Raw genomic sequence first — 288,358 nt, 5'->3', positions numbered from 1 at the left:
ATTGAGGGTTTCCCCATGACCCAGAAAGACAATTTTGATCTAAATTCCAGAATCCTTTCTAGTATTATAAGTGTACACACAATATCAGCTCTTTCCAAATCTTCTGGTAATTTGCTCATCCTGAGTCATTACAGGTTAATATTAAGAACACAGAATTTTTCATGTGTTAGTTCTTGTAGTGCCCTGGGATGAGATTCATAAGATCCCAGCACTGTCTGGTTTCATTCCTTTCCTTTTTAGATTTTCTTTCTGGTATTAATTATGGAAGAAACATGGTCACAGCTGACCCTTTTCTTGTAGTCTGATATGAGAAAGGCATTCAAAATCCTGTTTTTCCCACACCATTTGTTAAAAACTGTCTGTTCCCATTGAGTAATGGATCCATCTTTTCTTTGCACTTCCTCTGACTACTAAGGCATTTATACAATAAGTAGTCACCCAGGCCTGCTGTTAATTTTAAGGAAAGGGGAAATATTCAGGGCCAGTCATGAGCCAGTTATTCTGCTTAAAAAAAAAAACAAAAACAAGGCAATGTTGCAAATACATGAAAAATCAAAACATCTGGAATGCCTAGCTAGCTGGCTGAACATATTCAGGGTATTAGTATCCAGACATATAAGCACAGGCAAAGTAGTTCTGTTACTGGGAAGTAAATTTTATGATGGCCATCTTCTGCTGGCATAAGTTGAGGTTGTGTCCTGGCCTAGATAAAATTTATCTTGACCCTCCTGCTTTGAGTTTCTGAACATGCTAAGGCCCTTGCTGCAGCTTCAGCATATGAGTAACTTCCTGAGCAGTGAAAACTTTGGATATCTCTCCTCAGCCTTCTATCTTCCAATTTGCAGATTCATCTGCAGCACCTACATATGGCATAGATAGACTTCATTACTGCTTGAAATTAAACTTTCTAAGCATTTCTTGTTAGAAGACATGGGAAAAGAGGTTTAGGCAGAGAGGGTGTAAGAGCAGTCCTGCTGTGTGAGGTGCAGGCACTGCCTGGCTAACATGCAAGCTTCACAGACAGCTGTGCTGCCTGGATGCATCTTGGCTATCACCTGGAAGGTGCATCACATCCTTTTGAAACCACAGATTTATCTTCTGCCAAGGATGTTCTGCCTATCTGAAGATGGTCCCTCTCTCCCCATACTCGTATGGTTGCCAGAGCCAGGAGATTATGACCTCTTTCTCTCTCAAATATCAATTTCATTAGAACAGAGGCTAAATGCTAAACATATCTCTAGTGAGGGTGATCAAATAGCACCTAAAGGGGTTAAGATTAATCCAGAAGTTTGAGACCAAAGTCCAGCTTCCCTTAAACACATTTTATGCTGACCTGTGTTATTATTTTGTGGTACAGATTTCTCAATGAAACCCTGCATTCATGATAAATGACATCATTCACATACTGGACATCCCGGGCAATGTTCAAATTATGCACTCAGTTCATGCACTAGCCATACAAATTCACAGGTTACACTTGGCCATTTTCCAACCTGCACATCTCACTGTGCAGTTTGCTTTTCCTACTGATCTTGTGCACACTGTTTGTCATTACCTGAGGCTCATCCACAACCTTTCTGTGTTTCCCATTGTTATATAATATATGCACTTATGGGATTCAGTGTATCTTTGTGCTGAATTACCTCTTATATTACCATTTGAATGCAGTTCAGGTAATTATGCTTCCTATTCTTCATTCTTGAATAAGTGAAGTATCACTTTGAATGCCATCTTGACCTCTTGGAATTAACTAACCTCTTCCTTTGCAGGGCTCTGTAGCTCACAGGCCTGTGTTCTGCAATGGTTTGAATGTTCCATGACTGGGCAAGAGCCTTGGTGTGGGATAGAGCTGCAGATTTTGGGTAAATCAGACTAACAACATGAAAAGCTATCTCTACATAACATCAGAAGTCCTCCACGATCAAGCAATGATTTAAATTGTACTGCCTTTAGTGATGGTTTAAATAGGTTCTGGCATCAGAGCATCCTTTGTAATGCTTGTGCAAGTCCACCTGTGTGCCTCTGCACAAGTCCTCCCCCTGCAGCTTTTGTTTTTTTTTTTTTTTTTTAATATCATCAAGCTGATATTATTGCATGGAAATAGAGGTGCAAACAATACTCATGCCAAGTAATCTAATTCCATACTTTTAATGGAGTTAAGAGGCTGATCAACCATAGAGTATTTTCCTATGAAAGATACTTTTGTTCAGATGCCACTATGTCCTAATATATTGTTAATGAACATAACAAAGAGAAGCTTAATTTATGCAATACTTTGTTTGTTTTCCACAAACAAACTAGTCTTTGCTAGAAAATTATGATGGAATTCTAGAGACTCATTGTAATATATTATAGGTGTGATAACCCACTGCAATGCTTGTCTTCACAACTGGTGAAATTAGGGAGTAGTGATACACAACATCAGGGCAGCTGCTGTTGTTAGCTGGGTGGTTTGTGACAGACAAAACAATTCCTTCCTGCTTGACTGGCAAGTTATTTTAAAGGAGTGTAAATTAAAGATTTCAGTGGTGATCCAAGTTGCATGAAATCCCCTTGGGTGCCTTACTGACATGACCTCCTCTAATATTAATGCCGATGTTGTTGCTTATTCTGGAGGGGTTAGGAGATGCTGTCTCATCCTGGATGCCACAGATCTACTTCCTGAAATCCTCTAGGAGCTTCATTTAGCAATATCCTCCTGTTTCAAGGACTGAATACCAGTGGTAATAGCCTTGATCTCTCCTTTTACTCGTGCTAAATCTAAACTATGCTTCCAGAGATAAAAATGCTGGTCTGCAGTCATCTTCTGTATTTAGTAATTCCTGTTCAGCCTTGAATGAAAACTGTAATTTTTCAAGTCAAAAATGGACTGCCTTTTAATTTCTTTTTTAGTCAGCTAATCACTGAAAATGCAGAAAATCATGTTTTGTCAAAAGAAGGAAATTTCCACCAGTGCAAAGCCAAAAGCCTTAGGAGAAAAATGTGTGAGGCTCCAGGCTGCTTCCCTAGTGCATGGTACAGAACATTGCTCCATCACAGCTGACCCATAAAGATCCACAGAGGTGAACCACAGTCCCAGTTTAATACTGTTTTCTGTGTTTTCCTCTCAATAGTAACACAGGAGTTAAATTTTATATAACAAGTTACAGCTAAAAGCACTGATTTTTCTTTAGTCTCTGCTCTGTCCATAAGCACAAGCCTTATTTCAGATGACATGATAGAGATTTTTCAAGCCCTCTGTGAAAACACTGGTAGAAAATAGCAAGTGCAGACTTAATTTTCACTCTTCATCACAGCATGTTTACGATCACAGTCCTAAAACCAGTTTTATCTTCCTCAACAAGTTCTGTAATGCTTATCAGTACATTGACATTCCTGACAGTTGGAGCTGTTCTGTGCTGCTCAATGGCATGGAACTACTCATATCTTTATATCCTATAGAACACGTATCTACTTATTTCATATAATAATTCTGATAAAATGTCATCTCTCAAGCAGAAGTCTTGTCATGTTACATGTTTGAAAGCCAAATCCAATACTTACTGACCATTTAAAAATGATGCTGATAGGATGTGTGGCCGATGAGCCCTGGTATTCAGTAGTTTGTCAGACACTGTTCTGGAGAGATATGAGAGGAATTTACCCAAGTGTCCTTATCTCTCCAGGAGGCACATTGTATTCTTAGCAGTGAGGAAATACAGCCAGCTGATGGTACTAGATATTCTTGCATCATTAAAAAAGCTAACATATGAGATGAAAATCCTGTAGATTGTGACAGAACTATTTCTAACGAGAGTTTCTTAACCCTCTAAAAAGATTCTAAGTAAATTTGTTCTTTATTTTCATCTGTATGTTTGCTTAGAGGTCATTAAGAGCAGGTATAGGTCCACTTGGAGTTTGCACCATTTTCTAGGCATGTGTTTGCTGTAGCTTCCAGGGAGGACATGTGATGAAGTGACCAGTGCCTGACCTGTGGGCAGTGTTGGTGTGGAATGGCAATCTGCTCATTGCCAGGACTGAGGATCCCTGATCAAAAGACTTGGTAACTGGGAATATAGACACAACCTGTTTCTATGGATAGAACAGCCAGGACTCCCTTACCTCAGTCATGCCACGGCATCCCCCTTTTGGGGCAAGGGTTACTTGGTGGATTAAAGGTGCTGTAAAGGAAAGGGGGAGGTGTGTGTTAGGAGTTTCTTTAGAAGCTGAATTCTGAACAAGTAGAATTGGTGGCAAAATCTGTGTCTTCTTTTCACCATGATGATATATGGTTAAAATACTTGAAACCTTTGTAAAGGATTCTGAATTTTTTAAATGAAAGGTGATATACATGCAGACATTACTGATATTTTCAATGGAAAAACTGAATAAACATCTGATAACACTTGTGTTGAGGATGATAGAAATACTGTGTAAGATCTCTTTTAAACTGCCACAAAATTACTTGTACAGAAATTGGTATAAGTACCTTTTTAGTCATCAGTGATTTTCAAAAGAATACTTTCAGTAACTTTATAACAAGTTCCAAATACTTCAGCTTTAATTTTGTGATTAGATATTTCCTAGGATTGAAAGAAGTATGTGTGAGCTCTGAGCTTTTCTGTTTTACTTTGTTAGTTCCCTGAAACAGGTCTCATATAGACTTGAGGAAAAGAAAGCAAGCACCCTTACCACTTATGTTATGTGATCTTTGCACAGGCTAGCCTTGTAAAATCAGCAGCATTTTTAGGTCCCTTAATAGCTACACAAGATATTTATATACTTTTTCAGAAGGGAAATGCTGTGAAACTGTCAGAGCTTTTCTGAATTTCCAACAGAGCAAAAAACTCCAAAGAACCAAAGAAGATAGTGATTTGGATGATGCAATCAATATGAATTGCACCCTATCAGCACTGGTAGTAAATGTTGTCATAAATACTTTTAATTATCACATGGTTTTGCTAAACTAAAGTGATGTGTATGCAGCAGTTCTATTGAGCAGATCAGTTTTTTGATGTGTCTTGATATGTGAGACAACCAGCTGTAAGGAGGGGAAGAAGAGTGACTTGCACTAGTAGATTTAACTGGTCACTCATCTATTCACTCAATATACAACCTACAGAGTGCCTGGGCTTTGGTTGATAGCAAGCAAGATTTATGGGTCCTCCTAGCCTTAAGAAAATTCTTGCACAGTAAGAGTAATGCAGTTCCTTATTTACCTGTCTGGTTTTGCTCTCACCTTCATCTATCTGTAAAAGCTGGGGCACCCTTCATCTGTCATTGGCAAGAAGCCTGAGCACCCTGTTGCTGTGTGCAGTTACCCCTGTTGCTGTGTGCAGTTACCCCTGTTGCTGTGTGCAGTTACCCCGTTGCTGTGTGCAGTTACTCCTGTTGCTGTGTGCAGTTACTCCTGTTGCTGTGTGCAGTTACCCTGTTGCTGTGTGCAGTTATTCCTGTTGCTGTGTGCAGTTACCTTGTTGCTGTGTGCAGTTACCCTGTTGCTGTGTGCAGTTACCCCTGTTGCTGTGTGCAGTTATTCCTGTTGCTGTGTGCAGTTACCTTGTTGCTGTGTGCAGTTACCTTGTTGCTGTGTGCAGTTACCCTGTTGCTGTGTGCAGTTACCCTGTTGCTGTGTGCAGTTACCCCTGTTGCTGTGTGCAGTTACTCCTGTTGCTGTGTGCAGTTATTCCTGTTGCTGTGTGCAGTTACCCTGTTGCTGTGTGTAGTTACCCCTGTTGCTGTGTGCAGTTACCCTGTTGCTGTGTGCAGTTACCCTGTTGCTGTGTGCAGTTACCCCTGTTGCTGTGTGCAGTTACTCCTGTTGCTGTGTGCAGTTATTCCTGTTGCTGTGTGCAGTTACCCTGTTGCTGTGTGTAGTTACCCCTGTTGCTGTGTGCAGTTACTCCTGTTGCTGTGTGTAGTTACCCTGTTGCTGTGTGCAGTTACTCCTGTTGCTGTGTGCAGTTACTCCTGTTGCTGTGTGCAGTTATTCCTGTTGCTGTGTGCAGTTACTCCTGTTGCTGTGTGCAGTTATTCCTGTTGCTGTGTGCAGTTACTCCTGTTGCTGTGTGCAGTTACTCCTGTTGCTGTGTGCAGTTATTCCTGTTGCTGTGTGCAGTTATTCCTGTTGCTGTGTGCAGTTACCCCTGTTGCTGTGTGCGGTTATTCCTGTTGCTGTGTGCGGTTACCCCTGTTGCTGTGTGCGGTTATTCCTGTTGCTGTGTGCGGTTACTCCTGTTGCTGTGTGCGGTTATTCCTGTTGCTGTGTGCAGTTATTCCTGTTGCTGTGTGCAGTTACCCCTGTTGCTGTGTGCGGTTATTCCTGTTGCTGTGTGCAGTTACCCCTGTTGCTGTGTGCGGTTATTCCTGTTGCTGTGTGCAGTTACCCCTGTTGCTGTGTGCGGTTATTCCTGTTGCTGTGTGCGGTTACTCCTGTTGCTGTGTGCGGTTATTCCTGTTGCTGTGTGCAGTTACCCCGTTGCTGTGTGCAGTTACCCCTGTTGCTGTGTGCAGTTACTCCTGTTGCTGTGTGCAGTTATTCCTGTTGCTGTGTGCAGTTACCCCTGTTGCTGTGTGTAGTTACCCCGTTGCTGTGTGTAGTTACCCCGTTGCTGTGTGCAGTTACTCCTGTTGCTGTGTGCAGTTACCCCTGTTGCTGTGTGCAGTTACCTTGTTGCTGTGTGCAGTTACTCCTGTTGCTGTGTGCAGTTATTCCTGTTACTGTGTGTAATTAGCCCTGTTGCAGCCCTTTGGACAGGTTAGGGTCTGGAGAGCACATTTCCTCAGCCAGGTACCTTCTGATGGCTGCACATTCCTGTTTCACCAGCCAAGGGATGCAAGGGCATGTCTCTGTCTGTGTCCTGTGGGCAGCAGGGAGTTCCATCTGCTGCCTGTCCAACTTGCCACAGCCTCATCGAGGACCTGATGAGCTGCAAGGCTGAGCTGTGATGAGGACACTAATACTTTATTGGAGGTGGCTGCTGTGCAGGTGTGTATGTAATGGTAGCAAATAACATTGACCAGCAACATACCAGCATGCTCAAAGTGTCACAATAATATAACACACGCTCTGGCTTAGTGGGTATTTGCTGTCTCTAACATCAGGTTTAAAATTTGTAGCTAGGTTAATCTAATAGTATGCTTGTATCTTATGAAAGGTTTCATCTTAACTTAGGAATGTAAGCATCATCTTTAAAAAGTTCTGTTATTTCTTTCACCTTCTTTCCAACATATTTGATTCCAAAGAAAGCCTTTTTAACTGTTTCTGCAGTTTATAAAGAAATGTGCCCACTTAGTTAATCCAGACGTGCCATTTGTTAGAGGAACTGCATCCTGCAAGACATCCTGGAGAATGTTTTTTTCATATTTTAAAAACTTCTTCAGATAAATAAATTGGGTACTCAATCTCCCTGAGTACACTTTAGTGAATGTTGTAATGCTGACTTAAATGGATATCTGGAAGGAGCATGTTCCTCTCTGCTATGGTGAAGTTCTGGTATTTTCAGTACGGTACAAGATATCTTATGAATGTTGTATCTGGGCAATTGAGCATAATGCATCTAAAGACAGCTCTTCTGGTTTCATGAAAGTCTTCTCATTATAAATTATTGGGGAAACAAGAGATAGGAGAAAGCTTTGGGGTCATACTGCTAATTCCATCTGGTAAAGTGTAGAATGCATTGAAGGGGTAGTTTGAGATCTGGGTTACTTTATGACAGTACTGATTACTAACTGTAATTGGACTCAAAGACACTAAAATGAGAAAGAGAAGTAAAGAGGTTAAGAATTTTTGGCTGGGCTGTGAATCTGTCTGATGGTATTATTGATACATTAAAATAGTATGTATTGTATATTAATAGATCATTGCTTTAATATTATTCAGTGTTGTTGTCTCCTGTTGTCAGCATTTTAAGTACATTAAACTACAAGAGGAAATTAAAAAACCCTGTGAGCAACCGCATCTGAGTTCCTGCATGTCAGATGGATATCTAATAAAAATTAAAGCATGTGTTGAGTTTAGATTGTGATCATTATTGATTACCTGCAGAGACAAGATGGGGACACAAAAGGGCATCAGGAGAGTAAAGGGTCTGCTGTTTGTAAGGGCATGAGATACATGAGCCTGAACAGAAATAGGAGAAGAATGGGAAAAGTTCTTACAAATGTTATTTTGGGTGAAGAATGACTGTGATACTCCTGTTGGAGTGGATCAACAAGGACCATAAAAAAAATGGAGAGTGACACAGGTGAGACCTAGATGATCTTCAATAGATCTATTTAGTAGATCATCCCTAGAGAAGATTTGAAAGCAAGAAAGTTTCAGGCAGTTTCATTATTATATGTCAGAAACAAAATAAGGTCTTTGTCAATTGGTGGACAATATGCAGCTTCCTCATTTTGTGGGATTGATGAGAATAGTTTTAAATTGATGAAATGGGACACAGGAGAAAGTGCAAGAGAGACCCATGTGATGTCTGTACAAGCCTTGAAGGCACAGAGAAATTAAAATTGGACAAATGAGCCTACAAAGTGGATAAAAGAACAGTATTATGAGGTGATAGCCAGCAAGGAAAAGCTAGTTCCATTGTTGGTAAAAAATTTGACATGAAGATTCAGTCATGAAAAGAATCCCATCTCATCTGGCAGAGAGATGGGTGAGGCCAGTGTGAATTGTGGAATTGTTGCATCAGGGTCCAGGATCCAGGCAGGTACATGGAAGCTATCTATACCAAAGGGAAATGAGGTGTTAGCCAAAAACTGGCAATGTGTTCAGGAAGGCTTGTATTGGCAAGTAGAATCAGTTGGGTGTCTGCACACATTAAGGACATAAAGTTTCGAGAAAGGGAAGATAGGATGAAAATAGAACCTCCATAAATAAATTAAAAAGGAAGAAAAACTAAGCTAAAAGCATTACTGAGGTAGTGTCATAGTCATCCAAAGGTGGATGGGAATAAGGACAGGGAGAGAATGACTCAGAAACCAACATAGGTCTGTAAGATTTCCAGTGGACAAATATTTGAGAAGTTGCAGGCAGCAGTTAAATAATCTGGAAAAAAAAGTGCAGGGACTACTATATAAGGCAGGCATGAATGTCATCCTTAGCCCAAGGTTCAAAAAAACCTGCTAGAAATAATAAAAATATATAATTGAGATACATTATAAAAAAGATCCCTGTGTTACATTGTATAATCATCCTAAAAATAGTATTAAGCATAAGCAAGGAGTGTGAAAGTAATACAAAGAGGATTGGCTTATACACAGAACTATACCACAAAAATCAGAAAACATGAAAATGAATAGTAAATGTCTAAAAAGCTATTTAACAATGATGTAACTATTTTTCTAAAAATAAAAATTGCACAAAGAAGAATGGAAATGCAGTCAGTGGGAAAAAAAAATTAGAATTTTGACATTAGTGTTGATATAGAGGGATGGGTTTTAGATGTAATAGGTAGCATTCCTCATATTTTAATAATTCTGTTGAACCTGGGACAAATGCAGGGCATCTAATAGGAATGATTATGCAGAAATGGAAATTTTTACCTCCAGGGGGAAGCAAAACTTAAATTATGTAATTGTTTCAATCAGAATAGACCATATCATCCACTTCCAAGAACTTGCATAATATTTTAATTCCAAAAGCAAGTACTTTTAATAAATATATCACATCAGTTGCTCTTACCTGGGGAAATAAAGGAAAAATAGTACTTAAATTGGAGAAAAAATTACTCCATTAAAGAGCATTACTGTACTCCAGTAGAATGTAAAATCTTCTACAAAAAAAATGAGAAAGATTTTAAGGAAAGAATAAACAAATGACACAAAACATGGTAAGTTAAGACACAATGTAGGACCTCCACAAGGAGGTCATGCCTGACTAAGCTGATACCTTTAGTTGAAAAAACAGCTAAGCTAATTCTCCAAACGAAAGAAGTAGTGATATATTGACATAAGCTTCAGTATTTGTCAGCTGCTGTGTAGAGATTTGTTAACACAGGAATTATGAATGAGTTGCAGGAGGTAAAAGAGAATGAAAAAATTAACTAGAAAGAAAATTGGAGCTGGAGGATGGGTTGTAGGTCACCAAAGGATTTCCCAAGGACTGACTATGGGATCAGCCTTAGGAAATGTTTCCTTTACTGTTTGCACCACAAAAGCAACTATATTGGGGAAAAAAAAGTCTTGATGACATGAGTTACCAGAAAGATTATGCTGAAGACTGGAGTTTCATTTAGAAGAAATGGGATGAGCACATGAGATGGAAAATAGTGCAAGGGGGGTGACCGAACGGCTGTCAGAAGTGAAGGGTCATGCACTTGGGAGCTGGTATCAGGGAGGGGCTGGACAGGCATGGGAGTGCTAATCACAAGATAATTGAGGCATCAAAATGAGACTTTTGTGGAAAGTGGGCAGATTTGATTTTAGCATGGATCATCTGGCAGTATGAGGAAGTATGTTTCCCATGAAAGGAAGCCTTAGTACTGCTTGATATAAGGTATGTGTGAAGTATGACACATGAAAATCTGTGCTAGTGTGATCATATATACTAAAGTAAATTCAAGCTGTTTTAGGAGCCTAGGCAGGTTTCTAAAGTGCCTTGGGGAAGAGAGAGGCTATGTTATGAGGGGAGATTTAAAATCCTTCATTTGTCTGACTCTGTAAAAAAGATAATTGAGAGGAAATACAGTTGCTGTCTTGCACATAGCAGGATTTGTACATAAACTATAGTTCTAGCACAAAAAGAAATAATTACACACTGATCTTGAGAATCTGTGGGGTGGAAATTTAGGCAGCTTGCAAATATGAAGCACAGAGGGACAAGGCACTTGACTAATTTTTAGAAGGAACTGTGTTGATTCATGAAAATAAAGTATATAATGCAGTGCCATGTAGTGCCTACAGGGAAGGGATTTGGTAATAAAATTGATTTCTCTTGCTAATGAAAGGAGGCACTGGAAAGATGGGGAGGGAAGACTTTAAAATAATACTGGTAAAGGTATCATGGTGGTATACTTGCAAATTACAAAACTCACATGGTTTTGATTCAGAAGGGAGGAAAGCCGCATATAATACTGATATTTCCAAAAACTACCCACCAAATAGTTTTTTTTAACAGAATTTTGCTTGTCTGGGGAGACTTAGACTAATTTGGCCCCCTTTTACTGTGTGGATAGTTTCATTAAATAAAAACCAACCTATATTTCTAAACATTTTTATTATAAACATTTTTTTCTGCTTTCTTTTAGTAAAAGTGATTTTTACACTGTACATCTGGGGGAAAAAAAAAGGAAAACCACGTTATAGCTGGCATTTTGTTAAGTTTTTCACATAAAACCTTGATATATGCAAAGTGTGACTGTATTTTGCTGTATATTTATAACAGTAATTATTTTTGATGTTACCTTTCTGCAGTAAAACACAATTTCTTGCAACTTATGGGAAGCATACATTTTATTGCTCTCATATTTAGTGTACAGAAGAAAATCTCATGGCATATCGGTAGTTAGTGCCTTGTATTAGTATTTCTATGATTAGTATGAGAAGTTGAGCTGATTATTTTTATAGCCCAATTGAAAAAGTAGAATTGTATAAATGGGCTTAGTGCAGTGCTGTGTAATGTAATCCTCCTCATGGCAGGAAAAAAGAAGGAAAGGTTTCTGCTGGAAATGGTGCTTGGTGAAGCTCAGTAATGCAGTGTTTCCTACAACAGCACAGAAAGATATTGGCAGCCTCAGGCTATATTTCCTATAATGTCACTTCAGTTATTCCGGTTTTTTGGGGCTTCCTTTTTCAGCTTGAAGGAATTAAGTCCCATTGAGATGGAAAAGATCCATATCTGAAACAGCATAAATTGTTTGTTGATTTTGTGAAATGTGTAAGTCATAATGTGAGCAAAAACAAATCTCTAACTTTGAAGGCGTGCTGTGAACTTTCTCCCTCCGCCAAAATGTTTGTCCTTGGAGGTGATACATGGTGGAAGCTTTCTGAGGGGAAAGATAACAATACAGTGATGTGTTCCTGGAACTAGAGCATTGGGTTAAGTGTTTTGCTTGTTTGTTTTGTTTTCCCAATTTGTTTCAAGTAAATTATGATTATTTACACAGACTTGGAGAGCCTGGTGAAGAAATGAATCCCAGGAAAATATTTGGTGATTGCCTGCAGTCTTGTTTAGAAGAGACAGTGTTTTCAGAGAGGCAGGAGGATTCCTGCTGGAGGCTGGCATTTGTGACAGCTGCCATAGGGCAGGAGTCAGCCGTGAACTGTGCTGGGCTGCTGTTATCCTGCCATTTCCTCTGCAAATGGGTAGTCCTGCTTCACACATAGTGCCTTTTGGAATTTTGGCTCCGTCAATGCAATCACATTGCTTCCAGCTCAGTTATGATGGCATAGCTAAGATGGGAATCTGGCGTAGGGTCCTGGTGGGGGAGGATGTCCTGTGCCTGCCAGCTTGGCCCTGCTGCCCATGAGCCGTGGCATCCCTGCTGAGCTGGGCACTGCCAGGCAGGGGAGGAGTGACCTGTGCAAGGCAAGTGCTTGAGCCCTGCAGAGATGCAGAAATGGATCTGGCATTGTCCTGGATGTACACTGTTCTATCTTTCAGCAAGGTCACCAGTGGGCGTGAGCATGCAGAGGGATTTCTCTGCCAGGCAGTGATGAGTCAGCAGTGGGACTCACTGCAGGTGGGACACTGCCTGTTTCAGGAATTACAAACGATACACTGCTTAAGGAATGTAGGTGGAATAGGGATGGGCCCATTATGAAGTGAGCCTAGTTGCCAGTTCGTGATTTCTCAGTGAATCTTCTCCCTCAATACTTTTGTTTTGAATGCTCAGAACAACTCTGCATTTCATAACTAAATATATTGGTATATTTTTGTGTTATTTCCTGCTTAGACGTAACTAGGGCATATGGAGGATCTTGGACGAGATCTAAGATAGCTATCATCTGAGATTTCTATCCTCAATTTGCAGACCATGCTGTGCAACAAAATCTGAATATTCATTTTGAACTTTTGGGGTTTGTTTATCCAAACTATTTGAAATTTGCCAATCATTATCAAAGCTAAAATCTTTTTCTCTTCACTTCAATTACTGAGAGAAATTGCAAATTCTTACTTGGGAGAGTAGTCAGTATGGGGAGATGGACCACAGAGCTCTAAACCAATGGAGAAAGGACATCTAAAAACTTACATTTCCTTTTTTGAAATTTATAAATAGAGGCGATTCTCCCTCAGCAAGCTGTAATAGCCAGCTTTGCTATTTGCTTGTTTATTTGAGCAATGATGAAGTTACATAACTTTTCTTTAGGTAATACACTCATCAACATTAGCGAAGTCAGTTCTTGTCTTTTATATCTGGATATACAGTTTTCCCACTTTGCCTTCTTCTTATATATGAATGACATAGTTTTAGCCCCTGAACAACTGAGCTTCAAGAGCAGAATACAGTCTCAGCAGTGTCCAGCTCACCATCCCCCAGTAAAATAGGTTTTATAATGCAATTTGTGGTTACACATGTGACACTGTCGAAGTTTGTCCTGTATTCAAGTTTAAAATGCTATTTCTATTCATTATGTTTTTCTTTTCCTTAGCTTCATTTCATCTTACTCCAACCTTTCCTTTGCCCTCCCTCAGCTTTCTCACCTCTTATTCTTCCCATTGTAACAAGTTTTTATTTCCTTTAACTGCCTCATTGTCTGGCTTTAGTTTATGCTGTTTCTCCTGTTCTCTCTGCATATTTTAATTTCTACTAATTTTGTGAAATGGACCGCTGTCTATGTTTGGATGAAGTGAGAGTGAATGAACATGGTCCTGAGGATGTAAATTTAAAGCTGCTTTGATGGCCAAGTCCATGGCTATAGAAATAACACAGTCTGGTTGAGTGCTATAAAGACCAGAAGACCCTATCTTTCTTTAAATAAGGGGTGGGAAAGTTAGCCCATTTTTTCCCTGCCATTGCATGATATAAAGTTAGTTGCTCTTCAAAGTTATCCAAGTGGCTGTTCATTTTGTTCATGCCCCTGGACTGCACCATCAAGAAGCAGAGGAATCCATGTGTGACACAGAAGGCTGATGGTAGGGAATAAACCCTTGACAAATTTAGAAGGGAAGGGATTTATCTGACTTGTCAAGGGGAAAATTACTGATTCTTGCACTCATAGGATGCTTCTATGGGATAGTGTGAAATGAGCACCTTCAGGACTCAGAGCCTCTTTGCAAAGGTTTTCACTGCACTGCACCATGAAATCAAAGGCAGGCAAGGAGAGGTTTTTCACCCTAGTTTGTTTAACTGCATTTGAAGGACAAGACTTTGCATGTAATTTCAACTCCATGCAAAATATGCTTTTCAAAATTAGTCAAAATGGGTGGTAGAATCTTCCTTTATTTTCAAATGGTCAGGCTGGTATTGCAAAAATGAGAATATGGAAAAAACCTCCCTAAACATATCATAATGCCTGCAGAAGGCATTATGCATCAATATGCATCAAGATCATGTTACTTTGGCGATTAGAATTATTCCTGCACTGAGCTATGTGCAGTTTTCCTTTTGTATGGAAAAGGAATGCTCTTCCCAGAGCAGGCAGCGCCCCTTCTGTCTGCAAAGCGGAACATGTTGTCTACAGAAGCAGAAACATATTTGTGATGAGAGGGAAAAAAATATTAATCCTTTCAAGAATTAATTTTCCAGACTATGCTTTTTCGAGGTACTGAGTGTGTAAACTGAAGCTGCTTATCTTAGATAAGGACAGAGGGGAAGGACAAATGTCTGTGGACAGGAAAGAAGAGAAACAGCTAAGCACAGACTCTAGATGCAGCACAGGTAATTTTATGTGTTTCTATAAACTGAAATGTGATTGGGAAAATGACAGATTTCTGAATTAGAAGGTAGAGAACGATCCTTTGGCATTGAGGACAAGCATTGCTTGGGACTGGGGATGGCCTGGCAGGGCAGCAAGCACATCCCTCGACTGCTGCATCCCTCCCTCGTGCTCTGGGTACCTGCAAACAGACACCCTGAGCAAGTCAGTTCCTCACCCCTGGAATCTGTGCCTCAGCAGGGAGCCTGGAGCAGGAAACCCTTTAGCACACACAAATTCAGAGCTCCTTTCCTTTTCCTTCAGGTGCCTCACACTGCTGTGACATGTGTGAGTGAAGTGGTGATAAATGTCACCAGGAGTACAAGGGATCTGTTCAAAGGCTTGGGGTGACTCTGCTGCCTTAAATGTTTATCCATTAGAAAGACATGTATTTTTAAGAAAAGCTTTTGGGTTTTTTTTAAGCTAGAATGGGGTATGATGAGAAACATAGAAGAATGGAAAAAGTTCAGATTTCACTAATACCCTAAGGAAAAGTATCTCACAAATGAACTCTCAGGTGTTTTGGATTTGCTTTTTAACTGGAAAATCTGGATTATTTTAACAAGAAAATTGGGAGTAAGTACTTTTTCTTTGGACTTCTGCTACTGTAAATAAAATACGAAATACTTTTCTGTACAGGGAACAATTATTTTACTGATTCATAGTTTTCTTTTGATTTTATATTGAAACTTATTTTCACCTTTCTCATTATGAAAATTGATAAATCACTTCAATCTGTCTATACTTGTATTTTGGGGGGTTTTTAGTAACTTATATTGTATGGGCTGTAAGCAGGTATCTGAACCAAAATATTTTATCCTATAGTTCTGTTTGACTCATTCATGAGTAATTTATTTCTACAATTTTTTAAAATAGGCACATACTGGTAGTTTTTCAATTATTTTCACTTACACTAAAATAAAATTCCTTTGAAAAAGTGAATATGTTTAATGTGTCATTGAAAGAGTATAACTCTCTTAAGATAATGGTCTTTTACTTGCAGCTGTACCCATCAAATACAAAGGTAACATGAAAAATTAGAATAATAAAAGAGTAGATACTTTGCTTTAGTGAGAGATTGTGAGCTGCCCTGGTGAACATTAAGAAAAAGTTACCTTTCTAAAACTATATAAGTTTAGGATGGTATGTTAGCAGACATCAGACTGATCTAGAAATAGAGATGGTTGGGGAAGGATTTTTTAAAAATTACTTTCTTATTATTTATTTAGTATGACTGTGAACCCAAAAAGTTCAAGTAATTTGAAGTAAGCAGCCTTTGACATTGATATTAAAAAAAACGTCTCATGTCTTTTTCCAGTTTTAGATTTTCTTGGTGTTCCAGCTCCTGGAATCCTAAATATAAATTTAAACTTCTGATTCCAGGAAAAGAAAAAAGGCTCTCAGCATTAGAGTTACAAAATTAAAATTGTGGAACTATTACCTGCCTATAACTTAAATGCTCAAAATCCAAAAGGCAAGCGAAGAGTCAAAATTTATTTTGGATTTTCGGGGCTATGTGGATGCAGTGCTCTGCTAAACCAAAGGACATCTTAGCTCTTTAGGTTCAAAATACCATAGAGCTTCTCCTCTGTTTCCTTTTCACATGTTCCAAGCAGGATATAGATTTTTAATAAAAGCTCTGTGAAAATTGAAAGAAGAAATAGGTGTTCTGAGCAGCTTTACTCCTGTTCTTTAAACTCATAAAAAGAAGCCAGCTATTTGCAATTTGTTCTTTAAGGACACCATTAAGCAGCTTCACACCAGATCTAAATGTGAGGAACACCACAGCTTCTCTAAGAGAACGTCTCAGTTGTGGCTGGGAGGGTCTGGGGAAGGAGAGGGATCCATTCTGTTAACTTAGTTTGCCTTAGTAGCTCCTCTTTGAGTCATTGCTGGCTTTGCTCCCACCTTTCCTCTGATACCTGGGGAGGAAGGAGATGCTGTTCCCTTCTCAAGTCACCATGAGATTCTCCTGGGTCCCTGCCAGGTGCAACACAATAAAGGTGAGAGAGCCTGTAGTGCAGTGAGGCTGTGCTCTGCAGTGATGGATGCAATTTCAGCCCAACCCCAAGGAGTGTCCCGACCCCAGACAAGCTCATTCCTTCAGTGAGGCAGCACAGTGCCACCACTCCTGACAGTGGGGAGTAAATTGTGTGTGGTAGGGGGGTTTGCCAAAGTGGGCATTTTCGTCATAGAATATGAACAATTATTTAGTTTAAGTGCTCCCAAATTTAGACATGATTATTTATAGGTAAAAAGAAATTATACTGAGTTAAGATTTCTGTAAGAATGAGCTTTTCAGAGTGAAGTTTGGCTTCTTGCTATGCTTTGTAGGACCAATGACCATAGCCAACAATTTTTGGTGATGCTCAGGTGAAAAAGAACAAGATTATTTCTTGCTTCTTTTCCCCTAGCCACCTCCTTGCATTGTGCTGGTCAGATGGAGCAAGAGCTGTCCCTGTCCCTTGCCAGGACCCCCAGGGCAGAGTGGGAGCTGCAGAGGTGCTGGCAGTCTGGTCACTACCTTGGCTTTTGGCCACATCTGGTGAGTTGCCATCACCAAAGATAAAAGATATAAGGATGTGCTGGTAAGAAGAAGGGCAGGAAAAAAGCAATGTTCCCAGTGTGTTGGAGGAAGAATAAACTCTAATATGATCATCCCTGTCACAGATGGAATATTTTACAAAGTATTCTGTCTATAATATAAGAAATATGCTAAGCATCTCTATTATGCTGCATTTGAAATGTAGAAATAAAAATAGAATTTGAAAGGTAGAGCTATTGCCTCTGCTGGGTTTATAGCATGCTGTCAGTGGAAGATGTTAACCCTAAAACCTCCTGAGAGCAGCTCGTTCACTGTGGGGAAAATGCTGGAATAGCCTTAAGGATTAAAAAAATGTAGCAAATTGGAGTTTTTACCACTATAGCTGACCATTATTTTTAAAATTCTGTTATAAATGATTAAGCATGGAATGGTAACACAAATTGTTGCAAAAATCAATCTGCAGGTTAAATCCCACTTTTGTTTTGATTGAGGAGGAGTCAGTTATTAACTGCATGATCAGAGCACAGACGCTGAGTCCTATTCTTTCCTTAATTGAGAATTGCTGCTACAGATACTTGACAGCGGTTCATAGTGGCAATAATCCCTTTTGAAAATGGTTGTTATTCTAGTCATAAGTAGCTTGCCAGGGCACTAACCCCAGCTTCACCTCTGATGGTTAGGAAAAGTATCTGGTTGGTACTGATGATGTTTAGTTATTTCCTGCTAGATAATTGCCAAACTAGAAAAGTAAAAAAACCATAACTTTTAAAATATTTTACCTTAAGTTAGAAAGAAGGTGTGGACTGTTAAAAATACTGTAAGTCTCGTTCAAAATGAAAATTCATTGCTTACTGAGAGTGCTGACTTAAAAATTTTTGCATGTCTTTTGTTGATCTTGCAGGCTGATGCACACGACCTGCTAATGCGATGCTTGGCTTTCCATACAGAGCCATTCATCCATGTTATGTGTGAATGAAGCTTCCTGGTTTGTACATGTGCTGTGTCACATTCCTCTGGTTTTCTAACAAAGCTTTTAATTGGTATGCTGTGACTAATGAGCATGAAGTCCCAGAGGAAATGGAGCAGAATTTTCCATTATCCACCAAGAAGCTTCAAGCACATAGATTATCAGGGCTTGAACTCCAGGATAAACCAGGGTCAAAGGCTCCAAGTATAATGGAACCTCATAGCTTAATATTTTGCTTCCACAACATTAAATTAATAGGTTCTCAGCAAAACTGTATTGTCTGTCTCATGGCACTGTGCAAACTATAACAGGAATTTCACTTGGACATCACATCAAATCCCTGACCCTTCACTGTTAAAGGTCCCATAACACTTGAATACTGATGGCCTGCCTTTGTTCCGGTTTTGGTAATTATGTGCTGCATACTTTTGTGGGATAAATCTCTCGTCAATTTCAAGCAGAGATCTTGCTCTTCATTCTTCCTCTGAAAAACTATTGTACAGTGTTGCTGACACAGGATTGCTGCCATATGGTGCACCAGAAGTGGTTGCATTTTGGGAGGGGTTTAGAGCTCTCACTCCAACTTGAAGATGTTCAGGACATCGTTGCTTTCAAGGCTAGATGAGATTGGATGTAGTGAGACCAGCATACCTATAGGCTACCTTGCCAAGTAGAGGAAAGTAATTATCTTCTGTGCTTTATGTTCAGCACACCTACCAAGTGTCTCCAACAGGCGTGGCATCAAAGAAAATTTAAATAAACTTAAAAGCAGAAAAAGGTATCCAGATTGTTACTAGAATTGGTGGGGGAAATTGTGGTTAGCTTTCCAATAAAGTATATGAAATAATATTTTTACCAATTCACTATTTTAGCAATTAACCCAATGTACAATTTCCTCCTTTCTAACAGTCTCAGTGTGAGTTATGCTTTGCAGAGAAACCACTAAACCACTACCAGAGAAAGAAAAAAAAAAAGAGATTTTTTTTTTTTTCTTTAAGGTTAATTTCAGCAGGGTCGCTTCCTTGAGCTGTCATGGTTCAGTGAGTGGCTGTGCAGAGGTTTGTGGGGACAGGGACTGGAAGTGAGCAGCTGAGGGAAGAAAGGATGTATTCTTGCAGCAACATTACCAACTCATAACAGGTTAAATAAAGCTCATGAAGCTATGGCTTATTTCTTGGGAGCCTGGAATTAAAATCAAACAGGTTTTATTTCTTTTACATGTTGAAACTCCTCCATTGCAGAAAAACATCATGGTACTGCTGGGAGCTCTGTGGGGTAGGTTGGTTCTCCTTGTCCAGGTGGCTCCTTGTTTTCCCAGCAGCTGTGGCTGCAAGAAAGTTGCCTTTCATTTGCTCCTCTCTTACACATTTGTTTGCTGAATTTCCTGGCTGGTGATTTCCTGGCTGGTGGGCTCTTGTAGACCCTCTCTGTTCTCATTCTGGGAGGGAGTTTCCAGAGGTGCTGTCACCTCTCATGCTTAGTGTATGAGTGCCCAGTGTCTCTGGGCAGTGAGTGTGAGAGAGAGAGAGAGAGAGAGAGAGTGTGTATGTGCGTGTGTGTGTGTGCGTGTGTATGTGCGTGTGTGTGTGTGTATGTGCGTGTGTATGTGCGTGTGTGTGTGTGTGTACCAAGAACATGAGGAGCTCTGTCGTTCTGTGCATCTTTTTGAGAAACAATAAGGAAATTGATGCTCCAGAAGCATCGAAATATCTTCAACAGTTGTTTCACATGACAGAATTGGTTTCTTTTGTTTGCATATTAAATAAATTCTACGTTAGCATTGTATTATATGATATTAAGGTTGTATTATTAGATTCAAAAGTTACCAGGTGCAAATACTAAGAGCAGTAAGTACACTGTGTAATCGGATTACTTGTCTTTTTATCCTGTGAGGAAGGGGCTTATGCTTCCTCTGCAATCAAGAGGTCTGTGTGCACTGTTAACAGCGGATAGCCGTAAATAATTGCCTGTCCTTTTCTTACCATCACAGATACCAAGGGGACAAAGTAACAGTGGTACCAAAACATGGTACCTATTACTGCTTTAAAGCCCACAGAGAAGGGAAAGGGGAGTGGAGTTTAAAGGCTTTGGTTACTTCTAGATGCAGGTAAGAGAGCACAGCTGATGTACTCCAGGGTGGCATGGAGTGTATCCATTTACTCATCCAGGTTGCTGTACTTGAAGTACAAAATAACAAGGGAATTGAGGTGAAGGTCAGTACTGCTTTCATTTTCATTTGACAGATCCTGTAAAGTCCAGAACATGGATGTCTGCTAACCACAATTACACTGCAGGTTTTGTTTGGTGACCCATCAGTATTGCAAAATATGTCAGAGCTTCATGTGTGGAATACCTCCTGGCTTTCTGGAGAGCAGAGTGCCTCACAGCCCCTGGGCTGGGGCACAGGTGCTGCCCTTCTGGGCTAACAGGGATGGAGGGTGCCAGGGGCTGCTGGAGCTCCCCAGCCCACAAGCCTGGACTCAGTGCTGCTCTGACCTTCTGGCATCTTGTTTTTGTTTGGGAGCCCACAAGTGGAAGGAGAATTCCTCTGTCCAGTCCAACTCCCTTGTTGTCCCAAAGGGCAGTGGTTTTAAATCACACTCACAGATTTGCTGGTTTCCAACTCAAAAATTGCCTTAATTTTCATACTTTCTATGAGTATTGGAAAGTTGTTTGGTCCCTCATCCCTTTCCCTAGCCAACAGGTACCCAAAGGTACAAAAACTCTAAAGAATTGTCAGGCAACAGCAAGAACCTCAAAAATTGCTCTTCCCAGATCCCACTGCTGTATTCCCCAAAATAATTACACTTTTTGACAAATGAGATTTTGGCAGCTGTATAGAAATTACCTCTTTTTAGTCAGTAGTTCAACTGTTCAGAGAAGTGTGTATGGACTACTTCTTAATAAAATAAATGCTAATATATGCTAATGTCTAATAATTTCCCATTTTTATTTTAAGTTTTATTCTCTTCATTAAAAGCCTTAAAATGTTCCTCTGAATTTTCTACTTGCATTTAAAGGAACAATAAAGCTATAACCTTTAAGGTCATTACTGCTCTATAAAATGAAGGTAAAGGTGTTTGCTTTTTTACTGCTTTGGGAGATATTCATATTCCAGTAAAATATACCACACTAGTTAATCTGGATCTTCAGTAAGCAAATGTAAAAGTCAAACTTTTTAGAAGAGTGAGAAATACTTGAATTTTTAACATCTCTCTGAAATAAGATGCAGTGTCCTACTCTTTAGTTCTTGGTTTGTTGGAAAGATCAGAAGTACAGCCCTTATTGACTTAGTCCTGTGCTGAGTGTAAATTCACACAAAGAAGAGCAATTTAACATGTGAATGACCTTTTTCAGTGCAAGATGAAGAAATGTGCTGTTAAGGTTACTGGAGTGTGGCAGGATGTTTAATCAGCTTCTTTGCTTTAAAGAACAGTAGGAAGGAGATGATGTATTAAAGATGATAGCTTCTTGTAGATTTAAACTCAGAATGCCAGGATCTGAGTACAATAGCAGATGCAGATTAAATCTTTGTAGGGGAACTTCCTACTGGACTTTCTATTTTTAGATGTTTGTGGCTGCTTCTTCCTTCTCACTAGTTTGCTTTTGCTCCCTTCAAGAGGTGAGTTGCTTTCTCTGAGATTTACTTCCAAACTCTGACAAAGTATTTCTATTAAGAGCAATTTTTTCCCTTGGTTTTGTAGGAAAGGCAAAAGAACAGCAAAAATGGAGCCATGCACTTTCCCGTTGTATTTCAGTGCATGAGGTAAATTCATGGCTTTGAGCATTAAATGTTTGCAACACTCTTAGCATGTGTGTAACAGCACAGCAAACTTTCATGTAATAATAACAAATCAACCCAGATTTGCTTGTGCAGCTGGGTAAGTAGGATAGTCTGGTGTTCTGTGCATTCAATTTGTCCCTCATGTTTGAAAACTCCCCAGAGCTGTATGTGTCTCCTCTGAGTCATGCCCATATCCATCCAAATCAGATGGCTTCACCTGGCAGTTTTTCTCTCTGAACGACACGGATTGATTCCAGAATAGCTCTTTATTTTAGGAACAGCACCTTTTTCCTCTACTGCCCACGTACCCTCTCTTGAGAGATTAATTTACAATAGGAATCCTGATTCTAATCTATCTCAGATGTAGCACAGCTGAGGTTATTAATTTAATTACAGTGAGACCTTCTTCCTCCTCTCCACTGTTCATCCTCAGGATGTTGCAGTTCTGTGCATCAAAATCCACCACTCTCTGCCCCTACTATGATCTTTTCAGAGGTTCACTTATCTTGCATTTCACTGTTTTCCAATGGTCCATTTTTGTGGCCATTCTGCTCTTGGGGTTGGACTAGATGATCTTTAAACGCCCGTTCCAAACAAAACCATTCTATGATTCTATAATTTCTATTCCAATCCAGGCAATGCATATATATATATATATATTTGGAAGTTTCAGTAACCACTTCTTTATTTATAATTTGCATTTTTGGGTCATATGTTTACTACTAATTTTCACTTTTTGCCAGTCAATGATCCTTATTTTTAAAAAGGCATGTTAACACAGTAAAACTATTATAATATTATATAAATATTCTCCTATTAGTCTTATATATTTAGACAAATGCTTTTCTTTTTCACTATAAAGAATTTTCATTTTATTTATTTTTTTTTTTTAATGAAGCAGTGTGGCGGGTCAAACCCTGGCTAAATACCAGGAGCCCACCAAAGCTGCTCTATCATTTACCTCCTCAGCTGGGCAGGGGAGAGAAAATGTAATGAAATGCTTGTGGGTTGAGACAGGGACTAGGGGATATCACTCACCAGGTACCATCCCAGACAAAACAGACAGCGCTTGGGGAAATGAGTCTAATTTATTACCAGTCAAATCAGAGTAGGATAATGATAAGTTCAATCTTCAAGCACAACCCTCCCTTCTTCCCAGGCTTATCTTTGTTCCTGGTTCTCTTACCGCCCACTGCCAGCAGTGCAGGGAGATTTGGAATGAGGGTAACAGTCAGTCCATCACACATTGCTTCTGCTGCTGCTTCCTCCACAGGGGGAGGACTCTTCACACTCTGCTGCAGCATGGGCTCCCTCCCAGGGGAGACAGTTTTTCACCAAGTTGACATGAATCCTTGCCCTAGGCTGCAGTTCTTCACCAGCTGCTCCAGTGTGGGCTCCTCCCTCCATGGGTCCACAGGTCCTGCCAGGAGCCTGCTCCAGTGCAGGTACACCTGCCTTTGGGCACCCACCTGCTCCACTGTGGGGTTCTCCATGAGCTGCAGGTGGATCTCTGCTCCCCCGCTGACCCCTACAGGTTGTAGGGACATGACCTGCCTCACCACATTCTTCACCGTGGGCTGCAGGGGAATCTCTGTTCTGGCTCTTGGAGGACCTCCTTCCTCTTCTTCTTTACTGGTGTTTCAGAGTTGATTGTCTCACATACTCTCACTCCTCTCTTCTCTGGCCACAATTAATTCTGTGCAATAACTTCCTTCCCCTTCATTATCCCAGAGGCACAGCCACCATGGGTGATGTGCTCAGCTTTGGCCAGGAGTGGGTCCATCCTGGAGCCAACTGGAATTGGCTCTATCAGACATGGGGAAAGCTTCCTACAGAAGACATCCCTATAGCCTCCTGTTCCCCCACTACCAAAACCTTCCCTAGCAAAATCAGTACAAGCAGCTTCCCAGCCTTCTGTCTCTGATGTTTTGTTTTTCTTTGGCTGTTTGGCTTTTTCTTGCTTTTGAACCCATGGTGGAATTCTCTTTATTCTATTCTAGTGGGCTCTTAAATTACAAGTTTTTTACTTGGTTCGTTTGACAAAAATACTCCAAGTGCTGTGTAGCTTTTGTGTCATTTAATAATTGGTGTAATTTGTCTTTGTGGGTATGCAGAAAGATCAGAGCAAGAATTTAAGTTAAATGACTCTAAAAAGCTTGAAATCTCAGAAACCTCTTTTTAAGGCCTTTTTAGAGAATGTTTTTTACTAACATGCAGAGCTCTTTGTTCAGCTGAGTCTCAAGTGATACCTATGTCTTCAGCATCAGACCTACTCCCAGCCTCTTGGATGCCAAACACTCCAGCACAGAGTGTTGTGATAGCTGACAGCACTTACTGAGAATGTGTTTTAAATGTCATAAATACAAGAGAACTATCTGAGCACTGCCTGGGTTCTTGTCCTGTGGTCTTAATCTACTCTTGAGCTTGAGATGCTCCAGGTACTGTGCTGTCACCACAGAACTAGCATAAGTTCATGTGTATTTATCACCAGGATCTCCTTGGATTGTGCTGTTTTGTCCCTGGCTTCCTCTTTGTCAGGGTGGTGCCTTGGATGCTGAGTATCAGGCTGATAGACATGGGAAAACCTCAGCTGTGAGAGCAGAGGACAGAGCTCCAAGAAGCAAAGAGGAGTGAGATGTGGTAGGATTGCTGCATGTTGGATATGGAAAAACCTCTTCCCTCCTCCAACTTCTAGGTGTCTCTTGACTCCCCCTTGGATCTGGCTCAGGTTGTCTGGAGGATGGGATTAAATCTGTATGCAATTTTTACTCTCTGTGTCATGGCGATTGTCAAAACTAGAATTACAAGAATTAGTTTATTAGTTTTAAGAATGGTGTAGCTGAGAAAAAAGCATAATCTGTATCATTTAAACAAATCTCCCCAATGTTACTGACACATTACTACTGCAGAGGACACTTAGGAAAAGTGTTACAGTAGTTTATTTAAGGGACTGCTCCTGAGGAGTGCAAAGATAAACCTTCAAAGGATATTTCTGTAGCAGCAAAGCACTCATGCACAGCAACAGTGAGTTGTCACAGGTTACACCCCTACTTCCTGGAAGGGAATTAAGGCAAAACAGGAACACACCAAGATTTTGGAAGAACTGGTATGAAAGTTCTGAGTCTCTATTTAAGCTGTGGTGTATGATCCTGGCAGTGGTTCCCCACCTACGCCTTGGCTGTATCCAGGGTGATTCTGACAGAGGAGGCTACAGTCAGTACGGGTTCTCAATTTTAAAAAAAGAAAAGTATTAAGAGAAAAGTAGTACCTTCTGTAATGTCATAATCAGAGATAACATGATAAGTAAAATGAGGACATGGTAAAAACCATTTACAAAATCTCATTCACTGCTAAATGGCAATTTTATGCAAAATAGCTGCAGCCTCTTGCTGGGTCCTGCTACTATTTTCCTCCCATTTCTCTTCCAAGAAGAGGCAAAGTTCATGGATGTAAGAAGGTAGCTGCAATTTATTCTCTTCATTCCCCAAATATGCTTTTTGGGCACTGTAAAATGAGATTTCAATTTTGCAGAGCCCTGCAACAGGCCATACATAGTTTGGGACCCTGCTTTGGGAACCATTGTCTTGGACTTTAAATGTGAAATCAAGACAGCATCTGTTTGCATTTAGTCTGCTATTTAAATGAACATGGATTTTGGTATGGCAACCTAATTACTCTGAGACAGCACTCCTTTTTCTCATATGAAACAAAAGTCATCAATTGAATAAATCTGTAACAAATTTTATTGACATTTTGGGAGGTGCAAGTATTGCCAGTGTCAGTTAAGAGTATTGTCACATGTTTTACCAGGACAGAATTTCAGTATATCAGTGCATTTTCGTACCTGCTGCCTCTATGGTAGGAGGATTCACTACTAATCAGATGGCAGGTAGCCATGAGCCACCAAACACCTCCCTCTGAGTTTATCCCAGGAGAATTTTTATTTCCATGCTTCCTAATGAAAGATTTCTTTGCCAGAAAACTAGTGGAGATATTTTTCTTGTATTTGTTCAGACTTTTCCCAGTAGAGAGTATCTTTCAATTTCAGTTCTTTTCCTCTGTCACGTTGACCCCAGCTCCGTTCTTTCTGGATTTCCTGTATGCTTTGTTTTTCCAAGTTTCTGTTTTCAGTTTGTGATGATTCTTTTGCACTGATGGAGCATCTGCCCACAATTTGTGATTTTCTATTGTGAAAAGCCATTTTGTTACAGTGAGGCTTTGATTCAGCGATGATTTCTAATTCAGTCTGTTATTCTCAAAGATGACTGACTTCTAGTCATGGAATTTCAAACTCTAAATTAGCAACCTGGGCTCCTGATACAGCAAATAAAACCTCCACAGAGGAGTCCAGAGCACTGTCATCTTCCTGATCATTGATCAGATTGTCTTAAATTGATCAGGGAAGGTATGTCCTTAGGAAGGACTTTCTTTGTCTCTTGCTTTTTATGGAAGGTGATGTTGTGCTGTTAAAGTTCTTCCACCTCACATATTATTAAAAAGGCTAGAACATGGTTTCTCTGTTTTCCAAGCCTGCAGCAAAGTCAGAAAAAGATATGAGCGAGGGATTGGTAAATCTAGGAGTGGCATGATGTATTGAAGAAGCCTGTGATTACCAATCCAGTGCTACATAAAAATCTTGTGGAGAATGTTTTTTGGCAACACATATTCCACAGAAGAATCCTGAGAAGGTTGTGAAGGCTGAAGTGCTCATATCACAGCTGAGTTTTCAAGGTTTTATATCAGGTCCCAGGGTGAAGGCATGGACTAGACAGGGACAACTCTGGCTTTCCACCTTTCTTAAGATGCTGAGGCTGCAGCATCAATCTCTCTTCCAAAATCCCTCAATGATACAGAGGGATCTCTGAGAGGGAGTTTTGCAAGCTGTTGTGCAAAGCCCTTTTCTTTGGCCTGTAAGAGAGGAGGGGAGGTGTTCCAGGCTGAAGAAGTGAAGAACAGACAGAGAACACTATCTTTAAGAAAATTCAGTGAACCCAAACACACCCTGAAACCAAAGGACCCTCTGTTTTCTCAGGTGCTGAATTTAGCTAATGCCCACCTTTCATCATTGCTGTACCAAGGCTGAACTCAGGGTCTAGCATACAGTTTAACTATTGATTCGGCTTCCATATGATTGAGATCTTTGAAATGAGATTGTTCCATGCTGTGCAGTGCACATTTGCACAGCCACTTGCTACATATTTTGCCTTTTCCTTGCCTATTAATGACAATAAAGTTGTCAGGAGGCTGTTGCCACCTGAACTTTTTTGTCATTGTCCATCTTCTGACTGTTGACCCTGCCACATGGAGTGAATTCCCAAATCTTGCAAGGCTGTGTGGGGATGATGTAGAAATTTTCATTTAACATTCATGGCAAAGGCAGTCTGTCCTCTATTGGCATCCATAAGCCATCACTGGTTTGTTTACTAAACTGGCTTACAAAAATACACACAGAAAGTGAGTGAAGGCTTGTTTCCTCACTAAAAGTGATCTTAACAAAGAGCTTTCCGGACTTGAAAGGCAAGACAAGCAAGCATTATGCTATGATTTAGGTTTCTGTTGTAGGAAGTCTTTTAAAACAGCTCATAGAGATCTTCTTTCTGAAATGTCTGTGTTGACATTTAATAAAGTGATTGTCAAAATTTTGCGATGGGGATTGTTTTGTTGGGTTTTTTTTTTAGTTCATGAGGTTGTTCCTGCCTGTAGATTGAGAGTTGCTTCCTTTTGCTGTTGAAGGCTGGGGTTGGAAAGGAAGACTTACTGCAATCTATTTCAAGAATAGTCTGAGGAGGAGGAAATTCCCTTCTTGTTCCTAATAACTGGTGCAGAACGCTCTGCTGGAGGAGGATAATAGTTCAGTAAGTTAAAACATTTAAATGAAGTCTTCATTTTATAAATATTGTTATTATCTAAAATTTAATTTTATTTTAAACATAGTATGTTTTATCTTCTTTGTTAAGGGGGAGGGACTGTGGGTATTGTGTAATAGCTTTGAACTCAGTAGATACTAATTTGCTGATACAGCAAGGGTGAAATACTCAGTAAGAAAAGAAAACAATAGCAGATCTGCTACTGCTTGTATGGTAAAGCACCAGTCTAAGCTGCTGGAGTACCTCTGAGAGACATTAGCAATGTATTTCATTAACCAGGATTAAGAGACAGAGGTAATTTTGCCCAGCCACAAATGTGTAATGTTGTTATCTTTTCAGATAGCTTTAGGGTACTTCCACGAACAATTTGGAATCAAGGGTTCTGTTTGTTCTGTTCAAATCCCAATGGTAGAGCAATGCAAACCTCCTTCAAGGTAGAGGTAGATACCCTAGGTGAGCAGAGTAGAATGAGAGTGTTTGTCTAGATGCATTTCTCTTTTATTTTAATCAAATAGTGCAGTGTTCAAGGCATACCTAATTCTGTACTTCACCCAGAAGTTTGTGCTGCTATGCTGGGAGCAGTGGCCATGTGGACCTGGGTGTAGAGGCACGATGTGTTCCTTGTGCTCCTCCATTTCACAAGGAAGGTGCTCTTGATGTAGTGGTGTGTGTGCTGAAGCACAGTGGGGCACCCCCCTACAAAGTCCCCTTGCCCTCTGCTTTTTCCTCACAGAGCTGACTCAGGGTGCAGTAAAATAAAAGCTTGGGTGAAATACAGCCCAGGATCTGTCTGTGCCTCCCTGCTGCTCCTTGGCTGGCAGGAGGAAATCTGTCTTCCCACTGCTGTTTATGGGCTCTGTGTAGCAGCCATTATACAAACACCAAAGAGGTTCTGCACCCCAAAAGTCTTGAACTGCTGAAAATTCACATTTGTTCTCCTTTTGCCGCCCATGGGAACTGATGTTTGGTAAGCAAATTCTTGAATTTTTATACAGCAAAACTCAAAAAAAAAATTAATTTTTTAAAAATGAGAATAAGCCAGAGATGGTAGAAATATCTTCTGCCAGGTAATTTCTCAAGTGTTCTCTGCAACCCCTTCCAAGCCAAGAATGTTGCTGCAGGTGTGACTTTGCTCATGAAGCTGCATGTATACCCAAGTGAGCCATCCTCACACGCTGTCCCTTCCTTTCAGAAGAGACACGTTCCAGCACTGAGTGTCTCATCCTATCCCTTGATCTGTTTTGGGACTTGGCCAGGTGGGGCTTTTATCTTCTGCAGACAGTATAACCTGCTTTGAATTTCTTAAAGATCTCTGTCAGATATGTGCCAGTATGTGAAACTATTAATGTTCATTTTAGTCGTGCATCTGTTTAAGAAGATTATTGCTACATTTAAGTGAAAGTCAAGTATTTAACTGTGAGGGAATTTCTACAATGCATTTTGAAGTATCCTTTATTATAATTATGAGGAATAGTCTGAAAATCACAGCAGAATTCACTGGACCATTATATCACATGCTGTGCAGGAAATTCTTGTGCGTCTTGATAGAGTTTATAATTTAATTGATAATAAGCAATTTAGAGAAGGAGACATATGCTGTGAAACATAGAGGTGTGACTCTATGTGACTTATTATGTGACTGTGAATACAGGTGTATATATGGGATAATTAAAAGTTTAATAATTAAGAACTTAAGAATGTCTGTCTTCCAGTCTATATAAATGTACAAAATTTTGAATTGTATTGAATAACTAAAGGTTACGGCCTTCTCATATTTAATTTTCCTTAAATAACTTTATTTTCCTGTAACTTTGTGCCTTGTACTTCTTGCAAGGAAAAAGCCCAGATTTAAATTTTTAAACTAAATGTTAGAAAAATTTCAGGGATTCATGTGCTCAAATTTCATTTTTATTCTGCCACTGAAAATACAAAGAAAAATACTAATTTCCTGAAAAACATGTTAGGTGCTTTTAGTGTGTTTCAGGTACTCAGAAATTTTGAACTCACTCTTCCTTTAAATAGAACTGAATTCATTGTCGTGTTCAGTGCTGAGAAGTAGCACTGTAAGGCAACTCTTTCTATACTTGTAAACAAAGTTCCATATGCAAGTACTTTGAAAGTGTTTTTAAACTTGTGCTACATCTGTGTCTGATATTAAAAGCATGAAAAACAGCCAAAAAACCAAGTCTTCCTAATGGCCTCAAAATGCAGAATATGTGTACATATTCAAAACTACCTACTTTTAATTTTAAAAAAAAGCAAACATAAAACATAAATGCCTTCCTAAGCTTTCTCCATGAGCTTTACTGTTTTATAGACCTTCTCTGCCAAACTTTCTGTTCTTGCTCACAGATTTCCTGTCTGGGCAGAGACAGAAGCTCCCTTCCATGCTCTGACCTGAGCTGTTTTGATGCCACCTCATCTGCAGGGTGACATAGCAAAATACAAAATACTCTGCCTCTTGCTGCAGAACCTGGAGCACACAGTGCCCCATGCCTTGGCACCTTTGCCAATGTCCCTGGCCAGGGGTGGCTGCAGGGGAGCCCTGACACAGCAGAGAGAACCAGAGCAGCCAAAGCCTCCTGACTGCGAGGCAAAAAACTTTCTGAATTGTAGAAGCAGCTGAGGTCAGGGAGCTGCTGCTCTGAGAGCAGGGTTGGAGAGCAGGCTGACCCCGTTTCCAACAGGAGGCTGAGCAGCAGAAACCACAGCCTGGCACTCAGATTGAGTGGTGGTGGGTTTGTTCAAGGTATGTGACATTATGAATGGACTGGCACTGAATTTGTCTCAGGGTGACAGAAACTGTTATGGCCCAGCAGCTGAGTATTGGTAAATTAAGCCAGTGACAGGCAGAGAGAAACTAGGTCAGCATAGGCACTATTAAATTTAAGTGAATAAGAGTCATTAAAAAATAAACCTAATAAGCTATTTTTTGAACTTTTTACCTAATAATATTTAGAAGTATTATATCCCATGTAAGGAAATTGTGGTGTCATTTTAGGAGACAGAGAGGCTTCTTATATGTTTAAAATAGAGGTTAAAACACATTAATGAAGTTATGTATATGTAGGAACCACCTTGTGTAGATGTTATGATGCTACACTAAATTTTGCCCTGGAAATTTAGCTTTGCCCTCAAAAAGTTAATGTAGTGGATTTTAAGGGGATTTAAGAATTTTTATGTCATAATTTTGCAGCAAGTTGTGATTTTTATAGATTGGTGAGATTCAGCATGGTAAATGGATATTTATCCATCACTGGAAACTATGTAAAAATTAGTTTTACTTATTGTTTGGATTAAAATTGATTATCTTCTTATTTCTGTACTTATTGACTTATTTAAAGTATAGGAATAAAAAAAATTATTAAGTTATATAACAATGGTTAAATCTTGAGAATAGTTTTGTAGGAAACCAACTATGTAAATGCAAAATCAGAATGGTGTGTTTTCCTAAAGCAGTATCATATGTTAGTTGATTAACAAATTGTAGGGTTATTAGAAGATTTTGGCTGCTGGTAAGAAGGAGCAGACTTTAATCTGCTATGTGTAAAGACTTTGCCAAGTCAAGTTTAAGTATTGGTTTGGGTTTTTTTGGTTGGTTGGGGTTTTTTGTTGTTGTTGGGTTTTTTGTTTTTGTTTGTTTGTTTGTTGTTTTTTGTTTGTTTGTTTTGTTTGTTTTGGGTTTTTTGTTTGTTTGTTTTGTTTTGTTTTGTTTTGTTTTGTTTTGCAGGGGTATATTGGCTATATATTCCTTGGGTATTTTTCTTTCTATAGGCAACCCTGATGCTTTGTTGGGATTTAAATTTAACACCATTCCTCTGAAGAACATTCAGTAACATCAAGAAGTAATGCTTGCTATCCCATGTGCAGGTATTTTATAAGATCAGTTCAAAATTCTGCCAGCACCACAGCTTTCATTTAGTCTAAAACTTTATACTTTGGTTTGTTTTTTTTAATCTTCAACCAGACATCAACTCCAATAACTAATGAGCAATTATAAAAGTTTAGTTTTCCTTCAGAATTCAGCAGTTTACACTGATGGCGTTGCACTGTGTGCAAAGTGCTAAGTGTGCGTGCCTGCATCATCTTGTAGCTACAAAAACAAGTGTCATGAGTTTTACAGAGTAAAAGGTCCCTCTTCTTACGACCTATTCTGAGATCTTACATAGAGTTTTGAGTGGTTAATCAATCTTATGACACTGGCTTGGAGCAGAATCTCTTGTGGTGTAGCCAGTTTTGAGGTCGTAGGTAGAGCCAATAGCTTGAGGCTGCACCCTCAAACAACAGCAAATGAGGTCTTAGAAAAAGACTGAAGATTTTAAGTTCTTTCAGGACTCTCAAAGAGAACTTCCACTCTTCTGTGTTCAAAATCAATGTTCTGTGGTTTCCAAAGCAGCATCTAAGAATAGATTTAACTTTTCTTATCCAGGCCTGATGAAGTTTCTGGACTTTTGTATAGGGATCTTGCCAGCCACAGGGACCCCGCAGTACACGCTTCTGCATGTTCTTTTGGGATTCATTGTGTTTCATTGAGGATGAAAGTTTTAAAAAGAACGTCTTTAAAAAAAAAAGTGTTTTGCATGTTGTTAGTGTCTCTATTGTCGAAATCTGATTTCTCTGTTCATCTATTTCCCCATCCTCTCATTAGAAGGCTGTAATTCGAAGCTGTGAAGGAAGTTTTGAAACAGACAATGGGTGGAGACCAACCTATTTTCTCTAAGCTCTGGGACTTTCCATGGTAGGAAACTCTTTAGTTTTGCAAAAATTGCATGTATTTCATTGGCAGGACATTGAACACAGTCAGGTCATGACCACAGAGTGAAAAGCCAGGACAAGTGTTGAGATGAAATGTCAAGACGGGAAGTGAATTCCCTCTGCTGCTGCTGGGCTGTGCATTTTAGGGGACAGCAGCTTCAACACCTGCAGGAGGTGGGTGCTCGCTTTCCCTCTCAGTGTGGCCGTGCTGGTGCCAAACAACTTTCAGGCCAGCTTTTCGCCTCTCACCAGCCCAACCAGCCACTCTATCCAGCTACCAACAGCTTCAAAAACACAGCCTTTTAACTATGCCTTTGTCTATAAATAGCTTTTCTTCCCGTGTTTCTTGGGGGGTGCCAGATGAGGCAAAGTAAGGTATGTTGTCAGCAACATATGCTGAAGAGGGTGAGCCAAGAGGTGAGAGAAGCAGCAGCTGAGCAGCCAGCAGTTGCAGGGTGCACACGTGTGTGTGAGAGGTGATACCTCTCCTGTGCTCTCTGTGCCATGTGCTGCACAGAGCTGAGATCCCCACACAGCTCAGCAGAGCTCGGGGGGATGCTGCAGTGTCTACATGGATTGGGGTCAAAGGGTAGAAGGAAGCACTGTTTGCAACCCTTCTGGCACAGCCACAGCGACCATTCATGAAGTGTTACTGACAGAAGTTTTAAGAGCAGGCTTTCGTGCTTCGCTTTTCAAAGTCTGGACAGGAATCATGCATCAGCTCCATCTGGTATGAGATTGCAAACAGAATTGTAGTGCAAGGGAAAGACAGACCATCCTCAGCCTTGTAAAACAGCATTTTATGGTAGTGAGAGTCTCCTCAGAATATGATCTGAGTTGGATTGTTTTGTTTCAAGAGAGGAGTGTTTAAGAAACTGATTGTCTAGTCTGCTGGCAGCAAAACAGTATGACAAAAAGAGCTGGGCAAAAATAGAAGTAGCGAAGTCTTCATACAGAGGATCTGGAACATGAGCCTAAAATTTGGAATTAAATGTGTGTTTGGCTCTTGAGGGAAACAGTCTACATGGGAATCACTCACTGTCTAAAACATTGTGGAAATGTTAGAAAGAGTATTAGGAGATATTTGAATGTATAGAGAGTACATGATTTTCCAAATAAAAAAATAATTTTATTTTATTCTCAGAAGTATTTCAGGAAGTGTTATCCAAAAAGCCATATGTGCAGACGTTTTCAAGAGATCACCTCTACCTCCACTGAAGAGCTGCCCACTGAACAATAAGTGCTCTCTGCATTCAAGAGTTAACTCTTGTAACATTGCTCCTTTATGTGCTGGGCATTTACTCTAATGTGTAAGCTGCTGTACAGTCATGGAGAGGTGTCTCAGGAGACTAATTCACCCCATCCTATAATAGGGGTCTAGATTTAGTGCAATGAATTACCTTCAGCAGCTCCTCTTTCACCTCTGTGGTTACTAGGTGGATATTAGGGGGATATTTGCTTGTATTTTGGATGGTTGAGAGTAAGTGAGGTGTGGCAGGTTGGCTTCCCTTCAAAAGAAGGAAAGAATGGGATTCTTTTGTGGTATCTCAGGAGAAGTCCCATCAGCTAGCAAAGAGCACTCTTATTTTCTGTCATTTGCAGTGCCAATATTGCAGATGGATGTGAAAAATCTCTAGAACAACCAGTGCATCTGCCAGCCTGCAGCCACCTGTGCAAGGCCATGTGTAGAGCCGTGGTCTCCAGCAGAGGACAGATTTGGCTTCTCTACACAAACCATAGTATTCAAAGGTTGTTAATGCAAGGTGTTACAAACTGTGTGTGTGCCACACCCATGAGGATTGTGGGGTTTTTTGTGGTTTTTGTTTTGTTTTGTTTTGTTTGTTTGGTTGGTATTTTTTAGTTAATTCAGATTTTCTGGGTCAGGAGTTACTGAGATACATGGCTATGTATCATATGTACATCACTTGAGAAACAGTATTTAATCATGCAAACAAAATGTTTATAAAGAGTCTGCTGCAACAATCCCCAGGACCTCCCTGTTACAACAGTAGCTCCAAGTACATGACACTCCTCACCTCTGATGTGTTTCTGCAGTTAACACACAAGTGCATAATCTCAGGTATGAAACTGCCATTGCTTTCCTGTGTGTCTGGTAATTCTGTAAGAACTGCTTTCTAAACTACTTGAAAAGCTAATGAGATTTTGGATAGGTGTCTTTCAAGTCAGCCAGTCATAACATTCCTTGAGAAATTGCTAGTAAAAAGTTTCTTACTGTGCATCACAGCTTAATAAAAGGTGTATTATTCATCTTTGTCCTTGAAAAATGTCTTCTGATTAAATAAAAAAAAAAAAAGAATCTCATAGGAAATTGTCAAAGCAAATGTAGCAAATGCAGCTCCAAGGATCTACAGGAACAAAAGCATATGATGCCTTCATGGCAAGGTTGTGTACAGCAGTGGGAGAAGACATTCAGATTTTTTGCTTCTAAACAAGCAAATTACCAGTGACCTACCAGATCCTAGTGCTGCCTTGTGGAGTACTGTGTGCTGATCTGCACAGCCTTCCCTGCCATACACTGGTTCTCACACCCCAGAGAAATGGGGAAGGGCATGGCAGGCTTGGTGCCACACTGTACTTCAATCTATGTCATGGCACCTAAAGTCCTCCAGAGTGGCTTCTCAGCAGCAGGGAATTGATATGGGAGAAAAGATGATCTCACCCCCCGGGAGCCATACAGATCCCTTGTTCAAAAGGTTTAACAGAGCTCTGACACTTGGTGGAATCCAGAGCCTTGGATGCTGATGCCATGTAAGATTTACCCTTCATTGTCTGTCACCTCTGTGGAATAGCTAAGGCACTGCAAATTCTCTAGCTTCCACTGCACTAACTTTCCGCTGTAGACAATTTTCTACAACAGATGAGACATGACTTAATGTATTGTATGCCATTCATTTTCTCCCATTTCCTCTCTTCAGGAGATTTCCATGTGATTCTCACCACAGAGCAGATTGTTTTGTTTACATCTAGGGTTGTTATTTTTCTCTTGTAATGTGCTTCTATTTCTTTATATCTAGCACATATTACAAAGTGTTGCTGTCAGCATTGGGGCTTTTTGTACCTTGTCAAGTGTTAAGAGCAGTTGTACCAGGCCCAACAACCTGCGTTGAATGGTGATTGTCACCTAAAGAAGGATGTGGGGTCAAGGAAAGTATGTAGTCATACTTCTGGAATACCCTCCCAGATCCAAGAAATATGCAATTAAAAGATTACTTGAGGGAAAACAAGAATTATATCCTATTTTTTGACAGTGCTCAATGGATATTTTCCCCCATTAACTTGTTTGTTTTTTGAAACTCCTCTTAACTAGGTAACTGCAATGTCCTACAGCAGGAAGTTCCCTAGCTTACCAGAACTTCCATAATGCTCTGTGAAATTAATATTCACATCTAAGTAGTTTTGAATCATTAGCTTAATTCTTTCATTTGATGACCCTACAGTCTGTATTGAGAGAGACAATGACCAGTCTTTTTCCATTCAACTTCTGTCACTCATATTAATAGACCTCAAACAGATGTTTGAGTCATCTTTTTTTGTAATAGAGAGTCCTACATAATTCGGTTGTTCCTTGTACAGAAACTCTTCTCTAACTTTGATCATCCATGCTGCCTTTTTCTTAACATTTCCATTGCATCTATGTTGACCTGGAGTAAATTAAAATTGCATGCAATATTAAGAATGTGTGTAACTATGGATTTGTACAGTAGCATAATGGTACTATCTGCCTTGTTTGCTATTCTTTTCCTAGAATTTTCTAACATCTGTTTGTTTTTTTAATCATTAATGAGCACTGAGCTGAAATTGTCAAAAAATGGTTCTAACCTCAAACCCTCTTTTTGAGCAATAATAGTTTGTTCAGTGTCAATGTTCTTTGCTTTACATTTGTCTACATGGGATTTCAGCTGTCAACTTACTGCCTAGTCAGTGAATCTTATGAAGTCTCTTCCTTTCCACCAGCCCTTCTCTTCCCTGACTATCAGAATGAACTCAGTAAGGTCTGCTACTTCATTTAAACTCTTTTTCAGCTCGCTAATGTGGAGAACTGCCTGAACCAGTCCACTCTGTGATTGGTAATCTACATCTCCAGGGAAATTTGGCTTTTGTTCCTGCAGTGTTTTTTCCTATCTTTATTCAGTGTTTTATCAAGGGGAAGATCTCCTCTCTGTTTCTTTATGGAGGGATGTTGCTACATGTCCTCTGGAAATCCAAGGGACCCACATCTGCTGGCTGTCACAGGTCTGTTTTCTCACTGGAAGTGGTTGGGAAATGGCCGCAGTTCTTGCTTCTGCTTTCCTTGACCATATGATCTTGTTTTTCAGGTTCTCACTGCAATATTAAATTGCTAATTTCACAGTACCACATTTGGGGGTTGCTACTTGCCTAACACATTGTCCACATGGAATCTGTCAAGAGCCCTACTGGAGAGTGACATATGCTGCTTTCTGAAGTTGGGGAAGTGTTAATGGTTCTTATTTTACCTCCATCAGCAAAAGAAAATTACAAGCGATAGTGCCTCTGTGGCTAAATTTGTGGTTTATTGAAACTGTGGCAGAGCCCACAAGATGAGGAGAGAAAATAATGTCTGAATTTAAATTTCAGCTGTTGGCTGCAGCTGCAGCTTTCAGAAAGCTTTTTCTGCCTGGTTCCTGTCCCATTTTCTCCTAGCTTCCTTTGAATGCAAAGGGAAGCTGAATTGCAACACTGAACACTCCATGACTTAGGTTTTTCAGAATGCAAACAACTTCATCTTTAACTGGCATGGTTTTTGCCATAGGTCTTGCCAGAAATACACTGTTTAAGAAGGGGATGGGGAAACAAAAAATTTTAATTCATTTTTTTAAAGTCTGAAGGTATAGCAATCCAAGAGATTTTTTTAAATAAATAGAATTGTTTGATTTTTCTGCAAGGTGCTTAGTTTTTATGTTAATGTTTAGTTGGGATGTCTCTCCCTCAATGAAATTTTAGCATCAGAATTCACACTTACTTACATATTGAATAAAGCTGCTGTATTCTTGCTGCTGTTGACAACTACTGCAAGATGGAGGGGAATTAGTCTTTAACCTGGTAAAAAAATCTCTGTGACATGGCAGGCCCATGCTGATGAAGAACTGGAAATATGCTACCTTTCCACAAGCAAGGCTTTATTCCTTTCTTGGAAACACTCCCGAGATTTATATGGCACTATGAAGAAAAGGTATTTAGTGATGATTTGCAGAACATTGCCACAGTCTTAATGTCTGTGACTAAAATCAAATACGGTGTAGGACCATGTTGAAAAAGGAGCTCATGCTGCCCAAGAGGCCTGGGATAGCCTTGTCCTTGAGAGGAATATTTCTCACACTCTTAAGTCAGAAGACCACCCAGTCTTTTCCTTGCTGGGTGGGGAAAACAAACAAATTACCTTCTTTGATGGTTGGGAAAAGAAAGTGATTGATATTTACGGCCTGCAGCATTTTACCCCTAACTGTGGTATTTGGCCTCTGTTTTCTGGCTCAGTTTAGGCACTTTAGGAGTCAGTGCAAAGAGCAGACTAAAAGCATTACTTCAATACTGCTCATGGTCTGTAAACTCATCCTTCACTTACTTTCTTCACCCTCTTCCAAGGGCAGTCCTTCGTTACTATCTGTTGTGAGAAAGGACTTACAGGAGCTTGTAAGACTGAAAAGCCGGCATGCAAGTAATAATGTATCTTGTCTCAAAGAGATCTTAGTGCTTCTTTCCTTCTAGTACTTTGCCCAGAATATCCTCCAGCTGGTGGAAGAATTTAATTATCACTCCAGCTGCAGTCTTGAAGTATTATCCTTTAATGGCAGTTCTAGAACAAAAAAGCAAAAGAGGGGTGAGAAAAAGAAGGACTGTATTACTGGACCTTATTATATTAATTATGAAAGATTAAAGCAATAGTATGAAAATCATAAGTAAAATTGAACAAATTAGAGTTACATTTTGCAAATCAGTCTTGTAAATCGGAGTATTGTAGTATTTACATATGCAGTAAAAGCTGTCTATGTTGCCAATTAATATTTAACAGCCTTTTCTTCTGGACCGAAGAAAACCTGTCATTGTCACTACTTACTGCCTATTCCTTACAGTGCTGCATGTGCTATGTTATGAGACATATTTGTGTATCTCAGTGCATACTTGCAGTTTGTAAAGGGACATAATAAAATGTCACTTTATATGGTCAGTGGAATGCTCACCTGTGAGTCACCCTATGATTTGAAAAGTTTTTGTAAGAAATACAGAACAGCTGGAATTAAATTGTCTTGGGTTATGTATTTATTCATGAGAGAGACAGAGACTCTACCACTGAAAAAGCTTAAACCTTGTATGACACCTTCCTATGCTGACACTGCTTATTCTTGTCTTCACCCCAGGCAGTTCTGTATGCTTCTTGTGGCCTGATGAGACAGAGCTTTGTTACTTTTTCTCCCTTTTTATCTTGCACAGGAGCAGCAGACTTCCCCTTGTAGGAGGAATAAGATATGGCGTGAGTCACGACACTGCATCTCACTTGGTGTTTGGACATTTTACCCTTGCAAAACCAGAAACATTATTTCCCTTTTTAGGAGGAGGTTGCTGCAGCCACAGGCTCCCGCCCTGGCTGGGCAGAGTGCCCCAGCCCCAGGTCCCCTTTACCTGGGGGCTCTGTGTTTTCATGCAGTACCCAGATGCACCAGTGTTTTCAGAGGTAAATTTAGGTCATGTACTCTTTTCTTACTTTTAGTTCAGAGGAATGGTCTCTGACAATCCCGCTAGCTGTAATGCGAGGAGAAGATGAGAATACTGGAAAGAAAATGAAAAGAGGCAAAGACTTTTTTTCTAAAAAGCAAACTGGGACAAAAAGATAGTGCAAGACTTATGGAGCTCAGCTGATGTGAGTGTGTGAGTGAGTGAGTGAGTGAGTGAGTGAGTGAGTGAGTGAGTGAGTGAGTGAGTGAGTAGGCTGTGAGATAGTTTTCCCACCTAGCACACATCCTACAGCACTTATAGGTCTGGCTGACAAAGGGGAATAAAACTGATCCTTGGAAACTGCAGTTATGGCAACTTTGCCATGAAGAGATAGGATGCAATATCTTAGCAGTGAGGGTAATTAAACATGAGTTAAATAACTGTAACAGTCTTTGAAATGAGAACAGGTATATTTGCAGAGCCATTTGAGCCCAGGCAGTAAGAAAGCCTGTATTTACTGGGTGGTTGCTGCAGGGTGGAGGACTGTGGCAGTCCTGCTGCTGCTGGACGTGGTATGCCCGAGTCAGCAGCTCCATCAGCCATGGCCTGCCTGCAGAACACCCTCAAATAACAGCAGTGGCAGCTCCGTATTAAAGGCAGTGATTATAATCAACTGTTGTGCTTGCACCTTTCAGCAGATAATGTACAGTGCTCAGTAGGATTTGTTCCCTTCCATGTACATCAGAATAGGTATGTTTTCAGGTGTTTCTCCTATCAGGTTTTTTTTTCTCATGCATAAAAGATGGACTGTGCTGGAGACAGTGACTGGGTGTGTGTATCACATCTTTGGTTAGGATGGTTTGGAGATTTTTCAAGGTGGATGTCTCATGTGGGAAATCAAAGGCAGAGGAGAGAACTTTGCTCAGGGTTAAGCAGCTTGACGTCCTTCACTTTCTTACGCTGATCATCTTGGTAGATTTCACTGCATATGTGGTGCATGAGGGGTTTTAAACAAATGGTGTCCTGAGATCAGTAATGTCTTCTTCATCTCCTGTAAGCTTCTGGCTTTTGTGTGAGGATCCCACATCAAATTTAATGGCTTGTGATAGCTGAGAAATCAGATAAGATAATCAAATAGTCCCTGTTGCCCTAAAGCTATGAAACCCTAAATATTGAAGAGTGAATTAGTAAGTGTGCATCCCAGCAGAATAGACTGGGTAGGCCTGAGAAAGAACAGCAGGGCCACTGCTGTCAACTCCAATTGCTTTCTTACTAATCAGTTGTCTTAATAGTAGCATGAGCATGGTCTGGGGAGATCAGAGAGGCATTTTGAAGGAGGGAGACATACATACTGTTGGAGAGGTCATTGATACATTTACAAGTTGAAAGGTCTACATCAGGCATCTGCTCTTGCATCTATCTTCAGAGGCTAGTGCCCTACAAAGGGTAGAAATAAAAGCTTTACATACTGCAACTTGTGACCATCCCTGCTGAGTTAAAAACCAGATCTGCACAGAAACAAAGCTGTAAGAATTTATTCTGCTTGTCTTTAACCCTTTCAAGATATTCAGATTGTCATTTGTTGTATAGTATTGCCTTTGTAGTGGGGACAGGGAAAAACTGTAGTGAAAACTATTTAAAATGTCCAATTCATTAAATCACAATGGTCCTGAGCTCTCTGACTTGTTTTTAGTTAGAGTATTATAAAAAAATCTAGTTCTTTCCAGTGACATTTTTGAGAAAAAATCAAATATATGATTTGGTACAGTCCAGAGATGAATAAAATGAATAGTGTTCCCAAAAGTGTTATTTTTCAAGAAAGACCATCATCATGAATTATGTGAATGCTCTGGGTTGGCAACACTGGTGCCATTTTGTTGTATAATTGTTAATTACTAATTTTTGTATTGATTTTTTTTGCAGTAGAATATTTATCATAAATGCTGGTTGATAAGTAGGTGGTTATGATAATCATAACATAACTTGAACTATTTCTTTATTTCTGAACCCAGTCTCCATTGAAGTATACTTTGTATTTCCTGTTAATTCAGGCAGTCACCTGACAATTTTATAAACTGGATGTGTATTGGTAAAAGCTGAAATAAAGGGTCTCTCATATTATTTCAAAGTATAATTGTACTCTGTGTACAGCAGCTCCAGGTACTTTTAATCACTAAAGCATGTTGTCTCCTAAGTTTACAACCAGATCCTGCAGATGTCCATGAAACCAACGATAATCAGTGTTTCAAGCAGTAAGTCTCTTCTTCTGGCACTGCTAAAAAGTTGGATCAATTTGAATCCAAACTCAACCAGAGCTCTCTCTGAGTCAATTAATCCAAAATGAACTTATCAAAAACTAATTTCTTTACACTGGGGAGAAATAGAGCAGATGGACTTTAAAGCAACCTTCCCCCTTCCCTTTTGTCCACCTCCTTCAGAATCAATCCCCTACACTCTTCTTTCCCACCCACATATTGCTTTTTATTCCATTAAACTGCAGTGATTAAAATTTCTGCAATGTAAGGCATATTTTGCTTTCACAGAGTAATTTGTTTGGTACCTTACAAAAACACGATCATATTTTCTGTTTTGGAATTTGCAGGCTGATTTCTTTCCTTTACCTTCCTCTAGGAAAATGTGGTGTGTGAAGGAAGGGCTGTCAAGGCTGGTGGGTGTGAGGAGGAGCTGAGGCATGTCAGGATCTGCAGCTCAGAGCAGCCTGTGCTGGTGGCAGTGGTCATATTAATGTTAGTTCAGTAGAGTGGGATGACAGCATGAGGGTACAAAGGCTGAAATAAGGTGTTCCATTGCACGAGTCAGAAACACTGATCCTGTAATTATGCTCATTTAGCTCTGTTCCATCTTCCCTTGGGCGATGGAAAGGGAAATCATGTTAAAATATATCTACTGTTAGCTTTGTTGGGATTGTCCCAAATTAGAGAGGGAGACAAAGTTATTGATGAAAGAATAGAATCACCTTTTTCTTTTTTGTTTTTTCTCCTCACTTGAATGTTAGCCCTTCTTTGTGATGACCACAGTTCTTTTTCTCAGCTTGATTTAAGGCATGCAAAAGTGTTTACTGCTTTCATGCCTTTTAATTAATTTAAAATATTGGAGGGAGAGGAAGGAAACAAAAAATAAACTTGGAAAACGGGAAATATAACCTATTAAACATGATCTAAGTCTGGGTGTGAGAGTTATGAACTTGAACAAAATTTCTTTTTGGAGTGTATGACGATTGATGTGTTACTGGGAGATACACATCTGACAGCTTGGCAATGCCAAGTGACAGGTGGTTACAGCCACTTCCCAGAGCTATATTTGAAAGGGAATTGGAAGGATGAATATATCTTCTGCCTGAATATTTCATGTTCAACTTCTTAGTCACTCCTTTGTGTAGTTCTTTTAGTGATTAAGCCTGGCTCTTGGCACCACTGTAAAGTCTCTGAACTTTTCTGAAGAGCTGAAACCTGTAGGTCTGACAAGACACAATGAAATTCTGTTGTGGAGATGAGCAGAAAAACTCACACTCAATTTACATTTTGCTTCAGCTGAGCGTTACTATTTCACTCCTTGGGCTAATTTTTTCTCGCAAGTATTCTTAACTGAATAGAGACTTCTTAATTGAACTGGAATGTACAGGGTATAAATAATGAAACTCTCCACACATTTTTAAACCGGGAAGGTAATTTTGTGATCAGTAAGCCCACAAGTTGTTTTAGATTGTCATTGTAATTTTTAAAATCAATTTCAGGTGTTTTCCTTTAATTTAAGCACTGAATATTTTAACCACAATGCTTGCATTAAAAATAGGACCCACTTCATTGAGATCTCTTACTAAAGTGGATGAGACCAAATTATCATAAGGCCCCCTTCCATGTCTTAATAATCTAGAATTCTTTGTACAATACTTAATCAATAGACAATTACTTTAAAAACTAAGCCTCTTTGCCTCCAGATGTATTTACAAGGATTCATATTGATAGACATCAGATTTTTTTTTTCATTTTGCTTTGACAAGCTAGTAGCTATTATTGTATCTTCTTTGATAATATGCTATCTGAACATATTCCTGTTCTTTCAGAAGTGAATTTATTTTCATTTTAAGCACTGAGAGACCACCACCCAGCCTGGCACTGAAGATGCTGAGGAAGGATGAGAACAGAGATGTGCTCAAACAAGCTGCAGCCCTGCTGTCCAAGGAGGAAATCAAAGCTTGGCCACAGTCAGTGCTCTTTCTCTGGAGTTAGTTCCTTTCTCCATTTCAAATCTGACTGGTTGGTAGAAAATAGCTACACATGATTCCCCAGAGAACAGAGGGGAGGTTTTCTGACATGCTGGAGCATCCTCATGATGTTCCCCTCCTGCAGGGCAATCCCAAGCCATCTCTTGCCATATAAAGGCTTGGGAAGGTGTTGCAGTGTGATCCACTTGAGTTCTTTTGATTCCTCTCAGGCTTCTGCCTCACCACTCCAATGAGGCACCACCACTCTAATATTTTTTTCTGGACTACAACAGGTTAAACAGTGTCAGGCTGATTCCTGCAGAGAACATTCATGATGTTTTTCACAGTGGCTACAGGATTTCACATGGACATTGAAACAATTCTTTAATTATGGGACACTTCTTATGATTCAGCTGCTAATAATTAGCTTCCCAGAATTTTAGTTCTGAATAATTGCTAGAGCCATGGAGTCAATGTTGTGTACTATAAGTTTGACTAATTGAGTGCAGCAGGTATTTGTTAATTGTTCCTCTTACGCACATGCTAAATCCAGAAGTGTTGAAGTTGCTCTGGGACATTAATTCTAAACACAATTAAAACATCATAACCTGTTGGCAATTATTCTCAGTGCATTGTTTTGATATTGATGGATCCACATCTGAGCACAGTAATTAAAAAGGAACCACTGTTATTGTTGATCCCACAGATAAACAAATGTTGATTGCATGCTATGAACTGGTTAATCAAGTTGATTTAACTGTTGTTAGTTATTCAACCCAGTGACTGTACTGGGGTGCTCTTTATTTGTGCCTAACAATATAATGGTTCTGGCTGTCTCCAGCTGCTAAAGGAGTTTCACTAATTCTCTAAATAGACTCTGGTAACATCTTAGGGAATGGCATTGTTAGATACGCAAATTAAATCCAGCTTGAGAACAATGAATTTTCCTTTAACATGAGACATGCCTTGAGACTTTCCTGTCCCAACTGCTCCCTGTCCTGAGCAGCAGCAGAGGTAATTATGTTTCCTAAGTGGTGATTATGTTCTATGGTCAGGCTCTTTGATTTGGTTTGATTCTGATGACACCAAAGTGTGCCATGTTTAGTCTCTTCCTTTGCCAACATTCTTCAATCCTATTTGAGAAACTACTTCTGCAGCTGCAGAAGTTTTCATAAGGTGACACCCAGTTTTCAAGTCACAGGTTCACAACCAAAAAACCAATCTCTCTTAAACCATCTCTACATTTTGAGTGTCCAGTTTGCTAAGGCCCCTTAGCAGCACTATCAATACCATGTACTGTCAGTCTCAGCAGTGGGAGCATGTTGCTGTGGCCATGAAAGCAGCAGTTCTGGACCAGTTTGGCACTGTCCCAAGGGGCACCTGGCTGCTCAATGGGACTGGGAAAGACAAGAGATCAACTCTGTCTTGTGCTCTTGGCTATGGAAACTAAAGGTGCTGGCTAAAAGTAGATAGCTAAGTTATTATTATTATTATTGCTGTTGCTGTTGCTGTTGTCACCATTATTTTAGTCTTAGACTAATTTTCTAGGTATTTTTCCCCACCATGCATGGAGGGAAAGCCTTCCAAGGAGCTAGAGTGCACTGATTCTGTTCTTATTAAGGTTCTTGGTACAAGCACTACTGACCTCCACAGCTAACCCTGGTTTTGTACAAGGCTGAAAAAGTTCCTTCCTTTCAGGCATTTAATGCTAGTCTGTTTTGTACTTTCTTTTGTGCTATTTTAGGATAAGGTCTTTTTAAACGCCCTTAGTTTTTGAACTCTCAGTTTCTGGGCCCTGTGTACAGATAATGTCTTGATATGGCTTTCATGGAGCTGCTCCAGGCAACTGCATTGGTTTCTTTTTCCATCAGAGGTTTCTGAGTTACTTTACATTTCTTGAAGTTGGTGCTGTTCAGTGTTCACTATTCCTGCAAGAGCTCTCTCATGCTTCCAGCTGGCTGTGAATGTAAATTGCAAGAGCCTCATTGCAATTGTCCAGACTTTGGAAAAACTTGGTGTTAAAGGTGCATTCCTTCATATCACAAAAGAAATATCAGATAAGTGGGATGGCTGGCCATCACTTCTCCTAAAATAGTCCATAATCAGAATGAGCAGGAGGAACCCAGGGCCAGTTAAAACACTATTCTAAATAAAATTACACTGTTTTCTTTATAATTGCAGGGCAACTATAGGAGTATTCTGTTGGGAGCATTGTACTGCAGACCTTAAATAGCAGTGCTAATGTTTAAATTGTATTTGCATCTTTTCTATGTTTTTCATGCCAGATTTCTGGGACTTTTGCCAGGTTCCAAGACCATATAGAATTAGTTGTTAAAAGGAAAATAAATATTTCTGAAGTGCTAGAGAATATGTATATCTGATCTAATGAACAATAGTTTTCATAGTGTTCATTTATCAATTGTTCATTATAATTTACTCAACTTTTTTTTTTTTTGACTGGAGGGGAGGATAGGTGCATGAGGAGAGTGATCCTCCTTGAGCTTCTGTACTGTTTTTATATATACACAAAACATTTCTGTGTTCAATAATCTAAGTAGATAGGATGACGTTTCTGCCAGATAGAGATGTAGAAGGAAATGTAGGGGAATTTTCCTAGCCTGTCTGCACTGGGTGGTTGAGAGGTCAGTGCAAACAATTTGGTGTTGCTATATTGAAGTCACAGTTGAAGAAAACTTAGAAGACCATATTATGCTAGGTCTGTTTAAAAAGACATCCAAGATACTGCTACCATGTGTTGGAGTATTAATTTAAGTGAGAAATTGCCTATTTTTATTAATATCTCAGTTATGCTTTGTTCTTAATCTAATTCTTAAGTTGTCTCTGGACAACTTTTTGGTCTTGATGCTGTAACTCAACACTAAGTTCCACCATCTCTGACTCAGTGTTATGATTTGGACAGACTAAATCAGTCTAATATTCTCTGCTAAATCAACACATGTGGCATCTGCTGGAATCTGAGGGATTTGATCTCATCCTTCTCAGCCAAACTATTTTTTGCCTTGCAGCCTGGTAGATCTATCGATTTTCATGCAGGCTGCTGGCTTCTGATCTGCCAAAAGAGAATTAGTGATGTGTTTCTATATGTTTTTCTACTGAAGCTTCTAAATCCCTCTTAACCCAAGTCCCTGCTTACATATTGCTACCATTCATTTTTATTGGCTTCGCTAAAGTTGAATTCCTGTATCTTGATTTTTCCCCAATTCATTCTCTGAGCAGCTTGAAAGAATCCAACTGAAAAAAAAACCCAAAAAACAAAACCTCAAGGAGTTTATATAATGAATTACTTTTGAACTAGACGCTAAAAAAGACAGAGGAGCATTTATCAGGAATGTTTGTGGGCTTGGTGGTTATGAGCTTAAAAAAAAAAAAAAAGAAAAAAAGAAAAAGAAAAACCAAAAAACCGTGTGGAAAGGCTTTTGTCCCATGACAGAGATTTAAGAGGCTGCGGGTTCGGATTCCAGCGGAGGCTCAGGCCTGTAATCGCGTTTGAAATGTTGCCTTTCACACGGCGGCGCGGCTGCCGCGGGGCGCGGGCCGGGTAGGGGCGGCGGCGGAGCCGTCACCTGTTGGGGCCGGGGCCGGGGCCGGGGCCGGGGCCGGGGCCGGGGGTGCGGGGGCTGCACCGCCAGCCCAGCGCTTCCCTCCTCCTCCTCCTCCTCCTCCTCCTTCTCCCGAGCTCGGCGCTGACCGTGCCGGCGCTGCCGCTCCGAGTTGGAGAGGGGAGCTTGTGTGGTAGGCAGGGACAATGGAGGAAAATGAAAGCCAGAAACTTGAGCTGTGCCTGGCTTGCCCAACAGACAGCAGGCAGACGAGGGGTAAGTAAGCGGCGATAGAAGTAAGGCAAAGATGGAGTTACGTTTAAGCATGTCCCTCGTTGCTGCTTTGTATAACTGGAGGCAGAATGCATGGAAAAAAAAAGAAAAGCGGTTGTTTTCTTGTACTAATGGTTCTGCTGTGCACATTTCCCTGATACTGGAAGTTAGTGAGTTTAACTTTCTCTTTGGAGAGATTTCCCCGTGCCCTCCGGAGCCGGGAGCACGCTGCATGGCTGTCACGGATGCGGGCTCCTGCCGGTGCGGAGGCTGGGGTGGGGAAAGCGTGTCCCCTTCCCTCTAAGTGCTCCGCCAGCCTCAGCTCTGGCAGGGAAATAGCTCTTCCTTCGTAGAGTGGGTTTGAGCTCATCTTTACCTCGGGGTGTCTGTTGAAAGAGGGAGATCCACGGCAGATTGTGACAGGGTTGGTTTACTTTGAGTGAAACCACTGGGGTTTGTTCTGGAGCGAAGCCAGGACTGTCTAAGCAGGGTTTCCACGGCGGCTCAGCCGCTGTGCATTCATACATTCGTTGCTCACTATCTATTTCCTATAAAGTGAACGAAAACTATTTCCTGGAGAATTCTACGTGAGCCATTCCACGTGAAACGTAACATTCAGGTAGCCTGACAAACACCTAATCTAATCTATATCTATTACAGTGTTTGTGGGGCACCTGTGAACTTTCCCATTTCCTGCATGTTTTATATACCTCAAAGGCATTTCAGGAAAAGTTGTGTTACTGTGCTTCTCTGAAGCAAACAGTGCATGGGGTTAAAAAAAAAGAATCGCACAATTTAATGCAAATTAGCAATTTGGGAGGGAAAAAAATGCTCTTCCTTTTTTATTTTTAATTGGGTGTTCATTAATTGATAGATGCTCTTTTGAATTACTTTTTAAGTAAAATTACTGAGCATTGTGAGTAACCTGTGTTTGTTTATGTTTAGTGGGATGGAAATCTTCAATAATGTGTCTGACTAGGGGAAAAAAAACCCTTCAGTAACACATGTCTTCTGTAGGGGTTGTGTGAAACTGCCTCAGATCCATGTGGAGCTAGGAAAACAGAGGGCTGACCAGACTGATTCTGTAGTTCCCAAAAATGTTGAGTGCTGAAAGCTCATAACCAAATGTAGTAGTTTTGGCCCCTATCCAAAATTTACGTTGGAAAGAGAGCTAATTGTAAAGACAGTGAAGTAAATTAGAACAATTCCAAATACTATCACATTTACTGCTAACATAAATGTAACAGAGGTTGGTTTGACTCATGCTGTTAAATCCATATTCTTTTCAAAAATTTTAGTATAGAATGGGGTTCGCTTCAAGGCTCAGTTTCACTATAGCAGTATGGATGAGGTCAACACTTGTTCCTTTCCAAAATTATTCTGAAAATGTTGTTTTCTTATGTCACCTGGGTTGCAAAACAGGACTATTAACATCTTCATAACATTTTAAGTAATGAAGCAAAGTGACTTTCCTGACCTTTGTAGACTTCATGGAGGCTGTGACTTGGAAGAATTACATACCAGGACATATCAAAGGACTTCTTCATTTTTCTATTTTGTTTTCTCCTAACTCACAGCCATTTTCTCATAGCTCACAGTCACTACAATCTTGTTGCTAATCCTAGACATACCACTTCTACACTGCAGACCTGGGCCTTTACTGTAGCAATGGGTGATGTTGCTGATGTCAAGAAATCTTGGAATTTGTTTTCAGATCAGAGAAGCAAATCAAGTGTAAGAGTTACTCAAGTCTTTGGGTAACCAAATTCCTCCCTGTCAATCAGCAGGTCTTGCTTTTAGTTGCCCTCTAGACTTGCTGCTTACTGAGCAGAAAAGCCTTCAGCTTTTAGCTTCTGAAAATGAGGGAGAGAGGGAGACAAGCTTATCTCACACCTCTGTGTTTTCTATTCTCTTCTCTTTGCTCCTTTCCCAAGGAGGGTGCTTGCATAATTTATCCTTTTCCTACTCTTAGCACTCATCTGGGAACCATCGCTTGATGTTTCACCCATTTCACAGTTATCTGTGGAGATTGATTTGCTAGGCCTATTATCTTCACTTGGAAGATATGGAAGGTTTATCCCACGATGTTATTGAGCACTCCAAAATCCAGAAAATCTCTCTCAGTTTTTCCTCCCTATAACATTGTGGCATACGCAGCATCTGTAGAACTGATGTGTCTCGAGATCCAGAGGAGAGTTTCTACAGCCCAGTGCTCAGCCCTACCATTGAAGTCACTTATCCCTGTCCAGGAAGTTGTCCAAAACATTTTTTTCAGAAGTTAGTAGAGAAAAGACCCATACTGAAACACAAGGGATTTTGGTTTGCAAAGAAAGTCATGTGCTGCTGTGTGCTGTAATGATGCAGGATCAGGATCTTGCTGGATGCCCAAGTCAGCTTTCTGGCAAGATGAGAAATTAGTTTGCATAGTTTACATTCCTTTCTTTTCACTGGTATTTATGCAGTATTTTATAAATACATGAACAAAAAATAAGAGAATTTGTTGATCTTTCTAATACAGTATAAGAAAGGTATGTTATTTTTGATTCCTTCTCAAGGTTTCACCTAATAACAAAGAGTGGTAAAACACTTTACTTGATATGTGCCAAATAATTAGCTCTTTCTTAAACTATTGAAATTACTGGAGTGCACGGTAGAGAAAGACTTTGCATGAGAGAGATTTAGGACCCAAAATGCACACTCATGAGTTCTGGGTTGTGCTTGTAGCATAGGTTTACCTGCCTTCTTGAGGAAGTGCCTGCCATCACTTCAGTGATTGAAACTGCTGCTGTGACCGTACTTTGAGGGCTTATACCAAATTGCTGCACTCAGTCACCTGCGCTCATGCTGACTCCCTCCAGCGCCAAGAAAATCCCTTATTTATGTCTGTGCCTTTGTTCCAGCAGCCTCAGGGATATAATCTCTAGGTTCTTGGCACAACAAATTAAAGATGGTAAATTCCATCCAGTCCCAGCCTACGTAGTTTCCCTCCCATGTAAAATCCACTGGAATGCCTGTGCAGCTTTCAGAAACTGTTTTCAGTGAGTGTATCTGGAGTAGCCAGGCTGGCTTCTTGCAAGCAAAACTTTACTGTTTGCCATTTTTCTCAAACAAGCTCAGTGTATCTGGTGGCTCATGCTCTGACTTTTCAATAAGGAGAGAGGATGGCTGTTTTCTTAATTAAGTTGTGCTTGAAAAAGCTGAGTGAATGCATGTTTGTACACAAAGGTAATGTTGCTGCTCTGAGGGTTTAACCAGGACTGTGCTGCTAAGAAGGTCTTAGAAGGTGCTGTGAAGATCACAGATGACATTTTGAATTTGTGTGAGAGTAAGACTACCCTGTGAACCAATCCTGCTCAAAAAGTTGATTCCATATCTGTGCTCATCAAACCATGGTGTCACCTGCAGTCTGGGCCCCTGTGCCTGCATCTGCTTTCAGGATAGGTTTCCATGAATACAAACAAGAGGGCATTGTTAAAAATTTTGGAGCCCTTGAACAGTATAGGGAGTTTACAGAAACATGTGAAGGCTTTGAGGACCATCCAAGTTCTGTTATAGAACCCAAGGAAGTTGATTCCCTGTGTGTATTGGTGGGACATCCAGCAGCAGCTCCACCAGTGGAGGATTGAAAATGCACACCAGAAAGCTGAGAAATCCTCAGCATAAAATCCTGAGGCAAGTGGTGTGCCCACCACACCCAGTGTCAGAATGACTGACTGAACCATGAAAAGAAGTGAGTAGGTGCCTGTTTCCAAACAGGGGTGCTGTATAATGGCAGCATGCGGGCAAAACGTCGGGGGGAGAATAAGGGGCTCTGAGGCAAAAAGTGTCTGACAAAGGGAAATAAAGACTTATTCAGAACAGGTAGAAGAAGGAGCTCCCTTGCTCCTGGGGAGGTGCTGGTAAGGGTTAATACTCAGGGGCATGAGCGTCTGAGTCTGGCTGGTAAGGATGAGGAAGGCCACATCAGACTTGGAGAGGCCTTTTCAGTACTTCAAGTTTTTGTTAGGTTTTTTTTTCCCCTTTGCTGACAAAGGAGTGAGGGAATTTTTCAAAGGTATTAGGTAGCAAGGCTCCAGCACCAGAGGGTTCATGTTACAGAGTTACCTGAAGATAAGCCAGCACTTACATACCCACAGTGTCTGCCTATCTCTTTACAAATGTCATTGTGGTCCTTGGTCTTAAAGTAGATTTTAAAATAGTAAAAATTATCTGAGTTGTTTTGGTTTTTTTTTTTTTTTCTTTTTTAGATCACACAGAGCTTGCTTTTATTCTATTTCTTAATAAATGGTTTATGGAAAAATGATGTGGAATTTTCCAGCTGTCCTGAGACATATAAAATCTGAGGGAGATCCATGAAATTTAAAACCAGGCCACAGTCACAAATCAAGAAAAAGAGAATCCCAAACCCTCTTATTATTTCCCCTCTTATTATTATTTTAGGTGTTTTCAAACATGTTGAAAACACACTGAAAAAAAAGATTAAGGATTACAAATCTGCTCTGTTAAAGGAATTTTATCAGTTTGTATCCTTAAGATACTAGTTATGGGGCCATTAAGTGTACTGGACCCTATTGAAGGAATCTGTTTCTTCTTGTAGAAAGCATTCTGTAGATCTTAAAGGTCAGGGAATAAGGGCCCTGTCAGATCTTCTTTTCAAGTCACATAGGTAAAGTTGATATAAAAGGAACATCTACTTTAATGATACTCACTTTTCTGTGAGGCAATACTGCAGTTGTGTGATAAAAGTAGGTAAGTATGTGCATAGCTTATATAAGGGATTATTTCTGGGCCACTTACTATGATGTGTATATGCCTAATGATGCAGAACATGCCACTGCACACTGCCAGACTTTTAAAAGTACCTGGCCTTGATATCAGTCTTTTTTCCCATTTTGCTACTTCTGTGAATGTTGGTATTAAGTTTTTATAATATAAACTGTTTGGTTTTGGTTTTTGTTTCTTTTCAGACCAGGCAAAACCCAGTTTGCATGTAACATCACTAGATGATGCAGAATGTCTCCGATCTAAAGAGCTCCTTTCGACCCCGAGCAGTCACACTTCTTCTAGCTCAAAATCCACCCGCAACATCCCTCGGAGACATACAGTAGGTGGCCCTCGCAGTTCCAAAGAAATACTGGGAATGCAAACCTCAGAAATGGACAGGAAGAGAGAGGCTTTTCTTGAGCATCTGAAACAGAAATATCCCCACCATGCCACAGCAATAATGGGACACCAGGAGAGACTGAGAGATCAGGTAAGGAAGTCAAATTTGTATTGTGTCTTTTGTTTAACAGTCCTTATAACTCCGACCAAATGGAGTGTTACCTCATTACAAAAGGTGAGAATGTAACAAAGTATGAAACAAATTTTTTGGATATGGCCTGAGATTCAGATGTTGCCTTGAAATTCAAAGAAACAAAATTAATCTGTTCAATATTACCTTAGAATTGTTTGTTGAAACTGACATTTCTGAAGAGCTTTTCCTTTTTTTTTAGAGCATACACAGAGAAAGGAGTGAAGGTGAGACTCTTGATCTTAGTGTATGAGTCTCAATCTACTTTTCACAGCTGAAGGGAAAATATGGAACAGCTGCTAACTTCTGTTACACTTTCAGTATTGGCACCGCTGCCTGGGAGAAAAGAAAATACCTGCAGAGTGTGTCTGTATGCTTTAGCTGGCTCTGTTACCCTTTCATTTGCTTTCTTTTCTATTTTTGAGTTTTGTAATGCAAACAGAACAGACTTACTCATAACTATCTGCCTCCTCCAGGGAGCTTTGACACCCACATTTGTCTGTCAGCAGCATACCTGAGGGTGGTGTGCCTCTGCCTGCAGCTGCTTTCCAGCAGCGAGCAGTAGATGTGGGGTCAGAGCAGAGGTGACATGCTGATGTATCTCTCAGAGCAGGTGGAGGCTGCCAACACGCCGACCTTCTGAATTCAGGGAATGCCATGCAAGGATCTCTTCCTAACTCTGGACTCTGGTTTTGGGTGCAATAACAGAGTCTAATCTGTTCAGGCAATCTACCATCTAGTCCTTAATTATTTCTTTTCCATCAAGCATCAGAATTTGGTGTTTGGTCTAAAAAATCTTGTGCCCATTATTCTCCCTTCAACAAATGGTTGACAGCAAGCCTTTCTGTAGAAGATCATTTTCCTCAGTGGTTTATAGGTGTTTAAGCACTAACAGCAAACTAATTGTAAATAAGGAATAAAAAAGAGTTGGAAAAATGTTGTACTCTGTTATGGAAGCTCTTAGTGAATTCCAAGCTTCTTTGAAGCTTTGCATTATTGAGAGGCTTTGAAGATCAGACTGTTACAGGTTTGGAAAGATTGTAATTTGTTAACTCACCCCTAGAACTTCTCTTTTACAGGGTCTCTAGGGATCCCAGGTGCTATCATTGTTAGAATCCATCTGTATCCACCTAAAATTGCTGCAAGACTTCAGCTCTAATGAGGATGATCTATTCCTTATTTTTAAACAGTCTTACTCCTTTTTTTTTTTAAAGTCTTGACTTTTTTTTCTCCCCACTTATCTCTTCCATGAACTTTAGTGACTGTGTGGAATGTGCTGGGTGGTAGATAAAGATAGCATACAAATTAAATAAAGGGGGTGGGAGGGGGGTGAAATCCAGAGATTAGATCTTTTGGAGTCATGTAAATATTTAGTTCCAGTGTTGCAGACACTGCAAACCTAGTTTGAACAGCCTACAGCATTACACCCTACACATTACACCCTACACATTTTGTAATTTGAGCCCTTTCTGAAGGCAGTAAATTACAGAAGGAATGCAGTAACTGCTCATGATATTTGTTTAAAATGTGTCTTCCTTGCTAATTTATTGAGGGTAAAATTCATTCTCCTGCTTCTATTTTTTGGCGATTAGACATATGTACTATATGTGTTGTGTGTAATGAGTCTTTTAACAACTTCAAAACAAAATATCTTTAAAAACTACTATTAGAGCATCAAAATGTATTTCTTGGAAGTGGGAAATACTGAAGACTCCAGCCACTCAGCCTTACTTTAAAAAGTATAAACTGAACCAAAACCACATGAAAGCATGCAGAAATAAGTAATACAAGTTGATTGTGAGGAAGTTGCTTAGTTGGCATGTGATGTATCAACTGTCTGGCTCATCAGATTCAGCAAGACTATGATGATCATAGCATTACAGTTCAGAGGGGGATTTTCTTACCAGTTGTCTCTGTGTGCACGCCCACATATCAGTATTTGGTGTGTGTGTGTTTGTGTGTGTGCTTTGTGTTTGTTTCTATGTAACTGCATATAGATACACACAGGTATGTGGGTATAAATATGTGTGTGTATATATATATATATGTATATATATATATATATATACAGCTCTGTGTGTGTACATATATGTGTATGTATAATGCATGATTTCTTAGCCACTCCATGAATAAGGCTATAGTATAATTTTGCCTTGAAGGGTGTACATGTGTGTTTAGCATCCATTATTCTTTTTTCCACCCTTATATATGTAAGTGTGTAGCAGTGGTATAGAAGACAAGCTACATACACATGTAGTAGGTATGTATATGTAACATATACATGTATCACAACAAAATTTCTAAGATGTATGGGAAGACATAATTTAAAATGTCACATTTTAAATTAAAATGTCACAATTTATTTTCCAGGTTCCTTTTCTCCCTTCTTACTTCTTCAGCTGCTCCAGTATCTGGAAAGTGGCAACACTGTCCATGGTGGGAATTTCCCCACTGTAGGACACCTATCAAGGATGGTAGTTAATGCAACATAATTTTCTAATCTCTCTGTCAAATGGTGCAGCTGAAACATAAAATACCCCAGTATTTACAGTCAGGAGGTAGCCCGTGGTATATCATATAATTTCTCTTCCAGGTTGCTCTAAACCCTATCAGCTCCACAACTAATAGAAAATCAAGATTGGTAATTGCCTAGTTTCTTCTATGTGGACATTCTTGTCTTGTCCATTTTAGCTATCATTATCTGAGTATGGCAAACCAACTCCTTGTTTGCGAGAAACAAACATCAGGGAAAACATACTTGATGCTGCCACATCCTACTGTATCATTTCCACCAGCAAGGGCAGCTGAATGTTGTCTGCATCTTCCACTGTGCACGAATAGTTTCCTCCAGGCTTCATTTATTCAGATAAATCCCTTCCTGGATGTGCCTCCTAAGGACCCATTTCTGCTCCTGATAATCTGCCACAAATCAGAAGTACAATCATGGCCAGATAAAATGCCAGCAGGGATTACTGATGGTTAGCTAATGTGATGACCTGAAACCTCCCAGCTGTGCACACAGATCATTTCTCCTCCGAAGGTTTGTTACCTTGTTTGTGATATCCTGCTCTGGAAAGAAAAGCTCACAGAGGCAGGGACCATCTTTATTTGCTCAAGGGGCTTGGGATATTGCAGCAAGGCAAATAGTCTGCAGCTAAACTGGTCTGTGGTAAACTGGAGCATAACTTTGCAGCAGCCTAGGGGGGTGCAGACACGCCTTGTGCACCCCAGCACAGGAGAATACTCCACCCCATGGCCACAGCTCTGTCACCCACAGCCCAGCAGCTCATCCTCGCATTGCAGCTTTTCCCCCTTCCAACATAAGTCCACAACTGGGCACCAGAGCTCCCTCCACCTGGAAGCCTGTAAAGCCGAGGAACAAAACCTTTTTTTTTTAGGTAATGCAAGTTTCTGCAGGAGCTTTAAATATCTTACCTCTGCCAAGGTTGTCTCATCTGTGGTAATGAAAGGAAGGTACTAATGTAATCCCCAGGAAAGTTAGAGAGCAAAGAAAGCAAGAAGGAAACAGTCTGGGATGTCTTCAGTTTCAGACAGTGTGAATCATCTTCTGTGGAGCTCATGGAAGGACACGGCCACCTGCTTAGGTGAGGTTTACTCTGGTCAGCAGAGAAGGAAAGAAGCAGGAACAAGTGTAAAAGCTGGGTCTGTAGCTGCAAGCATGAAAAGGAGTTAGCAATTAAGAGGTTAAAATGCTAACCTGGCAATGGGAGGGGGTAATCCCTGCTGTGAACCTGTTTTACAAGTCACCTCTAAAAAAGCCTTTCTGAGGGGCAGAGAACAAAAATGAATGTGTAGAAGTTTTTCTGAGCAGGAGCTTGTGAGCCTGGGGTAAGAACGAGAGCTGGAAGAAGTTTGCCACATCTTTCTTCAGTTGTTGTTTGACTAGGAAATAAACTGGGAGGTGTGGAAGGGTCAGGAGCAGCTCTAGTGCTTCAGGCAGTGCTCCGTGAAGAAGAAATTGTTTTGGCAAATGAAATCAGATTTCAATCAATTAAAAACAAAACCCAAATCCTTCCGGTGCCTTTGCAGGGCTGATTGCCTAGAAAATGGTGGTTGAGGGTTTTTTGTTATGTTCATTTAGATCTGAACATGACAGGTAACTCTGGCATCTGGGCAGGTGTGGCTAAGGTTACCATGGAGATCCATGATGTCATGCTTGATAGAGCATGTCAAGACAGCTAATCTAACATGTAGATGTTCCAAAAGTCCCATAGGCCAGGACTAAGCTTTATGCAAATAACAAAGTTACTCCGCAAAAGGGTGAAAGGAAACACGGCTGAGATATGGCGTGCTTTCTACCTGGCAGCTTGAAAGGATTATTACAGATTTCATCATAAATTAAAACTTTTGGAACTAAAAGAAGAGGATTTCAGACCGTCTCTGGCCTCACCTGTGGAATCTCACATTTCGGTAAATAAGCCTCTTTCTGTTTCTGCCCTTGCTGTGAAAAAATGCTTTTGAAATCGTGGAGTTTGCTTCACCACGTTCCTGCTGGCAGCAGGGCTGAGTCAATAAAGCAAGTTTTCTGGCAGGACATGTTCCCTTTTCTCTTTCAAAAATGAGTTCTTTATTGAATGAACTAAGAATTCGGAATTATTTGAAAGGCATTGTAATGTATCATGTTGATTATATGAATCATGCTGCAAAAATTTCCTAGGTAGTGTTTTGGAGGAGAAACTAAGAATGGAGACACTGTATTTATTTGTAGATTATTGCCAGATGTCTCTCCTGTAACTGTTAAAATAGAACCCTAAAATTACAACAGCATTTATTCCAGGATTTGATATCTCTTAAAATACTGAAACTTTTTGTTTTTTACATGAATCGAAGTATCAGTTGGTTAAACTGACTTTTGAGTGTATGTTTTGATATCATAGGTAACATTTGAGCACTTCTTAACAGAATTTTTCCTTGGGTAAAACTACATTAGTGGAGGGTAAACATATTTGGAGGTGAAAGTCGAGCAACAGAAAGGTTATTGGGACTTTGGGATTTGAGGTATAAACAAAAGGGGATAGTTTCAGTCCCTCTGGAGGGGCAGTAAACACCCTGTGTTCTTAGTTGCAAGCACTTTGGTGCTCGCATCAGTCAGGAGAGATGAAGTAAACAGCAGTAAAGGGATGGTCCCCCGCTGGCACGGCGGGATGCGATAACGGGAAGCAGCATTGGAGGTGCAGGGTTCAGATCCTCCGTGTGGAATGGAAATGGGTAGGTCTGGGTGGGAGAGCGTGGGGACGACACCCCAGCTGAAAAATGGGGGAAGAGAAAAACCATAATGTTCTGCCTAAGACTGCTGAGAGATGTAAACTTGAGAGGAACTTCTCTTCCATGTAGATCCTCAGTAGGATTTAGGGAATGAGGGGGTTGCAGAATATGGTAAGCACATTGTCTAATTCCAGGTGAAAAAACAGTGTATAAAGGTTTTCTGATATTCTGCATTGCTTGATTAGGCAAGGTTAAATAAACATTTTTTGGAATGTGTAGTGACTTTTAAAGTGAAAGAATTGAAAGCACTACAAGTTAAGAAATCACTTTAGAAACTGATTTTTTTTTTTCTTTTGGTCACAACTCTCTTGCTTTTACACCCAGTTATATCTTGAAACAGTTATAATGGGATTTTTTAGAATTAATTTCAATTTAACCTTTCTCCCAGAGTCTGAGTGTTATTTAGTAGTTGCTTGTATACAATTAACAATGTGTAAAATGAACTACTGTATTTTGCATTCTTTACACAGTTGCTGGTTGATGCCGTGGGATCGAGAGAAACTGATTTAGTGTTAATACTGCATGAAAACTTCTTTGGTTGGTGCAAGTTAAAAAACAGAGTTTAAAATTACATTCAGATTTAAAATGTGATGAATGTGATTTTAATCTGGATATGCTGATTTTTTTTCTAGTTGGGAAAATCCATTTAATTGAATTACCACTTGGTTCACATACTGCTATACTTAACATGTCACCAAAAAATGCCTCTTTGTATCTGAGAAAGTCAGCGTTGTACGACCAGAACTTGCTGATGTGTCGGCATAGGCTGTAGGTATTTCTGCGGGGGGAAAAGCGAAGTTTCAGAAGTTGTTTGAGGTGATTTCTGTGAGTTCCTGCCTCCTCTCCGCCAATGGGCACTGCTTCCCTGCCCGGTGAGAGAGCAGTTCCCCTGTCCCTGGGCAGACTGTGTGACCCAGCAGAGCACGCTGCATGCTTGGGAAGGGGGACCCTCCCCAGTGTCCACACGTGTCCCCTGTCTCACCTACATCTTGTCCAACGATTTATTGCTTTCCAGGGCTGCTCTAAGTTAAGCGCAACTGCTCCTCTTTTACACTGTTACAAGCGCCTAAAAGAGGCTATGGAAATGAATATATGCAACATGATTACGAGGTTGAATCTCTGCTGGATTCCAAGCCCTTAGCTTTTGTTTATGGAAGGACATGAGATGACATGACCATTTGTTTTGAGCTGAAACATGCTCTTTAGCCCCCAGATAATGCTGTGATTGCAAGATGTTTATAAATAGCTTGATAGATAAATGAACAAAGAGCTGGTTCATTAGCAAACTAAAGTGGATTTACTGTGTTTTCACTCGCAGTGAAAATGCTGAGGAAGAAGAATATTCCTAATAGAGTGTCTCAGTGGAAAGTCTTTCAATTTTACCCTCTAGTTTAGAAAGGCAACCTATTAAGGTATATATTAAATTGCTAGCCCTAGGTATCTCTGAGAGTAAATGTAGTTTAACTAGATTGTTAATACTTGCTTTGATAAATATAAGTTTCTTCATTTATATCTATCAGTTAGAAGTAATTTGAAAAGTTGGGGTTTTCTTGAAAAAGCAAACAAAGCTGCATAAAGGCTAATAAAGCCATTCCTTTTCTTTTTCCTTCCCTCCCCCATCCAAACCACACACTAGTGCAGTTACTTTGCCCCAACAGGATTAGTAACTTTTTTTCTTGTGGCAACGCCTCTGCATTTTAAATAGTGTGTATTGTTTGTAACTCAGAAGTCCCAGGTAGTTGTTCATACTTACCTTTGTTCATGTGAATTTTATACATGTATTTTTCTAATCTAATTTTATGACAAGCAAAAGTATTTTTAGAATGCTTTGTATTCAGTTGACTGAGTAAATGCCTGCAGTAATCTTGTTCAAGTACCTGTTGTTAAATCCAGTAAAGAATCTAGGTTTTTGGTATCCCTTAAAGCATATTTCAGGCAGCTGCCTTCAAAAGTGTTGCCCATGGAAACCTCTCCCAGTTACTGTAGACACCTGAGATTCCTTAGGTTTCAGAAACTTAAGCTTTTCTGGCCCAAAATGTTCTGAGGCATTTATAGGTGTGTTTTTGCACATACTCGGTTTAGCCCTTGTTCTTTCTGGGTTGCCTCTGTCGATAGCTCCCAAAAGCTGCACCAAAACAGCCAGCAGTGCCCTGCCTGGAGGATGGGTTCAGTGCAGCACTGGTTCCTTCAGCTGTGGTGGAGAGGAGTGTCTGCACAAAGGGTGCTTTGCCACTGCCTCCTCTTCCAACTCTGCTTTTAAACCAAAGCACCTCCAGTTGCTTCCTGCCAAGCTCAGGGCGTCCTCAGGACAGCATCCTCAGGACACCATTCTAGATGGGGCTTGTCAGTGATCCCTAAATACCAAAGTTAATTTCAAGCCCCTTATTTACTTATGAGAGCACAGTAAGTTTGTGACAGAAGTGATAATGAAGGCCTGCAAGCCCTGGTCTACAGACAATTTTGGCCATGCTGGTTTTTAGCAGGCCTTCTCGCTTGGCCGTAGCTCTGAAGGTGTGAGGAGCACTTGTCTGCCAGATGATCGCAGCCAGGCAGAGGTGTTGGGTGAGGGCAACAGGTTGTGCTGGTGGTAGTGCTGAGGTGACAGTGTAACTTCCCTGGCCATTGGTCAAGGCTCCCTCTGTAACCTCTGATTAGCCTCAGACCTGATGAATTTGCTGTGTCCAGAAACCATTTCCCTGTAAATGGTTGTGAATATGCTTGGATTGCTCTTGTTGCAGCTGAGTAATCCTGTTAGATTCTCACTGGGAAGCATTTTTGTGCTGTTTGCACACTGTCAGTTGGGATGGGAACACATATTTATGTCAGTCATTAGCAAAGTAAATGCACCTCTGGACTATTGCTGCTGCTTTACAGCATTTTTCAGTTGATTTTCTAACAGGCAGATTGCACTGAAATCACCTGATTAACTGGTTTGGTTTAACCATAATCACTGGGATTTAAATGTCTTTTCTGGGCTCAAATAGGAGAACAAGAGTAAATAAGACAAGCCAGTTGCTTATGTACATATATTCCAATTTCCTTTCTCTTCAAATGAGTTGAGTACACCAGGAAAAACAGTGCTATTGTTAAAATCGTGGCCAACACCTGTGACTCTAACAGCTGCCCCTGAGATGTGTGTTTTTAACATTCACCCAGTCAAGGTAATTGTGCCAGTTCAGTAAATTCAGAATCTGTGGTTTCAAGTTTTGCATCTTGACATAGCAAGTCAATGCAGGGACTTTTGGTTAATCAAGAGTCTTTTGAAGGGTCCTCTTTTGGTCTTGTGGATTTTTTGTCCCAGTTAATACCTTTTATGCTAGTGCATTTTGTGCGGCCTCTTGTGCAGAGGAGTGCAGTGATTCCAGTTACTCACTAGGAGATTGCTGCCTTAGTAAGCAGTGAGCTTTAGTTTAGGAAAAATTTTCATTGGCTGATCAATGCACTGCCATAGATGTTCTTCACTTAAAATAAAAAAAAAAAGTCTAACATTCAAAATTAGTTATTAAGGAAAGGAAGAGAGACACTATTTTCTTAGGTTATCTTTGATTACCCTTGGATTATGAAATCCAAAAGACCAATAATATGTTTTTCACCATGAGTTCTACCTCTTAAGGGCAATTTCTTAACACCTGTCAGGTGGAGGATGTGGGATAATCAGCCATCATGTATGTTCTGATCTTTAGTCGCTACAGATTATTTTGTCCCACATCTTGAGATTTATCTTCCAAAATTATCTTCTTGCTAGTTGTAAGACTGGATCTTCCTGATACCTGCATGAACGTCCAGTTTGGTTTTGTATTGCTGAATTCTTGACTATGTTAATGTCTCGTGACTGAAAATTCCAGGGCTCAATTAAGACAGTTTCATCTTCTCAGGGGTTTCTTGCACATTTCTTACATATACCTTTAATAAACTATCTTCATTGCAATTATTTCATTCAAAAGAGAAAAACTACTTGTACTTCACTTTCAGTTGAAGCTAAGTATTTCTTCAGTCTGGAGGGAGATGTCTGTCCTTCAAGAGAGGAGGAAGGCAGCAAGAGGAAAATGTGGCGTGTAAAAACAGAGTTGAAAGGTTTGGTTTTTTTATTTGAAAGAAATTGACTCTGCTTTAAAATCCTACACTGTATGTTCATTTCAGATACACTTTCTGCCCGAAGAGCAAGCAGAGACTTTTCCAGTTTGCACCTATGTTGTGGGTATGTGGGTGTCTAAAGTTTGGAAACAGATCTGCTGTCAATGTTTATGTATGGGCTTTGGGCTTTCTTCCACTTTGCTTTGAAAGCATAATTTTAGCTGCATTTATTAATTTTCAGCCCTATTTTTAGTAACACAAAATACTATACAACATCAGACTGTTGTAATTAGTAGGAAACTACTCACAGAAGGAGCAAATATTTGACTTTGATTAGAATAAGTAAAAAGAAATGTCACTTATTTCCCATTGGCTGAACAAATAAACCATTGCATGACATTGGTTGGTTGATTTAAATGAGAGCAAATACTGTTTGGAAGGAAGGATTATTTTTTAGAATAATGTAAAAAAATAATTTAAAAGTACACTTGTAACATAAATGCTTCCATTTAAAAAGTGTACCCCAAAATTTCTTGTAGATCTAAACAAGGTGGTTGTTTTTTTTCTTTTTTTACATAGAAGTGATAATTTGAGTAAATTCTTGATCTACTTACATTTTTATCTATTGTATATTTTCATAAAAGTCTGTAAAGAAAAACCTGCTTCAAAACCTCATAGATACTGTATGCCGGTTTCACTCTTTCATTATGCATGTAACATGATCTTTATTTTTTTAAAAAAAACTATTCCATATTAAAATTGTTCAATAGCTTTGCATTAAACAGACAACATTAAGTCAACATCTACTACACAGGGATGTAGGGTAGTACACAGAATATATACAGAGAGCCTCTGTATTCTTCTGTTCTTAGAATGGGATCACCACAGTAATTCAATTACCATGATTTGTCAGTAACTACTGTAGCATTTTCAGGTTTTTTAGAGGCTCTCTATTGTTCCAATCTATTTTCAGCTGCTAATCCAAGCTGCCATGTTTTTGGCTAATACTAGGTCCAGCACTGGGAATACAGGCAGGATGGTGCCTTTTTCCAGCCTCTTGCATGCTCCTGTGTGGGTGAGTGGGGGCAGAGCAGGGTTTCTGACTACACAGACCAGGGATTCTGCTTTACCAGAGGCAATTAGTACTGTGTCTGTCACTGGGGAATTTAAATGAAAACATGTGATAGAAACAGCATCCAACCTTTCTGGAAGTCAGTGGAGAACCTCTCCCTTCAGATCATCACAGAAGGGTGGGATGGGGTGGAGCAAGGAGGCGCAGATCACAGAATGTTTTTCTTGGCCCTCGTGGTGCTGATATTGATGGCAGTGAGATGTTCCTGCTGACCAGGGTACAGTTGGCTCAAACCCCCAGCGGATTGTCTGACCGACGTGCTCTTCCTCTGAGACCAGATGCAAGCATTGAATTTCTGGCTCATGTGTACTTCCCTTCTATTTTATTTTTACCAAGTGTTTTCCACACCGGACGTTGCAGCGGTGGCTTCCAGGCAGGCACCTGCTGCTGCCACAGCTCCCGGCACGCCGGGCTCGCAGCTCCCGCACACCCGGCAGCTGCCGGGCACTGCTGCATGGGCTCATGGCCACAGCGTCCTAATCCTGGCCTGAGCAACTGCCTTAATCCCATTCTGAGCCTGGAACCCTACAGCAAGTGGAGTCAGGTTTCTTCACGAGGCCACTGAATAGCTTCCAGTGATGCAGGACTGCTGCAGAGGTCATGTATAATACTTGGTTGCTGCTGTAGCTTAATTCAAGATATTTCACCGCAGTATTAACTATTTGTATTACTTTGATTGCACTTTCGTGTCTTCTTACTGCAAATGTTTTACCCTCTTCCTTCATTGTTAAGTTGTGACCTCCTTGGTCTTGGGCATTAATCCTGTCACAAAAGGGTAGTTTCCAGCCCATGTGTGAATATATTTGCTCAATCCCCACCCGTGTGTGAGCATGCAACCATGAGAAACCAGTATTTTTTATATGTGACTCACTCATACACCCGGATGTGTAATGAAGTTGTGCATCAGACGAGGCTCTGCCGCATGTGCACACCTATGGAAAAGCTGCACCAGGAGGAAGAGGGACCTGTGCTGCTCCTGCTTCTGCCCTTCCATGCTGGTGACAGTCTGCTGCTGAGGGGATGGCTTCTGGGGAGGAGGTAACCCCTCGTGCTCCTGTGGCACCACCGAGAAGGAAAAGAAACCTCTCAGCTCTTTGCTGCTCCTCTGGTGATTCTCCTGCAAGCCAGGTACAGCTGTGATAAAGAGACATGGCTTTCTTCTGTGAGGCTTGTGTAAGAAAGAGGGAGTGGAAGCGTTTGGATATGCTGTTATATTCAAAACACTGCTCTCTGTAAGAAGGAATGTACTTAAGTGTTCATTATTATTATTTTCCTGTTGTCCATACATGTTTCTAGGTTGATTTTGAGAGGTGCAAAAAATGTTACATTACTGCAGTAGCTATCAGTTGTTTTTAAGAGGGAAACTAAGAGTCTACAGAAGAAAAGCTTCTCTTGAACCATGTTAAAATACGATTTGGTTTTATCTCATGGTTTCAAAATTTGTCATGTGCTGTTCAAAAACCAAGATGCTTTCTTCTCTAATTATAGAGAATGTTTATATGCAGGGTTTAATCTTTTTACTGGAAGTTTTCCAGGACTCTGGACTTTGTGGGCCTCTTCTGAATTGAAGGGTTAGAAAACAGTAGACTTCTACTCTGAAGATAGTTGAGTAGTGAAGATGAGTGAGCTACTTTTTTCTCATGTCTTCTCTAGCTTCTGCTGTAATATTTTGGGCTTGACATATCTTTTCTCCTCCTGCTGTGACAGCAGGTATTGGTTTGTTTTAAAGAAACCGTGAACTCACAAGTTCAGTCTTGTTTCTGCATAACTTAAACCTGTCTCAGAGGCATTATTTTGCCAAGAATAGTTCCACTTACAATATGTTAGACAGATTTCTTTGTTGCTGTGATATATAGGCAAAGTCAGCTTGGAATTTAAGGCAACTTTCCACAATTTGTAAAAGGAGACCTAAGGAAATGAAGGGGAAAAAAATAAAGGCTCACAAGTACTCAAACAGGTCCCTGTGAGATGCTTCTCATGTAGGGTTGGGGGTTTTTTTTAATGTACTTTTGTGGATTTCTACAATACCTGTTAGTGATGTACTGTCAGAGAGGGCAGAGGTTTTTTGTGATGTATCACAGCAAGGTGATTTTAGGTGTAGCATCTGGGGCAAATAATTATGAACTGATACCAGAAATTTTTGTTTAAGGTGATCACTCTCTGTGATAACTGTAAGAAGATGCATAAACTTCTAGATTAGATAGAGTTGCTGTGTAGCCTTTTAAGCACACCAGACTAAAACTAATGTGAGGTAAAACCTACCAATGTCTTGAGTCGCCTGGCAAAACTAGGGCAGTTTAGATAACCATTGAGTAGCTTATTGTAGTAAGATAAACATGGAATTCCAGGTATTTTCCACAATAAAAGAACTTGCTGGTCTTTTGATCTGTGCTTTCTGCTGCCATTTGTCAAACTTCCCCAGATACTGCCAGAATTTCTGTGCTTTTGTCATTGTCCTTCTCTTTGTCTTTTTTTTTTTTTTTTTAATAATTTTAGGAACACAGCATTAGATTTTGAGAGCAGAATAGCTTTTCTAACTCCTGACTTCCTCTGCAAAAGCAGTCAGACAAAAGTTATCAACCCTTTCAAGTGAGGTTTGTCTAGCCACTACTGCTTTGTTTTTCAGCTTATCTTTCCTGTGGTTTGAAAACTTTCTTATATGTCTGGGTTCTGTGATCTTTCAGAAGTCTTTTAAAATGCAGTCATAATTTCAAAATGTTCATTCTGCTTTCAGGTACTTTCAGTGGAGACGAGGGCAATGATCTGGTTTTACTTACCTCAGTATATGGCAGGGAGCTATGTTTGGAAACCCAGTCTTACATACTGTTTGACTGCTCATTTAACCAGAACAGCCAGCCTGATTTTGTATTGCTGTCTCTGCCAACCCACAAAATCACCTACATTTATTCACCCAAATTCAGCAAAGAAGCTGAGTCTGGTGGTGTTCTGTTGCAACAGCCAGATTTAAGTAATTTTATCTGAAATCCAGGAGGGAGGAAAAGTTGAATATGAATTATAAGGGGAAGAAAAGCCTGGATGAGCCAAGGAGAATGTTTTACTTTGGGTCCTTTCTAGGTATGTTGGGTTTTGCACTGAAGAGCAAAACCATTAAAATCCTTTTGAAAATTAATGACTGGCACCAGCTGCAAGGTTAACAGCATTATTGTATCATGCTCAATAAAAGCACATGGTTTATCTTTTCCACGACTAGACTGCCTTGGTTCACAAATTAAGGGAGAATTTCCAGTTCCCTTGTTCATAACAGACAGGTAAGCAGTCATAACCATAGCTCTGCTGTTTGATCACTTGAAAGCTCAGGCAGCAAGAAGCATTGCAAAGAACAAATTTGCCCAGACTCAGGCCATGCAATCTCTCTTATCTCTCCTGTCACTTTGTTCTCATCTAAGAAGAGGATCAACCAGTTGTTTCTCATTTAAGCCCCTGCTTCAGACAACATTAGACATGATGCTCAGATATCCCCTATGGAAGTGAGGCTGGTTGTCAGCAATGTAAAAAGGCACCCTTTTTCCTATTGTCTTTCCTAAAAGCTCCATGTAAATACACAGGCAGTTGTTTTTTAATAACCAAGCTCTTCCTGTTGGAAGGTCTCAGTAAGCAGGAATATACAAACATCAAACTGACTTTGCTGTCCCAGGTGGGTGTTTGAGTTAACTGCTGTTCATTGAAGATGATTTCAAAAGCATCTGATGAAAATGTTAATACAAGTGCTGTTTTTCAACAGTATTTTATTTTGACCGATAATATGATTGCAATTTGCTTCTGTAAGTCCAAAGTGTACTGATCAAAAGAAAAGTGATGCTGAGATCGAGAGACATCGTGGGAGTTGTACTTCTTTTCCTCAGCCTAATCCAAAAAGACACAACCAAAACAAGTTAATAATTCATCATATTGGAAAATTTCTTAAATAAATACTGCACTATGAGCTCTGTTTGACTTGAAGGAGAACAGCTACTATACTTCCACTTAAAAGAGAGGGAGATATTCTTTCTTATCAGCAGAGCTATTTCTTTCCTGACAGTTTGTACTGGTCAGAAAGGATAAGGGATAAGATCACAGGCCACATAACAAGGCCTTTTGCCCCTTTTCTGTGATTCGTAGGCTGAGAGTCAACAGGACAAAATCTTTATTTATTTCTCTGACACACTGCCTTGCTACTTCACATGAAAGCAGTGCAATCTTAATCTAAGGGGGTTTGTACAGTGTGAGTTAATCCAACCATTAAGAAGCATGTTGTTTAAAGATTTGTAAATACTTTTTCACAAGCCAAAAAGCTTCTGAGAGTTTGTTCAGCCACAGTATTAGATAAACAAAATTAGAAACTAGAGTAAACCATGATGCAGTTGTTTTGCTTTTTTTTTTCTTTTGCAGGGTATTTTTTTTGTGTTCCCTCTTGTATTACAGGTTGCCATAAATCATTTCTAAAGTACAGTGACCTTTACAGAAATACTACTAGTAGTAAGTGCTTAGGGATCATTGTCTTGATAGCTGGATAGATAAGGTCATTGTAGTAGGAAATTATCTGAATGATGAAAGATCAAGAAAATACAGATTTGTCCCAGCCTTAACCCCTGGTAGAGTAGCCAGAGGTGTATTAGCCTCCAGTAGGGCTGGACTACCAGAACAGATCATCTGGCATGGTTTTAGGTGATACCAGCACAGTTTCTACATCTCCTCCTTGAAAACTGAAATCAAAAATATGATTTACGTGCAAGCACAGGCAGGGGAAAGTTCACACTCTGTATTTTTCCCCACAGAAATTTCAAGGAAAATGGTCAGGGTGCCTGGAGAATTGCTGGCCCTTGGGACTAGCACAGGGAGAATTATATGACATTTAACATTTGAAGAAATCCATGGAATGTTTCAAAGTTTGGTAATCAAATACTGTCACCAAGTTTGCCAGCTTGAGTTTGGTATTCAGTCTAATTTTATATTTTTTGTAAATTTGTAGTGAAATGGTTTCATTTGGGAGGAGGTAAATATAAGCTAGAAATTAAGATTTTTCATATAGAAGAATGTAAAATGTCATCTCTTGAAACAGTTCTTGGGAATATATTGACGGGGCTTTTATAGAAATTTTTCTTTTTAATGGGATCTGGACTTGGGTGAAGAACTTAATTCTGCTTAAGCTGCCAGCAATTGCAATACAATCTTTGGCCATGACACATTGTCCTAGTAGGTACACAGTATCTTGTTACAAAACCAGAGTGTATCCCAGTCAGAGAGCATATTTTAATATGACATTATCATTTGTTTCCTCAGTACTTCATCAGTAAAATACACAAAGAAGCTTGGCAAACAGTTCTGTAAACATGTGAAGAGTGACAGGTGAGAGAATGGTGATTTTACAAAGAAAATTTAAAATAAAACAGGTGAGGAAAGATTTTAGTCAGATGTGTAAACATATCCTTTGGGTCGAGATATAAAGCCAGAGGTAATGAACTGTCAGACCCAAGTAAACACCTTAGGAAATGTGTAGAGTGTTTGTGCACAGACAAATGTATGCCCTGTTCACAGTTCCTGCTCTGAGTCTGCTGTGGTGGTGCAGAAACCTGCAGCAGCCTGCAGAGCCACTTTTTAGGGCGAAAGAGTAGAGCAAATTAATGGTGTAAATACATGGTGTATATAACCATTCAATATACTGCAATACTATGTGGGTAAAACTTTTCCCAGGTTAAGACCTTAAAAGAAATACTGAGTTGGTGTTGAAAGAACCAGGAGTGGCATTATACACCCACAAGATCAGATGACTTTGTGAAGTTTTGCCTCAGCTTTTGAAAACTGCAATGGAGAATGGAGTAACTGCATTTGAGCAAATGTGTGATTGTGTGTCATAGTAATGCCTAAATTGAAAAGGACTTCTGGGTAACATCTGAACTGCTGTGGAAAGCAGAGGTTTATAATAGATTATCCACGCCCATCAAGCTGAGCTTGAATATTGCCAGTGAAGGAGTTTCCGCCACTTCTCCAGATGGAATTTCCATAACAAGGTAAACTCTACTCTGAAAAATGGCAAGTCTGGAAGGGATGTTAGGAGCTTTTGATTTTTCTGTTTCCACAAGAGGTCTTAGTGTGATGCTATCTTAAAAGGAAAAGGAGTTATTTTCCAGGAAGACAGTGATCAGGACTCAAAGATAGCCTCACCTATGGATGTGCATTGTGACAGGAATGCCTGCTGTAGAACCATGGGGGCATTGCAGAATCCAAAAGATTTGAGATCTCATTATTCCTCTCTGTGATTTTTTACCCATTGACCCAATCAAAATAAATATCCTCCTTGATTAAGACATTTAATTCTCTCGAAGCAGGAGAAAATACACTGAGTTTATATTGGCTTTTTATAACAGCAATAAAAATCATAACAGAAACTAAAGGTTGTAGCTGGAGAGCTGGGTGGATTCAGATCAGGAGTAATGCACAGTATTTTTTATATAGAAATGATTCACTATTCTGACAAATTATCAAGGGAAGAAAGAGGTTCTTCATTTCTCTAAATCTTTGAATTATGACAGGTTGCTTTTCTAGCTGATATGCTTTAGTCAAACAAAAGTTGCTGATGGACAGGGGTGGTTGGCAGAGACTTATTGGCTGCTCCTTGGCCCTGGTTATGAAACTGAGACTCTTGGCTATTCATACAATTTTAATGTTTCAAGCACTGTTCATATGAAACTGAGTTTGACCCAGCTGCTTTTAATATAGGAGTGCAAAAAGAATGAGCTGTTTTGGAAAAAAATTGCTTTGGTATTTAAAAATTTAGGTTACTTGAAAATTTAAGATAAGAGTAGTGAGCAAAATATTACAAGAAAAAGAGTCAGTGAATAAAATTAAGGTAGAGTTAGGGTAAATTGTATTTGCTGTTTACAATTAGAATATTAATATATATATTACTGTTATCCCAGCCAGGATACTAATATACAAGCACTAGAAAGGCTTGTGTGATTGCCACAACAAACATTTCCCAGCCTTAGATGCCCTTAATTCAGAGGAGTTTTCTACTTTGACCAAAACTTTGAATTTCACCTCAGTTATTCCTCTGTAAGAAAATTTTTCTTACAGCAGTAACATTTTTGGCAATGTTGGGGGTCCCAGGACTGGTGAAATTATTACTTTGTAAGGTACCACCAAAGTCCCCCATTGATTTTTCATGTACTGTCACTTGCAAGTAATGGATCTGGCTACAGTAAATTTTTCTGAACATGTACAAGACTACAATACAACTTGAAGGAATCAAGAAATAACCCACAACCAAATTGTTTTGGGGTAAGGAGGAGACAAAAAAATAAACTACAACAACAACAAAAAAAAGCCTTCACTGGAGCAAGGTTCCACAATGGATAAAAGTATACTTGAAAATGGGACTTTGCCCTATATGACAATTTTTTGTGGGCACAGCAGAATGAGGAATGGGAGTCTCTCTGAAGGAAGGTGGTGATAGAAATCAGAATGAGTTTTCCAAGGGAGAATAAGAATAATGTGACATAGTCTGAGAACGAGAAGTTTCTGTTAGGACTTGGGTCAGAAACAAAAAAAGAATTATGTTAAAGTAATATGGGAAACCTCTAAGCAGAAAATAGTTCTTGATCTGCTCTTGTAATCATAGCAGAATGTAAAAAAAATTACGTAAAGAAATATATTGCACATGTAGTGTTATAGGCTGGGGGCATAATGTGTGTCTGTCAGAAAAGCACACACAGTTTTAGAAGGGGTTAAGGGGACCAAAGCTGATTGCAGCAGGAGGGGAGCATTTTGAACCCAGTGACTGAGGTGAGGGAGTGCTGCTCAAAGCTGCTGGTGCTGAGCAGTTTAATTCTAGTCACTGGGAGGAATTCCCTAAATGATGTACAGGAGTCCTGTATGTCTGTGCCGGGGGAATTCAGGATGCAGTTGGGTTGTGTGTAGCCCAGCTGAAGGTAGGTGTGGGATTCTGAGGGGGAGCCTGTAGGCATCTGAAGGGAGGATGCCAAGGAGATGGATCCAGTCTCTTCTCAGTGGTGCCAAACAACAGGACAAGATGCTACAGGCAGAGGGTGAGGGACAGGAAGCTCCACCTGAAGAAATTCTTTACTGTGTGGGAGGCTGAGTACAGGAACAGATTTCCCAGAGAGGCTGTGGAGTCTCCTTGCTGGAGATACTCCAGAACTGCCTGAACACAATCCTGTGCCATGTGCTCTAGGGTGACCTTGCTTGAGCAAGGAGGTTGGACTGGATGAACACTGTGGCCCCTTCCAGCCTGACCCATTCTGTGATCTTCATTCCACTGTATGGATAGTTTGGGGTTTAACCTAATGATTCCAGAAACCCTCTGAACTGTATCTATCATGTACAAAAGAATATATAATTTCTTTAATGAAACCATCAAGAAAAATTAATTTTTTGTAATTTACAATTTCCAATCAAGTGAGGGGTAAATCAGTAGTACTGTCAGTTGTAAAGTAGCTAATCTAGCTCTGCTTTTTTTCTTAAACACTTCTTTCTTTCTTCTTTCTTGCTTCTGTTTTGAGAAAACCAAACTTGTAGTAAAAATTGATAATAGCCTTAGTTTAAAAAAAAAGCTGCCTCTTTCTAGTTTATACTTTGTATAGTCTAGACATTCTGCATTTGTAAATATCTTGCTATTGCATTAAGCTGTAGCAAGCTTGACAGTAATAAAGAGAAGAACTAATTTTTCTCTATGCTGCAGTGGTGGGCCTTCCAGTTTTGTGTGGGCGACCCCCAGAGATTTGCAATATCAGTGTCAGCTGCATTGGCTCAGCAAAACAAGCAAGAAAATTCATCTCCATGGTCTTTTACTGGTGTTTAAATGCAGAGGAAGGGAATTCGTAAAAAAAAAAAAATGCAGTTGCCAAGAATTCAGAACATTTTCCTGGTTTTTTCCCTGAAATTTCAGTCTGAATGAAGCAAATCAATCTCAATTTTGTCTCAGTAGGTACCTTTTAAAACTTGAAATTTTATTTATTTATTTATTTATTTATTTCTGCATTTAAAAGAAAAAAAGGTACTTTGTTTTACTGGTATTTTCCTAGTTTTGGAAGTAGAATTTCTGAAATGCTGTGAAGAAATTCTGTGTCAGCAAAAAGGAGGAATACTGAAATGCTTTGAATGGTCATATTTTCATGAGGAGTACCTACTTTAATATATAGACTGTGAAAATTTGGATTAGTTTCAGATGAAAAGTCTGCCACATTTATGCCAATGTTGAGGAACTAAGTCCGTGAGCATGGAAGTTCATTCATTAACATGGTAAATACTTTGTTAAACTGAGTTTCTTAAGCTCTGCCCCCAAAACATTGTTCCTCAAGTTCCTATAAAAAGAATCACCCTTTGAACTGAAATTTTCAAAAGGATAAAAGTTATATTTATTCTCCTAAAAACATCTAAAATATTTCTTTATATCAAGAGTACTGTAAACTCCCTATAATATTAATTTCAACCTGTAGTTCCTCTCTTTTAAAAGAAATTGATGTTTTGTTATATAAAATGGGAGTCTTGTCTACGTGTCACTTTCAATTCTCCATCTGTCATGGTATAAATAATTTAAAGGAAAACAAAGCATCCAGAGTATGTGCTAATGAGTCAAGTGTACAGTTGCTTTTATTAGAGTTCTTGGTGGGGCTGAGTATTGTTTCGCACAGGCTTTTTGAGCCTTGCTGAAAGCTGTAACACACCTGTAGGGTGTGGGTGATGGAGTCAGCCAATTAATTACTGATGAAAACAACACCAAAAATGCACCCTGACATATGTTATGCAGTACTGGGTTTCTGTCTGTACTTTCCTGAGTTGGTCACATTCTCTACAAAGTCTCCAGGCTGTGTACAGAGGTTTGTGGCTGATGGAAATTGTGCTTCCAATGTTTCTTGATGCTTGACCTAGGTTGTCATAATTTCTGCTTGTAGTTCTCAGGCTTGTATTGCTAGTGCCATATGAGCTCTGGGAATAACACTACACTTATGGAAGACCTTTAAAATTACATGTTAAGGGACTTGGTTTGTAAGGCTCCTTGAAAAGCACGCTGGAGTGTAAAAGTGTTTTTCCTCCATCCCCTTGACTCTACTGCTGTTGCAAAGCCAGCACAATGTTCGCTAATCACCCTCTGTGCAAATACTCACTCTGTGCTTTGTTCCACCCCTTGGTAAAGCCTCAACTTTGTCATCTCTGTAGGCTTCTGACCGTTTCTCCATGGTCAGAAGGGATCAATATTGTCTGTAGTGTACCCTTGCTTTCCAGGACATGTGCTTGGCTCGCATGGCTCCCTCCTGCCAGAGAGCACTGAAGTGAAGCCAGCTACCAAATATTTCTCTGAAATGTGTACATGTTGTATATTTGAATTAACACAATCTCATATTTGTATATAAATTGTACTTAAAGCTATTTCCTTTATAAAATACCAAAATATTCCTTCCTCCCCTCACTGTGGTGAGGCTGGAGAGCCTGTGGAGGGGAGGGATGGCTGTAAAAGCATGAATGGGTCTGGGGAAAGGTCAGGGACAGCCTGTGGACTTGTGCCATCAGCCAGCTGTGTCTGGGCAGGAGTGACCTTCAGTGTCCCTCAGAACTCTTGTGCCAGTGGCCAGGGTCAGTGGAATCACCACATGACCTTTCCCATGGGAAAGATTTCTCCCACAGCATTTTTGTGGAAGTCTCTTGTATTCAGGCTTGGAGAGGAGGGGAGTTTGGCCCTCTGTATGCTAAGGAGCAGACTGGTGATTGCTGCCAGTTAAGCATTTTGCACAGCATAAAGCTGTTTGGATAACAAGACACTAAGACGAGGACAAGACCACTTTAAGTCCATGCAATTCTTTTAAATACTAGAAAATTCGCTTGAAGGAATGTCTCGGTTGTTGTGTCGCAAGAGTGAAACAATAGCGCATTTGACTTGAGACCTTGAAAATATTTTCCTCTTTCTAATAAGATTGATACAACTTTCCCACCACTTATATTGAAAGTTGGCAAGATGCTGTGGAGCAGTTGGAATTTTACTGTTTAAGTTAACTTGTGCAATCATGTTTTACCTGGATGGAGAGACATGATTTACACAACTGTGCATAAGGAAATTTCAACTGTGGGAAACAAGTCTTAGAAGGTGTTTATTTTTAATTCTTTTCTTTGCTGGAAGTTCAGAAAACTCATGCTCCTGATTTAAATGAACATCAAAATTTCACTCAATAGCTTAAAAAAGAATTGCAAAGACATGTTCCACCACACCTACCCCTGGCAGAGAATTTGAAAGAGATTGGTATGATAATATGTGATGCTGGTTTAAAATGGAGGCAGACACTGCTTTAGAAAAACAAACCCAAGTGTCAAATCCACTTTCTGCCTTGGTTTGCGGTTTTGAATATCCAAAATTTAAGGCTTTAAATTGTGTGAATCAGAGAATTTGATATTGGCACGCAAGGATTTTAAAAGTTTTTTTATGTCCCTTAAAAGTGGTGAGAAACTTTATATTTGGTTTTAATATGTAGAGAAAGTAGCATCTATTGCAGAAACTATTTTAAGCTTTGTGAAGTTAACTAGAACTCATTCAGCTGGTGAGCCAGGGCATGAAGGCTTTCTCTGAAAAATAAAAGGAGAGGTAGAACAAAATCTTACTGAGATAGAACTGAGCCAAAGGTGGCTCTTCAGAGCTGTGAGTACAACAGGGATGCATTTAGATAGGAAAAAGGATATCCATCTGCTAGCTTCAAACACTTCATGGCCCCAGGAAGGACAAGCTTTAGCCTTAGCTCTTCATCTAAGATCAGTAGGTAACTGAAAGTGTTTGTGCAGTGAGAGTTAAGGGGCAGTGGCCAAGGAGCCTTCCCAGCATTCCAGAGCATTAAAGGTGGGATTTTAACTCATTCCTCTGACCCTGCAGATGAGCTATAAGCTCTGACAAGGCAGCAGGAATTTCCCCAGTGAAAGAAAATTGCTCTGTGGTTTAAAGCCAGTATGTCCAACATCCACCCAATTTCCTTGTGCCAGTACTGCAGGATGAGGCAGAGGGGTCACGGCCAGTGCTGTCAATGCATGGTGGTCTGTGGCTGCTGGCAGCTTCTGGGGATATCTGGGGCTTGGAAAGTCCATGGGCTATTCACAAATGTACTAGAGAGGTCAAGAGTTTATTACAGGAGAATAGAGGAAATTACATCCTCACCTGGCTCCATAAATTCAGCTAGATTTGTGATACACATAAAATTAGTCATGCTAATTTTAATAACGTTGGAAAAACTCAGATACTGGTTCACTAAGGCAGAGTAGTTAAATTTGATAGGCATCGAAATAACATGGGATGAGAACAGTGTAAAAACCTTAGAATTCCAGGTCTCAAAATATCCTTCAGGATTTCTACTGAAAGCAGAGGAAAAAAAAAACAACACAGGATGATTTTGCTTTTTTATTAAAAAACAGCAAACAAGACAGATGGAAGACATTTTGTATTTGTATCTTCCTAATGTGAAGCACCAAAGGGTATTTTTTCTGTTTTTCATTTTTAACATGGGGGTGGAGATAGATTAATGGGTTTTGGTTTAGCCTCCAGTTCTTAAATGTCTTGCACTTGAAAACAGTGTTTTTCTCCTCCTTTATACCAGATGTTGCACTCTGGAGAGCAATTTTTTACTGTTTTCCAAGTTCAGTAAACTGCCTTGTATTTTAATGGTGTTGGTTAGGAAATGTACCAGTTCATAACTAATGATGTACCTAAGGCTGTTTATAGACTTCAGTATGGGATCCATCACAACTGAAATGGCTTAGGAAGATGAAATTTGATCCTTTTGGACAGCTGTGTACTTACATAGAGAAGAGACACTTGAAGGAGGAAGGATGACACTGATTTTTTTACATGATGAGATGTTTGGGAGTTTGTAGTTATTTAAACAATTCTTCAGGATTTACAGGATCAGAATGATTCCCCCAGGTAGCTGGGAAGCTCACAGTAACTCCAGATCATTGATGACAGGCATAAGCTATGTATGTTAAGGTAATTTAGATAACATTTGTGAGCATATATTTTTGCTTTCATAGGAATGGCTTAGTGAAATATGAACAATTTCCCGGTGGATTTCTTTTGTTTTCTGTTTGTGGATAGGGTGTAGCACTAGGCATTTCTCTGAAGTTCTCAGTCCCATTGCCAAGTATTATTTCCAGCACACTAATTGTGAGAGTTCATTTACTACTGCCCACTCCATTACACTTTTCCCTTTGTTTTGCAGTATGTTTCTCTGCTTGCTTCTTTTGCTTTCTTTCATGCACCCTTTAAGCCCTGAACAAGCTGCTTGAATAAGTTTGCTCCTTAGGATTTTCTGCCTTTAAATCCTTCTTGCCGACTGACACATTCCTCTGTGAGATCTGTGCCTACCATGGCATCTTAGTGGACTAACAGGGTGCAGCTGCATGGCTGCTTAGCACAAGCAATCTGGCTAATTAATAGAGGCTCCCCTTAGGGAGTGGAATCTCAGTTCTGTGCTCACCCTGAGGGAGCTGTCTAAAATGGATCAGATGACATATGTCTTAAAAATGCCCACAGATTTTCAAAGGTGATCAGCTTACACTTAAAACACACCCTGTGGGAATCTTCAGTGTAGGTGTCCAGGGTTAGTGTTAGGAAAGATCAGTGTTTGAATAGTTTTGTCTTCTAAAAAACTGTAATTAGCGCATTGACATCTTTTACTTCTTTTCCTTAAAGTTCATGCTCTGTGAGGAAGGAGCCATCCTAACTTCTTGTTGGCACAGTTCTTAATAAACAGTGGATACTGTAATTATGTTAGCTAATTAGAGAAATTACAATTTTTAGAGCTTAGGGTCAAGGATGAGAAAACCACATGTTATGGAGCAACTCAAAGCATGCAAAACTCAGTTCAAAATTGACAATTCTTAAGATTTCTGAAGTACCTGCCCTGTTTCATTAATAATACTGAGATACCTAAGGATTTTTAGATTTTTTTTTTAAACAGCTTCCTCAATCAGGTTACAAATAGAAGGTATAAAGCACTGCTTGGTGTATTTCCTTTATACAGTGATACCATTGTGGGAGTAGTGCAAAAACCAGTAGAAGGAAGAAACAAAATATGGTTGGTGTAGTTCAAATATGAGGATATATAAAATATTACATAGGGTATAGAATCAAATATTAGCTGGGAAGAATGCCAGAAAGAGTTATGGTTTTGGTTCAGAAGTGCTTTTAGTTATGTGTCTTCTTTTATTCTTTTTAATTAAAGTACTGTTTCTTTCTCCTACAGCCTTTCAGTCAAAGGCTTCTCATGTAGATGTTTGTTAGTTAACAGCTGTTTGCAATGAAAGACCATTACTTTAAAGCCATTGTGGTTTCTAATGTTGATTGGGGGCTGTTTGTGCTTCTATTTGTCCTAATATAAGCCAGATAACAATACGCAAGTATTCTAAAACTGGGCAGATAACTCACAGAAAAGCTACATAAAGACCAGGTAAGAACCATAATTATTCATAGAATTGACCTTTAGAAATCTGAAGTACAATAAATCATTGAAGTATACGTAAAGCACATCCTCATGTGAAAGCTTTTATTATATGTAATAACTATCTATACATTATCTACCTATATATTATATGTGTGCGTGTAAAAATGATGGTTATTACAAACATGTTTAATGAGCTCTTATGAAGTAGGTGCTTGAGAACTCTGTGAAGTAAGATGCTTGATATTTAGGTACAACAGTGTCAGAATTGCTGGTGTTGTCAGTTGGTGTCTTGTGTTTGAAAGATGGGATTTATGGGACGTTTGAATCTCTAAGATTGAATTCCTTAAAAAAATCTATATATAAAAATGCAGTTCAAATCTATAAGATACAAACTCATTAAGTTGCAGTCACACAGTAACCACTCTCTTGTCAAAAATTTGAGGCTAGGTGCTTGTGGTTGAGTACCTGATATAAGTTGGTCTTTAAAATGGGATGATTTTGCCCACTGCAGAGTTAAAAGAAGCTTGACATCCGGTAGCTTAACATTTTCTACAATGCTAAAGTTTGCTAAACAGTAAAAAGATGCTAAGCTACAACAGTACTTCTGTTGGCAATCAGAGTATTCTCACAGTTTTGAATAATCAGGAAAATATTACGTCTAGGATGTGGGAAATATAGCTTAACACAAATATGTCACTATAGCTTCATTTGATTTGCTTTACTGAGACACAAGGGGACAGTGGCTATAATAATCCACAAGACTGATCTTCTGTGAACACCAGAATTATACTGTTAGTCTGTAGGTTATTTATTTTGGAAATGTTTTGGTATTTTGAAGTGAAAAAAAAATGGGTTTTTTTTCTTATTCGCACACAAGTTGAGTAGTCATCCAGGTGTCTCCAACAGCAAAATGGTGTAACAGGACAGGGGGACAAGGTTTGTAGGAGAGCAATAATCTAATTTAGGGAGTGGCTCCAGGGACAAGTCAGTGCAGTGAGAAGTTAGGTTACTGAATGAGAGGTTATGGAGGGAAGGAAGAACAGGAAATTATAGAACTGCAAATTTCTAGGGGTCTGAGAGAGAGTAATGGAGCAGCATCACTGTTTGCATCACTGTTCTTAACCGATTTTGTGGGTACCTACTTCAAGCTGGTGGTGTAAATGGGCTATTGGAGTAGCTGGGTCCTTGGTCTAGTCCTTCTTATTCCTGAAATAATCTCTAGGCCACAGTAACCCCCTGGGTGACAAGGATGAAGTACCACATAACACCAGGAGAAGAACCAGGTTTAAGGAAAAAAGTAACAACTTTGTAATTTGAGCCGCCTGCCATAAGCACTGAGTCCAGAAAGTCTCCAGCTCTCCAAACTTCTCCAGGCTGTCTTTCTGCAGTTGCTCTCCAATATCCTGCTTCAGACTGTTTTCCTTATTCCTTGAATTTTTTTTTTTTCTTGTCAGTAATTTCTCCTTCACCATGCTATTGTTTGAATTGTTTCTTGAGGGTGCTTTGACCTTCTCCTTCCCTGACTTAGATATGTAGTTTTCCAGGCTTTTTCAGTAGCTGGTCTGCAGTGCAAATAAAAGTCTGTTTGTGTGCACCCTCCTTGCTTTGTTCCAGGTATGGAAGTCTGAGGACTGGAAGACAGAGTGTAGCATTGAAAATTTTCCATCCACATCCATCCTTGTGTCGTACTAGGTTAAACTTGTCACCTACTTAGTGACATGCAGCTTATATCATCTTACATATGACTTTTGACCTTCTTCTGCTAAATTCAGCTTGAGCTTGTGAAACTTGAATGTCAGAAGGCTAGAGCAGGTCAGAACAGCACAAGAACATAAGTTACAGTTCACCATACTATTACATTTGAGCTTCACTAAACATAGTATAAATTGCCTTTAAAGGAACATTGACTTAAAATTTGCACTTTGTCTTGGAAAAGTTGTGCATGTGATCAATGAAGTCATTAGACAGAACATGTAGGGAAAACTTTCCTTTATGTTTCATCTTAATTATCCTCTTGCTCACGTGTTGTACCTTTGGTCCATACTTCGGCTTTTTTCTTTGGTTGATTGGTTGATATGGATTGTTTTGGGGTTTTTTCAGAAGGAAACATAACGTAAATCCAAAGCAGTAATAGGTAACCCAGTCATTGTAAGCCACTTTTCCTTAGTTGACATCTTTTGAAAAAGGTGTCTTGATACTGATTTATAAAGGAGTCTGTATTTGTTATAAATTCAATTTAGAATAAGTTAGCATTACTGAAAAGTATATTTTTAATGCTAATAGAATTTGATGATCTGACTTCTATTTCTTCCCAAAGAATGTATACATGTGCAATAGAAAACATTTTGCAATGGATTCAACTAAGTATTCTTGTGTGTTCAGTAAGATTGCTGTCTGAGGTATGTGTACATTTGGATACTTATTTATGGGGGTAAAGATCTTTATTCTAGGATGTGCTTACATGCATGTTGTTTTGATTACAAAACATCATCAGAATCCAAATGAACTGAGTAAAGAGTTTAGTTGTGACCTATGATCTCTTCCTTTTTATAGACTTGCTTAAAACTAGATCTTCCCTTGACAGTTCTTGATAAGCATAGTCTGAGGACTTTAAATCCTTAGAATTTGTTTTAGCTGAAGAGCAAAAATAATAAATTTGTGTTCCATAGACTGCTTACTCATGAATAACTTTGACTGAGATGTATTTGTAAGCCTGGACAACGAGGCAGAGGAGTGTGTCTGAGCTGCTTTTGAGATTTTGTGGCCAAGTGCCTTTCTGCTTCCCTTTCCTGGAGATTTTATGGCCAATGGGGAATAACTAGGGGTATTGGTTTATAGTGTTTAAGAAGGTTGTGTCAAACCTTTAAAACTATGAAAATATGTAGAATTGACAATAGTCTGATATATAGCTTATTTAGTTAGATTTTTTTTTTTTATTGTAATGTAATTACATCCAGAAGGGGACAGTTTTCACCTGTGTTTAGGATACATGCAAAGTTGATTCTCGGTGTGAGTCTCACATGGTTTCTTCTAATTCCAACTTGAAAATAGACTTGCTGCATTTTTTGAGGTTCTTTAATCCATGAGGTTCTTTAATACCTTCTAACTCCAAAGCTTCTGCTTTCCTTTTTCCTTCTGAGATTTTTTCAGAAGAAATGTCAACCAAAGAAGACTTTGGCAAGATTTTTAGATGAGTGCGGTACGATGTCAGTGAGAAAGAAAAGAACTCAGGTTTACAAAAATAAGAAGAATCCACTGTAATTCCAGGACTTGGAACTCTCGTTAAAGCTCTTGTGAATGTCACCATTTGAGTGCACTGTTCATGCCTGTGTACATCATCTTATTTCCAGCACTGTTTGTTCACCTACACTAAAGCTCCAGTCTCACTCGTGGGACAAGCAGCATCCTTCTGGCTAGCTTCTATTAGATTATTCCTTCTATTAGAAGGAAGACTTACTCATGTCCCCGGTGAGGCAGAGGTAATTCCCATTTCTAGAAGAATAGAACGAAGGAAGCACATTCCTCTACTTTTTGCAAGACCTTCTGGGGCCTTGTGGACCTGAAGTTTCCTCCTCAGGCAGCAGTGGCTGCAGCCTTAACCTGTGTGGCCAGGCTGGCTGGCCATCACATGAACACACCTGTCCCATGACATAAACTATAAAGCTTCAGCATAGAAGAAAGGGCTAAGCAAGGTACAGTTTTACAGATCCACTGGTGTGGAGTGAGGAGTGTTTTGGCCAGAAAGGTAGGCCCAGAGAGAAGGAATGAAAAGACATCCAGGTTTAAAACTGTTTTTTTCCCCCTGTTTGAGAAGAAAGGTGCTCTGCTGTGGCTCAGTGTGGCTGAGTTGTCCTGAGAAATTCCTTTGGGAGAAGGAGAGGACAGGGACAGGTGGCCTTGCTTGATTTCTGACTCCTCAGTAAGAGAGTAAGGCTCCAACCAGTCTCTCAGGCACATTGCTGGAGAAGCAGGTCTCTGGGGAACAAGTCTTGGGTGGAAAAAAAGCATGAGAAAGAAATGTAGTAAATGATAGATTACATTGTATAGAGAGGGGATTATAAACATTTTTACCTGCTTTTTAGCGTACTTTATTAATGGAAAAGTCTTTGTAACAGAGAAAATAAGTAGAGGTTGCAGCCTAGACCGGAATACTTCACTGCACAAAGGGAAATTCCTCTTTTGTGTAGTAGGAAGTGCCATACATGCACATTCCCCATGAGATGTAACTGTTGTACATGGCAAATAGAAACCCAGACTTCTTCAGGAAAAACATGAGCCTTCATATAGAAACTGGGGTTAAAACAAATTAAATTTAATCATTTTCCTGGCTGCACTCTGTCGGTCATTGGCTTTGCTCCTCAGGCAGCTCCCAGAGGCATTTTGTCTTTGTTCTTGTGCCTCTGAGCATTTGCAAGGTGAAATTGTACCATGTCCCATGGCTTTGCTAGCATTTCGGTTTGCAGGGGGTAAATGCAGAGTCAGATGACCTGGAGTCAGATGATTTGATCAAAAAAGAGAGACTTCTGCGTATTGCTGTGATTCAGGTGAAGCAAGTAAACCTCTTTTACCTGCTTTCTGGTGGAAACAGAAAGGCAATAACTGCAGGGTGGAAATAAAAAGCAGGTCAGAAACTGAGTTACACATCTGTATTGTCTCGTTTTGGTGCCTTTGGTGAGGTGCTGAGCTGTTGTTATGAAACTGTGCCCTGCATTTCCTCATGTCACATTTGATTTGCAACCCTGTGTGCTCGAATGGCAGGTCAGTGCCTCTTGCTCTGACTGGGAACCCCCTCATTCCCTCTTCTCTGCAGCTGCTGAGAACCTTTCCAGAGCATGCCTATGTCTGAGAAAGGACACAGACACAGAAGTGAGGATATGTGGAGCAGAAGCACAAATGGGGATGATTTAATACAGAGGGCAGGCAAGCTCTGTCACTCAACCCTGTGATAGGGAACTCTGCATTTCCCTTTCTTCAAGAAATTTAATCTGGTGGAGGTGCCTGTACATGACACTTCTGAACTTGCTGGTCCTGTTCTTCTGTTTGTCTGCATATCTCAGTCTGGAATAGAAAGTCTTTGATACTGCTTTTTTAAAGAGAAAATTCATTGTCTCTTCTAAGTGTTGGTGAAGAAGGATAGTATTGCTGAGTGAGAATCAGGCATCTCGTTATTTTTGTAGAAATGCTCCAGTGCTAATGCAGAGCCAAGGGAAGATACTTTCACTTGCCACAAAGGTGCCTGGAAGGATTTGGAGCTTGATCTCACACACACACACACAGATTCAGTATTCAAGATATGTTCTTCTGCCCCTGCTGTTTAGATTTTAAGGTCTACTCTTCTTCTGGAGCCATGTTTGAGACAGTTGATCTGTGTAGCAATTGAGTGCACTATGTCCCTGACAGGAAGTTTGGGAGGATGCTAGGCAGAGAAAACAAAGTCACTTCCTCCTCATTTGGAATTCTTTTCACTAAAAGATTACAGGACTGTCTCAAATTTGTTTTACTCATCAGAGACTATGTGGAAAGGAAGAGAAATATGAGAACACTTAGAGCATTAGAGAGAAGTAGAAGGTTCTTATTCATGATGTTCTTAAGAAATTAAAGTGCAATTTAAATTTTAACACCTTAGCTTAAGTCTAACAAATAAATCTCTATTAAAAGAATAAAAACAGGCCATCATTTGCCAATGATCTTGGAAGCAGATAGAATGAAAGAGGGGATTCTGCCTTTAAGCCAAGCAGGTCCTCAAACATCTGATGGCCACTTGGAAGCTTGCCCACTGTGACTTAGGTTACTCCACAGTGGTTAAAAATATATCTCACCTATGTCTCCTGGGGGTATTTTATTCACATCTCACCAGAGTGTCCTTTTAAACCAAGTTTTAGAAGCTGACTCCCAGGAAGCTGAATCCCAAGTGACCAAGTCTTTCTGTCTTCTTACCCTGTATCTGTCTCATTGCAGGCACCACGCTGTGGAAGGGAAACCCAGATTAAACATGGGTTTTCTGGCTAGGGCCAGTGCTGTGGCGAGGAAGAGGCCATCTGATCAGCCTTGTCATGGCCCTTTCAGATCTTACAAAAAGACTTGTAATTGCATTTGGGTTGGATTTAAATGACACATGAAAAGCCAAATCTGTGATCATGCATTTAAATACAGCAACTACTCTACTTTTCTGGTTTAGGGAGGATTGTGTGAATCAAAAATACCTTACTCATCTGCAAAAAGCCTTAGTCCCAGCAAATCTTGACTTCAATTACAGGAAATAATCATAAACTACTTTATATGCAATTAAAGACACTTTCTTTTGGAGATATTTTTGTAATTTGTATTTTTTCCTAAAACCAATTATCTAAAATATTACACTTTTTCATGCCTGTAGTGCAGCTTTGTCTTGCATATAAATTGATTTTTTTAGATTCAGCTTTCTTTATATGTAATTGAAACTTGAGACTATTTTACCTTTATCTAGGTAATTGATTAATAGGTCAGATAACACCTGCTGGTTGGCAGTAGCAGCTAACAGTTTTGTGCTAGTTTGCTTGTTTAGATAATTGTATTAATTTGGAACAGAAATTGACACAATTACAATGGTATTTTTGAAAATGTCGATTTTTATGGCAGGTTTTTTATGTTAATGTCTAATCAGCCTGTAATCAAATGCTGAAACGGTTTGAAACAGAAAATACTTTTCACACTGAAATTTAATGTAATGCTGGTCCACAGCTCATTAATTTCATGGGAAGCCCAGTGTTGGATTTGGACTATGGACATAATTTTATCCATCTATTGAAACAAAATTACAATGTTCAAATTCAGACCAAACAGTAATGTGGCCCAGATCTTTCACAAACAGCTGCAAACAATCAGTGCAGAATTTCACAGCAGTGGTAGACTTGAAGGCTAAGGAAAATGTGTCCTGAAGGATATGTGTCCCTGTAGTAATTGCAACCCATGACATGGGAAGAACAGAAAGGTATTAGATATTTTGTCTTCTTGTGCTCAAAGTGACGTGCAGGGAAGATCCTTAACCTGTAATGAATATCTATGAGTCAGGAACAGAAATGTTCCAGCAAAAGCAGTTTTGTCTGTGTGCTCCCATGGCCTTTCCAGGTGAGCTGTCCTGGTGCCATCCTCCTTAGAAAATACATGACTTGTTGATTGAGAGGATAGGGTTGGGTGACAGGAGAACCATCAGTGTTCTAGAGGCTGCCTTGTCAGCCTTCTGCCTCAAAACCCACCCTGCCTGTGACGTGACTCACAGGACCATGTTTCCCCACCAGCTGGTGACACTGCCCAAGTGCTGGTGTTGACACATGGATTGGCCACTTTGGCAGGGCAGGAGTTCACACACCTCCAGGAGCATTGCGCATTTTTTTCATCAATCCTGATCTGAAATGTGATCTGGGGAATATGCAGAATCAAGCTGTCAAAACTATGCAAAATTAATTACAGGCTGGATTTGGCATAAGAGCCCAGATGCAGTGTTTTCCCTCAGCATTTGTAGTTGCTGTTGGAAATGCTTCAGCCCACGCATCTGTGCAGACAATGCCAGTAGGGGAAATCACTAATGAAACATAGTTTTACAGGTGGGTTTAGGTGAATTTTCCATCAACTTCATGTGCCTGTAGAATAACATTATATTCTTTTTTCAGCTGTGAGCTTTTTTTAAACTTCTGCTGTGAAGCATGAGACACTGAGTTTCTTTTGCCTTTATCACTTGCTTCTGTCACCCTTGCACACAGGCCTGGGTAACACTCCAGTGTCCATTGGGTGCAGTGCAGTCCCAACTAGGGGAAGATCCCCACGGTGAGGAGTGGAGCTCCTGCAGAGCTCTCCAGATTTTGCTTTCTTAAAAGCTATGAAAATGCATTGTTGAAGGAGAAATGCCCAGGTTTCACTGAACCATGTAAGTTCCAGCTGGAAGATGAAAGTATCCAGGGCCACCGGACTCCTCTTTCTCAACATTAGGCCAGCCACTTATCCAGTAAGTATAAGCAGGTCATTTCCATTAATTTTTACAGCAGCAAGGATAATTTAGTGTAAAGTTACATGTTATGTCTGTATTGATCTAACAATTGACTATCCTTTTTTTTCCGCTTTTCCCAAACACTAGTTAAAAACTTGTAGAAACAGGACAAAATTGTTGTGGTGCTGGGGAATGGGAAGACAAATTGTTTCACCTTATGCATAGAAAGGAAGATGGGAACATAAAGAGGGGATGGGGGCAGAAAAACTGGGGATTTGGCCCCCCCTTCCAGCTATGTTGAGCTGTTTGATCAGCTGAGCCATAAATAGTGTATTTTCAGCCTTAGATTAGTTCAGGATGTAATCCTTCATTTTTGCCCTTCCCAAGGAATCACTGCCGAAGCTCTTTCACTACTAGCAAAAATATTTATTCAGACATGAGATAACTATTTGTTTCACTTGCTCCTCCAGAGACACATGAGTAGATCCCATTTAAGTAAATTAGTGTTCCACAGACCTAATTAGAGACAGAGTAAAGTCCATGGTCCTGTGCCAAAATGCTATATAATGAACTAAAATTCATGGAAACTTAATACAGAGTTACCATGTATTTGCTATATTTAAATCAGACTTTAAACATTAAATGAAAGCCAATACACCCAATAAAAGCTTGTAATTCAGACTCTAATAATAAATCTCATGCTGGTATCCTTGTACAGATGAGGCTGAAATTGTAAGTACATTGACATTGATATCATAGCACATCTTGCCTTCAATAGATCCAGGATTTTTTTTTATATATAATGTTTTTAAGAATCTTAATTTACTAGCAAAGTAAGTAATTTAGGATTTCCTGTTTCTCCCCGAGTCTCTGATGTTGTGATCAGCTCCTGGGACAATACTAACGTACTCAGCTGGATTTCTCTGTGAGCATCAGCTACCTACTTTTTTCCTCTGCCCTCCAAAGCCAGTTTTCTGTTTCCACTGCCCTTCCTGCAGTCCACAAGCTTGGCAGGTGCACTGGTGCGTTTGGCTTTTATACTCATTTCCTAGGAGGAGAAAGCTCACATGACTGAGTATGTATCTTTTTGCCTGCAAAATGATCTTGGATGATTTTATTTAAGTTTGAAAGGAGAATAGCTCTCCTAAAGGTCACTGAGCAGAGGAGGTAATCCCAATTTACTCTGCCCCAAGCCGCTTTGGGAAGGGAGCAGAGTCAACACTGCCAGCATCCTGTGGCACAGACATTGCTGCAGACCAGCTGCAGCTGGGGCTGTCCTTCCTCAGCAGGATGGTGCAGGAGTGAAGGTGGGTCTCACTCTGTCCTGGTGGGTTAGGGGACAAAGGACATGAATGAAATGCAAAACAAGTTGCAGAGCTGTGTTCATTGCAGAACTCCCTTTTTCCCCCTGAACAGTTTGGTTTCATGTGACTTGAACCCCTTCCACTGAGTGGTGGCAACACAATGGTCTTTGCTGAAGTGGCTGATTATATTTATTTAAGAGGTGTCTAGTGGTAGAAAATCAGTAACAAAAATCGATTTGCAGCTTTTTCTGTGCTTTATAAAAGGCATGTGAGTTTCCCTTGCACTAGTTGAAAGCAAGTGAAAATAGTTCATAAGTTAAATATTTCTTAGTGTACCGTGATAAAAAAATACATTTCTTGAAGAAAATTGTATTATTACATATTACATTACCATACATGAATGGGAATTAATTTTATGTCCTTGGAGATAGAAATCAATACAGAAACCTGCATAAATATTTTGTGCTCGATTTTGGTCATTAAATTGATGTGGGATATCTAGTGTTGTATTGATTTAGCTGTAGCTTAAAGCTGGGGCTTATGAGCTAGGAAAAGAAAGGTAAGGTGTTTGTTCTGTTTGTATCTTTTATTCTGTGTGTAGCCATATTTTCATTGTCTTCAAAAGTATTTGTGGATGTGCAGGAGGCTCAAGATTGGCCACTAATGTGCTGGCTACTGCCTTTTATTGTTTGAAAGGTTTAGCAACTCCTTTATACAGACTATTTCATTCATTCTACGTTTTTTTTCCTGGTCTTACCTAAAGATTTAATTTTGCAGGCTCCTGTATATGAGTTTATCTTTAAAGGCACCAGTATTATAGTACTACAAATGTTAGGTGGGTTTCTTGAAGTTAAGCATGTGTAAGTTTCTGCAAAGTTAAGGAGAGACAGGGAGACATTGAAGTGCCATCTGAATAAAAAATACCTTCATTTTCAGTCGATGAGGGAAATGAAATGTTACTTAGAAGGTTGCAGATAGGTTTCATGCACTGGGGACTGATCTGTGAGCACTTACTGTCTCCTAGATTAGAGCATAAATATGTTTATTCTTATATGTCAGAGTACAAGGGCAGGGCAGTGGCAATCAGTCACCTAGTTGACCAGCAGATTAAAGGAATGAGGAGAAAATTCATAGTTGTTCTGTTTTCTTGTAAATTATGCTTATGATTCTAGTGTGTCTGAAATTAGGGTAGGAAAGAAGGATACACTGGGAGTATTCAGAAATTAGATTACAGTGATATGTTACCAATCAAAAGAAGAATTCAGTTATAAAATTTACTCCCTTATTATTTATTTTCTTTTCTATGAGGGAGTCTTACTTCTGTTTGGCGGGCAGGATTCATCTGTAGCTCAGTTTGCCTACACCATCCCACCCCTCCAGTCTCTGTTTGTCAGGAGAAGGGTCCTATGTACATTTTTCTCCCAAGAGAAGGGTTTGTTGCCTGCAAGCAGCAGTTGAGAGAGTTATTTAGTGCTTATATGGTAGGTCCTCCGGAGAATAGCTTCTGCCTCTAAGGTCTTCCTTCCTGTTCGTTATTTAATACCTATTTTATTTTGGGAACCAAAGGAAAAAAAAATACTAAAGAGCAATGGGCACTGTTCACATCAACTGTTTCTGCCCTGCAGATATGAGGGGAATAGTTTCCTTTCCACAGGAAGAGTTGCCAGGAGCCTTTTAGCCAATTACCACAGGAGTTTGTGGACTGCAGCAATAGAAGGATTACTTTGCCTTCCGTAGTGAACATTAACCACTGCTGTGCTAAACAAATGAGCCTTTTCTATTTTATCTACTTTGATATTTTAAGGAAATGAGAAGTCTTGCAATGACAAAACCCTGGTAATAATGAGGTGAGTTATCAACACATGGTTATTATCAAGAGCATTTTCTTTATTTAACTAGTGTGTGTTAAAGAAGAGGCATACTCCTTGTTTGCCTTGGAAGTAAAACCATTCAAGTTTAGTCTTGTCAGGTTTCTGAGAAGAACAAAACATTTTTTCTGTTTGTGAAAGAGAAACGTCCTGGTGTTGTCTTCCTGGAAGCCAGATGTGATTGCAGCTCATGTCTTGTCTGAGGTTTGTCTGATTCCACCTTCATGCATTTTTGGGTTCAGCTGCTGGTGCTGTCCTGATGTCATTCATGCTGTATTGGGACAGACTGACCATAAAGGGGAGCTCATGTAAATACAGCTAACTGAAAATATACCATATACTTAAATTTTATATTTTAACATTAAATTAGTAAATCACTATTCACTGTGACTTCTGCATTAATCTTATTTCCATGTAAAACCCTGTAAATCACATTTTCTGCATCAGTCAGTTTTCACTGGAAACAGCCAGATGCACAAGGACCTTTGCAGTAGTGCTGTGCTTGAAGTCACTAGCACAAGCACAAAACCATATGTTTGAAGACTGTTGCTACTTCTTTCTTGAACTTCAAGCATGAAACTACGTTTTTGTCCAGTGCAACTGTGGAGCAAACCAAGAAGAGCCTGGGTTACACTGTTGTGTACACCTGAAGTGTGATCTTACATTACTACTTTGTGGTGTCAGCATATTGCAGAAGTAATCAGTGTATAAATTAACATATGAGCTTTCCAGAATTGCATGTGGCAACTTTTAGTTTGAACATAGTTAACAACATGGATAAGGTGGCAAAACGTATTTAAATATCTCTGTACGTTTTTCCCTGTCTGCTTTTAATGTAGGTGCCCTCAGATGGTTGTGGATGCCATGTATAAAGCTTTGGTGTAGCACAGAGCTTGTGTAATCATGTCAGTGTGCCCAGCAGTCTTTACAACAAGCAAGAAGAACCTAACTGAACGTAAGGAGCCATCTCTGATAAGGGATTGTTTGAAAATTTTTTCAGAGATTAAAAAAAAAAAATCATAGGAAGCTTATGCCGCTTTAAAGCCTAAAAAAGTAACAAATTTGGATTCTAAAACTAATTGAAAATATGATTTTAGTAATTGTATGAGTGTCAAGAACAAAGGCACTTAAAAATTGACAAAAAAAGAGTGCAAGTAACTTTATAAAGCTACAAAAGCTTTATAAAAGTAGACCAGATACTGCATAGCTGGCTATTCTACAATAATGGATCTGAAAGAACTACAGAAGTAGAAATTCTGAAATTCTTCCAGACGTGTGAAGTAATGCTTTGCATTATTATGTGGGCAAGGCTGTTTTTGTTGGCCATAATTTAGGAAGACTTTTGTGTGTTATCATCAACGAATTAGAACTTGAATAACAAATCTTGGATATAATCATCATAATCTGTTCCTGTTGGGGAGGGACAGAAGAGGAGGGGAAAAAAGCTTATTGTAAAATAGTTTAAACGTGTTTGATGAAAAAAATAAGGATAACTCATTTGCTTAGAATAGATTATCATTTAGGTGCACTTTTTTTTTTGAGGGGTTCATAATCATAGAGCCTTCTTTAAGAGTTCCTAACTCAATCACATTGCAAGAGTGAGCTCTGTGTGTCTGCTTTGAGTTCCATACTGAAATGGAGTAATTGAACATGTCAGACTGTCCCATAAAACAAAAATTAGTAAAGTAAAATTGATAGCAGTGTGTTCTCCATATTGCATACCTGCCTTAGGAAATTACTCTTAAGAGGCTTTTGCAAGACACTGTAACTGTGTGACATGTGCTTGTGTGTATATATGCATATATATATATAGCCTCATGTCCATTCATAAATTATTTTTACCTATGTCAGTAGGAAGCGGAACTTGCCTTCATCTTGACCTGTGTTTGTGAGTGCTCTTTGAAGATGTGCATGTGAGAAGATCAAGTAGTAACACCCTGCTGAAATTGCAGGCTAAATGTACCTAGTCATACTAGGTGGTGTCTTTGCCTTGTCTGGATGAGAAGAAGGTAGATTTCTACTATGTGGGGATAAAAGAAATTAAGATGTGTGTTCAAGAGGAATATGAGATGAGGATATTGGATGCAATATATGCAGTATCAGACATAACAGTCATTACTTCTTTGGTTTTTTTTCTTTTATTTTCTTTTTAATGAAGGAAAAAAAAACATCATTTACATGAAAACCATTACATGAACTACAGGCTTTTCATTTCTCTTATAACCCATATATCCCTCTACCCAAACAAACTCAAGTTCCTCAGTTTTCCAACAGTTTGCTGTTTCTTACTGATATCCCCCATTTGTGTCCCTTTCTTCCTAGTTGCACCTAAACAGAAAATCTGCATTCTGATTTGGAAGTATTTTCAATAACTACAAAAAAAAAAAAAGTTAATACATTTGTTTGGGGGAATTAAGTGGCCTGTTGAAACTTCTTTTAAGTGATTGACAATACAACACAATCATTAGAAAGACATCCAGTGAATTTGTCTTTAGATGAGCTTCTTAATGCATGAAGATTTGTGGGGCCAGAGGTGTGGGGTTGTTCTGTAATTCCCTAGTGGGTTTTGATCCACTGTGTTTCAGGTTCAAAAGCATTTACTTTGTTCTGCTGTGAATGATAGTGCTTCATTATGACATTTGCACTGACAGTTATGGGAGAGGTGCTGAAAGGCCCTAGGCGACATCATCGTTTTCAAACTCCCACATGCTTCTCCCCATTTTTATTAGGATCTCCTCAAAGTCAGTTACACACTCTCTTCCAAAGTGTTGTTTTAACTCAGGTCTGTCAGGTTGCCTGTACAGCACTCACAAGTGACTGGGCAGCTGGTATGCTAATTGCTACCTTACTGAACCAACCATCATGGCATGTCTTTTTCTTTTTTAAGTATTGTAGTGGATTTTTTAATTATTGGAGTGGATTTTACTGCCTGCTTCAAGCTTTTCAATGTCTGTAAAAAGCACTATGCACAATGAGATCGAATCCCCAGCTGGGGACCATCTCTAACAATGCAGTACAAATACATTGTGTTATATTTCAACATTTTTTTGTTTGATTTTGGCCTCAATCAGAAGGGGTTTTCTTGTTATTTCTCAATTCCTGTTTGACATTCTAATTTTACACTGATTTTCTGACTGTTCAAAGCAGGTTTGGGGAAAACACTTTCAGTGTTTTGCGAATCATCCACTGCACAACGTAAGAAACAAATCCTGCATGTATGGATTGGGGGTTAATGTTCAGCATGTCTGTATACACAGTACATACTAATGTATTCAAAAGGTAAGGTGTGTGACTTGCTACAAATCTTCAGCTTTGCACTTCACGGGATTGAAGAGCTGGAGTCTGTTCGCTTTTTCATGTTGAAGTGGTAGCTGTCCTTACTCTCTGTTATGTTTTTAAAAAAGCAGTGAGAACATTTTTGCTACTGTGTACGCCTCACAAAGCAGGAAAAGTAAGACATCATTTAAAGAGGCTATTGTGCAGGAGGTTTCTGGAATGTTTGGCATTGCATGTTAAACTTTGGCATTTTGTCATTAAAAACTGGATCAGAGCACAGCCTCTCAAATATGCAGTCAGACCTCTTGAGCTCCTGTAAAAATAAGCTGGCAAACAAACCCCTCTAATAAAATGCTGATGCTGGAAAAGATATATGGTCATCATTTCATTATGCTACTTTTCTCAGCATGTCTCGTGTTTCTGAAAGTAAAAGAGAGAGGTGATTACCAAAAAAGCAAAAGTCATGGTGGGGTGAAATCCTGGCCTTGCTGAGACAGAGAACAGCTCTATCACTGCGAGCCATGAAATGTCCCCGTGCCCTGGCCGGGTCACTGCTTTCAGTGACCATTAACCTGGCTTTTAGTCAAAGCAGTTGTTTCTTCCCTCCTACTGCTTTTATGATGTTCATTGTATAGCAGTGTAAATGGTGCTTATGATTATTAGTTTGGGCTTTAATGACACTGTAGCCATTTAAAATCCTCCCTGGAGCCTCCGAGGGGTTGAGTGCACTGGGGAGGCAAGAGGAGGCTTCTGGCATTGGGAGCATTTGGGTTTGGGGTTGCTGTTGATGACCTGGACAGTGAAGGTGGTGACCGTGCTGTGGTCCTGCAGTCTAGGCTTCTTCTGCTTAGAGGTACTGCTATTTTCCTAGCAGTTTTTTCCCAGGATGGGAATTTATAATTAATTTAAAAATCTTTAATTCATATGTTTTTTCATTCATTTCTTCATTTGCATTTTTTCATGTATATGTACTTGCAACATTCTCTTCATTATCCTGTGCTCTTTCCTTCAAAAGGAAATACATATGTTTAATATTACTGTGTGGGATGCTTGGGTAGGATAGTTGAAGGAAGAAACAAGAGTAATATTAAAAGTATATAAAAGTACAGTGCAGATTATTTGGTTATTTAATTCATAAATTACAGTTTTAGTAAAAAAAATATTTTCAGACTCTTCAAAGTCTGAAAATCATAATCTTCTAATAATGACAGTAAAACTTTCCTGAATACAAATAAAAGGTGAGGATAAAGAAACTTCTTTTAAAACAAACATTTTGGCAGTGATGAAAATGGTAACTCTAATGATGTAACAGAAATTGCAGTATCTTTCCTGTCATACCACACTAGCACATGGGAGGCTTAAATAAGAAAAATACTGACAGTCAAAATAATTTGGTAGAAAGATTGTCCTTGAAAAGATCATGCATGTCAGAGCAGAGCTACATTCTGAATACTCTTGAGTGTGATAGTGATCAAGTAGGTTCAGAAGAAAGCAGGTTTTTATGAGACAATGTGTTCTGTTTTCTGTTTCTGAATGAAACACTTCTGTACTGCTCTCCCAGTTCTCCAGCCAGCTCTACCGGGCACCTGTTGCTGCCTTGGGAGGAACCCATGGGTCCTGGCAGACTAAGGGTGTTGAATGAAGGCAGGACATGAAAAATAGTCTTCTTTCCTCATTCAGAGAGTAATACTTACTAAACTTCACAGCTTTAAATAAGGAGGAAACAATACTTCTGTTCATCTGTAGTGTCAATCAATCAGTCTTATCTTTTTCTTTGTGCTGCTTTATTGCTGGGGAAATATTTAACTATACCAGCTTACATGTTTGTGAAACAACTCTCTGATCATATATTGCCTCTTCAGTTTTGGAAAATCTAAAAGGAAAAGTGCACTACCAGGAAAACACTATTATTTGGTCTCTAACCTGTAATGTGTTTTAATAGAGTGGAAATGAATAGTGTCGGTTATTTGCAGCTTCTTTTTTTGTTTAATTCAGTAGCTCTTGTGTCCCAGAGGACTAAACAGCACAGTTTGTATGTGGTATCTACTGCTCATATAAGCAACTCCAGGAACTTTTTTTAAATTTGTATCTTTTATAAGGTCCTTGTGCCTGGCTATCTATAGCTCACCAGAGAACAGCATGTCCTGTGTGCTGCACTCTGCTCATCACGTCTTGGAATTGTTCTGGTGTGCATAAGCCACTCATCTGTGTGAGATGAAACACAGGCACAGACCTTTCTAACGCTTTCAGTCCCTTTATCCTCTCTGTAGGAGCTCAGCAGGCAGGATGTGCAGTGATTTGGAAGTTTCTGTGTTGAGTTCCTAGAACAGCTGAGTCAGCTCCAAGGTTTCTTATGGCTGTGTTTTCAGTTGTGTGTTTCATAGATGGTGATAGGACTGTGGACTGCCAGTGATGATAAAAACATATATTTATTTGTGGCAATTAGACACTGATGTATCTGGAGCTAAGCTGTACTGTTGGCAGGATTACAAGAGCTGGGTTGTTTGGAGATTTGATGTTCTCATTGTGGCTATTGTAGGGCAAAACCAAAAGCTCATAAAACTGAAGGCAGGTCATTTCAGCAGACCAATTAAAGACAGTGTGTACCATGGATAAAAATGTCTGTGTGCTATATTTCTTACACAGTAATCATTATTTTTGACCTTTCAGCATGAACACTGTTGATTCCTCATCACTTTTTCATGCAGGATAGTCTTTTAGAGAAAATGCTATGAGACATTACTTCATTCAGTCCCTGAGTTTAGTCAGATTTCTGCAGTCCTGGTTAAAACCAACTTGGTTTTACTGGAGTCATGTAGGGGACAGAACAAGACAATTTTTCCTTTCTGTGGTTTTCACTGTGTAGGTCATCTGAAAAGGTGAAAATTATTTTCCGAAAAAAGAAAACTTTTTCCCACAAGGTTTCATTACTAAATTGGAACTTGAGTGGATGATTATTGTGTGCAGTTGAGTGGCAACTGCTGTAATTGTGCATTTGTAGGTGGCATTATCTTTTCTGCCAGGAGACAGGAGAAGGTCTAAGGAATTAGACTGTTAATGAGACAGTCATGGAACAGCAGCAAGGTAGCTCAGTTTGCAACCACAACACTGTTAAAACACAGATAACTTTAAACAACTACATTTAAAACAAACTTCTGTCTCATCAGTGCCTGACTGATTTCTAATAAAACCAAGCTTTAGCTCTTCTTTTGTTCTGTTTGCATTGAAGCTTGTTTGCATGATGCAGATGCCAAGGAAATACCTGCTTTGCTTCACTTTGACATTTCCATTAAGATTACATTCAATATAATCTTGCATCACAAAAACAGATTCAGAGATATTCAGGGCCTTATCTTATGGCAGAAAGCTGATGAGCCCAGCTGGTGAGGAGGATTCTTAGTTGCTGTGAATTGAAGAGAAAATGCATAGACTTGGAGCATTTGTTTAATGCTTTTTTGATGTATCACAAATTCTCACTGAAACTAAATTCAGGCAGAAAGCTGGTGCTCTGATACCAGCTGAGAAGGTTGAAATGGGCCTACCTGTAAATCATAATCACAGCAAAACCCAAATACTGGCCACCTGACAGCTGACCCAGCATCCTTCTTTATGATGTTTTTTCTCTCTATGTTCAGTGGAATATGCAACTCTTACATTGTTGGATACCTTTAAAGAACATTAAATAATACTCTTGAAAAACACAAATAATGCATGGAATTTGACCCATTTCTTGCTAAACACCTTAGTTAAACTGTTGGAAGCCCCTATATTCTGTACCTTTTCCATTATGATTTTTTTTTATAATATGGTAACTAAAACTAGTAATAAGTAACAAAACAAAATATGAGCAATTATCAGCTCTTAAAGCTCGTTTTAGAGATACAAAAGTTAATCTTGTGCTTCTGATTTTTGTCCTGTTGAAGTTCCAGCTCTTTCCATCAACTAAAATTGGGGTTTCACCTCCAGAAATATACCTTAATATTAGAAGATGCACATCTCTACACTACACTTCTGGACCAAACTGCTTGCTATAATAACTTTTTTTTCATGTCTCACATTCTTTTTCTTCTGAATTGAAGTGTGCTCTTTTATCAGAAATTTCTCGTAGGTACCCATATTATCACTTTTTCATATTCTTTTGAACAAAGCCTGAAGGGAGAACTTCTTTGGAATCATCCATAATTCAGAATTTTAGAGCTCTTTTCTGAATGTGCTGAAATTTTTCAACATTACTTTTGAAATACACACAGCCCAGAACTAAGCTTGCATTATTTTATGGTCCTGTCAGAGTCACATTGAGGGGTAATGCTGCTTCCCTACGGTTGGTTACTTTGAATTCCCTTCATATATTGTATTCACTGGTGGCAGCATAGAATTGGGAGTTCATGGTCTGTTGTTGCTTTGTGTTTTTGAAAACATTTTTAAACCATTACAATTTGTTGGTGGCAGAACCAGAAAAGGTCTCACGAATTTCCTTAATTATGCAGGGTGGAAAAAATTCAGCTTACTCCTAAGCATAACTCTTTAACTGATGGAAAGGCATATCAATAATCATATAATAAGTAATGTAATTTATTAGATCCTTAAGGTTTTTGACAGCTGTCGCATCCAATAAAGAATTGCAGTTTTACAATATCCCTGTAGATTGGGAAGTAAGTTTTATTTTCAAGTGTGGAAACTGAGGCACAAATTTGTCACTGGCTAGAGTGTTGTTATACCTGTACTGAACATGCTTTTACTGAGTCCACAACCTTCATTCATTTGTCCTTCTTGGGCTGCTTAGGAGAACAAATATTTTATATTTAATGTCACCCCATCATGAGGTTATTCTGAAAGTGCTTCCTTACATGTGGACATCATTCTGTTTTTAGTAGTCGTGTGAAGGTTAGTGGTCTCTTACCAGTGCATGAAGTGCACCATGGCAGCATGAATTCAGTCGCTCAGCAAGTCTGCATTCCTTGGCACAGAGAGCAGGATAATACTTCTGGTGTCCAGACCTATTGTTTTCATAGTGCTGCATTTCCTCACTAATGGCTTATGAGGCAAATATTTAAATGCTTATCATTACATATTGTCCTTTCATCTCATTATTTATAGAGCAACTGTTAGGATTGTGAAACTATATTTTTTTCCCCTTTTTAAAAAAAAACAAGATCAAGCAGCAGAAGTTGAAGACTTTCAAGTGTGCACTTAGGAGTTTGTTCACAGGGACTGTTTTGTCTCCTGTGGTTCACTCCTGGCACTCCTTCAACTTAGCAACCCTCAATCAGCAGAGCCTGCTGTGCTCCAGCGCCTGAGGTCCTGAAACACCTCTGCATCCTCACTGGAACGAATTTGAGAGTTGTCAAACCCTGGTAGATAGATGATCTTCCACTCTTAGAAATCCTGTCAAATCTACTAAAGTATCTTTTATGGTGGAGAACAGACACTAAGTGCTTCAAAGGACTTGATCCTGCATCTTTTTTTTTCTCTGCTGTTAGAGATGTGGGGTTCAGGTCAAGTTCAGCATGGAACCTTTTGCAATATGGAAACTTTTGCACTGGAAGGAAAATCTCACCTAGTAGTCAAACTAAAAGAATAACTATTTTAGGAACTTTTGGTACTTTTGTTGGGCCGAATATTGTGCATCCCCTGGGGAACAGGTTGTCCTTTTTGCAGTATCTGTGTTTTACTGCTTTTTGTACCTGCAGAGGGTTTTTGGTTCAGTGTACTTCATGTTTTTACCTTGCCCTGATCACCCAATATTGCTGTAGAATAGGACTCTTTGGGATGCTCCTTTTTCTGCTCAGGAGACCAGTTGTTCTGAGTCTCTGATCTCAGCAGTTTTCTTGGAGTCCATCTCAGAGTGGAAGCCCTCATCTCACCTGGAAGATGATTGCCCTTGTCTCCCCTTCCCTGTACCCTGATGACAGCCAGATGTACCTTGCAGCCTGGATTGGTCTTCTGTGCCTGCACAATCTGGAAGTAAAGGCAAGAGCTGTTCAGGCAGCTGGAGTTGGAAAGATGCAGGTGCCAATGCAGGAGAAGCCTTCTGAAGGGATCCTGGTCTGAGATGTTTTCCTCTGAGCTGCAGTTTCAGCCCCTCTGCTTTCCCTGCTGATGCTTGAACAGCACGAGGCAGAATGAGGGGCTGCCCCTGCTGCCTGCCTCCCACGTCATGGCATAGGTTGCTGCTTCCCAAGGGCAGAGCCATGGCCTTTTTGTGGATCAGGGAAGTGTGGGAGAATCCAACACAGCCTTTCAAGCCTAGCTGTCTGCCTCCTCTTGCTGCCCATGCCAGCCTGCCACTCCAGGGCAAGCCTTGCCAACTCATGAATCCCTAGGCTGAATTGTCCAACATCCCATTTACTAAGAGAATGGAAGAAGTTTTTTTAATTATTACTTTGTGGCTGGGTTTTTTTTTTTTGTGTGTTGTTTTTTGTTTGGTTGGTTGATTGTTGTTGTTGTTGTTGTTTTCTTCAGAGCCTGCATCAGTCTCTGGAGGTCTAGAAAACAGCATCCTGTTCAGAATTACTGCCCTGACTGAGCCCACTTCCCTGCCCAATGATCAGGCCCTTGGCTCAGCAGGTCTGGTGTTAGATGCAGCCCCTGGAGAATCCAGGTCAGGATCCTGTCTTCTGCTACCAGACAGCCAGGGATCCACCACTGCTAGAAAAAAATCTAAGAAGATAGTCCCTAGCACTTTGGTTAGGGAGTTTTTGTTTACTCTGCCCTCCTGCGATATATCCATGATCATAAGGTTCTTAATTTTTTTTGAGTTTTTAAGTGCAATTATCAGAGATATTCCAAGTCACCTTCTGTTCAGCCAGTGCCCAAGCACTTGCAGAGGAGAATGCCACTTGCTGTGTGGCCCTTTCATACTTGCAGTCACTGCCACACTGCAGGGTCATTACCCAGTGTTTGTTTTAAATGTCTGAAGTCCACAGCTATGCTGGTATGTTAACCCGCCACTTCTGTGTAGTCTGGAAACGTTAAAACCATAAATTATTATAAACAAAGTGCCTTTGGGGGAGCTTATATATTGTGGTTATTTAAGTAGTTCTAGAGATTTCTGCCTTAGTTTACTGCACATAGAATGTATACATGATCAGAGAAATATTCCACAGTTCACTGAAGAACAAAGGTACATTTAACAGAAGATGTATTTCTACTGAATATGTTTTTTTAATTAGGATTTTAGCTTAAAAAAATAATTTCAGCTTGCTTCATCTGCTTTCCATATGTAACTTTTTCAGATAAAATACATAGCTAAAAGTTTAATTGAGTCAGTGCCATCGTATAAATACAGAATTTCTGTATATGTACATTTTTCATTCTGATGGCTTCCAAAAGATAGCTAAGTGACCATTAGAATAATTTACAAGAATAGACTTTTGTTTTATGAGATATAAGTTCTCCTACATAAAATACAACATGCTGGAACTAATTTTCATTGCATGGTTATGGTTAATGTTTAAAAATTTTCAGTCTGTGCAGAACCATTTCCATACCACTGACCCATCTGTTTTAAAGAGACCTTGTCTTCAATAATACATGATATTTGGTCATTGAGGAGGAATTCCCACTCCAGTGCGTACCCAGTGCACCCTTGAAATTTACCTTGAAATTTAGCCCTTGGTTTTGAAAGGTTCAATATTTCAATGTCTGGCCATCTTTAACCATCAATGTATATTTTGCCATAGTAAATAAAGTCCCAAGTAAACCACCATAGTTTCCAACCACATCCAGGAGGAGCAAAATGAGTTAAGGCTGGAGCCTAAAATGTCTAGGCAGAACTAATAAAGCTTCTCTTTGTTGAGGCTTTAGATGTTGCTTTGTTCTCATATGCCCTGGTGAAAAAAAATGTTTATTTAAAAAAAAAATATTTTATAGACACTTAATCTTGGTTGTGTCTAATGCCTTTCAATATTTTTAAAAGAAATTCCAAGTGGATGAGTTATTTATGTGTTTAGCTTTTATTTTCCATTATGTCTTTTAATAGATTCCAGATCTCATCTGTATTGTAATGGCTTCTGTGTTACGGAGCAACAAAATTTACTGGGTTAAATATCCATTTTTCTTGCCTCTCTGACATGAAAGTGCCACAGACCTATACAATAAATTGCTAACACATTTGTGAGCTTGAAAGCCCGTGCTGTCACCCTCACTGTCTGCATGCAGGCTTCACCAGACGTGAGGAGGTCCGGGTGCACTTCAGCACACCTGGAAGCACCATGTTATTCCTAGCACTCAGGTAGGTGAACATGCTTGGAAGACATCATGATTAAAGGCTGTAAATGGAGAGGTGTTCAGGCTTGAATTCTTTGTAAATCGCTTCCCTCATCCAACATGTTGAAGCACATGTAGAGCATCATTTTATAAACTCGTCTGAGACCTGGGGTATGCAGATGGAATACGTCATGTGATGTCAAAAAAAATAGATAACCCCAACTGCTGTTTGCTTTCCCCCTCTCCATCCTGACTTCCCCATGGATTTACTTATTTCCTTTTATAGAAAATATTTCCTTATATCCTTCTGGCTAGATTTACTTGAATTTCTGGGAAAAGCAGGTGTTTAGGGACCAGAACAGCACAGGGAGCATGGCTGAGTTTTTAGCATCATGGAATTGCTACCATGAGTACCTGATTTTTTTTTCCTCTGATTTTTGAGACTTTAAGCTCCAGGAATTGAAATGTAGCATTCTGCACTCAAGAATTATTCCTTAGAAAATGTGAAGGAGCCTATAATTAAATACTTGTACACAGATAGCAGTATTGGAAGAATAAATTTGGTGCCAGTCTCTCCAGAACTGGTTGAAAACTATAAATCATGAAGCAAGTAGATAATCACAGATATGACAAACTGTAGCTGCATCTGCTGATTATTTTCTTCTTAGCCTCTTGTGTGCAATTAAGAATTCAGATTTAACAGCTGGGAATGATTTTCAAATGTTGATCTGAAGTAGAAAGTTCTGTTTAGAAACTTTCAGCAGTTCTTTTATCTTCCCCATTCATTATTTTTTCTGGAATAGGTTAAAAAAGATAGTACTTGACCTGTTCTGCATTGAGATAGAAAAGAGATCATTATAAACTCAGTTATAGATTTATGCTTAATGATCCACCTTCTAGTGTGACTGAGTTCAACAGCAAAGAGACTTAGAATCTCTCAACAGGCTAAACTTTCTTTGGTCAAGAAACTTCATCTGTTAATATTTTATTTTCCTAGTTCAGCAGAGAGACATATTTCAAAGGTTTCTTGTTGATAGTTGTGGCAAAGAAACTACGGTAAAAAGCTCACAGTCAGTGCCTGTCAAATTAGAGATGATACACAAGGGAAAACTATTAAAAACTGAGGGTATTTACTAATGTAATCGTACATCATTATATACACTGGTTAGCATAGAATTCTATATGTAAATACACCAATACTCTGAATGGACATATCTGTGAAGTCCATGTCTACATATAAAATTCCTGCAGAAAGATCTCATGCCTGTCACTGTGCTCCCCGTGAATCTGAGTTCAAAGTATTGGCATTCAGGCTGTCAAAAGCAGCTGTTCAGGTTTTAGGACACAGTGTTTATATGTTTATGTTCTGTATTTTTTTTGTTTTTGTATTCTGCCAGTAAAACCTCTGTTTTTAAAGCAGGTACAGCAGTTTTATCTGAAAATGTATACACACATGGATTTACATGCTTCCTTTACGACAACAGATATTCAGAGATCTTTCCCTAGTCTAGTAAAGTGAACCGTGCATCTTTGCTGATGTGGTAGAGGATTATTGTGATCAATCTGGTTAATTAATTAGTCCCTCTAGAAATGGATGAAAGAAGAATTACATTTTTGGTAGGGGTACCTCCTGGCAGGCGGAATTAAGGGGAATTTTATTTATTCTCATTTGACACCATTTTACCTTGAAATATTTTCTCCTCTGTTATCTGTTCTGTTCATTTGGGCATTTCCAGTTACTTTTCAGTAAAACAACATATTTTTATTTTTCATCACATTTTTTCAAGTCTTAACCTTATTGTTTGTAGATCAACTCCAGGAAACCTGTCTCAAGTTTGATCACCCTACAGAGATGTGTCACATTTTGCCTTTTTGACAGATAACCTGAATTATCAGCCAAAAAAACCATTATTCTTCAGAGACAATGTTATACCGCTTAGCTTTATATTTTTTCTTTGCTTACTTGTGTTGGGTTTTTTTTAGTTTGATTTTTTTCATTGCAGCAGTATGCCCGTACATAAGCTTTTCATTATTTTCTTCTTTTGTTCAATTTTAAGATACAGAATTATGCTCCTTTTCTCTAGCTTGGTCTTGTTCTGATAGCTGGCCTGAAGAGTTTACTTATATTGACTGCTGCTCAGGTTAAGAAGTTTTCTTCCTGCAGCCTTTTTAATTTGAGGGGTTTTTTTAATCATAGACGCATAACAAAATTTTTACATCATTTTATGAGCTAAACATTTAGAATAAATGTTGGTTAAGGCTATTTCAATATTAATGGAAACTACCAGTCTTCCATAAAATTTGCTTAGAATGGAGGAGCTGTGATCCAACTTCACTTAGTTTTTAGGCTGGTCACATTCATTTTCAGTGTATCCAGTGATTTTGGAAAGTTTTGCTCATGATAGACTGGGGTATTTTCTGGGGCTTCAGCTGGAAGAAAGCAGTAATATCATGTGGTGGGCTAAGTTAGCAGATAGTACAAGACAGCAAAACAGTGAACAATTTTCTTAGTATAAAATGATCTGCATCCACCTATTAACTCAAAGCAATAAAGCAGTTTCAAGTGCAGCCAGATGCCAAGGCACAGGTACAGGAGCAAAGATCATGGGCCATGCAAGACCCTGAGGACCTGGGCATGTGAAGCACTGACTTCAGAAATACTTGAGAGCTGTTGGTGCATATTCAACCAGTCCTGACTTCTCAAGATGACTTGGAGTGGGAGGACCTTCATGGCCTTGGAGTTGGTAGGAGCAGGGAGCTCTTGAGTAACACTGAGAAGATGACACTGCTTATTACCAAGCTGAAATTGAAGGAATTACGCCTAAATTTTTTTCCCCCCAGTTCTGCTTTCCTCAGTTTGGAAAGAGTGATGAATTGTAAAGATCCAGAGAAGCCTTCTAGTTAATAGCCTAAGATTATTCATCAGAGTAAGCAGGATTTCCCAACTTTAGTCAAGTTCCAAACAGGTCAAAATCAGGACAAGATGCACACTCTTTGGAGTCCATGTTTTTGCATGACAAAAACTATCCACTTGAATAGATGTTGGTTAGGGATTTTTTTATTATTATTTGCTGCTTTTATTGTTGTTTTTGCAGGTTTTTTTTTGTTTGTTTGTTTTGTTGTTTTTTTTTTTTTTTAATATGTGCTTTATTCTAACAGGAATTTATTTGGATTAGCCCCATTGCCTGTGTTCAGACTTGTGGCTTGCTCTTAACTGATTCTTGGTTTGTGTGTTTTGATTTTCAACAGGAATGGGAGCATTTAATTTTCACTTTAAAGAATCAGAAAATTTATACTAACAGGTGTGGGTAGTAGTTTTTCTGCTTCTCTGCCACACTTGGAGATGGAATCTTTCCAATAACAGGGTAGCAGACTGGAGAAACAGTCATATGAACAAAGAACTGTTGAAACCCTTTGAATTAAAATAAAAGCAGTGCTACTCTACGCCTTAATCAATGGAAAGGGTTGTTTGGGCTATAGGGTTTTTATATTTCTTTTTTTGTTTACAGATTTACAAAGAGAATTTTCAAAAGTTGTCTTCAGGTCATCCTTCAGAGCACAGTTGCAATGTAATTATAAGATACATATTGGGGAAGAGGGAGCATGGGAAAAAAGATAGCAGTGATGGTGGTTTTCTAACAGTGTATTTTATACAGCAGGAAGAAAGTGATTGCTAAAAGGTTAGCCCATATTATTATTCATGAGTTTTCTGAGCTGTTAGACAAATTATTGTGCAAATGTTCATAACCTCATGATTTTCTCCTTCTCAAAAGGTGTTCAGATCTCCACATCTGCAATAGATCAAATGTACTTCCAAAAATAGGCATGTTGTTTGTGCTTGCAATTCCAGATGATCTTGTTATGACAATGGAGCTTCTGCAAAGAGTTATCTGTGGGCTGTGTGGATCCTTTCTCACTTCAGTTCCCCTTACAGCTGGGAGCAGCTACTGCACTGCAGAAAAACCCTCTCCTTTTTGGGCACTAGGCTTTGGTTTCAAAGCCAAAGGCAATTAAGTCACCCTGATTAGATCATTAGAGCCTTCAGTGAAATCTGCTCAGTAACATGTCTGAACTTTTGCTGTGGTTCCAAATGAATAATTTTTTGGTATTTGACTTTGCTTTGAAATGTGGAGTGCTGTTTGCCTGAAGGGGTATCTGGTATTTTATAAACATGGAAGGTTTCAGACCATTTGAGGGACACAGTGCAGAATAATTCAGCCTTGCTGAAGATCTGAAGTATTTCAGCAGTATTATTAGCACTGTGCTCTTTGTCTGCTTCATCTTGTTGAAAATTTTACAAATTAGGGGGCCTCCTCACAAACACTTCTGGAAGAGCTCACCAGGCAGGACAAGCTGAGCTCTCTTCCTCCTGAATAACTTGTGCATACAGCACCAGGTGTGAAGTTTTTGACGACGTCTCCCTCCCTGGACACTTTGCTCCCATGGTTCACCATGTGCCTCCAGAGTGGTAACAGAGTGTTGCAAAGTGTGGAACACTGGATATTGAATATTCTTGTGGTCAAGGCTGGCATGAGGGCATTATTTACCAGGAAAGGTGAATCCACAGGGAAAGAAGCAATTTGCTTTGATAATCAGAGTCACTTTCACAAGCCATGTGCCACTGAGCTACTTTCTGTGGTAAGCCTCACCCTTGTCACAGGGGTCTGTGGGAATGTACAAGTCACCAGATGCATGTGACAGGTTCACTTTGCACGGCTTCACAGTATTGTAGGGGTAGGAGATGGCCCCTACACCAGATGAAGAAAGTAGAGGGAAGAAAATGAAGATAACAGTGAATGATGAAACTGGGAAGGCAAAATATACAGAAGAAATCCCCTAAACATCTGACACCACCAACTGTGCCTCCACCTACTTAAAAGTAGTTGGAGGTTTCTTGTAAGTGCTCTGACTGTTTTTGTTTGTTTGTTTTCAATGCTGGAAATTCACAGAGATTTGCTGCAGGATTAATCACTCTTCAGCATGACTTAGGCTGGCAGAACTTGACTGCTTGATTAGTGTGAGACCTCTTTGTCAGAAACAAAACAACACTGAAAATTCTAAGCAAAACCTGGGAATAGAGCACATTATTTTTTTATTCTCCCTGGAATCAAACTAGCAATTAATAATTTACACCATTTTGGTGACTGTTTTAGAAGTCAGTTTGCTAAAGCTACTTATTTCAGAGTTCCAAACCTTTGTTTGTAGTTTGCAGGAATACAACAGTGGTGCTTTAGACTTCACGTAAGCTCTGTGCCAATGAATTTGACTATATGAGCAGCTGACTTCCTCCTCCCAGCAAAGTATATTCTTCAATGTAAGCATTTCTGTGTGCTCCTCTGCACCACTCCAGTTAACATAAGAAAATCAAGAAAAGCAATGATAGCCTGAAACATAGTTGGCAAACCTTTCATACTTTCATACTGAAATGTGCTTCTTTTGCCAGTAATTTTACTAAAATTCAATTTTTTTGGAAAGTACAGTGCCTTAGGAAAGCTGTAGAACTTGCTGTGGAGGTCATATTTGCTAACCAGAAAACAGTAATTGGAAAAGAGATGAAGCATGGTCTGTTGCCTTAGAAATTATTCTTTGAATTTGCCAATTTTCAACTGTAAGGAAGTCTAGAGGATTCTATCCCATTTCTGCCTTGTGTGAGGCTTCTATTTTTCCAATAGACAAAGGAAATATAAATTGCCTCTGGGGTTTTTTCTTAGTTCTAATGAGTTAATCCTAGTCTGGAAAGAATATGCACAGAATGGAGAGATACAATTTGGACACGTGCTTTGCTGTTAATGCTGTTTGTTGTGAAATAGCAGATTCAGGCATTAGGAATGCAGCTCTCTGAGGTGGTAGGTTGTGACTCTACTTGCAGCAATTTGCATAGCATTTTCTGCAGGTCTTTATCAGTTTACTTCCATTGCTATTTGTGCTGGTTTTGCCATTTTTGTCACTTCCCATGATAAAGAAGTGGAAGACTCCCTTCTAGCAAAGAAATCTTCGCAAATTACAATGACCAAAGGAAGAGTTGCCCTTTCTGATCCCACTATTCCATACCCACCATGAAGATTTTTCAGTTTACATAGTTACTGGCTTTCCCTTCTCTGTGGTCCCATCAGTTTTGACTATGGAAGAGGTGTGCTTTATCTTACCCCAAAAGATCAGATACTTAGAAGAATTTGTCAAGTGCTTTAGCATCTTGTGATGCACTTCTAAAATATTGCTTTATTATTGCTTTTAGGCAAAAAGGCAATTTTTTGAAAAAAAATTGGAAAAGATCATACTCATAAGATGTATGTGAAGGCTAGGTAAGGTCAATCAGATGTTCCTAGCTATGTCCCGTTGATGGTTTGTGGCAGTCTAGAGAAAGAGAGACCTGGCTCTTCATATGTGACTGATTTTTCTTTTCCTTGCATGTGAGTTTTTGAATCTTAGAAGCTTAGTCTATCCCATAGGTTGCCATATAGATTTTTCACCTATAAGCCATCCCAACATTCAGTGCAGCAATGAATGCAAGTGCAGCTGAGGTGTTGTCACAGGGGCCATGGAAGAGCTGCTGTGCTGTGGGACAGACCTTGTTTCACTTGGTGATCTGCCCAGCACCAACATGAATCAGGGAGCTTCAGAACAAACAAAAATCACTGCTTGGGGATTTGCTCACAGCTTTGAGCACAGGCAGCTCTACAGGAGACACCAGGCAGGTGAAGGATGTGTGGCTGGACCTCACTCTCTCACTGCTTGTTGCTCCTTCAGACTGCCCAGTGTGGGGCAATTTAGGAGAGGTCTGTAGGCAGCTTATCTGAGTCATGACATGGCTTTTATGGCCTCTGCTTCAAGGAGCCAAGGATCTTCAAAGTGGCTGATAGCTGCTTGTCTTTATCATCCCTGCAGCCAAAACCAGGCATTTCCCACCTATTAATGTGCAGTCCAGAGTTTCAGAGTTCCTCTGAAAATCGCTTTGTTCACTTTGTGAAGGTTAACATTTGGTAGGATTTTTTTGTTTGTTTGCTTGCATGCTTGGAGTGTACATTTGACAAAGAAACAGGAGTTTCCAAACTGTTCTACCTGTTTCTTGGGCTGTGTTATCACACCTGTCTCAGTCCTTGCACAAAAAATGGTGCAGCAGCAGTTGCAGACTTTAATAAGCTGGTATCTGTTGTAGATCCTCAGAACAAAGGTCTCAAAGGGTGAGTACTGTTTTGTTCCCTCTTCCCCTCTCCCTATTTTAAATGCTATCTAATAAGGATTCTTTCCTAGACCATGTGTTATCATTATATGTCTAGTATTTACCAAGCCATAGAAAGAGGGCTGCACAGTTTCACATAGTTTTTTTCAGTTTCCTTTAAATATTTCATGCAAACAAGACAAGCAGGTTCTGTTAACTAGATTGAAAGGATTCATGATGGGAGAGTACTTTTCCAAACTAGAATTGTCTACAGAACACTTTTGAAAACATCTATGAGGTTTTTTTTGTACTCTTAGGCCACACAAACATATTTTTTAAATTTTTCATTTGCTTTTCAGGCAAGAAAATATAAAAATATCTAGTTAATTTAGATACATATTTTTCTGGATGTTGTTCACTTATGGTTTTTTTCTTCATATTATTCTACTATCTGCCTTTCTTAGTTCTCTTTGGAGAACAAATTCTGTTTTCCTTCAGCACAGAAGCTATCTTTGTAAAGGTCAGCATGAGCAATACTATTGGAGAGCTCTATAACTATAGTTAGTCAAACCTTTACTAAAGAAGAGTCTATCTTTTCAATGAAAAAACACATTTTTTATAGATTTTTAAATTAGATTTTATAGATTTCTAATTCATTAATTTATAAATCATGTAATCTGATAATAAGTTATCGCTATGTCCTATAAGCGACCACATGGATTTAAACTTCAGACCTTTGAGTTCTGAAATTCAGAAAATGCTGTCCTAACAAGTATTAACTTTTAGTAACTAAAATTCCTCTTTGAGAAATTTCTTAAAAGCTTTTAGTTTTCCAGACAGGGAGCTTTAAATGGAATTTATAAGAAAAAGTAATAGATACTGGGAAAGAATCTAAACCATTACTTAAGAAATGAACGAACAGTCCCTCAGTTCACATTCTGAAGGGGTCTGTGGAATCAATTTCTTGAATTACACCAGTGAATCAGAAGATATATCTAGGTATTGCTGCTACTGGGTTCTTTTGTTATCCCCTACTTCCTTCTGTTAGAGCTCTGGCAGAAAGATATATGACATAAAATTATATATGAATAGCTCTGAAATAATCAAATTATTATTTCTTTTTAGAATTCTGTGTTCCTTCAGAAAAATGAAATATCATCTTATTTTCTTCAGCATTGTTGTCCAACTTGCACCTTTGCCTTACTGGACACTATTGAAATTACTGGCCATTTATTCAGTTCCTGAGATAAACAGGACTGAAAGCTCAGTCAGTGCATGTCAGGGCAGATATGATCATTCACTAGATTTTTTTTTTTCCACTTGGCTTTCTTACACTACCTAACCTTCAGTGAACTCTCTGCAACATCTGCTTTCACAGAATTCTCCTTAATATACCTTCATTGTCAGACTGGGTTTTCTGTTTGACTTTTAGTAATAGAGAAATAATGACACTTGTGGTAATTTCAATAACTAGAGAAAAATTATTAAGAATGGGAGATCTTTTAAGAGGGTTAAAGGGATAATAGGGTAATGCTGGCAGTGTGAATAGAAGTCTGTTCATGTCTTCATAAGAACTTGGTATTTCCTTTTGAGTTCATCAAATCAGAGTACCTCTTCAGTTTTGAATTACTTTAGCCCAGAACCTTCAGGTTAAAAAAAAAAAAAAATCTCAGTCTGTCTTCTACAGCAACCTATAAAATCCTATAATATGGAGTATTTGTCATACAACTATTTTCTCCCACATAAACCATCTTTGCATCTCCTTTCTGAGTGCATAAGATCTGTGTTTTCTAGCTGGTCAGTGTGGATATTATTTCTAGGAACAGCAACATCTGTTATCACTTTATGTTGTGAGCAGCATGCTGAATAGAATAGTACTGCTGGATCATGATAAGTATAGTATATGTCATGGTCATGATTTCTCTCAATCAGAACTGATACAAGTGCAAACAGAAGATAATCTCTTGAGGACACTGAAGGGAAAATATGCACCTCTGCAGTGCACACTTAGATGCATCACAGTTTTCCTTGCTAACAACTGTATCAGAGAATAGAAGCTCTTGATGGTTGTAAACAGACAATATACATTTTATTGCTGTTTGAAGAAAAAAATTATATTTCCATCTGAAAAACAGAAAAGTGACAAATGAGGAACATAGACCAAAAAAAAAGTAACTATTGCTCTATGGCCAAAATAGGAATTATTTTCTAGTTTCCAAGATAACACCAAGACAGACAGCAAACACCAGACAGGAGCAAAGCTACAATGGAATATCTGTAGTCTATGAACACATCTATTTTCACAAGACTAGTCACCTTCACCCATATTCAGACACGTCTCTTAAGACCACTACCAGTATGTTTTGCTTTTTAAGTCCTTCAGAATCACCTGTTGGAAAGCAAATTATTCTCAATTTCCTTCAAGAACAATACATTAGAGCCCATTCTTTCTCCACTTTGAGTCTTTCAGACCTGTTTTTGGGGTCTAAAGACAGTTTTAGACAATACCCTGCAGGGATACCTGTTGTAAAACACATTCCATGAGCTTCTGTGGAGTCAGGATTCCTGTTGTGTGCATATCTGTAACTCACAAGACATGCTCTCAACAGTTTCAGTAACCAGGCAGATGGACAGTCTCAAGTACAAGCCTACATTATGTTCTGTCTACAGTATTTATTGGTTATTGGAGGCTGTGCCATGTGATTAGAAGAAACTGAGACAATTTTTTCAAATATTTGTGCATACCCTTTTTTGTTTGAACAGATAAAATTTTATTCCACTGAATTTAGGCGAGGGAAAGCACTGAAGAATGTGAGGTCATTGAATATTCACAAAAGAGCCTATCTGATTTTTTACAGAAAACTTGTACTTTTTAGGACTTGGTACTAAAGTTTACTTCATTTCAAAGTTTTAAGATTTGATTTGGTAAATTTTCAGCAGTTCTAAGGATACTGTGTTCATAAATGTGTATATGTGCTAAAAGAAAACTAAATAATGAAAAGAGAAAATTCAAATGTACATATTCCCATCACTGCATCTCTCTCTGATATTGAGAAAAGAAAATTACTATTGGCTCATAGTAATCATGGAATGGTTTGGGTTGGAAGGGACCTTAAAGATCATCTGGTTCCAACCCCCTGCCATGGGTAGGGACACTTTCCACTAGAGCAGGTTGCTCAGAACTCCATCCAGCCTGTCCTTGAAGACCTTCAGGGATATTAGGCTTGTTTTCTTCTAATTTTTGATACTTTGTCATTTAAGAGTGATGTAGCTAGAAAGGTTTTTGGGGAACAAAGCTGTTCCATGTAAAGATCCCAACCTGTGAAATGTTTAAGCATTTGAAGAGAAGATATGCACAATAGAAGTAAATGAGATTTTAGAAAGACATCTCTCTTTATAGCACACAAGAATACAGAATTGCACACTCTGTTCTGCATGAATGTGTTGGATCCCCTCCCCCAGGTTTTCCTCAGGAAAAAAGCCTAAACTCTATTGCAAATTATTATCCACTGGCGAGGGGCCTGGCCTCTTACAAGTTGGAAACCATTTTATATGCTGTAGATTCTTTTCAGTTTTAAAGCCCTGTTCTGGCTTGTGAACAATGATGACATCAACTCTTGAAATCCAGCTTTAGCTTTGTTCCCTGTTCCATAAGGTTTATAAAGTCAGTAGCATTCGTTTTTGTTCCCAAATAGGATATGTTTAAACTGACATGTCTGATTAATGGGCTGATGTTATGGTTTGTTTATTATTGGGTTTACATTGTATGCCTTATGTGTGAGAAGATAAGTTTAAGAAGAAAGTTTTGAAGTACATAATAAAACACATTGCAATAAGGACTTCTGAACAATATATAGTTATAGTATTTGACTATCTATATATGAATCTGAAAATTAAATTAATATGTAAATATCCTTGTCAATGAAAAAAGTGTTGCTTTGCAATAGTAATGTCACAATAATTTTCCACAGCCTAAAGTTGGCTGGAGGTAATTAGCCCCAAGCATTATAGCAGTGATATCTGATTGCATCAAAACCAGGAATCACTTGGGAACTTGCAGAATCTCACTCTGTGTGTGTAACATTATATGTACTTGATATTTATCTATCTCACTTACATGAGATAACTGATGTTTTGAGACAGTAAGACTGACTTATTCTCCTGGATTCCACTCTAATAACTATTCAAGTATAAGCTGGTGTATGCTGCACAATTTCTGAGCTCATAGTTCTCTTGTAATTGTGTAGATGACAAGTATGTGTTTAAGAAAGGGTGGAAGATAATAAATTCAGTTATCATAAAACAGGTAGGCATTTTATGTTTGATGTTGTAGTTCAAAGTTTTAGGTGTTCTAAGGGAAAATGTAGGAGGCTGTGCTTAGCAAAACCTTCCTACTGTGCTAAGACAATGATCCTTACAAGAGGTTAAGAGCAAACTTAATGTGGTGTATAAAAGTAATACTTTTCTGTAGCAGTTTTCCCTGCAGTGCGCTGGTAATTGTTCATGAGTTAATTATTGCAGAAGCCATGTAAGGTAAAAAGGTACTGTGAGTTCTGTTGTACATGGTGGGCCAAGGACAGGAAAAGCGGTTTTGAGACAGAAATGGGAACCAAAGCTTGTTAACTCTCAGACCATAGAAAGCTATGATTGGAACAAAGGTATTCACCCATTTCTCTGTGGTCAAGGGAACTCTAATTAAGTTTTCTAAGAATGCTTCAGTATATTGAGAAATACTTGCTAAGACTTGCCAAAATATGAGGTTTCCACTGCAGTTCTCCATTGATTTTTCTTTACCAGATAACCCTTGATGAGCATTCTCTAAATTGTTGCTGTTCTACAACTTACACTCTTAAAATAAATTCGGAGCTTTAGAGCTTTTAAAGGAAGTAGGTTTTGTTTTTTCATAGAAGCTGAGCAGAAAAGCAGGCTACTGTGTGCAATCCCAGGCATCCTGACAGGCAGGAACACTGCATGAGCCCTTTCCTAAAGCTGTCAAGGGCAGTAGTTAAAATGGTGATTCTTGCCTGAGACCATGATGTGGTGTTGTGGGCTTCAAGTTTTTAGCAAACCTGTATATTAAAGTTGTTTTATCTTCTGTTTTATCTTCCACAGCAAAAAGGTGGAACAAAATGCGTGTACACATTTTTATTTATACCGTCTTCTGAGTAAATACCATATAATTTTTTTTCTTCTTTTGGGCTGAGGGAGCAACTCCTGTAACCTTATAATTTTGAATGGGAAGTAATCAAAATTGTTTTTATTATTTTGAGTAGTTTTTATAAGGTTTAAATGGATGAGCAGATCACAGACTAAAAAATTAGGTGCATTTAATCACTACTGAAGGGAAAAATGAAGTCCAAAAGCAATAACTTATTAAAGAAACATTACAATTAAATCTGAGCAATGCAAGATGACAAGTCCATGCATTTTTCTGCACTTCAGAGGATGTTGTTCTCAGTAGACCATCAGTTGTTCTTGCATACACCATACTGTGCTTTTCAGCGATGGTTGTTGTATGAATAACCAGGTCAGCCAGTTGTTTAAATAAAGTTGGGAGAAAAATACCACAGAAAAATGTGAGAGAGAAACAGCTATGTTCTTTAAACATCACATTTTCTCTATTATTCTGACTTTTCAAAATACTGGAGATAGCTCTTGAAAATCTTTTCCTTCTTAGGTCATCATTTTCTCCTTATTCCTTTATAAAGATTTATAATATTTTTTTTGTTGTTAATCTTCAGCAATATCTTGTGATTCCAAGAAGAGATTATAGTGATAGGAGAAGGGAATAATATGAGAGATACTGTTGGAAACCAAAGTACTGCATTTGTCTAATTTTCCTGGTTTCCAACAGTGAGAGAAATACTGAAAAATTATAAACAATGTTCATGACACTTAATTAGTAAAGTTTAGTCTCTGAATCCATATTTGAAGTGTTGGCTATCTCAGATATTATATGTCAGTAGCTGAAAACCTCCAACTGAACCACTAACTGAAAACTGGTCTGTTTCATGCAAATCTGACCATGGTTAGTAGGAGGCGCAGGGTGGTACCTCCTTGTAAACTCATAAAACTCATTAGGCAACCAAGTTTGAGATCTTCAGCCAATGTTTTTTTCAGTTTTCCTGGTCTGTGCAGTGAAGGCTTTTCACATAGAAAATTTTGCATCACAAAGGAGTGGTTCAAGTTCAGGTTCATGGATTTAAATCAGGTTCAGATTACCTTAGAAAAATTATGACCAGTCATCGTATTTTCTTCAGCCTGCACCAGCCAGTCTGGGTTTGCATGTTGCACTGCTCAGTGATACTTAAATTCTGTAGTGGGGAACAGGCAAATAAATACAGGAATAGTATCTTTTATGTATTGTCTTGGTTACTTTTATGTGAAATGTGGAAAGAGAAGAGTCTGATAAGTCCCCACCCCTGTAGGAGCTAGGACCCAAGAACAGCCAAGCCATCCATTCAGGCCTAACTTCATTAATAAAAAGAGTCTTGTGGATTTCTTCTATGATTATTCCTTATTATATGTGTAATTATATACTACAAGCATAAAGCCAAGACTGAAATATACAATACCCTGCAGGTTCTTGCTTAAAAACCCATAGACTTATAAGTCATCTAAGGTGAACAAGAAGTTACATTTTCCTTTGCTATTGTATGGGAACTGGAGTACAGATACAGTACTGTATTTATGTTGAGGCAGTACAAAAATAAGATGTTTCAGCACAGCATCTCTACATAGGTGGAGAGACAAGAAAACAGAGAAAGCTATGTGACCCTGGAGAAATTCTGAACCCCCTGAATACCAGACTATATTTTACTTTAAAGGTGTAAGTACTTTATATCTCTTAAAAGGTATAATTTGGACTGTGATCTGGATTCCCTTGAGATTTTTTTTTTCTCATTCTGGGTGTTTGCTTTTAGCATTTACTATATATATAATATGAAATTATATAAAATAATAGCTTTAACCTTCACTAAAATGAAACAAAAGGTTTTAGTTTTTTTTTTTAATAAGAACTGTTAAGAAGATGAAATCAACAATGAAGAGAAGGCCCTTCTTTCTGTTGTTGTTGTTGTTGTTTGGAAATAGTTTGCCTGGTTAACATTGTCATTTTCAGCTGTAATGTTCAATGAGTTTGAGCCAAAGAGTGTATGCAGTTTGGGGGGTATGCAGATGTAGAGTGTGCTGGAAAAATGTAAATCTTGAAACATAAGAAATCATAATGTTTTGTGCAGACCTTTTATTTGCTATCTCTCTGAGTGCATTCCTGGTTTGGATTTCCCTGGAGTTTTTGTTTCCATGCTTCCTTTGGAACCATTTGTCACTGGCCATCACCAGTGTGTGGCCCCCCACCCCAGTTGTTTAAGTGCTGTGTGTTGATCTCCTGCAGTTGATCCTGTACTTGGAGTGCGTTTTCATGTGGTAAAAGACTGCACTCCTTCCCTTCTTTGGCAGATACTTGTGCGCTTAACATTTCTGTTGGAAGAACCTCTTTGGCGTGGTCCCAGCTGAGTTACTATCCTGACTATTTCCCATTCCCATTGTTGAGAAACACCATTTTCTAGCACCCTCCCATTGCACGCAGGAAACAGGCAGTTGATCCTCATTTCCTTCCTTCAGTTTCAAGCTGTTTTAGAGGACTTATGAGTCAGCATCTCATTTAGTTGTATATCATCATCTACATACTCATCTCAAGCCCTTTGTGTTCTCATTATCATTTCCCTGCAGCTTCAGCTGATTGCATGTCTCTGCAGGATTTCACCCAGGGACTGTAAACCTAAGGAACGCTAATTGCCATCCTAATGTCCTGGGGTCCTGGTTTAGCCCTCCTTTGCTTTAGTCTGTACTCCTGCATTTCTCTGATTTTAGCTGCTTTTTTTTTTTTTTTCTCAACAGCAGTGTCATCTTTCTGGGTGACCCATGATAAATGTACTGTGTTTAATGTATTCTGCTTTTGTGAGGACTTCCCTTTTGAAATCTATCAGAAGCATAAATCAAGGGCATATTACACAGACTGAAAAAAAAGGGGGAAAACTTCACATGCTGCTGTTTTGCAGCACTGCCAGTGAAAAGGCATTTCAGCTTGTATGTCACTGCCAGCCAGAACAGCAGTGCTGCATTCCTTCGGAGGGAGCACATTGTGCTCCTAACACCCTTCTGTGACATTATTTCAGACTGACTCAGGGGGACAGATGTTTCCTACTAAATCATCAACACCAATGTCTCAAGCATCTGCGTTTTCCTCTGGAGACTTAGAATTTCAGTGTTCAACAGGTCTGATCCTGCTTAAAATGGTGATTCCTTTGATCTACGTAGCAAGCAGATCCCACAAGGCAAACTTGCAGTTCATTAACCCTTGTTTTGAAGGCCCTGGGATAATGACTAATACAGTCAGTCAGCCCCAAGGTATTAATCCTTGTCCTCCCTAAGCTGCTGTGTATTCCTTTGGGCACTACCTTACAAGTGGTATTCACCAGACTTTTCTTATGTCTTTGTTTGATGACATTCAGCACATTCCTGGAAAACTTTGCTTTCCTCCTATGACTCTTAGCCTTCTGCACCCTTTTCTGGAGCCACCACTTGCTCCATTTGGTTTAAAGTTCAAAAGCAACATGTTTTGGAGCTGTTTGTCTCTGCTGCTTCTCATTACAATGATGTCTGGCTTCCAAAATTTTCTCAAATGTAATGCCCCTTCCTGCTCATACCTGCCAGTAGTGACACACTGCAACCATTTCTTAGTTGTATGTTGTGTCCGAGCCCCAGCTTCCACTTTTCTTGGCCTCTAGTATTTTCCATCTTTTTTCCAGAGGAAACTACTTACGCTCTTTTGTTGATTTTTAACGTATTACTTTTATATGTCTGCCTGCCTGCCTGCCTGTATTAATCTGTTTCTTTGCATGCCAGTCTTGTATTCTGACTATTTGCTTCCACAACTCATAAAAACGTAACACTAGTTCCAACAGCAGCCTCTGTGCTCTGAGGGTATTTGGTTACCACAAAGTGGAAATCCCCGTCTTTTTTTTCCATCTCGTTGGGATGTGGTAGGCCCACCTGTCACAGGTTTTCCTTGCACTGTTTGAGCTGGTCAAGTAATGTTCATTCAAGCCAACTAAGGATCTGCACTGATCATGAAATCACAGGCTTTGTACAACTCCATTTAGGAGAAGGCATGGGATCCTATCTGCTGGCCAGCAGAGGTTGCTCAGAGCACATTAGTTGAGTGTTCTGCACTCTACAATTCTTTATTTCTTAGTAAGTCAATTCCAGGGCTTTTTAATCTTCTGTGGTATTTGCTCCAACATCCTGTTTCTGTCCTCATGCTGGGTATTTGTTTTGATGCCTCATCTCTCTGGAACAATGACAGAGTTAGTGAGGGAAGCAGAAGACAGGAGATTGTCCCAGAAATCTATCCCTGGAGTTGAGAGATCACAGCCCTTGCTGCATCTGGAAATTGCAAAGCTCTCCTTAAAATCATTTCCCATTATTGTGGACTATATATATCCATATGCATGCTGATAGATGGAAAAAAATCATACTCGTCTACAATCTAGAAGGAAAAAAGAGATCATTATCAGTTTCCATCTTTAAATACCCCTGAGGTTAGTGGAGTGCTGATGAAGGCATCAGTGTGGTGTTGAGTTTGGATAAAAATGCAGACAGTTAAGAAATATTTTGGAAAGTTCCAAAGGAAGCCATGCTTCAGGTTTGGATTCAGACCCAAATGTCTTCAAATTTCATTCATAATAAGGTCTATACGTGGGCTGCAGTAATGGTCTTAATTATATTTCTCCCACACTGGCACGTCTGGATCTTCTTTAGGAGATCTGAAGTTTGCTGCATAGCACCGTGGATGCCTTGTTAGCCTCCTGCTGCTACCTTATGCAGGAGTTGAAGAAGCCTCCTGCTGCACTGCTGTTGTGGTTCTGGGTTTGTGCATGGTTCTTTTTGTCCTGCAAAACTGCGTTTATTCAGGGAACACTAGCTCCTAATCCAGCAGCATATCCATATGATTTCAAATCAGTTCCTGCAGGAGGAGGGAGAGACCTCTGGATCTAAGGTGGACTCATTTTACGTATTTTAACTGCATATCTTAATTTATCTACTTGCTTTAACATAAATACTGTGTTGGGATGAGAGGAGGGGAAGAGTTAGGGATACAGACAACATTTTCTCTGGATTGAGAATGAGAAGTGTGGTAGGTTTCCTCAAACTTCTTCATTTCCTTACCCATCCTTATGTCACAATTGATGTTTCACTTCCTTTGGGACTAGGAAAGTCCAGAGAAAAGTGACACAGTTGTAATCCTCCATGAGGTGACAAGGTTTGAGGAAAGTAGGTAGCTCAAGTTGATCTTGTGCAGTGGCTTTAGGAAGGGTGACTTGCACTAGTTTAATGCTGCCATTGGGCAGAGTAATGTCCATTCTGACGTGTGGTCTTGATGTGTAATGGTGTCTGAATGTCAAGCAAACGTGCAGGATGATTTTTTTTTCCCCTTGGAAGTCTTGTCTGTTTGGCATTGAGAAGGGGTTTGGTCTTATACAATCTTTTTTATTTATTTATTTTTTTGACAGAATTGTTTAATAGAAGCCAAGGAGGGTTTCTCAGGTTTGCATATGTGGGGTGGTAGCATTACATAAACATGAAAAACCCCAGTACAGTTTCAGTGTTACCGAGACATTAGCAACAGACTGTTTTGTCTTTGTGGTTTGGAACTGGAATGTTTCCAGTTGTTGCCGGAAGGCTACATTTAATTTGTACTGTGTTTGCATAAATAGCTTATTTGTAAAAATCACATTTTACTTGAACAATTCTAAATGATGTAGTTATCATAGGGAGAAAAATGATCTATTGTTCTCTTTAAAATAAAATGGTACTGCCCTTCCAAAGTATCCAGCGGACAAAAGCATGAAAAATCATAGCATACTTATAAGTCGCTTATCTCATCCCCAGAATCAGCTCTCACATGCTCATATCCTCTGGGTTTGCAAAATTCAAAAGGTTTTTTGAATTACTCTCTTAATTGTGATGTTGGCATTATAATTAGTAGCTAAATAAGATTCTTTAACAATGATGTCCTTGTTGTTAAAGCAGTTGCATTTCTTTGCCTGGTATGAATAGCTGTATGTTCTGACCTGGGAAGAAGCAGTTGTGGGAGCCTGACTTTGTCGAAGGAGGAATTGATTGCTTAGAGAAAGTTTTTTAGTGCACTCTACAAAAATCTCCCCTACCTCTACCCACAGGCAAATGAAGATTAAGGAAAATACGGGACCTCCACCTTTGTGATCTCAAACAGCAGTAGGCAATTTCCCCTCCAATTAGCATTTTGTTCATGTGTTGGAGGAAAAAAAATGTTTGGGTTTTTTGGCCCTTAAACTCCTTTTAGCAAATTCTCACATTCTGTGGGGTTTAAGATCAGAGGTGTAATAGTAAAGAGAGATGTGATTGGCAAAGACTTTTCATTCATACCATAGTTTCTCTTATTCTTTTTTAAGTTGTGGTTACTCATGAATTACACAGTATTTCTAAGTTCTGCTTGAAGGATTCCATGTCCCTGTAGTAAGTGTGAAAGGAACACAAATGTGTAATGACTGCTGCTAACTCCAGCCAAGAGTTGTATCATTTCTCAGGAAGAATGTTTTGTTATTTGTCTGTTATGGTTTATATATATATATATATATATGAATCTCTATGGCTCAGCTTTCTTTCAGCCATTGACTCATATTAGAACATTCTTTGTTTCTTTGACATACAACCACATGTAGCACATCTGAACTGAGTCCAGCAAGAGTTCTGATAATACTGCATATTAAGTATTGATAGAGAATATTGTTCTCTGCCACATGTGCATTTCCTTCATTGTTTTTCAGTGCTTCTCTCCTCTCCTCTCCTCTCCTCTCCTCTCCTCTCCTCTCCTCTCCTCTCCTCTCCTCTCCTCTCCTCTCCTCTCCTCTCCTCTCCTCTCCTCTCCTCTCCTCTCCTCTCCTCTCCTCTCCTCTCCTCTCCTCTCCTCTCCTCTCCTCTCCTCTCCTCTCCTCTCCTCTCCTCTCCTCTCCTCTCCTCTCCTCTCCTCTCCTCTCCTCTCCTCTCTTCTTCTTCTTCTCTTCTTCTTCTCTTCCAGTATACTTTCAGTATGTATAGGTTATTCTTTTTTAACTTCTACTGTTCTCCTTTTTCTTTTCCTGTTAACAATTATCTCTCCCCCTCCCTTTCTTTTCTCTCTGATCCACAGGTTTTGCAGTGTATGTTGGTCTCCCTTCATTCAGAACTTGACATTCAAAGGTACATGATGAAAATTGAATCCTCTCAGAGAGTTAGTACTGTACTTTCTTTCTTCTGCACTCTGCTGTGAATTGGATTTGTTACCCTTTATTTGTGTGTGCCTTGCTTCACAACTAAAGTTCTCAAAAAAATATGAATCTGCATGCTTTGTCTCTGTGTATTTCACAGCAATGAAGTATTATGCATATAGATTACTTGCATATGGGAGTGTGATGCATGTGCGTCCTCTGACAATTTTTTAAATTCTGACTTTTAATGGCATGATAGACATGAAGCTCTTGTATTGGATGCTCTGAAATCCACCAAAATTCAGTAGGAGAGCCTAGATAAATAAGTGATTCCTAAACACTGTCCCAATTCCAGCTTTATATTTCTATTTACACATATTTGGGACTGGCCTAGGTGGTAAAAGTCTTGCTGCAAAGTTAAGGACAGCTCTGTGGGCAGAGCAGTAGATATTTTTGTATTGAATATGCAAAAAATCTTAGTTCTGCTACTTGCAGAATTATCTTATATGCGCAATGTGCACCTCTGAAGTCACCTGTATGTCACCTTTCATCCTGTTGAGCTTCTCTTCCATTTCTAGATGACTTGTAACACCATACACAATGGATGTCTACAACAGCTACCTTTTTTTCCCCCGAGGGAGGCAGTGAATGTGTTCAGGCCTTGTAGATACACACATAAAAGGTGCCTCTGCATGGTTTCCACCACGGACAAAAAAAACCACCAAGATATCACCTGCTGGGAAGGCCGGGAGCAGGCGGGGTGGCAGTGGCTCATTTGCATCTGATTTGTGTTTCCCCTCTCGGGATTTAAGGAGACCAATAAAGATGCTGAAGGATTCTCCTTCCCTCGCCAAGGTGGCCTGGAGGGAGGGTAAAAGAAGCAAAAGAGCAAGGTGGCAAGTTGGGAGAGAGGAGCAGCTGAAGCTTCTACAACCTGTCTGCTGCGACTGCTCTCTTCTCTCTAACTCTCACAGGTGCCAGAGCACCAAGCTCTAGTAAGTGCTTCGCCACGTTTACTGCCCCGAGTAGAGGCTGCAGATGAGCCCTTGGTGTGGGTGTGCTGCCGGTGGGGACAGTGCTGCCTGTCCCGGGCCACTGTTCCCGCTGGGGCTGGAGGCTGTGCCCTGCCCGCGCACCTCGCTCCCATCGCCGGCCCCGAGTCCTTTCGGCTTTTTTTCGGGCATTTGTAAAATAGCGTGTTTTTGCAGAGAGCCTGCTCAGCTTGCAGAAACACAGAAAAACAGGTTTTTCCAGGATCATTGTAGAGTGTTGCTTTGCTTTGGGAAACAGGCATCACAGAAACAGACCCTCCTCCTGTTTTCCTTAGGGACGTGTGTGGGAGAACAGGGATGGGTAAATAATCTTCTTGAATCAGAACTCCCTATCCCCTAGGTATATTTAGGCATCTGGTATATATTCACACCCCCCCCCCCCCCCCCCCCGTTCAGTTTTTGCATGTGGTTTTAAGCATGTAAAGATCTTTCCCCTTTAATCAGCATAATGACAGTTTTTGTTTAAATCATCCCTTTTAATCTTCACAGTTCTCATGGCGATTTTGGGGATTGTGTAGGTAGGAGTTACCTCACCCGCTGCTGATGAAACGCAGCCATCTCCTGGATGGAACAAAGGGTCGTGCTGGGTTGTGAATACTTCACAGTGGAGTTTTTCAGGAGGGAAAAGAAAAATAGCTTCCAACTGAAACTGCCATAAGGTTTTAATTAAGACAAATACTGATGTCCAGGCTGGAATTTATGGATAACTTATTTAAACAAAGTAATAATAAACTGAAGCTGTGATGCAAGAATATGACAGAGACTGTGAAAGACAAAATTTTGCTCTGAGGAAAATTGATGGACCCATAGAAACCTTTGCAGGGAAAAATAGTGACTTTATTTTGACTCTCACGTATGAATAAATTCTTCACATGACAAAGGATTAGAATAAAGCAGAGAGATAAATTATTTTATTTAAAAGTTTTCTTTCATTAAGGATGACTTTTGCTTTTTATTAGTGGGTTACTAATAGTTTTCTCTGTTGTTTTACTTCGATTTCTACCCTCAAATCTCAGGCAGGCATTTGTAGAAAAAGAAAACCTTGGATTTGGACAGAAACATACTGAGAAATATTTTTACACTTTAATGTGGATGGCTTGGGGTTTTCTGATATTACACGTATTCCAAAGAGATGCCACAGCATGTTGCATATTTCAGTCTGGACTTGTCTGGACCAATTAAGCTGCTCTTAGACAGGCTGTTGAGTTCCTTAGGGCAGCATTTTCAAATGCAAGTTCCTGCAATTAAACATCTGAATAAGAGGTCTGGCAGCATTAAGTGCTGAGCACCTACAGCTTTTATTGCTCCTAATGAATATCTTTACTATAAACACACAGCTTTCCTGAAAAACAGGTTTCAGTTTATCTAGGTGCTTACAGTTAAAAAAAAAAAAAAGTTTGAAAATCTTGTTTTATGTTAGTCATTTATAACAGAGTTTCATGAAAAACTTTTTCTGCTAACTCTGGGGATCAACCAGCTGAAGAGGAAGCCGTGGTCTTGCCAAGGGGGAGCAGCCTGTAGATGTCCTGCCCGGTGATTCACAGCACTCAGGATTAAAAGAAATGAGGTTTGGCAGCTTGCCACAGCAGGGAGCATGCAGCTGGCCACCAACGGGAGCTCACAAGGCTCGTGGGAAAACGTGCAGATTTTTAGGATGATTTGAATATCATTACAACCTAAAAATATGGCAGATAAACTCTGTCACATCATTAGACATGTTTTTTTTTTTTTTTTCCCTAGGTGGAAGAAACTGGGGTCAGCATCAGTGAATACAGAGTGGTGATAAAGATCTTGTAATAGCAGAGAGGTGTTTTGCTTCAAATAAATTCACTAAATTGAGCAAAGTGGCCGCTCGTTGGAGCATCCTGACGCTGTCACAGTGAGGGGTAGTGCGTGGCCGTGTCTTGAGCATTACCGGTGCTGATGACTGAGTTTTCTTCCCCTCCTCATTCATCACGGGAGGGAGGAGGAATGCTTTCTTTTACCTTACTTGGAAAAGCTCTTCTGGGTCTGTTTCCTCCCTTTCTCAGAGCATGTGAAGATCCGCTCTGGGGCAGGACCTCAGGTTCCCAGCACACTGAATTCATTGCTGGGCTCAATGACCGCACGGCAGGTGGCCAGGGGAGGGCTCTGTGGCTTGTGTTCTGTTGGCATCCCTCCTGTGTGAGTATGGCGAGCTCAGGCTTCCCTCGGGACCGCCGGCGGCAGGAGGAGGCCGGCACTGCTGCAGGGAAGGGGCAGCTCGGGCAGCATCCAGCGCTGAACATGCCTCCAAGCCAAGGAGGCTCCAGGCAAGTGGGGTACCTTGGTTCAGTGCTAGGGGTGCTGGGCAACCATGGCTCTTTCATTGTCAAAGAGGAGATAATTCTGGCCGTTCATACCATAGAAATCAATATTGTCACTATACTGAGATGCTTGTGAGAAAGAACTGACTTGGTAACTCGTTCTTGATTCAACAGAAAACAGTGAAAAGTTTGGGTTTGAAATAGAGAAATGAAAGCTAGAGACATGTGCTAGTCCATGAGCAGGCATGAGGGAAGAGTATAACTAACACCTAGGGGATGTGCATGCAGGGAAGTGGGCAGCTGCCCTCCCACTTTCTTCAGCTCTGGAGAAAGAACACGGATGCTGGCATGTGCCTGCTCCTGGTGTGGTATCATTTCCAGCTGATGGCATCCGAAAGAAAGATGACATCGATTTTTGCATCTTATAATGGTGAAACAGCATCAAAAGCACAGAAGTGCGCTTGTCATGAGAGATGGTTTGATGTTGAATTCAGCTGCTGAGTCATCTCGCCACCCCCAGCTGCCCCAGTGAGACAGAGTATCCAAATTCATCAGCTGCACAGGGGTAATACGAACTTTAGTTTATGCAGACGTGTATAAGCATTTAACTTTTCTGAGAAAGTGCTGTGGAAAAATAAGGAAAATGATTGAAAATGAGATAATATGGGTAGTATTCTCTTTCTCTTCAGCAGTAATGTGTCACTAGTAGCATGTCCAGGCAAGTAAAACCCTGCTGTTGCGTTAATATGGAAACCCCAAGACTCTTTATCTGTGGAAAAAGCAGATCCGTCCTTCAGACAACAATAATGTGGATCTGACACAAATGTGATGAAGTGTTGTTGCAGTAGTGAGAATTTATGTGCTGTGGCAATACTTTAGAGTTAATAAATTCATCATACATGAAACACAGCCTGTTTATATGCCTATTTGCAGTCTGTCACATATCCTGTATCCATCTTTGGCACATGTCACAGGACAAGTGGTTTACTTGAAGGTCAAGAAGAGTAGGCTTCCATTTTCTACTAATTTTTCCTCTCTATTTGAAATGTCAAGAAGACTCTTAAATGTGGGGGGAGAGGGGCTGCCTAAGATATGTTCTTTAGAGTACATTATTGGAAAAATATATTTTACTACCTCTATTTTATTTTTTTGTGTGTTTGTTTGCCATTTGTACACTGATAGGAGTGCTGGCAACTTACAAGATATATAAGATTCTTCTCTGGAATAGATAAGTTTCTGTCAAGATCAGAGCTAAGGAAGTTCCTGGAAGCAAGAAATAAAAAGTGGGAATTGATCAAGAGATGAAATTAAAATTAAAACTTTCTTCATGTCTTGCAATTTTTTTTTTCTGAGTTCTGTTTTGTCTATGGAAATGTGTGAAACAAATTTGCTGGAGAAAGGAAAAAAGGGGGGGAAGGTTTCTGTTATATAGATTAGTATAAAAAATAACTGGAAATGAGCATAGAAAAACACCATGAAAAGCAGAAACATAAAACCAGCTAGAACAAAAGCATGAGAGGATTAATGCAGACAAATGTGAGCAGAGGCAGAGGCATGCAGAGTACTTGATGAAAATCTCTGGTACTCTATGACTGCCCATTATACTAGCATCTCTGCAGTATTTCATTTTTTGTTATTCAGGTACTTTCAGACTTCATTCCTAATTATTTGCAATTTTACTGCATTTAAAGAGCCTTGCACTTTTTTAAAAATTTTTTTCTGAGCCAGTGAAAAGACTAAAGCAGATGTATTGAAAGTGCATTCTTTTGCCAAGCCATAGCAGACAGATATCAGTCATGAGGCATGATTAACTACAGTTTTAATTCTTTCTCAAATCCCAAGAGTGGTTGAAAGATACTGGATCTTCTGTAATTGCTAGTTCCATGTGCTATATTTAAATATATACTCTGAAAAGGTTACAAGGATCTATATCCTTGTAAATAAAATAGCATATCCTAAGTAAAGAGAGTAATCAAAAGGCATTGTGTAATTGCAAATAAGTTTGCACTAGAATTGTCCATCCTTATTTTGGCCTATCCTTTCTGATAACCTTGTATCTTTCTGATGAACTAGCACAGACAATGTCTTTTATGGGAGAAGTCCTTAAGGAGGACCAGCTCTACTCAGCTGGCTGAAAGATGAACCCTGTTGTACAACGAAACATGCAGGGGTGTGCCTCCTAACACAGCTTGGGGAAATGTAACCTAACTGGTCTTGGCAGAGAGGAGAGAGAGACCTGCTGCCTCATTCTGAACCTGCTGTTTTCTGGCATTTATCCCCAGGGTGGCTCAAAATGTGCCAGCATTTCCTTGGGTTTGTCTACCTCTGTGGACTATCTATTTACACATTTTCATTTTGGATAATGCTGTTCCATAGTGGGCGTATCTTGAGTTTTCTTCTCTGTCAGATATTTCAGGGTTTTTTGCTACAGCACCATTCTGACTCCCATAGCAGCAGTCTAGACTACGACTCTAGCTGGGTACTGTTGGGTCCTGAGACATTGACTACTGGGGTCCACATTTATTTTGTGAAAGCTTGTACTGTGTGCTGGTTCCTAAAAAGTCTTTAAAATGGCCCTTGCTGATACATTATTTTAAGAATTTTAATATTAGTGAACATTCAATGGAAAAAGAAAAATATGGCACTTATTTGACATTTGTCTTATTTTTCTTATTTGATATTAGAATCAACATCCTGAATAATTGTTACAAGGTCATATAATGCTGAAAGTTTCTGCACTGATTTCTTCAGAAGTCTTTACATCTTTGTAGTTCTGTAAATGTTGCTGGTTCCTTCTCTACTGCATGGGTTGGTTTTCTTAAGAAGTCATACCTAGGAATCCACTTGATTATTGAGTTACATCAAGCTTAGTGCTTGTTGCCAATAATAAAAATGCTTTCCTATCGAATATGTGTTCATATCGCTCAGTTACTTGAATACCCACTGGTGTTGCTGAGTTTGAGATTTTTTTTGGAACCTGTTTAAAATTCAGAATCCTGGAATGTCATGTTTACAGGAGTTAAGAATGACAAATAGCTTGAAATCTTTCATAAACTGTATGTGTATATTTGGTGGATCTCATTTATAGCTTGCATTGGCTTTATGTTTGTGTCACACCACTTACTAGAGTGGAGCTCCTATGGATTTGAGTGGGTGAATTAAGAGGAAGACTGGGCTTTGTATCTGAGTAGAATCCATGATGTGCCTCTGGATTGCTTCAGAAAGCTGCTGATGGCGAGAAATGCGGGCTGCTGGAAAAGGATCTTTTTTAGTGTGGTGGGTTGACCCTGGCTGACCCACTAAGCCACTCCATCCCCCCTACTTTGCTGGACTGCAGGGGAGAAAATAAGATGAAAAATGTCATGGGTTCAGATAAATGCAGTTTAATAAAGAAAAAGCAAAGGCCACATATGGATGCAAAAGTAAACAAAGTATTCGCTATTCCCCATCAGTGCGTGATGTCCAGGCACTTCCCAGGAAGTGAGGTTTCAGGTTCCAGTACGCATAGCAGTTGCTTCATAGGACAAATGTAGTAACAAATGGTTCCTTTCCTCCTCCTTTTTCTTAGCTTTTATTGCTGAACGGTCATCAAATGGTGTGGAATATTTCTTTGGTCAGTTTGGGTCAGCCCTTCTGACTATTTCCTCTGCCACGATCTTGCCCACCCACAGCTTCCTGGGTGAGTGTGGGAATGTTGGAGAGAGCCTTTATGCTGTGCATGCCCTGCTCAACAGTAGCAGAAATAATGGTGTGTTATCAACACCTTTTTAGCCACCAATACAAGGTACAGCACTGTGAGGGTTGCTGTAGAGAAAATTAGCTAGATCCAGCAGATTGAGCTAGAGTAATGACACCATGTCATCTGTGGGGATCTGGGATGTTCTGTCTTAGGTCCTACAGCGTTTTCCCAGGGACAGCCAAAGAAACACAGCATCACTGAGGTTGGCTCCATCTGTGCATTGACAGGACACGCTGGGCAACTGCTCAGCTAAATCTGTGTCTGTTGATTTTGGTAATGAAGTGTCTCCTTACTGCTCAAATATACATCTGTTCATATTAGCAATGAACAATATACATGCAACTGCACGTCTCAAATGTCATTTGGGGATTATTTTATTATAAATTGAAGAGAAAAAAAATAAGCGAAAGAAAAGGAAAATAAGCTTGATCCATATTTTCATATGGTATGTATTTTCTTAAAGAAACAAAAGCAATTTCCTTCCCAACGAACTCTGAAACTAAGGATCTTTTACAGATTGGTTTTGTTGCCTTTAATTTTTTTAAATCTTGTTTTATTTTTGGTCATGGTTTTCTGGAAAGGGAGAATTATATGCCTTCTAGCTCCCTATTAATGGACTTATACTGATAAGTTTTAAATCACTATAAGGAACTACAAGCTTTAATGTTTTGGCTTGGTAATACTTCCGTAATATGCCTGTGTAAACAAAATACTTCAGCAGTGATGGTTCACAAGCCCTTTTGGAAAGCTGAATGAAGAAGTACTGACTTACCCGATTCTTTTCTGTGTTTGCAGGTTACTTGTCACCTCCATAACTTTCCTGGCACAAGTACCTGTATTTACAACCTGCAGGCTAGTGCTGACCACGTCAGAGGCACTTCAAAGCATACTTTACTTTGGAACTAATGTTGTTAGCTTTAAGTCCTGCGTGAAATTCAATGCTCTTGAACAATTTCATTGCAGGACATTAGATAGTACCTACTATTTTAATATTAGCATTTAGAAAGTGAGATGTTCTGGAGGATGTACTTTCTTGTGAGGTGTATTTCATTGTCATTTGTGAGCAACTGCACAAGTTGGCCAGAGCAGCCATCTATAGCCAGCTAGTGAAGATGTAATAAAAGCTGAAGTTCTTCATACATTCAAAGTCACATAAGGAATATTATGTGATGCATGCTATTGCTGAAATGAGTTTTATTGATTTCACTTGAAAAATCACTGGAAGAAACAGATGTCAGCAAGATTAGTTAGCTTAGCTTTCCAGAAGGAAGCATAATCTTTTTTTGATTTTGACTGCGTCTTCAAACCTAGAGTTGAACTTGATTTTGATACAGGGGATTTTTAACATAATAGCATCTGACCTGCAATGATAGGGGACAGAAAAACATATAATTTTAATGTTATCTCATGCCTGGTGCTGTTTATGGACGTCTGTAAAGTTCATATTTACATACTGGGTTTGGAACCTAGTAAGCTTGCTTTGCTTTGAATTTCTGCTTTGTATCTTCCCATTTGTTGTGATATGGTTTGATTGAGAGAGACCATGAAATTATTTTTCTAGAGTAATAGTACATGTGGTTGTGAGGGGGTTTCACTATACAGTATTGAATATGCTTCTTAAAGCAACCCCTTTTTGTGGAAAGGGCTTATAATGTCATTTATAGTTTGCAAAAAATGTTCAGGACATTTTATTTCCTATTGAGTATGTTTTTACTAGACAGATCCTACCGTGAAGAGTTGGTAGAAGTGCATAAATGAAACCATATCTCTCCCCTGCTGGAAGAGTTGGGTTTTTTTCCCAGCAGCTGTGTTTATCAATTTACTAGTATGATTTCCCAGTAAAAAGTCATAGTTAGTTTGGTTAATTAATGAAGACAGTTCTGACTTATGCTGGCTCAACAAAAAAAACAAAAAAACCAAAAAAACACAAACAAACAAAAAAAAAACACCGCAGTAATTGTTTGTGATTTCAACTACAAATGTTGGATGGCTGTTTTGGCTTTGCTGCATGACCTGGACCTTGCATAGATGGCACAGCAGAAGATACTGAAATTGATACCTTTACAGCTCTGTTACAGTATTGCTTTTCAGAGGATTTTTCTTAGCAGACTTGATAAAATTGGGGTGTGTGTATGTGTGGACAAGGAGAATGGCGTTACAGTACATCTCCTCAGCACGTCTTATCCTCAGGGCCTTGTTAGCCACAGAATTTGCAGTGTGGATATACAGCCATAAAAACTGCAGCAGAATGTCCAAGGACACTTTTCCTAAATAATCTACTCAGAAGTGACCTCCAGCATACCAGTATTTGAAGAAGTTTGGACTCCTTCCTTCTCTTTGATTTTTTTTCCTCCTACACTCTGTTTTCAGTACTGATAAGGAAATACTCTGTTTTGCAGACAAGAAGCCCAAAGCTGTCCCAGAGCCCACAGCCCAATTTGGGTGACCACACAGAACACCTCTCTGAAGCATCTGCTGATTCCTTAGAGGCCATGTCTGAAGGTGATTCTCCAACCCCCTTCTCGAGGGGCAGCCGCACGCGGGCAAGTCTTCCCGTTGTGCGGTCAGCAAACCAAACGAAGGAAAGATCACTGGGTAAGAGCCTGCTCCAGTCCTTCTCCATTCTGTGCTTAGGCTGTGTTTTCCATTTCTGGATTTGAAACAGTCTTTAAATAGTTTGGGTTTGAAAAAGTAAAGATGTCGGTAGCACTTTCTTTTGCATGTCAGGTTGTTCTTTGGAAATGAACTTGGTGTGTGATACCAAGTAACTTGGGGGGAATGGTGAAATTATTTCATAAGATCTGAAAGGGTGATGGGAGCATAGTAGGCATGCAAGAAGAGAAATGCAGGCCCTGACATGAAATGCTGAGTAATGGTTAAAACCCAGTGTTGCAAACACTACCAGCCAGGCCTGCAAAATATTTGGCAATGAACTTAATACAAGATTGTACCCTCGTTTTCAGACAGTAGATACAGGCTTTTTCACTTTGTCATCTCTTCAAAGCCAGACTTAGTTGAAACAAACCTAGAGATATTACTGCCTTAGTCGTCTATCTTACTGAAAAGTTTGGTTTTGTGTGGTGGTAGCTTTCCAGGCAGAGGATTTGAATGGATATGCTGATGGAGATGCCCTTTACTTTGGGACAGTGCCCTTCTGTCTGCACAGTGACACGAGAGATGTGTCATTACAGGGGGGCACTCTGCTTCCTGCATTCTTCCATATCTCAGGGTTGAATTCAGCCCAACTGTGAACCAGAGCTCCTTTTATGAATTTTGTCTGAGAGACTCTGCTCAGCTGATGGATGATAGGAGTAAAGGCTGTTCTTTTGAGGGAAGACACCAGAGGGCAGTTAAAGCATTGTGGGAAGGCGTGTAACTCGTGCGGATTGCTGAGGAAGGCAGGTTTTGCTCATAGGTAATAAACTGAAATACTGCTTTCCCTTAGGCTCATCTCCCAGTATAGAGAGTGACATAAATCGACTGGACTATAAATCATACCAAGTTTGTAAGCTTGTCACGGTGGTTTACTCGTCCCTCAATAATCTAAGACGGTTTCTGTCAAGAGTGTTATTATATCTGACAAACACAACAAGTGTGAAGAAAACAGGGCTGGAAGGGGTCCCTTACTCTCCCAGAGCTGAAAAGCGAAGAGCAGTGGGGCTAGAAACAAGGAGCTGATCCCTGTCCATGTCAGCTCACAAAGTGGCTGCCCTCCCACAGCCTGCTGGGCCACCAATATGTTGGGCTTCTGGGGGAGAAATTTGTGATACTTCAACCTGGATAAGACTGTTTGCTTTTGAGGTGTTTTAAAGAGCACATGTATGTTTACTACACATGCACTATTATGTTTACTGTACTATACTGTCTGTAAGTCACCACTGGCTAGGGCATCCTCAGTCTGGCTTGCTTCATCCCTGGATTTTCTGTAAAACTTGTATTTGCTTCAATGTGATGTTAAGTGGTTGAGCCTTTGGAACTCACAGTCCAGCCCCACTTTGTGGGCTGAGGACCCCAGAGCTGGAAGCAGCACTGCAGATGGTGTCTCAAGAGAGCAGAAGGACAGAGTGCCCTCCCTTTACCAGCTGGCCACACTGCTTTTGGTGCAGCCCAGGACACGTTTGATTTCCTGGGCTGTGAGTGCCCATGGCTGGGTCATGTCCAGCCTCTCACCCATCAGCACCCCCAGTTCCTTCTGGGCAGGGCTGCTCTCGCCCTCTCCATCCCCAGCCTGTGTTGATACCAGGGGCCGCCCTTACTCAGGGCACCTTGGTCTTGTTAAGCCACATGAGATTCCCACAGGTCCACTTCTTGAGCTTGTCCAGGTCCCTCTGAATGGAATCCCATTCCTCAGGCATGTCAACAGTGCCACACAGCTGGGTGTCATCTGCAAATTTTCTAAAGGGTGCACTCAATCCCTTCATCTATGTATTTTTTGAAGATATTAAATAATACTGGTCCCAGTACAGACCCTAAGGGACACCACTTGTCCCTGATGTCCACTGGGACTCTGATCCATTGACCACTACCCTCTGGATGCAACCATCCAACCATTTAATAATCTATCTAACAGTCTGCTCATCAAATCCATCTCTCTCTAATTTAGAGAGAAGGATGTTGTGGGGACCATGCCAAAGGATTTACAGAAGTCCATATGAAGGACATCTTTAGCCCTTCCCTAGCCCACTGCTGTAGAAGCCCACTGCAGAAGGCCACTGGCTTGGTCAGACAGGACTTGCCCTTGGTAAAGCTGCGCTGGCTGTCCTGAATCAACTCCTGTTCCTCTGTGTGTATATGTATGATCCTAAGTGTTCTCAGCCTCAAGGTATCATCAGCTTAGGGATTTCCTGGTTATGGTTTCTGGCTGTATAATAACCATCAAGAGATGTCTCCTCCAGGTATTTGTTCAGTCCACCTTTGAGTCCCCTGTAAATTTTTCACATCCTCCACAGTGCATCTGTGACTTTGGCAGCAAGTTTCTATTGGTTTACAGCCCAACCATTACTTTCCTGTTGCTGTGTTCTGTATTTGTTTACCAGCTCTAAGTTATGCCCCCTAGTCCTTGTGTTGGAAGTGACAGCAAACATCAGATTGCTATCTGCTTCCCCCGGGCCACGCCTGATTTCTTTGGTCTGCCATTTCCCTCAGGTTATCTCTTCTCCAGCTTAGAAGTGCTGCTATAACCACTTGTTGCTTATCCAAAAACCATCCTGGACCTTTGATTATCATTGCTGCCCTGAAATTTTGCAATTGAATAGTATCTTTGCTAAGATGGGAGGACCATAAGTTCATTGTTAAGTAGCTCATTCTTAAACCCTTTTTTTAGTGTCTCTTGCATGTACTGAAATGTGTTGTCCAGGTCCTAATGGAGGACAGCCACATGAAAATACACTATTTTATTTAATGGCCAGGATTTCTGACTCTGCAAAACAACCTATCTTTCCTGTGCCAGAGAGCCGTAAGGCCCCAGCTTACCCCATCATGAACAGGCCAAATGCAGGAGAAAGAAAACAGTAAACAAACAACAGGGAAGCAATGTAATATGAAGCATTTCAGTTGAGAGTTTTTAGATTTGAAATGAACAAAATAAGCCTTTTCTCTGTGTATTGGAGGAGGGGTCACAGATATGTGTGTGGCTTAAGGGATCATCATACTAACCAAATAGGAGGTAATATATTGTCATCACCCCACAATCTGTCTTTTTCAAGTTGTTCCAGGAACCAATTAATAACAAATAGTTTGTTTTAAAAGATAAAAACTATTCCAAAATAGTTCCGTTTTATATTATTATTATTGTTATTATTGTTGTTAATATTATGTACATTTCTTTTATAAGAATGTCCTTTTTGTTCTCTTCTGCCACTGTGTTCTAACAACACCATCAGCAATGTTCTGAAATTTTACTTTTGAAATGCTTCTCTTGCTGTGGTCCTTTTTATTTCCAACTGTAAAAGGGGAATGTTTATTTTTAAAAAACAAGAAACTTTATTACTTCAGTTTTTAAAGTGTCATGAACATAGTTCTATTAATATGATTTTAAATAATCTGTGTATGATCACCTCCCTTTCCATATGTATTAATATTTTAGTCTAATATAATTTAACTAAAATTATATTTTGATCCTTAGTAAACATAATTTCAGCAAAGAGCATAATGAACTTTTGTAAACTTTTATTAATTTTACATTGTATATCCCAATGCATTTTGAAAACTGATGTTTTCTTTTTGAAATTCTAATTGTTCTGTGGGTTCCTATTTTACTAGCTATATATGAGTCAGTTTGTTTTCGAATTGTGGTCTGAATTAATATGGAGCCTGAGAAGGAATAACACAAATGCATTTTGGCTACCTCACTATCATGGGTTTGTCAGTCAGGACTAATCTAACAGGACATGGTATTCACGTGGAGTTGACCTAGAAAACAGTATTCCTATTGTGGGCCCATTTAAAATTTCAGCCACAGCTTTTGAAATTAAGGTCTTTCTTGGCTAAGAAAACCAGAAATCAACACCTGCTTCATCACTGTGCAGCCTGGAGACAAAGCAAGATATTAAAATAGATGAATTCACTGTGCAAGAGAAAATTAAATGTATTTTAAAATATGTATTTGAAAGCTGGGAGCTTTTCCAGTGTGATAACTGTGGGAAAAAAATTATCTAGCATAACTGTCAGTGAGAATCAGCTGAAACCTGGAAAGTGCTCAAAAGCTTTCAGCAAACTTCACTTGCAATTTGCCTGGAGGAAGCAGAACCTGACAGGCATCCAGCGAGGTTATGCCAGCAGCGCCCTGTGCCCGCGCTGCCGCTCACCGCTGTCCTGCTCTGGTACCTCCTCAGTGAAATGAAGGCTGACAAATGCACTCACTTGTGGTCTCCCGTGTGGTGCATCTGCCCAAACAACGGGCAGCATCCTTTGTGCAGGCAGGCGCTGGCATCCCCTGTGGCGATGGAGGGACCAGGGCAGGAGAAGCCATGGGAAGGGCAGGGTGTGGTCACAGCCTCCCATTGTGGCAACAGCTGCTGGTGCTCCTGCAGGATCGGGCTGTGGGTGGGATGGAGGAAGAATATGGTGCAGGAAGGGATTTCCATAAATGCACTAAGATTTGGGTTTGAGAAGTAACTGAGGAGGATGAAGCTTTAATGGCTCAAGGGCTGCAATCATGGGTGTCCCTGCCAGGGTGCCTGGCCACTCCAGTCCAGATGGATTGAGCAAAGGATGACTGGGCTCCCTGCTGGTAAACCTGTGCCTAAAGTTAGGTGGTGTGAAAAGGCCTCTTCACAAATGTCTGAGCCTGCCAACATTTGCATTTTATTTGCATTTGGAGGGATAACATGAAGGAGTAAAATTATACAAATGCTTAAGGATTGGCATGGGGAGGGTCTTTAAGCAATCATGGAGTATGATGATTATTATTTATTAGCCCCCAAGGCCAAGTTTTGGCAGGCACAGATTTCAGTGTCTGATTAATTTGTTTGCTGCCACCTTATATGGAAATGCCATTACTGATTATAATCATAACGCCTCAATCTTTTGCAGCATTTTTTGCAGATGTTTCTCAAAGCCTGTTACAAAAAGAAAGTCAGGACCACAGTGACAATTTCACTTGTGGCATAACCTCTGCAGAGAGACAGATCATTGCTTTTCAGCTGGCAGTAGAAATAACTCTCTATTCATGTGTAGCCAGGATACTGTAAGACACACAGAAAAAAATATAAATGCTAAAGGTAAACATATATTATATTGGAGCTGATTATTACTTACTATTTATGAGCTGGAAATTAAAATAGGCATGTAAAATCAGAGAGAAGATGTGTGAATGGCCAGAGACTTTTTATGAGAAGCCTGTGATTTGCTAGTAGTGGCACTGGCCTCCCTGATTCCTTAGAGCATGATTTAAGCCTAATGAAGTCAGCAAGAACTTCGGTTTAGTTCAGAGGAGAGGAACTCCCTGGGAAGTGCATTTCAAATTAAGGCTGGGTATAACTTTAATGTATTCAGTCATCTTAAAGAGTTTTCCCTCTCTTGCCTTTTATAGTGTATGCAAAGCAGCCAACATGCAAAAAGGTCATGTAAATATTTGCTGTCATGGTCAGATAGCTTAACAGGGACTGACAGTCTATAAGAAAAACAGCCTGAAACAACTAGTTCTAATTAATAAATTGAAACTCAGACCCTAGGAAATTATAATACTCTGATGTAGCTGAAGTTTTCCTTCCAGCTTTCCTAGACTTTCTTTTCTTTCCCATTTCTTCAAATTGCAATGGCAAAAAATTTTGGACTTGGAAAGAAAAAACCGCACACCTCTTACCTGAAATGTCTTGTATCAAAAGAGCTAAAGAAGCTAAACAATTATGTTGGCCTAAGAGATTTTCTATTTCATTTGTTGTCTCTACAGGATGCGTGAAAGGCAGGTGTGACTTCCCTGGCTAGCACTCGTGCCCACAGTTGCTGTTCACTTAAGAGTTTTTTCTCCTATGTTAGAATGTCTTGTGTGTACCTGAAAGAAATGCTTCCGAGGAGTAAGATACCATTTAGTACATAATGTCTCAAGAGAGGCACATTCTATCTGCCACTACAAAACTGATAAGCAGGATATTTTAGATGCTGTGTCACACTGGAGCTGAATTTGTTGCAGCAGGTTGTATCAGCATAGATCTAATGGGTTCATTGCAGTGATCCTGCAGTAGATGTACAGTGCGCTAAACAAGTCCATTAGTTATGTAATTCTGTGTCTGTCACTGCTATATCTGTTAAATTACTTTTGAATGCAACATTTATTACTTATTTGCACTGTAGTAATACTAAAGGACCTTGAGCAAAACCAGTGCCTCACTGTGTTGGGTAATATATAGTGACAAAATACTCCTATTTCAGAACCTTGCAACATGAATAAATCAGAATGAAAAATGAAGATAGTAAGAGAGGTAGAATAATGAGCGTACAACCTGGATGAAATGAATAAAGCTATGTCAGGGTGGCAGTGGCTTTTCACTTTATCCCAAATCATGCCTTCACAAAAGGTGTAATGTCTTTATCAAGCTTTACCATCACTTCATATTCTGATTTGGCAACAGCAATTTGAGCCTTCAGCATTTGGTGTCTGCTGGAAGACAGATTTGGCAGCTGGAGGAGCTTGTACAGGCCTCCTTCCTTCAGAGGAAAGGTAGGAGGCCAGATGGAGTCATCCCGTGGAATGTATCTAGCACAGGAGCTAACTCTTGGATAAATCTGATCTAATTTTTGTGTTAGGTAAAATTTGTAAGTCTACCTCTAATACAGTAAGTCATGCAAACACCAGTGCCTTCCCTTTGACATGCGCACGCAAAGGAAAAAAGTGTATTAAAATTCCACGCCTTGTAAGATGTGTAAGACTTTGGCCAAGGAGAGAAGCATAACCTGCCCTCAGTGCATTGGATTTAGGATTTGCTGCCAGGGATGACAGAAGTCCCTGAATGAGGACAGCTTTTGGATTTAATAATTGTTCCCAGTGCTGTTTATATATTTAGGTAGTGATTCTAATGCGTGCTTACAATGCTGGGCCTAAGTTCAGGTTTCTGTTCCCAGAGAGAAATAATGTCATCTCTGTGGTATCATGTAAGACTGTCTCTCGTATTAGTTCTTGTTCTCTATCTCTTTTCTGCATTTCTGGCTACAGAGTACCCAATTCAAGCAGGGTAAGAGGATAATCACTGCATCAGAAGCTTGTTGATAGCCTGCTGATCAGGGTGCTCTCCTGGGACAAGAGGCAATGGTCTGAGCAACCCTAAAGATGGGAGCCCTTCTGGATATTTTTTAAACTACTTAAATGCTTCATACACATGCTTGTACCATTGCTTTGCCCAATTACCTTCTGTAATGAATGGACCATCTGTGGGTATGAGGGCAGAGCAGTGGATGTTGTTTATCTTGGCTTTAACAAGGCCTTTCATATCTCTCATAGTCTCCATGTAGCCACATGGGGGACATAAGGGTGGCCTTCAGGGTGTGTAGCTCACAGCTGGATTTTATCTGTGCTCCTCAAGGCTAGACTCTAGGGCCGGTGATTTTTGACATCAGAAACCTCGTTGTTGGGATGGAATAAAGCAGCAGTAGGGTCAAGTTTGACACTGAGTTTGAGAGAGCATTTGATGTGCTGAATAGTTAGATGGCTGCTTCACTGGGACACAAGAGCCAGAGGAAAGGACTAGCAGGAACTTCATGAAACTCCAGAGAGGCAAATCTGGGACAGAACAGCCCTGCAACAATACTGGCAAGGACAGGGTGGCTTGGTAGCAACTTTGCAGGCAAGACTTAGGGTATGACAACAAGGTGACTGTGTGTTAGCAGTGTGTCCTTGTAGCAAGGGAACACTGCATAGCTGTTTATAGGAAAAAATTAGCCATTGGGTCAAGGGAAGTGATTATTCCTTTCTTCTCACCATTTGTGACGTTGCACTGTGTCCAGTTTTGGTTCCCCAATGCATGAAAGATAATGACAAATTGGTGTGACTCTAGGAAATGTCCTCTTGGCATTCTTCTTAATCATGCAAACTAAGGTCTTGGCTCCAAGCTCCTGTCTGAAGTAGGTTGTGAGAACTTCAGGCAAGGTCAAGCTGTTTGTTAGAGCCCAGAGAGGTGAATTTTTGGTGTGGTGCCCTAACCAGCTATGCTCTTAAATGTGATGGCTCAACCCTTAAATTTGTTACTGTCAGTAGTGAACTTCATAGAAATTAAATACCTTCAGAAGTATTGAAGATAATTCCTACAGAACATTTGGTAAATGGAGCAAAATTACAAAGGCATGCATGGCCTACATGACTTTAATGCTTCATGGCTATGTATTATTAAAATGGTCACATTCTGCCCTTGAACACATTGATTGTACCTTGTTTAGTACTAAAAAACAGAGTTTATAAAAATAGTTATTACTTAAACAGTGAGTTCGATATAGCTGATTTATACACAAAGGAAATACAATTGGGTAGGATCTCTCTTTGTGTTTATTCAAGAGGAAGAACAAGTATTCCAAGACATTTAATTGACATTTTCTTGTCTTTTTTGCTTTTGCCCATTTAAAAGTTACTAACAAAAATGCCCATATGTAAAGTATGTGACTACAGTGGCCTTAATTGCTTCACATATCTGTGTAGTCTTTGGCAGGCACATCCTTGGAAGCTGTACTGGTCAGCTTGGCACCTTTGGCTGGGAGCCAACCATGGGTTGCTGGCTTCTTCAGAGGTCAGGGGCTCAGCTTCTGGTGGACTGAAGCAGAGCCTGCATGGGCATGTCCTATGCCTGTATGTGTGGAGTTCTCTGATTTTACTATGCTAAACTGGTGAATGTGAACTGCAGTAAATATAGCATGGCAGAGCCTGCAGGGGCCCTCTGAAAAATGACTCGGGCACATATGAAACCTCTTTTTCATCTCACTGAGTTGTTCAGTTGTAATTTTTAAAGTATTTTTTCATTCAGTATCATAGGGGATTGTGTTCTTCCAAGTTTACTGGCATTGTTTTGTCAGTTCAGGGTATTGATGGACAGCTGGGCTATTCTGTGCAACAGAATGCAATTATTGTCTGAAAGTCATCCTGCCAGAGCATTGATTTCCACCTGGGAAGCTAGGTTAAACTGAAATGTTCTCTCAGAATCTCTAGATGATAGAAGTAACTGTTCACAGTAGACAGACTTGCTGATATAGGTGTATAGCCGAAGTTCCTTTTTGGCAATAGGCTTTTTAACAGGTTTTGTCAGGAATCATATGGGTAAAACACTGGGTTTTCTTTAGGTATAAAAAAGTTGTCCATTTGCTTTTTTACTTATTCTTCTTAGCCAGCTGAATGCATTTGTTTGTAGAAAGTGGTAGTATTTTAGTGGGAGTTAAAAACTTTTATTTTTTGTAACATTTTGGTAGGAAATTTATGTGATTACTGACTTTTCCATCTGTCTTTTTCATTAAGTAACAAATTATTGCAAGTCACTTTAAGTAGCAGAGAAGAATGAAATAGCAGTAAAATGCAATACTGAACTAAATTAAACAGTTCCTGTGTTTGTCAAAACTTACCAAACAATTTAATACTTTGAACAAATCTCTTTAGGCTATTGTGCAAAAAAATAAGTAATTGCTTTTATTCATTAAAATATTTACTTTTTTATTCTCTTAGTACTTGAAGACAGCTAAGTATATTTATAGAACATATTCTGAATGTGGAGGACAGATTTTCAGGAGGGAGTACTAGCAGAAGTTATTATGAGAGCTTCAGGCTAGAAATACCAAAAGGATCATGGCAATGACCTCAGACTAGCTGAAGCTGTGTGGTGAAATAGGAGAGTTAAATCTTGAGGGTATGGAAAGTAAGAACTTCATATTGAGAAATTTCTTCCATGCAGCAAGAGTTGTTACTGTAATAAACTCATGTCTACATAACTTTGGCAGAATTTGGTGATACGTGTTTGGTCTGTTTATTAGATAGCTGGGGGGGAAAGGAGGGATGGGGAACAGAGAACAATATGAGCCTATGCCATCCTTATAGTCTTATGCATGACAATTTCATCAAAAGCAAAAGAAAAAAATAGAAGTATCTTGAAATCTTAGTAAACAGTAATTAAAATTTTAAACTGCACTTTTGAGGGTAGGTTTGACCCCAACAAAAACAGTTATCATTGAGAATTTAAAGATCATCCTTAGATTTTAAAACTCATACAAGTCTCAGGTAATGACTGACATAAATGTAAGTAAGAAACAAGGATACTTCTTCTCACTTTTGCTTGTTACCATTGCTTCTGACTTCAGCATGAGGGAATGTCCAGACAGAGACAGTGACTCAATGGATTTACGGTGAAAGATCAAGCTAAAGCAGCACGAAAAGACAAAGATTGCCTATTTCTCAAAAAGATATTGTTAAGTGATGGTTAGGGATAAAGAGTGAAGCTAATCTAATGGCATTTTCACCATTTCAGCTATTATAACTTGCTTTGCATCTTGTATTACAAGAAGGTCCAGAGCTCCCATGCATCCAGGCTTTGATTGATGTAGTCTAACCAGCTTTACTATTACTAGAATTTTTCAGATTCGACACAGAATTCCCAGAGGCTACATACAATTGCTGTGTTGGAAGAAGAGTAGGAGTGCCTTGTTCACGCCAGTGGTTTTTGGTTCTGTGGGAAGGTTTCAATGCTCCAGTGCCCAAGCAACTCACACCAGCCAAATACAGATTTTATCATAAGTTAATACTTCTCTTTAGCTGGATTAAGGTATTGCCAAATACCAGTAAGATATTTCAGTGCAGAAATTTGCAAGACATCTTGGCAACAGAGAGAGAGAGTCCTGTAGCTTCACAGAAAAGAAACTCATGAACTCAAATGCAAGCTTTAACTATATTTTATTTCATAACACTGAGGAATTATTTAACTTTCTGCCTCAGTTTTATCTTCTTCATTATAAGAGAATTATGTGAGAAATTATATTTTTCTGTCTAAAATCCATCATTTGAGAGAATTAACAGATACTTTTAAAGGACACAGAAGACGACACAGTCTTGTTTGTTTACTTATTCTTGTTTTATCAGGTATTTAACTTTCCTCTCTTAAATAATGAAATTTTAAAGATAATTTTTGTTCTTTAAACAAAAGGTAATTGTGCTTAAAGTTCTCCTAAGTATGTAAGGTGCCCTGCATGCAGGTAGATCATTGTTAACAATATAACCATGATAACGTGGTGCTTAGTCAGGGTGAGGTCAGCACCATGATGGAGGTGCTGAGATGTGAGCTGGGTTGTTTCCTGACACCTGCATTGTCAGCTCTTGCCGTAAGGAGTAAACCTTAACAGCTGTGACTCAGGAGTTATGGTCTTATCAGTATGGGTGGTGTGCCAGCCCTACTGTGGTTAGAGAGCTCCTTGTTCTAAAGCCTGCCTAGACCCCTTGTGTTTAGGTGAGATTCATCATCACACTGTGAAGGCATGTCCTCAGCTCCCAGGTGGGTTTTGCAGCCCAGCAGCACTGTCTGAGCTGAATGCCTTTCTGTGAAGGTGGTGTGTGTGTCTGAGCTCAGAGCTGTGCTGGCTCAAGGCACAGGAAGGCTGTGCTGGGCACCCCAACCCAGCGCCGATGGGCTCAGCCCCCCGCGTCAGGTTATCAGCGCTCTGCATTGTCCATTGCACTGTGTTGTGTTTCATGTAGATCATCCCTGAGAGAAATGATGAAATGTTTTGCGCATCCTGCCACTGACCCTTGATAAAGAAGTAGCAGAAAATCCAGTGTTTTGAAAGAGCTCTGTATGTAGGGAGGGAAAGGGCAGTCATGTGTGTTCACCGGATCATCATCAGATCTGGGTTTGATGCTTGTAAACCTTTCTTTGAACACGTTCTCTCACCTCTCGGGTGTTTAATTTCTCTTCAATAAAGCATACCTCTGTTGACAAGAGGGCTGCGAAGCAATTTGTTACAAGCCTGATGTTACTAAGGCTTACATGAAAATGCCTTCTTCTGTGGCCTGTCTTTAAGTCTGTGGTCTGGTGCTTGTTGGGTGAAGAATGATAAAAAGTTCCAGAAGTATATCTGCAGCTAAGTTATACTGCATGACAAAGGGGATGTCTTAACATTATAGTTTGTGTTGTAGCTGTAGGACAGCACAGGGCTGGCAGTACCTCAGAGCTCTTGGAAGTGGGAGCCACAGCATTGTCTGATGTGTATTTTCAGAACAGCAGCGTGGTGTCGTTACCTTGTTCACAGTCATCTTCATGCATGTTGTCCTAGAATAGCAGGGAATTTCCTCTTTGATTTGTGTTGTATAAAAACGGGCACAATCTTCATGTTTCAGGTAAATCCATTGCAACAGAAACTTAAGTAAGTGCAAGAGGGACTTGAGGGTGCATGGAGACAGGAACATCCCTTGTGTTTCATTGTCTTTCCAGCAGCGTTGCTGACATATGTGCCCTAACAGAAATGATGCCTAAGTTATGTTCTCTTTCTTCTTGCTTTAATCTTCATGGGAGTGATTTTTTAGCTCAAGGTAAAGCATACCTCAGAGCTCCAGCAGTTTACATGAAGTGGAACCTGTGGGTATTGTCAGTGTTTAGAATTTCACCGGGCAATGTGTGGAAAAAAAATATTATGAATGATTTTAACTAATGGATTTTGAGTCTCTTTACTTTGTCATGCTTAAAAGTGATTTTTAGAAGTGAGCAGTTAGTTCTGTCGAATAGGAAATGCCCTAAAGCATTCCTTTATAATGATACGGATCAGAAAACTCAAGAGGAAAGGCAGTAGTTTTTTTTTTAAAGGGCATGTGATTTAAAGGAGAATAAACAAAAAAAAAAATTATTATGCTTTGAAAATATCTTTTCTCTCTCGAGTGAGATTGGGGCCAAAACATTTCTCCAAGTTGTATGTTTAAGCTGTCTCTTCTAAGGCATAATATGCATATATGCTTTGAAAATTCAGGACTCAAGACAACTGTGATTCTTCTTTGTATCAGTATTTTATGGGAGCATTGAAGCACAGGCAGAATCAAGACTGTTCTGCAATGATTTTCACTGACTTGTGTGTAAGGAAGACTTTTCAACTCTGCCACTGTTTAAATGGTTTCAGTAACTCAATATTGAATGCGTTTTTAATGGTCTGAAATGCAAAATTAGCATTTCTAAATTTTGCACTAACTTTTAAACTGGGCAGAAAAGAGAGTCACACCCAACGGCAAAGCTGATATGCAAAGCCTGTCTTTTTAGCCAAAAAACATATATTTTTTGCTACTAAATCCAAGAAAGTTTAAATGGCAAGACACTGAAGATTCCTTAATCTTCTTCATAAGAGCTGAAAGCTATCATCAGAAATCAGTGTTTCTTTGCATATCTTGGAAAAGTGAAATAAATGCAGTCATTAACTTGTGTATTTTTTTTACAAATTTAGTTAGTTTCTGAATCCTAAAGACTGTTTAGCTGCATAGAATGCTTGAGAACTAAAAAGATAGTTTTACCTAGAAGACCATAAAGAAATATATGATGTCTCAAATTATAATAAAAAAGAAAAATATTTTAATAGCTCATTAAATATTGGCATTAGAAATAAAAGTCATAGGAAAACTCCTCTCAGTCTTTGAAGGAAAACTAGTTTAATTTCAGTCTGAAAAGGTTTTTCCAGAAAAAGGAAAATGGAAATTTGTAGGGTTCATAGGGGGCTTGATTGCAATATTAATGAAGAAAGAGGTATCAGCTCTTGATAATAATACAAAGATTAAGCTAACAGCTCTATTTTATAAAAGCAGCCTAATATTAAATAATAGTTAGGTAATGCTGAGTAGTGTGTTTAGTATTCAGGAAAGCTAACATCTTCCTTCCCTAAGTGCAAGCACAATTATCTACCCACTGATTGTAGGAACATCTGACTGGCCCTGCTTTCCTTTATAGCAATTGTGGACAACATAGGGAGAAAAATATTGAAGACTAAGGGGAGACAGGGCTCAGCTTGAAATGCCTTCTTTTTTTTTTCATTAATTGCCTTTGTATTCTAGGACCTCATCTTTTCTCACTGCTTTTCCTCAGCGTTTGTATCTCAGCACTATAAACTGCCCATTGTGTTGCTGATGCTTTTCAAGTGTGACTCACTGACTTACCTCATAAATTTTGTGTTTTGGTGAGATTTGCTGATGGCTGATGGCAACTGCACTGAGGGCCTTGTGTTCACAACCCTCCTGATTATATTGGTCATGGGAGAGCAACATTACAGTGAATCTACACTGCAACTGCTGTGGTGAATTCAGTTTGTGTAAAATGCTCTGCCAGGCTTTAGCCCACCTGTGTTAATTATTGGTCGATGCAAATGCCTGGCAGCACAGAATCTTCCCAAGACTGGACAGAATCCAGTAGAGGGTCACAAGGATTATTAACTTGTTTGGAGCCTCTTTGCTCTGACAGGTTGAGAGAGCTGGGACCGTTCAGCCTGGAGAGGAGAAGGCTCAAGGGCAGCAATGTCAACAGTGTACAAAAGAACCTGGAGGGGGCAAAGAAGAGCCAGGCTCTCTTCATTCATGCCCAGTGAGAAGGCCAAAGACAATAATCACAAAATGAAACATATGGGATTCCCCCTAGTATCAGGAAACCTTTATTCACTGTGAGATTGACCATGCGCTGACACAAGTTTCCCAAAAAAGGCTACGGAATCTCCATCCTGTAAGATATACAAAAACTGTCTGGACATGGTCCTGCACAAGTGGCTGTCTCTGTTTGAGAGTGGTGGGGGTGGACCAGATGACCTCCAGAGGTGCCTTTCAACCTCAGCCATTCTGTGATTCTGTGATCTGCCATCTTTTTACACCACTGTGGAAGCTGTACTTGCTCCATCTCATACAGACAGCAAGACAGTAAAGGTGTTTCATGCTGGGACAATGCAGTGTTGTACAGAGACACCTGGGATGGCTCAGAAACAGCACAGTGCATTCAACTGGATTTAGCAGTCCCCACTTCCTTGTATCCAAAGTAGTTCAACTAAACACTTGCTTGTGAATCTACTCCCTAGTGCTGTACATCCCAGGAAATTGCTTCGTTTGGTTGCAATCCTGTTTGTCGTCCCGTTGCAGCTTGTTTGCTGCTGTGCAGGTCCTAATAAACCTTCCCACACTGGAGATGTTTATGAGAAGATCTTTTGGTTTTCCTTAGGAGCCAGACCCAGCATGGTTAGAACTCATCAACACCATCAAGTCCAGGCTGATTTCTTCTGTTGATTGAAATGGCTCTTTCTGAGTGCTTTAGTCCTTAGAGGGCTTTGGAGGTCACGATGGCGTGGCACTGGACTGTAGCAATGCTCACAAGCCACACTCATGCAGTACTGGCCAGTGGAGTACAGGCACCTGCTGGTTGTACAGGAGTCAGCATAGCCTGGCAGGGCCAACACAGGCATCATGGAAGAGGTACTTCATATCCCTTCCCTCAGTCCCTGGTCTGTATTATTCATGTTTCTTTCCATTATAGAACATATCACAGCCTCCCATTCCCTGAAAATAGCTATATCAGAAAGGTGTTCTATCTCGAGTGAATAAGAATGTCTATATTTTGCAATTCAGCGTCTAAGATTACTTATGTTTCTCCCTGAGTACTAAGCATGATTATTAATATTGCTGTGAAACTGAAAGGTTCCAAAATTGCTCTCTTTTTTTGGTGGGGTACCTCAGTTTTATTCCTGGCAGGAGTTACACCTGAGGATTTATGCTATATAATGCCATCAAATTGAACTGTGAATATAAAATTCCATGTGCTAAAAATTAAATCTTGGTTTTATTGATTAGTGTGAGGTTATGTATAAGGAAAGCTGGGTGCTATAAAAGGATAAATTTCTTCCTCAGATACTTTTTTTTTAAAGTACCTTGTGATTTACCAACTTCCAGTACAGAGCAAACTTGGTGGGTTTGAGATCTTCCATTAGGATTCATAAGGTAAACTTCTGATTTATCTAATTGAAGTACAGTAAGAGGCATCTCAGTACTGGGACTGGCACATTTATCAAGGCTGAACCATATCATTGTTCTATGCTCTATTCCAATAGTCTGTTGAAAATTACATGTGCTTTATTTTTTAAAGATTGTGAGTTGGTTTTTCTCTTTTCATTATGGGCTTGGTCTATGCTCCACATAGACTTTGAAACCAGATCATTGCTGTGCATTTAAGAATACGTAACTTCCTATTACATTTGCTTTGCAGGTGTATTATATCTTCAGTATGGAGATGAAACAAAGCAGTTGAGGATGCCAAATGAAATCACAAGCACAGACACAATTCGTGCCCTTTTTGTAAGTGCCTTCCCCCAGCAGCTGACAATGAAAATGCTGGAATCGCCCAGTGTCGCCATTTACATCAAGGATGAGAGCAGAAACATATACTATGAACTCTGTGATGTGAGGTAAGGCATGGAATTATAGCTACTGGTTTCATGGGGCTGAGGTGTTTTGTGTGTTTTTTGTTTTGTTGTACACTTATAGAATAGAAAGGAATGGGGTTGATAAGTATCTGACAGAGTGGCCTGACACATTAAGGAATGTTCAATGGTATCTGAGTAATCCAGGAGGTCTGGTCTGACAATGCCTTCAGCTGTAGGTGCAATATCGATGGATATTGCACAAGCCACTGATAAATGGCATGCCTTGTTGAAATATTTGTATAGTGTACAAAGGTTCACATATTTAATATGTTTATTGAATTTTAACTGTAAAATCACATAAAATACAGAATAAACATTTACAGAAAAACCGGGTTGTTTCTTTACTGGGAGTGCAAAGCCTAATCTCATGAGCCTGAAGTAACAAACATGAATGCCACTGATGTCTTCACAACAGTGCCACTTGACCATCCAACACAGACTAAGCTCTGTGGCACTGGTGACCACTGCTGCATCCCCACCACCTTCCTGTTATATGGCAGGCTGCAGCAACTGGTGGAGTCACTTCCCTCCACTAATTCAGAGCTTGCTCAATAAATGGTTCACTTTTCCATCCTTTATTTTGTGGGAGTGCAGGTTCTTAAATAACCAGCTTTCTTCAGCAAAAGCTCCTGGGTCTCAAGGTCCCTAGAAAGTCCCAAATCATGCATAAATGAAGCTCTCAGGTACACCTCAGACATGTTACACTTTATAAATAAACTGTGATGAAAATGAGGAGCATAAGATGAAGGGGAAAGTAGAAAAGCTGTTTGCTCTCTGCTAGTCTGCCACTAATGCAGGAAAATTTTGTGGTGCAAGAGAAGTATCCTGTCTACTGCTGCAAGGTGTTCTCCCTTGTCATGCTGTAGTTAAAAGAGCAAGTTGGAGCTTTTCTAGCCCTTCCCCATCCATTCCCCCGTGAACTGTGCCACGCTCCATTTTCTCACCTCTGTCCTGCTTTCCTTAGGCTGTCTGTCCAGTGTCTTGTCATTAGCTAGTCTCTTGGATTTCAGTTTCTTTTAATCTTATTTGCTTTGCAGACTGCCACACCCCTGTTTGGCCACTGTAATGCCTATGTGAAGACCCATCTGATTTTTTTTTTCATCAAACATCATCATCCTGCAACATGTACCCAAGTTTCTTATACATCAAACAGTTTATTCACTAGATCAGATCAACTGATTGAATTGTGATAGGGTTTACTACATCTCTGTTGCCAAGTGCATTATTGCCAACCATCATCCAGCCCATTGGCTCCTTCCCTCTCCCTTTATCCTTCCATCTTCCCTTGAGTTTCAGACTAACAATTTATGACTTCATGCCCTTGAGAATGTGGTTGCTGATTATCCTAAAGCCACTCCACCTTTTTTCCCTTGCTCCCATTGCAGGCATCATTCTGCCAGCCTCAGGCCTGACTCAACTCCAACATCTGCTTCCTCTGTTCCTATGCCTGTATTGTAGAGCATTTCTAGAGGAAATCCCACAACCCAGCTGACTTCCTCCATAACAAAATTCCCTCCTTTAGTTCCCCCTGACTCCTCCTCCTCCTCTTTTTTTTTCCTTCTTTTTAAATTGTTTTTTAAATCACTGGGGACAAAGCCCTGTCTTTCTACTTATGTCCAGTCTTTTTCTTAAAGTGATTCAGGGCTCTGCATCTAGTGTAGGCTTCATATTTTTGCTCCAGAATATGCATATTTTACAGCCTTTCATTTCCCATCACACAGAGAAAAAACACACTTGTAATTCTTCAATTTTTTAATAGCAACTGCTGTAATTGTCATTTCTTGGCAGTTGGCACAGGTAATAGGTCATATTGCTTGCTCTTACCCATCCAAATGAGGCAACAAAGATCATTCTCCTAGTTTGACAGGCAGACTGTTCTGCATGCATGTATTTTCACTTGTCCTCTGACTATCTTCTCCATCTCATTAAACCACTTGTCTTCATTATGATAGCTCCTCCAAGCCCACTTCAACGCTACTTTTCATTTCTTGTTGAGTACCAAGTGCCATCTGCTTCCACTTGGTGAATAATGCCAGTTTGGATTCTACATCTTTAATTTTCAAACAGGTGCCTTCCCTCTCTCTCAGGCAGCCCTCTAATGTGCTTGGAAGGTGTCCTCCACAGACATCTACAAAACCACTGTCTTGGTCTCCTTCCCACTGTGTTGCATGCCCCTGGTTCCAGGATTTGTTTACTGCTCCTCTGGCTGGAGAGACTATGATCTTCTGAGTTCTTTTTGTTCCCTTATCTTCCTGCAGCTATTCTAGTGTCTTTTGTGACTCTCTATTCACCTTGTAAGTTGGGGAAAATTTGTCTTCCTGGGGTGTTTACACAGCACACACAGATCAGCGAGGCCTTTGAACGTGCCAAGGGCATCTGGGAGCTACCATAATGCAAATTATAGTAATAATAAAAGTACAGTAATACATACCTGTTATTAGTAATGTTTATCTCAGAATAGCAACATGAGGTGAAATACGTTCATATCAGAGATCAAATGCCTAGTATTTTGGTACTTTGCCTTGCAGCAATGTTTTGCTTTAAAGTGTCATGCTTCTACAAGAAATATTTATTGAAAATGCCTTTTAAAAAACTCCAGTTGTTTGAGGTACCATCTCATAGCCATCAGACAGAAAAGACAGCAGATAAAGTGAATTTAAATTAATAATATACCATTTCTTGAACAGAAGATGAGAGCTTGCCTTGTATCAAGAAGAGCATAGTCCCAAGTCTGAGGCAGACAGTGGTAACTGAAGCTCTCAGTGTAGGTCTCAAAGCTAAAGGGTCACATTTGCAAGATGGAAACCAGTTTATGTTACCATGAATAATTGAAGAACTTGAACTTGCCTCAAGGTAGCTATTTTCCTATGCAGTCTACAAGTAAACACTCATAAATACCAAACTTCTCATCAGCCCTGCAGTTCTTAAACACAAGACACTGATCTGTCTCTTGAGCTGTGGGGTTTCTTTAATAACTACTTGACATCTACAACAGCAGCACAAGTTCTGACTAGCTACCCATTCAAAACAATCACGGGTTGTAATATGACATTGTAAGAAAGAAATTGGACCTGCCCAACAATCCTTCCCTTCATTTTTAAATTATAATCCAAGTGATTAAGATCAGTTCGCTAAACTTGTAGCTGCACCTGGAGGAAAGGAATTCAGTCACATGTGTAAGTAAATTCTCTAGAGATCACTACAGAGAAATTAAAGGAATCGCAGCTTCGAAAGGATGTAAATGAGCATAGATTGGAGGCTTTGCTACTGATTAAATATGAACCAGAAATCAGCAGAGCTCAGGGCAAATGTCAAAGCCATAAAATTATTGGAAGGTAGGTCTTGAAACAAAATTTAAAACTGTCATCTCTTTCCTAAATGTAGTAGTTAAAAAATTAACTAATCAAAGACAAAGTGGAGAGTCTGAATAAAACAAAAGTATTTTTGTAGGGCTTTTAATCTAAACTGTTTCTGTGTAAGCTTTCATCAAAATTGCTGCTAATTTTTTTTCTGCAATACTTTTTCCCTTTAAAAACTGTCTTTATTACAGATAAAGTTTAGACAAAGAATTTATCTATTACTGAATTTTTAGCTTTTGTGGATTTTTTCAGCTTTGTGAACAAGCTGATAATTAAAATTTCCTCAAGAATAATTACAGTTAGAAAGACTGCTTTTCTTTTGATATTCTTGCTTCTTAGAATAACAAAAAATTATGTGGGCTGAATGCACAATAAAACATGTAAATATTAACTAAATCCTTTTTGAGTGCTGTGTAAATGTTGAAGTTCTATTGTCTTCAAAGTGTTTTCACTCTATGGCAGGATCTTGAAAGAAACCTAGCACTATCTAATTTTGAAGGGTGGGGAGTTCTAGTGAGAGTGATACTTCCCATGGGAAAGAGAATCAAAGTAGACTTCTGTTTGTTTGTGTATGTCTTAGTTATGGCATTTACATTTTTCTTATACATGGACTGCAGACCTACTATGTTTGTCTGTTACCTGAAACTTTCAGGCAACAAAGTAAATAAAAATGCTTTAATCTATTTTCATTGCTGATTCTTTAATTCCAGGAATATTCAAGACCGATCTTTCCTTAAAGTTTACAACAAAGACCCTGCACATGCATTTAATCACACTTCCAGAGCTGTAAATGGAGATACAAGGGTAAGTACTAATGCTGTATTTATATTCTTTTTTTTCCTCCAGCTTTTCTGCTAAATGTTTAAACTCTGAAATGTAATATGTACATAGCAATTCAGAAAATCAGGGGTATACAAATGGCATGTATACAGAAAAAGTGAATAAATAATGCTTTTTGCAATGTATTTTAATTGCTTTTCTTTTTCCAATTATTTGCCCTGGGCATTAACTGTTTGTTTTTTGGTTTTTTTGGGGTTTTTTTGATCTTGTTTAAATGCAGTAAGGCATGTGAAGCAAAACACAGCCTTTAATTATATATTTTGTGACACAGACAGTACTCAGAGGTTTTACAGCTTCCTAATTCTGTGTTTCCAAACCCTTTATTGTGAAGTACGCCATGGTGTTAGTACACTCCAGCAAAGTTTCAGCAGGGATGGGTTTCCAGTGGCTGAGCAGCTGCACCTCACTTCAAGTCTACTGAAACTCTTTGTAAATGACAGTTTTGGATAGGAAATTCTGATAAATACCCATTGTGGTATAAATAGTTTTGTCTTTTTCTAAAAATTTCTACCTGCACTGGAAAAGGATGATTATATTTGTATTTTCAGGTGAATATTTTGTATTAGGAATCTACAGAGAATGCATTTGAGACATTTGGTTTCTCTCTATGTCTATCTTCTGCTGCACTGCTACCTCCCACCTTGGTGCCAAGAGGGCAGGACATGCAGCTGTGGGGCACCTTTTCCCCATGTTACCTGCAGCTGGTGGTGAGATTACACAACCTCATCTCCTCCCCAGCCCTCCTAGGTCTGTCCACAGGAAAGGGTACAAATGATTTAACTCCATGGAGCCAGAAGAGAATGCCACCACTCTCCTACCTGCTTTGTGATTTTTTGTGCATTCCAGAGCTGATTCAATGGTGCAGAAAATTTCCTGTGATTTCCTTAACTGTGCATTTGCTTCTTGGTTTCATTACCAATTCTGAGCATGTCTCACTGCTTTATTGCTAATATTTTGCATAAGTAGTTCTTGTGTTTCAACAGTTTAAGGCCACAATATTTTAGAAAGATTGAAATAGTTTATTAACAGGCGCTATTATCAACAACCTCTAATTTATGCACTTCAATTATAAAATGCTCCTTTGGATAGGTCAGAAATCTAATTACTTGATTTTTCACACTACTGCACACAAACCATGAGAAAGGAAATGGATGTACTTCAAAGGGAAGATGTGAGAGTTTTTTCTGTATTCTGTAACATCCTGAAATTCTTCTGTTCTAGTTATATTCCTGTAGCAGTAAATGGATGTATCCAGTACATTTTATTCATATTCAAAGGCATGACATACTGTCACTGTGCATTTTGACATTAATGCTTGTAACTGTGGCTTTATTAAGTCAAGTTATACTGTTCTTGTTCCATGTGTAGTGGATGCTGAAGGTATGTACTGTGGCCTTATTTGTGAGTTCTAGGCCTGTTTGATGGTATGATTGTAGTTAACTACATATATTTGGAAGTAAAAGTTACTTCTTTGGCCCTCTTCCAGGCATTTGCTGCCTAGCAGAGTTGTTTTGAACACAGATATGCTGCCTCTGTGAAAAAACTGCAATTACTTGAATTGCTTATTTTGAAATCCTATGTTGTACCACAGATACACACTCAAAATCTCCTGATTATATCTCTGTTAGCACCTTTTGGCCATAACTAAAAAACAATGGTGACACAGTGATGACCTTTGCAGAGGTGGTGATTTCATGGCAGAATACTGTGTTTTACTTTATAGAAATGCAAAGACATTATTTTGAAATTCTGTGTATCCAGCAAAAGAGCTATTTTCTCATTTGGGTTTTGTTTTGCATTGGCAGATTTCTTGCCTTTCTGGTCTGAGAGGTGAAGTCAGAGCCAGGATGTTCATAGGGCCTTTGTGGAGAAACATGCTAAAAGTCTTCTCTTTGATCTATGTGAACTTCTGCACTTCAAAGTTATGAGCATGGAAACAAGTGATTTCTTGAGCTCAGAAATACTGAAACCTGTTTTTCTAAGGATGTGTGTCTTTTGGTTGAGTTCTTCCTTATGCAGCAATAGTCAGGTTGTAACCGAGCCTCTTCCCAGAGTCATAACACTCTCCAGTGTTCATCCTCAGAAGTCTAAAAAGCTGAAGCCCTCACTGCAACTGTTCCTGTCTTTGGCTGAAGTACAGTAGCAACTTCTGTCGAATCACTAATTTGGCAAAATTTGTAGGGATATAGTAGTCTTATGGTTTCTACTAATTGGCTAAATCTGGTTGAAATTTGCATGGGGATTCACGGGTTTTGTTCAGCAGAAAAAAAGCCACCAATAACCAGATGGATTATTTATCCTTTTTACCTTAGCAAACCATAGTAAAGGAGGGGAAAATGTGAGGGTTCTAAGTGAAAAACATGAACATTTTATGTACTGCTATTGCAGAGTACCCATAAGATTGTAGAAGAACCCCTGCTCCTTGTCTCTTCTTTTATATGTGTATATCTTTGCATTAGGCAAATTGATGTTCATCAATTTTGTATGATATATGAGTGCTACACTTACTGCAGTGAGAAGGAGGGAGTATGTGCTGGGCATCATGTTTAACTGTTTCAAAATACCTACAGAAAAACAGCTGATTGTCAGACCATTGAAAAACAGTATTTAGAATATCATGAATTAGTCATTGTAAGTACATTTTTCCATGGTGATACTCTGAGTATGGTTGTGTCTCCTGTCATCTGTGAGTTAAAGCTTTATTTCCTTGATGATTGGGAAAGTTTTGCCTTTACAGATTTTTCTACTGTTTGACTTCTTATCTCTTTGGAATGTTTATCCCTGGGTTTCATAATGTTCAGGCTTCTATTCATGTGCTTTGTAAAAATTTCCATGTAACTGGCTCAAAATAATCTACGAAAATAATGTTAGCTGCCAGCTTGAACACCTGTTTTAACTACCAAACAGATGTGAGACCTGTATATGAATTGGCAGGAACACTTAAAGTATTAAGTATTACCCATATGGACAAAAAGACTCCAAATGTCCAAGAAAAATGTGGGATTTGTAACTCTCAGGTCTTCTATTGAACCATTCAGCTTTCGTGTCCATTAATTCTAATTTTCCTGCTCTTCTTTGTTTCATACTTTTTCTCTGAGTGGGTTGTGTTTGAGAAAAGGGAATTAATTGGCTGAGGGTCCAAGTAAGCTCTAAAGGAAAGTTTTTCTTGAAACCCTTTTGAGTGCCTCACTTTCTTACTGGTATTGGCCCTTTCCATCTCAAAGAGCATGTCTGTTTGACAGGTCTGCCATGCTGAATGCTGCTAAGCAAGAAGTAGACACATAGTACTGTCTCACTGAATATTTGTGCTTGTGCCCTTCCTTTTTTATTTTTCCTTTCCCAAAATGTACTCTGTAAATATGCAGTCACTTGGGGTTTTTATTGAAAAATACATCTTCACATTGCTACCTTTCATTCATTTATTCCTTCACCTGAGCTTGTATCATTTATCAACACTTTCTAGCTCTCTGTGCAACAATACTTTCTTCTGACAAAATACTGTCTTATGAACAAATGTTTAGATGGTCTGTTTTTTCCCTCTGGTGTTGTTCTGAACTCCAGTGTAAATGCACGTACACAGCCATGCAGCTCTGTGCCCTTGGAATTGCCATTTGTGATTTGCATAGTTTGGAAGGGGAAGGGTCCAGGCTGGCACTCAGTCAGCCATGGTGCATGGACTGAATGCCAGGACATGGCTGTAAGGAAGAGACAGTGGGGTTTTATATGTTGCTGAGTGAATTGACACAACTCCTTTCATCCTCAGGTGTTAAGCTGAAGTGATTCCCCCACTGAATGTGCATAGCAAATTCTCCATCCTCATTCTCTACACCCTCCTTTTCTGGAGCACCTAACGGCTAAAGAAACTTAAATTATGATCTCCCCCTTCTGTTATAGAAGCTAGTCAGTGTTTCTGGTGGCACAGCTGGATACTTATAATGTTGGCTTATGCAGTGGTTTGTTTTGGGCTTCGCCTACCAGCCAATTTTGAGAACTGGGAGGAAGTTTTTACTCCATAAGAAACTAGTGGCTATTTAGCTTGGAAGTCATCTTCTTCCCATCTACCTGCCTTAAAATCTGTGGGGTGCACTTTATTTTGAAGTGTCCCAGACCTACCATGGTTTTACTTAATTCTCTGATTTGCATAAGATCCCTGCTGGATGAGGTCAGAATATCCAAAGAATGCTTGTTGTGGCTATTGTTGTATTGAGGTATGCTTTGAGGTGTTTTGGGTTTTTTAACTTTTTTATTTTTTTTATTTTGAGACTGTTTCTCCAAGAAAGAACAGTTAGGGCAAGTTGAATCAGAGCTGAGTTGGGGCGGTCGGTGTAGGGTACCTGGAAACTCCACATTTTATGGGAGTTAGAGTGGCAAAAAGATGATAATGTTCCTGACAGCAGTGGGGGTTTTGGCTGCCAGGGTAAGAGGAGAGGAGTTAAAATGAGTTGTATAGGAAAATGAGGCAGATATTTGGTAAGTTGGGTAAACTTGTGCTAAATAGCTTTTGTTATTGAAATTGCACACCACCAACTTGTCCTTTTTTTCCCCTGAAAGGGACTGGTTAGCAGGCTGCTAATATTTTAACTCTCTAGAGTTAGATACAATGTGTGAACTTAAAAATACCCTACGAGTATTAGAAACCCTCAAACAGCTGCCAGGCATTTAAGGCTTCCAAAGAGGCTGAAATTCAATATTGCTTTGCAGAAAATATAGAGAAATAATAAAAGCAGAATAGTTTTTGTGTGTTTTTAAGGTACCTGTAAACATGCATCCAGCACCTTTGACTTCTTCACATTGGATAGCTTATGATCTTAACATCAATGAACATAAAAGTTGCAAATGCTGCCACAGCTATATCATTACATTGCATACTACAGCTAAAAAAAAAATTAAGGGCTCTTTGCATTACACAGAGGTATTTGGAACAGAATTATTTACTGGAAAATAATTCAAGCAATAAATTGGGTGAATGCATTTTAGAGCTAGGATACCTATAGGACAGCATTTATGTAAGTTGCCATGTGTTTACCTTACTGATCCTATTGCTATAAAACTTTATTTCCTTTTGGGAAGAAAGAAAAAAAAAACCCAACCAAAACCAAAAAGGCAATTGCTAATACCTCTATTATCTGATAGAGACCTTCCAAATGATACAAATCTCATCTCTCCTGCTGTTTTGCTGTCTGCTTTTTCTAATGCTCTTTTTGTCATTGAGAGGTTATGACAACATAAGCCATATTGTATTTATAAACATCACGTGTTTCCTTGATATGACTTGCGGTGTCTGCCAAACAGAACACATGGAAGAAACATTTCTCATTAGCTCAGCATTGGTTTTGGTTATGCTGATTTCCGGGACAGGAAAAATGCCTTCCTTACTCAGATTTAACTTTCATACAGTGGAAAGAAACCCTCTGAGTGTCCATGAAATCTCTTGAGCAGAGACGCTGCAGCTCTTTCAGGCCACATACTTTGTCTGACAGAAAAAGAAAAAGCAGTTTATTTTAAAGAGCAGATGTTGTGGCACGTACTGCTGAAACTAATTCTGAATTAAAATACCTGCTAAAGTCATCTAGAAATAGAACTCACCAAGAGATGTAAGGTAAGACGATGCTTATAAATAATGAAGGATATATAATTCCTTTTATTCTTCCAAACTAAAGTATATTTTCAGATAAACAGGGAATTTTAATCAGAACAATGAAAACTGTTTCTTCTTCCTTCAGCTGTGTAAGAAAATAAATATTTAATTGTTCTTTAAATCACCAACCTTTGCTCTTAGATTTTATGTCTGTTTTCAAACTTACACATTGAATACGAACAGTTATTTTCCAACTTGCTGTTTAAATCTTGCTGAAATCTAAAATTTAAAATTTATAAAAGAAGTCTCTGATGTTCTGGATTTTCTTTTACTGATATGGATTTTACTACTTTTGCTTTGAGTGGGTTTTCTGTAGTTACCAATTATTTATACAACTACAGACCTGCAGATACTGCGTAGTACCTGCATCAAATCAGTCTGTGATGAAAGACTGTAAATGTACCTGTTCTCTTTCATTCATGTGTCTTTTGATATACTATACCTACTGCTGTACAAAGCCTAAATTAGTGAGAAAATGATATAATTATAAGGAAAAAAATATTATTTTTATTTAGCTACACATAAAACAGTATATTAATGTCAAATGTTTTCTAGCCCAAAGCTGTTTTGTTTAAAGATACAGATCCTGTGTAACAGTTGGATGGATACTGCACTGTGGCTTTTTTAATCTGATGACTATTTGCTTTGGTGTATTTTATTTATTTCACAAACATTAGGAATAGTATCATATGTACGTATTGGGAATATATGTATGCATAAGGAATATAACCTTGTAGATACTATTACTATACCAACATTTAAAAAGATACTTTTTAGGGTTTCTTTAATTTTCAAATAATGATGGTGGATTTGAAGTTTATGTGAAACTGCCCTTGAAAGAAAGTGTCACATTCTTGAAAGACAACTGCTGAAGGAACCCGAGCTTGCCCACACCCAAGCAATAATCTCCCAGTTAGTCTGAGAGGAGTGTGGTATTATAGATACCACAAACCAATTACCTGGAAACTTCCAGAGAGTGGAATTTTTAAGGGGAGGGTTCTTTATTTCCCACTAACCGGCCTGTATTCAAGCTGGTCTGTCTTTCATGTTGAGGTTTGCTGAGAGTTTACCCTACAGCTGATGAAGTTACTCGCAGACAACATATTACCTCTTTTGGGTGAAGGTCTTTCCAGCCCTTCATTAAATCTAGAAATTTTATCTCTCATACATCTGAGGTTCTCAGGCAGATTTTGCTACCTTCAGTGAGAGCTTGCCCTGAAAAAAACCATAAGGATTGGATTTGAATCCATTTTTTATTGTCTACTAGTTTCTGGTTTTATTCTTACTCCACCTCTTTTTACATAATGTTTCCTTGTGCCAATTCTTTAGAAGTTTTGCTCTTTCTTTTCCCCCTTGCTTTTAGTAGAACAGTTTACACTAATTTGATTGCTTACTTGAAATTCCTAAATAGTTGACAGAGTCCCTGAACACATTGATAGATTATAAAAATCCTGGCTGCTGTGCCCTCCTCTCAGGAGGAGAGGAGGTCCTTCTTTACCTCCTTTGTAAACCAGGTAGCTTATCTGAATTGCAGGCGTCAACAAAAGTCAAAGTCCTGTCAAGTTTTATGACTTCCAGGTAGCTTTCCAAATGAACTGTTACTGGACCAGGGGTTAAAAATCACTTTTTGAAGGTGGCCATTTTGCTACCACAGTTCCCAGAACCAAGTGAAGTTAGTAACAATATTTCTTCTTCTTCTTCAAAAAAGCCATTCTTCTTGTCATGCAGGACCTTAGCTTTTCCAGGAAGCTTTTCACAAATCCAAAATGTGTTAGTCCATGCTTGTGTACCAGAATCTCTGCTTTCCACTGAGTCTTCACTTCAGTATTAGTCATTAGCCTTATGAATACTAAAGAGAATTAATTCTGTCCCTATCTTCAATTCAACAAAGAAGAGTAAACCATTACCTAATGTTTAAGAGAACACAGTTATACATCTGAGGATCTTGATTCTTCTCCATGTTGGATTGTTCTTTTTCTAATAAGAGCTCTGGAAAACTAATCACTCTTCTGAAAATATGAGCAGTAAAAATATCTTTTCTTGGATACCGGTTAAGATCTGGGGTTAAAAAAAGCCTCAGCTGGCAGAAGCAAGACAGTTGCATATATCAGCACACAATAGGACTTCATGAGAAATGATGTGATGCTGAAATTATTTTTTTTCTGAATATATGTCTTTCTTACATCATTGCAAATTTGAGCTCGGTGTGACCAAGAGAAAAGACTGAACCGGGTGTGTTGGGTAAAGGGCTTGTCCCTGTATCACTTAATATTTACTATAGATAGCTTGACCTTTGGGTAAACTAGATTGTTTACTTCATCCATGCTGACCAGTTTGGATATTTTTGGGATAGAAGGAAGTAAAAGCAAAAGAAAAGGTAGGATTCAAACAGCGTAGGAAGAAATTTGTGATCTAAGTCTCTTAATTGATGCACCAATAGCATTTCTGTAATTCCAAAAGACATACATACAACTGCAAATCTGTTCAGCCTTATGGCTATGAGCTGTGGTGTGGCTTGGACACTCGCATTGCAAAATCCAATTGAATTTAAAGTTTTTCATGACCGTTTCTCCTGCCACTAGTGCTGACTTCAAAACTCAGCACATCAACTTATTTTTTTCTGATTTTCTACGTCCTTATATGGGAAGAAACAGGTGTAAACAAGCTGCTTATCAGCTCTGTTTTATAATATTTCTATATTATTTACATTCTAACCCAGTTCATATATCTGTAAGAGAAATTGTATTTTGACTCAGTTGTTTGGTAATGTAAGATGAAACCAAGGGTTACACTTTCTTTATGTTCATTTAACTATTATCAACTTGTTCAGTTTTTGTTGTCTTCAGTGCAATGAGAAGAGATACAAGTATGGATCAAAAATAATAGCTGAGTTAGTACAGGGAGTCAGTAAGCCATGCACTTATTGTGATTTATGAGTGCAGTTACTAGAAGTATTTTTCTTTTAAATAGCAGAAATCTGATATACAGCATATTTAAACCAAATAAAAATGGTGATCTGTACCAGAACTGTACATCTTTGAAACTATTCCTTTTTTGGGAAAAAAAGAGATGACCCCATCAGTTCTGTGGTGCCCAAAGAAAATGCTGAAATTGAGATTGGTCTGAAGGGTTTGGCTCCCTGCATTGGTGGTGGTTGTCTATGTTATGTACATGGTGTCCTTCATCTCTTCAAAGAGAATGTGGAGGGAGGAGGAAATGCTTTCTGAATTTTCATGAATTACAGTACTCTGTTCTCAGAAAATTCTACCATAAAAAGCATCAGTGGAAAATCAGAAGAAAGAAGTAGTTGGTTTGAAAGCAAAGGCAACAATTGGTTTGAATGAAGCACTAGTTATGAGGGTTGTCATAATGTTAACTTTAGAAAAATAGATCAGTAACAGCTTTTATACATTCAGTCCAAACAATCTGAATAGCTTATGGGATGGGTGGGCCATGCTGTACTGATGAGATAAATGTGGATATTGGCAAACCAATGATGTAATTATGTAAATCCGACCTTTTTAGGATTGAAATGTGTTATGTTTTAGTGTGTTTATATTTTTGTCATTTGTGATAACACCCTGAAAAATCTTGGTTGTAATGCCAAGAGGCTTCTCAGTGCACTCACCATTCTGTCTGCAAAGTACATGAAGGAAGCATAGGAAAATAAAGCATGAGAAATTTGTTAACCTCTCTCTGCTTAATTGGATAATCTAAACAATTTTTTTAAACTCTCACATTTCATTTGTTCATAGGAAATTAAATGCATAAATAGGCAGAAATGAGTGCCTGTTAACTGATCTGGGTGTTTGTCTTGCCAGTCAGAGTCAAGCAATGCAGACTGGTAGCAGGGAGATAGCTCAAATGATGAAATGCTGCTGGGGAAATAAACTTCCACTCAGAGGCACTGTGATTTCAGACAGCCGATGCAAAATGTGCTGCATCTCGTCCATCTTTTTGCTCTCTTTGCCTAACCTAAAGTGTGGCCAGACTGGAAGCGCTCATGGGATGGGTCTGGGTCAGGCTCCAAGTGGCCTTATGCTCCATTCCCTTCCAAGCAGAGTTCAGCCAGTGTGTTGTCAAGATTTTCTCATGGACAGTTAATCTGTGACAGCAGGTTCAGCACAGGTACAGCCATGCTAGTCCAAGTACAGAGTCCATATGAGGCATATTGTAAGCTCACCATGTTATGGGAAGAAGTGTGCTACTGCTTTCCTCTTGTTTTTTTGTTCTTGTTTTACAACTGAAAAAATGGTGACCTCAGTTTAGGAATGGGAAGGGCCATTGAACATTATGATGGACAAAGAACTCTTGATGTGCAGGTGTTCTTGGGGTCATAAACCTGTGTGGTCAGGGGATTGATAACACGATGGTATTGATAAGGTAAAACGTTTTCTGAGAAGTAAGGGCTGCATGCCTACGTGCATGTACACACACATGATGTGTCTCATCACTTGTTAAAGCTTGGTGATGGTTTCATCAAACCTGAACTTCTGTTGTGCTCCACTAACTAGCAGGCATATACAGAGGACAGCACCCACCTCAGCATTATCTCTCAGCATGCAGTCCCACTGCATGGGGTGTCTCAGAGATGCTGCATTAAGGCCTCACCTGTAAAGAGCTGTTATTTCTTTCACTGTCTGAGGAAGATGAAGCTGTTTGGAACCTTAACTATATCTTCAGTGGTAATGGCTGAACTAATTGCTGGATTTCAAAAGCCATTTGTAGCTTTAAAGTGCATCCCAAATATCTTTGTTTTGAATAAGAGAGTGGATTGCAAAGACAAGTTATGGTCATATCTTCTTTGCCCATGTCCTCAAACATTTGTGGGTCACTCCAGCTGGAATTTACCTGAAGTGCTTTGCTCACTTCTTTCCACCCTCGTGTTCTGACCACATCCACCAAAAAATCCACAGAGCCTCAGAATACTGAACAAAACTAATTAAGTTTATGTTGGATGTTCTTTCTCATCCCTCTTCTCCTTCCTTTCTTGCTCTCTCCCTCTCCCTACTATGCTAGGCTACAGCATTGTAATAACAAGAACTAATTCAAAATCTTCTAGCATTGAAGAAAATTTGCATTAGTTTGTTTTTCCGTTTATTCTGTTTTGTTCTTTTTTTCATTGAATTTTTTGTTGACTTTTCCTTCATACACTACAGTCTCTTTAACTCCTCTTTTTCTCAAATCCTCTCTCTCCAGCTAAAGTCTCTTATTTTCTTTTTCTTTTTTGTATTTATTATCCCTTTCTTGTTTCCCTATTAATTTTTCAGCACTCCATCTCCAATATTACTCTCTTTCCTCTTTCACAAACTCCTATTTGCTATCCTTCACACTGTCTCATTCCCTTTTTGTTTTGCCTTTTTTCCTTTCTTCTGTAGTTCTACACTAAGAATTCCCTATTACCTTTCCACATGATACTTCTTTACATCCTGTCTCTCTTCCCTGTTTCAGGGAATCATAGTGTCATTTAGGTTGGAAAAGATCTTTAAGGTCATCAGTCCAAGTCATGGGTTAGGTGTTCATAAAGTATCTGAAAAATATTACTTGCTTCTTTTTGTTAATATTTCTGCATTACCTATGAACTAAGAAGGGAACATTTCATGCCATAAACTCAGGTCTCTGCATTTAAAAAGTTAGAAAGTTTAGGCTTAAATAAGTGTGCTAATGGTAGGGCAGAGGAAGAGGAAAATAAATATGTTTCCATATTGCTCTGCTGAGAAATAATATTTACTGCCAGCTTCAGGAGAGAGATGCTTAGTAGTTAGTTCAATAATAAAGGAGCCACAGATCAAGTTGGATTCTCCAAGGCAGATCACAGCAATGTCCATTGCATGGACCAGCAAGCAGCAGATGGAATGAAGCCATGATTGTCCTTTGTAGTTATAGGATCTCTGCTTTCTTATACAGAAGGAAAAAAAAAAAAAACAAACCCAAATAAACATAGGATGAGAAAAAGAACAGAAAGTGAGCTAAATGAAAAGACATATGGGCAGACTCACTATAAAGAATTTAAAAAAATTCTAATACTTATAAAATCAGTTTTGAAATTGCCACCCACTGCAGGCAGTGGTAAGAGGCTGGGAATGCAAAAGGGCAGCTTGTCCCACCCAGTTCTAGGGGAATGAGCTGACTCTGGAGGACGTCTGGCTGACTTTCTTTTAATGAAACATTCGGTGAGACAAATCCTCAATCCAGAACAATTAATATTTCTTCTTGATTTTTTTGGGGCTGCTTAATGCATATATGTCTGCAATACATGCTGTGATACTTTCTTATAGCTAGGAAAATGTCCTTGCTTAAATGAGGACAGAAACAAGGGGGAAGCATGAGGTTTGAATTACAGGGTAGAGAGACAGACTGCAGACCTGACGTAATAGCTCAGTTTTGCAGAACCTTCTTCATGCAACTCCAGTGAGAGTTGGCTATATTTACTCTAGTAAACTTAAAAAAAAAAGAGAGGCTTATAGAGTTTCCAGCAGAGGACTTTCCACTTTTGTTTGTTTGCCTTTAACTTTTTTAATCCCTAAAAAGCAAAGATTTCAGATTATACTGATCTGCCATCACCAAAGGATAGGTCAAAATTGTACTGCTTGTATCGAAAACATACATGTATGTATGTAAACATAATGTTAATGCACAGGTTACAAGACAACAGTGTTCTCTTGGGAGCTCAGATGCTGTTCTGTGGGTTGGTTGAAAGGCTTTGTGCACAGGTTGGTCCACTCTGCCAGCTCCAGCAGCTCTAGTGAGAGTGCTGCTTTGCCAGCAGTGAAGCTGTAGAGCTGCCTGTTCTCTTTACAGTGGTGCATTCTAGCCAGTAGTAATGTGCTCTGTGGTGTGAGGGGATTTTTTGTTTGTTTGTTTGCATTTATGTTGTAAGATCTAGGGAGTTTGGAATAATTATAAGAGAATTGTATGGTACTTGTGTTTACTCCAAGGCATATCTGTTTCGCTGCGTGCCTTAGGAATCAGTAAACAGAGGGAGTACAAACAATATACATGTTTAGGAACAGATAGTGTGGTCTGCACATAATCTCAAATCCAGTATGTGTTAAGCAGCCAGAACTATTCTGTTCCCTCCCTGTTTGTTTAGCTTGGCCTCTCAAATTCAAAGAGCTTCTGTAGGAGTTTCAGTCTTCAAGGAAACACCACACACATCCTTGTAGGTATAAACATGGGCAGTGGAGAGATGATGTGGAAAAGTCAAGGCCAATTTGAAAGAGCTTCTTGGGGTCAGTGGAGAGCAGTGGCAGCAGCACAGCCTGGCTGAATGCCACTGTGTGTCACCTGGGTGACGCTGTGAAGGACAGCAGCTTGGGGGCTGTGTTCTGCTCCCTTGTTTTTGCCATGGGGAAGCAACTGAGACTAGGATCAGAATGAGGTAACATTTTTTTCTTCTCTGCTGAGTGTTTTTGAGGCAAAGCTAAGCATCACTCTCCTTTCATAGAAGTTGACCTTGTCATGGTGCCACCCTAAGCAGAGAGAAGAAAGATGCTGATTGCAGTTCCCCAGCTGCCTTCATGAGTCTAGCAGAGTTAGGAGATCCTGCAGACAACTCCACAGACTGGTCTTTGTCCTCTCAAACTGTTGGTTTCTTGGATCAAAATTAGAAGCTGGGTGGGCGATAGGACTGGTGAGGTGGTGTGAGACCTTCCTTAGAAGAAAAACCCCCAAATCCACACCCAAAATCCTAACCCCAAACCCCCAAATACAGGAGGAAATATGCTTTCTTTATAATTCAGCTCTAAAAGGTGTCATCAGCAAACTTTCCATTTGGATTCTGATGGACTGAACTAACTTGTTGGATTTGAGCAAAACCCCATTGACTCCATCACGAACTTTGTTCTGGAGTGCAGAGAACAAAACCAAGTCTTAAGTTGGTGACCAGCAATCACCATAAGTGCTTCCCTGTTTTCTTTCAAGGAAATAGCTGTTTATAACACTATAAGGCATTAACTACTTAATTATTTCCATCCATTAAAGTACTGTTAAAGGAATAGGAACCAAAAGAGCCATTATCAGGAGCAGAAAGAACTTTGATCAGTAATTGAGCCATAAGTTAAGTCTAGGCCACATGTGTATACCCCACAGTAGACTTCAAAATATTCTCTGGCTTTATAATTGTGTGTTCTACTGATGTTTAGTTGCTAATGTTTTTTCTGCTTCAAAATGAAGGAAACAAGCAGAAAATAAATTTATGTAATGAGCAAATCGATGGAAAGGTCCAACATCGTTAATGATGAAGAAGAAAGGAAGGTGGCTGGCATTACAGGTCTGTGGTGACTTGAGCCTATCATTAACATAGATATTAACATTGGTTTTAAAGTCCTAAATTAACCTAAACTTCCTAAATTAACCTAAACTTGGTCTCAATGAAGCACAGGGTGTTGTGCCTCTTAGGGGCATGCCCTTGGTTTAGACAGGGGCTTTAACTGAAAAGGAGTTCTTGTTCTGTAGAGTACTTCATAAAAAATATATGGCAAGTAATTGTACGTGGGATAATACATGGCAAGCTAGATAATGCTTGAGGGCTCTGATAAAGTAATTGAAATGGAAAGTGATGCTTGAATTGTTTGTATGCATTGTTGGAACCTACAAATTAAATTACAGCCTTGGTAATGATATAACTGTGCAATATTTATGACGTTGTGCCTGATACATTTTAAAATTAAAAACAGATTAATTAATCTAATGAAAAGCTTTTTGTGTGCATCAGAAGTACATGAGTATAATGTCATATGTATAGAGAACTAGCTATATCCCTGTCTGGGATATACTTTGTCATGCTAAAGTACAATAACTGAAAATGTGCAGCCTACCAGCTTGCAATTCATTGCAGAGAAACTTAGCAAAATACAGTCATCTTTTTTATCCTGCATATTAGCATAATAATTTCTTACTTCAAGTTTGTTAGCCTGTAAGGAAGAACATGAATAGAAGAATATTCCCTGCAACTGCTGAAAAGCAGATGTGGCAATAAAGTGTTCTAGGATAATTTGCTTGGCTTTTTTACTCTTGATGTTTCTGAGTCAGGTTGGTCCGCCAACCTAAGCAGCTTTTTAACTAGGTCAAGTATATACATCCATTCATTAAAAGGGGATGCTTGACTGGTTAGTTAAACCTGCCAAATATAAACCAGATGCTTGAATGGTAAATACTGCTTTACCCCTACACTGCAAGAAACAAGCCTTGACTGATTAAATTTGAAATAAAAATAAATAGGTTTAACATTGTTCCTGTGCCATAATAATACTTCATTATAGTGCTTGTGCAAATATTTAAAAAGAAAAAGTTTTAAAATATTTTGCATGGAAACTGAAAAGTAAGCATTTAAGACAAAATGCATTTTTTTTACATTTCTGAAAAAGACTGTTTATATTACATTACGTATAAATTTTGTAAAGTTCTACTCAAGATCAATAATGGCATATAAATTTATGGTATATATTAGAAATCAGAATTCACAGCAGCTGTCTAGAAAGCTGGAAGATTTCTTTGATGCTGGGCTGGGAGTAGTAAGGGGTAGAACCTGGATTTTTAGTTTTGGCTACCAGATCTGCTCTGATCTTTCTTCTGTAACATAAAGGTAATGCTTACCAACCCCCAACATTAGTGTAAAATTGCCATTTCATAGCAAAAATGAATGTGGCCTCCTTCACTAGTGGCTGAGACTGAGAGCAGTACTGTGAAACAGAAATGCTGCTCCTGTAATGTCCCATTAGGAATGATTCTGTACAGCAATATTAGCTCATGATCATATGCTTAAATTATATTTTTATTCCTTTGAAAGCCATTTATTATGATATAGGCCATTTTTTATTTGCACAAAAGCAAAATCAGACAAAAATCCAAATCAAGAGCAAGAGAATCAACCCCCCAAAACAGAAGATAACTGCAGGACTGGGAAGGGTTTGTGTCATGAGATTTTCCCTTATGATATTTAAGTGTCATCTCTTTTAGGCGGCAAATGCTGTATTTTTAAGGACACAATTTCCATATTCTATGGTCTTTTCGAGTGAGGGGATAGAAGGGAGTGAAGCATCCTTTCTGTTCTAATTTTTGAAAATGTGTTTACCTTCTCTATTGTTTCCTCTTAAAAAAAAAAAGCCAACAACAAAACAAATCTAACCCAACAACCAATCCTAATGGCTTGTGTGGTGTGCTGCAGAGATGACTATGGGATTGATTTATGGGGACCTTGAAGTTCAGGCTATCCAAGTGGCTCAGGTCCCTGGTTAATGAGTAGACAGCTCTTCCACGGGAGGAGCTAGTGCTTCTTTCTACAGTGGCACTACCAACCTGAGGAGGTGAAAAGCTTCTAACGTTTATAACTGCTGAATTTTTTTTCTAGAATTCTGTCCACTGTGTTTGCTAAATAGTTGGAGGTCTTTTCACCTGTTGGGGAATGAGTATGTATAGGTCTCATAGTGTTGCCTTTGAAGTGCACTGTGTACTGAAACAGAGGTTACTCACTATTTTATTTATGGCTTTCCCCTCTGTGAGTGTCTTTTGTGGTTCACTCCATAATGTTAGTCTCTTTCTGTGCATCTTATAGGCACACATTAAAAAATGATTGAGCGATTGAATCACATAGTGTTGCACAGTTTGTGACTGGGTGGCATGCCAAGGAGGTTATTTAGTGACTAATTTTGAAGGGGAGGAGAAATTGCAGGCTTGTCATGTGGAAAAGTACTTCAGTCTATTGAAACAGCATTACTTAGATGACCGGATAAAGCAAGATGGCCTGTTGTGAACAGAGGGAACAAGGAACATTTTTCCTGTTTCAAAACCTTTTTGCAGAAGACATGGATATACAAAATATTATACCATAGACCAAGGATTGAGATTCAAGACTGAAAACAAAAAGTGCTTTATTAGAAGTGGAACCAAATGTTCATCTCACTGCTGTAGCCATTCGAGTGATTTCCTTAAGAAACAGTAAGTGACTTTAATTATTTCAATGCAAAGATCTTATCGAGGATTGTTTTATTGGTCCGTAGGCAACAATGTTGTCCAAGAGTGTAGTAAGAGTGTTAGTGTTTTAAATTTTGAAAACAAACACTTAGGGTAGCATCCAGATAGCTGAAGAAATTGTGCCCAAAAGAGCAGACTGTGCAGGATTTGGTCTGCAAACCCCCCTCTCTGCTTGTTTGCATGATCCATCTTCAGCTTGCACATTGTCTTACAGGCAAGGTGAAGCAATCAAACATCAGTTTTGATATTACCATTACATTTGTTTTGTGGTTAGCTTAGAATTTTATGGATCTGTTTTACATTCAGTAAAAAGTGAACTAGGTATTCTTTGTTTTCCCCATGGGAGCTTTAGGATATGGTATGAATTAAGTTTTTATGTAGTCAGGGATATAAAAGGACATACTGAGACATGTACAATAGCTTGAGGTAAAATATTTGGATTGCTATAGGGATTGGATTCATACACAAGTGTGCATTTAACATGTATGTATAAAATAAGGGACAGTAATGTTAAGAATGTGTTTGATGCTCTGTGGCATGACAAGGGAAATGATGGTGTGTCTGAGCTTCGAGTCAATATATTAGTACACAATGTGGTATCCTAGAAATTCTGATTTTGAGGATCAAATAGTGCTTTTGCCATAACCTCTGTGTACACTTGCACAACTGGGAGAAAGATCTGAGGACAGGATGTCACAGTGATATTCAGTAGTATGGTGACAGCACTTGGTTATGGTTCACTCAGAATGCCTCCTCTTTGGAGGGTCATGTTTATGTCCTCTAAATTCCACCTTCTAAGATAGTGAGCATCACCTTCCGATTCTCCTGTTTTGTTCATGTCAGCTTCTAGCTAGCTGACCCTGGCCAAAATAAAAAGTAATCTATGAATATAGAAACTGGAGGACTAGATGATTTCATCATCAGTAACTGTCACAGGCTCATACTAAGAAACATCTTGTACTGACTGATTGTGTTGTTCCTCATCAAGAGAAAGAAAAAGCCAGAGAATTAAGAGCATAAGTGGAAGAAGAAAAATACAGTTATTCTCTTGACATATCCACCATATATGTAATCAGACCCTAGAAAGAGGAAGTTCCTCTTTCATAGATGTTCTGAGCTTTTATCTCAATTCTCCTTTCACCACAATAGAGAGTATTTTACAGCTGGGCATATAACAAAACTACACAAAAGGACTGAAAAAACTGAAACCTAGGTGCATGCTAATACTGGGAAGTTAATTATAAGTGTTAAGATTTCTTAGGGAGCTCTGAACTCCTTTTCTGGAAAATTATCCAGGAAAAAATAATGGAAATATGTGAAACATGGTAAGAACAGCTAGCTGGGTCTTGGACTTCCCCATTCATTGGAAGTTTGAACATTTGAAATCAGTTTTATTTTACCAGCGTCTGGTTCCCATTATGAAAAACAATTGTGAACCCTGTCAGATTCTAGAACCTTGTACTGTGGGGCCAGATTCAGCTGAGGCCAGGTTCCAACTTAGGCAAGGTTTCATGGTCTGAAATCTCTTTTTTGGGCATCTGAGGGCCCATTTTTAGCCTACATTCCCAAGTAAACTTCTAGTCTGGAAGCATTGCCAAGGAGTGATGGCCACTGAAACCCCAGCGTGTGTCACTACTTGGTAACCCCAAACTACCAAGCACCCTCCCTGCTGAAGAGAACATGGAAGAGTTGGGGTCACTACCCCAGTTCAGACTCTGACTAAGTTGACCCAGGTCTATGACTCTGGAAGGCCAAAGCTCTAGGGTAACACTCGAGGGATGTCTGTTGAGAAATAAAATCACTGTTGACTGAAAGCCGCTGGGTGTTTTTTTCCGAATTTGGTCTTTACTGATGTTTTTACAAAATGTTTCAGCTCTCTTGGATTAGAGCTGTCTGCTGAAAGTATGTATCATCAAACAGTTTCTGACCAGAAACAGCTAAAATTATGCTAATATGTTTGAAGATTTCAAATATGGCATGGGGCAGCTGGAGGTACCCACAACTGCAACCAGCATAATTTTTTTTTTCTGTAATGACCCAATAGAATGGGGAAATTTATAGGTGCTAGAAGGCATTCTGTGAGAAAGCAAGAACAGACAAGTGTGACAGCCTCTCAGTGATGTCTGATTTGGCTTCAGACAAATAGTTTTGGTACAGATATTTAAAATTCTCATGTAACCATTTACCAATTCTGCAATTCTCAAGTGCACTTTTTCTTATTGTAAATTATCTTATTTTAGAACTATTAAAACTGTATAAAAATACTTGGTTTGTTTTTTGTTTTGTTTTTTTTTCCCAAAAGTGTATTTGTGCTTTCAGCTCTCCAAATCCAACTGGAATGAAAGATCAGTCATGACAGAAGTGTTATCATATAGTGCAACTAATGGTGAAGCTGAGGGGTTTGGACAGCTAGTACAGTAAAGTTGTCAATTTATTTTTATGAAGAGAGAACAAACTAATGGGTACTATTGTTGTTGGATTGAGGGTTCTTTAATTGTCTTTCCTCATTAGAAAAGTGAAGGATTGCCTTACTTTTCAGGGGATTTTTTTCTGTTGAGCAGTTTTCATAAAAGATCTCTTAACAAACAGTTTAATTTATCAGTACTGTATCAGCACTTATTATTTCTGCAGTGTTTTCATAATAAACTCTCAGTAACATTTTTTGCAGGTGTCCTGTGTTTACTGTTGGGTGAGCCAGCTTGCAGAGCATAGGAGCACTTTCCTCAGGGAAGTACAGGGTGTCAAAGGGACAATAAGGAAAGTAATAGCTTCACATAGCTGAGAGGTGATTAATGGAGTCTGCTGGGAACTCCCCAGTGTCTCCGAGAGGTTGCACAGATAACCTCCATCTTGGGAACGTGCTCTGTGTAGGTATTTTGGCAGTCTGAAAATCCTGGGGCAAAGCCAGTTGCTGTGTTCTCTGGTGTTGTAGAGGAGGCCTAGGACAGCAGTGGGAAGGGCTGCCAGGTCAGAAACTCTGGCCTATTTTCCCCTTTGCCCGTGTTTCATGTTGAGATCTCAGCAGATAAGGGCTTGAGTCAGGCTGTACGTCTGGTGTCGGGCTGCACGGTGAGCTGCAGGGTTGGCGAGGTGCTCGTGAGTCAGCAGCAGGTTCAGTGCTGGGTGCTGGCTGGCACTGCCCTGGTGTGTGCAGGTTCAGTGCTGGGTGCTGGCTGGCACTGCCCTGGTGTGTGCAGGTTCAGTGCTGGGTGCTGGCACTGCCCTGGTGTGTGCAGGTTCAGTGCTGGGTGCTGGCTGGCACTGCCCTGGTGTGTGCAGGTTCAGTGCTGGGTGCTGGCTGGCACTGCCCTGGTGTGTGCAGGCTCAGTGCTGGGTGCTGGCACTGCCCTGGTGTGTGCAGGCACAGTGCTGGGTGCTGGCACTGCCCTGGTGTGTGCAGGCACAGTGCTGGGTGCTGGCACTGCCCTGGTGTGTGCAGGCTCAGTGCTGGATGCCCTGGCTGCAGAGAGACCAGATCTGCTTGTCCTCTGCACCAGCCACCCGGAGCAAGGCTCCTTCTGCCCACTTGGGTGAATGGATAACTTATTTTCTGGCTTTGTGCACGTAGACATTGTCAAAATACAGCAGGTTATTCAGTGTGCCAACAGGCTTCAAAATAAAGAACAGAACTGGTTTTATATAACATCAGACACATATAGACATCTCTAACATATAGAGACTCTGTTTTAAAAACATTAGGAAAATCTGTATCTTATAGACTTAAGTCTTGTTAGACTGACCAAAAACCTCTTCAGGAGATGTTTAAACATGGTATAATCTTTTTTACTACAGAATGTGAAAGATTCTCAGTGATGTGATTTTCCCTCAAATGTTTTAAACAGAAGTGGTTGCTAGCTGTTTGCCATATTTTAACCTTAGGATTGATAAGACAAGTTTCCGTTTCAATGATGTGAGGTCTACAGGCAGTAGGAACAAGGAAGAGCTACGTGCTAAAGAAAGCCCCACCCTCAGGTAAACGTATTATATGGCTGCAGTTGAAAAGCACATGATCCTGTGCTTGCACTAGAAAATCTTCCTTTTGCCCTCAAAGCAATTGTGTGGGACAGCACCCAGTATTTAGAAGCTCAGATAAACTGAGTATCCTCTTTCTCTGTGACTGAGTCATGCAAAGTCCAGGAACATGTGGCTAAGACAGCCTATGTAGAAGAGTATGGGGTTTTATTGAGCAACGTAGGGGTTTTGTGGTGGAGGAGAGAAGATGAGAAACAGCACAGAAAGTGGGCTATAAATGAGAGAGTGGTGAAAAAGAAATGTGAAGGATGGTCTTTTCTTGCTTCTCATCTGTACTTCTTTGGTGTACCTAGACTATGACACCAAAGAGGTACAGATGAGAAGCAAAAGACCATCCTCCACATTTTTAAACTTACCATTAGCAAAGAGTCTGGAGAGTCTGGAGAAGAGAGAAAAGTAGAAAGAGAGGAAATAGCAACCATGTGGTCGAAGACGCTGTAATCCACCGGTAAAGCTCCCTGGCTCCTGGTTCCTGCCCAGCCCACATGCCCTGGTGAATCTTTCTTGGGCACCCTGGACTCTTTGGCTCCAACAGTCTCCTCTTTGATACACTCCACCCAGGGCCTGAGTCCTGGCTTAAAATAGTAGGTGAGCTTTCCAGAAAGGGGTTGGGTGCCCAGGTGTTTGTGCCCTGCCCAGCCCAAGGGAGCCTTGGTTGAGGCTCTGTACTCCAAACGCTGTTTTAAAGCAAAAGTAAATAATGTTACATACAGCAGTACTCAGACACAAGATTTTGAGCAATAATTCAGTCCCATATTCAGATTATTTTCCATCTCAAAGTATTCCATCTAAATGATGTTATGGTGGAAAACCGGAATTTTTCTTTGACTGATTACTTTGACTTAGGAGAAGTGAATGAGCATATACAGGAATATGAAGTCCAGAAGTTAGGGGAAATTAAACCCACTGCTTTCAAGTCTTCCCATGGAAATTTTCTCCTCTCTGCAATGTAACATTGGAATTTTCCTCTCACTGCACCCCAGCATATCCTAGTGGCTATAGTTTCTTCGACAGATACTATTCTATATGTTGTAGCTTTATCTGAAGCAACTTAACAGGGCATTGTGTAGCTTATACAGTAGAAATCTAGGATGATTTTCTTTCTCTGGATTCTTCTTATGGTGTAAACCGTCTGTATCTGCCTGTCCCTGAGGACATGATCCCAAAGCTGCTCAAGTCAGTAGGAGTCATTTTGTTCTGCTGGCCCAGGGCCAGAGTCAGTACACACAATACAACTTAATATGTTGCAGTGTTTCTTCAAGCCAATAGAACGCTATGTTGAATTCCCTGTTAAGAAGTGATTAATACTATTTAATTATGTTTTAATTACATCATATTTAAAATTTCAGACTAGATGAATTCTCTGTGCAAATGAAAAAATTATGCCATGTTCCTGTTTGGCTTCATAATTTTTGTCTGGCTCATGACCCATCCCAGTACACACCTTTGTTCTGTTACATTTACTTATTATTGCTGTGGCCACAATCAGGTTATCTCCTTTCTCCTTTCTAATACCTGATACTCCAAGCTGTTGATCTCTGGCCCTGGGGAACGTCATTTCTAATTCCTGAGTGCAGAACCTGCTGTGATAAGAACAACTATTGTTTGTTTATATACTGACACTGCAATTCCCTTAACAGTGAAAAACCTGTGGTGGTGCAGGAATAATCTGTTGCTTCAACTGCCATGGATCACTGTAACTGCAATGATCCAGTCACATTATCAAAGCAAGGAGTGAGAGGGGAGAAAAATTGTGTAGATTTCAGATCAACAACATCCACTGTACATTATTTTGTGCTCTGTAACTTTAGGAATGTGGAGTCAGGCTTTGTGATACTGAGTTTTCTACAATCCTTGTAGGTGATGGAACAGGAAAATGAAATTGTCAGCATGAATTTTAGAAATTGTAATTTTTTTCTTATGTAGTTAGTCCTCAGATGACTTTTTAATCTCCCTGTTCATCCACTTTACCCCAAGGGCACCAGAGCAGGCGTCTGATGCTTTCTAGAGGGTAAATTTCTCCTGTCTGTCATTGACAGTGTTCAGCCATCTACAGGGGTCATGGCTGGGCACAGTGAGATTCTACACTCTTGAAAGCACATGTATCCATTGGAGATTTTTTGCCAAGGTCTCTTAACAAAGCACTAATACATTTGATGTGGAAGTTTCTCCTTTCTTTTCCTTGCTTGCTCATTCCTTACTGCTGCTGCTTACAAAACTGTGATAAAATGATCTATGACTTTCTGTGCATGTGCTCCACAAACCGTCTGAATCACTCTTATCTTTTCAGTGACACATTATATAGGGTCAGACTGTTTTCATAGAAGTTGACTGTGTTATAGTCAATAAATGTGTGTGTTTTTCTCCTATACTTTTTGTATCCTTTGTGTAATAAAGACCACATCAAGTCATTAGCAAACGCTTAAATTCTACACTGAAGAAAATGACCAATTAGTTGTAATACTTACTTTTCTTGTCTAAGGACTTCAGGTATGTTTGTGATGCCAGAGCATCAGCATTTTTATCCTGGTTTTTAATCAGTGAACTCTAGCCTATGTGTCTGATCAATAAACTGTTTAAGTCTGTCACTGGCTACATGTACATGGAACACCTGGTACCACAACCCCTGATTTCAGCTTCAGTAGCTGTGAATATCAGATTAGGGTGAGATGGTATTTGCATAAGTAAAAGCATTTTTAAACCTCTCATATTCCTTTAACATACAGCCCATTTTATTGCTGTTTATAGTTGTTATTTTTGTTATGCACTAAGGTCCCAAAGTGTTTTAATTATGCAGATGTAAAATTATTTTGTCTCGAGGGTTTGTTTTTATTTCCTAATTTCTGTAGACAACCCACATCATGTTTTGCTCATTCAGTAATTTTATATCTGAGGTGTTTTTCCTTTTCCTTCCAGATGCAGAGGGAAACTGCTTATATGGGACGAGATGGCCCAAGTGGTTCCCGCCCTGGATCTGCCACACACCCTCTTCATGCGATGCCCAGCTCTCCACCCTCCACCCCAGTGCCCCACTCCATGCCTCCCTCTCCGTCCAGGATTCCTTATGGTGGGGGCCGGCCCGTGGGTGTGCCAGGCAATGCCACCATTCCCAGGGACCGGCTGTCCAGCGTGCCAGCCTCGCGCTCCATATCGCCCAGCCCCAGCGCCATTTTGGAGAGACGGGACGTGAAGCCAGATGAGGACATGAGTAACAAGAACCTTACCTTGATGCGAAATGAAAGTCTGTACGGTGACCCCTACTTGTTTCACGAGGGGAGGATGAGCGTGGCTGCACCACACTCCGCACATCCCCTCGATGTCCCCGACCACATTGTCGCTTACCATCGCGGTGCCATGAGGTCATCGAGCACTTACTGCAACCCCTCTCTGCAGCCTGAAATGCTGGAGCAGTCCTTGTACAGACAAAAGTCAAGGAAGTACCCGGAGAGCCATTTGCCTACTCTTGGCTCTAAAACACCTCCAGCCTCACCCCACAGGGTGGCTGACATGAGAATGATTGATATTCATCCTCACCATGGCTCTCACATTCCCGCCCACACCATCCAGCCTGACAGGTCTTCCCCCAGCCGCCAGTCCTTCAAAAAGGAGCCAGGACCACCTGTGTTTGTGGACGCAAAAGCACGGAGTGCTGTCGGCCTCCCGGGCATGGCCGAGGCAATGCCCTCTCCCGTGGACAAGCAGGCTTTTGGCTATGGGTCACCCACCATGCCCAAAGACAAGGAGACAAGGTAAGGCAGAGCAGGGTCTTAATTTATGCAAATAAGAAACGTTCCTAATCTGCACATCCTTTGTCGTTTAAGACTCAGGGGACAATGTAATGTGTACTAGACTGCTGCACCCGGCTGCAGTGTTTATTAGCTGTCTGTCAAGGTAGTTAGTAATTTAGAGGAGATGTGACACCATCCATTATTAATTTGAAAGTATTGTCAACCCATGATGAATCCCTAGTTATTTTCATTTGTGTAAATTTCAGTCACTGGAAAAAATATAATAAAATAAAATGATTAACTGGGATTTTTCTTTGCAGACAGCCAGATCATGTTACAAGAACAAATGATGTTCTGTTCCTGTTAATAAGGGAATATATTTCACCCCCCTTAAGAATGACACTCTGATATTACCATTTTGGTTCTTTATGGAGTGAAGTTTTTCTCATCTAGTGTTAGGAAATGGGAAGAATTTATCATTGCTGTCTTATCTCCTGCAAAACATGAATTTGCATAAAAATAGGACAGTTGTTTACAATAATCTTCCTTGAGGGAAAACTGCTAAGAAAAGCAAGTCTATCCCAGGGAAGAAATTGAAACATGAATACTGTTCCCAATGATTTTTCCAGCATCACAAGTAGTTGGTGACCTGACTGTTGTTAACTTTTGTGTGATGGCAGTGATGACAATGATCTGTCATGTCTATTTAAGGATCAGATTTACACAAAGGTTTGTGAAGGCTTCTCTGCTTTAGACCCTGCCCTGGGAGAGAAAAATCTTTACACTGCCAGGCACTTGCTGTGTATTTCTATGAGTTGTGCTAATCTCTAGCATATTGTTTGTGCTGTTAACTTTTATAGAGTTCTTTAGGGAAGTGAAGATGAATAGCTGGAGAATGCTGAGCTCACAGAGGCCAAAGGTAACTGCTGATTGCCTTAACCACTGCGAAGATAGGGAGTTTCATATAGTCCCTAGGCTTCCCCTCTATCTGAGCAACTTGCTCAATAATTAGTTTCCGCTTACCATGCTTGGCCAGAAAAAAAAGTGGGTCATGAGATCCACTGGTGGGGAAAATGGAAGAATATAAAGAAAAACAGGCACCCACAAAAAATTACAGGCTTGTAGCTTGGTAGTTATGACATAGGAGTGCAAGGTAGGGCATGTTATAATCCAAGGTCAGTGAAATCGGATTTTTGTGTTGTCTGTTTCCAAGAGAAAGTTGCAGGTATCTGAAATTTCATTCCAAGCTACAACAATTACATCTAGGAAATTTGCCAATTTTAATCCATTTACAGATTGAAAATTTTACAAAGTTTATTATGGGAATTGAAAATAAGGGAGGACACCAAAAACCTCTTAGTTTGTACAATTTTCTGTCTTCTCTCTGGGCATCTCAGTTTTTCACTCAGCTACACAAGCACAAGGGTGTTTGTTTTTGAATGGATAAACTACACAGATAGTTCTACAGCTCCTTAAGACGGAGTTTTACACCAGGAGTTTTAATCCTGGTCGCAGAATATATTAACAAGGAAGAAAACAGCTTTTGCATAATTGCACTTCCAAATAAATACATGTCCTTACAATTCAGCAGGGTGTTTATTACTCACATGGCACTGAAAGAATAATTTTGAAAGCTTTCTTTATGGGTTGTGGGTTTTTTAACCTTGAGGAAGTGTGACTTTCTAAAAATAATTGTAAATATCAAATGCAATTCATGTAAATTGGTGTGTTTTCTAGCCACTGCAATATTAAGAATTGAGTTTGAGTCCTACAAACACAAAAGGCTCTAATCTTTAATTTAGCTTTATAATAATTTCATAAACTTTGGAAGCAAACACTGTTTAAGCCATGCTAAACTAAACAAGAGGTTATCCATGTTGAGGTGCTCTTTTCCTGCTTCAGCAGGGACTGAATTGTTAAAAGGTTGTTATGGATACCTGAGGGGTGATGTACATAATGGCAGAATGGCATCCCCTACCTTGTTGTGTAGGACTTAAGAGTTTCCACTCATAAACAGTATGAGCTTGCTTCTGTGAGAAGGAATATTTCTGGGATTGTAGAGATAAGGCTGAATTCATTCTCTTCCAGGCATGGTAAAATGAGGTGTAGGCTACTCTGTTGTGTGTGTAATCCACTTGCTGATGCCAAGAGGCTGAAAACCAGGCAAAAGAAAGCACATGGCAGTGTGTTCAGTCAGCCTGCATGCAGAGGTCTCAGCTGTGGGCAGACAGAGAAACTCTTAGCCTTGAAGCTATTGAGGAGAGAGCTCTTTTTCATCTCTGCACTGTGGCACAAGAGACTCCCCATCCTGACTCATTCAGGAGCAGGCTGAGGCCCCTGCAGGCACCAAACCCATCATCTCAGCACTCTTGTTGCTTTAATCCCTAGTGGAGTATGCTGAGAGCAAAGAAAACATCTCTTGTGTCATGACTTTATGGAAATTTCCTCAAAGTAGAATTGTCACAACCTCAGGACAAAGCAAGTTTAAGGATAAATCAGGGGGAAGATTGAAAGGGATAGTGACAATGTCAGAAGTGAAAGTAAATCTCTCTTCCCATCTCAATTCTCCTTCCATTTTGCAGTCCAAGGCTGAACTGGGATATCTCTGTACTTTATCAGGCTATGTTTGGTACCTAAAACAGATAAGACCTATTATTGACTGTATCCTGGTTTTGTTGAAGAAAATGGTTCCATTACCTTTGGAACATTAACTGCAGGAGATCTGGATATACAAGAGATGAAAACTGGCATTTCTGAACTCTTCTACTGGAGTTTCCCATTTTAATTTGACACCATGGAAGCCAGTTTCAAAAAGCCTGTTATTTAAGGAAGAGTTGAGGGGGATTTAATTGCTTGATGTACTGCTTTCTTGTAACTGTTTTACCTTGGCTATTTCCAAGATAACTTGTTCTGTGGTATAAAGCATTGACAAAATTCTCACAGTTAATCCATTTACCAGAAGAGTCCCATATAAAGCTCCTTTACAACAGTGAGAAGAAACAAATTCATGGAGATTTAAAGTAATAAAGTATGTTAGTATTCATGTGCAGAAAAATATTAGAAATTATAACAGGTTACAGCAGTTCATCTTCAAAGGGTCATCATCTCTTAAATCTGTGGTCTGCTGGAAGAATGAGTAAGTTTTTGTGTGTGAGCATGAGTTGTTTAAACAGTGATTTGGTGTCATATTTTTGGATGGCTCATTTATGTAACTTGTGGGACATTTCTGGAAGTTACTCCAGGCAAAGCCGATGTTTAAATGTTGATAAATTGGAAAAGAAGCTGTTTATCCAAAAGTGCACTAAATTAAATGCTGTTTAACTTAAAATCTTAGCATTTATAACATATAGCAAAATTATAGATTATTTGATAATGCTAAATATGTATCTAATAAATGTTCCTATTCTAAAGCAGCAAGATAACTCTATAGAATACTTCTCCTCTGAAAGCATTTTCGAGTTGTACTGTGGTTCTCTTCTGCCTGAACACAACTTTCGTCCTTTTTATGCCATACTAGTGAGACAAGGTGATAGTTGGATTGAGCAAAAAATGTGATCACATCATTGGCTCACAGCTTGCAGTTCAAGACTAAAGTGTAATGGCCATGTGTAGATTGTTAGATATTGTTCCCTCCACAAAACCACTTTATTGTTTGATATGTTGAAGTATGGATGGACTCCGTGCATTAGGAGAAATGACCTTACTTTGTAAAGTCATGAACAGTGAGACAAATGCACGGAGCATTTTATAAAGAGGACTTTACAAATACACTCTCTTAGACACTTTCCACAGGGCCAAAACTGCATATTCCTCTGTGAAAGGTGTTGAATAACCAGGCAGAAAAAATGAAGTCAAATGACCAATACAGGATGGAGGAAAGGTAAACTGTGTTTTGTCTCCCTTCTGTTAGAGGAACTGTTTGTAGGAAGATGACATGCAGGGTCTTGGGATAAGAGTTGTAAAATAATGTAACATCTGGTGTGCTTCAGAGCTTCTTTTTCCCCTTTAGCTTCAAGATGTGGAAGGTTTGAGTTTAATCTTCTCCTGAGAGGACTGAAATATTCACCTGTGTGAATCTTTCTGTGGGAAGAAAGCAGAACACAGAAGAATTCTGATGATCTTTGGTTCCCACCCTTCCAGCACACCCACTCATCTATTTTGGGGGAATTTGCAATGAAATCTATGACACCTTCACTTGATTCTAGGAAAGCCATTGGGAAAGACAGTTTACTCTTGTTTCCTTTCTTTTCCCAGTGAGGTTAAAAAAAAAACAAAAACTGTAATGAAATGACACATTTCTATCATAGGATAATATAGAAAGACATTAGTATTTCTCTGTCCCTGACCCCCTTTACATTGCTTCATTTGGAGCTTAACTGTAAAATAAGAAGTTGCTGAAATTTTTTTCTCCAGGAAGGTGTGCCAGTTAGTTCATGGTGCAGAGTACATCTGTTTTGGGTGATGTGGTGCACAGCCTGGGGTTAGACAGGAATGTGAATGAACAGTTACACAGACTAGTTTTATTCTGCGTGTATATGAAGTATCTTCTCAGTGATGTGAATATTAAAGATGTCCCCAGGAAAGGGAAGTAACATGCAAGTAACATGTCAAATAGCATTGCTGTGACAAGTGGATACCAATTCAGCAATATCCCTTCTTGGAATTACTTCCACTTAATGCAGTAGAAGGAGTAACATGGAAAATCAGTGAAGCTGTAAGGAGGAAATCTGATGATGAAATTTGTATCAGGTCCCCAGAGAAGCAAGGGTTTGCTTTGGATTTGCAGAATTTGGAGAGCAAGATGCTAAGGCAGGGCCCCAGTTCCTGGACATACCCAGGGCCAGAGCTGTGGCCTGGGCTGCTGGGGAGCAGAGGGCTGGCAAGTGGCCTGTCCCTGCCTTCTGGCCAAGGTCTGTGAGAAGCCAAAGCCAAGTCTGACAGAGTTCTGCTGGGCGTCACTTCTGACCCTGTCCCCTCCTTTCCTCCCCCACCATGCTGCCACCTCTGACTCTCCTAGCATTCACAGGAGAACAATGTGAAACCATGCCTTTCTGTGCTTGGGCTGATAAAATAGCTATTTCTTTCCCAACTGCTGTAAAAGGGACCCTCCCTGCTCTTCCTGGGTGGTGGAGAGATGCAGTTTTATCTGGGAAATTAATCTGGGAGCAGAGACGGGTTGGGTCTTCTTGGGCTACCGCCCTTCTGGTGGCAGCAAGCAGAGGCACCACCTTGTTCTGTTCTGCCTGACCCTCTATCCTAGTGCTCCACATTCCAGCCTGCCCTGTGTCACTGGAGTGCCAGCCTGTTCTGTGCCGTGGGAGCCTTGGTCTTTCCCCTGTCACTGGAGTGCCAGTCTATCCCATCCTGGATACCCTGGTCTTTCCCATGTCACTGAAGTGCCAGCCTGTCTCATCCTGGGAACCCTGGCCAGTCCATTCGTGGGACTCTGGCCTGCCCTGTGCAGGCACAGCTCCTGGGACAGGCTGTTCCCACCTTCCCTCTCCACAGCAGTGAGCACAGCGAGGGGTAGAAAACACAATGCTGAGAACCAAAAACACTCAGTTTTTGTCATGGCAGTGCTAGCATCCCTGATAGACTCTGGTCTGGCACAGCCTGAGGAAAATACTTTTTTCTCCTTCCTGGAGCAGAGGCTGCTCCAGCCCTTCACAAGGAAAGTTGGAGGCAAAGGGGTCCACTGCAGATCCTGTCCATGCTCCTCTAGGACATTGTGGTGACACAACTGGGCCACCAGCCCTCCAGCCATGTCAACCCAGGTTACAGCCCCACCACCAGGCATCCCTCCCTGCCCATGCTGGAACGTGCTGCCTCCCACCACCTTCAGTCCGACCATCTCCAAAAATCAGGTTGTTTTATTTAATGTCTAAAAGGCACCTTCTTTCAGACACCTGTTTTTGAAATGTTTGGTGCTAACGGCCATAACAAGTCTGGGTATTACAGTGAAATGATTACAGGAAAAATCTGCCTGGTTTCTAACACAGTAACTCCAGAGCACATGTAGATTTTTCACATGCTTAATGTTTTTACCATATGAAAAATAATGTGTTCTGTGCAATTGATTCCAGTATTTCATTCGTTTTTCATCATCTCCTATCTTGGAACATCCCTCTCCCTCTTAACAACATACTTTCCTAGATTTCATGTCAAAGGACAAGATCAGCTCTGTGTTGCCATAATATCTTTTGAAGCAGAAAATTGTTTCCAGATTATCTAATGTGGGATGAAAAAAACATCATATTTATGGATTGGTAAAACAGATAGACTTCCAGTCGAGTTTAGTTCCAGGAAGGTTTTGTGATGATTATCTGGGAAAAGAAAATGTTTTCATTATTAGGTGTCAAAAATGCTGCATTAAAGTTTGTTAGAGTACATTTATCCCTGGGTTTTAGTACTTGTTTTTGTTCCAAAGGTTACTGTAGCCTGCACCAATTTCTTATTTTAAAACTTGTAATAGTGGAAATTCCATAACGTATTTCTTGGTTTGAAATGAATTAAGTCATATTCACTAGTCTTCTCATCACCCTTCAAAATACCTTTCAACATGAAGGCAGAAAAGTAAGATGCGTGCACTGCATTAAATCGCAGTAAGAACATGTCTGCTGGCTGGGGACTGACTGAGCACTCTCTTCTTCCCTGATTGTGTCTGTTAGCATCTCATTACTTGTTTTGCTGCCCTGTTTTCTCAGCCTCTGGGTGTCTCTGAGTCTCTCCTGGCTCTGGTATCTGTGTGCTATCCCAGGAAACCGCATTCATTCCCTGAATGTGAATGAAAGAATTAGCCTGGATAATTTATCTGGCTACAAGCAGGGCTGGTTACTTGCTTTTTATCATGTCAGCTTTCTTTTGGCTGCTATTGGTACCTATATTTGAGTTTATATGACTCTTACTGATTGATGCTATTGCTTTAGCCACCAAACAGCAACTGCAAGTGGGGTGCCCAGAGTTTGGCTGCTCCCATGGGCACAGAATGCTGCAGTGGTGATGGATGGGCCATGCAGCATCCTGAATCTGTGTCTGAGTTTGTCTGTCCCATCTTCTCTCATCAGTCACTGCTGCTGCTAGTCTTAACCACTTGCATTTTGAGAAGTTTTCTTCCCAGTCATCTTCCAAAACCACAGCCTGCTGTTAGAATTTCCTTCTGCATGTCTCCCCACACATTTAACTGATGTAATAGAGGGATGCCTTTTCAGAAAGTCCCATAATGATGTGTGTCTGTGTTGCGGTGTGTCATTGACGTATTAGCATGTGTAAGTAGGTACCTGTGTGAACAAAAGGCTGGTTTGGAGCTGAGTGAGGAAGTCCCCTGGTACCTGACTAATATATGCATTTATGCAAGCAGATAAACACAAAAATGTTAGCCTTCACATTAAAAAAAAGTTACTGTTTTTGTTTAGTGACCTTTGGTTCCTATGGAAAACATTGATTATACTTATTGTAGTTCTACATCTCTTTTCTTCTACTTTTTGGGAACTTCTCAGGATATGTGCATGAAAGAAAATACGTTTTATTACAGTGTTGCCATGCAGTCTGCACTTGGTGTTCTGTGCCTCTCTGTCACATTTCTGTCCTTTTCAAAGCAGACACTTGTGATGTCAGGTGCAAAGGATTTGGACTGGAAAGCAGTCAGCTTGGGCAGATTAAATGTTTCCCAGACAAAAATTCTGGGTCTGGGGAAAGTAAAAATAGTAACAAGAAGAATTGTAAAGTCTTTAATCCTGAAACCTTAAGCACAAGCATAATGATTGACCCAGTGTAGGTAAAAGAGAAAATGCATGTAATGCTGAAAAAGACTTTTTCACTAGTTCCAAGACACAAAAACAAATTGTTTTAGGTGCGTGTCTTGTGAGATCATTGGAAATTTATTACTTGGTTGTTTGTTTTGTTCTTTTTAACTAAGCAGATTTTTAAAAATTGTCTGTTACAATGCAAAAGCTGTCCAAACCAAGATGTGGTAAGCTGCTGCAATAAGGTGTATGCAAACTGGTACCCAAGGGCCTTTGCACAAACCCTGTAGTGTCTTTCCAATCCTGTGGTAATCGTTCACCTAGAAAAACAAGTCTGAAAGCAAATATATCTGGCTTTAACAAACGGTTCTCTTGTCTTACAGAGAGAGGATACAAGCCATGGAGAAACAGATTGCCAGTTTAACTGGTCTTGTTCAGTCTGCGCTTTTTAAAGGGCCAAATACAAGTAATAGCAAAGATTCTTCTAGGTAAAAACAGAATTCATCTGTAATGATTTCAGTAATCAATCAACAAAAATATATTTGAATGTAATAGTAAAAAAAATTCTGAATGCTCAATCATTTTTAAGTTTCTTTATCATCTCCATGAGAATGCTAGGCAGAGAGGGAAGAATATGCCAAATGATAGATGGAGATTAACTGCATTACTCTTCTTTGTGATAAAAAGAATTAATGTAGCTGCATCTCTGTGCTTTCTGCTGCTTATACTCTATTCCTTGCTTAACTCGTACTAAAAGGTGATTTTTAAAAAAATTACTGATGAATGACAACTTACTGGTGATTTAAATTAAAAAAAATATATCTTAGACAAGGCCATTAAATTTGTTGATTATAAACTACACTACCGTTTTAATAGTTAGTATACTAAAATTACAATTTTTCTTATTATTACTTAGTGAGAAGATGATGAAAATTGTGTCCAGCAAGAGCAGCGCTGATACTGCAGGTAAGATAATTCGCTTTTAATTTCCAACTTATTTAGGTATATGAATAGCTCTAATATTACAAACATCCCAGCTCATGGAAATGTCAAATTTACTTAAGTTTCCATGGCTGTACTGTCAGAAATGAAGTTTAAGTGCAGCATATGGGAATAGATCACATCTTTAAAAGAGGAATGTCTGACAGGTTGAGATGGTATTTGGAATGAATTTCCCACCTGTGCTGAATGGTTTAAATGAGATGCAGAGCCTCTGCAACTGGTGAATTTTCCAGTGACTCATCCTGTCTATAGGGTGTATATATCTATATATATATATATATATAGATAGATATATGTATATATGTCATTAACCCTAGATGTGTTCAGATTGCTGTAGAAGACTAAACATTTCATTACTTTTCTTGTCACCTGAAATTTTTCTAAGGTCCATCTGTCACTAGGATACTATGGAAGTAATGACACCAAGAAATTTAGCAGTCAGCAAGACAGCACTTTCCCTAATTAAGCCACATTGATCTGTTACTAATTATTAGCGTGCACCTAAACTGTTCTGAGCCAGCACCAATTATGAAGCCAGCAAGAGCCGGTCTTGTTTTAGCATTCCACCTGGAGAGCTGTTAAGTGTGTAAAAGATTGAGTTAAGACTATTGTGAAAGAAGATCTCCATGTGGTTGAAGCTCTGTGTGTATGGGCTGCTGTGGGCTGCTGCTGGAAATGTCTGCAGGGTATTCCTGTGCTTATTTGCCTCCTCTTCACCTTTGTCATGCACTGAATGCAAATACAGGCAGTTCCCTACTTCTGGTAGTGCTGCTCCCACAGGGAGGTCTGTGCTCCCGCAGGTAGTTAACCACACACATTTATTAGCAAACCTATTACGATCCTAACTAGCCTTCCTGTTGGAGCTGTTAGCTCACGTTCAAGATTCCTGTTTGTCTGGAATTGCGTTATGTCCTCCTAATCAAAAGAAACCAAAATAGACCTGGAAACTATCAACCACATGGAAGAGAGAAAGAGCTAAAGTCCTGGTACTGAAGCTTTAATCCCCAGCCACTCTCTGGTGCTGTTCCAAATCTTCCCTTCCTGCTGGCCTCTGGGTGGGGAGAGGAATACTTAAACCTTTGAAGAAATAAGTTGTAATTTTTCAGGTTCAGACAATATGATGTAAAGTCTCTCATTATTCAAAACAGCTGCAAAATGGTCATCAGATTTTTCCCTATTGCAGAGTCATTATGGCATTTGACTATGCCATTTATTTATGGCATTTCCCACTTGCACAGGCCTCACCTCATATAAAGCACTTAGGAAACCCTCATAACCAGCACATATAGTGCCTTGTGTTCCTCTTTGTAGTGCATTGCAGACAGTGGCCTCTTTGCTTTTCCTGGGATGGTACCAGTTCAGACAAGTCCTTGGTGGAGGGCACTGCATTGGAGGACCTGATCAGAGTGGGTCCTGCTTTGAATGGGAGTTTGGACCTCCAGAGGTCCCTTTAAACCTGAATTGCTTAGTGATTCATGTGTGCATGTATAAATGTGCACTCACTTGAATGAGAAATAGAAAAATATTAATTGGGAAAACAACCTTACATAAAACAAAAGTGGGGAGTCCCTGGGAAGTCATGCCAGTGCACCAGAATAGCGTGGTTCATCTGACCAGCAGCTATTTCCTGGCACTGTTATTCCCAAACATCTTCACTCACTACCTTGTCATATGACTGACCCATCCCTGAAATGAGAACATTACATCTAACAGCTGCATGTGCAAGCATGATGGGGGAGATGGAGGGTGGGGACTTAATTCAATGTCAAAGGCCAGATCATCTGTCACTTACTGACAGAGACAGTGGCTTTATCACATGGCCATGTGCCTATCCAGCGTATGAGCAAGGACTCCATCATTCATTCAGCTTGTGCTATAGATGCCTTTCTCATCACCTGGGAGAAGGGGATAGGATAACAAGGTGTGATGACCCCAGTATACTACAGTACTGTAACCCACAACAGCTATTACTGAAGACTGCTGTATAAAAGAATAGTCTTGTATAATGGAATATTTTCCTGCTCTTGTGCCTGCAGTTGCTCAGGACATGGTCCAACAAGTCAGTGCAGTTCGGCTTACTTGAAAATTAGGCAATCGGCCAGAATATACTACAGAATGTTTCTCCTTTTTGTAAATATGCTTGGGTTCAAACATGCCAGCAGGAGCCAGACACACTTCTCCTGACTGCTCTTTTCTTCTTCAATTCACCCCAATCTTTATTTAGTATAGCCATTTAGGCAGTGACTCTCACTTTACAATTCCACTTGACAACTGTGCACCGAGATACCAGTTTTAGCAATTTCATAGACTATTTGAAAGAAAAAGTGGTATAAAATGTTGATTGAACAGTCCTTTCTAGAGCTCTGATAAGCAAAAATGTGAATTGCTTCCCATTCTAAAAAATAAAACATCTGTGCAAGATAATATTGCTTCATCATTGTTGAACCAACGTTGTATTTTATAGCATGTGTTCCAATGATAGTAGACTTTTGTGCAAAAAATAAAGAACTGTATCTCTTGGGATGGGAAAGAAACCAAAATTTCTAAACCCTAGATAACTCTATATAGCTTGATTGTGAATACTCTGGTATGTCATATGAACCAAATTGTTGTATTTAACTTGCTTTTGCTTTGCTAGTCTGTAGAAGCCAGTGGCTTCTTTAGCCCCAAATATTAAGGACTCTGAAGAAACCAGCTTTTTCATTAAGGAGGATGAGTCTGTAATGACAGTGTTTGTCTGCATTTCTTATCTTTTATTGCTTTAGGCTCAGCTCTTTCATGGGGGATGGGTTCAAAGAGCAGTAACCCTCCACAGACTGGCTATGTCTTTTCTGTTGATGTTAGGAGAAATCCCATGACTGAATCCTAATAAAGATCTTCAGTTCCTGAAACATGAATGGCATCAAGGAACTCCTCACTTAGAAACAACATGTGATTCTAAAACCAAACCATACTAGTAAGAGTCACTGTGAGATTATTAACAAATACCCTGAGAAATACTTACATACTCTCTTTTCTGTCATATTTTTGTTCATCAACACAAGATTGATTGATACACTAAATCCTGGATTCATTTATTAAATTGGGATCAGTTGTTTCGTGTATTACAAAAAACCCCAATCAATAGCTTTTTGCTATTTGCTTATTTGCTATTTTGCTTATTTGCTATTTTTGCTTATTGCTTGTTAGAAGAGGAAGGAAGACATCTCAGTATTCTGTGGGAAGGGGATCAGGGAGTAAAATTTTCTGCACTTAACACCATCAATACAAAACAAGAGGAAGATGCTAGCAGGGACAAGTATTACACATGTAGTGCTCAGATTTGATTCTTTATTCTTTGTGTCATCTGTGCATATCTGTGTGCCCTTCTCACATGCGTGACTCTTGCTGTGATGACCTGTGAATTAAATCATTGTCCATATCTGCTTGCTTATCTCAGATTCAAAGACAGATCATGCTAATCTTAGAACTCCGTCAGCATTTGCAGATAAAATATGATCCTGAATTAATTTTGGATCAATGAGGTGAAGTTGCACTCTAATGTATGTATAGAATATTTTACTATTTTGAGGGTGATTTAGTGCTGTCTAGTAACTGTCACATCTCCCCATGTAATGCTTGAAAATATTGGGTCTCTTTAATAAGAATAGTAATTTGTGAAAAAACATTACTGGCTGTCTTCTGATGGCCTTTTGTCCTAACCTGCTTCAAAATAAAATCTTAGCATTTTAGAAAAACAAATAAAATCTGGAAAGCAGAAGGAGAACACTGCCTTTGCAACTGTAGCAAAGGCCAAGTGTCAGGGAGTAGAAGTCGTGTTCCTTATACCCAGAGCACACAGCAAACCTTTTCTCTTTCTGCGCTTCAGTTCTCTGTGTACTCTAAAATGGCAGCTTAGTTCATTAACTTGTGTAAAACGTTAACTTTTTTTGTTTGTCCAGAGTATTATGAAATTATGGTGGGAGGTTAAATTTCCCTTACCTAGCTCAAGAAGGGGTTTATTTAAAAATCCAAGAGCCAGTGCTGTTTCTTTCCCTTCATTCTATCTGGCCTCACATCTAATCACAAGGCTACAGCCTTGGTCCATTTCCAAAAGTGAGTTATACTCCCTAGATGAAGCAGTCCCTCATTCAGCTGCCCTTTTATTCTTTCTTGATGAAAATATGAATATCTGAGAAATCAGCTGCTGATCATTATTGTTCATTCAGTGTCCTGTGTTTCACACCCCGTGGATCAGCATTCCCCCTGCATGTTTCCCAGGCTCTGAGCACACCCTGCAGCAGGGACACTGTGGCAGCCAAGAACACCTAATGGCAAAAGGAGGTGGCTGAGACAGCAGCAGAGGAGGAGAGCTGCTTTGTAGGGAGCTGGAGACATTTATTGCTTACAGAAGCAGATCACAGTCCATCTACACTGAAAGGAAAGCAGGCACCCCTTCCTGAGAAAATATGTGAATTGACTGGGGTCCAGCATGGGGGGAGGGACTGGTGGGGTCTGATTCATGCCTTGGCTGCCTCATCACAGGGTCAGGGGCTGAGATCTTGGAGCTTTTGCTTGAGGCAAAGAACAGCAGAAAGGTAGGTGTGCTTTCAAAAATAGTCCAGATTTGTGGCTAGGGATCAGAACTCTTGGAGTCATATCCACATTTTTCAGACTCTCTGGTGGTTTCTGTCTGTAAAGTTTATGAACTAAATACCATTCTCTTAAAAAAAGGCAAAAAATAGTGCATGTGGGAGGGAAATAGATACTTGACTGTAGGAGAAACTGCAGTACATGTAGACAGATAAGTATTAGCATACATTAGACTGAAGCATGGAGTGGGTACATAATGGCAGTGAACAAGGACTGTTTATTTCTCGAGTGTTGCTTTCTGTTAAGGGGCTCTTTGAAAGTCAAGAGAGCATTGAATCATACTGGAGTATAGCAAAGATGTGCAGCAGCTTGCTCAGCAGTGTAATGATGAGTGCTGTTGTTGAAGCATCAAGCAGATCTAGCTGGAGCCCACAGGGGAGGTGTAGCATTACAACAGCCTGCACCAAGCTAGGACAGTGTCTGAGCATGTCTCTAGAAGCCCATGGCATGGCACACTGTATGTAGCATGGATCCAGCCAGAGGGGCCTGTGCTTTTGAGCAGAATTGCAAATGAAGGTAAAGTAACAAACATGATTCTTTAAAATCTTTTTTTTTTTTTTAATAAAAATAGGCTGGTGTAATTTCCATCCTTTAAGAATACTTCCCCCAGATGAATTTTGCAAAGGCTGTATTTGAGGTTATCCACACCTGTTGGAAAAGGAATAACAGTGTGTTGTTACGCTGAGCTGTACTCAGGCACATTTGGAGGAACAGTTCAAAAGAGTACGAGGGATGAGAGCATGGGGAGAGAACTTCCTACTCTGGGATTCATATTCATTCCAGTCAGAAGATGTGTCATGCACTTTAGTGCACTGAAAATTTGCCTTCAGCAAGCAAAGCTCACAACACTGGTTTTTGTTTGATTTCATAAGACTTGATAGAATGTGTGCTTGTGGGAACAAATGATGATCAAAATCCCTGTGTAAATCCATTGATGAGCTATTTTTTGTTTCCTCAGATTTTTTAATCATAGAGAAGGATGAAATTGAAGTAGGGAATGACCTAATCACAAAATAGAATCATGGAATTATTTAGGTTGGAAAAGACCTTCCAGATCATCCAGTCCAACCATTAACCTAATTCTGCCAAGTCCACCATCAAGCCAGGTCCCTAAGCACCATGTCTACGCATCTTTTAAATACCTTCAGGGATGGTGACTCAACCACTTCCCTGGGCAGCCTCTTCCAATGCTTGATGACCCTTTTGGTGAAGAAATTTTTCCTAATATTAAATATCAGTGGATGTAATTCTAGGCCATTTCTTTTTGTCCTATTTTTTGTTACCTGGGAGAAGAGACCAACTCTCCCACCTCCTTCCAACCCCCTTTCAGACAGCTGTAGAGAGCAATAAGGACCTTGAGACTCCTTTTTTTCCAGACTGAGCACCCCCAGTTCCCTCAGCTGTTACTCATCAGACTTGCGCTCCAGACCCTTCCCCAGTTTTGTTGCCTTTCTCTGAACATGCTCCAGTACCTCAATGTCTTCCTTGTAGTGAGGGGCTGTTAATGCTGTAGTTCAGGGAGCAGCAGCCATCTGTGCCATTTGAGATCATCAAATAAGGTGGATTTGGCAGTGTGATGAGAATAGTTTGCAGGACTACATAGTAGTGGACTTAAAAAATGAAATTTGTCATACTGGTAGTCTGTCATTTGTCTGCTGGGAGAGTGTGTGGAGGAAGGGACACATTAGAAAAAAAATTGAAGAATACGGGTGTGTAAGTGCAAATTGCGAGAAGGAGCTGACAGTTCTATTAGCTGATGAGCTGGAATTTGCTTGTTCTCTCTAAAGAGAGCTTCTTCCCAGGTACTTGAGACTGAAAAGAACAAGCTTGGCATTGTTGCTGTGTAGAGGAACAGCATTCTTTAACAAAGAAAGTTTTGTGAGGACAACAATCATTATTTTCAGTGTGGCTTGGCTTATAGCCTTGTGTTACGCAGTATTCCTTTCTGACAGAATAAAAGGGAGTGGGTGGATGCAACATGGCTGGAGAGCCTCTGCCACACAATCATTTCATATTTCTGGTTTTATAGGGTTGCTGCTGGAGATATCTGCTAGAAATAATGCAGTTGTCCTTTAAGCAGTGAAACAAGAGTCTCTGTAGAAATATTTTCCCCATATTTGGCAGTTTGACTGAGTCCCTCTCCTGTGACGATTAATCAACAAATATGCAGTTCAGGAGTCCTGTGAATGAATTTGCATCAGCTTGGTCTCAGACATCTCCTGGGAGGATAGCCTGAAGTGACTTTCAGAACCAATTTGATTTGTTGCTGTTTTGTGTAATCTTCAGTTATAATTTATTATCCAGTCTCCACTAGATGTGGTAGAAAGCAGTCCTGGAGTAACACAGTGCTCTGGTAGAACTGAGGTTCCAGCACAGATACACTATGATACTTTGCAGGCTTCCCTCAAAATGTATTGGATAATGAGGTACCACTCCCCTGTTGATACTGAGCATTGGCACCCATCATTTGCTTTTCTCACCCATCTGTGTGAAATAGGTGAGGATTCAGTGGCAGAGGAAGGATCGTGTTTGCACCTTCTCTGCTGTGAGCTCAACCTGTACTGCTGCTTATTGCAGGTGCTGCCAACATATCTGGGGGGAAGAATGCACTGGGAACTGTGGAGTCAGCTGTCATCCATCACCCTGCTGGAGCCCCAGCAATGCAAGTCAGCCTGCATGGTATGAAACGCAACGTGTCGGACCTGCGGCTGCAGCTGCATCAGATGAAGCAGCTACAGGTATGAATATCTGGATAATGCTGGGGGGAGAGGTGGGTTATAAGTAAATACCTTTTCCCCTCCTTCCCTCTCATTTTCTCTCTTTTAGCTTTTGTACAAGTGAGTCTCAGTAGCAGAGTTCTAGCAAAGGGCAGACCCAAGAACTACAGACACAAAAGTTTGCATAGTCCTCAAGGTATGAGAATTGGCTGAGTTAAACTACTGCTTGCTCAGGTATTGAAAAAAAATTAATTTCTAGCTTCATTGGATGACTCTGTACATTAAAGCACTATTTATATTACAGTAATATCAAGTCTGTGATTACAGTTTAGACCCTGCTATGCTATGTGCTGTGTAAACATGTCAGAAGAACCATGTTCCTGCTCCATACTGTTTACAGCTGAGACAGATTTTAAGTCCCTGAATAAACAACTTTGATGTCAGGCAACCAAAATGTAGCTGAGGATCAGTAGATATGCATTAAGCCAGAGTTTGAGTCCTGTATTTACAGAATCCAGAAAAATAGCCAACTTGAACAGTAAGAAAAAAAAGGTATTTCAAATGTTGCTGCAAAGGTTTGTTGTGCCCTACTTACATTCAGGTTTTAACAATAACTTTCTGATACATGCCAACGCCTCAAAACCTGCAAGAAAGAATACAACCAATGAAGAGTTAACAAAAATAGTATGTTGGCACATACAGTCATACTGCAAATATAAATACATGCTGCTCATCTCAGACGCTGTGAAAATAAGCATATGCAGCTGTACAGGTCTTCAGCCCTTTACTTAATTGGAAACTGAAGAGCACTGTGTATAGTCTTAGAAGATGGAAAAGAAGGCCAAGCACCTTCTTGTAAGACAGAGTGGACAGTGGGGGAAGCTTCAATACTCTGCCAGTCCTCCTAACCCAGAAAGTGACATCACATGTCAGCTATCGTAGGGTTGAAGCTACTGGGTTTATAACCAGGGTGGTGGTACTATGTCAATCACGTTTGATTTGCTGATAAATTTTAGAACTAAATAATGATGACACAAATCAGAATTCAGAGCATGTTTTACCTTCACCTCCTTATCTAAAGGAAATTAAATTATGAACCAGTCACAGAGCAAAGGAGTAGAAGGGTGAGGTAAACATCAGTATAGGAAAATGTATCCAACTGAAGGTCCTGTGACAACATCCTGTGCTCTGTTTGCTGGGAATGCAGAAGGTGTTTGGAGCAAAGAGTTGGGTCAGGTGACTTCTGCCTGTGATACAGCTCCCATGTATTTAAATTTTCAATTTAGGATGAGTAGACTCCAATAGCAAATGTCCCTTTCAAAAGGTATTCTCAGCAGTGCTGCCTACATGCCAGCCATCATGTTCTCATCCTGAAGACACTGGCATGGGATGTCTGCCCTGGCACATTATGTATAAGTGCCTATTCTTCCACATTTGTGCTGCAAACCACTTCAGCCCCTCTGTCCTTCTCCACACCACGTGCCAAATGCAGCTCTTGGCCAATGCCTTTGGTCTGGCCCCCAGCTGTGCTCAGCATGTCCCTCAGAAAGCAGCTGGAGGCTGCATGGAGGCAGGGAGTTCATCCATCACTGCCCACCAAGGAAGTGACATTTCCCCAGCTGAGCTTCATCTCCCTGGCCCTGCCTGGGGCAGAAGCCTTGCTCTTGATCAGACATAACATTGTGGCACACAGGAGTGAAGGAATTTCTACCATCTGCACAAATCAGTGCTGCCAAGGATGTGTTGAAAGGGAAAAAGGACATATCTCCAGTGTGCTCATTACCTCTGACTGGCTTCCCTTAATTCAGAAATTATAGCAAACTTGGTGCATTGAGCTAGTAGGAAGTTGAGAAATTTTGATAGTCAGTTGGAAGAACCTGTAGCTCAAGGGAAACTTCGGCATGTTACACATAAATTCCATTCATGGGAGTTTCTGTCATGGCATTCCTGAATTATTTTGAAAAAGAGCTTACAGTTTGTAGGGCAGCAAGTGAAACAAGCAGTGTTTTAAACTGAAGACTGCTGCAATATCACATGTTAAATGAAATATTTTGTGCTATACTTTTTCAAAAATTATTATAAGTAAAAGAGAAAAAGTATTTATTGTTTTTTTGTTTCCCAAATTGTTTTCATTTTATGTTTGACAGTGCTTCCTATTTTTCAATTTCACTGTTTCTCCTGAGCTGGCAGTCAGTTTGTTCCTGCATGTGTGATTTTTTTTTATACAGTGACAGACTAGAAGAAACAGTTTTAAAAAATGAAAAAGATGATAGCACAGGCATAAAATTTGGCAGAACAATTGAGAAACAGGAAAATGTCTGTCATAAAACTGTTTAATAACGTCTATTGTTTAATTTTCAATTGTTTACCACCGTAAGTTCATACTAATTTTCTTAATAGAATCAGAGAAATTCATGATAGAAAAGACCCATTCATTCATGTATCCTTTGTTTGTGCTGGCAAAATCTTCTTCTTAAACCATATCCAGCAGCAATGGATCCAGATGTGTTGATTCACACACCAGATAAACATATGTTACGAGATGCCGCCAAAATGTTAAGGCTCAGTCTGTGGTTGGATTTTGAGCAGAGATTCTTAGCATAGAGACATTTACCTCATGACTGTTGCTAGGGGCTGTGTACACTTCTTGCTAATAGACTTGCATGTTGTAAGTGCTCTGATTTTCAGAGACATTCAAGACAGACTAGTTTCATGGTGCTGGAGGGTTTTCCTCAATGCCAGAGATGGGCTGTAACCCAGCCTTTGTCTTGGGTGGGTTTGTTACTGATAAGAATTGAGCCTATGATGACTTTAGTGGGGTTGTTCTGTTTTCCCAGAGAACTCTTAGTAGCTGGTTTGAACCAAGCCTTAGAGTACATGGTATATATCATTAGCTTATATGCACATTGGATTTTTTTGTCTTCTCCTTTTCTTTAATTGAACTCAATTTAAGGGAACGCAGATATAATTAATGTTCCCCATTAGGAACATCTATGCATGCGTGCTCTTCCTTCCCTCAGTGCACTGTTTACAGGGAAATGAGTGCTGCAGAAAGGGCATAAAATGTAATAACAACACTGTCATAAATGGTATATGACACTCAGTCTCACAAGTGTAACTTTGAATTAGAAATTCAAATCTATTTTAAGCTGCATTATAGAACTGGAGACACTACCTTTAATCAATGTATGGTAACAAACTTCAGGAATTACGTATTTAGATTCTGCAGAGGTCCTGAGCTGCAGGCAGCCAGTTCCTATTTTTGGTGGTGCACTACAGTTCATGGGGAGGTTGGTGGCCCAGAAGCCTCCCTTAGAGGGGCCTGGGAGGCTCCCACTGGACAGGTCACGCTTGTCTCCTAATGAGGAGCAGGGTTGTGAACTAATACTTGGTTTTTCTAGTTACCTGTCTCACAGATAATATATGGTTCAAAGTGAACTGAACAAGTTATCAGATTATTCTTGAAGTGAGTGCCATAAGCAGAGCTGGGGTGCTTGTGTGAGAGCAGTGACAAATAATGGCTGGAGCACTAGATGAAGAAGAGGGACAAGGAAGGTATCTGGAGAGATTGGTGAGGCTGGAAGTGAGAGCCAAGGGTAAAGAATGTATGAGAGGATGCTAGAATTCTAAAAAGCATGTTAAATTTGTTTCTGTCAGATTGCTGCTTGCAGTTATAAGTTAAGATAACTCTAATTAGCAAGAAATTGCCAGTTGGTGGTGACAGGAAAGACTGCATTGCATTTCCTTACTTTTGGGCACTTGCCTTTAGAAGGTACTGTTTTAAGAAAGACTCTTCAAGTATAAATGCCTAAGGTTGTTCATTTGGATTGTTTTCAAGCAAGCTTATAGTACACAAAGTTCTATTGTGTGGAGCCAGAATAACTATGGCAGATCCATCAAGCATCTTTTACTTCAGATGGTGGAGTAAACTAACAGAGGTGGTCAGAGGGGGAAGCGGGGTGTGCACTTAGTCTCACATCTGATACTGCTGGCAGAAGAAAGGTAAGAATCAAGTTCAGTTTTCCATTTATGGAGGTCAATGTGATGGCCAGAGACTGCCTTCTCCTTCTCAGCCACAGCTCCCCCCTGTGCTCCTGCTCTGCCTGCCTCATGCTGTCCTTTGGCTGCTGACTGCACAATTGCTCCCCTCCCACAGTTCCTTCTTTTGTCTCTCTGAACCCACACGTATGGCTTCATTCTCATCTTCTGTCCCTGTTCCCCAAGCATGAACAAACCCAGGTTTTCCCTAATTAGCCAAATATTGTATGAATTTTCATAGAAATAGCAAAAACATTTCTTTGATACCAAGATGAGTCATGCCCCAGATTTAAAGAGCTCACTCCAAACACTGAGGTTTGGGAGTTCTCAACATACAAGATTTTTTGAAATCTTGCTGTGTTATATTTTTATTCTCTAGCCTCATTATCAGAAATAGATGAACTTTTATGACTAAAATTTCCTGGTATTGTTGAAACAGTTCATGAATGGAAGTGACAAACACCTTAGCTGTACACATCATCACAATAAATATAGATCCTCTACATACCCCCATAATAGGAAAAAAACATGTTCCCATAACTCACAACACATTCACATATACTCAGTTTTGCTATTAGTGGAAGTCCCTGTTACCAGCTGAGCAACATCAAGGACTTAAATTCTGGACACCTGAGACTGAAGTCTAACTCTTACTGACCTTCTCACTGACCTCGGATCAGTTGTTTCACAGATCCTAACTCACTTCCTTGTGTCAAATTTCCCACTTTTTAAAGAGCTGTGAATAAATTGTATGACTGAAGTGTTGCATGCTCATTCACCCATTTATTCATTGATACAGATTTTCCTACTTGAAAATATAAAACTATGAAAGAGGTGTATATCTCAGGTAGCTGTGCTGGCCTTGCAGTAAGAGATTTTAATTTATCAAATCCAAACATTAGTCCCATAATGGGGAAAATACCCCTTCAAAATACGCATTGTCTTCAAAATAATCCAGATACTGTTAATATATTTCTGTGCTGCTTAAATGTTTTTCAGCTTCATTTTTTCACTAACTGCTAGCACTTCTCTTCAGCTGAGTTTTGAGCTAATTCCTCCTGCTTGTCACAGCTGAGATTTCACACCCACACACACCCATACCCACACACACTCTTGCAGTGAGGTGTTACCCTCCCTCTCATCAGTTATGCAGGGAGAAGAGAATAACAGAGTCAGGCACAGGGACTGAAGAGTCATGAGTGAGGAACTGAGTTTGTTTCTCTCATGCCCATATTGGTTGGAAAGAATTGTCTCAGCAAAGGCACTTCCTCTTTTTTATTCTCTTGATTTTTCTTAAATAGATTTTAAAGAAGGCTTACTACATTACACTGTGTTGTAGGTATCCCATCTTTGTGATTCTTTCTATTAGCTCATGGGTTTATTTTGTGTGCTAAATGTGATTTGGTAGTTAAACCTGGATGTTTAGAAGACAGCTGACAATTCACGTGCTAGTTTTAAAATGGGAATTTTGTCCCCAGTTAACTCAGGTGTTTTTTAACATATTACCATATGCTCCAGGGCTAACGGAGTCGTGTTCATGTTGTCTGTATCCTAAAACTGTGACTAGGTGGAGTCCTGCTTATCTCTTTGAATCTTCTTTGTGATTTGCGAAACAGACTTGAGCAGTTTGGTTTGTGTGAGTATGGCTCATAGCTGCTCCAGGGCTACCCACAGAAAGTTCAGCCTTGTTTGCCTTCATAGTTGTGTTTTGCTCTGTGAGCTTATTATCAGCAAGACAATTAATGCTTGAGCTACTTAACATCAGGCTAAGACAAGAAAAAAGGTGTGACTTGCAGTTCTCAGAAAATTACCATATTATAAAGGGTTTTTTTTCTGGTGGGTAAAGGAGGTTTTGTGTGTTGCAGATGAGCTGTATACCTGTACCAAATTACACATGTTACAGTCCTTCCTCTGCCACTTGAGAAACTGAAAATCTCCATTCTGAAAACAGCAGTGCATTCCAGCCATGACATTAATGTGGGGGATTGTCCACTAGGCACGTGTGGGCAGTGAGATGCATAAGCTTGTGAGATACATGTAAAGTGGAAGCCAAGCATCCAGCATTCTCATGAGGCATAATTAATTCTTGATTCATGTTGAACCAAGCAGAATGAAGGGGCCACAATCCTTGTAGAAGTTATGCATTGAAGGTGGCATACTGATCCAAACACCTTTTGTTTATCAATTTGAAACTGGGAGTTATATATATATATATATATATACGTGGAATAATGTTTATAGGTACAGCTAAAGAGGGAAAGGAGGCAAAAACACTCACACACTAGGGTGGTGTTTGTCCCAACCTTCTGAGCTCTGCAATGTATTCTGTTGCCAGGGATGTCAGTCAAGCAGGAAAAATTGAAGTTGATTTCTTTTGTGCAACAGCTGCAGAACCAGGAGATGCTGAGGGCAATGGTGAAGAAAGCAGAGCTGGAAATCAATGGCAAAGTGATTGAAACAGTGAAGAGGCTGGAAGATCCTGTGCAGCGACAGCGCAACCTGGTGGAACAAGAAAGGCAGAAATACCTCAACGAGGAAGAAAAGATTGTAAAGAAGTTATGGTGGGTTGAGGAACCTCTTCAAATTTATTGCTTTTGCCTGTCTTTTTCTTCTATAAAGTAGAAACTTCTACCACTGTTTTCAGGTAAAATGCATTTGTATATGCTGTTTTAGCTGTGTTTCCTTGCTGTGTATCACACTGGCTGTAAAACCATGTCTCTGTTGTTCAACTTGCTGGTCCTCTCTGGGAGTCCTTCTCTGCACAGCCCACTGGGTAAATCCCAGCAGTACCAGGAGTTTCAAACTCTTCAGAAGTCCCCTGTAAAGGGACAGATGTATTCTGAAAGCCTCCCTCTATTCCAGTTCTCCCGTTGAGCCTTATGTATTGTGCTTTAGGGAAGGAGGGAGGAAATTCATCAAGGACAAAGGGATTCAGAGGATGGTAACGAGTTTGGCTTGAAGTACAAAAATCAGATTTCAATAGTAAGTGCTTTGGCTACTGCATGGGAGAGGTAGTGGAAGCTCAAATAGAGGATTGAAGTTTAATTGCAGTCAGCAATGCCAGTCCTTGTCTAAAATGTACTCACTGAGATTTCCATCTGCTTAACTGTTTACCTTGTTTTGTTGTTATGTAGAGGCCCTTTGGAAAATTATGGTTTTTTTCCCCAGAACTTTGTGCCACCAAGACTGGTGGAATCGAGTTGTTTGGTTTAGTTCAGAGTCAGCAGGAGGCAAGATAAAGCTGAAATTAATAAATGGTTTAACTAATTCTAGCTCTCACATTTGTAAGGTGTTATGTAACTAATTATTTCTCATTGCTGCATTTATCTCACATCTGAAGAATTGCTCCATAACAGAGAAAAAACTTCTAGTCAGCTTGTCATTGGAAATTATGACTGAAGAGCCATTGAGTACAATTCCTGGCATCCTAAGAGAGTAAATCCTTCATGTTGATCAATAATTGTCAGATTAATAGTTTTTGTAATAAAAAAGGTGCATCTGTAAAGAGGAGGTTGGATACTATTAAGGGAGAGTCCTGTGAAGAAAGATTGAGTGTGCAGTAATGGTCCTTGCTAATGTAATTAATCCTCTCAGCTGGTTTGTAGTCTTAAGTAATGACCTTCCTGTTCCTCACTTCACTCCCGTGCACCTCACTGCCAAGTTCCTAGGTTGTCTGTTCTCCATGGAAAGAACAATTTGTTTGATGGCTGTTTATGGCAATGCTTCATAAAATGGATCCAAGAGTGAGGTCAAGTGCCAGTGGCATTTGTTGTTACAGCTGTTCATTAAGGATATCACTTGGATTGCAGTATGGTTCTGTTTTATCAGGTTTGGGAATTTTTCCTGTTCCCATAGTTTCTGCTACTTCTGTGCTCCTTCACTGGTTAAAGTTACAGGAAAATGTCTTAAATCACCCCAATGTTACTTCACCTCTTTTAGAGACATGCAAGAAACAAACATTTATTTTTCATCAGTTGTGTCCAGTGAGTGTCCTTTGTCATGTGTTTGCTCATTTGCAGGGTCAGAGCCCAAAAATAAAGCACATCTAATTTCAGCAGCTGATGGCTGTTAATAGTAAGAGCATACAGCACAAAATTACACATCAAATGTCACTGAGAATATTGAGAAAAAGGTTAATATTCTCTATAGGCATTTGCAACTAAATTGATCCCCCTGCAGATGTACAAACAAATGCAAAGCAATGGGCACAAAATTTGCCAATTTTAAGGATTTCAACTGTTACCCTCTTGATCTTTCCTAAATCATAAGACTAAATCAGTAGACTGTCTTCATGTGAGACATCAGAGCCTAAGGATTACTGCACTACTCACAAAAGTGTTTTGCTACTCTTAGGTGGTAAATCTTCGCTTAAAAAGTCCTCCCTTCTGCAACTGAAGACTATTGCTTGAGCAGGGAGGTTGGACCAGATGACCCACTGTGGTGCCTTCCAACCTTACCTATTCTGTGATTCTATGAAATAAGGAAATAAACATATTGGCAGTTTCATGTTGTAAACAACAGAAATGTTGGTGTACATTTCAAAGCGAGCATTCTGTTGAGCAGAAAGATTCATAATGGTGCTTACAGAAGTGTGCCCATGGGTGTCACAACTGTAGCAGCATTAAGGTTCAGAGGATATCTAATGGAACCTGTTAAACATAGTGCTCATGTACACCTGTAACAGTGAAATACACTCAGAATTAAATGTGTGGATTTTTCTCTATTTAGTCTTTTGACTCAACATTAGACATGTTATATATAGCACTTGTAGATACTATATTTAAGATTTACCAGACCAGGGACAAATTACAATGCTATGATACATTGACTAATGAAGTATTTATGTCATAACAAGCATGTTAGACATGTGAGCACTCTATATTGTAGATTTTAAGCACTTTAATAGAAAGAATTTAAAAGCACACTATTTAAATTATAGCCACATCCAATCTGTTCAATTGGATACAATCTGTAGTAAGTTAAAATTTATACTTTGTTAGGAAAAAATATCAGATTTTTTTGTAAACCATGCTCCATGGAAACAAAACTTCAATTAGCAATCTGGGAGAGCTACTAGTACCAGTTTTGGAGAACTATATCAGAAGAATCTCTTTTGTTTGTTTTTTAGTCTTTCATCTGTTAGTCAATCCCCAAACTCTTAAATAATGCACAGCAGAATATTCACCCTTGCCATAGTAGTCATTATGTTATAGACATTTCCCTATTTCCTTTCCACTCCCTTTTTCCCTACTCATGCCTTTTCCAGCCTGAGAAAAGTCTTAGTCTGCTTAGTTAACCTTTTTCTAGTAGCTTTTCTTTACATTTAATCATCCTGTAGCCTTTCTCTTTGCCCTGACTCTGGTGTACAACTGTGGGATGGAGAGACAGGAGAGCCCTGCAGCAGCTTTGTCAGATGCATGCACACTGTGACCTCGTGCATGGTGTGATCTCCCTGTCCTTGTGTTCCACAGGAGCTCTACATTAAATATCCAACATCACACTCAAAATGGATGATTGTCAGCTGTAAGTTCATCACTGTATGTAAAACCTTAGGGTTTCAGGAAGTTACTGGTTTGTAGGCCGGGTTGATTTTGGTTTTATTTCTCCTCTTCTCATGAGCACATGTATTAGGAGTTAATTTAATCTTTGGTGTTTTCCTGGTCAGTTAGTATCAGATGGTCCATCTGCAGTCCTCTGCAGCCACCTTTCATTTCCATTTCCCTGAATAATATAATAGCCTTTTGAGTTTTTTTTTTGTTATATTATTCATCCTCTTTTCTAAATTATTTATAGTATGTTGAAAAGCACCAGCCCTAGCAGTGATCCCTGTGGAACCCACCAGCAAAGTACATTCATTGAGTCCGCTGTTCATTGATCCCTTATCTTTACTCCAGTGCTTTGTCTATGAAAGAATTTCCTCTTGTGCCATGGCAGCTTTGCATTCTTGAAAGCTTTTCTTCAAACACCTTGCTGAAAGCCTTTTGCACTATACTTTGTCCCCAAGCTTTCTGTTGTTTGTGGATTTGTGAGATTTACCTTCATTTTACACAAACCTTGTTAATTTCTACCTAACACATCAAATTTATCCATTGCTATATTGATTCTTTACTGTTTATTCTTTATTTTGATACCTATCCATTACCCCAGTCTAAGTGTCAGTCTCACCAGAGTACAGTTCCCAAGATATCCCCGTACAATTAAAAAAATTATATTCATATCATTTATGACATTTTCCACTAATCTGGTGCCAAAGCAATTTTAATCAAGAAGTTAGATGCTTAGCATAAGTAGATCAGCTGTTTCAACCTCGAGTTGCTATAGAACTCCAGGGCAAATACAATCTGGTCTGGGTAATTTGTTACCATTAATTTTGTCCGTTTGTTTTGTTTTGTAACCTGTTCTGCTAATACTGCAGATCCTCTGAGGCTTTTTTTGCCCAAAGAAAGATCTCAGCAGAAGAGTTGCCTTGGCTTCCCCGTGTAGAATATAGATACAGAAAAATTGTTTATATTATATTAGCCTTCTGAAACTGCATTAATGTGCATGTCTTGCTAATTTGCTCAGGCCAATCTATAAAGCCAAGTGTATTCCCCAGTGAGAGAAAAATTATAGACATCACTGTATCTATTTCAATCTTTGGGTCCTAAGGGACGAAGTTACCTTTCCCTTGCAGTTAGCAACATGAAACAGTGTAATGTGGTATCCCCTGGATAATTTCAGGATCAGTTGTCTTGTTTGACAGTATATGGAATCAAAGTGGTTTGTGATGACCCTTCCATTTCTGCTCAAAGAACAAAGGGGAAAGTGGGCCACTGTCAGCTACCTCAAAATCCTTCTTTTACCCCTACATTTCAAACAAACATAAACCTACCATAACATTGTAATATTGTTCCGTGTTTTCCTTTCTCTTCCTTCCACACATGAACAAATTTAAGCATCTTTCTTTATCTTTTTTGTTGCCTGGTAGATGCAAATATCTGATAAGCTGCTTTTCCTGGGCTGATCTACAAAAGGGAGAAGGAATACCCTATGATGCTCAAAGCAGCACTGTCCAGCCTCAGTACCAATACCAGGGCATGAAGACTAGGGAGGATGCATGACTGCAGAGCACCATCCTGTAGAGCAGGAGCCTTTGCATTATAGTGAGTGACAGGACAGATTCTTTTTCCAGCTCCTTACTAGAGTGCTGTGCCCTTTATTGCAAAGGCAGACAGAGGCAGCAGATAGCTGCATTTTAGCAGCCTCTTCCGCTGGAAGAATATCCTTAGAAGTGTTCCCTTGCTGCCATCGTGTGGTCCAATGGATTGTTTCCTGCAAGTCTGCTTGTGCTGGTGGGAATTGGAACTCCCTCAGCTTTGTGAAGGCAGGGGTTTTTGGGAGAAGGGGTCTTAAAGTGAGAACAGGATCATTTACCTCCTCTTCTTTGTGATCTGTTCAGATGCAACTTAGGGTTCTCAATTAAAAATATTTTTTTAGTTTCTGAAGTTCTTAGTTTTGGATTGAAATGAACTCTTTGCTGTGCATGCTTAATGTTCAGATGCTGATCCTGTTTCTGTTTCTCTGTGTCTGAGAGTGTGTCTGTGTTGTGTTGCCATGGATTGTTCTGTGGGACTGCGCTTCCAATTTAAACTGACCTACATGTACAGTAGTGCTGTAAGGACTTTTCTCCTTTTTTTATCCCATTACTGGCCACCTACCTTTCTTCCCCCATTCACTGAGATGGGTCTGGGAAATGGCTGGCTTTGCATGGCAGTGGAAGGAAAATATGTGGAAATGCAAGACTTGCAGACGGTGCAGAGGGCATGCTTCTCCCACCCCTTTCCTGGCCGTCCTCTTGCACCTTGATTCTCTTAACAGCAATTGCAAAACTGATCCCTGATGAATGTGAGAAATTATGCCCAAGATGAGGTTCAAATGAGTAGCTGATTTGTCATTTCAGGGTTTCCATTGCATTTTTTCTATCTGCAATTAAACTGCTTCCTATAATATTCCTTGTCTTATTCTGTATCTTAACAGAAGGGAATTTCTCCTTGATATTCAAGAGATTATCTTTTTAAGGTGTTTGCATGGATGTTTGTGTAGTTGTCCATAAAGCTTCTTAGGGTTGGGGTTTTTTTGAGAAAACGTTATGTATCTGTGGAAAACTCATGCTAAAGCAATGTTGTCTCAAGCTCAAATGGAAAGAAGTGGCTCCTCCCCAAACAAAAACAGAGTTTGAGTCCTGGAGTATTACAAAATGTTATATGAAGTATGGAAAAAATGTTGGGAAGGGTGAGAAGGAAGCACCAGGTGGAACTGGAGTAAGCCCAGAATTGCAGTAGTTGGAAAAAACATCCAAAGTGATTCACTGTTAAATCCAAGTGCTGAGCAAGAGCTGCACACAATGCACAATTTGCTGTTTCAGTTTGACTATTCATAGAAACAGTATCCTGTATCCTTTCTAGCAATATCTGGCAGATAAACAATGTTGCATCAAGAGGCCATTGGTGCCAGTTTTTGGGTTGTTTCTTAGTTGTTGGGCAATTCTCTGCCTGTTCATCAGCAATGAGAAAACACAAGGTGCAAGCCAGTACTGGATGCAGTGGCACAGTGTGTCTATACCCTTGGAGCACTTGCATCCCCAGAGCGTTGTTCCACATGTTTTACCAGCCCACCTGCCCTTTGTAGCACAGCTGCCCTGAGGTGAAGATGCTGCAGACGTGCAGAGCATGTCACAGAAATGAATGACTTGGGCTAGTTACAAGCTTGTTCCTGTGCTGTGAGTGTCCTGCATTCTCACCCCCTCATGGTATCCTGTCATTTGTTTAGCCTGTGGTGTCAGATTTAAAGGTGCCACAGTTGAGGTCTCTGGTTTAGTTTACTCCATTCGGTTACATATATTTGCTTGCAATACGAAAGTCCTGCTTAAATTTTCTCCATGTTAATTCTTTTGCCAGTGAGCTGGAGACATTTGTTGAAGACCTGAAGAAGGATTCTGCTGCTTCCAGCAAGACAGTTACACTGAAAGATGTTGAAGATGGAGCCTTTCTTTTGCGTCAAGTGGGAGAAGCTGTTGCTACCCTGAAAGGTATGTACTTTTCCTTTTTACTTTTGTTTCTTTCCTTTTAACCACAAAGAACAGTTTTGCCTTTGATCTGAAGGCATTAACTTTCACTTCCAAAAAGATTTAAAGCTGGGATTACGGCGCTTGCTGCATGGCCCCTGGAGAGAGATAGACATTCAAGTAATTGACATTCACCCAACCATCTTTGACTGCCCAGGACTTCTATCATTTCCTCTTCAGCTTCACAATTGTTTTCTTTGCAGGAGAGTTCCCAACATTGCAAAATAAAATGCGAGCGATCTTGCGGATTGAGGTAGAAGCTGTGAGATTCCTAAAGGAGGAACCACACAAGCTGGACAGCCTGCTGAAACGTGTGCGCAGCATGACCGATGTCCTTACCATCCTCAGGAGGTGTTTTTTTATTTTTCTTCAAGCTTAAAGAATTTCCTCAAGCAGAGCTAGAACAGCATTTGGGTTTGTGTTCTCCTCCTCACCCATGGCAAATCTGAGAAATTCAGCTTGCTTGCAGTATTTATAGACTATTCCTAGAGCCCTCTCAAGGGAAATCAAATTAGCCTTTCCTGTGCTCTGTGCAGTGAGTCCATTCTGACCAATAGCCTCAGTCACTGGGATCTTACAATTGAGACTGGATGCCTCTCAACTCAGCACTTCCCAATTTGGGAAGTGCCTGGATGAGAAAAGTTACAGTGGAAATAGTCCCATATCTGAGCTAATTGACTTTAGATATTTACAGCAATTTAAGCTAACATTCTCTGACACAGAAAGGTTCATTCCCAAAAATGTAACAGTAAGAAATAAAATAGAAAAAAAGTGTAAGTGGATAAAGGTATGCCAAAATTTCTGAAAGAGTACACTTAGAGTTCTTTTTCTCTTCTTTGCAAGGAAGACACATTAGAGAAAGTTGAAATATTAGATAAAACTTAATGTCCACTAAGTGCCAGTGTTTAACCATGTTTGTCAGAATATATGAGCAGCAAACGATTGCTGATTAATGCAACTCGGTGGGCATTGGATTTAATTCCTGCTCAAAACTTTCAGTGGTGGTGGTCTCAATTTTAGTTCAATTATAGGAAAATGTAAGTCATGAGCCTATTGTCACTACCATTATTCTAGGGAATGTAGGGTTGCCAGTGTTTCTATATATCCTGAAGAATATGTAAAACAGATTTGGCAGTACTGGCAGATGGATAAAATGGTTTATGTAACAGGTTTTCTAACAGCCATCACTTACTCTTCCATGCAGACAAACATCTATATCCTTTCACATTAGTTTCTTTTCTTAAAAATTATTACAGTTATTTCCTGTCTTGCAAAGAAAAATAGAACAATAGGCTGTGCATACCAGAGTTTTACCAAAAGTTATTTTTTGCAGCAAAATTGCATATTAAGCCTCATAATGTCTGTTTCAACAATGGGAAAACTCATGGCATTTGATGGCTTGCAGCACTCAGAAGCTCAGACATTTCACAGCTAGCTGCCAGAAATAGTTGTTTCTTTATGTCCTCAGCTCATCCTACCCCACACTCGACAGGAAAGATCTTTGTGAAGTATCATTTGAGACAGAACCTTCACTTGAAGGCTCCGTTTTTATAACCTGCCAGACTGCTGCCTCTCCTTATACTTAGCTTCATTTTTCTGTGCTTCTGGTCCAGGAACATCTTGTTTAGCTAGATACATTGTATACAGTTTAATCAACTGATTTCCATTCTCACTCTAAAATTAACCCACTGTAGCTCATGGTTTGGTCAGAAACTGCCAGTACATCACTGAAGGTTTGCACCCACCTTAGAAGGCAAAACCATCTGAATTAGAGTAGCCTCTTTGAAATTTTGAGCCTCTGACTCTGTGAGAAAGCTATAAAATCATACAGCTGAGAGCATCAGGAAAATAAAAAAAAACCCCACCATTTTGATTGTTTTGATGTAGGTGCTTTTTCTTTGCAAGAGTTTATTGTTATGTATTGCTCATGACTGGCCTGTGTGCTGACCATGTGCTGTTGTGTTCAATTTGGCTGGGCAGACATGTTACAGAAGGACTGCTGAGGGGTGTGGATCCATCTCAAGCCGTGCAATACTCTGCTATGGAAAAATCCACTGCAGCTGACACTCTGAAAAACCCAGAGGAGCACAAGCCCACCCAGGGACACGCACAGCAAAACCTCACAGCGATGCCGCCGGAGTCCCAGGTGTCCTCGGTCAAGTCTGAAGTGGTCCCCTTCTCAGCTATGACTGTCCATCACGTGCAGAGCTCTCCTGTTGTCATCCACCAGTCCCAGCACTCTGCAGCCCTGGTCAACCACGCCCAGGGCTCTCCCACTGCAGGCAGTCACAGCGAAGGTCACCCCTCAGCCCCCCCAACCCTGCAAGAGCCCACAGCAGGATCCCAGCCCACACAAGCCACACCAGCAGCACAGGTCTCTGTCAATGGCACCACCATGCAAAGCCTTTTCATTGAGGAAATTCACAGTGCAAGTACCAGAAATCGAGCTGTATCAATTGAGGTACGGTGTATTCTACTCAACCAGCTGTCCTCTCTTTGGGTCTGAGCTCCCAGTCTCACTCTTGAGGCTGCAGGTGGGACTTTTCAAATGAATTCTGGGGATTTATGTGCTTAACCCCTAGTTACACTGTACTTCTAAAGACACCCTCTGGTCTTGTTCCTGCTTATTTCAGAAGGGCTGGACTAGATGACCTCTAAAGGTCCCTTACAACCCAAACTATTCTATGATTTTAAATGCAACAGAAAAATTACATGTAACCAAAATTAGGTGTGTTTTTAAAATTATCTTTATTGAGAAAAAATATTAGAATTCTATTTTAGAAATTTTAGAATACCTTATTTTTAACCAATAGCATGTAATTCTCTGGCAACACTTGCATATGTGGATTTCATTCACTCTTTAAATCTCCATATCCCTTATTATGGAGAAGTAAAAGTGAAAGAGTATCAAGCTTCAGTGCTTTCACACAGAGATATTGAGGAAACCCAGAGGTGAACTGCTGTGTCTTATTACAGATGGGTACTTTGATCACCAGTGTGATGTAGTAAGGCAGACATACAGATTTCAATTTTGCCTTTGTTCCTTTAGCGAGCAGTCACCACTGTCAGTCTGGCATGTGTTTGTGCCAAATCTAGCACAATACAAGGCAGAACAGTGTGCAGTTACTGTTCATGTATTTCCTTTAGTTGCTGACTAGAATTGAAAGAATCTATCCATACTGACCCATAATGTTTACACATGGAATTTATTTTTAAAAAAGTGATCGCAATGGAAATCAGAAAAATAAATAGATGTTTTACTGTGTTTTGTCTAGAAAGCTGAAAAGAAGTGGGAAGAGAAAAGGCAAAACCTTGATCACTATAATGGAAAGGAATTTGAAAAGCTCTTGGAAGAGGCCCAGGCCAATATAATGAAGTCCATTCCTAACCTGGAGATGCCTCCCCAGCCAGCAGCCCTGCCTAAAGGGGATCCAGCAGAAAAGCTAGAAGTCTCAGGTAAGGTTTGCTAGAGTAAATGGAGCTAAAGAATTGTGGAGCTGGAAAGGAGAGGTTATTTTCCAACTTTCTAGAATGTTTTCAGTTTATAGATTGCTGTGGTCTTGAGGAAGGACGAAGCAATCTCTGAATACACAAAAATGTGCTTTAAAAAGCAATGATAATTTGCTGTGTGTGGATAAAACAGCAGTAAAAGCTGGCAGTTGCAAGCAGGAAGATACAGGTTAGGCATTAGGAAAAAACTTCATAAAGATAAGTAAAGTGAAGCACTGAAGTTACATGAGACAATGAGGAGGTTGCAAGGTCCCCATTGCTGGACAGAATGATTTAGACTACCACTGAACTAGAATTATATAGGTAGAGCTACTTTGTGGTAGCAAGATGGTGAGAGGTTCTTCCAGTCCTATTTCTTTCACAATTTAACATACAAATCCATGTCTGAATTTATTCAAAAGCCAAGGATCAAAAAAGATGCTTCATCCAGACCCTGGATGTATCCCATTAGCCAAACATGCATCAGCAGTAAAATTCTTACCCTGCTACATATGCAAGTCCATCCAGCTCAGTCTCTGACAGCCAATTGGAGACACTGTTTGTGGGGAGCACAGAACCTGGCTGCCTTCTGCAGTCTGCTGGTTGTCATCCAGCACCTCCAAGTGATTTTAAAGGGAATATCCAAATCTCCTCCTGTTCATATCCATTATTGAACTTCTAGCCAGCAATTCCTCTATCATTGTTTATACAATTTGCATCGTCTTGCTGTGGCAACCAGCTCCCATTTTGTGAATGAGCTTTCCTTCATCTCTTTTAAACTGGTATCATACCAGCTTCACTGAGTTCCCCATAGTTCTAATAGTCTCCAATTTGGCCTACAACAAAAATCTTTACCATGTCCTGGAGCTCTCCTGGAGTCTACTCCACAGACTTAAAGCTGTGAACTTCCAGCATTTCTGGTACTCCCATGCAGGCCAGCTGCTCCCTCCCCAGGCTAGATTCACTTAACCTTGTTTAACTCCACTTTGTCCTTCTGGAGCTGTGCAGGTCAGAGCTGCATGCTGTACTCAAGAGGTTGGCAAGCCAGCATAGTAAAAAGCTCAAAAACAATGCCCTAGGGGTTTTGTAAGCAAACTCACAGAGAATTTTGGAGGAGCGTTTTCAGATCCAGCATTTTGTTCTGGGTGTACCTTTGATACTGCCAAGTTTTGGCTTCTTGGATGCTTTGCGACATGTATGTTTAAAATAAATTCTGTTGAACCTAATAAAATAATTATAGAATTCTGGCACCCTTCAGTGAGATTACTGGCTATCAACACAATTAGCTTGTGTAATGTGTGGCATAAATAGAAGAAGTCAGTGAATATAAGTACCATATGGGTGCAGTGAGCTGTGACATCTTAAAAAGTGCAGAGCACAGTAACTGAGAAGTTTTGTAAGTCACATAGCTAACTAATCCACTTGTAGAATACAATTTTGCACAGTGTGCAGCCAGCAGATTTAAGAAGACGTTTGATGAGATTGAGACATTTGCCTTCTGTTGTGCATAATGAATCCTGCAATAGTAACATAAATACAGGAACAGCAACACTTTTCCTTAATATCTGACTAAATATCTCACATACCACTCAGCTCTTCTATGACTGAGGATGAAAAGCTCAGTACCAGTCTGCTGTAGTCTTAAAAACAGAGCAGCGTAAGAAAAGATAGACTACCTATCTACTAATACAATACATAAAAAAATTTGGCCATAAATAAGCAGAGCCCACTGTTGGCTCAGCTGCAGAACCCAGACAGATCATGTTGCCAGATTGTGTTGTCTCATCCATTCTCTACACAGAATCTCTCCCAGTGAAGAAACTACTTTTTCTCTGCAAAAATAAAATATTACACTTTACACAGTTTTTCATGTGACTCTGTAAATATTTCTTTTATGTCTTGACTCTAACTCATCTTTGTATCAAGATTGTTCAGTAAAAACTGTGATTTTTTTTCTAGTGTGTACATTAGAAATTGGTCTCCATCTCTCTCTGTGCCATGTGAGAATGCCCTGATTTTTGCAAGTGATGAGTGATCAGTAGCTTCCATTAAAGAGAGTTTATCTGACTGAAGAACCTTTCTTAAGGCAGGCATTCTTATTTTGAAACCTTTTGGATTTATTTTGGTACAAGTAGAAGTGTGTATGGTGGGAGCAATTAATTCCTGTCTGTCTGTGCCTGTTGAAAAATGCTGCAGTTTAGTGAAAAAGCTGGCAACAAACAACTCCCATTTTGTTCACAGAAGTGCTGAGCCCTTTGGCACCAAAGAAAGTTCTGTAATGTGTAGGTTTTATTCATGGGCAGTCTCAGGCTTAGTGAGTTAAATTTGTTCATTTACTCCTCCCTTTTTAAATATGCCAGAGGAAAAAAATAACAGAATAAGATGTTCCCTGCAATTTTTTTCCTCTAAAGTTTTTTTTTCCCTTCCCATTTATATTGGGGAAATATAATTGTTTAGTAAATAAAATAGAAATCCATCTTTGAAGTTTTATAACTAGCCTAGAGTCACTGCACTGACCATGAGGAAGCCCCATCACAACTCCTTAATGACTCCAGCTAAGGGATGTGGGAGGGATTAGGCTTTGATAACCAGTGCACTTGCCACAGTCTGTGACAGAATTTCTTGTCTGTGTTTTTATCTCCTATTTTGAAGATGGAGATGGATGAGCATCTCAGATGTGAATGAGATGGTAGGAATCATGTTTTCTTTGTGCCCTCTATGTCTCTCATCCAACCTTGCTCTCATTAAGTGGGAGAAAAACTTGGAATTCTTGCAAACAGAATCACTGCGAGTTTTAGGGTAGTGGGTTGTGCCCATTAAAAGGAGTAGGGAATTTCACAGGCCCTACATCATAGTCTGCTAAACACCATCTTAGAGAATTACTCAGAATTACAGCAGAAATGCATCTGATGTAATTAAAAACTGAGTGGTATGTATTGACCAAAGAAGTGGTTTAATGTAAAGTGCAGCTGCAAATTCACTCTTCTTGCAATCCTGCAAGTGAGTGCCAGATAACCAGGGAGGGAGATAATACAACTGAACATTTCTTTAAGCTTAAGCAGCTTCAGAGAACATTTGAGCTAAGAAGGAAACAAAGATGAGACTGGGTCAGACAAGGGCTCCATCCAGCCCCCAGGGCCAGCTGGAGTGTTGGAGGAGTGTGACAGAGCCCCAGGAGTGGGTAGGTTATGCAATAATTTGCCCGGAGGGAACACTTAGTCCTAAACAGCAGGATAATCCCAAAAGCAGGATGTTTTATCTTTCTGGATTATATTTATTCCAGCTGTTTATATAACACTGAGTAGCTGCAGAAGGGTTGTTCTTTTGCTCTTGGAAACAAACACTGTAAACAGCAGTGTGAAAAAAGTGGTTGCTGCCATATTTATGATGCTTATGCTGTAAGCAGAAACACACAGAGACAGGTCCTGAGCAGGGTAGTGCTGCTTCTGGAAATAAAGCTGTCCAGGGACAGTGGGGAGGAGGAAGTGGCAGCTGGTGGGGAAGCATCCTCAGGGGCAATGCCAGTTTGAAACTGGTCTTCTCTAGGAAGACTCTCCTCAGAGAGTAAGGGCTGGCTCTGCTCGGCCTTTGCATTTGGTATTTGAATCTTCCTGGCTTAGAATAATATGTATAGGGCGCTTATATGGTAATTCAAAGGCAAAACTGTACATTCCTGGAATTATAGCAAAATAAATGCTCCCTAAGAAGAGGAGCAAGTGCAGTTACTTCCCTTCTCAGAGATGGGAGGACTTATTGAAATGCTAAGATGGCATCTCTAGAGTACTGCTTGCATGTCCACTCAGCCTTTGTGTGAACTTAGCTAGTTGTTTCCAGCTATGACATGGACAGAACTCTTCAGCTCCTTACACCTTGCCAGCAGCACCTCCCAGGCAGAGCAGCAATGTGTGCTGGTTGCTTCAGAATTGCTGAGAAGAGTGAGAAGCTTCCAGGCTGGTGCCTTACTTGTATCCATGTCAGTGGCCTTGCTCTCAAGGGAGGCTGAGGGGCACTGTCTGTAGGCAGTACCCAGACATTACATGACATGCTGCTTCACTCGTGTGCTCTGCTATCCCACTTGTACACCCATGGCTGACACCCATGGCCTGGAGGACGGGAGCTTTGCTGAAAATTTCTGGGTAAAGTGATCCAGTTTCTCTGTGCAAGTACAGCACTGTTTACATTCATTTGAGACAATTATACTGGAATACCAAATGTGTTTCTGTTCATATATTCATCAACAGGACCTTTTATGACTTTTTTTTTTTTTCCTTTCCAGTTGAGGCAGGCATGCAAATACTATTTTCCTCTCCTTCACCTATGCTTCTCTGTGCTGCTCTGTTTACCTGCAGAAGAAGCTCCTGATGGAGAACAGGATAATGACAAGCTGACCAAGTCTCCACCTCCTCCACCTCCACGGCGCAGTTACCTGCCAGGGTCAGGACTGACCACAACACGATCAGGAGATGTCATCTACACAGCCAGAAAAGAGGCTGCTACTCTCAAGGTTCAGTGATTCGTACTCTAGGCAGTCAGACTCCTTCCTGGTGAGATGTTGGCAAAGAGACAAGACACAGGCTTGGGCCTATAAACCACAAAATAAGTTGAGGCAGAGCTATTTCCTGGAACGCTACTGAAACTGCTCACCAGGTTGCACTTCTGTTAGGCCAGATGAACAAGATTTGATCAGTTCTGTTTACAGGAGTCTTGCTGCTCTTATCTCCTAGCAGTGCAGCAGGGAAGTCACAGGCTGCTTTCATTTAGAGTGGTAAGAAGATTAAAAATAAAAAAAAAATAAATAGGAGCATGGCTTAAGCAGATGGGGAAGATCAGGTCAGATTTGAGAGTGTTTTTACAGAAATGTTGCAAATTAGTTTCTTTGGGCTTGTTTTCCCCATCTGTTCTGGGGAAGAACGTGGAGGGAAGTCCAATTTAGGAAGCTTTTTCATCTGTGAACATACATTTACATCAGCAGTATTGGTTGCTTTTGAACTGCTGCAGGAAGAGGGACCTTGCAAGAGGGGAGTTGCAGTAGTGTTGAGTTTTTTTTTTGCATCAGGGCGTTCAACTGTGTTATCTGTCTGTGCTTTCTCATCCCCTTGTAGGAATGCACTGAAGATGCTGGGCAAATAGCACAATCCAAAGCCCCTAAAGAGGACCAGGCACTGTCTCGGAGCACAGGGCATGCTGTAGCACCAGCTGCAAAAGATGAGGAGGAAGAGGAAGGAGATAAAATAATGGCAGAATTACAGGTATGCCTTTTGGGTTGCACATGAGGACACCTGTGCCCAATATCTAGGGCCTCAGTGCCCTAGGTATGAACATGAAGGAAACTAGGTGTGCTAGCCTCACCCAGTACCATTTGTTGCACTGAGTGGTACACTTTCTGGGAAGTACTAACAAATTTTGTTCAAGGGGTCTGGAGCTGACAGAGTGGCCAAGAATGCAGTAGTTGCCACTGGAGAAGCCTGCACATGCAGATGGGACAAGTAAAACAATGATGTGCATTCTGTGTGGTTGTCCCTGGCCTAGTGCTGCTCACCTGGTACGAGACTGGCAAGGTGCTGAGAGCCTCTGTCATCAGTGCTAATTTTGGTGGGAGCAGAGAATAGCTGGGTCTGTTCCTGGTGGGCTGTGCTATGGTCCAAAGTTTCCCAGAATGTTTGAAGACTGAGCCATTGTCCATTCCCTGTGGTATAACTGGTACATCCCTCTGCCAGTGGCATTGGAGAGTGCTCCCTTGCTGGTCCTTCACTTGACATCACATAAGACAGTTCACTTGAGTGATGGCAATGCTGCAGTAAGTGCCAGCTATTCCAGCTACCGTCTGTGAGCTCCAGCTTCCCAGGGGCACCCTCTGTCTTCTTCCATGCCCACGTGAGGAAAGGAGAGGTGGATCACCTTAAGAGCTATAATTTCTGGTATTGTAGAGCACTGTCACTACATGAGATGATCACTGCTGTCCACCTGCCAACAGGTGGGCTTGGTGCTGCCCAGGGAGCATTTGGAACCTGGCAGACACGGGCACTGAGCTGTAACTCTTATGTCTGATGGGTGCACCCTGCTCCATTGCTCAGCTCTCACCCACCAGTGCTGGTTTGCAGGAGTGAGAGCAGAAATTCACCTTTATGCCCCCTCCATGTGCTGATGACCAGTGAGACAGGAGAGCTGGGGACACAGAAGCTGTCACAGCATCTCTGTCTCTAGGAAAGCAGCATCTGCCTTGCAACTGGGGACGATGAAGTGGAGGTTAAGGTATGGAAAGGGGGACTGAGGGAAGCTAAGGAGGAGAAATAGGCATGGTTACTCAACAGGGAATGGGTGTTTAAATGCTAGCTTTGGGGGCTAGCAATACTCATTTTAAATCAATACCAAATAGAAGGGATATTTTAGAAGCTTAAAAGAGTACCATGTTTTAGAAGGGGCAAATTGCCTGATCTAAGAGCTGCAGGCTCATTAGTTTGATGTCAGTCATAGGCAGAAAGATGGAAAATGAGATGGAATTCAATCATTGAAGACCTAAAAGACAGATATAAATTGTGCCAGTGAGCACAATGTAATGGAAGAGAGAGCTGTCAAAGGAAACAACACTCTGATCAAGTAGGTTTGACTGCTTAAACTGAATTGTATACCTATAAACATTTTAGTAAGGCATTTGATCAACCATCATGCAACATTCTTATAAAAATACAGCACCCCAGAGTATGCAAAAAAACCCAAGCCCTATTGCAGTATAATTGAGACCTGTCTGGTTTTGAAATCACTGACCTTGATGCAGGTGTTTATAGATGGGTCTCCTAAGGAGCAGCAACAGGTCCAGTGTCTCTCTGTATTTTCATCTAAAGCCTGGAAATTCATTTAAAATCCTTATCGTGTAAATCATCTTAATTCAGATCAGTGAAATATGACAGCAGAGACATGATAGTAGTCACTTAATGGTCATAATGCTTTGCTGAACTAATAAGCCCACGTGAAGAACAACAACATATAGGCCAGGCCACAGCTACATGTCTTGGAAAGAAACAAGAGCTGCAGTAACAAGTTGACAGGAGCTCCTAGGTCAGTGTTGTTGCCACAAAATGGTGTCTGCTTCAGGAGTAGATGTGAAAATGTGGCATGTTTTTATATCTGTGTACAGGATCAGTGAGATCCACACTGTGCTGCTGCATCTATGGCTAAGTATCCATTTGTCTCCCATTTGAAAAGCCTGTTAAGAAGATGAAGGTTCAGAAGAAATTTGAGTACAATGTGAAGATTTTTAGTGTAGCAGGAAAAGGCATCATAATACTCAGTGGCTATAGCACAAATTATTTGGAGACTGCGATAGATATTTCAGGGCAAAGGTGATAAAAAAATACCAAAGGGAAATAGCATTTTTGGCACTTAAAGCCTGAAAGGACTTGAGGATGCTTAACTCAAACCTACATCACTGGTCTCATAAATGGGTAAGTCAGGGAAAAATCCATATCCTCTATTGTGAGAAGCAAGACTATTTTTTTCAATTAGTTTCATGTCATCTTAGGTACTGTGGTCTATTAACATATACAAGTAGGACATCATGGAAAACCAGAAGGAAGTCTACATCCTGATTTTTTGCACTGGAGCTTTTTGTTATCCTTGCTTTTCTGATTTTGCATAAACATGCAATACATATGTAGAATACAGTATTTAAAGAACAGGCCTGATTCTAATCTTTAATCAGGGCTATTAATTTCATGAGTTGCCAGGAATCAAATAATTTCCCTACTATATGGTATAAAAATATAATCTTACTGCATGTCACCGTGTGTCTGACTCCTGTGAGCACTCCCCCCTCCTTGCTGTGTCCTCCCTGCTCATCTCACTGAAGGCAGCCCATGTGCCTGTAGAGGCTACAGAAATTCTGGTGAGGCACATTTGCTGCCTGCACTGCATGGTGATGACAGTGATAGTTTTCCTCCTCCAGATCTGGGAGCCAGCTGGATAGAGAAACTCAAAGGAAATGAAAGGAGGATAGCAAAATAAATGGCTGGATAGTCTGAGCCATGCCCTGGGGGATGCATGGTGGGAGGCCAGAGTCCACAAAACCATAGACTGGGAGAGTCAATTTATGGCCTATTATCAAAGACTGTGACAAAGGCACATCTCCATGTTTAAAGTTTTAATAACAGTTTGAGTGGGAGAAGTGGAGTTAAGTAACCCCTGCAGGATTATCAGCCACAAGGAAATAGGTGCTGTGACAAGCCCCAAGTTTGTCATGGACTTCGTACTTGAGTTTGGATAGTCTGTAGCACTTCTGTGGGTCTCCATCATCTGAAAATTCAGAAATCAAGCTTGTCCTCCTTACAGGGAGCACTGAGGTCAGCATGGTGTTAGTCTGGAAGGGATGCCCTGGTTCTCTTGATCTGCTAATCTGAAATCTCTACTATTATCTCATGAGCTTGTAGAAAACATTGTTGAGCTGTGACTGTTAGAAATCAGTGCTTTCTTTGTAGCTGGTCCTCTCCAGATATTTCTATGTAAAAGTTCTTGGTCTCCTGATAACCTGCAGTATTTATTTCCTAGGCTTTCCAGAAGTGCTCTTTTATGGATGTAAACTCAAACAGTCATGCTGAACAGTCCAGAAATGATACACATGTTAAAGACATAAGGCCTGGGACTTTAATGCATCACAAGGAAAAGAAGGTAACAAGTGGCAACTGTAGACATGCCACCCGGTCTTGGCCTAACCTTCTTTCCTTCAAAACTAATCTTATATCCTGCGTCCTGTTCTCTTTAACCCCACCCACCACTGCCCAGCGGTTTCCTTCCTGTTATCTCCATATGGCTCAGAAATGCTCATGTGGAATTCTGAATTAAACTATATTATGTGTCTTGTTAGCAATTGTACAATAGTTGCACAAAGTTTTATGATTCTGTGAAATCAAAACAGGATCCATCAGTTTCTGTCAGAGATGCTCGTGTTTAGACCATCCTTCCCCTACTGTTCTGGTGATGGATGGTGAAGCATCTCTCCTAAGCTTGAGGGGAGTTAATGGTTCCTCTCAGTCTCTAGAGCCAATTTGAGAAATTGTGCTTTATTTTGTTCCATTTTTTTTTTCATTCCAGAAATAGTTGTTAGATATTCAGATATCCCATTCCATTTATTGTAATACAGAATCAAAGTGAATGGGAGGAATTTGCCCTTATGCTGAAAGTTAATGCCCAAAATTCAGTCATGGGACTGAGATGCCCTGTGTCTTGGGCTGTAGGCAGGTCAAGGTCACAGCTGTGCATGGACTGGAGTTGCCAGTTGAGTTGGTTTGACTTAGCAGGCAGCCAATGTGCAGGACAAGAAAAGGACAAATATTTTTGCCCTTGCAGACCTCGTTTTTATGTTTAATAGTAATGAGTTGCATCACTGCTGGGGTTATGGGGTTGTGCAGGCATGATAACTTGTCAGCCAAATGCCAGTTTGCAATGAAGGTGGGTGTGGTGGGGAAGGAAATACAGCTCTTCAGCACAGCATTTCAGCATTCTCGTGCATTTTGTGTGTGTATGCAAATGCTGCCAGGACAGAGCATTGCACTTAAGGACTTGTGTTGGAGCTGCCCAAACAACAGTTCTGGTCTAAAGCTGCAAACAGCTGGCTGGGTGAGGGTACAGGATCACAGGTATGAGAGGAAAAGGAAAAACTGTTCTGTGTGTACGACAGTGTTACAGAGGTAAAAAACGTGAGAGTTCATCCTCATTACTGCTGTTGTCAGAACGAGATCATATGGTTACATGAAATCCTCGGTCATCACTCAGGATACTGCACATCCTCTAGCACAAACATTTCTTTGAAAGGTGCTGCCAAGTAATTGCCATAAGCTGATATTTATTTGAATAACACAGAGTCCAGGAAATTAAGATTAATGAGATCTGTTTTTGTAATCTGATGTGACAGAGTGTTTATTGGCTTTAAATATGGAACATTATGGTCACGATAAAATCATTGAGGAAATGAGTTACGTTGTGGTTTTATTTTTTTAGTAGAAAAGCAGAAGTTCCTAAAATGAGATATATTGTACAAGGACACCATAAGGTGTTTCACTGGTGCTTGGAACTAGAAGTGGAACTTGTTATAGAAAGCTATACAGTCAGCATATCCAGAGGCAACAAGTGCCATTAAGTGACTTGGCCTAATTCTGGGAGTCTGACACGTCGTGGGACTGGGAGGAACTGAACGCTGAGCAAGTCAGGGCCTGAGGGGGATCACAAGCCCTGGTGTTTGGTTCCCAAAGTGCCTCTCAGCACGACTTCAGGCAGGCCTTGCTGCTGTTTTGGTTTGCATGAGAGCTCGTGCTCATTTAGAAATAAGAGGGATGTCAAGGTATCCACGGAGCAGCTGTTCAGGCTTGTTACTGCTGAACAAGCCTTTGTGGAGGTAACTGTGACTCTGGTGTATGAGTGACTTTCTTGCTTCTGTGTTTTGATTGTGAGTAAAGTTTTTCTGTGTAAAATCCTCCAATAGTATGTAAGAAAACATCACATAAGTTGTAGAAACTATACCTGGTGAACTTCTGTATTCATGAGTCGTGCATGCACAGCAACCTGGGCATCTCTGCGCCGTCACTCATCCATCTCCATTGGGAGAGCAATGCTCCTGACTGTTCTGCACATCTTGATGTTCACATAAGTATAATCTGTTCTTCTGGTGTGTCAGGAGTCAGCTTCTATGGGCAATGTCAGCATTATTGCCTTTGGTTCACTGCCTTCAGGCACTCGAGGCCAAATTACTTTCCTTCTTGGTGAGCTGTCTTTTGACTGTAGATGTCTCTCTTATCCATAGTCCTGGTGTCTCCTCAGGTCAGTCCTTCACCCTGATGATTGGTGTTTCTCCTAAGTTGTCACTAGCGTGTAAACCGAACTCCAGAGAAAAGCCTGGTGTTATGAAACAGCATTTCCAGGGGTCCTCACTTGCAAATAAAGTCCCCCTGAAGTTTCATTGCTGAGAAAAAACATACTTCTCTTGAGCCAGTGGATGACCTCTCTGTTTGGTGTTTCTGCTATAAGTGAATGTAGCTCAGTGTTTCATTCTGCACTTCCACAGGCACCACAGGGTCACAGTACTCCTAAACTGCAGCAAGGTTTTAGAAATGCTCAGACTGTAATGATACTACTTGTGATGGAGCAGCACTGCTCAGGTGTGACCTTCTGCTCATTAGAAGGAGCAAAATGTAACTTGAAAATCAGCTTTTACTGGTAAAAAACTTCCTTTCAAGGCAAGCCAGATTCGCTGTCAGCCCTTCCACATCAGCCTTCCTTTGATGTGTCCCAGCAGAATGTGACCAGATACTGTGAGACTTTCAGCTTCAGTCTTACAAAAACATGGGGGGGTGGAGGGAGGGGTTTAGCAGGAAGGTGAAGAGGTCATGGAGCACTGTGTTGGAAATAAGGTAATTAATGTGCTTATGCATATTGTGGAGGCCTTGTTAAAACAAGGTTAATATCCCATCCTGACCTAATGCATAGCACAAAGCAGTAACATCATGCACTATTCTGCCAGAATTTGGAATTTTACCCTGAAGAAAGACAGGAATCAGATGACAGCTTGAGAAATGTCTCTGCAGCAGTAAATGGAGTGGTGAGTTCACGAGGTCTGCGCTTCCCCTGAGATTAATCTTGGGGGGGAAAAAATAGTCCTGTAAAGATAAAAGCCCTGAATAACTAAGTAATCCAACTTTCCCCTTTAGGTGTATGGGGCTACAACAGGATCTCCCACAGATAGTGACCATCCTAAAGAGAAGAGGGAAGGGAGAACTGAAGAAGAATTGGGTTCTGATTCATCCAGTGCAGCTGACAGTAAAATTGGCTTTTCAATGAATGACAGTCCTACATTTAGCAAGGGTTTGTTTGTAGACAGTACAGACTATTCTAACAAAAACCTTCAGAATATGAGCACAAACCTGTCTGGTGTCAGTTTGCCAGAGGAGGACAAACGAAGAGGGGCTCAAGATATCTTAGGATCACATTTTCCAGCCTTTGAGACTGGAAAACAAAAGCCAAACTACAGACTGTCAAGAGATGCTCACCAGGGCGTGCTGCAAGGTGAAGCTTTGCAGAGCACGGGCAAGCACATCCCTATCAGCAGTGTTCCCCCTCTCCTGAGGCACACACAGGACGCTGCGGGGCTTCAACCTTCCTTGCAGGAGGAAGAAGTTTCTGCAGGTGACTACAGTCAGGTTGTGCTGAGACCCAAAGTGTCCAGAGCAAACTGTGTGAGCAGCATTGAAGAGACAGACTCTCCAGCCAGCTCTCCAAGTGAAGACAACCCACCCACAGAAAACATTGCCTTCATGATTACTAAAACAGCTGTCCAGGTGCTCTCGAGTGGGGAAGTTCACGACATAGTCAGCCGGAAAGGAGGAGATGTGCAAACAGTCAACATTGATGCGAGGAAGGATGTGGCAGCAGAGAAGGGCATCCCTGAGAACACAGACAGTGAAGAGCCAGTGGTGTGTCTGGACAAAAAGCCTGTCATCATCATTTTTGATGAACCGATGGATATTAGGTCAGCATACAAACGGCTTTCTACAATTTTTGAGGAATGTGATGAGGAATTGGAAAAAATGATGACAGATGAAAAGATAGAAGAAGAAGAGGAGGAGGAGGAAGAAAATGAAGCACATGAAATCTCTGAGAGGCAGAAGGAAGAGTCACTGGTAGCTAATGACAGAAAAGCAACCACAGAGCATTCTGCAGCCCATGGTCCCCAGGGGCCGTACCTATTTAACCTTCAGTCTGACTCTGCAGAAAGCAGACCTCCTGCAGAGGAGGAAAGCACCAACACAAATTTTAACAAATACCGTCAGATCTATGGGCTAAACACAGAAGCAAACTCAGACTCTGCCGATCAGTTGGGAAGCAGGCAGGATTCTAAGAAAAAATTTAAGTTTAAATTCCCTAAAAAGCAGCTGGCCGCTCTGACGCAGGCGATACGGACGGGAACCAAGACTGGCAAGAAGACCTTACAGGTTGTGGTCTATGAAGAGGAGGAGGAAGATGGGACCCTGAGGCAGCACAAGGAAGCAAAGAGGTTTGAAATCACTAGGTCTCAGTCTGAGGAGAGCGATAAAAGTCCTGGGAAGCAAGAGGGACCCTCTGGAGCTGCAGTATCCCTGTCTAGGACTGATGAAATTCGACAGAGCACATACAGAACGCTAGACAGCCTTGAGCAGACTATAAAGCAGCTGGAGAACACCATCAGTGAAATGAGTCCAAAACCTATCCCTGAAAACACATACACCTCTGAGGGAAGCACTGTCCCCTTCTCTGCCCAGATAGTACCAGAGACCCCATCCCGAGAGCGTGTAGTGCTGGATGAGAGCCTTGCTGGTGTAGAGCCCCCTGCATCACTCCCAGCCACTTCACGTAAGGTACCTTAGTCCGAGAAATCAAACCTCCAGCTGCTTTCTAAAATCTGCAATAATCACCATTAAACACGACGGTCTTGTGATTTGTTTGCTTCTTTTCAGGTGGCTTGTTTGGGCTCCCCACGAGGTGTCTAACAGCTAATAGGCAGTGGTTTTTGGGGATTTTTTTAATCTGTGCTGCTGATTGGTGATGGGCAAATGCAGGGGAGCTGGGTTGAATAATCTGCTGTGTGAAAAGACAAGTGTCACTGACATGAAATCCAGGCTGATCAGTAGCTGAGCAGTTTTCTCCATTTGATTCTGGAAATTAACACCTGCGGTGTGACGCTCCTGAACTTTCCCTGCATGTAGTACTGTGGCTTTTTTTCGGCGCATGGTGTGCAGTCCTCTCTTCAAGCACTCTGGCATTGACCACGCCTTCTTGTCTCCCCTCCCTGCCCCTCCACTCGTTTCCACAGGGCTCCAGCACTGCCTCCCAGACAAGCCGGATGCCAGTCCCCATGGCTTCAAAAACTAGACAAGGAAGCATGGAGAAGTCAGGCAAACAGCACAAGCTGCAGGATCCACGCCAATACAGACAGGTAGTTTTACCCTAAACCCGGTGTTCGGATGGACATTTCATGTTGTTTGTTTATTTAAAAACTCCAGTAACTGACTGAGATTATACCAAATATCGGATGCCTGAGGTCTAACTGGACATTCTGGATCCTGGGGGCATGACAGTACTGATCTTTTTCACCATGCTTGTGCATGCATGTCTGCAATAAAACACCTGCTGCTTTTTTTGTTTGGTTGGGTTTTGGGTTGTTTGTTTGTTTGTTTGTTGAGTTTGGCTTTTTTGTTTGTTTTGGGTGTTTTTTTTGTTGGGTTTTTTGTTTTGTTTTGTTTTGTTTTAACTGTGGTATTCAGCTGTAATTTTAAGATGTCAACTACCTGTTTACTTTGCATTTGGTTAATGTGGTGGTTCCGTAGGAGAGCTGGGAATGCTTCTGTTCAGAGTATTTACAGGAAGCCCTGGACTAACCTGTCGGTGTAGGTGGCAGTGGGTGCACATTAACCTGGGACGTCCTTCTCACGTTAATAACGCGCAGCATGGCCGACGTAGTGCCTGGTCTGTAACACGTAGGTCACGCCTTCTCACCAAGCTCTCTTGGCTCCTTCTCTATGCACTCTCCATTGGGCACTTTGGGTTTTCTACCAGGTCCAGTCCATGGCTGCGGGACGTAGCTCAGGCCTCGAAGTGTTAGCTCTGATTCTCTGTAGGGCTGTTTTCCCAGGTCCTGTTGGTTTATCATGTTACTGACTTTCTGACAAACTGTCTCCTGACATCTTTATTTGCAGGCTAATGGAAGTGCTAAGAAAGCTGGTGGGGACTATAAGGCTACTTCTCCTACCCTACCTGCTTCTAAGATCCCAGCCTTTTCTCCCACTTCTGGGAAAAGCAGCTCAGCACCTGCTTCTAGCGGTGACAGCTCTAACCCTCTTAATCCACCTACTAAAACCTCCATTCCTTCCTCCTCCCTTCTCGGTCCTCAGACAGGTCGCATAACTTACTCTACCTCCCTCATCCCCTCTGTCTCTAACGGTTCCTCCAAGTTTCAGAGCCCCACTTACCCAGGGAAAGGTCACCACCTCTCGTTCTCACTGCAGACTCAGAACGGCCGACCACCCCCTCCTTCCTCCTCTACCTCCCCCCCCTCCTCTATCTCCCCTCCCTCCCTGAGCCAAGGTATGAAGAGCATCAGGACAATCCACACCCCTAGTTTCAACAGCTACAAGGCACAGAACGGGAATGCCAGCAAGTCTGCCCCATCCACGGTCAAGGAGCCATCCTAAAGGCTAAGCACAGCACACCTGCCAGGTCACCAAGGCTTTTTGTTCACTTTCAGAGAATCCGCAGGCAATGTTTTAACCAGGGAATGTAACCATTTTGTTGTATTGCTGGAGGCTTAATACTAATCACGTGCTAAATACTGAATTACTACACTAGGCTAGAGTGAAGCTTTTTGAAAAATGGTTGCTGTTGTAATGATAGAAGAGCATTTTCTTTCTATAGGCAGCATCTCTTACAAAAAGTGTGAAGGTGTGTGAGTGAACTTGGCTGCTTGTGCACAGCGGTGTACTAAGCATGGGGAATTGTATGGTTAAAAATTTACTAAGTTGTTTTGTATAAAGCTATTTTTCATTATGGGGTCTAGAAGTGAACAGAGATATACTAAAGTGTGATTATATTCAACTGTAAAACTGAAACTAAAATATTTTTCTTTTATTTTGGTGTTATTTAGCTTTGTTACAGATTTCTATTTTTGTCAACAAATGTCATGGTTCCTTTCGAGATCTTTTTGCCAAAACATTTTGATACTATTGTAATGTACATTTGAAAGTAGTATGCTGGACAGTAAACCTCTGCACAAGAAACAGAACAAGACTGGTCTTATGTGTGTATGAGGCAACTCAACTTATTGCACTGCCATTCAGATTATATTTAAGAATTTGCCAGACAAGGAAAAAATAAATTGTTTTACACATATAGATAGTTGCTGATTACTTTTTTCTTAGCTAAATCCACCGTTTTTCCTTCAGTTTTATTTTACTGAGACCTGGTAGTCCATTAACATATTGCATTGTGGATTTTAAAATGTACACTTCAGTACTGTTCTGTATACTGGCAAACTTTTGTACATACCTATAAATATCTATAAATAAATAAATAAATAAATACTGTATGTGGCTGGGCACATAGAGTAGTTTTACCATACCAAAGTTATTTTTATGCATGCTTAAAAATATATATGGGGAAGGGTTTAAAAAGATGGATATCAGTTAAATAGGAGAAGAGCAAGAAACTTGCATAGCTAATGGTTTTGTAAATAAATTTATTTGTATAACACCATAATGTAATATACAGAACTATGATAAGCAAAGATCTTTACAAAAATAAAGGGCTGCATGCTTATATATTTGTATTTTGTCACTAGTAACTTTTCAGAGGGTCTCAATTGGCGGTTCAGCTTTTCCTGAGGGTGTCAAGCCATTAGAAGAAAACTTGACTTTATTTTCCCCAGATTAAGGCCATACATAGTTATTAATTTTAAAATGGGGTATTTCAAACTGCTGTCAATAAAAGCTTCTTGGTGGAACTCCAAGTTAGAAAACCAGCAAACAAAGAAAAACCGTTGAGTGACTGAATGAGGTATCATCCCCTCCACCTTGAGGTATTCCCTGTTTCATTTCCCCTTGTGATAGGGGATGTTTCCTAGAAGCATCATTCCAAGGCGGTGCCCTTGGATCACATCACATGCAGCTGGAGAATAAGCAATGAGCCATCCCTCAGGAGCACAGCACAGTCTGCCTCCAGTGGGCTCAGGTGTGTGCCATCCCCTGCCTGGCACAGGAGCTCCAGGCCAGGACGGGCTGGGGTGCCCAAGCCCAAGCAAAGTGTGGGGCACGGAGTGCCCACAGGGAGCCTCTGGAGCAGAGCTTTCCCAGGCAGCCAGGGCAGGGACTGGTGGCTCCAGTGCCTGCTCTGTTCTGTCCTTTCTCACACATGGAGTATGGCTTTCCCTGGCTCCAAAGGGAACCTGCCTGATCCAGTGCTCTAGCTTGTTCCCAGCTCCCCGTGGAACAGACAGCCTACACACAGCACCAGCAGGCTGGGCACCCTGCTCCCCCTTCACACAGCCAAAATGTAACCTCAAGCTAAATGATGGATGGGATGGAGCAGGATTTGTTCCTAAGCTATTTGTCTGACACCTCCCAAGGATCAGACGCTTACTGGAAAAGTGACTTACTAATAACTGATGGTCTGTAATGGCACCTGAGGTGTCCCCCATGAGCCGTGGCACTGGCAGGCAGGGACCCCCATGGCTCTGGCATTGCTCCCACAGCTGCAGGTCAGAGTTTCTGCAGGTGTGGAGCCACAGCAGCACATTCTCTTATCTGGCATCATCTATCTGAACGCAGACATGGACAATGGTTGTATCATTACCCAACCACCCTGCAGAGTCACTGGTGTGCACAGGAAGTGAGGCAGTGCTGTGCTCACTGTCTGTGGTGGTCAATGTGAAAATTGCCATCAGGCAGTGAACACTACACCCACCTCAACTACACTGTGACCTGCACTTTTAGTGCACCTCTCAGTGCTAGGGTGCAGCACCCCCCAGGAAACAACAGGCTTCATGGTCCAGCAATGAAGTTATCAGGCTTTCACAAACTCAGGCAGGGAAGAGCTGTACACAGGTTGTCACCCAGCAAAACCATCAAGTCTGTAAATGAATTCCTTGGACACAGAAGAAATCAGAACTGGACACTAATGAAAAAGACAGGTTTCCCACTGCAAACCTGTTATGAAGAGCAGTTTTGGTGAAGGTGGCTGCCACTGAAATTTGGATCAAGGCATGGCACAGGTCCCACTGCTCTGAAACCCAGCAGTGAAGCAGCTGACTGAAGGAGCTGGAAGGTGAGCAGAACCTTCCTGCTGCCTGCCATAGTCAGAGCCAGTCAAGGACTTCACAGCACAGTGAGCACCGTCCCTGTGCCAGCCAGTTCCTCCTACAGGGAGAGACTGCAGCAAAACCCAAGTGACACAGCACAGAGCCCCTGTGCTGGGCAGGACACAGAAGTGGGAAAGCAGAGCCCAAGAGGGTGAGTATAGCAGGAAAAGGGAGGGATGTGCAGGACACCTGAAGTGTACAGGGCCAAAATCCATCTGATCCCCACTGAAAGGCAGCCCCTCCTGCAGACTTAAAAACTCATGGATTCAATAGCAGGTGGTTAAGGCAGGTTTTTTACAGTCTCCTGGACTTTCGAGCCACAGGTATGTGCATCACTTCAGGGTGCATTGCAGCCCAGCTTTAAGCCCTTCCCCCTCCAGGCTGCTCATCAGCCCCTTTCCAAAGGCTGGCACAATTAACTGGTTAATTACTATCTAAATGTGAATGGTGTTAGGATCTGGCCTTGGGAACAAAACCACAACTTTTTGTAGTAAATGAGGCCACATTTCAAACTCTTTGGTCCTGCGTGAACAAAGTGGAGGCTGCACAGGAACACTTCACGTGCAGCTCAGCAAAGTTTTCCTTCAGCTCTGAAGCAGCACAGAGGAAGTTATGAAACTGACTGGACTGTGGCCATGTCTTAATTTCACATCCACAGTGCTGTGAGTGATACTGTGAGTGAACTGTAACAAGCCCTTTAAAGTCCTGAAAAGCAGTCACACAGCACCTTCCAGCTACCACACTCCAGAAAAGACAGTTCAGACTAAACCACTGATCACCACTGAAGCAGGAATAACCCAAAATGGTTGGGGACCATTTAAAAAATCCAGACACTACCATTGCTACCAACACGTGTTATTATTTCTCCATCAGATCTCTCAGCTTATCCTGTCCCTAACAACTTGCAGCTTCACAGCTTCAGTCCTCAGACAAGAAATACTTCACAAGCCTGTCTGAATCCATCTAATAAAATACAGAAACAAAAAACGGACACAAACAGCAATATTTAGAAATTCTGCTTAAGCATAAAACATCCCTTTTTGCTCCATGACCAAACACTGGCACACAGCTTGCTCAGGAAAGTTGTGGAGCTTTTAACTGGAAATATTCAAAACCCAGCCATAGTCCCAGCCCAGAGCCATCTGCCCTGGCTGCACATGGGCTCAGTGATCCCTGCCCACCTCACTTGCTCTGCAACCCTGTGGAGTTGCCCATCCCACTGAATCCAGCTTCCCAAGGGAACACTGACAGTACCCACCTTAGGACAGTCTGTTGTATGCACGCGCTTCCCTTCTTGAGTCAATCAATCAGAGTGTCACCCTTCTCCTCCACAGGAGAGGGAAAAAGAGCAAAGGAAAAAAAATCCACAACACAGTAAAAAAGCACTACAGCTAAGGGTCTGAGGTAGCTGCTGTTAAGATCAGGGCATAGCACTGACTCCTAAAAATGTCTATTTTCTCAGGTGCCACACTGGCTGAAATTTAAGGTGACCCACATCTTGGCAGTCTTCAAGAAGCAGAAAAAGGATCAGCATTTTTCCTGCCCCAAATATGCAGTCACTACTTTCTTCAGGGGGAGCTCAGTAACCTCCTCTCCCTGCTGCCCCTGGCAGATGCTCCCTGCATCTCTCCCAAGTCATGGGTTTCCCCTACATGTTCAACGCTACCAGTGCAGCAGCAGAGACTACCATGGAGGCTGATGAGGTTAAATAAATCTGTGCCTGCAGCACTGTCAGCCAATACAAGTCATGCTTTGTGGGTTTGTTTTCTAACTTCCTAATTTTTCAGAAGATCTTGTGCTCTTCTTCGTTTAATACAATTACAGTTCTTTGTTCTCAAAGACAAATGTTGACAGCCATGCGTCTGGGTTCAGGAGTAAAATCATCAGTTATCTATAAACACAAAAAAATGGAAATTAAACCATCAAAATGGCTGTCAAAGCAGAGGATGGTGCAGAGCCCCAGGCTCCCCTGTGCACCTCCCTAAGTGCACTCCTTCACTGAGAGGACCTCTGTAACTTCCTGTGGATGCTCAGCACACACTCACAAGTTTCTGAGACTAATGAGGGGACAAAATACAGCTCCAGTAGAAGGCAGTGGGTACTCGCTGATGAACAGCATTAGAGGTGTCACAACACACCCAGTAAAATGTTCAAGTACATTTTGCTGTCAAGACTGAAACAAAAGCCATCCTCAGTTACTCTGCCCTTCACAAAACACACCCATTCTCCTGACACTGCACACAGGAACACTGCTAAGGCACCCACCTCCCGTCTGCTCCAGGAGGAAAAGACATTTTAGTTTGCATGGAGACCACAAGAACACTGCTCATTTTTATGGGACCTGGTATTAGATGCACCCAATTATGTGTGAGAACTTTCGCAGAGGACAGCTGTTGTATCTGGGACTTTTCTTCAGAGCCAATTTTTATAATGATTTCTCAGAACGAGCAAACCACAGCAGATCAAAGTACAGGACTGTTACAGTCACTCGGGAAAGAAATGGGGTTTGCCTAAAAGCCTGTCAACCAACACATCCCAGCACCACAATTCCTTCTCCTTGCAGTGACTGGGCACACTGATAGATTTAATCCTCTGCCAAGCAAGACCAGGGTAAGACACAGGGATGCACAAAGTGATGAACAGCTGCTTTGTTTTTAAGTTGGTGTGCAAGAATATACAGTAAAAAAAATTACTGATAGAGTTCATACACAGATGAGTTTTTAGGGTAAAAACACATTTTTATTTTTTTTTTTAGTTAAAATTATAAAAAGTCCAAGACCCAAACTACAGTGTTGTTCTCGTTGGTAGATACTGACGCTCATTCTGACTTTACAAAACCTGCACATTAATCTCACTCGCTATGTACCTTACAATCAAATTATGTATCAAGATGAAAAAATTTAACCAGCTGAATTTCTGTCACCTGCTGACCTGCACAGTGTGGCCCCACAAACAAAAGATTAATGAGAGGTGTCATTCATCCAGGAGGAACCATAGGTTTGGTGATCCCAAGAGCAGTTGCTGACTGCAACTTATAAGCCTGACATTTCAGAACCGTTCATCAGAAAGAATTCAAATCACCCAAAGAGTCACCAAAACAATTTTATTTCCAGTGTTTAAGTGGGTATGCACACAGGCATGATACAGGTTTGGATTCATTAGGTCTTCATGCAGAATTATATTCTCAATAAAAGAAACCAGTTCCATCCAGTATCCACTATCTACACGCCTATGTTACAACATTTATATCAAATCTGGTATCTGAAGAAAAGATACACATGTAATATGTACAGTTAAGTTACTTATTTTACAGAAAGATTAGAAATTCAAGTCACATAAAACTCAAAATCTGTATTAAAATTGGAAATATAAAACTCCAATATTTACTGGAATGCCTAAGGAATGGAAGCTCTGTAGCCACCTGTGTTAACATTTGTAAAATGTAATGAAACTCATTAACAGTAAAATGCATTCATTTGTTTGTAATAAGTTTCTCTAATTTAGCAATATGGCACCCTAACAAACCAAATGAATTTATAATGAGGCACTTGTTAGTGACTAAACCAAAAGAACAATTTTCCTGCATACTAATGCTGGCCAACTCTCAGTCAGAAAACCATGTATACACTACACAGCATGTTGCATCAGATGCTTTGTTCAACATTTGTATGCAGCCATCAAATATACTTTTTCTTAAAATATATATATACTTTAACTTTAGTGTTCTTCTGGCTGTGGTAATGCACTGTGAAGACGTTCCACAGAGCACATTGATGAAACCAGCCCAAATGAAGGCTGCATAACAACAACAGTACAGGAAAAAAAACTATATATGTACACACACACACACACGCACACACACACACACACACACACACACACACAGAGTTACTGAGAAGTGTAACAGTAAGTTAATGAATTGCTGCGGTGGACGTATCTTCCCATTTCAAAGATACTGGTAAAATCGAGATCTAACCACTTGGGTCCCAGACAGTTTATGAGGATGGGCATCAACTGCTGGGCTGAAGTTGTTTTTGTTCATGTTCTGGTAATTTTCACCATTTACCTGGTCTGGTGGCTGAAATGGTCCCGAAGGTGGTGCTCTATTAATTAAAGTCAGGCTGCTGGAAGAGCTGCCTTCATCTGCCTGCATCTCTGCAGATGAGGGCAGTTCTACCTTTGATACCTCTGCTAAGTTAGAGTTCTCAAGTCTGGGCTTTCCAGTTTCACCCGTATTAAGGTCAGTTGTGCTAGTGCGTAAACGTTCTCGTGCGAGCCAGTCCGAGATGGAGAGGTCCTGGGCTGGACATTTTGGCTTCAACCGAGTCACAGCTGAAAGCTCGGATTCTCTCTCTCTACTTTGACTTGGTTCTTGAGCTTTCCAAGCATTCAAGACACTTATTTCAGCAAAATCCCTCTGGCCTCCAAGTGTGTGCCTTCGCCTGATATTCTTTCTCTTTGCAGTCTCTGCAGAGTTAGCTTTTTGATTCCCAACTCCAAACATGTCATCAGCAGATGATTTGAGTCGCAGTTTTAACCTATCTGTAATCTTAAGTCTCCATGTAGGTTCTTGTTTGTCAGCCTCACTTTTGAGAGATGAAGCTAAACTGCTGGTAGATCTTCCTTTTTTCATGATGTCAAACATTTTGGTCACAGTAGGCAAGTCCTTCTCACTCTTCGCATCCCCTGACCCCTCACTGTCTGTTTTGTGCCGTGCAGACTTTCTCCTGGAGAGTGTATCACATTCAATAAGTTTGTGTGAGCTAAAAAGTCTGCGACTCTCTAACTTGGGTGTGGAACTTCCCTCAGTACAACTTACTTCGCTTTCTTCAGAGTTCCTCCGACTGGTTTTTGCCACTTCTGGAACTTTCCCTTTGGACAGCCTTTCAGCAGCAGTGCTGGTAGCAAAGACAGGGAAGTCACTTTCACTGTCTGTCTCCATAGGGCGCCCTTCACTGATCAATTCACTTCTTTCATCATCAGCATCTTCCCCCTTGCTTTCTGTCACTGACTGCACCTCAGGGCTCAGCATACTGGCATCTAAACCAGTCAGATACATAGTAGATGAAGTAGTTGAGTAATCTGAGGTGATGGAGCTGACATCAGCTGCTAAAAACTCATTGTGTTTTATTTCAGGGCTGGCTACTTTTTTGCATGAGTATCTGTGCTGGGAAGCCTGGGAGGAAGTGCTTAGCATAGTGCCAGAATCCGACACTGTCTCCTCAACCTGGGAAGAAGATTGTGAAATAGGCATTTTTGGGCTATTCTTCTGCATGGTTTGCAGACAGTTGATATTTGATGATTTTGCACATTTTTCATGGTAAGGCAGTGAAGGTTCTTCTGTCAGGATACTTTCTTTCTTTAATGACTTCTTTTCATCCTTTACAACATTCACATCTTTTTTACTGCTGTTCTCTTTTTCCTTCAGGACAAACATCCTTTGTTTTCTCCCTATCTCTCTCTCTCTTTCATATTCCCCTTTAGTTGTGTTCTCTTTTGCTGTGTCACCACGAGATTGTTCTGCAAGCTCCTTCTTGAAAAACACATTATCCAACTCATCCTCTGAACTACTTGGTTGTGGTTTTTCTTTAGTTTTTTTCCGCTTGCGACTAGCTGCTGCAAAAATGGAGGACACAAGCAGTTCCTTGCTATACTGATCCTTTCCAGAACCCCAAGAACCCTGTTAAAGAAAAGGGAGAAGGCATAATTAAAGTCAAAAAGAAATATTCATTAGCCTGAAACAGTTTAAAAATGTATCCTGAGCTCCACAGTAGAAAGTGCATCTTTGTTCAGGTAACATTTACATGCTGTTTCTGTAGCTGAAATGACATTGCCCAAGAAGTCAATTCCCTTTCTGAGCATTCCACTTTTTATACGAGCCCCTTCAACTTAACAGGGACTAGTTTGTGCATACTACTATTTAGTTTTTGACTGACTAATAAAGCAGGCCCAATTACAGTAAGGAAACCTTTTCAAGACTGGCTTGCAACTGCTTCAAACCAAACCAAGACTGGTTTGCAGATGCTTCACAATCCCTCCTTTCAAGGTCTTACCTATTCAAAAAGGCTAAATGCTCAATTTTTCATTTCATCTTTCACCTTTCAGACTGAGTTTGCAAATGGTATCAATTAATTATTGCAAATAAACTGAATGTTATTCATAACTGGTTAAAGTGTAGAAAATTTAAAAATAAACTTCCTTAATTTAAAAGAATTTACCTTTAAAATAGCACAGAAACAATAAAATTACAAGCCAAATTATCCCATTTTATGAATTAAAAAACTATTTTCACTACTCAAACATTGCCAACTGGGCCCTTTAAAGTTATGCACCTTTCCTACTTAATGTTTCACTGCTACAGGTAATATGATGTGGTGTCCTGGAAACTGGGCTATTTTGAGGAAACAGTTGAGGCACCAAACATCCTCACAGAGCGGCTGTGTTGGCATCTCCACAATGAACCAGAAGGATGCTCTGAGTCCTACTCCCAGCTCCAAGAAGGGCATCAGTGCCACACCTGGAATGCAGGCCAGCACAGAGCTGTGCCATGACCACACACACTGAGGTCAGCTGTGTGCTGCCCTGTCAGCCTGTGCTACAGAAACCCAGCGTTACAACCATTGAACAACAGCCCAGGAGACAAAGATTCATCCACATGTCACATGTCAGGTTTTGTCATCCAACTGAGGACTGAACAAACACCCATGTTCCAGTCTTGTTCCCCTGCTTCATGAGGTATTCCTCCCAAGCACAGCAATACTGCTGAGGGAGATTCTGCAGAACAGCTTTAACCACAGCCTTGGCCTTCTTCTAAGAGGAAGAAGATTGCCACCTGAAGAACAGGCTGAATTTCTAAGTATACGTTTCCCAGGGAAATACAGAAACATAAATACTCTCTGTAGAGAGTCAGTACTATGCCAACAACAGAGAACATACTATTTATACATTTACCTCTACTAAATGAGATGCAAAAAGGAGGTAAATGCCCACAATTGTGAGAGCTTGGAACAAAGCTGTTGCCGTATGCAGCTGACTGATTTGGCAGATGCAGCTAACTGTACACAAGTACTTTTCCAATGTAACACTTCAAAACTAGGTTGTGAGAAAACAGTACTACCACTTACTCGAGAAATTCTACACAAGCAATGTAGTACACCTGCATATCAGTATCAGTGATTTAATAAAGGAAACATGTAACAGATTTCAGAAGCTTGTAACTATATGATATAAAAAATTATTTACCTTAGATTTTGCTGAGTCACTAGTAGCTGAATCTGTGGAAAAATTTAAAAAAATTCTGCTCAGTTCTGTGCAACTTTTTAATTGTTGCTACAGACAATGCTGGACTTATGAAAAAGACAAGCACAGAACAAGATGTGAAGCAAATTAAAACCAGAACAGTGAATAGTCAGAGCTCACAAAGATGCAAGCTGCACCACAGAAAGCCACCGCCATGAAAGGATGCTGTGAATTGTAGGCAGAACCAGCTCAATGATAGGAATGGCAAAGGAGCCCTGTTCTTCAAAATAAAAACCAGAAATACTAATGTTTATTCAATGCTCTAAGTATACAGCCCCTGCAAAACCGCAGCTGAGAGACCTTTTCAGGATGGCACCATGTACTTTCCTGAGATTCAGGATACACAAAGCAAAATTGGGTGTCTTTGTGCAGTTGGCTCCCTAAGTACAAATTATGGTTCTTGTAGTCATACTCTTTTTGTGAGATTTTAAAGAAATTAAGTCATATTTTCTGTGTAGATCCCCAATTATACATCTCTCTCCACCTCTTACTATATACAGGTAAAATTTTATTTTTGAATTGTCTAGATGTCAGCAGCTACCAGTTTTGTACTTTCCCACAACAAGCGCTTTTATGAAATGAGAAATGGACACCATAGTTTCACTGTCTTGCAAAACCCAAGATTATACAATTATAAAGGGGGTAGGAAGGGGCTAGCACAATGACTAAAAAACATGAACTTGGGACTTTCTCCCTGGGAAGAAAGAGCTGAGCCCCCTGCCACACCCCTTTTTGACACATGGCTAATGCTTTATGACTAGAAAGACTGGTAGACCATACCATGCTATTTCTCCTCAGGGTCTGCTTCAGAGATAACAAGAAACAGCAGAAAAACTTTTAAAAAGTAGCATTGATCTGTTTAAAATACTCTTAAAAAGAAAATTTACAGCACAGATCAACTTGGGGTTTTTTCCATTTACAAGAAACGGGGGTTTCTGCAGACAAGGCAGCTACAGTGTGGGCAACAGTCCTCCTTCTTCCTACAGTTCCAGCTGTCCATCAGTGACATCACAGAATCCACTAATGACATCACCGTGTGATAGACTCCTCCCACTTCGCCTGTTACAACATCAGTACAAAGTGACTGTTTCAGTAAGTGCTGAACAACCCTTTGAAAACTGAAACAAAAGCTAGAGACCAAGGGATAACATTCCTGGGATACAACATGCTGGGTTAGTGCAATAGTAGAGTGAAGGGAAGACGGAAACAAGTCACCAAAAAAGAGCCTGTAATGCTTATCCTTAGCCACAAAAGAGGATGGCATTTATAAACAAAAGGAAACCAGCTTTAGTACAAATATACTGCAACATACTTAAAGTGTCCATCACTTGACAAGAAAGCATAAGTCAATTTTTTGCATTCCCAATGTTGGGAAGGAGCAATATTAGAACACCACTGAAGATCAGTTTTCTGCCATCACAACAAACCACTTTATAGCAGCGTATCTGCTTGACCTCACGATGATGATTGCATGGATTACTGTGAATAAATAAAATACTACGTGCAAGCCTCATCTTTTAATGATTAAATTCCTGCTAGACAAAAAAGTCTTCCAAATTATATCATGCATGATTATCAACAATTCAAATCTTTAAGAAGTGTTAAATGATCTTTTGGAAAAAGAAAAACATTTTATTAGTAAAAGAAAATAGAAAGAGAGAGTTACACTGAGTTAACAGAGTAGATTTCTCTAGCCTATGGATTAACACTGTCCAGGCAAGAGTTACCTGATACGTCTCCAGGAGATACTCCCGTTCTTCCAATGTTGGTGAGTAAATGATCTATGTTTGGCACTGGCTGAGATTCTACAGTGTTTTCCTCCTGAACTGCTGTCTACAGTTAATAAACAAAGATCTCTTCATCATCGTTTCACAAATAGTTCATTATGATTCAACAGCATTTAGAAAACTGCATTATTCACCTGAAGAACACGAGGAAAGCGTGTCCTATTTTCCTTTATGTTTTAAAACAAATGCATGGCTTGCTTTTTAAAAAAAAAATAGAATTCATTACTACAAGGACTAGAAAGTTAAACAGGTGCTTCTGAAGAGCAAACCACACAGTGACATAGTAAAAAATATACAGGTGTTCTAGTGGTAGCAGAAGCAGATTCTAAACTAAGGCAGTTAAAACACAAGTATTTATGCCATAATACTTACAAGAGGTTCTTCAGCATCATCTTCTGTGAAAAACCAGTCATGCTAAAAGTTAAAATGAAAAAGGTGAAAACCCCACAGGAAATATAAAACCCAAATGTGGCACAATCAAACATAGATTTTACTAAATGTGAGCGTTTGATGGATAAATACCAGACCCAAACTGGCCCAATGAGAAAAAAGCTCGTGGATCTGTGTACAATCTTATTTTTTAAATAACAAAATGCATCCACTTACTTTTTGGATGAGTGTTTCTACAATTTTATATTGGTCTGGCATGTGCGTAACCATGTGTGTCATGTTATCATCAGATGTCCTCACAAGTGTTGGACCAAATACTATTGCCAGGTTTCTTGGTTCCATCTAAGAAATGAAATATTTCCACATCAAACATTTACAATGAGAAAGTACAGTAATATGGGCTAAGCATATTAATATAACACCATTAATATACATGAGAACCATTTAAAATAAGGACACGTGTTTTCTAAAAATGCATTACTGACTCAGGTAGGATTCACTACACCAAAAATATCTTATACGCAACTGCAATAAATACACCCAGCATTTCTGCACTTCAGAATTCCAGCCTTCCTTAACCTACTGCAAGCAAATGGCTCCACAGGCCCAGAAAATTCAAGAACCCAGACCTATTCTTTACATTTTCATGGGATCTTTTCATCTTTCCTTAAAGAAACACTGATGCTTAAAGAATTTTTTGTTTTGTATAAATGTATTGATAGCTCCCTGTTTCTTTTCCCTGAAAACATAAACACGACACACACACACAAATACTGACAAAGACCTCATTCAATTTGCACCAGCTTCAGAGGAAGTGGCAGAACAAACATCACAGACCCAAGATACCTACTTGTGAGACCATCTCCACATTATGTGATCAGATCACTACTTTAAAAGTGAATTAAGTATATGTCTGATGTTATACCTCTGACAAGTAATATCAAGAAGCAGCAGCAGAACTTACCTTCTATTTTTGCTTATTTCTTTAACTTAGAGTTCACTGTTCTGGTATAGAATAGACCAGTAATATACAGGAAGCAAAGGCTTTGTGCTTACCAGAAGCAAATTGCAAACGTGACACGAGCCCCTAATGCTCTCTTGAACTGTGTCTTTTGACAAGTCACACAATTGTAACAATACCTCATTCATCTAGCCTTATATATTCAACAATATTAACAGTAGTTAACATTTATGCAGCACATCAAAACTATAAAATTATAAAAAAGCTTCCTTTAGGCACTGCACTTAAAAATGACATTTACTATGACTTCCTTATAGTATCGTCTATAATTTCACCAAAGTTTATAATCTGTTAAATTTTTTTTAATGAACACACAAATACTTCTCTTTCATATTTAACTGGAAGGTATTATTTGCAGAAGCTACCATATTCACCTCAACTGGTCTTTTAAATAATTTAAGATAATTTAAATGATTTGGCAACAGGCTCTTCTATATACTATCAACTATATCAAAATTTTCCTGTACCCTGCACACTAGTAGCCAAGCCACCACGTTACCTGCCCTGAGGTAAACATCCATAAACACACCCTTATTATGGACAGCTTTGCACTCAGCTACCCCCTCCCTGAGAGCTGAAAAAGGGGACATTATTAGTAGCATTTACTGAAGGATTATAGCATGCACAGAAGCACTTAACACAAACTGCCCGTTTCCCAACAGTTGGAAATTACAAAAAAATTATACTTAGTGGTGGAAAAAGACCCCAGTAATGATGAACAACCACCATTTACATCATGAATTTTCTCTCTTAAAACCAGCCAAACAGAATCTACAGAGCAATCAATACTCAAGGAACTATAGCAAGTCTTAGTCTCTAAAATCTCTCAAGCATCCAGAAGCCAGGGTTCAAAGAAAGCTGATGTGACAACCTCTGTCAGCAGGTTTATTCACCTGTGCCCTGCCCAGGCACAGTCTTACTGGTATGTAGATTGGATTACAGGAAATTTACAGACTTGGGATAAATTTAGGATCCACAGAGTTGTTCCCAAAAGACTGACTACCAGTTTGAAAAAACTTAAGTCACACCAAACACAGGCATATTTTGCAGGAGTACTTAGCCTAATACAAAAATATTTTCCACATATCAACACTCCCTAATTTCATCTACAACAATAAATTATCACCTCAATTAGAAATGATCCTGCACAAATATAATACTTCATGAAACAAACCAAAATACTTTAAATGTTTCTTTCAAATACCTTGTTCTTTTCTGAGTTTTCTGCTACTGTCTTCAGATGTGCAGAAAGGAACTTCAGAGTCTCATAATGGTGTTCAGGTAAATCATGAATCTGAAACAACATTGAACATATTCAGAACACTGAATATTTAATGCTAGCTTTATAGGGTACCTACAATACAACTGATTTTAGTTTACCAGTCTCTTCAGTGTTTTCAGACGCTCAACAGGATCTTCTTTTCTATTGGCATCTATAAAATCTGCATATTTGTCTGTTAAAAAAGCAGAAATTATATTTGAGTTTTTACATCTATACATGTATGCACATGAACCCCCCCATCAGCCAGCCCCACTCCCCCTTGAACACTAGCAACATGCATAAAAGAATGACCTCTCAAAGTCATTAGCCCATTATATTGTAAGTGTATGTTTTGTATGACAGTAGGGAAAAAACCCTTCAGCTTTCATTGAATACTGCAACAGTGGAATTGGAATTTTTACTCTTTTAGCTGCATATTCATAATCCCTTAACATCAGAGAAATTATATTTTACACCTCTCATTCTTAAGACGATCACCATGACTCCCTACTCTTTATGAAAGACAACATTTATTGCAGAGTGGGGATGATTTTCCTGGATTTTCTCTCAAATTGTTCAACTGCAATTCCTAAAAAGAAAACTGTAATGAAAACAACCTACCATTGGTAAAGAGGGGCTCTGGGAGCTTTCGGAAGAAGGATTTCAGCAAACTGCTTATCACATTCAAGTCACGCCATTTCTATGTGTTTAAAAGAAAAGGTCAGACATGCTTTATATTTCTATGATCATAACACAACCAGAAGTTTTGGGGATTTTAGTATGAAATTAGTATGATCAAAGACTTACATCATCATGAACATCAATGTCAGTCATTCCTTTGTTGAGCTCTTCTTGCATACTTGAGATGGCAGCATTATTCCCAGGCACTCTGTAAATACCTGTGTACTCAAGACCTCTTTCTTCAACCAGTTTGCAGCATATATCAACAATCAATGGAATATACTGAAGAAAAAAAGAGTTGTATAGATAAATAATTGATTTAAAAAGTATTTTAAACTCACAGTGAAGGAAAAGCTCTACTCCCATACTTTGTTGGTATGTGCTGGAGGGCAGTCATCCAGTCTAACACCAAATGTTCCAACAGCAGAGGGCTTTTTTTCAAATGTCTTCCTCATAATGCTTGGAATGCCTTTTCTCCATGTCCCTTTGTCTTTTGGTGGGCTCGTCTCATCTTTTTGTTGTAAGAACAGTGGAAAAAAAAGAAAATAAAGAAGAAAAATAGGAACATTTATGCCACAAAACTGACCGTGAATACATGTAATAGACTTGCAAAGAGGAAGTGACACCTGCTGCACTTTTAGCTTTTACCAGCTTCGCTTTATGCAGCAACTCATTAAACATTAGTCTGTCTTAAACACAACTTCTGTTACTCTTCCGTGGTTCAAAAAATAAATTTGATCATACTCACACCCCAGACTTAGAAAAGCAAGTAGCTGGATGGTACTGTGGCATTTCATCATTCTAAGACTAGAAGTAGATAAACTACTAAATTTAAACTTGAAATTTATATAAACTAGTAAAATTAAAAAAAAAAAAATCAATCTATGTTTAGTAGCACAACACTAAGTCTCCATGGAATCACACTGCTGCACAAAAATACCCATCAAACTCTAGAGCCATGCTCACACTTATGCAGACTTACTCACTCTTTCAGAAATTATCAGATTTTAGTCATTCCTGAATAATTCCAAACATTACTCACTTAAAGTATTCTCTATCCAAAAAAAAAAAAAATCAGACTGGAAGTTCAGCTACTCTGTTTACCTCTCCTACAGAATTCTTGTAACAAATTGCAATTCCCATTTATCTTGCACTGCAAGTCATCTAACACAGTAAGTACTTCTTTCTAATTTCTGGAGATAGTCTTTCAGTAGATTTGAGATTTACCCAACATGTGCAATTTAGTTACACATGTAGCACTGCAGAAGCAAAGGGACATTTTTTGGCAACAAAATCCAGAATTCACTGATACTTAAATTCAAGAGTGAATCACTCCAAAGGGGTTGATCAAAAGTGGTTGCTTATCCAGTTGCCTGAATTTGTACACGTTTCTTAAACAGCAGTATGATGTGCAGTACCATGTGTTTACACACTATGTGAAAAAAAAAAGTTTTTTAAAAAAAGAAAAAGATAATAAAAAAAGCTTGTGACATTATTTGATGGAGTTCAGATTCAAGTTTGCAGTGCCAGCTCATCAGACTTTTTTAGAACTCAGGAGGTAATAAGTTTGCTCTGGAAAAAATAATGCAAGTTCACTCCTGTGTTTTAAAAATTAAAACAAACAAACAAACAAAAAAAACCCCTGTTCTATATTTTGGAAGCACTTTACTGGAAAAAATGTACCTTGTCACTTCTGAATCAGGTGGAGTCAAAAGTATGAATCACACACAAAATTATTTCCAAAACTTGGCAAAATTTTGCTCTCAAAAAGCTTAGCACCTATATTTACTACTGTTAGCCCTACACGGAGTTGTAGGGAAAAAAACAAACAAACAAAAAAAAAACCACTAAAGCCTTTTGAGAGGGGACTAAAATAAAAAGTTCCAGGATTTGAGAGGAAGTAGTTCCTAGAAATAAGACACTTAGAGCTGCAGCTTAAAACCCCTGGCTAATACTTGGTTTGCATCTGTAAATTCACGAATTCAAAAATACCTGAGAGGGGCACCTCAGTGGCCATACACTGGGGCAGAAGGGAACAAAAGAAACACACAAAACATACAGACCTTTAGTGAGAAGCTTCCTTTCTGTCTCATCCTTAGGAGAATGTGGACTCTGAGTCCTCTGTTCTGCTTTAGTTCCAAGTAGAGTCTGTCTGATACTCAGACTTTGGCGAGGTGTTTTGGGAGATGGCTCTGTTTTGCTGCTTGAAGAACTGAACAAAAGAGACTACTTCAGCTGGAAGAAGCTAAAGAAGAACTCTACAGAAACTACTGGCAACATATAATTCACCCACCTCATCATTGTACTGTACTCTTTAATCCTTCGACTAATTAGATCTCTACTGGTAACACCAGTATCCTATAAAATGAATTGAGAAAAGCGTTATAATCTTATAAAATAGGAAAAAAAATCCAATTAGAATATGATTAACTCTTCTAGTAACCAAATAAGCATAGAATTCAACAATTCAGTCCACTTTTAAAAAACCCAAACTCTCAACCAAACCAAACAGGCAGTTCCTGAGAACAGTAAAGACAAAACACTTTAAAACCAGAAGGAAAATAAAAGTAAATAATTACAAATCAAATACTGCTATTTACACTTTTTTTTTCAAAGCAGTATGATCTGATTAATGCCTCAAACTGAAAGTAAGTTTAAACAGAAAAAATGCAAGTAAACACATATTATTACTCTAAAAAATCCAATTCTATGTACACATAGTACTTAGAAAACTAACTGCTACTAGAAATACAGCTGAGGAAGACACTGCTCTTTTGTCTATCTGTGTAGTACTTTGGATAATTATTTAAAATCTGAGCAGATATGCATGACCACAGACATGAAAATATTCCTCTGTTGCTCATCACTGCAATGAAAACACATAATGGACAATATTGGGACAGATATTGACACCTTACATACCGTAGCAGATGTTTATCTTTGGCAATGAACATAAAGTGAATTCATAGAAACATCAGCTTTTAATCATAGAAATAGGCATCTTCAAAGTTTAATTTTTTAACTACTGAGAAACTCTCCACACTGTACTACTGCACACACAACTCTGCAATGCAAGTCTGAAGAGAGACCACACTGGTCCTAAACCTGCAATTGTCTTTGAAAAAAGGTTAGGTATTTTTGGCAGATCAGTTTACTGTAAAGTGTATCTTTAGTCAAATCAGCAACAGCATTAACTAATTTATTTCAAACTTCTATTTTCTGATTACGATTACATTGACTTTTTTTAAACTCTATTAATTTACTCAGTTACCTTTCCTTTCACCTCCTTCTCTTTTATGTTCCTGGACACATTTTGGTCAACTGGATTTATTAAAAATTAATTATTCCGTTCAAGTACTAATTGCAAGAAAACACAACGCATTTTTAATTAAAATGCAAAAATAACAACTTCTGCTTTATATATTACACAATCACCTCATCATTTAAGTTGCTGTTGTCTTGTATTGCTTTAATCCATGCTAACATATTATCTCTGTCCTCAGCTTGAAACAAATACTCGCGGTCTGATGTGGTGAGTCTAAATACATTCTTCCTCTTGGTTTCACAGTATGAGATGTCTATCAAACAAGCATTGATGCTTATAGGTTGTTCTTCCTCAGAGAGGGTCACTTGTTCCTTTTTATCCTTGTACAAATAAAGTGAATGACCTCGAAGAACAACATAGAGTTGCTTCCATGGCCGAATGCTGCCACCAACTCGCTGAAAAACAGCAACCAAGGAGTCAGTTTGCTTACTTGTTACGGTGCACATTTCTGGACTGCAAAACCCACTCCAGAAGTTTTACAAAGAAAGGCGACCCACCTGGCTAGCAGCAATACTACACAAAGTGGGATTCACTAATTGCTCTCCATTAGAGTAGTGAATTGCTGGATAACCTACCCTGCCAGAGCACCCACTGAGTGTGAGTTCACATGTGACAGCAGTAAGAAACAGAACGAGATAATTTTGGGTCTGGTATTTAGGGAACTCTTACCCATGCCTTGTGAACTGCCTTCAAGTCAGAATGGCATTTTCACACCACCTCAATTCCAGACACCCAATTTTCGTTAAGCCTTAGTCTGTATTTGTACAGACGGGTAATTTAAACTCAAGTTCGCAACATTCACAAAAAATACAGCTTTTTCATTATTAGGAAAGAGGAAAAAAATACAACTACACCTACCAAATGACTGATTCTTATTATTTAATTAGTCATAAGAAATTAATTTACTTCAACAGATGCTTTGAAACATAAAACAGTTTAGAAAGCAGTCTGTAGACAAAGCTGAGGAATTGACAGAAGTCAAACATGGCAGGTACCTTTCCTTTGTCTGTAAAAAGCTGACGAAAATGGAGCCATCCTTCTTTGGAGGCATCACCAAACACCTCTGAAGAAGAATCTTTTTGGGAACCAGAGTCTTCTGAAGATTTCTGGCTGTCTGGGACCTAGAGCAAACATCACAGAAAGAACCCCACAGTGTAGTTCTACAGATAATTGCCTATGGTTCCTATGTTCAAGATGTTTCTTGCTTTAAAAACATCCCCAGGACTATGGTCCCAGGAAAACATAATCCCTAAAGTTTACACACAACAAGAGTGACCTTACACATGCCAAAAATACTTTGAGAAACTTCACGAATCTTAGACTCTTAGTGAGTTTTCGCAAAAGGCCACCATATTTAATACACTTTGTTTACAGAGACTGAGGAAAATGAAAATCAAGGACCATGTGATGAGTCCAGGAAAAAAGAGAACCTGTTTACTTATATGATGCATACATCAGCAATTTGATCAGTAGCAATTCCAATAAACTTCCTGTCTGTTTAGCACATCACTTTATAAAACAGATCTGTGTAATTCAAACCATTTGTCACAGCAGTATGGATAATGTTTAGGAGTTGCTATATATATATATATGTATATATTTACCTACCTTAATCCCCTTTAAACTAGATACATGCTTAATGGATCTGTTGGAAGAAAAACAAATGTTAAAATGAGATTTTTGGCACTCAAAAAAGCAGATGTCCAAAATAACTAATTTTCCCACGAACTCACGATTTTCCCTCTTCTCTGTAGTCATCCAGTCCTTCATCATAAGATTTTGATCTCTCAGTTTTTGTGGCAGGCTGGCTATCCAGGACACCAGGCCGGATGGATTCTACAAAGGAATTGAAATTTTTGAATATGCAGGAACTTGAATTACATTTTCCCGATTTATTTCAAGCAATAAAGAGTTTACAATTTTCACTTCTGATCTCCAGAGTGTGAAAGGAAAAAAGTTGCAAGAGAAGAATGAAATCAACGCTCACCATGATCATGTGAAAGTTGTCGCCGAATTAAAGGGATTGGAGATGTAGGACTGGGAGGAACAGTTGCTATAGCTGGTGCTTGAGAAGCAGATGCAGAAATAACAGCAGAAGCAGGAATGTGTGCAATATCATGGTCAATACTAGGACTAGTCGGTTCATCTACAAAGGTAATATGCCATATATTAACATATTAAATGCATTAATCAAATGCTCAAACCAAATAGCTTTCTGAGCTTCTCATTACTGGGATACCAGGTATCTTAAACATGAAGTCATTCTAACAAACAAAAGGGTCCAATTAATTCACACTGTCAAAGGTACTCTTTCTTTCATGAAGAGAAGCCTGTTTAGTTTCATAGGGATGTTAATGTACATTAGAGATAAAGGCAAAAAATCATTGATTTTGCTGTGTGTAAAAGAAACAGGAATTATCTACTAATCTCTCAAAATTATTTGCAAGTAGAGAATTTTTGATTACATGCATAAGCAAAATCCACACTTATTACACCAGTAAGTTTGAACTCAAAAGACAGATATCTACAATAAAATAGTGGCAGACTATCAAAAGCCATTTGGTTTAAATCAGTGTTCAAATAAAACAGCCAAGTTACAAGCAAACAAAAAAAGCATTTTAAACAGCTATCTAACAATCAAAGAACCAATCACCCCTATCCTCTGAACATTCAAATAAAGAAGCAAATATTCAGACCTTTAAAAATTGGGACTACTACATACCAATCAGTTCTTCCACTAATTGTTCATAGAAACGACTGCATGCCATACATGCCCAGCACCTCTCAGTCTCAACAGCCACAAGGGTCATCATGAAAGATTCCAAAAGCTTTAGATATTCTAGTATTCAACATGTTTCTTAGAAGATGGAAGAAGCTAAAGGATACATTCTCCATCATTTTGAGAAAAGAGCCATAACACCTTCTAGAACACATTACCAGTACTAGAAAAATCATTCTACTTTATGCTCTCGTAGAGGAGGGGATGGAAAAGAAAAAAAAAATCAAGTCACGAGCAGGGGCTGAACTGTACTGCTGTAATGAATATGAATGTACTCTAGGTGCTAAGAATTGTAATATGCAGAGCTACTGAAAAGCCTATTGAAACCAATGAACACTCACAGACAGAGGTTTATTCTTCGCTTTGTACGAACACAACTGCGTGTGCTGCATTGTGCTGTCCCAACAGTCACTAACAGTTCTGTTAAGGCAGCACTTGTACCATCAAAATTTGGCAATGTACATTTAGAACAAGGCAATAAACAAAGTGCTAAGATGGTTTCGCAAAAACACACCTCTAAATTGCCTGGGGTGAAAAATGTAGTAACTTCTGAAGTTAAAAAAGAATATCTCAAAAAAATTCAGCTGCAAACTAGAAACATTAATAAAAAGGAAAAGCAAAAGCAAACCATGACACTACAATTAAAAAAATTCCATGTTTTACTTGCATCCAAAATGATAAACTAGAAGCATTTACAGGTAACTTCACTACAGCAACTAGAACACAGGAAAAAGCTCTGCTACACTTCCATTTCCAACCTACAACAGCTCATTTTCCTATTTTTTAAAATCTGCTGAGCTTCCCTGAAACTAATGTTGACTAAGGAATATAATCACTCACTGCACAATTGATTGATTTATAGCACACAGACTCAAAGTGCTCAGGTTTAAGTTATTTATGTTAACAGATGTATCTCAAATATCAGTCTCTATTCCCAAAAGTTATAAAAACACTAGCACTTGAACTAGATCTGAGCAAGCTCTGAACACAAACATGTTTGGCAACATGACAGCATTTCCCACAACACTTAAATCCAAGAATTCAGATGAGGAGGAAGAATTTGTCAGTCCATGAAAGCAACAATAATTATTCAAATCATTATTACTTCACAGTGGATCTAATTCCAAAATTAATCAAAATTAAAGTTGTTTTAGAAATATGCAAACTTTAGAGGACCTGCAAATGACACTTGTATAGGAGGAACATAACTGTTCAGTCCCTGAAGAGGCTCAAAGTCAGCTAATAGCAAGCTTTTATGTAATATAAAGTGATTATGGAGTAAATCACAGGAGTTCCTGCCTATTAATTTAATGTATTAGCAAGTGCCACTGCTGCTGTCCAGTAAGAAATAAAACCCAAAAATCTACATATGTTCCTTGCATTTTGCTCTTTCTTTCAAGTGCTTGCAATATTTGTTTATCTTTTCAGTTTCCTTCACTGACATATTCACACCCCAAAACTCCTCACACAGCCAGTGAACGGATACATTCAGCTCACCAATTAATGAAAATGACTGCGTCCAAAATGCAGTGAGGTGCACAGAACAAACAAGCCAGAAGAGAAAAACCACACAAAATAATTCTCTTTCTGTTTGCTACCTCAAATTACTGGTGTCTCTTTAAATATTTTTAACAAAAAGGTCAAAGACTCCATGGAAACTGTTATTCTGGGAGATACTGAAAAACACCTGGAGGACAATGCAGTCATTGGTCAGAGCCAGCACTGCTTCATGAGGGAAAGTTCTGCCTGTCAAACCTGATTTCCTTCTATGACAGGTTAACACGGGGAGCTGATCTAGGAAAGCCAGCAGATGTAACCATTTTGAACTTCAGCAAAGCTTTTGATACTGACTCTCACAGCATCCTTCAGAATAAAGCATCCAGCTCACAGCTGAATAACCCTGTTACAGATGGGTGAGCAACTGGATCATGGGTTGGGCACACAGGGTTACACACAGGTTCCCCCCAGTGAGTGGGGGAGACAACAGGCTGCTGACCTGTCACTAATGCACTTTCACAAGGATCCAGATGGGCTATCTTCACCCAGAGGGTTGCTGGGCACTGGAACAGCTGCCCAGGGAAGCAGTCACAGCACCAAGCCTGACCAAGTGCAGGAAGGGTTTGGACAATGCTCTTGGGCACATGGTGTGATTCTTAGAGCGTCCTGCACAAGGCCAGGAGTTAGACTCAATGATCCTGATGGATCCATATGATTCTGTGATTCCAGGACTACTTTATATTTTTCAACCACAATCTGTTTTGCATTATCATCTATGAAGTTACGCAAGAGACTGGCTATCAGAACCAACCCAGCACAGTGACACAGCATCTCTGGCCAAGGGCAGGATGCCACTTGTCACTTCTGTTTGCACATGAGAGTGCAACTGGTCAACAGCTGCAATTATTTTCAGGAAGAGTCCTTCAATGCAAAAACATCTACGGGGTAAGAAACTGAAAACCTGTAATAAATAGGCAACACAGCTCCAACCACAACTAACTGACCCTCTAACTAAGGCAGAGAAATTCATGTATCCAAGTATGCTTGCTTGCATTGCCATGCAGCTGGAGACTGGGGACTGACAAAGATAGGGAGCACCTACACACAATGTAGGCAAGGTGAAAAAACACCTGATACTGCAAAGACACAGACTTACACAGAATGGACTCAGAGGCAGAACCAGAGATTTCAGAACTGAGGATTTCATGGGTGAGAAAGCATGACAAACAGGACATACTATCCCCACTATGTGAATGAGTAACTAAGGAACAAGTATTAACCAATTTATCAGATACTGAAAAAAACAGACACAAAATCACTGACAAAGAAAGCACAGATACATATAACAACCCACTAAGCTGCTACAATACAATCTTACCATGATTAATCTAGCATTTCATGTTTGTTTATTCCACCTCCTGAGCAGTCCCTTAAACATTAAGGTTTGAAAGTAACAACCTGAACACAAAAGGGGGCACATTTGAGAACCTCAAATGTAATTTAAATGAATCACAGAATTATTCAGGTAGAAGCAAACCTCAGAAGGTCTCTTAGTCTCACATTCTCCACACGGCAAGGTTAATGCTGAATTCAGACTATGTTGGTACCCAACATGTGCCAAATGGAGGGGAAGATCTCCCTCAGTATCCCGGCTGTGCTCTTTCTTATTGATACATACCAGGAGAGTCTAAGTCTAGTGTTGCCAAACTTAAAAAGCATATCCTATTCTCCTCTCAAGGTCATGAACATTAAACATGGTGTACCCTGAAGAATGCCACCTGTAACCAGCCTTCAGGCAGAATATGAACACTTAGGCACTACCTTTTAGACTTGATAATCCAGTTTTTCTATGTATCCAGCAGTACAGCCATCTAGCCTATGGCACAAGGATGGTGTCACTGATGGTTGCTGAAGTCAAGGTTGGTGACCCCCTCTGTCTTCCTCTCATTCCACATCTACTCATCTCATTACAAAAGGCAATGCCATTAGTCAAACACTTGGTAAATCCATGCTGTTCCAAACCACCTTCTCCTTCCTTTGCCCAGAAACTAATTCCAAGAGGACGAACTCCATGATTTTCCTAAGGACTGAGATAAGGTGAATTGACCACAGTCCCTGAATTGTCCTTGTCATTTTTCAAGATGGGTGTACCATCTGCATTTTCCCAGTTACAGGGACCTTTTCCAGTCTTCATAATCCTTCAAAGATAGTATCTCTGCAGTGACACCAGTCAACTGCTACCACCTTCAGATGAACTGGATGGGGTTGCATGGATAGATATGGGCTGAGCTGCACTGGAGCTGTCTTAAGAATACCCTCTTTATCCAAGTTGGTAATGATTGTGGGATTTGTTTGTGTTTGTTGTTGAGCTTTGGCTGGTTTGTGTTTTCTTTCTTTTTGTGGTAGTAGGGAAGCAAGGGAGAGAGGTATTTAAGGAAGTTGTTTAGTTAACTGAATCATACACACATGGGAAACAAATTCAGACAGACTTTAATACAATCACCATCAGGGATGCTTTAATAGGGATTATTAAAAGGGAAAGGTGATTTCTCCTCCAATCCATATGGATTCAGTGTGCCAAAGCTTTTCATCACTGGTAATAAAAAAACTACTGGAAAAAATCTAGCTTCCCAAGGCCAAAGTCATCCTTCACATTTATTCCCCTTCAGGCATAGCAGTCATGCAAGTGAAATATTTCAACATCTCAAAAGACCTTAAGAAGGAACTGTGCTATTTAATAGATGTATTGGAGACCACACTACCATTTAAAGCACTCATTGGGCATCTCAATTTAAACAAACCATATGAATATGTGGCCACAAAGCTTAATTCAACAACTATGTATTTTAAGAGACCATTTTTTATCAGATTTAATGATTCAGATCATAAAAATGTAACTGTAGCTGTGTAGTAATACACACTTAAAAACAGCTTTGTATTTCCCATGAAGAACATTGAGACAGCATGCAACCTCAGAAACAAAAAAAATTGTCCAACACACAATTTCCCAAAATGCATGCATTGAAGGAGACAACTGTATTTTAATATTATTGGCTTTCTGACAACCATACCAAATTCTTGGATTAAGTATTTGTTTATAGATGCTCCTGTAGTATTTAATGCAATTTTGGTTACTCAGATCTTGTGTAAATGTAACAGTGATCGACTATAAAAAGCCCAGCCTTCTGCAGAAAGCTACAGAGGTAGGCCATGTGGCTGTCTGCAAAGCAAAAGGCTAAAAGATTCATTAAAAACATTATTTTCATTCAACTGAGTCACAGATGTGAAGGTTGCTTACAGACTCAGATGGCATTTACCTAACGGCCATTACAGTAAGTATTTTAAAAACTGGCTCTCAATTTCTTCAATAGTTCACTCAAACAACAGGCTATGGATTTGGGATGCAATTTAAGAATGAATCTTACATGTCCAATTAATTTGCTTACATAACAAAAGAAGGAACAAACTATCAAGTGCTCATTAGTAGAATTAAAAAAACCCTCACCTTCTCTTTATGGAAGGACTGGCAGTATGTGCCAGTGGCCCTCAGCAGGACAGGATTTAGAAAGGCAATGCCTTACTGAATTTCAGCCTTTGCTGACAACTGTTTTGCACTCCACATCCTTGGCCTGTCCAAGTACTCCACAGTACATGATACCACAAGAGGCTGTGCATTTTCATTATGCATCAAAAGTACCCTGCTCTGAAGTATTCTTCCTAAATACACTACATAAGTTTTAAAATCTTGCCCTGTCTAACATACCTTCTGTGCCTCTCAGGTTAGATTCACTCCAGCTTGCTACAGGCAGCACACCCTTTAAAGTATAGCTATGTGCACCAGATGTCCCTTCCTTAAACTCAGCAGCAGGTGGGACAAAAGGGGTAGAGAAAAGGCTGCTGAGGCACAAGTGGAGCAAGGGACAACACAGCAGGGAGACAGAGACTGCAGGGAAGTGGAACCAGTGAGAAGGCAGCAGAAGGGAAGGAGAGAACATGGACAGGACTAGGAGAGGTTAGGAAAAGGATCCTCATCCCCACACAGGCAAGGAAGTAAAAAAAATTCTGTCTCTAAGAAACCCCAGAAGAAGCTGCCATTAAGGTAAACACAGACACACTAACATAGGCTCTTTTTCTTAAAAGCCTGTCAAAAAGACAATCAAATAAAAATCCCATGTATACAATTTCACCAGTAGTGAGAAGACCAGAAACAACCAATAAACAAAAACGAACTGTTGAATCAAAAGTAAACTATATGGAACTAGCCCTGCTATCTTGCAAGACAGCACAAAGGACTAACAAATGCCCCATAGCAGTGACATCTTGTTTTAAATCCTGCAGTACAAACTGCTGCATCTTATACTTCAGCTTGCAAAGGTAAAAGCTTCCTTACGTATTAGCTTCCAAGTCTGAAACACATCATTTGGATAAAAGATAATTCTATTGCCTGGATTCCTCATGACCTGTTACCTCATTTTTTCAAAAAAGAATCTTTAAAAATCTGTATTTTTCTACTCGTTTTTTTAGTACTTCCAGCACTGGCAGCACTAATTGTCTTTATAAAGATCTTCTTCATATATCTACTTTACCTAATTATCCTCAAGTGGCCAAAAGAATAGAATGGAAACATGTCTGCATGCTGAGCACATTCACTGCTCTAAGCCTCAGAAACACAGGACTGGAACAAACTTCCCAAATCATCAAATCCAGTCCTCTGCTAATGCACTCATGTAAATAAGATGTTTGTTACACTGACTGAGTTTCACACAAACAGAAAAGGCTTCCCAAGGTTATTCTTCATGTCAGACTATTGTGAAATCTGTATCTATCAAAGTCTATTGTATATTTCAGTGTCAAACAAAAGTTTAACTTCTACACAAAGCAATTCTAAAGGTTCCTGCTTGCCATATTACCTCACCACACAAAAAAGTACAATTCTCAGTATATTTTTTTGTCGCCAAAAACCCTGACAGCATTCCCTTATTACCTGCAATCATTATTTGAAGTTATAATGATACACTGAGGATGATTTATGCTTTGAATATATTACTCATTATCAGAAAAAGCTGATGCTTCTACTCAATTGAAACCCTTTTAGATGTCATAAATTATTACTCACAATTTTAACTTTTAATTAAAAATATTTTTGAGTTACAGAAGCATTTAAACGGTATTTAAAAATCTAATTTGTAATTTTGCATTTTGGCCACTATACTTCAGAATACCACAATGATTTAAAAACTGTTCTTTGGATAAGAAACACTGAAATGTTCAGCCTGGAGCAACAGTGATTTGGCAGGCCACACTGTAAAAGCCTGGGGAAGAAAATAGAAGATTGATGCTTATCTTAGAAACACTGGTGACATGTTAAAAGCAGTTCCAATGCTATCACTACAATAATGAAGAAACAGTCCTGAAAATGAACGTTTCTCAGCCTTAATCTCTACTGCAATTGCACTTATATTTTTATAGTTTGGAATAGCTAGGCAATAACTTGTAGAAAGGAAAATTATCCTAGTAACTGAAGATTTAAATTTTCATCTTGACTGCTAGCAGTTTTTCCTTAAAACACACCATATCAGCCATCAGTATTCAGCCACCATTTGCCCTAAAGATATCCATGCATTTTGAGCTGATGAACCACCATCTCTGCTGGAGAAGTCTGAGGTTTTGAGTTTCTCCCTTTTGGTAAGGAGAAAACAGAATGAGTACATTCTTTCAAATGCTTCCTTTCTATATATGAGAATGTTTCTGCTTGTTTCCCCTGACTTTGTCTATTCCAACCATCATAACCTTTTTCATAGCATGTTGTGCAAGTGTATCAATTTATTTTCTTGTTTCAATTGCATTCAATATGTGTATATTTACACTGTCATCTCCCAAGCCTCAGCAGCCTGCAAAGACAGGCATTAAGATATAGGGGGAGGATAGGAGAAGTATAGCACATACTCCACTAAGACAAGACAGTAAAATCTTTACACTTTCCCAAGAGTACTTGGAGTTATGTATACGACCTAGGACTTAAAGGTAGGTATTGATAAGGTAAAGTTATACATCACTACTTCCAGTACTAAAGAAGATAAAAGCAATCACACATACAATAAAGTTGCCTGAAAAGTTTAACTAATAGTAGGTGGTTTAGAATGTTTGAACTCCTGATTCCATAGTCAATATACTCTGAAAAAACATATAGTAACAACAAGAACAACATAAAAAAAGGAAAAACAGGACTGAGAACTCTTCACTGGAAGCCAGTGAGTTTCACCCGATCTGCTAATCAGCAAGTACCCAAGTACTTTTATTTATGATGTTTGTAAAAAACAGGTGGTGAAATAAAAAGAAAAAATCCCACAAATAAAAAACCCCAACAAAATAAAAACACCAACAAACCCCACAAAAACAACCCCCCTAAAAAAAAAAAAACAACCAACCATAAAAAAACAAAACCCCAACTTTTTTTTGTTTTGAAAATTAGCATGAAGGTCAGCTTTTAAAGCATGGTGAGTAGTAGAGTGTGCCTGATTACTAGCACTAGAAATTGCACTGGTGGTTTGCCTGAACTAGGGGTAGAAGCAATACAGAAATTTATTTTAAGGGTGGTGAGGCACTGCAACAGGTTCCTCAGAGAAGCTGTGGATGCTCCATCCCTGGAAGTGTTCAAAGTCAAATTGAGTGAAGCTCTGAACAACCTAATGGAAGGTGTTTCCAGTGATGACGGGGCTGGAACTGGATGGTCTTTGGGGATCCTTTTAATCCACACAGTGAATTTAGTCAACAGGAGACATGTTTTAGAAAAACACAAACAGACACTAAGGGAACAAATACCATGCATCTTCAGCTGTGAACCCCCTGGCAAATCTTTGCTTAAATCAATACAGGGCATTGGATGACAAAATTTTACTGTAATACAGAAGAGAACAGAGAAATTTATGGTGCACTTAAAACCACATCTGGCTCAGAGATACTTTAAAGTACAAACAGTGGAAGAACAGAAAGTATCAGAATTAAGTATTACATATCCCTGCCTTGTTCTTATACCTTTCCGAAGGTATGGGCTTCAGTCAGGGGAAGAACATATCTGATTTTTACAATATTTTGGTCTTATCAAAAAGTCTGGTCAGGTATTTTTATCTGGCTAATTTTCTCTCAGTTATTCATAAATTAATAGTGGCATAAAGTGACCTAAAACTTTTCTAGGGTAAAGATGTGCTAAATATTTTCAAAATGGGACTGTAGCCTTGAGGAAAAATCTGCTACATGCCTAAAAAACCCCTCTGTAATAGGATAGCTATGATCTTGATTTTATTTTAAAATTATTTTGAACTTCCAAGATGATGTTTCAAAAACCTCAGCGAAAATGTATCTGTTTAAAACTAATTTTCATGTGACAGGCCTCTGTGAAGTTGGAAAGAACATCCACCCAGTAGTAATGGCCAAAGCACTAAGCCAGCCTGACAGCTACTCATGCTGCAATGAGGTTAAGTATTGAAGCAGCATCCCCATTTCACTCCTGTGGGTAGTTCATTCAACTCAGTGTGGGAGTTAGACTAACCTCTTTTACATTTATTTCTTTCTACTCTACCGTAAGTATCCTAAGTAGTAAAAAGTATTTTCAACCTTGCTGCAAATCTCAGACATGCCTACTAGACATTTATGTCTATGAAATGTATTGTAGTAACTATATTCTGAAGCAACATTTTCTCAACAGTTACAAAACATAAAAGGGTTTGGGTTGGAAGGGACCCAAGCCCCCTGCTGTGGGTAGGGATATCTTCCACTAGACCAGGTTTCTCAGTGATCCACCCAACCAAGGCCTTAAACACTTCCAGGAACAGGGCATCCTCAACTTCTCTGGGCATCCTGTTCCAGTGCTTCATCACCCTCACAGTAAAGAACTTCCTCCTACTATCTAACCTAAACCTCAGTTTAAATCCATTGCCTGCTGTCCTGTCACTACACATTCCTGCGAGAAGTCTCTCTCCATCTTTCTTGTAGGCTCCCTTCAGGAGGAAAGCCATAGCTACATCTCCCCCAAAGCATTCTCTTCTCCAGGCTGAACAATCCCAATTCTCTCAGTCTTTCCTCATAGGAAAGGTGCTCCATCCATCTGCTAGATTTGGTGGCCCTCCTCTGGACTTGCTCCAACAGGTCCACATCTTCCCTGCTGGGGACCCCAGAGCTAGATGCTGCACTGCAGATGGGGTCCCACCAAAGCAGAGAAAAGGGCAGAATCCCCTCCCTTTACCAGCTGGCCACGCTGCTTTTGGCGCAGTCCAGGACATGTTTGATTGGGCTGGGTTATGTCCAGCCTCTCACCCATCAGCACCCCCAGTTCCTTCTGGGCAGGGCTGCTTTCACCCTGTCCATCCCCAGCCTGTGTTGATACCAGGGGTTGCCACGACTCAGACCACCTTGCTTTTAGTCTTGTTGAACCACGTGAGATTCCCATGTGCCTACTTCTCCAGTTGTCCAGGTCCCTCAGGATGACATCACCTCTCAAACTTGGTGCCATCTGCAAATCTGCCAAGGTGAACTCGACTCCACTGTCTGTGTCATTAATGAAGATATTTAATAACACTGGTCCCAGTAAGGACCCCTGAGAGACACCACTCGCCATCCATGTCTATCCGGATGTTCAGCAGCATTCTAGTTTCCATTCCAGTGAAGATCAACTCGTCCAAAAGTTACCTAGTAGGTCAGAAAATTATAATTTGCTGTTCTCTAGCACAGAAATTGTCCAAGTCCGAAAAATGCACAATTGCTAATATAGCTACTGACAGAGAAAATGGTATTTTTATTAAGTCTACATAACAGGTGAGACCTTTTCTGGGTAAAAACAGGAAACCGTCACTAGACTAACTTGTACGGTTTGAAACAATAAAGAGCATTTTAATAACACAGCTTTTCTTTGGACCTGAAAATAGATATACCAGCTTCCTGAGAACCACAATATGCTGCATTCAGTAGCACATGCAAAACAGCAAAGCATGCAATACCACTGTATGTTTATCTGTAAAGCTGACAGCTTTATCATCCCCCTAGGAACATGCGCTTACCTGAAGAAGAGTTTGAACACACAATATTTTGCCTATTTTTTTCAAATAAATCCATTTCTCCATAAAAGATATTTCAGCTACCTACTAGGTTTGGTCTTAACAGATCTCTCATTTCTATTAGTAAATTACACCCAAAACTTAAATCTTCCTGCTGCTGAACTACTTTTCCGAAAAGACTAGTGTCAAAAGGCAGTTCTTCAGTAACCCACCATGATGTCTGCAAAAATCCACTGAAAGGAAGCAAGAGAAACCCTGCCTGAATTTCTGTTTGTGGTGCAGGGCTCTGTGCTACTTACCCAGGCCTAAAATCATCCTGATGTTGTGCTGTTCCCAGAAGTGGGTTAGTCACAAAATACTGCTGCAAAAGCCAACTGTTCCTGACTGAATTTATACCAAAATATGATCCTGGACATATCTACTAATTTTAATAAGCAGAAAGTGGTAATAAAGATAGACACACCACAGACATTTTAAACACCATACATTTTAAATGGTAGCAATCTGTGACCTTGAAAGGTATTTGTTACCCTCCCCTAAATTTACATTTTTACATTACTCCAAGTATCTACTGTAGAAATAACTTCAGTAAGTGCATTTATTAAATTAGCTCTATCCAATACAACCTAAGAATGCAAAAAACCCTACTATACAGATAAAAACGTAAGGCAAGTAAAGCAATTGCCAACTCCAAGGTATGTCTTCATTCAAAGTAAGATCCTTCTCAATAATCAGAGAAAGAAAAGAAAAAGCCAAACCCAAAAGAAAACCCTAAACCAAAACTCATAGTGATTTTCCATCTGAAGAGTTAAAAAGCCTTTAACTGAACTTCAAAGCAGATCTAGGGTTTCAGCCGACTGACTAAATACAGCTTTTAACAAGCAGAGCTGTAATAAGGCATAATGATAGCAGAACAAGCAAAGTTAGAATAATGCACACAAATTCTAACATAAGAAGTTGTCCACTTCCATAACATTTCATACTCTTTCTATTCAGGGAGGGTTATTTCCTCTTCAAGGTGCTGGAACTGGGGTGGAAACTTTCTACAGCACCTGCACTGGCACAGAGGAATTCCTTGCTAGGAAGACAGCCACGAAGACCACGGTGACTCCAGCAGTGCCTAGGCTCTAGAAGCACCAGTTTTTAGTATTTCTGGAACATTCAGGAGGTTTCATTCCAAGAGGCTTATAAGAATTCAATCCCATGTGGTGTCAGGCCAAGAGACTGCAATGAAGAGTTACAATTCGGTTCCTTCTGACCTGCTCAGCTGCTACCAAACACAGTACAACTGACATGATTAAGGCTTCTTTGAACTTTAATCAACACATTTCACTAAAATATGGAATCAAGTCAAATAAATAAAAGTTCATGGGAAATCTTTGTCAAAACCAAGAAAAGAGATGGTGTAGAAAAGGTTGGGCTTGATGTTACCAACCTTGATCTGACTTTAACATGACATTTAAAATGTATGGGATTAGAATACTCCCAGCAAACACAGTATGTAAATCAAGAACCCAACACTGGTTTTAGGCAGAGTATTGAAAAATTCTGCACAAAGATCAGTTACATGACTCACAAACTTTGGCAATCCTTAAAGAAAGATTGGCTGGGTCTAAAGAACAATCTAAAATTACATTGATACATCCAGTAATAAGAAGAATGAAAAAGATCTATACAACTCCCATTCAAAATGAAAAACCCAACAAAAGCAGCATCTGATAGCTAAGAAAGTACTTTTTAATGTCTTACTATTATTTTCTCTAAAGAACAGAATTATTATTGTATCTTTTGCCTGATTTCCATTTTCTGATTAACACAAAGCTTCTTCACTGTGTTTTGGTTATTCCCTTTCAACTAGCAGTGGATATCATAGATAATGCTAGGGGAAAAAAAATCACTGCTTCATATCCCCAACAGAAGACAATTATGCTAAAGACATGGTATCTGTAATTCCCTTAACCTAACGTGTAAAAAAAAAAAATATATCATTAAAGAGAGTTGTTTTTCACACAGATGAGTCCGAGAATCTAAATTTCGCAGTATTTTCTAAAAACTTCCTACACTAAGTTCAAGAGCACAGAGAATCAGGTATAAATCAACTCCTGTGGAAAACGATACACAGACATCCAGACTACAAAGCATTAAATCAGCCACAACAAAAGAAAATCCAACCCAAGAAAAACAGCAGGACAAAGACAACAGAGGCATTGACTACTTGGATAGAACAGAAATGCTCTGACACTGTAACGCTCTCTTCCGCACAAGACACTAATTCATCACATATCCAACATTCAATATAAATTTTTTTCTACTATTTCCAATCCTTCCTTTGGTTCCTTTCCTATTCCGCACCCTTCCCGTAAGCTCCCTGTAATTCCAACCCTGTCTGTGTCACAGCACACAGGCAAATCCTTTTGCCTTCTCAAATTCTGCTTCCACAAACCCTTTCATTCATATCTGCATTAGCATCTCTACTTGCAAAGCCACTGCTTTTTATTGCTATCCCTTCACCTGAAACAGCTTTCATCTATTCCCTGTCTGTCTCAGAAAGCATTCACCATTCCTATTCATCTGAAACACTTTTATCCCCACAAATCACTCTTATATGGATTTGCATCCATATTCTCTCTGTACTGGATTCCAAGTATATTTTATACTAGAGAAGTAAAAGTATTTGAAAGGTGCTGCAAATGCTGGTTGTCCGTATACGTAACAGCACAAACATTATGTGGAGTGATAACCAGATGGAGTTACGTAACACAGACTTACCCAGAGGGTTAAAGAAAACTCTAGAGAAATATTACATCACTGTGGGCTTTTTTACACTTATTCTCCAGGACCCCCAAACAAAACAGAATACTGTTTTTCTCCAGTGAAAAATATTTTTACTTTTACTAACCTTAAGTTATTTTAGATGAGAAAGATCTCCCATGCCTCTTAAGATCAGGGTTTACAGGAATAGCAGACAGCTACCTGGCATGCTGTTTTTCATCAGCTTTAGGAGAGAAAAACATCTGATGTACACTGAAATAATTTAACTCACCAATAAACGGAATTGAAGCCAAAGAGTCACCAGGTGGGCTGGAACTTGATGCTTTTCTTTCCTCTATTCTTTTTATGTGGACTTCTCTTCGAGCATCATTAGGTAACCAACAGGTAGTATCTGAGGCTGCCTCTTGGTCATTTACAGCAAGAATGTAGGACTGATGCCTCAAAGGCTGGGGAGTTTGGTGGCCAGAAGGTGATTTGTCCCGCATGACCACTGTGTCTTTGTCATTTCCCTGAATATCCATTTGCAGACTTTCAGACTCACGAACATCTTCCCTTTCAAAACCCTGAATCTTTTGTCTGATGGAACCGTCTACATTGTCAGAGGTAGTTAAACACTCACTTGTTGGCTGAACAAGTCTGGAGGAAGCTGGAGCCATAGAGGAGGGCTGGATGGCTTTACCAGTTTCTATTTTGTGATCTGGGGCACCTTCAGCCCGGATCCTTGACTGTTGGTTTAATGGACTGCTTTGATGCAAGTGATTTACTGTTCTTTGGTCTTTGCTGGCAATAGCATCCAGACCCTGGTTAAGGGGAATCGATGGTTTTGCTGCATAGGGAGCTGAGTTCTTCAGAGAGCTACTTCTAGAACTTCTGGCTGGTGTGAGAGACAACCTCTCTTGTGAAACGCCTGCAGATTTTGAAACTCCCATAGGAGTCTGCGAATCACAAGAAGTCTGTAACATTTTAATGTCTGGTGAAGCTTTCGGAAAGTGAGAACCAGGCAGAGAAGCTCTACTACCTGTTCTCCTGTTGTCTGAAATATAACTATTTGGAGCAATAGGAAAATTTTGACCTCGAAGGGACATATGAAATGCATGTTGTCTAGATCTGTCATAAATACCTCGCCGATCATCTTGTTCAGTAAACCCTGTCCATTTGTAAGTCTTTCTCCTATCTCCATTTGCATCTGCAATCATATTGTCAGAATGAAAATTTTCTAGCACTTCACCCTGTTTGCTGAGATAATCCCATGACCGAGCCCTGTGATTTCTAGCATTGACTGAAGGTGAAGTTAGAGTATCTTGTGAAGCACTTCGTGGCCATTCCTTCATCAACACGGGATCTTCAAGCCTTTCCTGGGATACACTTCTCTGCCGGATCTGGACCGACTGCGGAACCCTGTCGTGAGAGGTGCTCCTGCGCCGTACCTGAGAAGCAGTGCGATTTGGCACCACCTGATTATACTCAGTTGTGTTCTGAGAAGCTGCCCTTAAGCTATCTAACCTTTCCTGTATTGTTCGGGAGCCATACATGTGCATGCGCCTATTATCAATGTACTCCTTGTAGGTTTTGTAGGTCTTCCAGTCTATATGCTGGTGGGAGGCTGGAGAACTGTAGTGATTAGTAGAGACTGAGGGCGAGTCTGTGGCTTGAGTGGAAGGTCTAGTGTTTGGGATGCCTTCTGGACATACTACGTAATTTGAAGCTTTACTTACTGTTCCAGTTGTATCAACTGGTCTTGTTATTGGAGTCTGGGGAAGTACAATGGCAGTGGACACTAAAGATGGTGGTGATGTGGTCCACACTTTCAGATTGGTTTGATCTTTTAAGCCGTATCTTACTTCCTCTGTCCTGTGTGATGGACCAGCATGGTTATTTCTGCAAGATGGCAAATCTACAGCCTTCTCAGAAGGCACAATAACAGTCCTTACAGTTTCATTGCAAACGCACACAGCTGTATTTGATTTTGCAATGTCTGTTGGTGATGGAGGCACTTGTATTTCCATTCTGTAGGCCCTCTCTGGCTGTGCCAATGCCCGGACTGGTCTATTGACTTGGTGTTTCCCCAGCGAGAAGTCAGAAGGGAGCTTGTCTCCAGCTTGTGCCTTAACAGAGGCTGCGGATGTCAGGCGAGGATAACATATTGGTGGTGGTTCAGGTATGTTGTGGGCATTACCACTGTAGGCTTCGTTGCCTTTCAGGTAGGCATCTTGGGAATACGCCTGTGGAGAGAAGATTAAGTGAGTATTCAGCAGTGAGGGAGATGGAAAAATTTGCCATCTAGTATTTGCATGATCAAGCGTTAATGGAGGGGAACACAGGTTTAAAATTCACACTCCTAATTTCAGACAAAATGTTAGCTCAAAAGATAAAACCAGCATTCCATCCCTTGAGTGAGTAGAAACAGAACAAGCAAAATAACGACATACAATCCCTCAACGATTAAAAAACTGAACTTATGGCCAATTCTAGGAAATACTGCAAGTAGGGCACTGAGTCAGGTTTCTCAAAATCCATGAGCACAAAACACAGAATTTCTCTCCCCCTGAATTCTGCTTTCTAACATGATACTTCACATATTTTTCTCGTTTAAGCCTCCCATTGCTGGAAACTGGAATTTCACAGCAATCGATAGGTTAATACGTTGCGTAATAAATTCAACTAGCACTAGAAAATTCTCTATACACTTAGGGTACAAAACAACTCTGTTCACTTAATGCAGTACATATGAAAAGTACAGACAAACATACATACACACACACTCCTCTAAGATGTTTTCTACATAAAAGCCACTTCCTAAACATATAGAGAGTAAATTGAAGCACTAACACGTTGTTGTGAGCCAACACCCTGTAAGTCATCTTGTATTTTACAAGAGACAGTAAGTACATGATACAAGAATTTTACTGCAAAAAATATTAATGATATTTAGCATTTTTAATTTTGAGGTAGAAATAGTATGAAAATTAATACATATTCACCACTGTCCATGCACCATTGAAACCCAAACTGAAATCTCTAATTTCCTCAGTGCACTTTGCATCTTCATGCATAACAACCTGACTTATGAAAAAAATGGTTATGTTACACTTAGTATGTTTCTGCAGCAGTTCTGAAAGCAGCATTTGTCATCATGAAATTAACAGAACATTCAAAATAATAAACCAATGAGAAGCATACAGCATACTTAAACAATATTCTGTTATTGAAAAACTTCAGCATGACTTCGTTCAGTTTGAACATAATGAAATAAAGAGCCAATGCAGAGCCTGCTAGTGTAACAGAGGATTAAAATAATTTCTCAGGGCTTTTACACGCTTAGGAGAGCTATCATATCACAGCATTTCCTGTTCAAATCATAACATGCTCAAGTCCAGTATATCAATGTGCTCTTTCTTAACAGTAGAATAAAAGCCCAAGTGCAGCCATAAAATTAACACAGAGCAAAGTAGAAAGGAGGGCGAGGCATTTACAATACTGCTGCAATGTTCCACCGAGCATTACTGAAGTGCAAAATATTAAAGCACACTAAGAGAAAACACAAGCACAAACCACAAATCAAGAGATCAGCGTTATGAAGAAAATTCAGCTCAGATTATCTAGCTTATTTCCAAACTTGTTGTTTCATATTCTTGCTTCTCACAAATCATTAAGAAAAACATGCCTTACAAAACCATCAGAGAAATGGCTACTGTACATTTCTTACCAGTGCTGTGACATCCTTTGTAAACTGCAGCTGGCAGAAAACAGGAAAACACAGTAAAAACTGCTTACAGATGTAAAGACAGAATTATCTTGTCATATTGATGTTGACTACAGCAAGCTAAAAATACAGCTACACTTATTTCACTGGAAGGTACCAACAGACATAAAGGGCAGTAGAGCATAAAAAATAACTTCACCCTCCTTGTGAGCACATCCATCTCAGGCTTTTATCTGCTCCTTATGTTTATCCTGTACCTTCACAGAAAGCAAAATACGTTAGTGCCATTTTGCCTTGGTGCATCCCTACAGCTGCCTGCAGAGAGCTCTGGCTCTGTGCAATATTTCCCTTCCACTACAGCAACATAACTGTCTCTCATTTCCTTGGGCTGCTACCATCCATCCCTGCTTCCTGGTGACGAAACAACAGCTTTATTATGCATTTAAAACAGCACGCCCCTTCCTCACATATATCTGACCACGACCACAAACTGTCAGCTGACTGCAGCTGCTTTCACGCTGTACGAGAGAGCTGAAAATTAGAGGAATGATGCTGCAGAAACACTCTCCTCATGTGATTTGCAGTTTTTTTTCCTCCACTCATAGTAAAAATCAGGACAGGCTTCCACTGACATATTTAATGGGGGGAAGGAATGTACGAAGATAAGCATTTCTAAATCTTTAAATAAATGGCTGTTTAAGATTGTGATGAATTAAATAAAGAAATTAAACTAAAGAATTAAATAAAAAAATATGAAGAATGAAATTTTAAAAAATGGGAAGAGATGCTGAACACACAAAAACCAGACTGAGCAAGATCATTCTGGCATGCAAGACTAACAAAATCCCTCATATACTGCCCCCTAATCGGAAAATAATTATCAATTTATACAGCTGATAAAACAGCTGATATCCCACCTTCTCTGAGATGTAATGCACACATTACATCAACAGAAAATACTCCATTTATGTTTTGGTAAAACATTCCCTCTGACAAACAATGCTTCATTGACTTTGACAGCAGGAAAGCTAAATTCCAAAGCTCGTGTGATCTGACTGTAGCTCAAGACTACAAGTGAGGATAAAATTCAGTTCGCAGTTCTCGACCAAATTTATCACAGGTATTAAAATATCACCTTCAAAAGACAGTATTCCCACAGAGACCAAAATGAGATCAGCTAGGTTTTCTACTCCCAAAAACAAGTATGTTTCCATGATTGCAGTTATACCCAGACAGACAGACTGCCAGTTCTGTGTAAGACAGTTACTGGAAAGTGTATTTCTCCTCACAACCTCATTTCACTCACCACCCAAGAAAGCACTGAAACAAAGCAGAACACACTTCCAAGAAAGAGAAATTTTATAGACTGTGACATTTCCACAAGGAATATTTGATATCTTTGTTTCATAACTCTGATTAAGGGCCTACAGAAAATAATGCAAGTTACAAAGAAACAGATGGATCTGCCCTGCAAATGTCACGCTGGAGGATGCATTATCAATTTTTTACTAATGAAATATTTTAACTGCTTTAAGCACAAAGTGATGAGATTTTTAGCAGGGGTTTAGAGACTAAGAAATATGAAATACACCAATGTATTTATTACTTCATACACTGGTTTGATATTTAACATATTTTGCAACCACATAAAACACAGCTTGAGTACTACTCTCTCTTTAGTTTCTCTTATACTAAATCATGTGGGAAATGGTACCTTAATCTCTAAGCAATTGCAACAGGAGACGTTCATAAAAATGTCATTAGGGTATGGCTGAATTTTAAGTGTTTATAGCCTTAAAAGCCAAATCAACCAAACAAAAAAAGATTCACAACTTAGAGAACAAAAATATTTTTTTAATACCCAGAGTAGTGATGCTCCTGATTCAGACACCAATCAAGACATTTCAATTTCCAGAACTGGATACTCAGCAGTTATTCAGGAGCTCCAATATGATCCAAAAATTGGTCTAGATGTTTAATGAGCTTTTTCACCTTCTCACAACACGGCAGTTTTAAAAGACTACCATACAAATTCAGCAATTCAGAGTGACATTAACTGCTTTGATGATAACAGCACCACAACAATTACCAGAAGAAAATTGCTACTCTTACAGTAAGAACTCAGCATGTTTCTAGTTACTGGGTACCATTTCTTCCCACCTTGCAATCTGGTTTTGTTTGCACAAAGTTTGCAAACTCCAGTGGTAAAGGATTAATTTCTTACTGCGAATTTGTACAACCATTAAGGTTTTAACTCCTAAGGTAATACATTCACACCATATGATAGTCAAAATACATTTTAAGCAAATAAGCCATTTTACAAGGTATTTAATTAACCACGTAAAATTCAGCTGAAGGGCCTTGGTCCCACTTTTACCCCCCTGACTTTACGCTATTAGATGCTAGAACTGTAACAGCCAAATGCATGGGGACTCCTCTGGGAAAGAATTATGGCGAAACCCTGTACTTCCAAGACTTCAAACTGACCCTATCCTACACCAATTAGCCCAAATCCATGAAAACATGCAGCCCTACTTTTCACTGAGGATGGGTGTGCTTCACTACACCACAGGACAAATAACACCAATTTTAACAGAACTATTCACTAAACTGGTGACAAGCATTTTGATGAATCAGAAGCCAACATGCCCAACTCCATTTAAGACTGAGCTTGATGCATTTCTTCTTTCCTTCTCCAACCAGTTTGGCTTCAGATTTTATTTCTTCACTACTAAATTGTTCTCTTCCCCAGTCTTAACTTAGTCTCACAGTCATCATGAGTATGCAAACTGCACACCAGAAAAGGTTTACAGCTCTCTTACAAGGAAACACTTTCTAGTTACAGTTTGTTCTGGCAAGAACGTTAGTAATACAGCTCAAGTGCTTTTATTTGACTCTGAGACACCCAAAGAGTACAGTCAGATAATGTTATTTGAAAAAAACCCAAAAAGCACATACTCTTTCTTCCTAACGGCAGTGCATTTTTCCTATATAAATTTAATGCCTTAAGCCAAATAAATTTAATTTCCAAATACAGGCTGTGTAAGAGACTCTCTCATAAAGTCTAAATTGTGGTTAGGAGGGTTGATGCAAATGGTATTTTCTAACATACAATGTTCAACAACAAAACTTAAGTCTCTTCTTCTAGGTCGCTGTCTTCACACCACACCCTGTCTTCCACTGTACTTGCTGCCACAGCTTTAATATTAACCTCTGTGCACATCAGTAACTGTCAGCACAAAATCCAGAAGCAAAGAAGTGCTCCAAGTCTCTGGACTAAATACAGCTACTTAGAAAAACATCTCCAACCTTATTCAAAGATAAAGCAAAATACAATGTTTTGCAGTTTGCCATGCTGCTTCACTAGGTCTAGTGCAACTGGATGGTCACACAAAGAAAAACAAAATTAAACTGGAAGTCTTTAACACTGGAGCCAACTGTGGGCAGACCTGTACTCAGAGATGCAAGGTTACTGAGGCATGTAAAACTCTAGGATACATTTCCTCATTTAAGTTATTTTTCATTTTGCTGTTGTTATGGGGGGGTTCCTCCCATTTTTTTCCTCCCCTCAATTACAGGCCTTGAGAGCCACCAAATCCCACAAAAAATTCTAAGTTCAGAAATGATAATACAGCAAACTCTTCTCTACTGCACAAACCTTCCAATATACTGAGAATTTCCATATCACCTGACTAGAAAGAAGGAAAAACAAAAAAGAAAATCTGTGCTTCATTTGATTGTTACCCATTTTCCTGGGCATTCCCATCTACAATTTTTGGCTCCCCTGCTATCTATGAGAAGAGAAACATTTTTGTTCAAATGTGGTTAACTTTCAGTTACTGATCTGCAGCTTCATTGGTCTGTAATTCTGGGGAAAGATTAAGATTTAACTAAATTTATCAAAAACATAATAGTCCCCTTTTATTTCCACCTTTACCATTACTCATAGAAAGTTCAATAATTTTTTCAAAAGAAGCTGCAAAGTTCTTTCTGGAAGGCTAAGGCACATTTCAACAGATTTGGACATTAAATAATATTTAATGGTGACACCTAAGACCAGCAGTAACCTCTTACCTTTCTGGGCGATTCCTGTAAGGAAATGGTTTATTAGAAATTAAACTATTGGAGGTAGGCTAAAAGTTAGGTAAAATAAACTTCTGAGTGAGTGTGCAGTGGGAAAAGTGCTAGAAAATGAACAGTGAAAAAAAGGGTACCTTACCTATAGTATGTGTGTTTATACACAACATAGTTATATACATCTACGAAATAGTATCTACATATCTTTACCTGTAATAAGCACCACATAAAATTATTAATATGCTACATTACAAATAACCTTCCAAATAAACAGCTCCAATGCAGAGCATATTAAAGATACTATTTTTCTAAGAATGGTATTTTCAACTGCTTGGTACTTAAAAATTCAGTGACTTGTAGGCTGTATTCTTTTTTACATGCAGAAGGAACAATTAGAAAATAAGTACATTCCAATGTGAAACATTCCCACAAAAATGGTCCAAAAATCCTGCATATGGAGGATGCAGTAACATGCACATGTTAAGACACAACAAAGCCTACTGACAGCACTCATCATAATGCTCACCTGTAAACAGGCTTCGAAAACTCAATTTACTCTATGAAACACTTTTACATTCAGTATTTTCTACTTAAAAGAAAAAGCTTTTAAACAACTGGAAAGTTGTCAAAATTTAAACAGTATTTTAGTATTAAATTTGCTATCCAAAGGCTACAAAACAGCAATAATTTAATTGAATACACTTGAGAAAAATGAACTATTTGTAGCTGACCTAAATGCATCTTCCCATTTGCATGAAGTCAGCAGTACTAAAACCTATGAGATGCCAAAATTCTGTCAAAAAAGGTTGAGAATGCTACAGAAATTGCATATGGATACATCAAATTTGAAGCACTGAAGATAACATGACAAAAATAATCCTCCTCTTCCTAGTTTAAAAATGGTCACATACCTAGAAATGTTTCAATATAATCTCTTCTGATAAATTTAAGTGAATTTATCACAAATTTGAGAAGCATGTAAAAACCCAACACAGACACAGCTGTCAAGAGTTCATGGTTGTGTTATGGATATAGATGTTTTAAATATCCTTTTCTCCATCCACAAAGTGACATTTTCAGCATCACACCAGTGAACAAATACAAGTGACATTGGTTTCACTAATGATAGGATTCCACATGTAATTCCCTTCCATGTAAGCACTGCTCACATGTCACAGAGGGCAATGGCCTGTTGATGGGACCACTTCATTGTTACCATTGATGAATGGATTTGAAGCCACATTTTCAGGAAATTCAGTATACCAAGAGGTTCACAGACATATATGGATATTTCTGTAGACTAAACTCAAGGTTTATAAATAGCAAACTAAGGATAGAAACAAGCAACTGTGTTTCTAGCCCTCAGTCCTGAGCACATGGAATAGACTACCAAGTACTACAAAATTTATCACTACCAGCATTGTTCCTGAATGTAATGAAACTATTCCATCCTCACTGCACTAGATACACCGTTTATTAGCTCATACTACAATATCCACTAGTGCTTGAAGTTTTGCTATTTTTACATCATACCAATATTTAACATCAGTTTACAATGAGTGACACTATTTGAAGACATTTACAGTGACATATGTCACAGAAAACTCAGTTATTTAACATTCTATAATAGCTTATGTAACACAACTTCAGCTGTTTTTCCTCTATTATAATTCAGGGGAATTGCATAGATTCTTCATTTTACTGAAGTTACTGAGAATGCACTGAATCAAAATATTGTAAATTATTTTAGAAATGCTAAAATCTGTCCTCCTGTGTGGTGGGCTAAAACAGATACAGTTACAGGCCACAACTGATAAGACTCTGTTGTAAGATGCAATTCATTTTTATCATCTGTTTCTTCACAAACTGCAGCTCAGCCATCAAAAATTGATGCCTGGAAACATACAGACTGAAGTGTTCTGTGACAGGATTGAATGAACAAACTGCTGCTATCAGAGGTCATTTCCAATAGGCCCAAGTACACGCAGTGCTCAACCCTATAGACACAGGAAACACCTGTGCATCCATGGTTTTCCTCTGGAAAATCCTATGTGGAACTGGAAGCTCTCAAGAGCAGTTCACTTTATCCCAAACAAATGCATTTTAACAAACAGCAGCATAAAACCCTCTGTAGCATGACCCAACCCAGTAATGAACAACTGAAGGAACTCACACAAGCTATATGGTCAACGTAAAGCATTTTTTGCAAAATGATGATTTCACCTGTCAAATCTAATCCTCTTTCCATCTTCAACAGAGCAACCTCACATACAAAATTTACAACTCTTATCAAATATTAGAACTCAGAAGGAACTTTTGCATAATGGCACCTGAAGATTATTCATATATCCAGTCTTTTCTAGAACTTCCACAGGCAGGTATTTTTTTCTCTTTTCTTTATCCCTCAGTCTCCTCAAGGAGAATGACCTTACTTTCTTTTTGTTAATATCCTTTCCTTACCTGTAATGGCAACAAATTTTTTTTTGCCCTCTTCCCACATCTTGACTGCTGATATAACAAGTTATAGACAACCAATTATTTTTTATCTCTAATTCACCTGATGCTTGCACTTTGTGTTTCACCAACAGAGAGATAATGCATCTAAGACCTTTTCATCCAGACAAATACAGAAGTTTAACTTTAAAACTAAAAATCCAGCATTGTCCAGATTCTTACACTATTATGGCTACAAGACTGCATTAGGTGCATATGGCATTCAAATAACTTAAATGTTAGCATTATTCCTGCATTTATACATATTCACAGTTCCAATTTAAAAAAAAAAAACAACCACCAAGAAACACCCCAACAGCTTTTCTCTCCGACTTATTCATGCAATCAAAACTCACACCCTGCCCCCAACACTTTCTGTGCTGGATTACTGAAGTATGTCTTCATCAAATGTTCTTAAAATACCACTTCTATTCTAACAATCTTGGCTTGTTGTCCTAGCTGGAGAGTTCCTGTACTACCTTCTACCTCCACTTTAATGCAACACCAAGTTTTTTGGACTTTTTCTTTACCCAATAATTTGGTCTGTAATAATAGAAAACAACTACTAAAACCCATAGGTTTTTCTTAACACAGTGTCATCTTACTACTTCTGTGTGGATTAGAAAATACACTTTTCCAACTACTAACAAGGAAATCTACCATGCTTGTCATCATCTTCTCTCTTCTGCTTCCAATTAAAAATAAATTAGAGCATAGCAATATACTAGGTGTTTTTTTGATTCTTCACAAAATGCACTTACACGTCGTGTATTGTTCAAGACTCTTTACGACTTAGAGACACTAAATGGGAGATGGATTATCTTACTACACATGCAGGACCTCAATGAAAATCAAGACAAAATAGGCACTAGTGCAACAAAACACAGCAATCACAATTAAAAAATTTGGTAATAACCTTTGGCCCATTCATCACAATTCTTAGTCCACTCACAATTACTGAGTTATTAACAAAGGCTTCATATGCTAGTTTCTGAATTTAAATTGTTTAGACCTGGACAACCTAGTTAAAAGAAGCCATCTGATTCAAAAATCCTAACATAATGAAATTAATCCAAATTACAGTAAAAATATGAACAAGACGTATTTTTAACATGCTAGAAGTATCACGTGAACACAGTACTCCCCATATTTCGGGAATCTCCCCTTAAATTTCAGGCATGGCAAGGAATAGAAAAATATCTAAGGAGTTACAAAAAGATAAATATTAACTCTAATTCTGATAGCACACTTCAAAGTCTTTGTAACCAACAATAGAACATTTTTGTTTAGGTAATATACTCTGAAGAGAAGCTGCATAAACGTACCAGTTGAAGGATGTCCTCATCTTTTGGCATAACACTAAGTTCCAATATGCTGTCACTGAAAGAAACAGGAAAAAAATATATATCACAGACAAACTTTCAGAGATTTTCAGTTCTTATTACAAAGATAATCCGTTACTTGCAGAGATGAGAATTGCTCAAAAACTCCAACACTCAGCTGTTATGACAAACACGTGACACAACAGAAGTAAACACTTATTTCCACTAGAATATCAGGAAGAAAGAGTAGAAGTGAAATCTGACTGAGCCAGTTTATTGAGCCAACACACTGGTTTGGACAGTTTTAGTTCCTTTTTTTCCTTCCTTCAGTCCTAAGGTACACTATCTGTTTGGAGCTTCTTGGACAAAACATGACAAATCTGAATAAAAGCTAAAACTTTCCTCTTTCTTCAATTTAAAACTAAAGTCTTAGTACTCTTTAAAATCACTGTGGTGACATCATAACCACAAAATCATGTGAAAAGAGGAGTAGCACCAAGGCAAAAACTGACCTACACCTTTCCACTCCAATCCCCTCATAGCAGAATCAACTTAAAACAGTCATTCAGATGACATCTGAAATGTGGATGAAAAACGCTTGCTATTTTTAAGTGTTGCATTCAGCAGTCTGAGCTGCTGAAAGTTTTACAGCAGCAGCATAAAGATCCAGGAATCTGAATAGTTCCATCAGTGTGACACAAACACAAGCAAATTCAGGACACCAGATGTACAATGTACCAGCTACCTAGTTGAATTTAAAAACAGTGAAATACACAGTTGGCATATCTACTAGAAATAAGGTATTTTTGCAAGCAAGAAAGAAGCATATGCTTGTAACACTGGATACAGAAGAGATGCATTTGTTATCTCATCTGAGATAATGGAATAATCTGTTCACATTCATTAATTGTGAAGTGGAACAGGTACAGAGAAGGGTTACAAAAGACTACTGAACAGCCTATTATAACAAGGCAAAAAAACCAAAATGAAATTACTGTGACTGTTACTTAGAAATCTCACATGTCAAAACTAAAAAAGGACTTTCAAAAAGTCTAACCAGTAACAGCATAAGAAAAAAAGGTATACAGCCTAACTGGGTATCTCAGAAATCAGTTCATGTGTACTGGTTAGTACAAAGCATTAGGTGAGGAAGGACAAAACCAGCACAAAGACTGGCCCAACTACAGGGCACACGGTTCAGCCTATGAAAGCACTGAGAGGGACCTCAGTTTATCTCTGCAGAAAAGAAAGTGATCATCTCAAAATGTAATGTGTGATTTATTATGCTTTCTTATAGGAAAAATGTTTCTATTTTGTGGTTCTTTTCCATTTTCTAGCAACCACAGACATAAGGCTGAATTCCAAAACAGCAGAGTAAGGGTATTTAGTTTCACAATCTTTTTAAACCATTATTCATTTTGGAAAAGAGTGTCCTCCAAGCAGTATAAAACTTATTTTAGTCTTAAAATTGAAAATCAGCAGTGATTTAAGGCTTTTAAGTCCACATACATCTAGGTAATAGTAAATCTTCAAAAGCCTTGTAAAGATTATTTTTAAATACTGAATTATAAGAAACAAGGGAGTATTGATTTTCTGTGCGCTTACAAAAACATTTCCTATATTGACTGAATGCATAAACAGCTTGAGGCATTTTTAACAAAGTGTTCAGATTTCAGTTCTACACATGAATACCATGTATGTATAAATCATATCAGGTAACTGCTTACTTGCAGGATGAAGACTTTGGATGTCAAAAAAATGACAGCATTGCTCCTCTTGAAGTACTTTTTATATAAAGAAATATAATTTGACACAAAACAAACAATACTCATCTAAGTATTTTGCATGTTTCCCCTCCTCCCCCTTCTTAACAAACTGATTAAATCCATTTACACAATTAACATATTTTTAAAAGATATTCAGAAGACTAACATGTTCCATTCAGAAACAATGTTTTACACTATTCAAATAACTACTGAACTATTCTATTCCTGTTTGCCTGAAGAGCCTTTTGGAGATAATGTGGATATTCTTACTTCATATTGCGTGACATGCTCTCAGAGTGTTTTTTAATTCCCATATCAGAAACAAAAAGTATTGATGGAGACTGCTGGTTTACTGTACAATATAATATTCAAATTATGAACTAGAAAGTGCTAGTAAGCAGAGGAGCTCCAGAGACAGTAATCAAAACTTTCAGATATTTATCATTCCAATTACTGTAAAATTCAAATGCCTTTATTCCAAGTAATCAAAGCACTAATCACAAAGCCTATCTTCTAGCACATTATTTTGTATTAATGAAACAAATTCAGTAGCTAAACTCTGTATGTACATTTCTGAATAACCCAAACACTTTTAAGAACAGTTTGAAAAGAGAAACAAGCAGAATAGACAATCATTCAAATTCTCCAGTTTAAGAAAAACAGGGCGGGGGGGGGGGGGGGGGAAGAGAAGTTGCAAATCAGAATCTGCTAACATAAACTCATAAAAGAAGAAACAATCAACAATATCTCCAAGTCGATTATATATGTAAACAGATATGGATAAAGTCTTAATGGACCAAACAAGCAACTGTTGGCCAAGAGAAGGAAATGTAGATTTAAAAGTGCAGTCATGATTAATCTTACAGGACTGTAATTAATTCTAGCAACTCTTCTGAGGTATGCCTTTCATCTCCCAGAGGAAATAATTAGTGTTAACTTTAGTTTTGCTATCTCCAAGCAGAGTAAAACAGAAAACATTCTAGATACAGCTTGAAACTTTTCTGGGAACAGTACAGAGCATGGCTGAATTATATCCCATCCATAAGTCCCACTGGAAGAAACGGGTATCACTTCATCTAAAGCAGCTAAGTTCTGATATCTGCAGCATTATATAATGAAGACATGCAGCTAAAATAGAACAACTTTTTAGAAAAATAATAAGCAGCTATAAAAATGGAGCCACAGAAGTAATCTAAAAAAAAAATCTGCCAGCCTGTGCTGAGTTTTACTGCAAACAGCTGAACAGTGAGCAATGGGGAAGCTCTCTCTCTAGAGAAGAGAGGCTGAAATGTGTTGCAACCTTACCTTTAAAACTTCTCTGAAGATGAGCAAAACGACAAAAGAATAAGCATTTACACTCATCAATATGTTTGAATGAGTAATTAAAAACAATAAAAGGACAGCAATTAAAATGTTTAGAAAACCAATATACAACATTCTAAGACTACGAAGGAAACTGTCTTTAGTCATAAAAATATTTCAGCTGACAACTCAGCCTTTCAAAATATCTTTCAGCAAGCTGCCTTCACAAGGCCAAATAAAGAAGCCAAGGTGTGCTTGACACAGCACCAGCTACAAAACACAGCAGAAACTGTCACTGGGAGCTTTTAATGTGAAGAGTCTAAGTACACTCAAGAATTAATTTGTTGTGCAAGGCCAACCCATCAAGAATTAACTAAACCAAGCAATGAAGATAAAACCTGTCATTTAGCAACTTCCTGAACCAAGGATTTACAGAAAGTGGGCTGGTATCTGACCACTCAATCATTCCATAGTTCCAGTGTTTTCATGGACTTCAAAGAAATCTTTACTGGGTATTATCACAGAGGATAATGCCATAACAGACCATCAGTCTGACCCAGATGGCAATGCTAATGCAAAAGCAGCATGCATCATAATGCAATTTTATTTGCCATGAAATGTCAGTGTAGAAGTAAAAAACTTTATGCTCAGACCAAACTGCTCTGAGCTCAAAAAATACTGTTTTCAAGCAAAGATCAAGAGACAGCTGATTCTTCAGTCACATGAGACGTACTGCCTGTAAGCTACAAGATACACCTGATGTGGAACCTAAGCTCTCTTTATGGATCAGATTTAATCTGTTTATCCTAAGAGGTTCGACTGCAGAACTCCTGATGGTTGTACATGCTGTAGAAAATGCTCAGGGACACACATGACCTTTTGTTACAATCTTCTGTGATGTATACATCTGGCTCGAGAAAACAAACTGTTCTCTCCTAACAAACAATAGCATCCCTTCATCCTCCCTGCCCTCATGGAAATCAGGGGGACAGATGCAGCAGTGTGCTAAACCATTCCTGGCTGCTCTAGATAATCGCTGACAAGGCCTTGTTCAGGTGTCCCTAGTTTATCCACAGTGGGCAGGAATTCAGTTGTACTGAATAGTTCACTACCTACACTCACTGAAAATAAATTCTATTCACAGGCACACTTAGAGGTAAGAATCCTCTGACCACACAGGCCACTCAAAGATGTGACTGGTCCCCTTCTTGGATTAAGAGAGTTAATTGACTTATCTACATAGCTGGGCATACACTATATCTTGGGTACAGATATAGTGTATTGTACGCTATTGTACAATAGTGCTGCTTGTAAAACCACAAAATAAAGAAAAAAATGCATGGCAAGCATTATGTCTGATTAAGGAAATAAAGCCCATCTGTCTAGCTCTTGTACAGAAAGCATTGATGACACAAAACATGTTTCAGTCTACCGTGTCCATCACATCTCTGAATACAGTTTTGTTGTTTATAAAAAACCAAAACAACAAACATCCAAAACAAAACCAGAGACACAAACCACCTGATATGTACACATTTTGAACAAAATCTTTAATAAAGATATGACTGAAATAGGAACATCAGAATCTGATTTTTCCTTTTTTGAACAGTAAGCATATCGAAGTTTTAACATGTGACAAGCCACTAAAAATATGACATGTGAGCTGTACTTTGAAAACATTCTTTCACGCTGATGATAATACATCTTTTTGAGACATAACTCAGTATTAAATTGGAAACATGTTGCTATGGAACAGAAATTGACACCAAGAAAACTGTAAAAATGGAGGCAGACACAAGACATGAAAGAGTATCTAGACTCATGCATAGAAATTATTTCACAAGCACTTGTGAGTTGCAGGAGCAGTAAATATTAGTATTTTCTCAACTCTAAGTAAGGTTCATAATTTGCTGCAAAACAAGGAAAGCAAAGACTTAGAGATATTCTGCAGGTGTGCACTAGCATAATTTTTTCCTCTGCCAGATTTGTTGTTTTCTACTTCTTACATCTCATAAGCAAGGGGATTTTATAACCTTCTTTTTCAATTGACACACATATCTGTAACTAATCTGTCTATTTTCAAACCAAACTTCCCCTATAGCACTTGCTGTTATTTGCTAACAAGGGGCAAGTACCGACAATAAAAGGACTGTGGTACAATTCAGCACACCTCGAATTTTTCTCAGCAATCAGCAAATATATGAAAAAAAGAAATAACAAAATTGAGTGTGTATTAATGAAAGTTTTATAATACAATGACTTTTCAAAACTCCTGTAAGTGGTCATTTCATTTTCAGTATACAAAAAGTGTGGCACATAACTGTAATATGATTGTCTTACCTGTTCTGTATTAAAGCAATGACTTGAGAATATGTCTTCCCAATAACACTTTCTCCATTGACTTTTATAATTCTGTCACCTGTAGAGGGAAAAGTTGTAACTGAAATTAGTTTGTCGGGACACTTTTTAAGTAGTTTTTTATTTTAATTCTATACCTCACAAAAATCAATACCCTTATGTTAAATTCAAGGTTAATCTTCCTCAAAAATAAAAAAAGATTTCTCCAAATACTTTGTTACACTTTCCTCATTAAGAGTTTCATACACTCTCAAATTAATTGTCAAATATGTTGTATAGAACTATTTTTAGCTGGTGATGAAAAACCTGTTCTTTTGACCAAATGACCATTAAGACATCCCTGATCAGAAGAGCAGAAAGGGATCTCAAATTTCCTAATGAGGAGAAAATGGTCTGAAGGATTACAGCTAGGGAGCTGCAAAAAGCTACTGGAGGAAGAAGAGCTGAAAGAAAGGACCTGTGCAAAGTGAGGCAAAAGGAATGGCTTTTTCAACACTGCTTTAGAAACTGCAAGCCCTTTTTGTGTTTCTGGCATGATGAAATCAAAGCAAGGAAAAAGCTGTTCACTCTGACTACTCAGCCTGTCATGGAGACAATAATGCTTTAAATGCTTGTGCTCTGTGGAGGTTCCCCAGACAGACCCTATGGATTAACAAACACAGATCTGACTTTTTAATTTTGTCTGCACACAAAGTAAACATCACGCCAATAAATCGGTGTGATATTTTCAACTTTACAGAAGTTTGCCTATTCCCCTTCATCCACTGGTTACCACCTTTCTTCTTGCCTGAAAGACCTCTGAGTTTTGTCTCCAGCTTCCTAAGTAATGAATGAAAGCTTGGTGGCAACAAGCTCTGAACCCTGTCCTGGCTAGATCATACTGCAAAACTTGCCCAGAACACACCAGATCCTACTCCGGGACTTCAAATGTCTCTTTTCCAGGTTGTTTAAGAACAGCCTGTAATGTGGGCTACACTGCCACAGATCTTTACTCAGTATTCCCACTGAAAACTATAATTAGGAGTATTAGAGTAGGTCATATAATTTTATCTATACTTGTGCTTTTATTTTTCACAGAAGCAGACTAGATTACACACAGCTGTGACACGAATCTACTCGAAATATGAATCCCATGGATCTGAAAGTGTTTGATGGGGACACACTGCAGAACTGGTTACATAAATGACATGAGCACAGACACCTCTCCAAGTACAACTTTGTCCTGTTTCAGATACATAGGAAGGGCAAGTCAGTGCCTGTAGTGAAAAAAAGGATACAGATACATGAAGGCTTTTCTCTAGCAGATCTCCATCACTCTGGTAGCCTGCTATGTATTTTGACCAAAGTAGAAATTAATCAGAATGCCCTTTCCACACATATTTTAGTTCTTTATATTCTTGCATATAGAAAAAAGACAGCACGAAGATCAAGACATGGGAAATACAGATCTGTTTTGGCTGTTTGTATTTAGATATCTCTAATATTTATGAAATCCCAGACACGTTATTTTTTAATGAAATGCCTTACAGGCTAAATATGAGAGAAGTATTACCTTTCTACTTCTAACAAAGATGATTTTACAGGAGTATTCAAAAATACTTCAGAATGGACTGTCTTAAATATAAGATGCCTTTCTCTATTGCTCAAATTTGCAAGAGTATTTCTGGTGAGAAGCAGCCAAGAAAGCTCCTGAATGGGGCTCATTTATCATGGGTGATGAAACTTACATTGAAACTTTCAGTATTACAAAGGACTCTGCAGCAGTGAAGTAAGAACTGACAAACAAAACTTCCTAAACTCGTACTGAATGTTCAAGTATTTTCATTTGTGTGACCATGAAACACATGAAGAAAAAAGGGAATTTTTTTTCCATTAGGGAAAAAAAAAATACAGTTGATTCTACAAAATAAGAAATGTATACAGTGTCTGCATGAGAGGTTAAGCAACCTAACTGGTTGATTTTTCCCTGAATGTTTTATAGTACCAAGACACAGATACAGTAATATATTTCACCCTAAAATTCATAAACAAATTAGCCATGACCTAATTAGATGTAACTGCTATAAGCAGTGTGTTTAAGTGTGTTTAAGAAGAATATTCTAGTTCCCGCATTTATTTTCTGCTCTTTATTCTGGGCTCCTAAAAGATCTCTTCTACAACTAAAAATAAAATATTCACCACAGATTTCATCTCTGTCAATTTGGCAGACACTGAACAGAGTAGAAATTAACATAGTTCCTCTGTACAAATTTAACATATGCTGCATTTTATCAAGCCAAAACATCTTTATATAATAGCAGTCAAAATTTTGATAAAGTAGCCCTTCTCTAAATAACTATCTAAGGAGGAGTTAAAAAAAACAAAAAAAAAAAAAACCACAAACCCTTATGGCATACAAGTAAGACCTAAAACTGTTTTTAAACTGATCAACCTAGAAACTTTTTATTACTTTAGGAAGAACATACAGAACTTACTCTACTCCAGTCAATTTGAGGTACATAACTTCTAAAAAAATATATCAGCATCCCATTATTAACACAAGCATAAGCCTTCCATTGAATAGAAATTTTGCTCTATTTTTAAGAAACCTGTGTTCACAGTGGCATGCATCTATGTATGTAACCTTACCACCTGTAAGATTTTCTATTCTAATACAGCTTTTTTCTTCTTTCAACACTTAAGTAAAGGTATGACAGAGTTCAAAAAACCTCCATGTTTTCTCTTCTCCAGTGTGTTTAAATTAACAATTGATTAGAATTTTCTAAGAACATAGATAAAAATTTGGATTGTTTCTATTTGATTTAAAGGAGGTAGAGGAGAAAAAATTTATTTAATGTACAAAGACCTGAATGTTTTCAGGTTATGAATTCGTCCCAAACCAAAGAAATAGGAGCTTACAGGTATTATTTTCCTTTTTTGTCTCTTCTTCACATATGTTATTACTCTCCTTAAGACAGCAAATCAAAAAGACTGACTTTAATACCTTAATAAGCAAAACAGTGCTTCCAAGGTGAAAAACACTGGAGGACAACTTAAAAGCTTCTAAAGGAAAGAAGGTTTAAATTAAATGGAAGATAGAACTATGAAGCAGGAACTTGAATCATATGTATTTTAGATCACGTACATAAACATGCTATTGAACAGTACCTGTGCACAGCCCAGCTTCAAAAGCAGGTCCACCCTCTTTAACTTGTTTAACGAATATGGTATCCATTGGCTCCAGTCTATTTCTTTGTTTTCCTGAGAAAGAAAGAGTATCTCTTAATAGCATTTCATTATAATGAATTACAATGTTTTCATTTTGAAAATATTTTGCAATGTAATCCTGCTGCATTCACAGACACATACAAAGAAAGAGTAATCTAATGGAAACTGCAAAAAAAAAAAATTACATCTTCCCTAAGAAAGAAAAAACATAACATTTACAGTTCTCATGGATAACAAGTGTGATTTTCCAACAGTGTTTTTCAGAAACTCCGGGATGAAGTCTAAAATTTTCTTAAAGATTTACCAAGGTACAAAAAGAAATCTACAATTCAAGTTACATGCACATGTCTGCACATGCTGTACATACCTGTATACACACAACTTCAAGTTACTCTGCAGTAGTTAGAAACCATATACAGCTGTATTTTCCTGCTTTCTCAATACACACTCAATTTCTATACTTCCAGAAACACAGGTACTTTTTGGTACCAAAGCTAAGTAATTCTACATTAAATTAGCCACAGCTTTCAAAATCAAGACAGGAGGGTGGGTATGTGTACAGTAAAACAAACAAAAACACAAACAAAATCTCCATGGTTATACAGCAGGCTGAAATACAGTGTTGCTGTCCTACATTTACACACAGCTGGAGTATGCCATTTTACAGCATCTACACAGCTTCACTCATGGAATTATTATGCCAGTCAAGTTAAAAAAAAAAAAACAAAACAATCCCCCCCCCCAAACCCAAATATTCAACACCCCCACAAATAAAAATCACCCAGAAATAATGAAAAATAAATAAATAAATCCATCCCTAATGGCCCTGCATGGTCCAGTGTTCACAGAACCAGTGGCAGAACCTGAAAGGCTACAGCCAGATACACTCAGTCAAAGTGCCAGAGCTGGCTTTGATAGCCTTGGTCACTGCCAACTCCTGGCTCCAGCTGCTATCCCTGTTGTACACACAGCTAAGAAGTGGCACCTTTGGAGGCTCCGTGATGAGCCAGCCCAGGGAACTGACACAGCACAAAAATAAGTTTGGTATGTGATCCAGTTTAGCAAGAAACCCCAGCATAGTGGAGAAACAGAGGTTTAAACTGCAGGAAAAGAAGGAACAGCGTAAGAGAACAAAGGAATTGCTTAAAACTGGCATTTCTGATAAAAAACTCCTTAAAACTGGTGTTACTAGGTTCTAACCATTTCTGAAATGACTGACCTTTGACTTAGGCACAAATGGCCCTGCTTTTGGAAGTACTTTCTCCATAGCTTTAAATGGCCCACCTAAAATGTTTAATGAATCACAGTAGTATTTATTGAATGTAAGGTGCCCCCTTAACCTCTTTATTTAGTTAAGTATCCATGTGGGCAAAGTTCATTAGAAAAACTTTAATAAACTGCAAAAGAACAGATCGCTGTTTGACTCTGATTCACATTTTTCAGATCCTAGTTTTAGCCTAATGCCTTTATTGTGCAGATCCTCAATGTCCTGCCATTTTACATAAAACAGTTCAACAAAATGGCTCACTCATATGTCTTTAAATGGCCTTCTCAAAAATAGTTCCAGATTGGGAGCAAATAATCAGAAAGTTTATTTGATAGAATCAGATAAATACTATATATAAAGCAACTGAATTACAAATCAAGAAACTCCAGCTGGCAGCTCAGCCCCCAAATACTTCAAATTTGATTAGCGGGATACAGCTACAAGACATACAAAATGCTCTTTGTGAGCCAAAGTTAATATCTGTCATTTTTAATCTGCAGATTTAAATAGACACTGAACATATGATGGGTCTTGTCCTTTAAAAAGCCAGTAACATTTCAGCAAGTTTAGAGAAGCTCCAAGATTAATCTACCCAGATGCCATGAACAAAAGTTTGCTTCAACTGCTTACAACAATGAAGTTAAAATATGACCTTTTATAGGACCACCAAACATCCTTCCCAGTGCTGCCACTTATCTTTCACTGAAGACACAAAATTTTCCCAAAGTGGCAAGAAAAATAAAAGTAATACAGCTCCCATGGCACATTTATTTTATCACACCCCAGTTTCCTTTATAAAATACTCTTTAAAGGAGTACTGCTACTTTAACACTCAAGTGGTGCTTTATGTCTTGTCCATACCTGAACATGCAAATCAAGAGGTCAGGCAGATGAAGTTACTCACATTCAGTATGCAACACAGAACTCCTTTAACACACTTCCCACTTCTGAGTAAGAGGGGAAACCTGACACAATTTATGGACACCGGAGACTGCAGGTTTCCCTGACGTCTGACTTCTGACCTGCCTGTCAGCTATTCTGAGACATTTTGGGCACTCACTTCACATTTCTACAGCTATTTTATCAATCAATTCAGAAAGCTAATTGCACATTAAACTTGGCTCTTTATCCTACTGCAGAAGGAGGCTATGCTAAACAGTCATTCTTATTTCCTAAAAAAGGTCAACCTCCACACTAAAAATCAATTTAGGGCAAAAAATCAGGATAAAAGGTACAAAATGTTGATTACATTTGCATGTTCATTTTACAATTCAGCACTATGCAAATACAAGTGGAAACAAGAAGGAATCTTAGAACTCTCAAGCTCTGGTAGATAAATACATGCTCTTCATTTCTCCTTGATCTTCTACATACTTGGATACATACCAAGTATTTCTAAATCAGTAACATATAAATTAACTTCCTCAAATACATAGCCTCAAAATGTACATTCATACTTCGAGTTTGAAACTCAAGCAAAGCTAAGCAATATTTTTTGACAATAGAAGCCAACACTACCTTCTTCAGACCAGCTGAGGGGAATAAATCTTGAAGATGTGCACTCCATCATAGAAATAAACCTCCAGTAAAACAGATTATCTAATAACTCACCTCATGTCTCAAAATTTAACATTCACTACACTCTTATTTAATTATGCCTAAATCTCCATGTGGCCCTGTCTGCACCCAATTATCAGGCAAAAGCAAGATGCTGTCTGGAAACGAGAGCTTAAACTTCCCTCCTCCTAAACACCACAGTCTAGAAAAGAATATCACAGTCAAACTCTGCACTACCCATTGTCAGGATTCACAATTTTTGTTGCTAATATTTAAAAGACCAATTTTTTGGAGCATGCCAGCAATTCCTGACAAGGTGATACAACAAAGAACAGTAAAAGCACCTCAGACCTCTAGTTTGTAAGATATAGAAGCCTTATTTGTGTTTTTCCAGTGCTCACTACTGCGTATGATTTTGCCTCTTTCCTCCTTCTCCATACTTCTGTAAACAAAACAACATACTTTGTAATTGACCAGCAAATACAACAATTTCTCCCAAATCTTCTTCTGCAAATGAAAAGATATCATGCACACATAAAGAACAGACAAAGTGTGAGCTGCCAGTAATACATTCACATATGCAAGGAAACAGCACAAATGAAAAGCACTTCTCTAGGAAGAACTTAATTTCTACTTCATTCCCCCTTAAATGCAGCTATTAGAGAGAGATGTAGTCTTACATTAGAGCAATAAAAAGAAAAATGCCAATAAAGTTGGGAAGTATACAACTCTGCTGATCAGAAACTGAAAAGCCCATCAAGCTGTCCTTTCCTGTATCAGTTTTGTAAGCACATGAAAATTTCCAGCATAAGTAAATGGTCAGTCAGTATAAATTCAAATGCAAGTTTTTTTCAGGCAGTAGTGTAGTTTTGCTAACAGAACAACTAAAATATTGCTTGCAGCGCCATCACTCCCTTCAGTGATGTCAATGCAAATGAAGATATAACTTCAGCATAAGCAAACCATGTCTGAAATTTTAATTCAGAGATTCAGCATAACCAGAAATAAGGAAATGAAAATAAATCCCCAAGTATACAGAAGGCAAGACAAAAATTCATTGGCATAAACAAGGATAGAAAGGAATCAGGAGAGTCTTAATAGTAAGGTCCTTAGTCTAGACAACCAAAGTTAAGAAAAAGTAGTCTGAAGAAGTACAAACACCTGCAAATCAAATGCCAGTCAAATACAGAAAACCAACTTATAGCAATTGTTTTTCACAATTCTATGCAAATATTCTAATTAATCAGAGACTACCTGCCACCTACAACAACCAAGGAGATCACAGTAAAATCTAGAAACTAAAATTAGTGTCTTGTTTTAACCTTTGTTCAAATGACTACAAAAAAGAAGACTTTATTCATAACACATATCATTAAATCATTTATGATCTAACCTTTATACTCCCTGGATCTATGAACTGAGACTTCAAGTCAATAATGCCTTCACAATCTGACAGGAGGAATCAAGTCTCCCACTGCAAAGTTACAAGGAAGCTTTCCTGACACACGTTTAAGAGGTCACAGGTGGCAGAGGGGAATACGATGCACTAGCAACCATCACATTTACAAAATAAGAGAATTCAAATGTACTCTCCTTGATAAAAGGGAATATTTAAAAAAATACTACTATTTTTAAACAGAGCAGTAGAATTAAGACTAGGTTACATTTAAAACTGACTTACATCTGGGGAGTGATATTAAGGAAAGCTTCTCCTAACCCCCCCAGATTTGACACAGGAATTAATTTTATCTAGGTGCCAATTCTAGCTTAATCCCCTCAAAATCTAGTTTGAATCTAGCTGCTACAAGGAACATAACTAGTATTGTATCAAATGCAGTAACTATGACATAGTTTTTAAACTACTCCCTTCAGACCAGACAGTATTACTGTACTGCTCTATGATTCACCTGGAAAACAAAATGACACGGCAGAGTTATGCTATCAAATCTACCAACACATTACAACATAGCAACAAGCACTTCATTTTCTGAAGTCATTAACCTTTTGATATAAAACACAGATTACAACATCTGAGTAATAAGGACTACGAAAAGGACAACCTTTACATTCTGAATGGAAAAAAGAAAAAAAAAAATCTTATGCCAAACTGCTATTGCTGACAGAGCTCTTCCTTTGTTTTTGACCTGCAGAGCACAAACCAGAAAGTGTTGGGACACAGCATAGTACATACTTTCACTAAAAGTCTCTCCAAACTAGCCACTGCTTAAAAACATGACATTTCTCTCCTTCAAGGGAAGGAAAAAAAAAAAAATCATCTGCTCAGGACAGCTAAACTGTGCTTAGAAATATCCATAACACAGGGATTTAATGAAGTCTATGTAGGTCAGTAAAATAACTTTTTGCAGAACATTTTTACTCCTGGCCCTATGCTCAGCAGATAGCAAATGGTGACTTTCACTTTTACATTTAAGCTCCATGAAACACCTCAAATGAACCAATTAAGACAGGCTTTGATATACATCATTCTCTGATTCAAGGAGGATGAACATTCCTCCTTAAGCATGAAGATCTACAAGTATGCTTTTGGGTAGCCAAGGCATTTGAGCTTCACTGGTTCAATAATGCTGAGGGGCACTGATTCTTGGGATGCCTTTCAGGCAGAGGGAAGGGAAATATACAACAGGGCAAATGCTTCAAATTGATTACTCAATCAAAAACCCGTTAATCATTTCCCAAACTACTCAAAAAAGATTGCAGAAAGTACAGCAAAACTTACATTTATCAACTGAGATTTCATTAAATATAGGTCACAAACCTGTCAGGGTTACATCTAACTGAGGAAGTCCAACTACAGATCATTCTGCACATTATAATCTGCAAACTGAATTTCATACACAGTAAGCATTTCTCCACTAGCAATCCACTTGGAAAAGGAGCCCAAAGGTCTTAGCTCAGTCCCAACAGAGCTTATTTCACCTACTGTCAAGCTCAAAGCAATTCAGCTGAAAAACACTAGCTGAAATACAGTGCCAGGGATGAGCCTCTGAAAGAACATAATAAGTAAATTAGTGCAGTTGAGTCATTTAACAGAGAAACACCTGGTATTCAACTCCATAACATGGGAAAAATACGTTCTTATTTCTCAGTGCACCTCTGACATTTTGATTAGGCAACTCTAAAATGGTATTTCTTCTTTTGATTACTTTTCTGTTAAACCTTTTGACTGATACAACCTCAACCTTATCTACATGCCAAGGTAGGGGGAAAGGATGATAAAATAATTTGGCAATGTTATGGAAAATATATAACACAGTTTCAGCTTAGTTACAAACTCCCCAAAATTGTGATCTCTCATTGCATTATTTGCCAATACTACTACTTCGTTCAATTCTCTCAAATGAAATCTTTTCAATTTTAATATTTCAATCTATAATTAGTCTAGAGGATTTACTATAGTCCTTAGATAAGCATAGAGGCAATAAAATTTTTATCTATAGTAGTGAATCTATGGACTCTCCCTTAAATCCTTGGAAATTACATTTCATGTTCTTATTCAAAGTCAAAGATTTGAACTCAACAGAAACCACTGAGAAACACTATACATGAGAGACAAGCTGGAAGGTGAATCCACTAGACATTCTGGATGCACTATAAGAGAACAAGGAATCATCAGGCTCTGGTTTCAGTGAAAAACTAAGTGAGCCCTCTTTTAGCATTCTCAGCATTTAGGTGTTAAAAAATTAACTTGGATCAGAAATCCACAAAAAAGGGCAATTTACTGTCCCACTATCCTGAAGCATTAGTTACAAACCTCTTGCCTTTTACTCCTATTTCTACTACCATATACCTTGGACCACATCGCCCCAGCCATCTATGACCTTTCCAAATATTTGCTTTCACATTCATCCTCCTGTTCTTATCTACCTTGTCCCCATCATCACAGGCACAATATGTTTATTTCATAACAGACTGAGTTGATAGACCGTGATGCTAAAAAATATGGGATTAAATTAAATCCTGGGAAAACACAAACTACATAAATCAACAGACTGTTAACAGAAATGAAATATTAAAGACTCCAGGCCTTATGTAAGCAGCAGTAATGCAGGAAAAAAAGCTTTTCCTGCATTTTTTCCACCCTCCTTTCAAAGGCTCTCTACCCTGTCAAAGCAGACTTGCACAAAGCTGAAGAAGGCCAGGTAATAGATTGCATTTATTTAGCATAGACAACTGAAGGGTAGAAACTTTTGTACATTTAAAAAAAAAAAACAATCTGGTGATGAAGTTTAATGTTCTAGACATCTCGCTAATAAAATGAAATGATTAACAAGCACACACTAGGTTTCTACAGAAAAATACACCAAATAATACACCTCAGTTGACTTTCATTTTTATGGGAAAAGGAACTCCTAGTTGCTACAGTTATTTCTATATAGAAATAGAGATAAAAGTTAAAAAAAAAAAGAATATCATACTAAAATAAAAAGATACTGGGTAATAATGATGCTAAATTCCCAGGTGCTGTGTTAGACTCAAAATATCTTAGTTCTATTGAAAGAAAATCTCTTTCAATCCATTTCTTTATGCCTACCACTGTTCTCGTTAATCATGATTACCAAACCAAACCTCTTTAAGGGAAAACATGTTTTAGGACAATATACAACTACCTTCACATGTACAAAACCTGTAATGAAAGGTAACAAGATAATACTAAATGCACAATCAAATGGCATGAAGTTTTCCTCCAGCTTCACTCATCACGACTTGACAGTGCAAGCTTTTAATAAGAATGCTAGATTTTTAACAGGTATAGGTATTTTTCAGTCTGGCTCCAAACATGGCTAGTACACTCTCCTGGAAGACTTCTATCTATCTGTGAGATACCACTTAAATAAATGAGTATTGAAACAGGGCAACTCCAGAAAATTGGAAGAATGGCAAACTGATGGCAAGCCACCCTCAAAACACATGAAATAAATACTCCAAGTTATTTTGGGGGGTATTAACCCCAAGAAATACATAATACAGGCTGGTCAGTATAACAGAGATTCTCTGGAGAGCAGCAGAAGCTGATAAAAGTTTCACATCAGTGACCAAAGAATTCACTGTGAAAAATCTTCATCTTCTGATAAAATGCACCTGGGTTAGAGAAGCATTTCCATGACCTGGCCTAAGCAACAACCTGGAGCAGCAAAAGTAGGAAAAGAACTGAAAAACTATTAAAATAATAACTACAAAATATTTAGGGCAAATCTGTTGTGATGCCTTTCTAGCAACTAACAGGGTACTAAAGTCTGACAAGAAGCAGCACAAGCATATGTGAAGCCTTCACCACTTGTCTAAAGAAAGCCTTGGCTACTTCTTCCATGAGAGGGCAGCAGCGGACACCTACCAAAACACTGCCCACAAATCCTGACCACGGGCTCTAAGCCAGCTCCCCATCCATCCCATGCCAGAGCTCCACACATCCCTGCTGTTCTCACAGCTGGACCACAAAGGCAACTCAGCCCCCATGATCTCCTAACCTGTTCTTCCCAAAGTGCCTCTACCCACTGCAGCACGCTGGCGAGATGTCATCTGTGATCTCATGCTGTGAGATATCATCTACCCTGTGAGATATCCCACCACCCCTGTGAGATATCCCACCACCCCTGTGAGATATCCCACCACCCCTGTGAGATATCCCACCACCCCTGTGTGAGTGTGCAGGGGCTTCAGCGAGCTCCTAAAAAAGGCGTGAGAGCTCCATGCTCCTGTCCTGGAGGCTCTCTTGTTCATGTGCATACAGCTGAGGTGGTCATCTTCTGTCCCTGCCGCTGACCACGACGTGTCGCCTGCTCACAGCATCCTAACTCCTTTGCCCCACAATCAAATCTTGCTTTTGGGCCATCATCTTCCTCTGGTGTCATTCCTAGTTAAGTTGTTTCCTGGACAAATTTGCATTAGCTGCCATTATAAAGGCTTTTGATACTTTACTGCTTACCAAAAGGAAGACGAATGCAAGCTAGGAGCTTGATCTAACCATATTCTAAAATTCCATATCAGAACCTAACATATATAAAAATATTTCTTTCACTGTTAGAATACATCAAACAGAGCACATGCTTTTATCATCTGCCCTGTAGACTTAATTAGGTGCTCTGAGCCTTTGGAAAAATATTCAAGTGCTCTCAATGAAAGGTAATGGCAACAGAGATGCTTTTATCCACATTCACCTAATTAAACATATAAATGCTGAATTCGATACAAAACCCTCATTTTAAACAGGTAAGCCTAACTTACGACAAGGGCAAAGCATAAATTATAAATTTTCACTGAAAACTGATACAAAAAAAAAGACACTTCCGCACCGGCAAACACTGCTTAACAAAAACGAAATGCTTGGATTCCTTTAAGCTTAGTCTTTCAGAGAGGAAAGATCAAGCGAATCAAGTCAATTATCACGTACAAACTTCAAAAGAAAAGCGTTTCTCGGTAGGGTATTTTCAGTTAATTTCCGCAGGGCTCCACAGAGGCCGGCTTTCCCAACTGGGCTGCAATGCCGGGACCCGCCACGAGGTGGCTCCGGCTCCCGGCCCCGAACAGGGAGCGCCGGGGATACCCCGACACACCTCCTGCCCTGCCGGCCGCCGCCCGGAGGCAGCGCCTCCGCCAACGCGCACCACGACACGCGCCTTCTTCCTCACTGCCTTCTCGCAAGCTGCTCACTCCCCTCACTTGGCAACAGGGACGTAAACAAAGACGGTTTCATCCCCCCTATGCCCTCAAAAGATCACGTCAAATGCTGGAGGGAAGCGTCTAACACACTTCGTTCCATTTTGCCGTTTTAAAATGTTTTAATACGCAAAATTGGCAGGTCAAGCTTTACTGACATCTACATCTTCTGCCTCACGTTATTTCTTCTCTTTCCAGGGGGAAAAGTCCAACTTTCTCTCCTTCAGGAGAACGCTGTTAACTTCCATGGCATTTGTGCCCTCTGATCTGTATTTCAAGGCATACAACATACTGTGGTGCTATAAATAAGCAATAGTTGAGCTATGATTCATGGGCTTAGAAGCTACACAAAAATTTCCAGAAAGTAATCTGGTTTCCACCTTCACAGGTCTCATTTGTTCACCGCTGTTTCTCTACTGAAAAATAGCTATCAGATAACATTTTAGATAAACAGATCTACATTGTATCTTTAGCTGCCTGAGGTCTCCCTGTGAGAACAAGAACACAACATAACTTTTTTCTCTAGACCACAAGTGTTGTCTTCCATACTGGTTTGGCACTGATCAACTCCCCTCCCTTCCTCAAGGAATCTGCCTTTTCTTTTTGTATGTCAAAACAGATAAAGGATGCTTCAAGTTTAGGGAGCGATAAGAAGTAGGAAGAGATTAACTTTGCACAGTTTAACGCAGGTGATGACAGCTGAGTGAAACCAGGAGGATGAAATGGATGAATCCACCTGCTTCCAAAAGAAAAGTAAGAAAGTTCAAATAAATTTGTACTTCCCAGAATGCTTCTAATGCATCACAGCTACACAAAGTAAATTGAAACAGGAATTCAGACATATTCTTTCTTCCAACTAAAGGAGGTACTCAAAGGTATACTGAAAGCAGGTCCTGTGCTTTGCTGCAAATGAGAACCCACCAGCAGCAGCAGCAGCACTCAGCCCACACTGTGCCCAGCTAGATGCACTGCCCTGGCAGGTAGAGCACCAGGGGAACCCTGCACAGAGCCCTCAACAGGGCATCTAATCCCACTGCCCCCGTACCTCACCATCCTGACAGGCTGGGGAAACAAAGTGAGACTGGGCTCCCAAACTGAAGACCAGCTTCCTTAAATCAACATGTCTTTCACTCTTTAAAGGGAACAGTAAGATATCAGAAAAAAAAAAGGAAGTATGGATGAGAAAATAGCTAAGTACCAAAGAGAAACTTCAATTAACTGGGATGGAGATTTAGCATGAATTTACAAAATAAGTTCATGTGTGAATTAAGAAAGAAAGCAGACAAAGGCAACGTGGGAGGGAGAAAGCTATGAAAATGGAGGGGAACTGACTGGCATAACCTAGAATTAAGTGACTGATCAAGGAGCTTGATGCTCACACTAAAGTGTTTTAAATTTCAAGCTCTTAGGTAGCAATTCAAGTCTATTACACAAATGAAGCATTCAATATACTGGATCTATAAGAGAGTAAAAACAAGACATACCTTGTCTATTCCCATTCTCTTCATCCTAAAGAGGAAGAAAGAGTGCAGATTAAAAAATCAATAAATGGAAAAAAAAACGCATAGGCATCTCTAAGGTACAAAGACTTGAAGTGAACTGGTAAGGTTAAGTCTGCATTTTGGTACCTCCTACTTGCTCAACAGTTATTCAACTTAGAGAATTAAGGCTTTTATGCTGGGAATGTAGAGTAATGGCTATTTTTAAAACAACAACTAGGCACAATCCTATGAAACATTCCTGCAGAAACAACATGAACAGGGTTATGCGACAACAAATGTACCAAACCCCATGAAATGCCACCATGAATACTGCACTGTGTGTGGTTGCAAGCATGTTTCACCCTGAAAGCCAGGCAAGAAAGGTTA

General features: G+C 39.6%; 2 protein-coding genes across 7 annotated transcripts; one reads left to right on the top strand and one right to left on the bottom strand.

Moving 5' to 3' along the window:
- The first annotated feature begins 46,733 nt into the window (after positions 1-46,733).
- Positions 46,734-222,244, top strand: KIAA1217 (KIAA1217 ortholog). Of its 4 annotated transcripts, XM_062507346.1 has the most exons (18): positions 46,734-47,504; positions 52,469-52,755; positions 129,262-129,457; positions 145,525-145,723; positions 149,811-149,904; positions 173,501-174,333; positions 182,971-183,020; positions 190,266-190,426; positions 196,829-197,004; positions 203,380-203,510; positions 203,750-203,897; positions 205,527-206,007; positions 206,822-207,002; positions 211,385-211,539; positions 212,138-212,284; positions 215,577-215,696; positions 220,867-220,989; positions 221,750-222,244. In XM_062507346.1, the coding sequence occupies exons 1-18, from the start codon at positions 47,435-47,437 to the stop codon at positions 222,242-222,244; spliced, it is 4,047 nt and encodes a 1,348-aa protein (XP_062363330.1). In that variant the 5' UTR covers positions 46,734-47,434. The 4 variants fall into 4 exon arrangements, with proteins under 4 accessions (XP_062363330.1, XP_062363337.1, XP_062363346.1 ...); XM_062507353.1 differs by lacking the exons at positions 46,734-47,504; positions 215,577-215,696 and adding an exon at positions 182,438-182,542 and having other exon boundaries at positions 52,489-52,755; XM_062507362.1 differs by lacking the exons at positions 46,734-47,504; positions 52,469-52,755; positions 129,262-129,457; ... (1 more) ...; positions 149,811-149,904; positions 215,577-215,696 and adding an exon at positions 182,438-182,542 and having other exon boundaries at positions 211,388-211,539.
- A 6,399-nt stretch (positions 222,245-228,643) lies between these two features.
- On the bottom strand, positions 228,644-287,999 carry ARHGAP21 (Rho GTPase activating protein 21). Of its 3 annotated transcripts, XM_062494282.1 has the most exons (23): positions 287,975-287,999; positions 276,932-277,024; positions 273,767-273,845; positions 268,362-268,416; positions 260,470-260,499; positions 257,035-258,985; positions 242,653-242,811; positions 242,399-242,501; positions 242,274-242,310; positions 241,661-241,786; positions 240,776-241,060; positions 239,634-239,698; positions 239,404-239,540; positions 237,709-237,851; positions 237,467-237,622; positions 237,281-237,359; positions 236,779-236,852; positions 236,603-236,692; positions 234,594-234,719; positions 234,360-234,401; positions 233,928-234,033; positions 232,144-232,175; positions 228,644-230,581 (listed from the first exon to the last, which is right to left on the bottom strand). In XM_062494282.1, exons 2-23 carry the CDS (start codon positions 276,996-276,998, stop codon positions 228,848-228,850), a joined length of 5,676 nt encoding a protein of 1,891 aa, XP_062350266.1. In that variant the 5' UTR covers positions 276,999-277,024; positions 287,975-287,999; the 3' UTR covers positions 228,644-228,847. The 3 variants fall into 3 exon arrangements, with proteins under 3 accessions (XP_062350266.1, XP_062350275.1, XP_062350256.1); XM_062494291.1 differs by lacking the exon at positions 260,470-260,499; XM_062494272.1 differs by lacking the exon at positions 287,975-287,999 and having other exon boundaries at positions 276,932-277,916.
- Positions 288,000-288,358: the final 359 nt, after the last annotated feature.

Source organism: Cinclus cinclus, chromosome 1 (assembly GCF_963662255.1).
Source record: "Cinclus cinclus chromosome 1, bCinCin1.1, whole genome shotgun sequence".
Classification (NCBI taxonomy): Eukaryota; Metazoa; Chordata; class Aves; order Passeriformes; family Cinclidae; genus Cinclus; species Cinclus cinclus.
The sequence above is the reverse complement of the archived record's forward strand: the minus strand, read 5'-3'. Positions and strand labels throughout refer to the sequence as shown.

Excerpts from the sequence above, each read along its gene's own strand:
- ARHGAP21 (XM_062494272.1), bottom strand. The coding sequence starts at position 277,118 with ATGCAGCAGGATTACATTGCAAAATATTTTCAAAATGAAAACATTGTA. Across the intron at positions 258,986-260,469 it reads CAAAGGATGTCACAGCACTG|GCGTATTCCCAAGATGCCTA; the intron begins GTAAGAAATGTA and ends TTCTCTCCACAG. Across the intron at positions 232,176-233,927 it reads ATCTCCTGGAGACGTATCAG|ATTCAGCTACTAGTGACTCA; the intron begins GTAACTCTTGCC and ends ATTTTTCCACAG.
- KIAA1217 (XM_062507346.1), top strand. The coding sequence starts at position 47,435 with ATGGAGGAAAATGAAAGCCAGAAACTTGAGCTGTGCCTGGCTTGCCCA. Across the intron at positions 203,511-203,749 it reads AGCTGTTGCTACCCTGAAAG|GAGAGTTCCCAACATTGCAA; the intron begins GTATGTACTTTT and ends TTTTCTTTGCAG. Across the intron at positions 211,540-212,137 it reads AAGAGGCTGCTACTCTCAAG|GAATGCACTGAAGATGCTGG; the intron begins GTTCAGTGATTC and ends ATCCCCTTGTAG.